Source organism: Ranitomeya variabilis, chromosome 8, assembly GCF_051348905.1.
Source record: "Ranitomeya variabilis isolate aRanVar5 chromosome 8, aRanVar5.hap1, whole genome shotgun sequence".
Taxonomy (NCBI): domain Eukaryota; kingdom Metazoa; phylum Chordata; class Amphibia; order Anura; family Dendrobatidae; genus Ranitomeya; species Ranitomeya variabilis.
The window spans coordinates 55,577,852-55,816,553 of NC_135239.1; the positions used below are offsets into that span (position 1 = coordinate 55,577,852).

General features: G+C 44.4%; 5 protein-coding genes across 10 annotated transcripts; 1 reads left to right on the forward strand and 4 right to left on the reverse strand.

The window, feature by feature from the left end:
• Positions 1-37,690: 37,690 nt before the first annotated feature.
• RPAP2 (RNA polymerase II associated protein 2) lies at positions 37,691-139,924 on the reverse strand. 2 transcript variants are annotated; one of them, XR_013218521.1, is made up of 13 exons: positions 139,757-139,924; positions 138,161-138,209; positions 136,498-136,612; positions 135,263-135,361; positions 125,688-125,753; positions 124,082-124,170; positions 123,101-123,136; positions 112,245-113,136; positions 111,160-111,254; positions 106,580-106,660; positions 90,460-90,528; positions 39,023-39,413; positions 37,691-38,966 (listed from the first exon to the last, which is right to left on the reverse strand). XR_013218521.1 is itself a non-coding variant. In XM_077277256.1 (12 exons), exons 1-12 carry the CDS (start codon positions 139,785-139,787, stop codon positions 39,254-39,256), a joined length of 1,782 nt encoding a protein of 593 aa, XP_077133371.1. In that variant the 5' UTR covers positions 139,788-139,924; the 3' UTR covers positions 37,691-39,253. The 2 variants fall into 2 exon arrangements, 1 of the variants encoding a protein (XP_077133371.1); XM_077277256.1 differs by having other exon boundaries at positions 37,691-39,413.
• Positions 125,926-132,119, reverse strand: LOC143788135 (uncharacterized). Its single transcript, XM_077277544.1, has 2 exons — positions 129,663-132,119; positions 125,926-125,943 (listed from the first exon to the last, which is right to left on the reverse strand). The coding sequence occupies exons 1-2, from the start codon at positions 132,117-132,119 to the stop codon at positions 125,926-125,928; spliced, it is 2,475 nt and encodes an 824-aa protein (XP_077133659.1).
• LOC143788534 (uncharacterized) lies at positions 132,207-133,570 on the reverse strand. The gene is made up of 2 exons (XM_077278250.1): positions 133,261-133,570; positions 132,207-133,137 (listed from the first exon to the last, which is right to left on the reverse strand). The coding sequence occupies exons 1-2, from the start codon at positions 133,554-133,556 to the stop codon at positions 132,207-132,209; spliced, it is 1,227 nt and encodes a 408-aa protein (XP_077134365.1). The 5' UTR covers positions 133,557-133,570.
• Positions 139,925-140,005: 81 nt separating the features above from the next.
• Positions 140,006-199,304, forward strand: GLMN (glomulin, FKBP associated protein). Of its 4 annotated transcripts, XM_077277252.1 has the most exons (21): positions 140,064-140,268; positions 142,846-142,902; positions 145,311-145,390; positions 146,295-146,420; positions 159,395-159,514; positions 162,530-162,638; positions 173,065-173,311; positions 181,032-181,134; positions 182,257-182,444; positions 182,893-182,946; positions 184,105-184,135; positions 184,252-184,341; positions 186,037-186,078; positions 186,172-186,245; positions 187,332-187,416; positions 189,694-189,806; positions 190,303-190,360; positions 192,922-193,045; positions 198,597-198,679; positions 198,820-198,931; positions 199,200-199,303. In XM_077277252.1, the coding sequence occupies exons 3-21, from the start codon at positions 145,349-145,351 to the stop codon at positions 199,247-199,249; spliced, it is 1,851 nt and encodes a 616-aa protein (XP_077133367.1). In that variant the 5' UTR covers positions 140,064-140,268; positions 142,846-142,902; positions 145,311-145,348; the 3' UTR covers positions 199,250-199,303. The 4 variants fall into 4 exon arrangements, with proteins under 4 accessions (XP_077133370.1, XP_077133368.1, XP_077133367.1 ...); XM_077277253.1 differs by lacking the exon at positions 142,846-142,902 and having other exon boundaries at positions 140,007-140,268; XM_077277254.1 differs by lacking the exon at positions 142,846-142,902 and having other exon boundaries at positions 140,111-140,192; positions 199,200-199,304.
• A 1,747-nt stretch (positions 199,305-201,051) lies between these two features.
• Positions 201,052-232,381, reverse strand: C8H1orf146 (chromosome 8 C1orf146 homolog). Of its 2 annotated transcripts, XM_077278165.1 has the most exons (5): positions 232,251-232,381; positions 229,525-229,618; positions 214,026-214,194; positions 212,716-212,794; positions 201,052-201,365 (listed from the first exon to the last, which is right to left on the reverse strand). In XM_077278165.1, exons 1-5 carry the CDS (start codon positions 232,317-232,319, stop codon positions 201,255-201,257), a joined length of 522 nt encoding a protein of 173 aa, XP_077134280.1. In that variant the 5' UTR covers positions 232,320-232,381; the 3' UTR covers positions 201,052-201,254. The 2 variants fall into 2 exon arrangements, with proteins under 2 accessions (XP_077134280.1, XP_077134282.1); XM_077278167.1 differs by lacking the exon at positions 212,716-212,794.
• Positions 232,382-238,702: the final 6,321 nt, after the last annotated feature.

Sequence of the window (238,702 nt, forward strand, 5' to 3'; positions counted from 1 at the left end):
AGGGTGCTGAGGTAAGAAGAGGCTGCTCATACAGCTGTCCACCATGTCTATCTAGTACCGGAGATACCAGGGGTGCTGAGGTAAGAAGAGGCTGCTCACACTCCTGTCCACCATGTCTATCTAATACTGGATATACCATGGGTGCTGAGGTAAGAAAAGGCTGCTCACACTTCTGTCCACCATGTCTACTTGATCTAATATTGGATATTCCAGGGGTGCTGAGGTAAGAAGAGGCTGCTCACACTTCTGTCCACCATGTCTACTTGATCTAATACTGGAGATACCATGGGTGCTGAGGTAAGAAAAGGCTGCTCACACTTCTGTCCACCATGTCTACTTGATCTAATACTGGAGATTCCAGGGGTGCTGAGGTAAGAAGAGGCTGCTCACACTTCTGTCCATCATGTCTATTTGATCTAATACTGAAGATACCAGTGGTTTGAGGTAATAGGAGGCTGCTCACACTGCTGTCCACCATGCCTACTTGATCTAATACTGGAAATACCAGGGGTGCTGAGGTAAGAAGAGGCTGCTCACACTGCTGTCCACCATGTCTATTTGATCTGATACTGGAGATTCCAGGAGTGATGAGGTAAGAAGCGGCTGCTCACACTGCTGTCCACCATATCTATTTGATCTGATACTGGAGATACCAGTGGTGTTGAGGGAAGAAGAGGCTGCTCACACTGCTGTCCACCATGTCTACTTGATCTGATACTGGAGATACCAGTGGTGTTGAGGGAAGAAGAGGCTGCTCACACTGCTGTCCACCATGTCTACTTGATCTAATACTGGAAATACCAGTGGTGTTGAGGTGAGAAAAGGTGCTCACACTTCTGTCCACCATGTCTACTTGATCTAATACTGGAAATACCAGGGGTGCTGAGGTAAGAAGAGGCTGCTCACACTGCTGTCCACCATGTCTATTTGATCTGATACTGGAGATTCCAGGAGTGATGAGGTAAGAAGCGGCTGCTCACACTGCTGTCCACCATATCTATTTGATCTGATACTGGAGATACCAGTGGTGTTGAGGTAAGAAGAGGCTGCTCACACTGCTGTCCACCATGTCTACTTGATCTGATACTGGAGATACCAGTGGTGTTGAGGTAAGAAGAGGCTGCTCACACTGCTGTCCACCATGTCTATCTGATCTAATTTTGCATATACCAGGGTGCTGAGGTAAGAAGAGGCTGCAAACAAAAAAAAAACAAAAACAGGCTTTTATGGCGCATGACTGAAATCATGAAATGTGAACAAATGTTATAGGAAGGTTTAAAAAAAAAAAAAAAAAAGAAAGGAGACAACAGGAGGAAAAATGTCAACTACAATTGCCACAAAGGATATTTCTCTTCTCATCACTATAACTTACATAACACAAAATATATTAACTCTGTGCTATAATGAATCTCATTGTCCAGCGCCCTATGCCGTCAGGCTCTGTCTGGGTACAGACACAAGCAATCAATATGTATTATTATTTATAACCTCATTTAGCACCATTTAATGAAAAATAATAAAATGTTGTTGATATAATAGTAAAAGAAAAAAAAAGGTAGAAAATTGTTTTACGGTAAGTAGAGGAAATGAGCAATGTGTGACCAGAAAGTGCTGCTATTTCAACTTCTAAAAAGTCTAGTTAGACTTCTGAAAAGCTCCCTCCTTACTCATCACTTGTTCCAAAGTCACATCAACTAACCTTTAATTAAATGTTTGCAATAAAAAATAGAAAACCAGCGATCCAAAGGAGACCAGTACTAGTAGTGACGTCGCAAAGACAGGAGTTTGCATCAAGTTGTCCACAAACACAATGTCATTTCTGAGCTCCGATAGATTAATACTTGCGATATATGTAACATTGCATATTGACCGGATAGCATTATATCTTGTGTTGAACGAATGTTGCGAAATTCACAGTATGGAGGATGAGCTGTGAAAAATGGCTGAAAGAAACAATACTTATGTGTATAATTATTTAATGGGATCCTATAAGCACAAGATACAGACAATAAGCAGCCGAATGGGTTAAACTATAGAAATGATGCCATGCATTTTCCAGTCCATAAGTCCTAACATTTAAATGGATTTTCTATAAATGATTGTATGTTAACTGGAAAATCATATATGATTAACCAATATGGGTTTTAAATAGGTTATGGGTGCAAGGACGGGATGGTTTTCGCGGTCCACCTTGTATTAATATAATGCAACCCAACAAAAAAAAACACAGAACTGTAGTAATAATCAGAAGAAAACTATATTCAAAATCAGGTTACCCCATCCTTTTCTATGGGTGGTATGACCCTGTGTAAGGCTCGCTATCTGTTTTGCGCAAGGCTCGCTCTCCGTTTTGCATAAGACTCATTCTCCATTTTGCATTAGGCTTGCTCTCCGCTTTCCGTAATGCTCACTCTCCATTTTGTGTAAGGCTCGCTCTCCATTTTGTGTAAGGCTCGCTCTCCGTTTTGCATGAGGCTCGCTCTTTGTTTTGCATAAGGCTCGCTCTTTGTTTTGCGCAAGGCTCGCTCTTTGTTTTGCGTAAGGCTCCCTCTTCATTTTGCGTAAGGCTCGCTCTCCACTTTGTGTAAGGCTCCCTCTCCTTTTTACGTAAGGCTCGCTCTCCATTTTGCGTAAGGCTCGCTCTCCACTTTGTGTAAGGCTCCCTCTCCATTTTACGTAAGGCTCGCTCTCCACTTTCTGTAAGGCTCCCTCTCCATATTGCGTAAGGCTCCCTCTCCACTTTGTGTAAGGCTCGCTCTCTGTTTTGTGTAAGGCTCCACATTACCAATAAGGGAAGGGTCAAAATAGACCAAGAGTTGCAAACCTTCTTTTTTAGCTCAAGTTGAATAGGAAGACCACCATCTCCTGCTTTGGAGCTCATTTTCCTTTATGTTCGTCCCCAGCAATAATTTTGTAGATTGGAAGAGTTTGGTAACTTGTTTTAGGCTAGGTGCACACAGCTTCTCCTGTCATATCCTGTAATGTCACTCTAGACGACCATTTAGCAGACGGAGGCCACAAGTGTTGTTTCTGCTTCCGTCTGGCCAGTATGCACCTGGGTACCACTTCTTTAATTGTATAGGAAAGAGCAGTAGACTGCACTTTCCTATACAGGGGGCCACTGCAAAGAAATTATACCTTTCCTTACAATGGGTCCCTATGGTAGATAGATGCGTCGGCCTCCATCTGGTCAGTGGCCTCTGTCGAGCGCATACCTCCGGAACGTATTAGCACAACATAGGGCACAAACGTAATGTGTTCCAAGCCTTAGTACAACCTCCTATTTTCCATATTTTTTTTGGGGGGGGAAATAAAAAAAAAAGTTATATTCACCTAACATGCGAAATAGTAACCATGTTAAGGTTCATGTTAAAGAGGTTGTCCGGTCTTAAACTACAAGTCTGCAGTTCCTCTCTGTGACTACAGACTTGTGAATCCTAACATCACACGTACTATGAGGATTCTCTGGTGTTTCTTACGTCAGGAACGGTGGTTACTTGACCCCATATAAGTGAAATGCAAGCTCCTGGCCACAATCCGACTAGACTGCATTGAGCGAGGCAGAGCCCATCTAGTCGGACTGTGGCTGGGAGTGTGCATATTGCATACTTGTGGTCACACGATCGCCGTTCCCAGTACTGACAGTGGAGACAGAGTGTAATGCGCGCGATATGCGGATTCACAAGTCTGCAGTTTCCGAGACTGACTGCAAACTTGTAGTTTAAGACCAGACAACCTCTTTAAGGTTAATCTTGATTATCAAGTCAATTAAAAAAAAATTCAAGAAATTAAAGAATCATTATCTTGTGCTTCTTACTGTCCTACGCTTGTTCCTGCAAACCAAGAGTGGACATGTCATATATGCAACCTGTGGAACCGCTCAAGGGCCCTTTAGTCAGTTGGACCCGCTAACATATTACAAGGAAAAGAGCAATGCTCCTTATTGCCTATAGGACTGCCTGTAAAGCACTAATTAGTAAATTTATTGGGCTACATTTCTGTTTTCATTTATCCCACTTTTGTGGTGCTAATTATAATGACGTTGTCATCCGCTTGACCATGCTCCATCACTGCCCACTTTCCAAAAAGTTTGCGCTGTTTTTTTTTTTTTTAAAACCTAAATATTTGTGGCTTAAAAAGGGACAATATGTATTAAAATATGCCAAAATTTAGGTACAATAATAAGGCAAATTAAGGCAACCAGAAGGCATAATTTTAACATAAAAGTACTGTATTTTCTGGCGTATAAGACTACTTTTTAACCCCTGAAAATCTTCTTAAAAGTCGGGGGTCGTCTTATACGCCGGGTGCCGTCTTGTATGCCGAGTGCAGACACCAATGTGTATATGGTGGGTGGGGGGAAGTGGTCCCGATGACGAAGAGGGGGCGTCTCACAGGAAAGTGTGAGTGGAGTATCCCCCATTACCTCATTGTAGCTGCAGCATGGGGTCTCTGTGCTGGGGAGAGGCGGCAGCTGCTGCTCCTCTTTGTGCCGCATGGGTGCTGTGCTGTGGGGCGGTGGCCGCCGCCGCTCCCCAGCACCCCACACTGCAGCTACAATGAGGTAATGGGGGATACTCCACTTACACTTTCCTGTGAGATGCCCCCTCTTCGTCATCAGGACCACTCCCCCCAAAAGGCACATTAGTCACCGGCCCTATAAGACGACATACGGCGTATAAGAAGACCCCCGACTTTTAAGAAGATTTTATATTTTAACTGGAAAAGTTGGGGGGTCGTCTTATACGCCCAGTCGTCTTATATGCCGGAAAATACGGTACATCAAGTTTTTCAACCAGAATTAGCCATTGTGACACATTTGATGCATTTTCAGACTTCGTCTAGTCTAAGTTCGCACTGTCTATATATTGTAGAGTAAACTTACTCACCAGCATATTAGAGATTCATTGAGGCATACATGTATGCAAATACAGAAAATACTATTTTAATCAACTTGATCCTTATACATATTGTAGCATTGGAATAAACATACAATAAATATAATAGAACGATAACTTCGAGTTTTATATTGTATTTTGGCCGTTCGGGCGCTGTTAAAACTGTTAAAGCTTTAATCAGAGCGGATTGTGGCCGTTGTACTTGTGACCCTAGATGCAAACATTGAGACAAAGCTCTCTTCTGTTTTTCCGAATGTCTATAAACCACTAAGGAGAGAGTAATCCTATGAAGAAAGAATGGTCTCCCCTTCCTAAAGCAATATACAGTGGATATTTCCATGTTCACCTGCGGGGTAAGGCTTTTCCAAATCACTCCTTTAGCTAATGTTTTAATAGATGGACACGCGACACATCTGTTATAAACCAAATATTTTCAGTCCGTTGCGCCCAAAGTAAATATTTGCTGTAGAAATTACAGAGACAATTAGGAAGTAGGCCCTCTGCGAAGAGCACGTATTAACCCTTCATTGCAGGACTGGTTAGGAAGTGACAGATTTCGCCGGGAACGCCTGTCTGGGGAGATTGCAGAATACTGTATAAATACCGTCAGTCGTACAATACCTCTGCCCTATGCCGTCCATACGCTCAGCCTGGTTAATAAGTAACAATGTATCGCAAGATTGCTGATAATTAGTCAAGCAAATATCCAGAGCTTCGAACTAAACCTGGCCATAATTTTCCATAGCCGTTGGTTGAATGCTCGTTCGTTTCACAGCTCTTCCAATCAGATCCTCACGGACACATGCATGCTTAGTTCTGCTGAGCGTGCATGTGCTTCAATAGGGAGAGGAGAACTGGTGGCTACCAGAAACCTCTGGTAGTGTCTTATCTTCCTTGGTAATAAATGACGATATTGAATTCCAACATGCCCAATCCTACTTTTTCTCAGCGTTACCTATCAGGGGAGAGTTGGGATACCCCAATACTCATCAGTTGACCATCCTTTTGTGCAAGAATTTGCAGTGTCAGCCATCCTAAGACTTACTTGTATGGGCAAAAGTGGGTATACATGGTGAGATGTCTTACTGACCCTTTAATTTGGTCAGATATTTCCCCCCAATTATTTTCAATTAGTTCCAAAAAGATACAAAAAAAGTAAAAAAAAAAAATTATACCACAACCTAATAATGATTATGTTTTGACATTTTTTTGTTTAATCAGACATTGTACCGATAATGCACAGATACGTGTTCTTAGCATTAGGGACTGGATTTATTTGCAATACATTTTATTGTTGTATTTGTTTATTTATTTAACATTGTTACTCCGTTTTGACTAATAGCAATAAAAAATATGTAATCTAAATGTACAAAATTAAGTGATTAGTAATTTAGTGATACACTATAGGACTTGGAGCACTCTTTCTGATACAACGATCCAACAATTTCAATTAGGGCTCCTTCAGACGGCCATTTTTCACGTACGAGTGCTATTTGTGGTTTTCATAGATAGCACTCGTACTTGTGATAATCCATGGGGACAATTCACATGTAAGTGATTTTTCACGGACTGACTGGTCTGCAAAAAATGGAGGTGGTCTGTCTGATTTTGATCAAAATTGGCAAGCTAGTCTATGGGTCCGTGAAAAAAAAAAAATCAGAGTGGACTTGGATGATATAAGAGTGCAGTCTGATTTCATCGACTGTCAGAATGGAGAAAGTGGAGAAAAATTAGAAAACTGATGACACTCTGCCCACACTCTGATCAAAATAATCGGTCCGGGATTTTTGTGTATGAGAAAAATGGATGTCTGTTATAGAACCAGTTAAAAAAATGTTAACCGTCACTTGTAAAGATGAATTTCTGAAGCTTCCATTAACAGGGATCGTCCAAGACTAAGATATTAATGATGTATCTCATAGATAGGTCATCAATATTGTATCATTGGAGGTCTGATGGCTGGCACGTCACCATCCAGCTGTTAACAGATCCCACCACACAGTGTACGGAGCAGAACACTGTTCATTGATGAGAATGGGAGCTGAGCTGCAGTACCCCACAATGGCCACTACACAGTGTGGTGAGCTGTGCGGCGCTTCCTCTATACACAGTCTGGTTCCAGAGGATCGGGTACCCGGTAATGGGTGCGGGTGCCGAGTATCAGACACCTTGGAGATTTGATAGTGATTACCTATCTCACAGATAGGTCATCAATATCTTAGTCATGGACGGCACCTTAAGGGTATGTGCACACGTTCAGGTTTTTTCGCTTTTTTTGTGTGTTTTTTTTTTTAGATAAAAATGCTATAAAAACTCATTAAAAATGCATGCATTATGCATTCTATCATTTAGAATGCATTCTGCATGTTTTGTGCACATGGTGCGTTTTTTTCGGGTAAAAAAGCAGCATTTTCATTAATTTTGCGGATTTTCCGCGTTTTTCACGCAATTCTATGCATTGGGAAAAAACGCACAAAAAAATGCATCAAAAAACGCAAAAAAAACGCATGCGGATTTCTGGCAGAAATGTCCGGTTTTTGTCAGGAAAATTTCTGCTAGAAATCCTGACGTGTGCACATAGCCTTAATCTCAATGAACTCAGTTTCAGGAAACAGCTAAGCTCTCCTTGAGCCTTTTTATTTTGCTAAAAAGCTCCAAATTACCTCTATCTAAAGAGGTAAAAAAATTGGGTCTAGTAAAATTATAAATGCGATCACTGCGATTGTTGAAGTCTCGTCAATCAAATTTCTTCCAATTCACTCAGAATATACTAGGGACACACCTAATGTTTTCAATGTTTTTATTTTTTTATCGTTCAGTGGAAGAGAAAAAGATGGAAGCAAAGGTCGGGTTATCATTTATTCATTTACATCCAGAGCACGAAAATATATTAAAAAAAAACAAAACAAAAACAAACAAACAGGTCCGCCAACAGCACATTTGTTATGGTTTCTATGTAGGAGATAGAATTTTGTAATGTAAAGAAAAACAAAGTTGAATAATGACATATATAGCGGATTCTGGAGTTTGTATCAGCAAACTAGATAGCAATAGTTTTAGCATAAAATTAAAGAATTGCTGCAAGAAATTAATAAGCTAAAGTTTGAGCTTTATTTGGGAAGAAAACTAAATACGGATGCATATATCAAAAAGAGAACATAGAAGCATGATGGCCATAAAAATTACAAAATTTTATTAGATTAATTAAAATAGTACATACAGTAGTAAATGGGGAAAACTATACAGAAAACGCCAACCACCGCATGAGTAAAATAATGGTTTCCTTTGATGTCAAAAGATGATCAAAATTAGTAAATTTCTATAATAGGTATATGCCAATACAAAAATAATAAAAAATCAAAAGGAAATAAGATTCTAAAGTTGCATGGCCCGTGCCACTGAATATGTGAATGTCCTCAAAACCTAGTGTGTTATTAACCATAGAGAAGCAAGTAGGAAGGGGTCTGTGAATAAAGGGAGGGAAAAATTAACCCTATAAGAATTAGTAAAAAATCTTGTGGTTTAACCTTGTGGTGCAAAAACTAGATGGACCCCTAAATATTCAAACAGCCTATCTATGGAATGGTGCATATGCAAGATAATTTTCAATGAATGGCATATATAGTGATTACCTGCATGCGGTGGCAGCGGCGATAACCCGGACGCGCGTTTCGCGTGTAGCTTCGTCTGCGGGGAGGTGTGTATTAAAGAGGGAATTTTAGTTGCTTTAAATAGCGCTGACTGAGTTGTGAGTGGCGGCAGTAATATGACGGCGCTTCCGTCGGCTAGTCCGGATGACGCCGCTGCTGATCGGCGTCATGTGACGCATGGAGGAGACAGCTGTCAATACCCTCCTCCATGCCACGTCATCACACCCCAGGCCCCTCATAGATGGTATTCCCACGGGGCAATTTTTGAGAGCAAGAAGAATTTGCTCAGATGACGTAGCCTTCCAAAAACAGGCTGATGATCTCACAACCAGGTTTGAAGAACAAGGCTACTCTAAAAGAAGCATTAATAGGGGATTCAGGAGGGCCAAGGAGGCTAAATGTTCAGAGCTATTGCAGCCACGCAAAAAAGCCACAGCAGAATCTATTGTGAGATTTATTTCTGAATACAATGGCAAATGGTTTAAGAAGAAGGAAGCTTTACAGAAATATTGGCCTATTCTCACAATTGACCACACCCTTGCTAAGCATCTCCCACCGCAACCATCAATTACTTTCCGCCGATCACCTAATATAAAAGATCAACTCGTCCACAGTTACTACCAAGGCACGCAACTGGGAAAGGCCTTCACTTCAAAAGGTCCCAAATGGGGATACTACCCCTGTGGCGAATGCATCGCTTGTCGCAATATGCGACGGGCAAACAAATTCAAATCCAGTGATGGTAAGAGAACATTCACCATCACACAACATATCACATGCCACACCATAGGGGTGGTATACTTGGCGTCTTGCACATGTCCCAAACTATATGTGGGGCTCACATCCAGGCCCCTCAAGGTTAGGATAAGAGAGCATTTTCGGGACATTCAAAATGCACTCAATGAGGACGATGTAGCATCACTGAAACCTGTCCCAAGACATTTTAAAAAATGTCACTGCTGTGATGCTACATTGTTATCAGTGATTGGCATTGATAAGGTACATATAGATATTCGGGGTGGGAGTTGGAGGAAAAGATTGGCCCAGTTAGAGGCCCAATGGATCTACAAAGTGGGCTCCGTGCAACCAGCGGGTCTTAACGAGGTCCTTAGTTTTGCCCCTTTCTTATAATTCCATGGTGTATTAATTTTAAGGATGCTTTTAATAATCATTTTTGTCTTTTAACATTTTATTTTCAAATTTTTTCTAGTACTCAGTACGTACCAATTCTTCTGATTCGTTGACTAATCTTCGGCATTGCCTTATTTAGCTGCATGAATCTTGAATGATATTGCCTCCTCCATCGGCTTTGAACTGTATTCATCCACGTGGGAAACCGTGGCCGGAAATCACCACTTTAACATGGACTATATTTATATACTATTTATACAGTATTTGTCCCATGTTGCACTTTATGTTATATAATCGCTAAATAATGTTTGAGCAAATATTTTAAGCACAGACACTTTGCACGTATATATTATCAAAATGTGTTAAAAATTTGTTAATTAATTATATATAATCTTATGGAAATTATTAATTATTTGCGCCATATTGATCTATTCATATATATATATATATATATATATATATATATATATATTTTATATTTGTATCACAAAAACTTTTCATATATTTATATTTTTATGTCCCCCCTTTTTTTGCCCACTTATTATTATATAGCGCACATAAATTTTTCACACACTTTTTTCTAGGTATTTATTGTATTTCCCTCTTCTCCTTCCCTCCTTATTTCCCTGGTTTTCCCTAGGGGTTCCCCAATCTAGGATGGTTACAACGGTCCAGGTACAAGAAGTTACCATCCTTGCACCCAGCACAGATATTAATAGTTAGGCACAATAAATTATTATCTTTGCACCCAGCACTGGCATAAATAGTTAGGCACAATAAATTACCATCCTTGTACCCAGTACAGGCATTTCACCGGCACGGCATAATTCCCTTGATTCTCGGTTCAGTAAGCATTCCGGGGCAGTGTGCGCTTGCGTTGGCTTCCTGCTTTGGTGTTGCTGTGGAGACGCGTCTCAGCTGGCGCCCGATCCCACCCTCCGCTCTGACGGGTCGGGCGGGGGAGTGGTTGGGTGTCACATGACGCCGATCAGCAGCGGCGTCATCCGGACTAGCCGACGGAAGCGCCATCATATTACTGCCGCCACTCACAACTCAGTCAGCGCTATTTAAAGCAACTAAAATTCCCTCTTTAATACACACCTCCCCGCAGACGAAGCTACACGCGAAACGCGCGTCCGGGTTATCGCCGCTGCCACCGCATGCAGGTAATCACTATATATGCCATTCATTGAAAATTATCTTGCATATGCACCATTCCATAGATAGGCTGTTTGAATATTTAGGGGTCCATCTAGTCTTTGTACCACAAGGTTAAACCACAAGATTTTTTACTAATTCTTATAGGGTTAATTTTTCCCTCCCTTTATTCACAGACCCCTTTCTACTTGCTTCTCTATGGTTAATAACACACTAGGTTTTGAGGACATTCACATATTCAGTGGCACGGGCCATGCAACTTTAGAATCTTATTTCCTTTTGATTTTTTATTATTTTTGTATTGGCATATACCTATTATAGAAATTTACTAATTTTGATCATCTTTTGACATGAAAGGAAACCATTATTTTACTCATGCGGTGGTTGGCGTTTTCTGTATAGTTTTCCCCATTTACTACTGTATGTACTATTTTAATTAATCTAATAAAATTTTGTAATTTTTATGGCCATCATGCTTCTATGTTCTCTTTTTGATATACAGGTCCTTCTCAAAAAATTAGCATATAGTGTTAAATTTCATTATTTACCATAATGTAATGATTACAATTAAACTTTCATATATTATAGATTCATTATCCACCAACTGAAATTTGTCAGGTCTTTTATTGTTTTAATACTGATGATTTTGGCCTACAACTCCTGATAACCCAAAAAACCTGTCTCAATAAATTAGCATATCAAGAAAAGGTTCTCTAAACGACCTATTACCCTAATCTTCTGAATCAACTAATTAACTCTAAACACATGCAAAAGATACCTGAGGCTTTTAAAAACTCCCTGCCTGGTTCATTACTCAAAACCCCCATCATGGGTAAGACTAGCGACCTGACAGATGTCAAGAAGGCCATCATTGACACCCTCAAGCAAGAGGGTAAGACCCAGAAAGAAATTTCTCAACAAATAGGCTGTTCCCAGAGTGCTGTATCAAGGCACCTCAATGGTAAGTCTGTTGGAAGGAAACAATGTGGCAGAAAACGCTGTACAACGAGAAGAGGTGACCGGACCCTGAGGAAGATTGTGGAGAAGGACCGATTCCAGACCTTGGGGAACCTGAGGAAGCAGTGGACTGAGTCTGGTGTGGAAACATCCAGAGCCACCGTGCACAGGCGTGTGCAGGAAATGGGCTACAGGTGCCGCATTCCCCAGGTAAAGCCACTTTTGAACCATAAACAGCAGCAGAAGCGCCTGACCTGGGCTACAGAGAAGCAGCACTGGACTGTTGCTAAGTGGTCCCAAGTACTTTTTTCTGATGAAAGCAAATTTTGCATGTCATTCGGAAATCAAGGTGCCAGAGTCTGGAGGAAGACTGGGGAGAAGGAAATGCCAAAATGCCTGAAGTCCAGTGTCAAGTACCCACAGTCAGTGATGGTGTGGGGTGCCATGTCAGCTGCTGGTGTTGGTCCACTGTGTTTCATCAAGGGCAGGGTCAATGCAGCTAGCTATCAGGAGATTTTGGAGCACTTCATGCTTCCATCGGCTGAAATGCTTTATGGAGATGAAGATTTCTTTTTTCAGCACGACCTGGCACCTGCTCACAGTGCCAAAACCACTGGTAAATGGTTTACTGACCATGGTATTACTGTGCTCAATTGGCCTGCCAACTCTCCTGACCTGAACCCCATAGAGAATCTGTGGGATATTGTGAAGAGAAAGTTGAGAGACGCAAGACCCAACACTCTGGATGAGCTTAAGGCCGCTATTGAAGCATCCTGGGCCTCCATAACATCTCAGCAGTGTCACAGGCTGATTGCCTCCATGCCACGCCGCATTGAAGCAGTCATTTCTGCCAAAGGATTCCCGACCAAGTATTGAGTGCATAACTGAACATTATTATTTGATGTTTTTTTTGTTTGTTATTAAAAAACACTTTTATTTGATTGGACGGGTGAAATATGCTAATTTATTGAGACAAGTTTTTTGGGTTTTCAGGAGTTGTAGGCCAAAATCATCAGTATTAAAACAATAAAAGACCTGACAAATTTCAGTTGGTGGATAATGAATCTATAATATATGAAAGTTTAATTGTAATCATTACATTATGGTAAATAATGAAATTTAACACTATATGCTAATTTTTTGAGAAGGACCTGTATGTATTAGTTTTTGAAGCAGCGCCACTTGAACTAGGCAGTATTTTCCTTTCTTTTTGATGCGTTAAATATGGATGCAGAAAAGTTGTAAGAAAGTAAAAAAAAAATGAAAGAAAATTCAGGGACAGCCAAACCTACCCTGTAACCAGATTACTATGATACTAATATAGTAATCAATATGAATAAAAGAACATTTTAGAGACAATGTATCTGATTGAACTCCTTTTGTTTACTGCATCATAAACTATTCATTTGGTGCAGAACAGATTGCAGGCCTGCTCCGTGACATGTCAAAGTCGGAGAACAATAGCTGAGGAGGGTTAAGCCAGAAATCTGTCAGGGCCTAAAGCAAAAATTATCAGGTGACCAATCTCCAAGTTTCTACGAATCAAAACTCCACGGCACCAAGGAACTTTTGCCTCCATCATTTTGTTGACTTTCTATGGTATAAAATAGCTGTTAACAGCCTGATGATGTGTGCTTGACGCATATCAATGTAATCACCTAACAGAAGGTATGCACCACAGGAGAGGATTTGTTTCCTGCCAGGCAGTAAAACATTGCACCCTTTGTGAATGGAAAGGTTTAATGCTTTTTTTTTTTTTTTCACCATAAAAACAGGTGCAAATAATAAGACGATGGAAAGTCAGACAAGTAGAAAAAAAAATCTTTCATCTCTTATTAGATGTATTGGATAAAGAAACAAAACCCTAAAACTTGTAATATTATAAAATGAAATCAATTCAATGCGCTCAATTTCAATAAAGAGGTTTTCATTTATCACGTAAACAGTTTTCCAGGAAAATATGAATCAAGATCTATGGTAAAAAAACAAACAAACATGGAGATAAAAAAAATAAATAAACATACTTTAACCCTTCTGTGTTCCAGGATCGCCATTACTCTTGATTATGCATGTGAATGGACACATCAGAGACCCTTTTTAATGTCTCCATCCTCATGAATAATGTGGGAACACAAGGAATGGGTACTGATATCCTACAAGTCACATACACGCTGCACTTGGTCTATCTATCTATAGCAGAGGTGTCAAACTGCATTCCTCGAGGGCCGCCAACAGGTCATGTTTTCAGGATTTCCTTAGCATTCCACAAGGTGCTGGAATCATTCTGTGCAGGTGATTAAATTATCACCTGTGCAATACAAGGAAATCCTGAAAACATGACCTGTTGGCGGCCCTCGAGGAATGCAGTTTGACACCTCTGATCTATAGAGGTAAAGCAGAGCAGCACAAAAAAAACATTATAGAGTCCGGGTGCAGAGAAGCTCCCAAAGGCAAAAACCAAACCTTAAATGCAGGAATCCAAAAACAGGAGCAGCACACCACTGTTTGTGAGAAAAGAGCTATTTTATTCAGCCTATGACAGAATATACTCGTTACTCAAGATTTCCCGAGCACGCTCGGATGTCGGAGATTTAGTTTTCCTCTCCTCAGCTGAATGATTTACAGCTATTAGCCAGCATAAGTACATGTGGGGGTTGCCTGGTTGCTAGGGAATCCCCACATGTAATCAAGCCGGCTAACAGATGTAAATCATTCAGCTGAGGTGAGGACTAAAAAAATACTCAGAGGTCACCCGAGCATGCTCAGGAAATCTCGAGTAACGAGTATATTCGCTCATCACTAATAATTACAGTGTTTAAAGGGAACCTGTCCCCCCCCCCCCCCGGCGTTTGTAACTAAAAGAGACACCTTGCGCAGCACCAATGCTGCATTCTGTCAAGATGGCTCATTTATTTGGGATCCCTTCCACCGCTGAAATAATCGTTTTTATAATTTGCCCCCCCATACCTGTAGTCTGCCCGAGGGGCATGTCTTTTCCCCCCCGGGTACAAACACCTCCCAGCCATCAGTTATTTGCTCCTTGCGCCGCCTCCTCAGCGTTCAGTTATGTCCCCAGCACCTGCGCTGTAATTTTTTTTCCGGGCATGCGCAGTTAGCGCTGTCCTTCGACTGACATCACATGATGTCTTCATTCTCGTGCCTGCGTGTACCCGGAAAAAAAATGACAGCGCAGGTGCCAGGGACGTACATGAACGCTCTGAATGAATTGGTGACATTAGGGGAGGTTTGTGCCCAATAGAAGTTTGGGGTAGAGACGTGGATCCTACATGGGGTTTGTGTCTCCCCCTTCTTCTTGTGGTGAGTTACCAGCCCCAGCTAAAGGGGGGTGTTCTCACCCATTTGGGTATACCCATTGCCACCTATATTCATCCACTATGGAATACCTCTAATATTAATTCTATGTGATGGAACACATTCGCAAGATGATTTCACTGCACTCAAACAAGCAACACTCGCATTCAAATCAGCTCTCACCTCTGCTAAACAGGGCCACTTCACAACCCTCGTATCTTCCTTATCCCACAACCCCAAACAGTTGTTCAACACTTTTAACTCCCTCCTCCGCCCACCACTGCCCCCTCCGAGTTCCCTAATCGTTGCTGAGGACTTTGCCACGCACTTCAAAAATAAGATCGACCAAACAAGGCAAATCTTTGTTGTTAAACCACCACAACCCCTTTGTATACCAGATCAAAGCCCAAACCCCATAACTTCCCTCTCCAAAATCACTGAAGGGGAGCTTGCTCATCTTCTCTCCAAATCACACCTCACCACTTGTGCCCTTGACCCCATCCCATCGCACCTCCTCCCCAACAACACCACCACACTAATCCCATCCCTAACCCATCTCTTCAACCTATCACTAACTTCTGGTACCTTCCCCACTGCTTTCAAACATGCCACAATCACCCCTATCCTCAAAAAGCCATCACTTGACCCAAGCGTTATGTCCAGCTATCGCCCCATATCTTTGCTCCCATTTGCATCCAAACTCCTTGAGCAGCATGTCCATGCTGAACTTTCATCTCTCTTTGCATCTAACTCTCTTTTCGACAACCTACAATCTGGCTTCCGTCCCCACCATTCCACTGAGACTGCCCTGACCAAAATTACTAACGACTTACTTACAGCCAAAGCTAACAGACAATTCTCTATACTCCTCTTTCTAGACCTGTCCTCTGTGTTCGACACAGTTGACCACTGCCTCCTACTACAGATCCTCTCTTCCTTTGGGATCAAAGACCTCGCCCTATCTTGGATCTCCTCATACCTTACCAATCGCACATTTAGCGTTTCCTACTCCCATACTACCTCTTCATCTCGCCCCCTCTCTGTTGGTGTCCCCCAAGACTCTGTCCTTGGGCCCTTATTCTTCTCAATCTATACACTAGGCCTGGGACAACTCATAAGGCCCTATGGCTTCCAGTACCATCTATATGCTTATGACACTCAGATCTACTTCTCTGTCCCAGATGTCACCTCTCTGCTCTCCAGAATCCCAGAGTGTCTATCAGCCATATCCTCCTTCTTCTCCTCTCGCTTCCTCAAGCTCAATGTGGTCAAATCTGAACTAGTTATCTTTCCTCCATCTCGCATATCTTCCCTACCTGATCTATCAAAATACATGAAATCACACTTTCCCCTGTCCCCAAAATCCGCTGCCTCGGAGTAACCCTGGATTCTGCCCTGTCCTTCAAACCGCACATCCAAGCTCTCGCCACCTCCTGTCGCCTCCAGCTCAAAAATATTTCCAGAATCCGTCCTTTCCTCAACCCACACTCTACCAAAATGCTTGTGCATGCCCTAATCATCTCCCGCCTCGACTACTGCAACCAAAGACATACTGATAAGGAATTTAGATTGTGAGCCCCATTGGGGACAGTGATGATAATGTGTGCAAACTGCAAAGCGCTGCGGAATATGTTAGCTCTATATAAAAATAAAGATTATTAAAAAAAATAAAGATTATTACTGCAACATCCTCCTTTGTGGCCTACCTTCTAACACTCTCACACCCCTCCAGTCCATCCTTAACTCTGCTGCCCGACTAATTAATCTCTCTCCTCGTTACACTCCTGCTTCCCCTCTTTGCAAATCCCTTCACTGGCTCCCAATTTCCCAGCGTATCCAGTTTAAACTACTAACACTGACCTACAAAGCCATCCATAACCTTTCTCCTTCGTATATTTCCAAACTAATCTCTCAATATCTTCCCTCACGTAATCTCCAGTCCTCCCAATACCTCCTTCTCTACTCCATGCTTATTCGCTCCTCACCAAATCGCCTCCAAGACTTCTCCCGAATATCACCCATCCTCTGGAATTCTGTACCCCAACACATCCGGTTATCCACCACGTTTGGATCCTTCAAAAAGAAAACTGAAAACCCACCTCTTCAAAGAAGCTTACAACCTGTAATGACCACACGGCCACCTCAACACCATCGGAGCTACTGCAACCCTCAACCTACTGTCTCCTTACCCATAATCCTGTAGAATGTAAGCCCGCAAGGGCAGGGTCCTCTCCCCTCTGTACCAGTCTGTCATTGTTAGTTTTGTTTACTGTAAGTGATATTTGTATTTTGATGTAACCCCGTCTAATGTACAGCACCATGGAATTAATGGTGCTATATAAATAAATAATAATAATAATAATAATGGATAGAGCGTTCAGCATTTATATGCATCTGTCTTTTTATTGAAACTGCTCTTATAATTTCATCACTTTGCTTTATAATCGCACCGATTACATGTTCCACTAATATGCGCAGTACCGGCTTATTGTGAAGATAGCGCTATGTTTTCTGCATTGGTGATTGCATATGCGTGAATACTTTCCTCTGACATGCGCGTATAGTTCTACTTCATTGCCAATAATCAAAATGGTGCTTGAACGGTTGGGATTGTTACTGCGCATGCGCGAGGGAGCGCTTTCATCCACATTGAATTTTCTCTTCCTGACTTGCGCATTCAAAACTTTAGGACGCCGACAGGCGCATGTATCCTCATGTGTTACATGGGGTAAGTCATAGAGCTGATCAGTTATTAATTCTAATGTTATACACCTGTACACGTATTGCTAATTAGCGCAATAATGCACATTGTATGAGGTTTTTCATATTGTTATCACTGCATTGCACTTTATGAGATGTATATACATCTGACCTATATTTTACACTTTATGTACACTTTTTATAATGAAGGATTATGCTCTTTTTTATATGATTATTGTTAAACACTGTAATTATGTACACCCTTTAAATACTCAGCAGTTTGCACTTGTGCACTGCTTGAAAAAGTTGAAAAAGGTTCACTTCTTTGGACCGAAATGTCGCTGTCATCAGCGGAATAAAATAGCTCTCTTTTCACAAACAACGGTGTGCTACTCCTGTTTTTGTATATATATATATATATATATATATATATATATATATATATATATATATATATATATATACACTCACCGGCCACTTTATTAGGCACACCTGTCCAACTTCTTGTTAACACTTAATTTCTAATCAGCCAATCACATGGCGGCAACTCAGTGCATTTAGGCATGTAGACATGGTCAAGACAATCTCCTGCAGTTCAAACCGAGCATCAGTATGGGGAAGAAAGGTGACTTGAGTGCCTTTGAACGTGGCATGGTTGTTGGTGCCAGAAGGGCTGGTCTGAGTATTTCAGAAACTGCTGATCTACTGGGATTTTCACGCACAACCATCTCTAGGGTTTACAGAGAATGGTCCGAAAAAGAAAAAAAATCCAGTGAGCGGCAGTTCTGTGGGCGGAAATGCCTTGTTGATGCCAGAGGTCAGAGGAGAATGGGCAGACTGGTTCGAGCTGATAGAAAGGCAACAGTGACTCAAATCGCCACCCGTTACAACCAAGGTAGGCCTAAGAGCATCTCTGAACGCACAGTGCGTCGAACTTTGAGGCAGATGGGCTACAGCAGCAGAAGACCACACCGGGTACCATTCCTTTCAGCTAAGAACAGGAAACTGAGGCTACAATTTGTACAAGCTCATCGAAATTGGACAGTAGAAGATTGGAAAAACGTTGCTTGGTCTGATGAGTCTCGATTTCTGCTGCGACATTCGGATGGTAGGGTCAGAATTTGGCGTAAACAACATGAAAGCATGGATCCATCCTGCCTTGTATGGAGCATCTTTGGGATGTGCAGCCGACAAATCTGCGGCAACTGTGTGATGCCATCATGTCAATATGGACCAAAATCTCTGAGGAATGCTTCCAGCACCTTGTTGAATCTATGCCACGAAGAATTGAGGCAGTTCTGAAGGCAAAAGGGGGTCCAACCCGTTACTAGCATGGTGTACCTAATAAAGTGGCGGGTGAGTGTATATATATATATATATTACACAGTACAGACCAAAAGTTTGGACACACCTTCTCATTTAACGATTTTTCTGTATTTTCATGACTATGAAAATTGTACATTCACACTGAAGACATCAAAACTATGAATTAACACATGTTGAATTATATATTTAACAAAACAGTGTAAAATAACTGAAAATATGTCTTATATTCTAGGTTCTTCAAAGTAGCCACCTTTTGCTTTGATGACTGCTTTGCACACTCTTGGCATTCTCTTGATGAGCTTCAAGAGGTAGTCACCGGGAATGGTCTTCCAACAATCTTGAAGGAGATCCCAGAGATGCTTAGCACTTGTTGGCCCTTTTGCCTTCACTCTGCAGTCCAGCTCACCCCAAACCATCTCGATTGGGTTCAGGTCTGGTGACTGTGGAGGCCAGGTCACCTGGTCATCTGGCGTAGCATCACTCTCCTTCTTGGTCAAATTGCCCTTACACAGCCTGGAGGTGTGTTTGGGGTCATTGTCCTGTTGAAAAATAAATGATGGTCCAACTAAATGCAAACCTGATGGAATAGCATGCCGCTGCAAGATGCTGTGGTAGCCATGCTGGTTCAGTATGCCTTCAATTTTGAATAAATCCCCAACAGTGTCACCAGCAAAGCACCCCCACACCATCACACCTCCTCCTCCATGCTTCACGGTGGGAACCAGGCATGTAGAGTCCATCCGTTCACCTTTTCTGCGTCGCACAAAGACACTGTGGTTGGAACCAAAGATCTCAAATTTGAACTCATCAGACCAAAGCACAGATTTCCACTGGTCTAATGTCCATTCCTTGGGTTCTTTAGCCCAAACAAGTCTCTTCTGCTTGTTGCCTGTCCTTAGCAGTGGTTTCCTAGCAGCTATTTTACCATGAAAGCCTGCTGTACAAAGTCTCCTCTTAACAGTTGTTGTAGAGATGTGTCTGCTGCTAGAACTCTGTGTGGCATTGACCTGGTCTCTAATCTGAGCTGCTCTTAACCTGCGATTTCTGAGGCTGGTGACTCGGATAAACTTATCCTCAGAAGCAGAGGTGACTCTTGGTCTTCCTTTCCTGGGGCGGTCCTCATGTGAGCCAGTTTCTTTGTAGCGCTTGATGGTTTTTGCCACTGCACTTGGGGACACTTTCAAAGGTTTTCCAATTTTTCGGACTGACTGACCTTCATTTCTTAAAGTAATGATGGCCACTCATTTTTCTTTACTTAGAATTTGTATTATGGCAAGAAAAAAAGCAGCTAACAGTCTATTCAGTAGGACTATCAGCTGTGTATCCACCAGACTTCTGCACAACACAACTGATGGTCCCAACCCCATTTATAAGGCAAGAAATCCCACTTATTAAACCTGACATGGCACACAAGTGAAGTGAAAACCATTCCCGGTGACTACCTCTTGAAGCTCATCAAGAGAATGCCAAGAGTGTGCAAACAGAAACATATGGGCCACTTGCACATTGAACAAGTCTGTAGGAACCTGTTCACACCACCAGAATACTTGAAGACACAAAAGAGCACAGTGAGGTCAAAAATACTCTGTTGTAAAAAAAAAAAAAAAAAAATCACAGTAATCAGCAAGTGCTAGTCAAAAGATGTAAAGAAAACAGGGTATTTAGTTGATACGTTTTTTTGCAAAAAAAATGTATACTAAGCTGCTCCACCAAATCGTCAAGGTATACCCTTATAGAGCAGTCCTAACTAATGTATAGAATCCCTATCTGATGTATTAAAAACCTGATCATCTGTATAATACCTGTATAAGCAGGGTTCAGAGAAGGACTATCCATGTGGACATGCAGGATGGAGCAGATAAATGCAAATGACCCACAGAGGAGTGGTGGACTCCCCAGTCTTGTAGAAACAAGAGAAGAATTATAGAACCACTGGGGAGTCCACCACTCCTCTGTGGGTCATTTGCATTTATCTGCCCCATCCTGCATGTCCACATGGATAGTCCTTCTCTGAACCCTGCTTATACAGGTATTATACAGATGATCAGGTTTTTAATACATCAGATAGGGATTTTTTTTTTTTTTAACAACAGAGTATTTTTGACCTCACTGTGCTCTTTTGTGTCTTCAAGTATTCTGGTGGTGTGAACAGGTTCCTACAGACTTGTTCAATGTGCAAGTGGCCCATATGTTTCTGGTTCTATAATTCTTCTCTTGTTTCTATTATACAGATGATCAGGTTTTTAATACATCAGATAGGGATTCTATACATTAGTTAGGACTGCTCTATAAGGGTATACCTTGACGATTTGGTGGAGCAGCTTAGTACACATTTTTTTTGCAAAAAAACGTATCAACTAAATACCCTGCTTTCTTTACATCTTTTGACTAGCACTTGCTGATTACTGTGATTTTTTTTTTTTTTTACAACAGAGTATTTTTGACCTCACTGTGTTCTTTGGTGTCTTCAAGAGTGTGCAAAGCAGTCATCAAAGCAAAAGGTGGCTACTTTGAAGAACCTAGAATATAAGACATAATTTCAGTTGTTTCACACTTTTTGTTAAGTATATAATTCCGCATGTGTTAATTCATAGTTTTGATGCCTTCAGTGTGAATGTACAATTTTCATAGTCATGAAAATACAGAAAAATCTTTAAATGAGAAGGTGTGTCCAAACTTTTGGTCTGTAATATATATATATATATATATATATATATATATATATATATATATACACATACATATACATATACACATACACACACACACACACAGTTGTGCTCAAAAGTTTTATCTACATCATGTCCCTTCTCCAGGTCCCCATCCTGATATACAGGTGCTTCTCACAAAATTAGAATATCATCAAAAAGTTAATTTATTTCAGTTCTTCAATACAAAAAGTGAAACTCATATATTATATAGAGTCATTACAGAGTGATCTATGTCAAGTGTTTATTTCTGTTAATGTTGATGATTATGGCTTACAGCCAATGAAAACCCAAAAGTCATTATCTCAATAAATTAGAATACTTTATAACACCAGCTTGAAAAATGATTTTAAAATCTGAAATGTTGGCCTACTGAAATGTATGATCAGTATATGCACTCAATACTTGGTCGGGGCTCCTTTTGCCTCAATTACTGCATCAGTGCGGCATGGCATGGAGGAGATTGCTTTGATAGCAGCCTTCAGCTCATCTGCATTGTTGGGTCTGGTGTCTCTCATCTTCCTCTTGACAATATCCCATAGATTCTCTATGAGGTTAAGGTCAGACAAGTTTCCTGGCCAATCAAGCACAGTGTTACTGTTGTTTGTAAACCAGGTATTGTTACTTTTGGCAGTGTGGACAGGTGCCAAGTCCTGCTGGAGAATGAAATTTCCATCTCCAATAAACTTGTTGGCAGAGGGAAAGCATAAAGTGCTCTAAAATTTCCTGGTAGATGGCTGCGCTGACTTTGGTCTTGATAAAACACAGTGGACCTACACCAGCAGATGACATGGCTCCCCAAACCATCACTGATTGTGGAAACTTCACACTAGACCTCAATCAGCTTGGATTGTGGCCTCTCCACTCTTCCTCCAGACTCTGGGACCTTGATTTCCCAATGAAATGCAAAATTTACTTTCATCTGAAAACAACACCTTGGATCCCTGAGCAACAGTCCAGTTCTTTTTCTCCTTGGCCCAGGTAAGATGCTTCTGGCGGCCTTGTCTATTGGTCATGAGTGGCTTGACACAAGGAATGCGACACTTGTAGCCCATGTCCTGGATACGTCTGTGTGTGGTGGCTCTTGAAGCAATGACTCCAGCAGCAGTCCACTCCTTGTGAATCTCCAAATTTTTGAAAGGCCTTTTCTTCACAACCGTTTCAAGGCTGCGGTTATTCCTGTTGCTTGTGCACCTTTTACTACCACACTTTCTTCCTCATATTCATTACCTTAATGAGCGGGGGACACGTGATCGCTCGGCTGGAAGAGCTGCTGGCACCGGAACGAGAAGCAGTGAGGGTGCGCAGGGAAGGTAAGTAGGATGTGTGCTGGAAGCTGCGGCTGTAACTGTACGCGCTATAAGAGAAATGAATATTCATTTCCAGCGCAGTGAATATTCATTTCTCTTTTGCAGCAGGCACAGACTTTAGTATGCTTGGATACAGCACTCTGTGAACAGCCAGCTTCTTTAGCAATGACCTTTTGTGGCTTACCGTCCTTGTGGAGTGTGTAAATAACTGCGATCTGGACATCTGTCAAGTCAGCAGTCTTCCTCATGATTGTGGAGTCTACTGAAACAGACTAAGGAACCCTTTTAAATGCTTAGGAAGCCTTTGCAGGTGTTTTTGTTAATTATTCTAATTTACTGAGATAATGAATTTTGGGTTTTCATTGGCTGTAAGCCATAATCATCAACATTAACAGAAATAAACATTTTCCTTTCTTCCGCTCATCTTTCTGCTTTAGCTTTCTTTTTCTTTTATGAAAAGAAAATTGAGAGACTACATACTTGTTGGCAGAAACTCACCCAACTACCGATCCCTACCGCTAGTATTGTTCTTGATTTTGAAGGACAAGTTTTCTACTACGGTACTTAATTGATACTTATTTTTGTGTTAATGTAGCTTGTCGCTTAATGTCTTCTAAAATTGTTCAGAGAAAGGACATGGACACATTTATTGCATTTTTGGCATAAAATATTGGCGAATATGTATGTATAAAATCAGTAGAACAATTGAAATTAATTATACACCGTGTTCCAAATTATTATGCAAATTATATTTTTCTCGGATTTTCCTAAATGGGTGGTGTAAATGACAGTCAGTCTAATAAAAGTCATCACCCGTTAGATTATACATTGAATTTTATTGAAGAAACCTCCCAATGATAACAGTATAATCTCCAAAATGAATAAAAACTTAAAATGCACTGTTCCAAATTATTAGGCACAGTAGAATTTCTAAACATTTGATAGGTTTTAAAGAACTGAAAATGCTCATTTGTGGAATTTGCAGCATTAGGAGGTCACATTCACTGAACAAAAAGCTATTTAACTCCAAAACATCCTAACCGGCCAAGTTACATGTTAACATAGGAACCCTTGATATCACCTTCACAATTCTTGCATCCATTGAACTTGTGAGTTTTTGGAGAGTTTCTGCTTGTATTTCTTTGCATGAAGTCAGAATAGCTTCCCAGAGCTGCTGTTTTGATGTGAACTGCCTCCCACCCTCATAGATCTTTTGCTTGATGATATTCCAAAGGTTCTCTATAGGGTTGAGGACAGGGGAAGATGGTGGCCACACCATGAGTTTATCTCCTGTTATGCCCATAGCAGCCAATGACTCAGAGGTATTCTTTGCAGCATGAGATGGTGCATTGTCATGCATGAAGATGATTTTGCTCCTGAAGGCACATTTCTGCTTTCTAGACCATTGAAGAAAGTTATCAGTCAGAAACTTTTCAGAGGTAATTTTCACACCTTCAGGAACCTTAAAGGGCCCTACCAGCTGTTTCCCCATGATTCCGACTCAATACATGACTCCTCCACCTCCTTGCTGACGTCGCAGCCTTATTGAGACATAGTGGCCATCCACTACTCCATCCATCTGGACAATCCAAGGTTGCTCAACACTCATCAGTAAACAAGACTGTTTGAAAATTAGTCTTCATGTACGTCTGGGCCCACTGCAACCATTTCTGCTTATGAACACTGTTTAGGGGTGGCCGAATAGTAGGTTTATGCACCACAGCAAGCCTTTGAAGGATCCTACACCTTGAGGTTCGAGGGACTCCAGAGGCACCAGCAGCTTCAAATATCTGTTTGCTGGTTTGTAATGGCTTTTTAGCAGCTGTCACTTAATCCGATGAACTTGCCTGGCAGAAACCTTCCTCATTCTGCCTTTATCAGCACAAACACGTCTGTGCTCAGAATCAGCCACAAATCTCTTAACAGTACGATGATCACGCTTAAGTTTTCGGGAAATATGTAATGTTTTCATCCTTTGACCAAGGCATTGCACTATTTGCTGCTTTTCGGCAGCAGAGAGATCCTTTTTGTTTCCCATGTTACTTGAAAACTGTGACCTGCTTAATAATGTGGAACATCATTTTTAAGTAGTTTTCCTTTTATTAGAATCACCTGGAAAACTAATTATCACATGTGTTTAAGATTGATTTCAGTGATTCATTGAGCCCTGAGACACAATACCATCCATGAGTTTATTTTAAAAACAAAACAATTAAATCTTTATGATACTTAACTCCAATTTGCATAATAATTTGGAACACGGTGTAGATATGATACCACTAGGGAACTTTCAGCACACCTGGAATGGAAATCTGACCTGGCCAAAAGAGGATAACTTTGACTTAGATCTTTCAGACTATGAAGCAGATTAGTTGATGGTGACAATGATAAAAACAGTACCTTCCCCCACTCCCCAAAAAAGAGGCACCGGACAAGCAGCCGGGCCGGTAGTATCGGGTCATTACATAATGTCCATTGTAGATGATGGCAATGTACAGGGTTGTGAATTCTGCTCTTGGGCTCCCTCCGGTGGTTGTAAGTGGTAGCGCTGCTGTCTCTGAATCACAGCATTTATCAGGTGTGTTCACTTTTTGCAATTCTGACTGGGCTATTTAGTCTTGCTTGACCCTTTAGTCAGTGCCAGTTGTCCATTGTTTCTGGAGGATTTACATCCCTGCCTGGTCTCTCCTGCTTTGCTGTTCATTTCAACAAAGATAAGTTCTGGCCTTGATTTTTGCTGTCCACATGCTGTGGCCTTATTGTTCAGCAGTTCTTTTCCATGTTTTTGTCTTGTCCAGCTTGGTCTGTATAAGGATTTGTTTAGCCAAGCTGGTATCTCTGGAGATGCAGATATACCCTCCATATCTTTAGTTAGCTGTGGAGATTTTGTATTTTCTGTGGTGGATATTTTCTAGTGTTTTAATACTGACCACATAGTACTCTGTCCTATCCTTTCTATTTAGCTAGAAGTGGCCTCCTTTGCTAAATTCTGATATCAGTCTGTGTATGTTTTTTCCCTCTCCTCTCACAGTCAATATTTGTGGGAGGCTGTCTATCCTTTGGGGATTTTCTCTGAGGCAAGATAGTTTTCCCTTTTCTATCTCTAGGGGTAATTAGTCCTCTGGCTGTGTCGAGATGTCTAGGGAGTGATAGGTACATTCCACGGCTACTTCTAGTTGCGGTGTTAAGTTCAGGGTCTGTGGTCAGTACAGGTACCACCTTCTCCAGAGTACGTCTCATGCTGCTCTTAGGCCACCAGATCATAACAGTACAGTTTTTGGCTGCTGTATTTGCTGGATCATACGTTTGACTCTCCAGTTTCCTGTGCATATTCTTCTAGGAATCACACGGCTTTGTCTACAAATGGGTTTCTCGAACTAATGCAACAAGCAGATTAAGTGCTTTTTCCCTGTGGCTATATTGGCAGATATCACAGCAATGCAGACATCTGGTGAGTGTGTACATATCACATTCCCTGGGACGTGCATTTTTATATGGAAGGTTTGTTCAGGTTCAGTACAACTAGAGAGCAGCAAATAAAAGCATACCTTATTCCTCTTCTCATCTTTCCTATACCCTCTACAGTATTCTTTACCAACTGTATAATGCATCAATGCAATTGTTAGGAAAAAAAAATACAATTTTTTGGGGAAATAAAAGTAAAATTTATACATAGAAAGATCTTAGTGATGAGAGAGCTCGCAGTGTTTGGAAACACTCGTTACTTATTGAGTATCGTAGGTGCCGACCTGATACTGTCGCCGTAGGCTACTGTGCACAATCCTGCTGACAGGTTCCGTTTAAGCAGCTGGCCTACAAAAGGCATCAAGGTTCACTGTCTGGAGAGGAATACTCCAGAGAAGTGTTTGTGCCAGTGTTAAAGGACCTAAACCGTGAACCTTGCTAACCCAGAGGAGGCTGATCTTCGCTAGAAGGACTGTGTTTTGTTTTGCTGTTTTGCCCAGAAGGCCATGTTTACTTTTTTCCAGCTAGGTTTATGCTGCACCTAATAAACCAAGGACGTTCGTAAAGAGACAGTGTTCTGTTTCTACCTCTGTGTCCAGCCGAGTGAGCCGATCTACCATAATGTGCACAGCAAGGTGGTTTCGACAATGCTGTGCATTATGTTCATTTCTTGAGACGGTTTTTCAGGTAGACTCCAGGCGGCATTCACCTGGAAAATACTATGTGTGTACATACCCAAAGGATTAAAATATCACTCAGTAAATTCAGAATACATGGCTCTTACACGGAGTATTTCTATATATTTTATTTTAAGAATATATTAAAAAATATTAGTGTGGAAAAATGGAAATGAAGACAATAGTTAAAAAATAACAATGTGTGTCTGGCCAAAAAAAAAGGAAGAGTTGAAAATAACAATTGTTCCTAGCAAACACTGAAGCTCCCAGAGATTAGCGGAAATAAAAACAAAAAGCTGTCCACTGAAATAAACTGAAGATTGTGACCCCAATAGGAAACAATCAGTGTGATATTAGAAATCACACCATGTATGGAGGATGATGGTAAAAGGGTTAGATGAGCCCAAAGTTCACAGCTTTAGAAATGTAAAAGTTCGTTGAATATTGGGATGTTGAAAAGTTCAATCCAAACATCAATAACAGTAGATGTTTGCTGCCTTTCCTAATAACAAACTGCAGCATCTTACCTTTCCAAAATGGAATAACAAAAGTAATAATGTAATACAAATTACATAATTTTACTCTTTGGTCACGTAAAAAAGGATTGCATTAAAAAATAGAAAAACTATATTTCATGCTGGCTGTTTTTTGACGCTTTTCTATGTACTAGTGGTCTATGACATAATGAATTCTAAGAAGTACCAGGATATTGCCACCAAAAATACATCCATCACAGCCGTGAGATTTCTTTCATTTTGTGCATGAAAACTTGATTATATTGAAAAGTGCAAACCACAAATTCTAGGCAAAGAATGTGAACGAAATGGGAATATTCTGCGTGAAGGAGTGGTCCAAGATACTTAAGCAACTGTTCTTCTACTCTTCTACTTTCTGACCATGAGAGCCACATTCAGCTTTGTGAGAGGGTCGCAAGCCACATTCTGCCCTGAGAGGGTCATGAATCACATCCATCTCCTGCCCCCTCACAGTAGTGGCACCCAAAGCCCCCATTATGGGTATAATGATAACCAGAGCATTTCCACAGAAATCACCCCAAAGCAGTATACCAAAATCCAACGGTTCCAACAATACCCCCATTCAGTATTCTCTGTTGTGAATTCCGCTCTTGGGCTCCCTCCGGTGGTTTTAAGTGGTACGGCTGCTCCTTGGATTTAGCAGTCAGCAGCTGCTTCCACTGATCGTCTATTCTGGCTCGGCTATATAGCCTGTCTCTATCCTTCAGCCAGTGCCAGTTGTCAATGGTTCCTGGTTGGATTCACATCTCTGCTTGGATTTCCCTGATATTCTGACCAGTTCAGCAAAGATAAGTCCTTGCTTGTTCTTTTGCTGTCCACATATTGTGGACTTTATCGTTCAGCACATTCTATGTTTTTTCTTGTCCAGCTTGTCAGTATGGATTTATTCAGTTAAGCTGGAAGCTCTGGGAAGCAGATTTACCCTCCACACCTTTAGTCAGGTGTGGAGATTTTTGTAAACTCTGTGGTGGATTTTTCTAGTTTTCTAATACTGACCGCACAGTATTCTGTCCTGTTCTATCTATCTAGCTAGATTGGCCTCCTTTGCTACATCCTGGTTTCATTCTGCGTATGTCATTTCCCTCTCCGCTCACAGTCAGTATTTGTGGGGGGCTGGCTATCCTTTGGGGATTTTCTCTGAGGCAAGATAGCTTTCCTGTTTCCATCTTTAGGGGTAGTTAGTCCTCCGGCTGTGACAAGGTGTCTAGGGAGTGACAGGAACATCCCACGGCTACTTCTAGTGTTGTGTTAAGCTCAGGAACTGCGGTTAGTACAGGTACCACCTCCTCCAGAGCTCGTCCCATGTTGCTCCTAAACCACCAGTTCATAACAATTCTCCCATCAAGCACTCCCAACACAGTCACATCCAGCTTCAAGCACATACTTTGTGCTTAGCAATATCCTGGCTCCAATGTATCATACTTAAATTATCTCTATACCCCTAAGACCAGTACATGTTCATCCAGATATGCTCTTCTGAGCAGGGCTACTCACAAAGTTCACCATTTTTAGATGTGCTCCTCATACCTGTATACGAGACCTGGAGCTAATGCACCAAGCTGGCAGACGGCCGCGAGCCACAAATCATGGGACGGCAAACCACATGTGGCTCCCAAGCTATAGGTTGGGGACTGCTGCTCTAAGATAACCTCCTTTATAAAAAGTATATGGGTGCCACATCTAGGCATACATTCCGGCTAATTGGTGTCTGTGTAAAGTACTTTTTGTCAGCTCTGAGTTCACCAAGTGTGAAGTATGAAGCAGGGAACCCCAAGTGGGTATGTAGGCAGGGATTGTCATCAAGATAATTTGCTTTTGGCACTATAGAAAGAAAAATGAGAGTTTTTATAACCTCACAGTAATATTGAGGGTGCTAATAGTTTTGAAACAGAAAGTGAAAATAAAAACTTTTAAAACCTTACTTTTTAATGTACACAAACATATTATTTGCTTCTATTGGGATACATTTAACAGTGAATTTAGATAGATGATAGATAATAGGCACATACCAGTCCTTGTATATAGGGTCAGAAAGAGTTGAGGCAGCACACCATATTGTAGTTAAAATTGCTCTTTAATAGCCCAAGTGGAGACGTTTTTGTCCTAAGTGTGGACCTTTCTCAAGGTTCTTGAGAAAGGTCCACACACAGTTCCGAAACGTCGCCACATGGGCTTTGAAAGAGCACTTATAACTACAATATGGTGTGCTGCCTCAACTCTTTTTGACCCTAGATAGATAGAGATAATAGATGGATAGATAACACTGGTCAACAGCATTTTTGGTGCCAAAGATATTTCATCTAATTTAGGGTATTTTTGGGGTGCTGATTCTGAATATGTCATCAGTTTTGCCAGATTGGCTCAAGTTTTTGAGATTTTTGGTATCTTATTTATAGCACTTGTTGGTAAATGCGACGCATCATCTCATTAATTTCTTTGGATTAGTACTTGAACTGAGCAGTTCTCAATATAGTTTTGTGTTAATTAGTGTTCTAAAAGTTTGTTCATAGCTTGATTTTTGCACTAACTTTATGTTGTTGTCTGTTTTCCAGTGAAAAGCATGAACTCATCAAGAAGAAGTTGTCTTAACGATCCAGACTCATTCTGTTACATTTGTGGTGAATACACACTGCCAAAACATAGAAGAAACATAACAGACTTCGTAAAAAAAGTGTATTTTGCCTATTTTGGGGTTATGCTTGGGGACCAAGACAAGTTTTGGGCACCACACATAGTGTGCAAAGCATGTATCGAATTATTACAAAAATGGAGCAAAGGACAAAGAAAAAGCTTCAAATTTGGTGTTCCAATGGTGTGGAGAGAGCCAAAAAATCATCATGATGACTGTTATTTATGGTAAACACAGGTACAGTCACATCTTCACAATGAGGGACAGGCCTTCTTGCAGATTCCATGTTACTCCCATTTTCGTTTCTTATGCTTATTGAATCCTTGCACTTGCACTGCACAGAAATAACAGTCATCATGATGATTTTTTGGCTCTCTCCACACCATTGGAACACCAAATTTGAAGCTTTTTCTTTGTCCTTTGCTCCATTTTCGTAATAATTCGATACATGCTTTGCACACTATGTGTGGTGCCCAAAACTTGTCTTGGTCCCCAAGCATAACCCCAAAATAGGCAAAATACACTTTTTTTTACGAAGTCTGTTATGTTTCTTCTATGTTTTGGCAGTGTGTATTCACCACAAATGTAACAGAATGAGTCTGGATCGTTAAGACAACTTCTTCTTGATGAGTTCATGCTTTTCACTGGAAAACAGACAACAACATAAAGTTAGTGCAAAAATCAAGCTATGAACAAACTTTTAGAACACTAATTAACACAAAACTATATTGAGAACTGCTCAGTTCAAGTACTAATCCAAAGAAATTAATGAGATGATGCGTCGCATTTACCAACAAGTGCTATAAATAAGATACCAAAAATCTCAAACACTTGAGCCAATCTGGCAAAACTGATAGCATATTCAGAATCAGCACCCCAAAAATACCCCAAATTCATTAAAATATTTTGGACACCAGAAAAAAAATTTTTTTTTGTTGACCTGTGTAATAGATAGATAAATAGATAATGTGTATGCATTCTTGACTTCACGAATGTTTCCCCACCAGGGCGCCTATTAATGACCACTCGGTTTACATGAAGTCTTAATATAGATCCTATATAGGGTGTGCCCTGAGAATACTTCACTGACTTTCTTGGTTTTTATCTGTTCTGGGTGTGCCCTCAAATCAGGTCAATACAATTAAGCTGTGCAGCAGAGCAGTAAATTGTAAGCTTGACTTAAGATCCCCAAACACGTACTTTACCAGTTGGCGAGCAAATTGTGAGTCATAGACCATGCTTTATGACAGCCATATGCTGAACCTACCTCTATCTCTTCAACACAAAGTTTTCTAATCAGGATCTATCATTAAACAAGATTCACCATAAATTTAACAATTGCCACCCCTGCCCATTGACAACATATAATAACACACCATAAACAGCTAATTTAACCCTGTTTCCCCGGCTGCACAATAGCTTTACAATTCCTATAAGTATTGGTCCTTTTTGAAGAGTATACAACTCTAATTTCTACACTTTTAACTAGTCTTGTAATGGTAAAATTGTACCCAAAACAGCCAGAAATAACAGTGGAGAATGACATCTCAGTGTTCCTGAGCCTTTAGGGTTTCGCATCTGTGCACTTAGGCAGGTGTACGCTATCCCAGTACAATGCCCCACCATTTTGCTCTACCGTCATACTATAGTCGGATCCTGCTGTCATACCCATTTCCAGCTGTCCACTACTTTCATGTTAATGTCCAGAATATTAATTATTTTATCTTGCAACGTTTACATTATACGTGCAAAATGATCTAACCACCTTGTTGGACGTCTCATTCCAAAGCCATAAGTGATAATATGGGTCTAGTTCCATGTGGGTGTTAATGTCTATGCCTCCAACCTAACAAGAAGTCTATCCACAAGAAAGCGGACCGCCGGCAATGATGGCATATCCGACACCATCCATACCGGAGATGGGAATATTTCTTCAGGTCTTTCACTCGTTGCGATTTCTATTTACCTTGAACGAGAATTGGCATTTTACAGCAACAACAAAGTGAATGAGATTTCTGAAATCTGCACGTGCTTCTTACTCATTCCTTACAGATTTGAACAATCAAAGCGTTTTTTTTTTCCTAATCTATAGTGTCAATTCTTTCAGCGTTTTTCACCCATTTAAATAAATAGGAAACAAAGCAAAAACACATAAAAAGGTGCCCATTCTGTGCAGCCTTTTTCCCGCCAACACTCTGCTTTTTACTGCAGAAAAAAAATCTGCAGCAAATACTCAATGTGTGCACATAGCCTTAAAGGGGTTGTCCAGTTTTTTCATGAAAATCTGCAGTCACATTGTAAAATCTTAGCACTGTGACATATGTAGAGTCTCCGATGCCGGCAGTGAGTCCGAGCTGTCATATGACCGCAAGTATATGATATGTATACTTTTGGCCACATTACGACTAGACGGGACAGCCTCACTAAATACAATTGAATTGAGCGAGTCTAGTTGGAATGTGTCCGGGACTATGCATATGTGCTTGTACTGTAGAATTCTCACAGCGCTCAGTGCGCGCGACATAAGGACTCAAACGTCTACAGTCACAGAGTGACTGCAGACTTTGCTCGTAAAAATGGACAACCTCTTTAAAGGGAACCTGTCACCTGAATTTGGCGGGACCTGTTTTGGGGGGTCATATGGGCAGGGTTTTCGGGTGTTCATTCTCTGTCCTCCGGAGTACATTAGCAGAGATGCTAATTAATTTACAGGATGCTAGGTGTGCCCAAAATGGCAGCTTTAGGATAGTTTGCATAAAGACAGACACTGAAAGTGTAACCGTCGTTTCAGGAGAACTTGCAGCAGAATGTCTGTGTCCTCTAGCTCCTCCCTCTCCCCGCTCCATAGAACTTTATGAGCACCAACCGCCATCTCCTATCTCAGTAATGAGAAGATCTGTATTCACTGAAGAAAGATTTTATCCGTAAATGGAGAATGAAAAAAAAAATCAGTCCAGCAGGAGAAAGAAGCAGATTTTTCTGAAAAGATATTTCAAACTTTCTTATTCTCATGTGTAAAACTGATTTATGGGGAACAAAAATTGACGGTTACTCTTTAAGGAATAGTGCCCCTCTGTCCGAATTTGTTATTTTCAGCACTTTTTTCTGTGATTTCTCTGTAAGAAAACAAAATAATACAAAACTATACTTGAAGCAGTTAAGAAAGCATGTCTCCAAAGTGCTCATGTATGGGGTGACATTGCTCTGTGCATTCCAGCAGGTCACTTTGTAAGATGATAGTTCACCAGACTGCCAGATAGTAAAAAGCGATTCCTCACTCCAGAGGATACATTTCCATTGGACTGGGGTATGGGTATTCCCGCAATTGGTAGGAACAAGGTGATTTCAGGCTTTTGTGCTTGTTTCATGAAGCTCTTCAGTTCTTTTGTTAATAGCTCGGATTTAATTTGAAAGTAGAAAAGGATATTTTTTTCAAACCACAAACTTCAGCATTTGGCACCTGGGAGTTTGGGTGGTCTACCACTTAGTGACCGAGCGCGAATTATTCCTAGAGTTAATAATAATAATAAAAGGGGCTTTCCAATCTGCAAAGAAAAAAATCTGCAGTCACTACGTAACTAGAAACTACCGCGGTGCGCACACTGTCAGGATTCCCCTGCAGTCACCGTGTGAGTGGGCAGTGACGTGACTGTATGCAATTTGCATGCCTGCGGTCACACACCAACTAGACTCTCCTCCACGTCTCTTAATAAAATATTGAGAAAACCCAGATGAGAATGTACTAGTCATGTGACCGCAGGCATGGAAATCACATTTATATAGTCCAGTGACCACTCGCTCACACGCTGGCTGCTGCAGGGGAGTCGTTACAGTGTGCGCATCGCTTTTGGCAGTTTGCATTCACATAGATCGAATGTAGCCTGCAAAAAGGTCACAAAGTCACTTGTGGCAAAGGTAGCACCCTACTCTACGGCACGGCCCGTACTGCTATTAATAATTTCCTTTGGAGATAACATGGCTGTGTGCTTGATTTCATGCACCTCGATTGTGGCTGAAATACCAAAATGCGACAATTTAAAGAGGGATTCACATAAAGTTGGAATGTTAGCAAGAAATAGGACACAGATGGGATGGAGATGAGAAAATAAAAGTAGAATAATTGCAACCATGATTATAGATGTTTAATTTGTATTTTAATTTGTTTGTTAGATGACAAGGTTCTCACCGTAAGAGGGCCTGCAAGATCTCCAGCTGCTCTTCTTGGTCGTAAGGTTTCCTTGTTTACAAAGCTCACTCCTCGCACTTCACTTCATGCAATTCAGACCGATACTTTACGTTTCTCCTTTTACCTTGTCTATGTCAAAACTGTTTCACATTGAATACTAATCTCTTTTGGGTTCTAAAATACTTAAACTCCAGTTCTTTGTCTTAAGCTGCATTTACACTGAACGATAACCCTGAACAAGCATTCTTAAAAAACGCTCATTTCATGATTATCTTGGAGTGTAAATAAGCTGCCAAAGACCAGATGAATGAGCAAAATGCTTGTTCGTCAGGTGAAACGATCTTTTGCACGGCACAAAAAGGCCATCGTTCTCTGTGATGCATAGTCCTGCGTAAACAGGATCTATCACAGATCGCCGAGTGCCTGTGTAAACCGGCTATTAAACTACCACCAATCAGTAAAGGGTTACCAATCCACGGTTGTATCGTGTCGGTCAGTCCATATAAACTGAGCTTTAAAGGGTTAATTTCAACATGTAAAAGTGATCAATTATCCACTGCTTATAAAATGGACAATCCTTTAAAGGGAATCTGTCACCAAGTTTTTGATACCTCATTTGAAAACCGCATGATGTTGGGGAGGACCCCGATTCCAGCGATGTATCACTTAGGCCGGTTTCACATTTGCGTTGCGGACGGCTGCGGACTTCCTCCGTGAAGCCCCACCCTCGGCCGCACCTCTGCCGCTAGCTCCGCCTACTTCTGCATGCGGCCTGCGTACCTATCTTTAACATTAGGTACGCAGGTCGTGCCGCTGTATGCGGATGCTTCCGCATGCGTCGTTTTGACGATGCGGCGGCCAGCGTAGAACGCAGCTTGTAGCAATTTTTTTTTCTCCGCATCGTCAAAACAACGCATGCGGAAGCATCCGCATACAGCGGCACGACCTGCGTACCTAATGTTAAAGATAGGTACGCAGGCCGCATGCAGAAGTAGGCGGAGCTAGCGGCCAAGGGTGGGGCTTCACGGAGGAAGTCCGCAGCTCCTCAAAACGCTAGTGTGAAACTAGCCTTATTGGGCTTGTTGTAGTTTTGATAGAAATCAGTATTTGATTTGCTTTATATTCACCAATCACCAGTTCTCTGAATGCAGAGTTCTGTAGAACCCCGCCCACATCTCTGATTGGCAGCTTTCTGTGTACACTGTGCATAGGCAGAAAGCTGCCAATCAGTGCTCAGGGTGGAGTTATACAGAGCTCACGAATATGGAGGACTTCCTGGCAGCAGGTTTACTAGTCCTCTGGTGATAATCTCCTGCCAATAAAGCAGTGATTTTATAAAAACTACAGCAAGAAGCCCCGTAAGAGGCACACTGCTGGAAAAAAAAATTATGACAGATTTCCTTTAAAGGTTTATTCCTAACATGTAAAATCATCCACAGAATAGGGGATAACATGCTGCTCAGTAGGGGATCCGCACTAATCTTGAGAATGGGACTCAGAAATGCTCCATATTCTATAGGAATGCGGGAGATCATCCAGAACAGAATAAATAAAGTGGTGGGACGCATGTGCATCTATCGCTGAATTACACTGGGCATTGAGGAGCTCTGTACGGGACTGATGAAGGCCCCCACCGATCCGAAGGTTGGTTATCATCTATCTTATGGATAAAGTGGATAACTTCACATGGGCAGCATGGTGGCTCAGTGGTTAGCACTGTATAGTGGCTCAGTGGTTAGTACTGTATGGTGGCTCAGTGGTTAGCACTGTATGGTGGCTCAGTGAATAGCACTGCATGGTGGCTCAGTGATTAGCACTGTATGGTTGCTCAGTGATTAGCACTGTATGGTGGCTCAGTGGTTAGCACTGTATGGTGGCTCAGTGATTAGCACTGTATGGTGGCTCAGTGGTTAGCACTGTATGGTGGCTCAGTGATAAGCACTGTATTGTGGCTCAGTGATAAGCACTGTATGGTGGCTCAGTGATTAGCATTGTATGGTGGCTCAGTGGTTAGCACTGTATAGTGGTTCAGTGGTTAGCACTGTATGGTGGTTCAGTGATTAGCACTGTATGGTGGCTCAGTGATTAGCACTGTATGGTGGCTCAGTGATTAGCACTGTTGCTTTGCTGCTCTGGGGTCCTGGGTTCAAATCTCACCAAGGACAACATCTGCAGTGAGTCTGTATGTTCTCCCCATGTTTGCGGGGGTTTCCTCTGGGTTCTCCGGTTTCCTCCCACACTCCAAAGACATACTGATAGGGAGTTTAGACTGTGAGCCCCAATGGGCATAGTGATGATAATGTCTGCAAAGTGCTGCAGAATATGATAGCGCTATATCAGCAATGCATAACACATAAATGCTGTAATAACTACATTTAATAAATGCTGTATAAAAACACTTTAAAAGGGTTAAAGTTTTTTTTTTTTTTTTTTAAGTAAAAAATTGGAAATCGCATAAAAAGATAAAAAAAAAAACAAAAAAACCTTAACTATATAACCTGACTCCAAGCACATCATTTCTTCCTTTACCCTGCATCTTTTTTGCTCCTGCAGAGTGTGAATTGTGCAGTGACCGCGCACCACCATGAGAATTGCAAAATAAAAATAATTTAATATTTAGCATGCTAAACAGGAATAACTATTTTTTGCAAAATCTATCTCCACACATTATGTATCTGGAACACTCAGCGTGACCCCTGCGCTCCTTTTTGGTAGGAACAACTATAGTGATGATACCAGCTACATGTGATCTAAGCATTAAAGTAAACTGAACAGTATATTATTAGACAGACGCATCATTATTACTATTTTTACATGACATTGTGGTAGTTTGATTTTACTGAGCATAAGTATCTTTGCTGAAAAAAAGAAGTATTTGACAGCAGCTGCACTGATCAAACGCATGTCAGCGTAGATGCCACCACGAGAACCTCCCGCAGCCTGGGTACATACAGCCAGCCGCTCAGTGACTAACCACATACAAGCCTTTTACATGTCACCCTTCCCTTTAGGGCTTAACCACATAGAAACACAAGAGAAAGCTGAATAAATCTTGGCACACCTCAATTTATTCTCACAAATAGTATGTGCTTCTGATTGTAGAAAGTTTTCTTAGAAAAAAAAAAAAAAGTGAGAAAGTGTTCAGAACAAGGCAAGACTTCACACGCACACGTGTTCGGGGGTATCGCAGTCTACAGCAGACATAGGGGGGCTGCCATGTGCCATACACCAGAAGCGCTTTCCCTGTGCTGCGATTTCTTGCAGATGTACAGCAGCCAAAATTCTCAACCCGTGAGCGCAATTGTAAATATTTAAATTTACGGTTACAAAAATAAAAAATAAGTAAAAAAATCTGAACAAAACAATGAAAATATAATGGAATTTTAATAGAAACGATCCTTGGCAGCAGCACAATCTGTAAATGTGAATATCCACTATATCGACACCTACAGGAGCCTTGATGACTTCCCATAAAGTCTTTCCTTTGCAGGGAAACCCGCTTCTACTCTTCTGGGAAGACTTTCTAGGAGATGTTGGAAGCATCTGTTGGAATTTTTGCCCATTCATACAGAAGAGCATTAGTGAGGTCAGACCCTGATGCTGGACAAGAGGTTCTGGAGAACAATCTCCATTGTTGGTGTTGGATGGAGTTGAGGTCAGGACTGTGCGGCCGGTCATGTTCTTCCAGCCCATACTCACCCAACCATATCTTTATGGACCTTCCTTTTCCCCAAAATTGTTCGCATAAAGGTGAAAGCATGAAAATTGTCCAAAGTGTCTTGTGCTGAAGCATTAAGATTTCTCTTCACTGGAGCGAAGGGCCCAAGGCCGACCCCTGAAAAACAAGCCCATAGCATTATCCCCCTTACAGATGGCACAATGCAGTCAGGCAATTAACCTCCTCTTGGCTGTCGCCAAACCCAGACTCGTCCATGAGAAACCATGATTTGCCACTCCACAGAACACGTTTCCACTGCTCTAAAGTCCAGGGCTACTACACCACTCTATCCGATGCTTGGGATGGTGCTTGGTGATGTAAGGCTTGCATCTAGCTGCTTGGCCTATACCATAAAGCTGTTGGCGCACAGTTTTGAGGCCAAGGAGGTTTGGATTGTGCAGTTATGGAGTAAGCACAGCGCCGGTAATTTCATGCACTACACGCCTGGTGACCCCGCTCTGTAACTTTATGTGGATGAATTGCTGTGGCCCCTTATCTCTTACAGCTTTCAAAATTACCATTCACAGATCATGAGTGATTGTTACACCGGTGATGTCCAATTACAGGACCACAGTAGAATTCATCGAGCTCTTTAGGAAAAGTCACTGTTTGACTAATGCTAACAAACACAGACCGGGTAGCGAGGGGCCGGATGTTATACACTGGGGCAATGGCGCTGAATGAAGACCCTAAAGGCAAAGATTAAGAGGTGTGTCCCAATACTTCTGCCCGTACAGTGCATATTGCAGCATTTACAATGCCTAGAGGTGACTCTGGTAAGAAGACGCCTGGTCAGGGTTTGCATATTTGCAGACAAGAATAGTTACCGGTAAGTTTTTTTTATAATGTGATTATATTTTATAATCATTAAAACACAATTCCTACGAAGTGATTAAATTGAAGATAATGACACGGTACGGCTGGAAAAGTTCTTTTTCAAGCATTCTAAGTCTTCTGTTTGAAAGTGCAATTCCTCTAAGAGACTGGCTATAAACTTGGTGTAGAGGAGATTCTGCTCGGAGTCCTTGTGACCAGGCATCGAGGGTAATAGACTGGAAGAGAAGAAGAACATGACAAATATATGCGTCAATTAAAGCATTCACACTGTAGTATGGAGCATATCATTCACTTCACTTTCATAGAAAAATGATATTAAGTTATCATCAAACTGACCCATTCGCGCTCTTATGTCTCTTACAATTAGGTCCAGACGTCAGGTTTAAGAACAGTTGCAGGAGTATTGCTTGTTTGTCCATGTACAACCATAGACCCCCAGCCCATAGGAAGACCGCCAGCGTCTAGCTAATACGGCTTTAACAAAAATGGGAGCTCCCATTAATTCCGAATGGATTCTTGGTGCTTTGCAAGTTTGCAAATATCTCCGCAGTGCGATGGGACAACACTTATCCCTGCTACTACTTAATGGAAAATAGTGGGGAACCCTCAAAATAATTGCAGTTTTTTTGAGAATGTTGTACAAAGTGTCAGATTAATTCTCATTTTCCAAAAAAGTATTCAAAAGTGAAAACCAAGTATGCGGGGATTGCCTGCCTGACTGACATACACAGGCAATCCCCGTATGTTTTGTGGCTGTTCGGGGGACGTGAACATCTCACTCAAGCACCCGCGATAGGTGCACACCGAGCACCCTAAGCAGGGTCGAGCAACGAGCACTTGAGCTCATCAACAAACAGAACCTGTCAACACCATTTAGGTACCTAAATTAGATACGTGCCGTTATACAGTGCTGTATATGCCCATGGTTAAAGTGAACCTGTCAGCAGGTTTTTACTAATCAGCATAATGTAGGGGTAGAGAGCCAGATTCCAGCAGTGTCACTTGCTCAGCAAGTTTGCTGTACTTTAAATAGAATCAGTGTTTTATCAGCAGGAGATTATCACTGCAGGACTAAGTGTTGAGTGCCAGGTAGTCCAGCTTATCTATGTAGTCCCATCCTCATCACTGATTGTCAGCTTGCACAGTGTACACAGGAAGCTGCCAATCAGTGGTGTGGGTGGGTTATACACAGCTCAGCATTCATAGCACTGCTACATGTACAGCGGAGAAAACAGGAATTCTACTAAAACGGCATCGAGCAGTAAAGTAAGTGATGCATCGCTGGAATCAGGGTTTCTGCCCCTACATCATGTAGCCTTTAAAACAGCCGCTAGCTGCTCTTTCAAGTCAAGTTGGCAGTGCTGCTGTGGGGGCTAGTCACAGGCCCTTAACAGTTTTGAGTGTTGAACAGGGCAGACGACACAGTTGACTGAGCATGCTAGTAGTAAGGTGACCATAACTTTTGGGGCTGTTCTCAAAGTCATTTTTAGCATTCATGCTAATAATTTGGCCAGTGGCATGTATGGCTACCCCCAGCCTAGTTTTATGCCCATGGTCTAGGTATTTACACTGCACCTGGTAGGTTCCCTTTAAATGAGTTTTTACTAAACCTGGACATGTGTATGACATGAAACATTGTGATTCTGTCTAAAATGTATCCAGTAAAGATCCAATGGTTTATTCAACCATGTAACTAGAAGTGACAATTAGATCTTATGTTCATAGCAAACTATCTCGTTTACATCCCATATTTGATTTCAGGTCTAAAATATGCTGGAAGCCAACATCTACAGTTCTGGAAAATACATAATACCGTATTCACTATTTGTGATAATGACATAAAATCTGGCGAGAGACACCTGCACATCTATCGCTGTGGCGAAAACAAATTGACCTCACATTTACTTCCAGGACAAGATTTCAGCTAACGTGATTCTCCCAGTAAGATTTCTTTGAAATTATTATTTCATTAACTTCAGCCGCAGCCGCCGGGCACATGAAATATGAATGGACACAACTCCTGGGAAGTGATGGATCAATAACCACGGAGAGAGAATCACAACTTTGCATTTTATCACAGGCTGAGTGGGGAGGGCGCTTCTGTTTAACCCCTCAGATGCTGCGAAAGCTCATTTGCAAAAACAAAAAAACTAAACAAAAAACAAAAAGCACAATGATATTTTTTAAACACTCATTTGTAATTATTTTTTTTTTACTATTTTATGACTTTTGCACAAGAAAGTCAATTTGTAACAAAGATATATATATATATTTTTGCATCATGTTCTCTCATTTTCAGCTTTTCATTCATAGAGCGGTGTGTGAGTCTGTTTTTTACGTAAGAATCAGCTGCAGTATTTATTGGTACCATTTTGGGAAAATAACTTTTGATCACCATTTAACTTTTTTAGTGAGACGGGATGTACAGTACATACCGTAAATGTCAATTCTGTTCTTTTCTGCGGTGTATAATGAAGTGTTATCGTACATTTTATTGTGAAAGCGGAAATACCAATTTGTGACTTAAGTTATGTTTATTTTATTTTTTCAACTTTTTTTTATTCGTATTTTTAGGAGGGCGTTTTACTTTTTTTCTTTTTAAAACAAACATTTTTTCTACTTGCTACATTACCCTCCCAAAAGAACTTAACCTTGCAATCTTATGATGGCATTGATAGTACATGACACTATTTTAGTAGTGCTGTGTATTACTCCCTCCCATCAGTGCTTGACTAACAGCCCATCAGGCCCCACCTCCGGCCTTAGTAACCCATCGGCACTTATGATAATGCTCCAGGGGTTCTGATTCCCCTCTGTCAAACTCTTCATGTGCCGCTGTCACTACTAACAGGGGCATATAAGGGACTAAACTGCAAAGATCGTCAAGAACGCTGATCCTAGCAGTCAGAGCAGGAATGTGCCGCCTGTGTGTATCAGTCAGTCTCCTGCAGCTGATCACACCGGTAGAGAAGCTGTACAGTGCAATTAGTATGACGTACATATCCGTCATGGAGCACAAAGTGACGTGCTCATGACGGATATATACGTCATAAGGGGTTAATGAATCTGGCCCAGCACAGTCTGGATTAAGATTGAGGCAGAGAACTTCAGTCTTGATGAATGGGCCCCATTACGTTTTGGAGCACACCATCAAATTCAATCCGCTCCTGGCCTAAGCAGGTCTTCATCCCAGGCTAGGGCAGCACCACCTGATGCATGGTTTAATAATGTGACTACTTATGGAGGTTGCATGTATAGGAGCCCATACATCTTAAATTACGGTCTGCAGACCAGCTGGTTCGTCTGATCGCTAACCCCTCACACATGCAATCTCCAATCATCTGAGCGGGCACGTGTTCTCAATGGAAAGAGACGAGACACCTTTGGCGTAGAAATTCAGCAATCCAGATCCAGTGAAGCATGGTGGAGATTCCTTGCAAGTTTGGGGCTGCATTTCAGCAAATAGCATTGTGGTTTTTGTCACAATTAATGGTGTTTCCAATGTTCAGAAATACAGGCGGATACTTATCCATTGCACAATAACCATCAGGGAGGCGTCTCCAAATTTATTCCGCAGCAGGAAATATCCCCAAACATTCAACAAATGTCATTAAGAAATATCGTAAAGAAGAACAAGGAGTCCTGGAAGTGAGGATCCGGCCCCCAAAAGCTCTCATCTCAATATCATCGAGTCTGTCTGAGATTACATGAAGAGACAGAAGGATTTAGTTAAAGACACTCCGTCGGCACAGAATGACTGTTCAAACCAAGTAGAGGAGCTCGGTGCATCATGGTGTACCCAAACATTTCAGTGCACCTTCCCACCCACTTGTTTCCCTCTATCTCCCCCACCCACCTCTATTTTGACAGCTCTGACTTTACAGTTCCAGAGAACGGCCAAGAGAGACGGAAAACAAGTAGGTGGGAAGGTTCGCCATATATAGAAGATCTGTGGTTAGTTCTCCAGGATGTTTGGAACATCCTCCCTGCTGAGGCCTTTCCTTAACTTGGTACAAGTACTTAGAAGAACTGATGATTTGATGCTGTTTTGAAGGGAAATCGCGGTCACCCCAAATATTGCTTTGATTTCGATGTCTCCTTTTTTCATCATCTTTGCATTTTCTTAACTGGTAAACTATTAATACTTCTACTTTTTTAGAGAATTCTTCGTTTGTAACATTTTCCCACACCTGCCTAAAACTTTTTCACAGCACTGCCTGTGTATACAGTGGCGCAACTTGAAGCTCATGCACACCCAATGCAAAAGCTCTGATGGGGCTCCCAATTATGGCAAGTCTTTAATAGCACTGGTCTTTTTATATGGGCCAAAGGGACTTTTTGGGCCCTTTAAGCCCCAGGGCCCGGGTACGATTGCAGCCCCTGCACCTAGTAGTTATGCTCGAGTGTACATGTATTCTATAGACACATATGTATACACACAAGTATATATTTTATACCTTTATAAGCACAAGAAAGGTAGTAAGACAGTAAAAGATTATCATAGCAGAAGGAGACACGGAGGCAACATCTCTCCTCCATATATTTCTGGGTAATTTTACGGGTTTTTGGGGTAATGGTGAACCATCCGTAGCCGTAGTAAAAAAGCAGTACGCTGGGGTTTGTAGCAGCACAGAGTGTGCATCTGATTAAAGATGTAAGATTTCAGCAGATTGCTTAAAATATTCACAAGATAAGGCCAGAATAGATACGTTTTCCATTACATAACCCCCAATGCTGAACGAGACCTAAAAATCATAGCAATAAAAGCAGTATAAAGACGGTAGAACGTGGCCTGACAACTGGGGGGAATGGAGATTGCACAAGGATCTCGGCTGGAAGGAGATTGTGCTCACAAAGCATCTAGATAATGTTAGAGGGATCAGGAAGGGTCGAGAGGAAGTCCTGGGAGCGCGAGATGGCACTGTGGTTACGTCTGTACGTTTGGAGACAAGGATATCAGAAATAAAGAGCGGAGGACATGTAAACAGCCTCCCAGCACGGCACGACAGATCAGTCAGGAGATTGCCAACCCACCGGCACCATCTCCCAGACACAGATCTGTGCAACCACAAACAATTACTAATCTTTGGAACCGGAAGGAAAAAACACAACTACGAGAATTCTGTTACATTGATTTCTCAATTAACGGACACATGAATTATATGACAATAGCTGTGAAAATAAAAAGGCTTACTGCAAACCTTCACGCAATGTAACAGCGTGACAATTCTCTAATTATTACATAGGGCTCAATTCATTATTGCATTTGCACCTTTTTGTCTCTTTTGGATTTGCACCAAATTTTTCGTTTCGAGTCTATTTTATATGTGTTCGCCTGTTTTTATTCTTTGTGGTTTTTAGGTTAAGGATTTCAAATTGTTTGCGGCCGATTCATCAATTGCGAGATAAAAAAATAAAAAAAATGCATTGCACAATTTTGGCACAAACGGACTCCAATACTCCAAGTCTCCCCCCCACCATAGTGATTTTATATACATCTGCATTATTTTTTTTATTTTATTTTTTATTTTTTGCGCAAAAATTTGCATCATTTCAGTGAAACGTGACTTTTGGTCCTAAAGGTGCAAATAAAGGTTAAAAGTTTTTATTTTTTATAAGTCTATGCTAAATTTATGACCCATGTGTGCAATTTTGAAGAATTGGTGCAAAAGGAACAAATACCACAATTGGTGCAAAAGGAACAAATACCACAAGGCAAAATAAAACCATACAAATTCAGGCCAAAAGGCTTTGACACTTGCAAGGCTTTACTTGACACAGCATCTCCGAAGCAGCAGGTCATGTGTTGGTTTAGAATGATCCAAGGAAAAAGTGGTTCAAGGAAACAGAATTTCATTGTTGATTTTGGTGTGGAATTTAGCCACCGATTTCACAGACTTATTACAGTGATTAAACTCGGTTGTCAAAATCCACGGCCCTCCCTCAACTGATCGTGCACGCAGCTTACTTTATCTGCAGTGTGCTCACAATCTGCGGCAAACTTTTGATGATTAATAGGAGCTTATTAAAAGCCTTTCACTAACATTTTACTATAAATCTGTTACAGAACTTTTGTATGGACTCAAACAAAAATCACGCAAGAAATCTGCGAAGAGTGAAAGCAATTTACTAACAACGGAAAAAAACGAAAAAATGTGCCAGTACCATAGATGCAGGTTACACCATGTCATCTAAAAGAGTAAAATCCAATTATTTTTTTAATATATCAGCATATAGGTCAGAGCTGTTTTTTCCCTGACACAGAACTTCCAATTGCTCAGAGTAAAACTGGTGACATTCATATTGCTGTAACTGTATCTGATGCTGATGGCTCCCTCTAGTGGTGACAGCAGACTGTCAGACTATGAATCAGAGGTTAGATCTCTAGAAATAATGCAATCCTTAGTGTTCTTCTGTAATGCCATCCATATCAGTGTATTGTTCTGATCATCATGGCAAATGTGATAGGAAGGCCAGAGTCTAAAATGGTTATATGTAAAACAATCATCGATGAACAACCTAGGAAACCTAATCTATTAGTAATAGTTAATAACCTGGTCCAACTGCAGTCATTGTCCTACTAACCACATCGTCAGCTCTAAGGAGTAACCAACAATTTAATCTTTATTTCATAAATCAATAATATACATGAAAATAAAGCAACTTTGTAATACATCTTACTAGAGAAATCCGCTTCTTACTCCTCCTGGACTGATCTTTCAGTCTCAATCCATGTACAAAATCTGTTTTGAGTGAATACAGATTTCTCCATTACTGAGATAGGAGATGGCAGTTGGGGTTTATACCATTCTATAAAAAGGGAGGAGCTAGAGGCCGAAACAAGTTACTATTCTCCATAGAACTTTATAAGCACTAACTGTCATCTCAGTTATGGTTAAAGGGGTATTCCCATCTCCAAGATTCTATCCCAATACATACTAGATGTAATAATAATAATATTAGCAAATACCTCTAATTAGAAATGTAGTATAGTTCTTCTGATTCGCTACATCGCTTTCCCCTTTAGTGCACCACAGTAGCTTAGGTATCCACGGTTACGACTACTGATACAGTGACAGTTAGTTCCTAGTGGTCATAACCATGGATACCTAAGCTACTGCAATGCCCTGCACATGGGGTAAATGAATCAGAAGAACTATTCTACAATTTTAATCTGAGACATTTGCTATTATAACACCTACTATAGTTCCGTATAGGATCTTGGAGATGGGAATACCACTTTAAGTCTGTATTTACTGTTGACAGATTTTACCCATTAGTTGAGCATTTTGATCAGTCCAGGAGGAGAAAGAACTTCTCTGAGAACAGATATTACAAAGTTGCTTATTTTCATGTGTGCTACTGATTTATGAAGAAAAATTAAATGACAATTCCTCTTTAATTGTGGAAGTATTAGAAAAAAAGACTATTTGTGAATTTCAATAGCAACTTTTTTTTTTTTTTTTTATAAATACAAAAGAATTAATTACAGGGAACCTGACAGCTGATACATGTTCCCCAATCTGTGGAAAGTATGTATCACTCTGAAACGCTGCCATGTTTAAGAGAAAGACATAGGGTAATTTAATAGCTGGGCACCAAGCCTATTGGTAGACTATTCAGAAAGGCGGGTCCCTGCTGGCTTCTCCCCGCCTGCTGTCCATGTATACGGAAAGACCTGTCAGTCATTGGAAGCGGGTGGGGAGAGGACGCCGGTACCCGCCTTTCTGACTATTTTCCTTTGCAGCTATTAAATCATGTTTTCTCCGACACGTCGCAGCCTTCCAGAGTGAAACATACCGGGCTGAGATCATGCAGCAAGTGTCGGATACATGCTGCCGTGAATCAGCCGCCAGGTTCCCTTTAAGACATAATTAATTTCCATAAATCTACCAGGTATAAGTAGAAATAAAAAGTTTCTACATTTTCTTAAGTATAAGATGCAAATTCCAAGTGCAATAAATGAAGGTATTTGCTTGATTTAATACAGCACAGCAATCGAGCAGTTGGCACATAGAGCGACGAGACGCCGTATAAACAAGAGACTGCAATAAAATATTTATTGCATATAGCATATGTATAAAGGAGAACAGGAAACGGCCTTTCCTATTAATAGGAAACCTGGGTTGTCTTTTAACATACATAAAATAAATACATTTCCACAATAAGTGTCACAAAAAAAAATAAAATCAAAATACATAAAAAACACCTCCCATAGCATTGCTCATGTGTAAGCCGGTGTCTGGAGCGGGACTGCTGCGTGATTCGTGCTATCTGGTTAGTATAGAGTTGCTCATGTGTAAGCCGGAGTCTGGAGCGGGACTGCTGTGTGATTCGTGCTATCTGGTTAGTATAGCGTTGCTCACGTGTAAGCCGTTGTCTGGAGCGGGACTGCTGTGTGATTCGTGCTATCTGGTTAGTATAGCGTTACTCACGTGTAAGCCGGAGTCTGGAGCAGGACTGCTGTGTGATTCGTGCTATCTGGTTAGTATAGCGTTGCTCACGTGTAAGCCGTTGTCTGGAGCGGGACTGCTGTGTGATTCGTGCTATCTGGTTAGTATAGCGTTGCTCACGTGTAAGCTGGAGTCTGGAGCGGGACTGCTGTATGATTCATGCTATCTGGTTAGTATAGAGTTGCTCATGTGTAAGCCGCTGTCTGGAGAGGGACTGCTGTGTGATTTGTGCTATCTGGTTAGTATAGCGTTGCTCATGTGTAAGCCGGAGTCTGGAGAGGGACTGCTGTGTGATTCGTGCTATCTGGTTAGTATATCGTTGCTCATGTGTAAGCCGCTGTCTGGAGCGGGACTGCTGTATGATTTGTGCTATCTGGTTAGTATAGAGTTGCTCATGTGTAAGCCGCTGTCTGGAGAGGGACTGCTGTATGATTTGTGCTATCTGGTTAGTATAGCATTGCTCATGTGTAAGCCGCTGTCTGGATAGGGACTGCTGTGTGATTTGTGCTATCTGGTTAGTATAGAGTTGCTCATGTGTAAGCCGGTGTCTGGAGAGGGACTGCTGTGTGATTTGTGCTATCTGGTTAGTATAGCATTGCTCATGTGTAAGCCGCTGTCTGGAGAGGGACTGCTGTGTGATTCGTGCTATCTGGTTAGTATAGCATTGCTCATGTGTAAGCCGCTGTCTGGAGAGGGACTGCTGTGTGATTCGTGCTATCTGGTTAGTATAGAGTTGCTCATGTGTAAGCCGGTGTCTGAAGCGGGACTGCTGTGTGATTCATGCTATCTGGTTAGTATTAGTATCACATTCCACTAGATGCCAAAAAGACCCACAATGAGGATTAAGGACTGACCTCACTTACACCTTAATACTTGTCATTTCGCGCAAAACTAGAGTAAAATCCCAGTCTTACTGCTCGAAGACGTGTTAATGGGGTTGTCCAGGCTTGTGACTGCAGACTTGTGAACCCTCACAGTGCATGCTATCAGGATTCTCAGGTGCCGCCATCAGATTTACGATTTGCATACATGCGGTCCCATGCCGACTAGACATGTGCGGCCTTGAGCTATACAAGTGAATTGAGTAAGGCCAGACACATCTAGTCGGAATGTGGCTGGAAGAATGCATATCACATACCTGCAGTCACATGAGCCCGATCCTGGCACCAGAGAATCCTGTGGACTCACAAGTCTGCAGTCACACTGAGTGCTTTTGGTGCACATACCAGTCAAATATGTTCAGGAACTGTCCTGATTTTCATACTCTGTAACATCCCCTTGACTCTATTTAGAGTGAGCCGTTCTTCTTTTGCTGCATTCTGCCAGTACCATATAATAATAAATAATAATAATAATCTTTATTTATATAGCGCCAACATATTCCGCAGCGCTTTACAGTTGTCCTGGAACTCACTTTCTATCACTTCCCAGCATACATTGCTTCTGCTGTTGTCCAAAAACTTGCCACAAACTCAAAGCCCATCTCTCTGTTATGCAAAAATACAGATTCACAGGCCTGATAAACAGTAAATTGACTTCTCCCTCTTCCAATAATCCGTCTCCGATGAGTCTCTAGAGTCGGATTATGTTTGAAATATTCACTGGACAGCAAAACAGACGGAAGGAAGACACCTAGTAGCCATCATTACGTAATTAATCAAGAAATTGCGCCTCCCTGTAATCCAAAGGCTGTTTCTGGTACTGCAGCTTAGCCCCAATCATTATAATGGGGCTTAGGAGCAATACCAGAAGCAGAGTATGGACATTGCGGGGCTCATTCAGGCAAATCTTCTTCTTACCTAATATAAAGCCCTTTAATATATTCAACATTATCAAAGCTGATCTGCACTTATAGTCCAGTCTGAGGATATTGTGCTGGTGAGCATGGCCAAATCAGGCTCAATCCCCTGGTAGTAATTATTACATAATATAAATATTCTCCAATTACTGATACAATCACATCAGCATCTACAAAGGCAAAGGCAGGTGAAACTTGTGTTTTCCATGGAAATCACAGCATCAGGTCTGCAGCAGCTTGTCCGGCTCCGCAGAGAGGCGGGCGGCATATGGCAGATACAGGAATTGTTTCAATGTAGGAAGTTAAACTGTTTTCTAGTGAAGAACGTGGCAGTTACTTGCACATCTGCTCACAATGGCTGCACTCATATTTTCACAGTTAACACCTCCAGGTTATAGAAAGATTTTCAGTCTTAGCCAGAATAAGCCACATAAGCCAGACTGACAAAACTCAAAATGCACCATCTGTGATTTGCAACGATTCCTGCCCAAGACTGAATCAACAGTTGCTCAGAAACTCTATCTCACCTACAGGTGATCAAACAGATAAAAAGGCTTTGAAATAGGAAAAAAAAGACATTCTGCTGGTATTAAAGAAAGATGACTCAAATCATTCAGGACGTGTGCTACATAGAAACCATGCCACATTTACTACAGTTCTCATCCTATTCTGGAGCACCAGTGATACCCTGCATGGACACAAGTCAGACCCACATGGGTTCTGTTCTGAATGCTGGTGACTAGGGATGTGCGGACCCCCATGGAGGTTCAGGTTCTGGTACTGTACCCGAATTTTATTTTAAACTTCGGTTCGAGTACCAGAACTTTACCCAAACTTGAACCAGAACCCGAACCCCAATGTAAACAATGAGGACTTAGGAGTTGGAAAATTCTCGCTCTCCTTACCCGGAACACTTTCTCTCTCTTCTTCCAAGGAACACTTTCTCTCTCTCCTTCCATTGAACACTTTCTCTCTCCTTCCCCGGGACACTTTCTCTCTCTCCTTCCCCGGGACATTTTCTCTCCCCTTCCCTGGGACACTTTCTCTCTCCTTCCCTGGGACACTTTCTCTCTCTCCTTCCCCGCAACATTTTCTCGCTCCCCTTCCCGGATCACTTTCTCTCTCCTTCCTTGGGACACTTTCTCTCTCCCCTTCCTCGGGACACTTTCTCTCCTTCCCCGGGACACTTTCTCTCTCCCCTTCCCTGGGACACTTTCTCTCTCCTTCCCTGGGACATTTTCTCACTCTCCTTCCCCACAACATTTTCTCGCTCCCCTTCCCGGATCACTTTCTCTCTCCTTCCTTGGGACACTTTCTCTCTCCCCTTCCCCAGGACACTTTCTCTCCTTCCCCGGGACACTTTCTCTCTCCCCTTCCCTGGGACACTTTCTCTCTCCTTCCCTGGGACATTTTCTCTCTCTCTCCTTCCCCGCAACATTTTCTCGCTCCCCTTTCCGGATCACTTTCTCTCTCCTTCCTTGGGACACTTTCTCTCTCCCCTTCCCCAGGACACTTTCTCTCCTTCCCCGGGACACTTTCTCTCTCCCCTTCCCAGGATCACTTTCTCTCCTTCCCCAGGACACACTCCCTCTCTCCTTCCACAGGGACACTTTTTCGCTCTCCTTCCCCGGATCACTTTCTCCCTCCTTCCCTGGGACACTTTCTCTCTCTCCTTCCACGGGACACTTTTCTCTCTCCTTCCCTGGATCACTTTCTCTCTCCTTCCCCAGGACACTTTCTCTCTCTCATTCCATCAAACACTTTCTCTCTCCCCTTCCCCGGATTACTCTCTCTCTCCTTCCAAGGAACACTTTCTCTCTCCTTCCCTGGGACACTTTCTCTCTCCCCTTACCCGAATCACTTTCTCTCTCCTTCCATGCAACACTTTCTCTCTCCTTCCCCAGGACACTTTCTCTCTCTCATTCCATCGAACACTTTCTCTCTCCCCTTCCCCGGATTACTTTCGCTCTCTCCTTCCAATGAACACTTTCTCTCTCCTTCCCTGGGACACTTTCTCCCCTTCCCTGGATCACTTTCTCCCCTTCCCCGGATCACTTTCTCTCTCCTTCCCTGGGACACTTTCTCTCCTTCCCTGGGACACTTTCTCTCCTTCCCTGGGACACTTTCTCTCCTTCCCTGGGACACTTTCTCTCCTTCCCCGGGACACTTTCTCTCCTTCCCCGGGACACTTTCTCTCTCTCCTTCCATGGAACACTTTCTCTCTCTCCTTCCATGGAACACTTTCTCTCTCCTTCCCCAGGACACTTTCTCTCTCTCATTCCATCGAACACTTTCTCTCTCCCCTTCCCCGGATAACTTTCTTTCTCTCCTTCCAATGAACACTTTCTCTCTCCTTCCCTGGGACACTTTCTCTCTCCTTCCCTGGGACACTTTCTCTCTCTCCTTCCCCGCAACATTTTCTCGCTCCCCTTCCCAGATCACTTTCTCTCTCCTTCCTTGGGACACTTTCTCTCTCCCCTTCCTCGGGACACTTTCTCTCCTTCCCCGGGACACTTTCTCTCTCCCCTTCCCTGGGACACTTTCTCTCTCCTTCCCTGGGACATTTTCTCGCTCTCCTTCCCCACAACATTTTCTCGCTCCCCTTCCCGGATCACTTTCTCTCTCCTTCCTTGGGACACTTTCTCTCTCCCCTTCCCCAGGACACTTTCTCTCCTTCCCCGGGACACTTTCTCTCTCCCCTTCCCTGGGACACTTTCTCTCTCCTTCCCTGGGACATTTTCTCTCTCTCTCCTTCCCCGCAACATTTTCTCGCTCCCCTTTCCGGATCACTTTCTCTCTCCTTCCTTGGGACACTTTCTCTCTCCCCTTCCCCAGGACACTTTCTCTCCTTCCCCGGGACACTTTCTCTCTCCCCTTCCCAGGATCACTTTCTCTCCTTCCCCAGGATACACTCCCTCTCTCCTTCCCCGGATCACTTTCTCCCTCCTTCCCTGGGACACTTTCTCTCTCTCCTTCCACGGGACACTTTCTCTCTCTCCTTCCACGGGACACTTTTCTCTCTCCTTCCCTGGATCACTTTCTCTCTCTCCTTCCATGGAACACTTTCTCTCTCCTTCCCCAGGACACTTTCTCCCCTTCCCCGGATCACTTTCTCCCTCCTTCCCTGGGACACTTTCTCTCTCTCCTTCCACGGGACACTTTCTCTCTCTCCTTCCACGGGACACTTTTCTCTCTCCTTCCCTGGATCACTTTCTCTCTCTCCTTCCATGGAACACTTTCTCTCTCCTTCCCCAGGACACTTTCTCTCCTTCCCCGGGACACTTTCTCTCCTTCCCCGGGACACTTTCTCTCTCTCCTTCCATGAAACACTTTCTCTCTCTCCTTCCATGGAACACTTTCTCTCTCTCCTTCCCTGGGACATTTTCTCTCTCTCTCCTTCCCCGCAACATTTTCTCGCTCCCCTTTCCGGATCACTTTCTCTCTCCTTCCTTGGGACACTTTCTCTCTCCCCTTCCCCAGGACACTTTCTCTCCTTCCCTGGGACACTTTCTCTCTCCCCTTCCCAGGATCACTTTCTCTCCTTCCCCAGGACACACTCCCTCTCTCCTTCCACGGGACACTTTTTCGCTCTCCTTCCCCAGATCACTTTCTCCCTCCTTCCCTGGGACACTTTCTCTCTCTCCTTCCACGGGACACTTTCTCTCTCTCCTTCCACGGGACACTTTTCTCTCTCCTTCCCTGGATCACTTTCTCTCTCTCCTTCCATGGAACACTTTCTCTCTCCTTCCCCAGGACACTTTCTCTCTCTCATTCCATCGAACACTTTCTCTCTCCCCTTCCCCGGATTACTTTCGCTCTCTCCTTCCAATGAACACTTTCTCTCTCCTTCCCTGGGACACTTTCTCCCCTTCCCCGGATCACTTTCTCTCTCCTTCCCTGGGACACTTTCTCTCCTTCCCTGGGACACTTTCTCTCCTTCCCTGGGACACTTTCTCTCCTTCCCTGGGACACTTTCTCTCCTTCCCTGGGACACTTTCTCTCCTTCCCTGGGACACTTTCTCTCCTTCCCTGGGACACTTTCTCTCCTTCCCTGGGACACTTTCTCTCCTTCCCTGGGACACTTTCTCTCCTTCCCCGGGACACTTTCTCTCCTTCCCCGGGACACTTTCTCTCTCTCCTTCCATGGAACACTTTCTCTCTCCCCTTCCCCGGATTACTCTCTCTCTCCTTCCAAGGAACACTTTCTCTCTCCTTCCCTGGGACACTTTCTCTCTCCCCTTACCTGAATCACTTTCTCTCTCCTTCCCCAGGACACTTTCTCTCTCTCATTCCATCGAACACTTTCTCTCTCCCCTTCCCCGGATTACTTTCGCTCTCTCCTTCCAATGAACACTTTCTCTCCTTCCCTGGGACACTTTCTCTCCTTCCCCGGGACACTTTCTCTCCTTCCCCGGGACACTTTCTCTCTCTCCTTCCATGGAACATTTTCTCTCTCCTTCCATGGAACACTTTCTCTCTCCTTCCCCAGGACACTTTCTCTCTCTCATTCCATCGAACACTTTCTCTCTCCCCTTCCCCGGATTACTTTCTCTCTCTCCTTCCAATGAACACTTTCTCTCTCCTTCCCTGGGACACTTTCTCTCTCCCCTTCCCCGGATCACTTTCTCTCTCCTTCCCTGGGACACTTTCTCTCCTTCCCTGGGACACTTTCTCTCCTTCCCTGGTACACTTTCTCTCCTTCCCTGGGACACTTTCTCTCTCCCATTCCCTTGAAAACACTCTCTTTCCTTCCCTGGTACACACACTCCTCTCGCTTGGACTTCCCTGGAATGCTGAACATTGCAACGGTCTCTCTCTCCTCTCGGACTTCCCCAGAACTCCAAACTTTCAAGTTCAGGTTCACTCTTCTCTACTGGTGGCCCTAATAACATCTTTCACAGAACAGCAGAAGGTCTAAGTGCTTGTACTTGCAGAGCAGATTTTCCATATGGAAAATCCCCCTTGTTGCGACAGCAGACTCTTTCGGCAGCGGAAAAAATCTGGCACTGAGGATTTAGTATCTGCAGCCCATATTTTCAATGCAGATCATAGGAAGCGAGGCAACTTTTGCAGCATTTCTGCAACTAAATCCAGAGCAGGTTTCTGTTGTGAGTTTTTTGCTATAGAAATTACGAGAGATGTCTATATTTTTATTTATAAACCCTTTGAAGTTTGGGCCAATTCTGGATATGAGGTAAAAAATATATTTTCTTTATCTTTATTTTTTTTGCATTCTAGCCATTAGAACTTTACGAGTTATTTCTGAGTATTGGTAGCATATCTGTCACATACTAGAACGGTTAATGTTTTAGTAATACATTTTTTTTATTTTATAGTGGCAAAAAAAAGCAGGAAAAAAAAAATCAATTCCAGGTTATTTATTTTTTTGCCGTACACTGATCATCACAGGTCGCGTGATATCACACAAGTGACTACAAATGTGGAGATGCCAAATATGAGTATATAATGTTGTGATTTGGGACTTTTATTTAACAAATGATCTATCACCAAATTTTACTAACTACCAATATTTTATGCTTGAGCCATTAATATTACATTGGAGGGGGCTTCGACTTCCCTCATCCCCACCAATCATTTGAACAGGAATGAACTGCAGAGTCCTGTAATACCAGGCGAAATCACTGTTATTTTTATGGATCTCTGCCAGTGCCTGGCCAACATTGAAGCGGACGTGACCCTTGTCCCAGAGTCACATGATTGTAAAGGCATTGCAGGCAGTACCCTGACAGCTGTTAGGGCATACTTAGGTACCAAAAAAAAGGTAATCAGCTCACCTGCCGCTGCACGGCAGAAGCCCTCTGTAGTAATATGGGAAGGTCCACGTAGAAGCCAACAATAGTAATATTACATAGATTAAGTTCATTGTTCAGATTAAAAACATGAATGTCAAAGGGCAGCGACAAAATAATAATAAAATAAGTAGTAATAATAATAATAAATATATATAAAACAACGGTAGAAAATGGATGCACTCCGACTGGCTCAGACTAAGGACCGCACTAGCCAGGGCCTAGTTGCCTGGATGTCCAATTAGACGTGGGTCCATTCACTGCTAGATATTATATATTATTTTTCTTGCTGCTCTCTTCCACTCAGGTTTTCAATTTGAACAATAAACTTAATTTTTTATGGAATACTACGAGTACTGACTGCTATGTTGATCTACCGGCATGCTTATGTACCTAGGTATACCCTAACAATATTTTACAAAACATAATATTTCATTATAAAAACTATTGGAGGAAAATAGCGCAATAGGGTTTTATCCGAGATTAAGCAGTCAATGCAAGGTAAAAGCACTCACCAGACGTCGCTTAAGACAAGCATTGGAGAGATTCGCTGCTGCAGATCCACGAAGGACTGGCCGTTGAGAATACAATGTAGGAGAACGTGGTCAAATTCTGCGCAGAATTTGACCACGTTCTCCTACATTGTATTCTCAATATTGTTTAATTGAAAATCGATGAGGATGAACATACAATTTCAATATAGCAAAGCACCTATTAAACTGATATAAGGAACTCCCCACCCCCAGCGCACATTTGACTAAACTATATAGACGGGTAGGGCCAACCGTTGTCTGTCGGGGGAGATAAGCATGTGGCATGTCTGATTCAGGACTGCCGATCCCTTTGTTCTCGGAGATAAGCCATCGACAGATCTATCTGAGAACACAATAGTGCTCACCAGAGGGGTCGGGCGAGACCGGTGTCGGCCAAATGATCGGTAGAATCACCATTCGGCATACAGCTATATGTTTGGGGGGATTAAATCTGTTCACGACAGGGTGAAGGATAGGTGTTCCCTGTACTTCTAGCAGAGCGGTTAGGAGACATGTGCGCTCCCAATGAGGTCAGTGCAGATGTCGACAATACATTCTAGGTCAGCACCTGCAAATCCATACTCTGCCACCTAGAAACTCACAACTCGACTAGTTGCCATTTTTTTCCTCTTAATGCAATAACTTTATATACTAGTACCTACTAAAGATCTCCACCCTGGCTAATGATTTCCAGCACTCAAGGCTGCTTTCTTTCCCCAATAACAGCGCGGCTTCTGTCCATGGACTGTTTATGGCAGCTGTAATACTGCACACAGCCCATTGACCAGGGTGGAGCTGTTCTGAGAGAAAAAAAAAACACTTTTTACTGTCCCTGATGAACTCTTAAATCAAGAGCTCTCTCAAAGATGAGGCTTTATAATATAGAGAATCTGACAGCAGGATTTCACCACCAAAGACAAATCCAGCAATACCTTTACATAGCTTGTCCGGTCCTGAGAAATTAGGACAGCTACAGTAACTCTTACGCCTCCGTCACTCCAGCTCTATTCCTATTACGACTGCTCCCTCATCGAGAAACCAGGAGCAGTCGGCAAAATAAACACATGGGACAACTGGCCAAAAGATCGGCTAAACTATCGTTCTGCGATAGCCATCTAATACCTATGACAGTTTTTTGGTTCATGTATACAAATCCATTCATTGAATTCAGGTGTTTAATGGGCTCTTTACACAGGCAGATTACTCTTAAAATTGCGCACTGAACAATTGGCAATAAACAGTTCAGTGGACATAGGATGCCATTGTTCTAGGCAGCACAAGAGTTGTTTACACAGGTCAATGCACTGACAAGATCTTTTCTGCAGCCCATCATTTCCCCTGATGTATCAGCATTTTGCTCACTCATCGGATGATTGGTAGCCTATTTAGACTTCAAGATTATCGTAATGTGAGCATTCCTAGGAAGGAAGGTTCACAATAATCTTCTTAGAGCCAAGAACTACTTTGATTTGGAAGATATTGCCTTAAAAGGGTTGTCTGGAACTTCAGGTACCCATTTACATTAGATGAAAGTCAGTTGAACCCCCCGATTTTAGCAGGACAAGACACCGATCTGATGATGATCAACAGAGGATGTTGTAGAGAGACCTGGATTGTTCAGTTGGAATTTCAATACCCAATGCTTATATTATCAGAGGAGTGCAAATTGTCCCTTCAGAGAGGAGGAGGACTAGAACTCTAGTGTCACCTATAGGAGGTAGCAGTCCTAGAAGTCAATATCAACTCTCCATTGAGCGTTGTCACATCATTTAAGATAAAAGACAAAACCAGAATCTCAATTTGCAGACACTGTTTCAGGGTACGGCCTATCGTCCGTACAAAGTGTGAGATCTGGTTTGGCTGAGTGAGAGGCGCCTGATCGGGATCAAAAGGGTAATGTTTCTCCTTGCGGAGAGTGACATGTCAAGCCTGACATGCCAAGGTGAGGAGATAAGCCACTGCCAAGGGTGTGTCAGTGGCTTTGTACACTTTGGCCATTGAAAACACATGAACACTTGTCCATGAACATTCGTCTCTCAGTTCTCATGTGTATGAATAACTTTACTTATGAGTTACCTACCCAAAGGATTGGACATCAATATGTAACTTGTGGGGTGTCTGCCAGCCAGCACCTCCACGATCATCTGATATCTGCTCTGGTAGCGGTAAGATATAACCAAAGTAAGAAGAGGAGCACCACAGCCCTGGACATAGTTCAGTGGCCGCTGCCAAGTACTGCACCTTATCTCCCATTGACGTAAATGCTAGAGCAGATAACATCAGATTCTGGTGTTGACCCCAAGAAATCTCCTACTTTTAGTTCCTAAATTTATAAGTCCAGGAAAACTCTTAAGCTAGACATACATGAAAAAAAAAGTCAACCAAACCTTCCAATCTTAACGGGTCTTGGTTGTGTGGAAAATGTGAGCATGCCAAACCAATTGTTAGTTCAGCCGATCACTATAGGGAGGGGGCATTGCACAGATTTATCCATGTTGTCAAAAGGGTAGCTAGAAATTTAAATTTGCAGTAGACTCGTTAGTGTTAATGGCTGATATTAAAGAGGCTGGAGGCAACGAATGAACAGACCAGCTTGTGCAGAGCAGCTAGAAGTCGGTCACAAATGAAAGACCACCCATTCTGATGTCCTAGCATGGCATATGAATATTGATGGGTTCTAATCTTATGAGGCTTAGTACATTAGTCTCGGTCCTGGTAGATTGGTCCAATTGGTGAAGAAAAATTGTGTACTGGAATGGGTAGTCAACATCAGTATGCCTACAAAACGGCAGCAATTATAAGATCACATGGAATAGAGGGTAAAGGCCACTTTGCTTTCTCTACAATATTTAGGGTTAAGTGCCGACATCTCCAACACTTGCAGTGAATATGGGGGTACATGTAGATCTCAGTGCAATGGCTCAAAAAAATTTGAGCTTATCAAATGACAGGTTCCAAAAAGGACTCAATAATAGACAATTAAAGAGAAGCTCCAGTTTTTGCTGGGATTTCCCATTAAATGTGAAATTCAGCTTTGCTATATGTGTATAATTATACCATTGCGCAGAGAAAATGAAAGTCTCAACACAAAGCAACTACTTCTTCTCTTTGTTGACATTTATATGTATACAACCTTACCTAAATACAAAACCATTTTGATATTTTTGAAGAATTATTTCCTAAAACTTTCTGAAGCTAGACGTGCTTACAGTTTCAATTTACCTTTTTATTTTTAGTGAGAACTTGAAAAAAATTAAAAAAATATCGGTACTTAAAATTCCCTTTCCTAGCAAGTGCGGAGAAAAGTGGTAATATTGGTTACCGATGATCGGCAGATTTATTAATGTAAAATAGGTCAATTGTCTGGAATTATTTAATGGAAAACCTATTGTTAAAATAAACGCCATAGTTATTAAAAGGGTTGTTCAGCCAAATAAATTCATTTTTAAATGGGCTGTGACTGGTAAAAAAAAAAATCGAAGAATCAAAATCCACCCTTACTGATCCCTTGAGGCTCCATTTGTGATGCTCACCCAGTTCTGCTGTTCTCTACACCCTACTGCCAGAAATATCCACTCAGCCAGTCTTTGGCTAAGCCCAGTGACTGCTTTGGCCACGTGTGACTCGCTGAATAGGCATGGTGTATCGAAATGGGAGCAGGCAACCACAGACTGATGGGGTTAGGGTTAAGTGTTGGGATGGAGGCTGCGGGGAAATCAATGACAGTGATTTTTTTTTATGGTTTTACACCAATCTGAGCCCTTTGAAATACACTACTCACAAGAAGTTAGCATATTTGACTTTGTGGTGAAATTTCAGGATGATCCTAAAATGCACTCAAACCTTTTCAGGTGAACTTAATGTGACATCTCTAAACTCTTGAATGCACATGTCCAACTTGTTCAGTGTTTCAGTACTTTTTGCACAACTTGCTGTTCTCAAACAAGGAGCTTAATGGAAAAATTCACAACAAGTGTTTGATCCATGGATCACCCAATACATTTCAGGGTTCAATTGGAATTGGTATTAAGCAGTTGTCTACATCGTGCTGGTCAGCATGAGACCAAGACGACACCTAACAATTGATCAAAAGTACCTTGGCATTGTAAGGCTTCAAGTAGGATGTTCTCAGACAGAAGTGGCCATGGAGCTTAGGGTGTCAGAGTGTCATCAGCAGGTTGTAACAGAGATACAGAGACTGGAAGAGTCACAGAAAGGCAGAGAAGATGACGTTCTTTGCCCACATCCCACACCGATGACCGCTTCACTGTGAACAATGTCCTTCAGGAACAGATGATGAATGACACACAACTCCAGGCACATTTAAGGGAGGCGAGAGGCACCCAAGCGTCATGTCAAACCATTCGAAACCGTTTACATCCGTGTGGTCTGCGTGCTAGAAGACCTGCAATGATACCTGACAACACCACCAAGCACAGGTGTCATCGTCTTGCATGGGCCATGAAGCATCTACGCTGGATGAGGGATTGATTAAAGTCGACTCATGCTGAGCAGAAATGATGGCCGCCCACGATGTTGGAGACGTCAAGGAGAGCGCTATGCATGAGACACTGTTGGCATCAGACGAGCCTTTAGTGGTGGTGTTCTAGTGTGGGCAGGTGTGCCTAATCAATACAGAGCTGCCCTACACTTTGTGACAAAACCTCTACTACTAGAATAACATAATTAATCCAGTCATTGTGCCTGTGCACGAACAACACAGGCCTAATTTAATCTTCACGGACGACAATTCTCAAGCTCATCAAGTTTGCATCACAAGGAAACGGCTGCTGGAGATCGGGGTACCTCAAATGAAGAGGCCTGCACCCCATAGAAAACCTTTGGGATCAGCTGCGTCACCGTGTAGAGGCTCGTAACTCTGTACCCCAGAACCTCAATGACCTAAGGAAGTCACCATTGCATGATTATACTTAAAGGGGTTTTCCCATGAACAAAAGTTGATTTTAATCAATAGACCTTGGAATAATAATAACTTCCACAATTGGATGTGTTTCAATAAAATGTCCCTGTGCGGGGGCGTGGCCTGGATCCTGAGCAGAGAAGACGCAGCTCGTTGTAGCTCCCGCTTTCAACCTGTAAAAACCCGCTTTTACTACCCCCATAGGTGGGATAAAAGACCTTCCGCAGTGTCCCCACACTGCCAGGATTCTGCCGGGACAGCGGCAGAACCGGTGGAAGAACCAGGCGGCTGTGGGCGAGTGGAGAGATCCCGGAGGGTTTTGGCGCCATTACCTGGCTGGCGCCATCTTGCTGAACGTTCCCCTCTTTACGCCGGAACCAAGCCGCATGACCAGCGGGGAGAAGCCCACATCGGAACGACAAGGGAATTCCCAAGCAGGGCCGGAAGCACCACCAGATCCTCGCCATTCCGGAGCCGCCGGGACTCGGAGAGAACGAACGCAGCTGTAAGCACCCCTCCCCCCTCCTCCACAGCATTTCACCGCGAAGGAAGAGTCTCCCTGCCTGCTCTGTGATCGGGCGCAGTAGAGAGGCTGCCCGCAGGGGTCACTCACGGGGGGAGGTGAAGTTCCCTGAGGGCACATAGACTACACCAACCACCGCCTCGGTGCCGCAGACCCGATCGGAGGCACCGGAGGTAAGAGGTCTCGGGACCAGCACTCGGTTAACACCGGAGCTTCTGCGCCCCATATCCCACATCCCCGTGCTTGGGGGCCAGGCACCCCCCTCTACAGGGGTGAGCGGTTTCAGGAGGGATAAGTCCCTGTGAGCGCTGATGACACAGCTATAAGCGGAGGTGACGCTACTCTCCCCTCTGAAGTTACCGTTATTTTGGTCACAAACCAAATAGGGTGTGAGACCCCCAGAATCCTACTGCTGCCCTGAGAACGTGGTACTTTAATTCAGCAGAAAGCAGTGGGCGTTGTATCCGGGACTGACCACACTAAAAGCTGTAACAATAGCTTCCAGCCCACACTACCTCCCCCTGCATGCGGCTCACCCCGCAACTAAGTGAAATCAGCAAGTAGATAAAACTTTATTGACAGGGCGCATGTGCAGAGTACGGCAATGACAGACATGTTGTGCTGAGCTCTGCTACCCGACGGACCCCATTCAGCCCTTTCCAATGACCGGAGCATTGTAAATATTCCCCTCCCGGGGACAGCCTATCTCTAAGAGTGGGGCAATCTGTAATGCCGAAAAAGGGAGGCGCAACACAGCCGGCGGGCCGCACCATTTCAGACCTTCTTATGAACGGCACCCCTTCCAAAATGGCTGCAGCAACTAACCCTCCGTCTGCCTCTACAACTCAGGGTAACAGGAGCGCAGAGCGGGATGATATTTCCCCAAACTCTGAAGCAATGATTTCAACGGCTGCCCTCACGAGGTCCCTGCAGGAAACCTTTAGAGAGGAGCTCACCACCGCTATGCAGGGTATCTCTTCCCAGTTGCAAGACCTGGCACAGTGCACAAACAACTTGGAGGAAAAAATGGATATCGTCTCAGACGCGCTGGAGGAAGATCAGGAGGTTATCAAGCGGCATACTGACCGCATTACTGAGTTGGAATTGAGATGTGAAGATTATGAAAATAGGTCCAGAAGAAGCAACATTCGAATTAGAGGACTCCCCAAGCATGTTATTGCCCTTAAAGATACAGCAGCAGCCCTCTTTGCGGCCCTTCTACCTGACCTAGACCCGGCCCTTCTTCACATTACAAGAATACACAGGGCACTGGGCAAGCCAAGATCTAACGATATGCCCAGAGATGTAATACTAAAGATGCACTATGAGGAGACCCGTGATCAGATCTTGCTGGCGGCTAGAAACCAACCTATCTTACCTGGCCGGCCTACCAGATTCAGTGCACATTTATGCAGACATTGCGCCCACTACATTGGCCAGAAGAAGGGCCCTCAGGCCAATTACGACCTCCCTACAAGAGGCTCAGATCAAATACAAGTGGGGCTTTCCATTCTCTCTTATCTTCACGTTCAAGTCCCAGCTCTATACCTGTCGGTCACTAGAGGAAGGAACCCAGGCCTTAATCAAGGCTAGTATCCCACTATCTTCAGAGACATCCTCGCTCCCGCAAAGAAAACCCAGGCCAACAAGGGAATGGACGAACCATCCCAGAACAAGAAGTCAAAACACTCAGCAAAGAAAGGAAGGCGCTCCAGCTCCATAAAAAAGTGAATTTTTATTAGTTCATTAAAATCTTCAAAACACTAAGAATCCTTGCCTCCGTACAAAAGCCCAGGTGTGGAGCACATGCAAAGCGTTTCGATCGCTGACGATCAAAACACTCAGATTACCTGATTTGCATAACTCAAGATTTGGTATCCCCAAAATAATTCATGTAACTCTAGGTTATGTTTATGAGGCCAGTTGTTTACTTTGCCCTGCTCTGAACCTAGGTTGATTACCTAGCAGTTAATGCTCGGTCTATTTACAGTTGAATCACTTGCTATTGCATTATCTAGTACCCTTCTCCCTACCCCCCTTCTTCGTGGGGATATACATATTTTTCTCCTGCACAAAAGTCCTACTCCAGAATTGATTTACATCTCACATCCTCCAGAACACTTCCCTCGGTTTTATTCTCCCGACATATTGTATCGTCTTGGTCAGATCATGATGCCGTCCTTTCTGCATTTAACTTTGCCATTACCTCTTCTACTCTTCAGGTGGAGATTGAATGAATCCCTACTAGTAGACCCAACGGTTTTGTCTACCATAAAGGACGAGCTGAATCTATATTTCCAAACCAACAATACCGCAGAGGTGTCCCCGGGAAATGTTTGGTTGGCACACAAAATTATAAAATTTTGCCACTAGCAAAAAAAAGCAAAGGTCTGAGCTACAATTGCAATTAGAAAATAAACTCTCAAAATTAGAACAGGCAAACCAAAACCTCCCCTCACTTTATCTAATTAAGAAAATTCGTGAAACTAAATTACAACTCAATACCATTTTAACAAATAGATCAGAAAGAGCCTTGGCTTGGACTAAATCCACTTTTCACAATTATGCAAACAAACCAAGTAGCATGTTGGCCTGTAAACTCAAAAGTAGAGAGCTCCTGAATAGTATCCCCTATATTAAAGATTCTACAGGCCGTATCACTGCCCACCCCGATGCAATATATAAAACGTTTCAGCAATTTTATCAAAATCTCTACTCCCTCCCACAGCCCCCTTCCCCAACTCGCATTCAGAACTTCCTCAAAGACCTGACACTACCTAAAGTCCCGAATTCAGATATAGCATACCTTCAAGCGCCAATCAACTATGAAGAAATAAAGACAACGATCAAAAATTTAAAAAAAAATAAGGCTCCGGGGCCTGATGGGCTCACGGCGCAGTACTACAAAAAATTTGACAGCTTACTCATACCTCATATACAAAGCTTTTGTAATGCTTTGCTAAACGGTGCCCAAATGCCACCCGAGTTTTACGTTGCCCACGTAACTGTAATTCCAAAACCGAAGAAAGATCACCTTTACCCCAAAAACTATAGGCCTATTTCATTGCTAAACATAGACTTAAAAATCTTTACATCTATAATTACGGCCAGAATAAACAAAATACTGCCCACCCTAATCCATCGGGATCAAGTAGGGTTCATCCCCAGAAGACAGGGCCCAGACAATATTAGGAGGAATCTTAATTTAATACATTTAGCTAATCACTCCAAACAGTCCTTACTCTTGTTAGCACTCGATATAGAGAAGGCCTTTGATTCGGTGTCATGGTCTTACTTGTTCGAAGTCCTCGCAAAGTTTGGCTTTCCGAGTGGTATCACCTCTTGCATTAAACTTCTGTACGACCACCCCACGGCCTATCTGAAATTACCCTCAAACCAGCCTACCCCTATTAACATCCAACGTGGCACCAGGCAAGGATGCCCGCTTTCCCCAGCTTTATTCGCCCTAGCCATGGAGCCATTAGCGGAAGCTATCAGAACCAACCCTAACATTAATGGACCTACAATCAGAGGTGACCACTACAAGACTAGCCTTTTTGCAGATGACCTGCTTTTGTCCTTAGTCAATCCCACAATCACACTCCCAAATCTTTTTGTCGCTCTCCAGGAATTTGAATTGGTCTCAGGCCTCAAGATTAATGTAGACAAATCTGAAGCTCTGTTCATTAACACCCCCAGGGAAACACAAAACAACATAACAGCACAATTCAAATTTACCAGAAATGAGCAATACTTAACCTATCTCGGCATCAATATAACTTCCCATAGGTCGACTTTATTTAAATGGAACTATGCCCCCTTAATCCGTAACCTCAAATCGGACCTTACCAGATGGTCATCTATGTCCTTATCCTGGTTGGGTAGACTTCATGCCATTAAGATGGTTTCCTTACCACGATTCCTGTATGTTTTCTGATCCCTACCCATTCCTCTCCCAGCCAAAACGTTATTAGATATCCACAACACGATTTCTAAATTCATATGGCAGTGGAAAAGGCCTAGGATAAGACTTAAAACCATGTTTATTAACAGAAGACGGAGAGGTCTGTCCCTGCCCAACTTCATCTTGTACTATAGAGCGGCCCAACTAGCCCAGCTAATAAGTGCTAATGCGGACAAACACAGCACACCCAGATAGGTGAATCTCGAATCTCACCTCCTGTCCCCATTTAATCTACCTGGCCTCATGTGGTCGTTGCAGAGACTCACGAAAGGGATCCAGACGTCAGCTCCTTTTACAGCACACTCCTTGATGTTGTGGAGGAAGGAGAGATTTAAACACTCCCTACAATCCAAAACCTCCTTAATGACACATATTTTTCACAATCCAGCTTTCCCGCCAGGGTTGGAGCCCCGCTCCTTCCATTGGTGGATATCTAGGGGTTTAATTACCCTTAAACAGCTTACTTCACCATTTAACACTCTACTCACCAAGCAAGAGTTCATCCAAAAATACTCCCCACCAAGCTCTGAAATATTGCGTATCATCCAAATTTTTCATTTCGCTGAACAGATACTGGGACATGGTACCACCCACCGCCCATCAGGTTATGAACAAATATGTTTAACCCCTTAAGCCCCGAGGGTGGTTTGCACGTTAATGACCGGGCCAATTTTTACAATTCTGACCACTGTCCCTTTATGAGGCTATAACTCTGGAACGCTTTGACGGATCTTGGCGATTCTGACATTGTTTTCTCGTGACATATTGTACTTCATGTTAGTGGTAAAATTTATTCGATATAACTTGCGTTTATTTGTGAAAAAAATGGAAATTTGGCGAAAATTTTGAAAATTTCGCAATTTTCCAACTTTGAATTTTTATGCCCTTAAATCACAGACATATGTCACGCAAAATACTTAATAAGTAACATTTCCCACATGTCTACTTTACATCAGTACAATTTTGGAACCAAAATTTTTTTTTGTGACGGAGTTATAAGGGTTAAAAGTTGACCAGCAATTTCTCATTTTTACAACACCATTTTTTTTTAGGGACCACATCTCATTTGAAGTCATTTTGAGGGGTCTATATGATAGAAAATACCCAAGTGTGACACCATTCTAAAAACTGCACCCCTCAAGGTGCTCAAAACCACATTCAAGAAGTTTATTAACCCTTCAGGTGTTTCACAGGAATTTTTGGAATGTTTAAATAAAAATGAACATTTAACTTTTTTTCACACAAAATTTATTTCAGCTCCAATTTGTTTTATTTTACCAAGGGTAACATGAGAAAATGGACCCCCAAAGTTGTTGTACAATTTGTCCTGAGTACGCTGATACCGCATATGTGGGGGTAAACCACTGTTTGGGCGCATGGCAGAGCTCGGAAGGAAAGGAGCGCCATTTGACTTTTCAATGCAAAATTGACTGGAATTGAGATGGGACGCCATGTTGCGTTTGGAGAGCCCCTGATGTGCCTAAACATTGAAACCCCCTACAAGTGACACCATTTTGGAAAGTAGACCCCCTAAGGAACTTATCTAGATGTGTGGTGAGCACTTTGACCCACCAAGTGCTTCACAGAAGTTTATAATGCAGAGCCGTAAAAATAAAAAAACATATGTTTTCACAAAAATGATCTTTTCGCCCCCAATTTTTTATTTTCCCAAGGGTAAGAGAAGAAATTGGACCCCAAAAAATGTTGTGCAATTTGTCCTGAGTACGCTGATACCCCATATGTGGGTGTAAACCATTGTTTGGGCGCATGGCAGAGCTCGGAAGGGAAGGAGCGCCATTTGACTTTTCAATGCAAAATTGACTGGAATTGAGATGGGACGCCATGTTGCGTTTGGAGAGCCCCTGATGTGCCTAAACATTGAAACCCCCCACAAGTGACACCATTTTGGAAAGTAGACCCCCTAAGGAACTTATCTAGATGTGTTTTGAGAGCTTTGAACCCCCAAGTGTTTCACTACAGATTATAACGCAGAGCCGTGAAAATAATTTATTTTTTTTCCTCAAAAATGATTTTTTAGCCCCCAGCTTTGTATTTTTACAAGGGTAACAGAATAAATTGGACCCCAAAATTTGTTTTCCAATTTGTCCTGAGTACGCTGATACCCCATATGTGGGGGGGAACCACTGTTTGGGCGCATGACAGAGCTCGGAAGGGAAGGAGCGCCATTTGGAATGCAGACTTAAATGGATTGGTCAGCAGCCGTCACGTTGCATTTGCAGAGCCCCTGATGTACCCAAACAGTACAAACCCCCCACAAGTGACCCCATATTGGAAACTAGACCTCCCAAGGAACTTATCTAGATGTGTTTTGAGAACTTTGAACCCCCAAGTGTTTCACTAAAGTTTATAGCGCAAAGCCGTGAAAATAAAAATTCTTTTTTTTTTTTCACAAAAATGATTTTTTAGCCCCCAGTTTTGTATTTTCACAAGGGTAACAGGATAAATTAGACCCCAAAAGTTGTTGTCCAATTTGTCCTGAGTATGCTGATACCCCATATGTGGGGGGGAACCACTGTTTGGGTGCATGACAGAGCTCGGAAGGGAAGGAGCGCCATTTGGAATGCAGCCTTAAATGGATTGGTCTGCAGGCGTCACGTTGCATTTGCAGAGCCCCTGATGTACCCAAACAGTACAAACCCCCCACAAGTGACCCCATATTGGAAACTAGACCTCCCAAGGAACTTATCTAGATGTGTTGTGAGAACTTTGAACCCCCAAGTGTTTCACTACAGTTTATAACGCAGAGCCGTGAAAATAAAACATCTTTTTTTTCCCACAAAAATGATTTTTAGCCCCCCCAATTTTTTTTTCCTAAGGATAACAAGAGAACTTGGACCCCAGAAGTTGTTGTTCAATTTGTCCCGAGTACGCTGATAACCCATATGTTGGGGTAAACCCCTTTTTGGGCGCACGGGAGAGCTCGGAAGGGAAGGAGCACTGTTTTACTTTTTCAACGCAGAATTGGCTGGAATTGAGATTGGACGCCATGTCGCGTTTGGAGAGCCCCTGATGTGCCTGAACAGTGGAAACTCCCCAATTCTACCTGAAACCCTAACCCAAACACACCCCTAACCCTAATCCCAACGGTAACCCTAACCACACCCCTAGCCCTGACACACCCATAATTCTAATCCCAACCCTAATCCAAACCGTAAATGTAATCCAAACCCTAACCCTAACTTTAGCCCCAACCATAAGTTTAGCCCCAACCCTAACCCTAACTTTACCTCCAACCCTAGCCCTAACCCTAAACGTGACTGAAATACGTGGCACTGAAATACGTGGCACTGAAATACGTGGCACTGAAATACGTGGCACTTAAATACGTGGCACTGAAATACGTGGCACTGAAATACACTGAAATACGTGGCACTGAAATACGTGGCACTTAAATACGTGGCACTGAAATACGTGGCACTGAAATACGTGGCACTGAAATACGTGGCACTTAAATACGTGGTACTTAAATACGTGGCACTAAAATATGTGGCACTGAAATACGTGATACGTGGCACTGAAATACGTGATACGTGGCACTTAAATACGTGGCACTGAAACACGTGGCACTGAAATACGTGATACGTGGCACTGAAATACGTGGCACTGAAATACGTGGCACTGAAATACGTGGCACTGAAATACATGGCACTGAAATACGTGGCACTATGACTGTCAGAAAATGTTCATTAAACGGTTAGGGGTGAGGTTAGGGGTAGAGTTAGGGTTAGGGTTTGGATCCCTTTATCACCTTGATGGTGGTGGGTGGCTTTTCAGTGTGTTTTCTGTTTTTTTTTCGATAAAAACGCATGCGTTTTTAACGCAAACGCATGTGCTTAAAAACGCAAGAAAATACTGCAGGTTGTATTTCTGAAAATGAACGCATGCAGAAAAAAAATGCATGCGTTTGAAAACGCGACCAAACACGTACAAAAAAACGCATGCATTTTTAATGTTAAATATAGGGAAAAAACGCATGCGTTTTTTTGTGCAAAAAACGCTGCAGACAAAAACGCAAGTGTGAAACCAGCGACGCTTTTTATAGCAAAAAAGTTTTTGCGTCTCCACATTTTGAGACCTATAATTTTTCCACATTTTGCTCCACAGAGTCATGTGAGGTCTTGTTTTTTGCGGGACGAGTTGACGTTTTTATTGGTAACATTTTCGGACACGTGACCGTTTTTGATCACTTTTTATTCCGATTTTTGTGAGGCAGAATGACCAAAAACCTGCTATTCATGAATTTCTTTTGGGAGAGGCGTTTATACCGTTCCGCGTTTGGTAAAATTGATAAAGCCGTTTTATTCGACGGGTCAGTACGATTACAGCGATCTCATTTATATCATTTTTTATGTTTTGGCGCTTTTATACGATAAAAACTATTTTATAGAAAAAAATAATTATTTTGGTATCGCTTTATTCTCAGGACTATAACTTTTTTATTTTTTTGCTGATGATGCTGTATGGCGGCTTGTTTTTTGCGGGACAAGATGACGTTTTCAGCGGTACCATGATTATTTATATCAGTCTTTTTGATCGCGTGTTATTCCACTTTTTGTTCGGCGGTATGGTAATAAAGCGTTGTTTTTTGCCTCGTTTTTTTTTTTTTCCTCTTACGGTGTTTACTGAAGGGGTTAACTAGTGGGGCAGTTTTATAGGTTGGGTCGTTACGGACGCGGCGATACTAAATATGTGTACTTTTATTGTTTTGTTTTTTTATTTAGATAAAGAAATGTATTTATGGGAATAATATATATATTTTTTTTATTATTTATTTAGGATTTTTTTTTTTTTTTTTACACATGTGGAAAAATTTTTTTTTTACTTTTTTACTTTGTCCCAGGGGGGGACATCACAGATCGATGATCTGATAGTGTGCACAGCACTCTGTCAGATCACCGATCTCACTTACATCGGTGCAGGCTTACCAGAGTCTGCTCTGAGCAGGCGCTCGGTAAGCCACCTTTCTCCCTGCAGGACCCGGATGCCGCAGCCATCTTGGATCCGGGACCTGCAGGGAGGAAGGAGGTAGGAGACCCTCGGAGCAACGCGATCACATCGCGTTGCTCCGGGGGTCTCAGGGAAGCCCGCAGGGAGCCCCCTCCCTGCGCGATGCTTCCCTATACCGCCGGTACACTGCGATCATGTTTGATCGCGGTGTGCCGGGGGTTAATGTGCCGGGGGCGGTCCGTGACCGCTCCTGGCACATAGTGCCGGATGTCAGCTGCGATAGGCAGCTGACACCCGGCCGCGATCGGCCGCGCTCCCCCCGTGAGCGCGGCCGATCGCGTATGACGTACTATCCCGTCACCGGGAATTAAGTCCCAGGTCACCTTGACGGGACAGTACGTCATACGGGATTAAGGGGTTAAATGACCCACTGGGCAGGGGAGCTATCTCTTTAATTTATCCGAACCTGAACGAAATTCCAGAGGATGTAAAACTTAAATATATGATACAGTGGGAAAATGACTTTAATAAGATAATGTCCCCATTGGACTGGCAAAAATGTTGTTGCTCCCTCACTAAGGGCAGTCTCCAGACCTCTATAGTTGAGACGTCTATCAAACTTTTACATAGAACATATTTAGTCCCGAGCAAGCTACATGCTATTTTCCCAAACATATCGGATCGATGTTTCAGAGGGTGTGGTGCCCTGGGCGATCTGAAGCATACGTGGTGGGATTGCCCGGTCGTGTCCACCTTTTGGTCAAAAATCAAATCTATTGTAGAGGAGCTATTTGGTGGGGCGATCCAGTTAGATGCAACGGTGTTCCTACTGGGGGCCAGATACCCGGGCTTCTCCAACAAGCTCCATAATTTAGTTAATCAGCTGTTCCTTGCCGCTAAGCTACACATTGCAGCAAAATGGAAAACAGCTACCCTATCTCTTTCCTCAGTAATTGATAAGATGAACACTATCATGTTATGTGAACGAATACAAGCTACAAGAGAGGACTCCTGGGAGCCATATTATCAATTGTGGAGACCGTGGATTGAAAGGATTCCTGACAGTAATCTTGATCAAGTCTTAACATTATCTCTGTGAAGCCAATCTAATATCCGAAAGTTTTTATCGGATTCAATCACTCCCTATACCTGACCATTGATTGTTTGACTGGTAACACTCTGACGCAGTTATGGATCTCTTATCCCCCCCCCTCCCTTCTTGTCCTTTCCATCTACCTGTCTTTGTCTATGTGTTTATTCGTATTGTTTAAATACCATTAAAGTTATTCTGGATTTTGATAATATTCAAGTATATTCCCCTGCGTGGGTTTTTGTTGTAAAGCTTTCTGGATTTATTTTGGAAAAATAAAAACTTGTTGAAACTAAAATGTCCCTGTGCTGAGATAATCTTATAAATGTGTCCCTGCTGTGGACTGTGTAATGGCCGTGTCTGACCGTGCAGAAACATGGTCTGATCATACCACAGCTCCTGGGCAGAGGAGGAAGCAAAAAAGAGAGTATACAGACACTACAGCACGGGATCACAGATGATTCTTTTTGTGAGGTAAAATATTTCCCTGTTTTTAAGCAATGTTTTACTTCAAAGAAAGAATAAGCTGTGATCCCCTGCTGTCCTGTCTGTATACTCTTTTTCTCTTCCTCGGACAGGAACTATGGTATGATCAGACCATGTTCCTGTACAATGACACAGCCATTACACAGTACACAGCAGGGGCACATTTATAAGATTATCTCAGCACAGGAACATTTTATTTACACACATCCAATTGTGGAAGTTATTATTATTCCAAGATCTATTGATTAAAATGAACTTTTGTTCTTGGAAAAACCCATTTAAATGCCCTACTGTCATGATAAAATATCACTGAAGCGTGATATCTTACGTTTTCCATAAATTTCACCAACAAGCCAAAACATCCCTAACATTTTATGAGTAGTCAAATACACTGTCATGGTGTAGTGGGCAGAAGAAAAGATGGCAGCTACACAGGTGCGGTAATACCAATGGCCTCTGTTCACACAGGACGCATTATAGTTCGGACTGGGCAGCCCGCCACAGGGCGTTACTAATAGGCTATGATCCAGATGCTGTGCATTCTCTGTGTGAACACTGCTGCAGATTATATTTTTTTGTACCGTTGGTGTGTCAAGCGGCCAATCCCTGATTATAGGCGGCTGTCTCGATGGTATTACCACACCTGTGTAGTCGCCATCTTTACTTGCAACTAGTGCATTTGATTCAAGGCCTAGAGAGGAAAGCACCTCTGCCTGTTTTTCTGTTGTTTTTTCTAGAATAGTGGAGGCTTTATCCTCTTCTTCCTCCTTTTGTGATTTTGTGAGTAACATATATATTTAGCAAGTAGACAATCAGTTCAGCACCTATTCTAAATTTTCCTTTAACATTTTCATTCAGGTCAGAAGAAATTCAAACTCCAAACAATGGATTTAGAAAGGTTTGTTGGAACAACCTGATGGAGATCAAGAGCGGCTCCAAATCCCTAAAGAAGCATATTTGGGATAAAGAACCTGCGTGCCCTATGTTTTTTAAAAACTGTGGTGGTCAGCCATCAGAATACAAACACTATAGACTGCAACGTCAGACTCAGTTACCTTAGCTCCATCATAAATCTATATAGAACACAGGAATGTTCTCTTTAACTGCATCCTAAACAATGCAAAACCTAAACCATGGCAAAACGGGATTCAGACGTATGTGCAACAGAGCCACAGACTGCAATGGTGCTGACAGAGTGAATGTGTGCCTTGGCATGGATTATTAGCGGGCGTGTTAGAAGTAGACGACTGTGTCTGAGTGTATTCGTCTACAGTAGGCATTCACGCCCGAAAATGATGCACGATGGAGAACACCTTCGCTCCGTCAGCACCATTATAGTCTATAAGCCCAAATAATCAAAAAGGGGGGGAGGGTTCGGACATAAGCTCCGCCGGGACCAACTAGCGGGTCCCTGAATGCAATATGAAAGCACCCTTCATGAACATCTGTGTCAAAACTTTTGGCCACAACCGTACTGTACAGAAATCACCTATCCAAGTACGGACCACAATGCACGGTCCGGCCAATGGTCTCCCAATCCCAACTAGACAAAATCTAATCTATCATTGGGGGTGTTGCATTCGGGTCAGGACATGCAAGGTTGGTCCATACATTGCTTTTTTTGTACTGGGACTGCAAATCGTGGATTTGGGTAACAGTGGGTCATTGCACAGGACTGAAGAATTTTTTTTTTTATTATTGTCAACACTAGAGATGAGCGAACATCGCTGGCTCCCTCATTATTCGGCAAGCTATAGCGCTTACCGAAGAAGCTGCATCGGGAACCTGAATACCTGGAGCGCTCCCAATATTCAGCTGTTCCGAGCTGCATGGCTGTGTGACAGTCACAACACACGCATGGATGGAGTCTATGTGTTTTGACAATCACACAGCCGCGACACATGCAGCACCAAACAGCTGATTATCGGGAGCGCTCCTGGTATCTGGGTTCCCGATGCCGCTTCTTCGGTAAACGCTATAGCTTGCCGAATAGGAGGGAGCCGACGATTTTCGCTCATCTCTAGTCAGCACCTCTGCTGGGACCCTCAAGGTGTTTTTACATCTATATAATGAAACCTTCTAGTACACTATAGTATCACAATTTGTATTGAATAATCTCTTTGAAACAAGTGTGGGCAGATTTACAATCTTGAAACCTTTTCCCACTAATCTCACGATGACATGGTAAGGTTTTAATACTGGAGGTTAGGACCATCCTAATTTGGGTTCATCTTGATGTTGGTGGGAGGGCTTTTACTCTTTTTTTTTTTTTTTAATCAAACAAGTACCCTATTTATTTATGGGCACTATTACTTTTACTTACTTACAGCACGGTGTGTGTTTATTTTGTTTCTGTCTTCGTTTTTTGTCTAAAACAATACAAGGCAAATCTCAACTCTTTCTTCTTATTTTAATGCTTTATATGTAATGCAGACCTTACTATGTAGGTTTCTATAGAAGCCAACCGGACGTCTCCAGATTCTCCTAGTGTTCACTCCACCTACACACGATGGGAATACTACTGTCATAGCTCATGCCATAATGCTACACAACCATGTAGCCAAATGTACCTGCTCCAGAACGTGCTTCATCCTCGGACATCAGCAACTCCCTGCAATCCAGCAAATGCTATCATGATGTAAAAAAAACGCAACCTCTGGAGAGCGGCCTTTTCCATTAAATCACATAAATAAATAATGAACAGATTCAAACCCTATCTTAGAGGCATCGACATGTGTCGGCTAAAATGCTACTAGCGGAATATTTGTTACTCGGGTTACTGTATTATTCCGAATTATAAATACGGATTAACGAACATTTCCTAGGGAATAGCAGAAAGTAAACACGCAGAGCATCACCATCGTCTATGGGAAGAATTCAGCCCAAGTTATCGAGATCTTATTTATTTCAAAAGAAAACAAATCTGAGTTAATGAGCAGTTTAATTTTAATGAAGGTAAATAAATGAAAAAATATAGTATAAACACACCTATATACACCCGCAAACAACTTCCTATCACCCCAATAATCTCCTGACCACTAACGATAGTAATGGAGACTTTTTACTTATCGTGAATTGCCTTGTAGATTATTTGCACCTGCCTGGCCATGTAATAGACAACAGCTGCCTAGCACAGAGATAATATGTAAAATAAACTACAGAAGTAGCACCGTAATGGAGAGGTGATGATGGAAAAGTTCTAAAATCGCTGAAAAGAGAAAAAGTCTTAAGGAGCTTTACATTAGTCAAAACCGTAAACCCTTGTGTGTGGGAGCAGTAGCGATAGCCAACTTTAAAGGGTTGGCCACTAAAAACAAGTCATCTCCTACCTACAGGACTTACTTATTTGTGGTGACCTGCACCGATCGGTGGAATGGGACACTTATCCCTGTTACATTGGAACGACAGTTCACATGCGCCACCGACACGTCATTAATTCCCTATGGCACTGCCGAACGCTCAGCTTTTTCCAGCAGCCCCATAGAGAATGAATGACATCCGACCTGCCACGATCCGGTGCCAGCGACCAACCAATGAACAAATGGAAAGATCTCTTTGTCGGGTGATTGGATAATTTATGCCAGATTAAAAATTATCATCGTATTTAAAAAGGGTATGTGCTGCTGCTAAGACGATGGGGTATGGAGGGATAACTATAATGCTATACATTATTTATGGGCATTATTACTTTTACTTACTTACAGCTGGGTCTGTGTTTATTTTGTCTATTAATGAGCATTCGCTACTAGTATATATTTACTTATTACTGCTTATTAACAGGCCAAGATCGGCCATCTGAATGCTCCTTAATTGTCCTTTAAAAAAAAAATCTTATATGTCACAATGACATAGATGTGATTGGAGGAGTCCGTGGTGCCAAGACCCTCACCATTTACTGCAACTTAGCATTGTGACACTTCTCGTTGGACAGGGTTAGCAGCCTATGGACTCATAGCTGAAGAAGCACTGAATTCAGTGTATGAGACCACCCAACTATTCCCGCCCTACTGTTTCTGTGTGTGGGAGAGATACCAGTCAGGGCTCGTGGAGACGACTGTGTTTTCGTTCTGAGTGTGATCTGACAAAACATCATGTCGCGCTTGGACCAACATGGCCGTGCCCAAGTTTGATCAGATAACACAGGTCTGCGACTAAAAAGCTGTTTGATTATTTTCATCTAATTTCCATGTATTTTGGTGTGCTGAAACCGAAAAAAAAATATTGAAAAAAATACTGGACGTCAGAATTTGCCACAAAATGCAAAATTCTCTTCAAATTTAGTATATTTTTCTCAATTTTTGATTGATGAAGCAATTCGTAAAATCACTTCCAAAAGATGGAGAATGCTTCAAATACTTGGTCACCAAGTTTCCAGGCCTCTCGGAGGCAAAATTGAAGGAAGATGTGTTCGTCGGACCAGACATTAGAAGGCTTATAGCTGATCAAGAGTTTATCAATACCATGACGCATCCTCAAAAAGAAGGGTGGTTTGCATTTAAAGAGGTCGTAGAGAAATTAACAATTAGCAAATATTATTATTATTATTAGCAATAACAAAGACCCTGACTACAAAAAAATCGTCGGACAAATGCTGAAAGCATTTCAAGCTTTAGGTTGCCTGATGAGTTTGAAAGTGCATTTCCTTCATTCCCACCTTGACAACTTCCCAGAAAATTTGGGAGCAGTGAGTGAAGAGCAAGGTGAACGATTCCACCAGGACATTAACCCCTTAAGCCCCGAGGGTGGTTTGCACGTTAATGACCAGGCCAATTTTTACAATTCTGACCACTGTCCCTTTAGGAGGTTATAACTCTGGAACGCTTTAACGGATCCCGATGATTCTGACACTGTTTTCTTGAGACATATTGTACTTCATGATAGTGGTAAAATTTCTTTGATATTACCTGCATTTATTTGTGAAAAAAACGGAAATTTGGCGAAAATTTCGCAATTTTCCAACTTTGCATTTTTAAGCCCTTAAATCACAGAGATATGTCACACAAAATACTTAATAAGTAACATTTCCCACATGTCTACTTTACATCAGCACAATTTTAGAAACAAAATTTTTTTTTGTTATGGAGTTATACGGGTTAAAATTTGACCAGCAATTTCTAATTTTTACAACACCATTTTTTTTTAGGGACCACATCACATTTGAAGTCATTTTGGGGGGTCTATATGATAGAAAATAACCAAGTGTGACACCATTCTAAAAACTGCACCCCTCAAGGTGTTCAAAACCGCATTCAAGAAGTTTATTACCCTTCTGGTGCTTCACAGGAATTTTTGGAATGTTAAAAAAAAAAAAAAATGAACATTTAATTTTTTTTCACAAAAAATTTACTTCAGCTCCAATTTGTTTTATTTTACAAAGGGTAACAGGAGAAAATGCACCTCAAAAGTTGTTGTACAATTTGTCCCGAGTACCCCGATACCCCATATGTGGGGGTAAACCACTGTTTGGGCGCATGGCAGAGCTCGGAAGGGAAGGAGCGCCATTTGACTTTTCAATGCAAAATTGGCTGGAATTGAGATGGGACGCCATGTTGCTTTTGGAGAGCCACTAATGTGCCTAAACATTGAAACTCCCCACAAGTGAAACCATTTTGGAAAGTAGACCCCCTAAGGTACTTATCTAGATGTGTGGTGAGCACTTTGACCCACCAAGTGCTTCACAGAAGGTTATAATGTAGAGCCGTAAAAATAAAAAATAATATTTTTTCACAAAAATGAACTTTTTGCCCCCAATTTTTTATTTTCCCAAGGTAACCAGAAGAAATTGTACCCCAAACGTTGTTGTGCAATTTGTCCCGAGTATGCTGATACCCCATATATGGGGGTAAACCACTGTTTCGGTGCACGGCAGAGCTCGGAAGGGAAGGAGCGCCGTTTGACTTTTCAATGCAAAATTGGCTGGAATTGAGATGGGGCGCCATGTTGCGTTGGGGAGCCCCTGATGTGCCTAAACATTGAAACCCCACACAAGTGACACCATTTTGGAAAGTAGATCCCCTAAGGAACTTATCTAGATGTGTTGTGAGAGCTTTGAACCCCCAAGTGTTTCACTACAGTTTATGATGCAGAGCCGTGAAAATAAAAAATCTTTTTTTTTTCCACAAAATTTTTTAGCCCCCAGTTTTGTATTTTCCCAAGGGTAACAGGAGAAATCGGACCCCAAACGTTGTTGTGCAATTTGTCCTGAGTACGCTGATATCCCATATGTGGGGGGTAACCACCGTTTGGGCGCATGGCAGAGCTCGGAAGGGAAGGAGCGCCATTTGGAATGCAGACTTAGATGGATTGGTCTGCAGGCGTCACGTTGCATTTGCAGAGCCCCTGATGTACCTAAACAGTAGAAACCCCCCCACAAGTGACCCCATATTGGAACCTAGACCCCCCACGGAACTTATCTAGATGTGTTGTGAGAACTTTGAACCCCCAAGTATTTCACTACAGTTTATAACGCAGAGCCGTGAAAATAAAAAAATTTTGTACCACAAAAATGGTTTTTTAGCCCCCAAAATTTTTATTTTCCCAAGGGTAACAAGAGAAATTGGACCCCAGAAGTTGTCCAATTTGTCCTGAGTACGCTGATACCCCATATGTTGGGGTAAACTCCTGTTTGGGCGAACGGGAGAGCTCGGAAGGGAAGGAGCACTGTTTTACTTTTTCAACGCAGAATTGGCTGGAATTGAGATCGGACGCCATGTCGCGTTTGGAGAGCCCCTGATGTGCCTAAACAATGGAAACCACCAATTCTAACTGAAACCCTAACCAAAACACACCCCTAATCCCAACCACACCCCTAACCCCAACCACACTCCTAACGCTGACACACCCCTAACCCTAATCCCAACTGTAAATGTAATTCAAACCCTAACCCTAGCCCCAACCCTAACCCTAGCCCTAACCTTAACCCTAACCCTAGCCCTAACCCTAGCCCTAACCCTAATGGGAAAATGGAAATAAATACATTTTTTTAATTTTTTTTATTTTTCCCTAACTATAGCGGATTTTTATGATTGGCAGCTGTCACACACTAAAAGACGCTTTTTATTGCAAAAAATATTTTTTTGCGGTACAACATTTTGAGAGCTATCATTTTTCCATATTTTGGTCCACAGAGTCATGTGAGGTCTTGTTTTTTGCGGGAGGAGTTGACGTTTTTATTGGTAACATTTTCGGGCACGTGACATTTTTTGATCGCCTTTTATTCCGATTTTTGTGAGGCAGTAAGACCAAAAACAAGCTATTCATGAATTTTTTTTTTTTTTTTTTTTTGGGGGGGGGGGGGGGGTGGGGGGGGGGGCGTTTTTACCGTTCCGCGTTTGGTAAAATGGATAAACAGCAAAAGCACAAAAAGAGAATTCAGAGATCCTCCAAAAATTAGAAAAAACAGCAAAATAAGGCAGAGATGCTTACCTGCCTAGGCCTCAAACAAATGCACTATCAGGATGCAGTGGACCCATGTGGTTGAAGATGCACAGGTGCAGCATAACCGATGAGGCAGCCACTCTCAACCTACCAAACTAATGGAGGGGGTGGCTGCTTGGCACATTGCTGCACATAAAAGACTTGTATGCGGCGCTGTTCACACAATGGAGATGCACAGCATCCAGGCAAGCCTAGTAGTGACACCCTTCTATTAGATCAGGCGGGCCTGCCCAGCGCTAATCAAATGCACCCCATGTGAACAGACACCACAGTTTACAAGACAAAAATGGGCCCAACTGCACCCCGAAAAAAAGTGCAAAAAACACACAAAAAAAATCTTTATGTGAGGTATTAGTTGATATTTTGGCCAAAATACGGAAGCTCATGACCATGTAAAATGGATAAAGCAGTTTTATTCTTTGGGTCAGTACGATTACAGCGATACCTCATTTAGATTATTTTTTTATGTTTTCGCGCTTTTATATGATAAAAACTATTTTATAGAAAAAATAATTATTTTTGCATCGCTTTATTCTGAGGACTATAACTATTTTATTTTTTCACTGATGATGCTGTATGGCGGCTCGTTTTTTGCGGGACAAAATGACGTTTTCAGCGGTACCATGATTATTTATATCTGCCTTTTTGATCGCGTGCTATTCCACTTTTTGTTCGGCGGTATGATAATAAAGGGTTGTTTTTTTGCCTAGTTTTTATTTTTTAATTTTTTTATACGGTGTTCACTGAAGGGGTTAACTAGTGGGACAGTTTTATAGGTCGGGTCGCTACTGACGCGGAGATACTAAATATGTGTACTTTTATTGTTTTTTTTTTAATTTAGATGATGGAATGTAGTTATTGGAACAATATATATATATATATATATATATATATATTTATATATATATATATATATATATATATATATATATATATATATATATATATATATATACTTTTATCTATTTATTTAGGATTTTTTTTTTTTTACTTTGCCCCTTTTGGGGGCATCACATTATATTGACAGATTGCTGATGTGACACTTTGCTGTGCACTGTGTCAGATCAGCGATCACACAGGCACAGAAAGGAGGCTTACCAGCGCTTGCTCTGAGCAGGCGCTGGTAAGCCACCTCCCTGCAGGACCCGGATGCAGCCCCGCGGCCATTTTGGATCCGGGCCTGCAGGGAGGTGGTAAGAGACCCTTGGAGCAATGCGATCATATCGCGCTGCTCCGAGGGTCTCAGGGAAGCACGCAGGGAGCCCCCTCCCTGCGCGATGCTTCCCTGTACCGCCGAAACACTGCGATCATGTTTGATCGCAGTGTGCTGGGGGTTAATGTGCCTGGGGCGGTCCGTGACCGCTCCTGGCACATAGTGCCGGATGTCAGCTGCGATAGTCAGCTGACACCCGGCCACGCTCCCCCCGTGAGCGTGGCTGATCACCCATGACGTACTATCCAGTCACAGGGAATTAAGTCCCAGGTCACCTTGACAGGATAGTACATCCAATGGGATTAAGGGGTTATAGAGATGGAAAGAAGATACCAGGGAAGATGGAGCATTACAATGATGGCAGACTACTGTTGGACGCTTCAGAGAGACATTCCAGATGCTACTCACAAGCGTAAATTTACCAAGAGAAGCCTCACAGGGAAGAAGAATCGATTTTAGTGTGTGTTAGTGAGCTCATTGCAGTTAAAAAATGATTTTCATGAAACACTTGCAATAAAAAATTAATTTTATGAGTCTATTTTCATTTATTTAGAGGTATTGTCTTATTTAACATAGTTACTTAAATTGTCAGAAAACGAGATGTCCTATGACAAAACAGAGGTCATTTTCGGATTCAGCGCACTTAAAGACATAAAGATTACGTGGAATAACCAAAACAGCTCTTGAAAAAAATTTTTTTTGCAGACCTGTGTAATTAGATCGCACTCGGCCATGCAAGTAAAGGAGTCCATGGAAAACATCGTTGTGACCCTGACCATAGCCAAATACTACTCCGCTCAACAGATATTTCAACTTCACAGCCAGATTAAAGAGGTTGTCCACTACTTTTACATTGATGACCTATCCTCAAGATAGGACATCAATGTCTGACCTGCCGGGGTTCGACACCTGACACCCCCACTGATCAGCTGTTATCGGTGTCCGCGGCCGTCAGCCGGAGGTACTCACTTGCTGAGCTGCTACGTCTATTTGTAGTGGCCGCCGCAGTATACGGGCAGCTCTGGCTCAGGTCAGCAGTCTCAGGGGAGCAGGTCGACGGCCAGGTTATGGATTTTATGGTCGAAAATATTTCCTTTCAACCAGATATAAATATTCTCATTGACTCATTGGGCTATTACTGAAAAAAAAATGGAGGAATGAATGAAATGCTGAAATAGGTTTGTTTTTTTTGTAAAAGAAGCAATACCAGGAAAGAGGTGCTAAGTCAACAACCTTTACAGACCTGTAGATGATATCAGCCCGATTATAGAGAGGAAATATAACTCTGATGAGGACTGATATCCATTCTCCAGTGCTGAAGCAGAAATATTCCGTCACAGATGAAATGTGTGCATTTGATGGGATCAGTTTCGGTGGTGAAATAAAGATGCAGTCCTAGTATTAAATAAGGGAGTAAGACTGAAACTTGTGCTTGTGGGGCCCGAGATTTAATTTCACGATATAATACATATTACTGACAAAGGTGTTGGCGATCCGTTCATTCTATGTCTTTTTCTTCTCTTTTTATCATCAGTAGAGATCCAGATTCATAAAAACAATGTATGCAAGGTTGATACATAAAAAACAACCCAAAAGATTTCTTCCTCACCTGTTGAAGACCCTCCTGCTCTAGCGTTGTCATTCTACTGCTCCGTGCCGGCCTTTGTTTACTAGGCTGCATTGGTGACATCCTATCTACAGCCCAGTGATTGGCTGCAGCAGTGATGTGGAGGTCGAGAGAGAGGAGACAAAACTATTGAGGTTTGAAATTGGCTGTAGCAGTCAAGTTTTTTCTTTTTTTTTGATCAAAACGGACAACCCTTTAAAGAGAGACTGTCCACCACCACCACCGCTACACAACAAAATCTGAAGTGCTTACAAGATCCTTTCTGTTGAGCTTGTAAGCACTGCAGCTGGTCAGGATTGTTGGAGCATGCTATTACCTCCTAAACCTGGCCAGCTCCAGCACAGTACATAAAACGCGCGACTGCAGCAGTGGTCGGTCTCCTAGGTAATGAAGCTGTTTACAAAATAAAAAGTAATATCTCGCGGATGGCTGCAAATATTAATAAGCAGTAAAAGTGCTTGCTTTTACATGTACTATATGAGAAAAAACAGCAAAACATGGCAGAGATGCTTACCTGCCTAGGCCTCCAAACAAATGCACTATCAGGATGCAGTGGACCCATGTGGTCAAGATGAAAAAAAACACAGGTGCAGCATAACCGATGAGGCAGCCACTCACGGCCTTCCAAACTAATGGAGGGGGTAGCTGCTTGGCACATTGCTGCACATAAAAAACTTGTATGTGGCGCTGTTCACACAATGGAGATGCACAGCATCCAGGCAGGCCTAGTAGTGACACCCTTCTATTAGATCAGGCGGGCCTGCCCAGCGCTATCCAAATGCACCCCATGTGAACAGACACCACAGTTTACAAGAGAAAAATGGGCCCAACTGCACCCCGAAAAAAAGTGCAAAAAACACATAAAAAAAAAAAAATATTTTTATGTGAGGTATTAGTTGATATTTTGGCCAAAATAAAGAAGCTCATGACCCACCGTCAAGGGTCCCCACGCTCATGAGTCCTAACTCTAAAATAGCTAAAAGCACAAAAAGAGGATTCAGAGATCCTCCAAAAATGAGAAAAAACAGCAAAACATGGCTGTACATGTACTATATGACAACACCCAGGATCATAATCCTCTCCAACCGCTACACCAATGAGTCCACCCTGTGCCAGGGTAATATGTTCAAGTCCCTGCGGCTTTGCTTGTTTGTTAGGAAAGCCCTGCATGTGTTGCAGCTATCGAACATCTGCGGGGACTCAACTTTATTTCCGAGCACGCCCGAGTCACTCAGTTAGCACATGAGGACTGGACAGGGCCGGACTGGCCATCTGGCAATTCAACCACATGCCAGAAGGGCCTGTCTGGTCATGGGCTGCCTTGTCTGCTACGTTGTTAGCAGAATTTGTGTTCTCAAGACATCCATACTGTTAAGAGTTGTGATGGAGCACAAAGTCGCTGACTCCATCACTTACCCCAGCAGGCCACGGGTATCATTAGAAATATTGGTCTTGTAGTAAATCTTCCTTTCCTCCATCGAGGGTCATACTAGTGATATACCCCATCTACTTCATGGGGACAACATGGACCTGTGTGATTTCAGCCCCCGTCCATGCCTGGGCTCGGATAACACCTTATCTGACCACGTTCGCTCATCACTAAATCCTATAGATCCAAAATGAAACATATTTGTCAGGAGCAAACGTACACTGCAAATGCAGCTTAAAGCTTTTTTCCACATTGGACCGTGCCCAAAATGTAGATCCTTTCTGACAAGTTGTCAATCAGTACTGAGAAAAGTAGATTTGTAGTGTGACAATTGCTACCATCAATAATGCAATTAATTGAATAGAAAACTAGAGCTTGATCCCGCCACCATGTGATTTTCATTTAGTCGCTGCGTGCCACATTTGCACCCCAGAGGATCCTGGCATGACATATTTACTTTCAAGTGGTTGAGCGATTGACGAGCGATTATGGTCATTTTCTGACTGTTTAAATAGCAGTTCCCAGAGCTGATGCTTTTGCTCCCAGAACATTTGGAAATGCTCTCACAAGCTTTTAGAGGAGCCGGCGTTACCTGCCCCGCTGTTACCGCAGGAGCCACTGGCCACAGTTCACCGGCAGCAGCCAGTTCACATAAATACAATCTAACAAGACATTTCTTTGGGAAAATGCTGAAAGCTTCCATTAGCCTACACCTGGGGTATAGAAGTCCAAACTGAAGTGGGCTCTGCGATATTTCAGCTTTGAGAAACAATATAATGATTCTTCGTAATACTTAATTTTCTCTGGAACATAAATTACAATAGCACAGAAAATGCGAAAGAGAAAAGAATACAGGAGCCACTAAACCACATGCTTGAAATGACAGCATAATGAAACAACATTTAACTTATTAGCTATAAATATACAGTATGTGCTTAATATGAAGTGATATAAGAGATGATAGAAAAAAAAAAAAGTAATGTAACCCAAGGCCTCCATTGTTCATCCAGCAACGAGAGCATATGAAAAAATCATCCGATTTTCATCCAGGAAAAAAAACCAACAATTTTTCATCTATATGGTCATCCGTATGGCTTTAGTTTTTATCAGCAGAAAATAAAATTTACAAAACCAAACTGAGTTTACGGTATATTAATAATGGCACTGTATCCAAAAAGATTGGATCCTGTATGGTTGATCTGGATGGGATGTGTTTTTTTCACCCACCCATAGACTTTTATGTCTAATCCAAAAGCCCAACTGGATAACATATCTCCTAGTGCTGTTCGAGACCGAAAATATGATTAGGATCACACAATCCTACTGTACCTGATTTGCTAGTAGAGAAGGTTAAAAGCAAGCAGGCATTTAGTATGTCAAGTGATTACCCTGACAGATTTCCTACCCATAAAAGCAGGAGTTGATCAGCAATTACTGATCGTGCGGTCTCTAGTTTACATGGATGTGCTGCTGACAATGATAATTTTTAGACCTACACAAAAATTAGCCAACAAATGAGCGATTTGCTGACTGCGGCCATACTTATGTGGTCTAGAGATCAGAAATGAGGGATCTAAGAAATGTCTGTTGGGTCAATTGTCAGTCGGTGGAAAAAGGCCTCTAATCTTGATCTCTCTCTCCTCAATATTAATCTAAAGACAGTAGGAGCAAAGAGAGTTGCAAAGAAGTAACAGAAGACTGCGGAATCTGACTACATATAAGCTTATTTGTAGTCCGCCACCGTGGAGACACACAGGTCTACATAAGAAGAAACATTTTTTAATTTGAAGGGATACAGTCAGTGATACATCACTGGAATCAGGGTCTCAGCCTCTACATCATGCTGCTTTCAGATGGGACAGCAAAAACCTGATGACAGATTTCCTTACATAACGGACAGTTTTTCTTTTGCTCTCTTTCCCGTCATCACAATTTCAGCTGCATCTGCATCCTCAGGATCTGGATACCATTGAACAGAATGGCGGATCAGGGAGCTGAAGGTTGAGTGTGTGGGGGGGTGAGGGCCATTATACTTAATCAGAGGCTGTGACAACTAGAATACTGTCTGAGGGGCTGTAGGGGACTGTGAGGGCCCCGTATTAAGTTGTGAACTGTGAGGGCCCTGATACGGAGTTGGAGACTGTGGGTGAGCTCACCCTCTGTGGGGTGCTGTGGTGACCCTAATACTGTATGAAGGGCTGTGGGCATATTTATGCTAAGTGGTGGGCTGAGGGGACCTTCATACACGCTGGAGGCCATTATACTGAGTGTGGGGCTGTAGGGGCCCTCATACTGAGTAGGGGGCTGTAGGGGCCCTCATACTGAGTAGGGGGCTGTTGAAGCCATTATATTTTGTGTATGGGAGGTGAGGACTATGGAGTTACTATACTTTTTTGGAGGCACTGAGTAGTCATCGTGTTCTATATACTGGGTTAAAACTGTGTGTGGACTGATTCACTGTGACGCACACGCATCGTGTGTGCATATATATGTGTATACATACATACATACATCCACACACACATTTGTGCATACATACTTTTTTTTTTAGCTATGGGGCCCTGTGATTTCTATGTATGCCACTGGCTTTGATCTGCTAGGAAATGTGGGCATCTCAGTGGCTGTGGTTAGCCTATTATTCAGAAGTAGATATTAATGCATTCTTATTAAAGATATATACTGTGATTCTTCCCTTTCACTTTCCTGGGCTGTGGGTGACACATAGTTCCCTCTTTTGTATAACGATATACTCTCCAATATTAGTAGGGCTCCATGCTGTGATTTTAAACCCATTTTGCTGATTTTCTTAACTCTCCATTTACTCCAGCATTATACAATTATACATAGGGAATTACCAACTTATTAACAATTAGTTTGGTCAACTTAAAGGCAACCTGTCACGCTGTACATGCCGTCCAATCTGTGGACATCACAGTATAGAGCAGGAGAAGCGGACTTATATTTCATTCATGGAAATCCCTGGCGTTTGTACACCTATAAGTCCAGTGGGCGGTGCCATCCCTCCATCGAGTCATATAGGGAAGCCTGTCAATCACTGAATAGGACCTCCCACTGGACTGATATGCATGCAAATACGAGGAAATACAATGAACAAAATGTAAGTCTTACAGAAACTTCGCCTGATAAAAATGTGTATAATTCTTCTCGGCTCCTCCTGCTCTACATCATTATCCTGCAGATCAGATACAATTTTGAACATGACAGGTTCCCTTTAATATATCCTGAAAAAAAATTAAGAAACTAGGCGAATAGTGTTGCTTAAAAATACTCTACCATTCTTTGTATACAGCTCTCGCGCCCACCTATGTGTCTCTATGGTAAAAGACTGCAAACAAGTCACTATAGAATAATAAGAAAGCCTGGCTCAAGAATAAAAAGCCAATTACTTGGGCTATCAATCAATTTCTAACCTTTATGCGTAAAGAGACAATTAAAATATATATATTTTTTTTAATTAGACTTTTTAAGAACTTACATTGGAAGACTATTATAAACAAAATGAAATAAAATATTCACATATCCTTTGCAGTAAACTCAGTATTTTAAAATGAACTTTCATATTTTTATTACTTGATATAATCATGTGGAACTAATGGTAAATTGTACAAAAAAAAATAATGATTGTAGTTTTACTGAGATCTGTACCCAGATACTAGTATATAAACATACAAATGTATTGGAAACTATTTTAGCCTGGCAAGCAAATTTTTTTTTTTGTGTGTTTAAATTGCATAAAAAAGACTAAAAAATTCATAAGATCTGTTTCACAAATCACCAATTCAACCAAAAAAAGCCTATAATAAAAATGACAAAAGATTTGTTCTTATAGCTGATAAAATATTGATGCCGGCGCATTCAAGTAAAGTTACTTTCTGTGTTCTGATTTAATGAATCGTTTGAGCAGTATCTGACGGAGTGACACAGATGGAGGGCTCGTTGAAGCCTACGCTAATACCTACTAGTATGGACTTCCTTGGGACGGTGAATCTAGAACAATGTGTCAGACTGAAGCAATATCAAAAGATATTAAGTGCTGTGCCAAAGAGGCTACAATGTTGGACCACAACGTTCCTTGACCTGTGAAAGTCTCCAAAGTACTTCCTTGCCCCAGAGGCTCAAATGACTCATAAAACCCGCAACAAGAAGCAAAAGTAACACTGCCACATTTACTGGAAATGACCGTAAATTGAAGATATGGATCTTCTTTATCTCGTTATGGGAAAGTTGACGGTTTAATGTTCTAGCACAATAGGTTTTATTTTTTTTTTCTTTACACACAGAACAATTACCAAAACATTAGATTATTACCTACAGATTAGATATGTGATATCAATGATTACGGTATATTATTACTCTTATATAAGAGTCGCTGGGAATACTAAAGTATTGTCTAATTATCAGCTGAATCAAATAACGACATATTAAAAAAAACGGGCTTTACTTTCTCTAGTCTTTTAAAGAAGTTCAAACGTGGACAGTTTTTGCTGTTTTTTTTATTTGCGCTGCTCTTCTGATTATTTATTGCATTTTTTTTTTTTTAAATATGCCGTACAGTACCAGAGATAAGGGCCTTTTTTCCGTAATACTAATTTTAAAAACAAAACAAAAAAAAACATGAATAAACTCCCAAATTACCACTAAAGAATTCCAGAAAAAATAATAGAAATCACAAACAAAGCAACATTCAAAAACAATAAAAAGAATATGTATCAATACGATGTATATTATGTAATTCTTAGGGCAAACTTAGATTAGGCAATCCGAGCGAGCTAAGTGTAAATAAATGGTTAATGCTGAATGATAAATCTAATTTTAAGACTGTGTGGTCAAGATTTACACCAGCTATTATAGTTGGCTTACTTCTTGCCAAAAATGTGAATTCCTATTTTTGCCGCATGAAGTCATACGTTAGGCCACACTCCTTTTCCCAACAAGCTCCTCTTTTCATCAAAATCACACCACCTTGCCAGACAAGTTGTAAAAAGTATGTCAAGTTTTTTTTTTCCTTTTGAAGGAGGGGGTACTCAAAAGAGACCCGAATTCTGGTACATTTAATGTGATAAATATACCCTGCTGTGTGTAGAGCAGACCTGGGCGAACTGCAAACTGGAGGCCACATCCGGCCCTCTGGCTGCTCTAGTCTGGCCTGTGGACCGAGACAGCCGAAGGGCTGATGAAGTGGCTCACGGGCTGCACCATGCCCTCTCCCGTGGGGGGCTCACACGGAATATATGGAGGATATGTGGGGGGCTCACACGGTATATATGGAGGCTATGCGGAGTGCTCATACTGTATATATGGAGGCTATGCGGAGTGCTCATACTGTATATATGGAGGCTATGTGCAGTGCTCATACTGTATATATGGAGGTTAAGTAGAGTGCTCACACTGCATATATGGAGGCTATGTAGAGTGCTCTTACTGTATATATGGAGGCTATGTGAAGCTCACACTGTATATATGGAGGCTATGTGGAGCGCTCACACTGCATATTTGGAGGCTATGTGGGGACTCAAACGGTATATATGGAGGCTATGTGGAGTGCTCACACTATATATGGAGGCTATGTGGGGGCTCACACTATATATGGAGGTATGTGGTGTGCTCACACTGTATAAATGGAGGCTATGTGGGGGGCTCACACTGTATAAATGGAGGCTATGTGGGGGGCTCACACTGCATATATGGAGGCTATGTGGGGCTCACACTATACATGGAGGCTATGTGGCGTGCTCACACTGTATATATGGTTGCGTGGGGGGTTCACGCTGTATATTAAAGGCTATGTGGGCAGCTCATGCTGTATATAGGGATCTAGGTGAGTGCTCATACTGTATATAAGGTTACTTGGTGGGGCTCAGTATATATTGGAGGCTATGTGGGGGGCTGCTCATACTGTATATGGTGTGCCTATGTGGGGGCGTGTGCTGTGTATAAGAGGCTATGTGGGGGCACACGCTGTATATAGTGAGGCTATGTGGGGGCACATATTATATACTTTTACCACAATGTACTGGAAAATGGAAAACAAATTCCAAGTGCAGTGAAATTGCAAGAAAAGTGCAATTCCACAATTGTTTTATGTTTTTTTTTTTTTTTTTAACAATGTTCATTCATGTTAAAAAAGGAACTGCCATTACGATTCTCCAGGTCATTTTGAGTTTGCAGACACCAAACATGTCAAGGTTCTTTTTTATTTAAGTGGTGAAAAAAAAATTCAAATTTTGAAAAAATAAATAAATGGCGCCATTTTCCGAGACCTGTAGCATCTCCATTTTTTCAGGATTTGGGTCTGGGTTATTGATATAATTTTGGAATAGATACGATCTTTTGATTGCCTGTTATTGCATTTTACCACAATGTTGCGGCGACCAAAAAAAGGTTATTCGGGCGTTTTGATTTTTCTTCTTATTACGCCGCTAATCGATTGGATTACCGGTAATTTACTTTATATTTTGATAGATCAGGTGATCCTGAACACGGCGATACCAAATATGTGTATTTTTTATTTTGAATGGGGCAAAAGGGGGGTGATTTGAACTTTTGTATTTTTTAAAATATTTTTAAAAACTTTTTTCTACTCTTTACTTGCCTTAATAGTCTCCTTAGGAGCCTTGATGCTGCGATCATCTGATCGCTTGTGCTACACAGAGCAGGGCTTCAGCCCCGTTATGTGTAGCAGAAATGATCATCTGCTAAGAGTGGAACCAAAATAGCTCTCTCACAGGGGCCTGCTCCCTTTTAAAAGGCAATAAAAATCATTTTGTGTGTCGTCAGCTCCTATTAAGTGCTATGGGTTTCCATGGTTACAGACTACATACAAACCTTGCGTTGTCAGATCCTACAGCTACAGTGTGGCACCTCTCTCTTGCTACTGACATGTGTTAGGTTAGCAGGGTGGGCTTGTTCATACTTTGTACCCCCAGGTATTCTATATACATCGTGTTGTAGGCATTCTGTGCATTGCGATATGATTAGTAATACTTACGCAGACAGCAGGACAATGGCAATTATTGACCATTCAGGGCCCGTGTGAGTTATATTCGTACTTGAAAATCTGAAAAAAATAAATAAAATTACAAAAATATAAATCACAAAATATAATTGGAAAATAAATGATGAGATTTACATAAAGAGCACATCACTAACATAAACGACCATTAGTAACACTTTATGTAAGAATGCGAAGTCATCTTGTGCAGTAACAGGTATTTAAAATGGTTATCCAGAACTATTTTAATTTTCGTACTGGGCCTCAGAACTAACAAAGGAATTAGCTGTCCCCCTGCCGGTTGTGTCCAATGCCAATATTTGCCAGCACAGAGTGGTCTCGCTACCAGTGGCAATTCCGCAGCTTCTGTTGACATCACATCAAGAGAGCAGCGGCTTCTCTTCCGCTCTGTTGCTCTGCCAATGCCATGCCGATTGACAGTTGGCTTCCCACTTCCTAACTGCGGGGAGCTGTCCGTCAATCAGCAGTCATGTCCCGTTTACACAGCAGCCCGGAAGAGCTGCTCTGTTGACGTGAAGCAGCAGAATTGCTGGTGCCTGATAGGTAGTTAGCACCCACCTATCTGTTCTGCCTGCTAGTTTTTAGGCCCATAGTAAAAAAATAAAATAGTCCTGGATAACCCCTCTAAAGAAAACCTGTCAATAAGATCCCCCCCCATCCCAAAGCCACATATATGGGCATGCAGGTCTCTGAAAGCTAAATCCATCAACACCTTTCTATCTTAAAGAAGTTGTCCACTGCTTGGACAACTTCTGATACTCCACACGTGGCCCCAATAAAACAATGAAGCTCATACCCAACTCCCGTGTCGGCGCCGTTCCCGTGGTGTCGGCACTAGTTCTCCCGGGCTCTCGTGCTGTCGCTGTGGCACCAGCATCCATTGAACTCCTGCTTTCGGAAAAATCGAGCATGAAGAGGAAGTCAGAGATCAGCTGCAGCCCTGACTTACTCTTCATGTTCGATTTGCCCAAATGCAGAGACAGTGACGCCATGCGGATTGGGCACCGGGGTCACGCGTCACAACACTGCACGAGAGCACCGGTGAGAGCGAGTGCTGACACCAAGGGAACAGCGCCGTCACCGGAGTATAAGCTTTATTATTTTATCGGGGGCACGTGAGGGGTATGAGACGAAGCAGTCCAAGTAGTGACCAACTTCTTTAAGATATAAAGGTGTTGATGGATTTAGCTTTCCGAGACCTGCATGCTTATATATGTGGTTTTGGGATGGGGGGGATCTTATTGAAAGAAGGAATAAAGTAGGAATGCAACAATTGTTATTCCATGGATGAATAATTATTTACCCAAACGTGCATTTTTACATGAAGGCAAATTTTGGTAGAGGATCAGCTTTATAGTGTGAATAATGAAGCCCGTCAATGCCGTCTGGCAGTGCGGACAATGAGATGAGCGGTGATTCCTGGTGCTGACAGTCTGCGACCATGTGACAGTGCTGTAAATCTGCGAGGCTGAAGATAATTGATAGAGACAGGCCTGATCCATCTGGGGACATGCCAACAAACAGGCTAAGGAGCAGCAAGTGCTGTGCAATATGTCCAGCTATTGATTGATGCACAGGGAGGCGATGTCCATGTACACGAACAGCAGTAGCTGCAGATATTTGTGTCTATTAACTTCTAGTCAATGTTCTTATTGATTGGCAAGCTCCCAACACTGGTCACGGCCATTAATATGCTCCTCGAGCAGCTATATACAGAGGGGTGGCGGATACAAAAATCCCCACCTGTAAGAGGCGATGGCATTCCACGCTACCGGTCACACGCACAGATACAGAATACACTGCTCGGAAAAGAACGCTACAACAAGGGATGTAATCATGGATTTCCAGTCTACATCTGTGCCACTTTATTGAACATTTGTGCCTTAGTTTAAAAAGAATTTCACTCTACAGATAAAGTTAGGTGGATATGCTAAAAACGTCTTAAAAATATGAGACCAAAACTTATAAAAAGAACTAGGATGCCAACCCAAAGTGTCCAGCAGCGGCCACCTACAGGAGAAGAAGGTGGCGGTACTCGTGATTTTTTTCCATCAAAGGTTCTTATAGATATGGAAACGACTGAACAAATGCCACTCTAGTCCACTGTCCGTGTGTCATAAAAATCGGTTTATCCCCTCTTTTTAACCACAGAGAAGGCTGTAGACCAGTGTTTCCCAAGCTCCGGTCCTCAGGGTACGCAACCGGTCATGTTTTCAGGATTTCCTGAAAACAGAGCCCCTGAGGTGTCAGAATAGCGGAACCCCATAAGTGACCCCATTTTACAAGCTACATCCCCCCAATGAATTTATCTAGGGGTGTAGTGAGCGTGTTGGCTCGACATGTGCCTGACAGAATCTTATACCATTGGGCGGTGAATAAAGAATGTTTACAGAAGAAATATTACGAATAATTACATTTTTACCACTAAAATGTTGGTTTAGCTCCAAATCTATAATTTTAATAAAGGTTAATAGGAAAAAATGGACCTCACAGTTTGTTGTGCAATTTCTCCTGAGTGCACAGCAGCAGTAGGAACAAGCAGCAGTGGATGTTGCTGTGGGAAAATTGCAAATCTGCCATTGAAGTGCCAATACGTTGTAGTGCCTGTACGTTGAAGTCACTAGTACGTTGTAGTGCCCGTACATTATGCCCAGCACGTGCTTCTGGAGACACGCAGCTGTAAATTAAGTGGGCTCTCATCATTACAGAAATGCCAAACATGTGGATGTTAAATACGGTTTAGGCACTCCTGTGTATCCTTGACATATCGGTCTCTTTCAGGAATATATATAATTCTCTGTAAGGCCCCTTTGGTCCCAGTTCTGATCAACATTATCAGATCATTCTCCTCTCCTATCTCAGGTACAAGTTGATTCAATGCGAAATGTAGATTCTTTGGGCTGGAAAGTTATCCCATTTTGGCTCAAGCTTAGTTATCATAGGTTCATCACTCTTGAATGTAGTAAAGGATAACTCATGTAAAAAGGGGGAGGGGCTAGAGAATAGCATAGAAACAAATTGTCATGGGGATACCGCAACAAAGAGGGGTCAGAAGATCGCAGTGTCTGCTTTCACTAACTCCTGCACTGATTAGAACAGCTTCACCATCTTATTAAACAGTGCAGGTTTTTTTCCTTGCTGCCAGTGCAAGGGTTTATCAGTTCAGTTGATCTCCTGTAGCTCTCCAACCTAGATTGTTTCAGCTGTTCAGTGTTGGGCACTCCCATCTGGCATATATACTCGCCAATGACACTTGGGAATTGCCAATGATAGTTTTTACTGCCTGGTTAGGAGTTGGAGGTGAAGTTCGTGTTTGGAGAGTTGTTTAGGAGATTATTGCTTGGACATTGTTTGTGTGTTCATCCTCTCCTATTTAGATTCACCTTCCTACACCTCACCTGTGTACCACTCTGTTTGTTGCATGTATTTTGTATGATTGTAGTTTCATTTATCCTTGTCCATCTACCCTTGTTTGTCTGGTAAGTATTATCCTATACACTTCGGTCTCACACCTGCTGGGGTGCGGGAGGGAACTGATAAGGATTAATATAGGAGCATAGGAAGGCACGTGACCCTGACGTCTCCACCTTCAGGAGTAATCCGGAGACAGGGATAGACTATGGCGCCCCTTGTTAGAGGGATTGGGTAGGAGTCCACAGTCCCTAGTAACTACTTGACATAACTGAACAAGCTTTTATACTCAATAATAGCTCAGTTAATAGGGCTCAATGGAAAGATGATAAAGAGCAATTAAGAGAGTATAAATTGGAGTAGCTATAATAAATAATAAATGCATGTTTCTAAAACAACAGTTTTATGAGGAAGGAGAAACCACTGGTCGGTTATTAGCCAAACTAGCGTAGGCACAACAAGATAATACATTTACATACCAGTTAAGAGATAGGCAGGGTAAGGTATCTAAAAATACTGAAATCTTGCATAGATTCTATGTTAGCCACTACTCTTCCAGGGTTTGCTACTCCCAGGGGGAGCTAGTGGAATATTTAGCTGGAAATGGATTCCCCACTCTAAAACATGAAAAAAAATACAGCTACCAAAGATTAAGGAGGTATTTGTATCAATTGTATGGGGATTGTCACGTTTGCTGATTGAAACAACTAAAAACAGGAATTCAACTTGAGTAATTCTGAATTTTTTTAATTTAATTTTTTTTAGGTATTTACAATAAGAGCTCAGGAAACGGTTTCTGTTCTTTCTATCTCAGTCATTGGAATAGTAGACTATGTTGTGAGGCATAAAACTACCAAGGGTATCATGTCCTTGATGTATAACTCTCTGCTACCAAGAATCCTGGGGGATCTTATGCCTGCAGTCAAAAATAGGTGGGAGAGAGAAGTGTGACATATATATCCATGGAAGAATGGGTGGACATCTTGGACTCAATAACATATCCATAAGAACAGTTGTGACCTCCGCTGGGCTGTTTTGGGTTCATAGAGTTTATAGAACCGCAAAAGATGGGTCTCAGATCGGAAGATAGTGTCCCCAGAATTGATCCATTTGGTTTGGTCATGTTCTTAACTGGGTGACCGATTGGAGAACGTCGGCAGAGTAATTTGGGAGGTCTTTAACACTCCAATTTCTATTAATCCTAAATCTTGCATCCTGGGTCTAGTGGGAGACATCGGAGGATCCTCTCCAGGGCAGTTAGCCATAGTTAAACTAGTCTACCATGTAAGGAAGACTACTGCAAAAAAAAAAACTAGCTAGCAAGTAGTGATGAAATAGTTCGGGGATTAAACCATACAATCCTAATGGAGAAAAAAGTATGTATTAAAATGGGATCTATTGGTACATTTAGAAAACAATGGGGAGACTGGATCAGATGCCTGGCAGTAGTGTCTGAAGTATTGGCGTTGGATGTAACCTTCAATTTATTAGTGCTAGGATGAAAGGGTTCTTTAAATACTTTATAAGATTTTGTATTACGTAGTTATGCACTCAGAGTCAGATCGAGTTAGTCAATTTATTTTTTTGTTATTGGAATTTGAAGGTTATTCCTATGAACAGTGTATATGCATTCTTGTTTGAAGTTGTTTTTGCTGATGAGGCATATTCTGAAAATGTACCAGTCTACTGTTCTAAATCCCGTTATTTCTGATGCTTCAATAAAGAAACTTCTCTTGATTAAAAAATAAAAAATGTCTTTTAGGCACACTGGGGCATTTGGATTCGGGGGCGCAGAATTAGCTGAATTTCTTTTGGGTGGCGTGGAGCCATTTCACTTTTGCAGAGCTTTTTTGTTACCATTAATGTGGAAGCCCCCAATATTTCCATTAACAGATGACGGACTTGAGTGGGGACTGCTTTTTTGTGGATTGAGTTGAAGCTTTTATTGAGAACATTTTACATAACATTTCGGATCACAGTTATTTGGCACGCTACGCTGAGCACTTACTTTGGGGTTTCCATCTAAATCTCTCAGTGATGTGATTCAGGTGAAACCCCCGATGGATCCATTCACTATAGCGAAGCACCTGAGTTACGCTGGAGTCCGTCTGGCCTCTGTTTGGCGGTGTCCTTTTTAGAAGTGCACAAAACTGTGGCGGACCGTGCTTTTACACACGCTTAAAGAGACGGACACTACCAGATCACAGATCAGACGGCGTCCACAGTGCCTCCATCTGCCTCATTATTGGGAATCTTCTGCCAGAGGTTACATTTGAATCACATATTTCAGAGATTTACATGGAAACCCATTTGTAAGCACTCAGCGTAGAGCGCAGGATAAATGTGAGCTGAGCCTTACTGCGATCTTTGGGAGACATAATGAACAAATCAACAGCAGTTGAAAAATGTGATTTATTTTTTACGCCGTTCCTCGTGCGGTATAAGTGATTAGACAGCTTTATTCTTTGTCTTGGTGCGATTACGATACCAAATTTATATCGGGTTTTTATGTCTGGCTGCTGTCACACACACAGACTTTTTTTTTTGCAAAAAATAAGTTTTTGCATCACCAAGTTTTGAGAGCTATAATTTTTCCACATTTCAGCTGATAAGCCCTCACATGGCTGTTATTTCGTGGGACGAGTTGACGTTTTTTATTGATACCATTTTCGGGAACATGACATTTTTTGATTGCTTTCTATTCCGATTTTTGAGAGGCAGAATGAACAAAAAACAGCAATTCAGGATTTATTTTTATGCCCTTCTCCGAATGGTAAAAATGAGAAGGAACTTTATTCTTCGGGTCAGTACTATTACAGCGATATCACATTTATATCTTTTTTTTTTATGTTTTGTCGCTTTTACACAAAAACTGTTTTATAGAAAAATAATTATTTTTGCATCACTATAACTTGTTTATTTTTCTGCTGACGGAGATGTATGGTGGCTTGTTTTTTCTGCGGGGCAAGATGGTGTTTTCAACAATGTCATTTTTATTTACATACATATTTTTGATCGCAAGTTATTCCACTTCATGTTCAGCGGTATGATGAAAACACATTTTTTGCCACTTTTTTTTTTAGGGGCTCACTGTGGGGGTTAATTAGTGACTGTTTTATAGATAAGGTCGCTCTGGATTTTGGATTTCTTTTTTTGTTTAAATATTTTTTAAAAAATGTTTTACTTTTTCACTTAGTCCCTCTATGAGACTAACTTTTGTCACTCTGATAGCATGGCAATCTCAGGCTACTATGATGACCATCGGGCCTTCATAATGACGTCGCAGGTGTGCAGATTGGACAGGAGAGGGAGCCCCTCACTCTCCCAGCCTCCTAAATGTCGCGATCGATATTGGTAGCATTTAGAAACAGCCAGGGGTGGTGCGGGCACTGCTCCTGGCTGTGAGAGCTGGGGCTCGGCTGCCATGTAAGCAGTTTCAGGCGGCGATCGCTCTACAGCTCCTGTGCCATGCGAGATCCCATGACGTACCCATACGTCAACGGTAAGGAACCCCTATCCGACCATGACGTATAGGTAAGTCAAATGTCGTGAAGGAGCTAAAGATAGGTCAGAGTCTGATCATTGTGGCTAATGTACATGTGAATTTACTAAAACTACAGGAAGTTTGAGTGCTAAAAAAAAAACAACAAAAAAACAAACGGAAATTGCAACATTTCTAATTTTAGAGTGGCAGCCCTTGATTCTTACAACTAAGGCTTCTTTCACACTTCAGTTATTTGGTGTCAGTCACTTCCGACATAATGACGGATCCGTCACAATTGTTGAAAAAACGGATGTAACGGATCCGTTTTTTTGACGGATCCGTTACTCGGGGGTTGTATATACTTTTTGGAGCATGCGCAATTGAAAAAACGGATTGGGGCGACGGATCCGCTGAAATGACGGTCGCGACGGATCCGTCGCCCATAGGCGGCCACTCTAAGAAATGACGGACGCGACGGATCCGTCGCGATCCGTCATTTCAACGCAGACAAAAAACGTTGCAATGACCGTCAATGTCTAGATGACGTCCGCCAAATTTTGACGGATCCGTCGCATGACGGATGGAACGGACGAACATCCGTCACAATCCGTCGCTAATGCAAGTCTATGGGGAAAATAACGGATCCGTCACAAAAAATGACGTATCCGTTTTTTGAGGAAAATGACGGTTTTAGACTGACGCTAAACAACTGAAGTGTGAAAGAGGCCTAAGGAGTGGTTCCGGGTCACAACCCAGGCAGGTGAGGATACACAATCCCTTGCTCCCTGTCTTATATTGGGGGTATCACACTTGGAACGCCTTTACTCTTTTTCTTTTCACTGATCTACACAATAGAATATTTTCTGATTCAACATTTATTTAAAAATTGGTTTCTTCTCATAACTACTCATCGACACGTGTAATCAGGCCAGTAAACAAGCGACAATTGGCTTGGATATAGATGATCGGTGCTCATCAACAGGCCAGAATCTGAATGCATCTAAAGTACTTTGTTGCTTAAAAATCCCTACTGTACTGGGAATCTATGACACTAGCGAAAAAGGGAGCATAGATACAAAAAAATATACAAAAGGTGTATAAATATTTTATTATGGTCCAAATATCAAAAGATAACATACAAACAATTAAATACATACATGGCAGAATACATTTAAAAAATTCCAACATGTAACAATGAGGAAAAAACCAACCAGTACACTAATGGTATGGCACACATCCACAGTAAGACCTGGGTAAGTATTGGAAGTCACCAAATTCTCAATAGCCCTATAATAGGGAATCGTTTCTCAGAGACCATAGCCCCATATTGTCCTGTCCATCCGCACATTCCATATTCATACTCATTAATGAGGCAAAGTAAACTCACCCATGGTAGATCTGGATTCCTATGTGGCCTTCCCACAGCCCCTGACGCGCGTTTCGCGTAATTGCTTTCTCAAAGGGGAAGTGAACCTGGGAATCTGCCTGAGATCAGAGGCGTCACAACCTTAATGCACGATGTGCAATATACTACGTGGCCTGTGTTATACACTACGTGGCCTGTGTTATACACTACGTGGCCTGTGTTATACACTACATGGCCTGTGTTATATACTGCGTGCGTGGGCTGTGTTATATACTGCGTGCGTGGGCTGTGTTATATACTGCGTGAGCTGTGTTATATGCTACGTGAGCTGTGTTATATGCTACGTGGGCTGTCATACACTCCGTGGGCTGTGCTACATGCTACGTGGGCTGTGCTACATGCTACGTGGGCTGTCCAATAGACTACGTGGGCTGTCCAATAGACTACGTGGGCTGTCCAATAGACTACGTGGGCTGTCCAATAGACTACGTGGGCTGTCCAATAGACTACGTGGGCTGTCCAATAGACTACGTGGGCTGTCCAATAGACTACGTGGGCTGTCCAATAGACTACGTGGGCTGTCCAATAGACTATGTGGGCTGTCCAATATACTATGTGGGCTGTCCAATATACTACGTGGGCTGTGCAATATAATACGTGGGCTGCTATATACTGCGTGGGCTGTGCAATATACTACGTGGGCTGTGCAATGTACTACGTGGGCTGTGCAATATAATATGCGGGCTGTGCAATGTACTGCGTAGGCTGTGCTATATACTACATGGCTGTGCAATATAGAACGTGGGCTGTGCAATATACTACGTGGCCTGTGTTATACACTACGTGGCCTGTGTTATACACTACGTGGCCTGTTATACACTACGTGGGCTGTGTTATACACTACGTGCATGGGCTGTTATATACTACGTGAGCTGTCATACACTCCGTGGGCTGTGCTATATACTCCGTGGGCTGTGCTATATACTCCGTGGGCTGTGCTATATACTACGTGGCTCTGCAATATACTACGTGGCTGTGCAATATACTATGTGGCTGTGCAAAATACTACGTGGGCTGTGCTATATACTACGTGGCTGGCCGCAAACAATCAGCGACATGCGCAGTCCGGCTGCGAATTGGCGCGGGATTTGAACAATGCTTCGCTAATTGGTCGCGGCCGGCTGAATCCTGTTTATTTAATGTACTATTCTAAAATCTTCATAAATAAACTACATACATATTCTAGAATACCTGATGCGTTAGAAATCGGGCTACCATCTAGTCTACTATATAACTGTCTAAGGATCACTTCCGTCTTTCTGTCTGTCCTTCTGTCTGTCTTTCTTTCTGTCTGTCACGGATATTCATTGGTCGCGGCCTCTGTCTGTCATGGAATTCCAAGTCGCTGATTGGTCGCTGCAAAACAGCCACGACCAATCAGCGATGGGCACAGTCTGGCGGCAAAATGGCCACTCCTTCCTCCCCGCAGTCAGTGCCCGCTCCATAATCCCCTCCAGTCAGCGCTCACACAGGGTTAATGGCAGCGGTAACGGACCGCGTTATGCCGCGGTATAATGCACTCCGTTACTGCTGCTATTAACCCTGTGTGACCAACTTTTAACTATGGATGCTGCCTATGCAGCATCAATAGTTAAAAGATCTAATGTTAAAAATAATAAAAAAAAATTAAAAATCGTTATATACTCACCGTCCATCGGCCCCTCAGATCAGGAACAGGCCTTCCCGCTCCTTGCGACGCTCCGGTGACCGCTCCATGCATTGCAGTCTCGCGAGATGACGACGTAGCGGTCTCGCAAGACCGCTACGTCATCATCTCGCAAGACCGCAATGCACTGAGCGGTCACCGGAGCGTCGGTAACCGCTTCGCCTGGATGCGGGGCCAACGGAAGGTGAGTATATACCGATTTTTTATTTTAATTCTTTTTTTTAACAGGGATATGATGCCCACATTGCTATATACTACGTGGGCTGTGCTATACACTGCGTGGCCTGTATTATACACTACGTGGGCTGTGTTACACACTACGTGGGCTGTGTTACACACTACGTGGGCTGTGTTACACACTACGTGGGCTGTGTTACACACTACGTGGGCTGTGTTACACACTACGTGGGCTGTGTTACACACTACGTGGGCTGTGTTACACACTACGTGGGCTGTGTTATATACTACGTGAGCTGTGTTATATGCTATGTGGGCTGTTATACACTCCATGAGCTGTGTTATTTACTACATGCCTGTGCTATTTACTACGTGGGCTATGCTATATACTCCGTGGGCTGTGCTATATACTACGTGGCCTGTTATATACTACGTGGCTGTGCTATATACTATGTGGCCGGCCGTGAACAATCAGCGACAGGCGCAGTCTGGCTGCGAATTGGCGCGGGATTTGAACCACGCTTCGCTAATTGGTCGCGGCTGGCCGAATCCTGTGTATTCAATGTATTGTTCTAAAATCTTCATAAATAAACTACATACATATTCTAGAATACCCGATGCGTTAGAATCGGGCTACCATCTAGTATCCCATAATCACTTTATTGGATTCCCCTTCCAAGTTTGAAATCATTTTAACAGTTCTTTGCAAGTACCGTAATTACGGTATTTTTATCTGAGCCAAAGAAGAAATGAAAAAAACATGATAAATATCCCTTGACTTATGTAGGCAGCACATGTGGACACCTTTCTGTCTCTTTCATGGAGAGCAGCGGTCAGTAACACAGCACTGTAGAATCACACGTGATTTACTTGCACAGTGTGCATGTAGAAACTCACATGTCTGCATAGGAGCTGTAAGTTGTTTTTTTTTTTTTAAGCATTGTTAAAATATTTTTTACATGGTGCTAGACATAGATATTCTTTACCGCAAATATCATGCATGTATGGGGGTAGATTTTTTTTTTCTAAGGCATGTGGTCATGAAGTTCATGATCTTTGTAGCAGTACACCTGAGTTTTACACTTCGTTCCATCATCAACATTATTACACTTCCCAGCTCCCACCGTTTAGGTACAAACCTGGATTTTAATTCCTGCATCTATACAAGCAATCTTAATGTCAGATTACTAACTGGCAGCACTCATAATCAAAAAGGCGTACGAGGCACACTTGAAAAGATAAAAAAAAAAGTCTTGAGATTTACAGGAAGCCTAAAAATAACCCCAAACACTACATATTAAATGAGATAAAATACAAAACTCTGCCCTGAGCAACAGATTCTCCTACGAGAAATCAAAGGGGAAACCCATTCAGAACTGTGAAGACCACATCAGTGAGATCTGTGATCGTGGTCCACTGATTTCCAGAAAGATGGTGTTCTACATGGCACGTGAAAGGAATGGGTCGTCAGAAAATGACCTATTGTTTAAATCTGCCTTTTATGTTACATTTATTAAATAAAAAATTTGTTGTAGTTTTTTTTTTTCCAGATCACACTCTTATTTAAAAATAAAAATAGAAAACTTGCACATTTTCAAAATGATCACTGGGGCTTTTTAAGACTCGAACCTATTGCTCGTTAAGGAAATTTACATGTACATTAGCCACAATGAACAGTCCCCGACTACATCTTTTGTATTGAAGCATCTACCCAAAGAGTGCAAGGGTCATTGTGACATTACATATTGTGATTGGTGGATTCTGTGTCATCAGTTGTGTATTATAGAGGTGTTATCTGTAATGATAAGGAACCTTCCTGAAAGGACTGGAAGTCTGAGTCTAAAAAATCCCCAGTGGCCACTGTGAAAATTGTAGGTTTACTAATTTTTTTTTTTTTTTTTAATAACGATCATGGTATGAAAAATAAAAATGCCAAAGATTTAATAAAAACGCATGTAACACAAAAAGCAGATTTAAAGAATAAGTAATTTTCTATTTACAGTTTCCATTTAAAAGGAACTATAAACTGAAAAATACATGATAAAAAAAATTTCTCGTCTACTTTTAAGTCCAAGTGGGTGTCATCAAGATTTCACTGGAGGTGTGTAGTACTTCTCCCTGTATGATGAAGACCAATCATAAGCAGGCAGCAACACTCAAAAGAAAAGAATGCGCCCACAGAGCAGGTTTCTCAGTGTATGAGATGTAGTGATACAGCCCTGATCTCCTGGTCTAACCTCCTTCATGACTCAGTGTGGGAAGAGGGACAGAACAGCTGAGGTTAGCTGTGTCACATTACAAACCCTTCTATCATCTCTCCTCTCGTAGCATGGTTTTTACTGCCCCTCCCCCTCACTGTCTTTCCAGAGATGTATCAGTATCACACTTATGTCTGTTGTGCTCAACTTGTAATCGCTCTGCAGTAAGTTCAGAGAAGGGTGTCATTATATCACACATAGGGTGAATCCAGAACAGACAGGTTACTCCTGTGTGAGATGCAAGGACAACCCTGATCTCACTACAGAGTGATTACAAGTTGCCTGAGAACAGCAAACATAAGTGTGATTACTGACACACTCAGCTCAGCAGACATAAGTGTGATTTTTGGCATGCAAAGGCATTGTGAATCTTGATTTCTTTATTTGTCAGAATCTGACAAAACAAGTGTGATTACTGACACATTCAGCACAGCAGACATCGGTCTGATTACTGACACACTCTTATCAGAAGACCTGATAGAATGGTTTGTAATGTGACACAGATAAACTCAGCTGTTCTCCCTCCTACACACTGTGGAGATTAGACTAGAAGATCACCGAGACACACAGAGAAACCTGTGAACGTACTTTCTCTAGTAGGTTGCTGCCTTCTTATGATCGGTCCGCATCATAAAGAGAGAAGTACATGCTCTCAGTGAAAACTAACGCCCATTTAGCCTTCAAAAAAAAAGTTAATTTGTTAAGTTGCAAATAATTAAAAGAAAAATTTTAACAGGAATTTTATGATGTGCATAAATTGGGCTGTGGAAACTCTTCTTAAATGCATAGGAAGCATATCAGGGTTTTATTTCAGCATACAATGTGCACAGAAATCCATGTCAAATTTAACCTGTGTGAACATGGCCTTAGAATGTGTTTGCATTTGATGTACCCAGGACGTGTACTATATATCTGTACTAGCGCTGAACCCCCCATAATCAATGGTAGGGCTGTGGCACGCCAGGTACTGTATCTGGTAGCCCAAGTGAAGCAAATGATTTACCTTTTAGCTTACTTTGTAGCCTGACAGACAGACGTCCTCTGGAGAATAATGTGACATCTCAGTTTTGGTAACAAAAGCGTACAGGCACGCTGGGACATTGCTGAGAATGAACTATAACTGTACTAAAATGTCTTCTGAGATCTCCTTAGAGCTTTTTCTCATCTGCACAGAATGGACTAAAACGCTGCAGCAAATAGGATGAACTAGAAGTGTTTCTGAAGGGCTCAGTGGAGGGGAAAATTGCAGCTCTGTGATAAGCACCCCGGCCTGTTAGTCCCCATCCACTGGAATATGTGACAACAGACTCTCATTTCTCTAAGTCTCCGAGACATGGAAGGGGCAGAGGTTACCGATATCATCACTGCAGCCTTTTCGCTCGTCATTTCTTGTAGCGCAGGAAAGGGAAAAGAGGCACATACTGCCTAATGCACTCCCTTATAATACCCTAAATACCTGGAAACCAACTGTGCTATAATAGGGACGTATACATGTAAAACCCAATCATACTATCATTATATTGTGCTATATAAATCATACCTTTACTGTATATACTCTACACAGAATCGGACGCGGTCCCTGTCCTCTGAGGGGCTCCTATAATTTTCCACACAGAAGTGTAACTAGTGGCTCATATGGCTCATATGTACCCAATGCAAAATCTGTAACAGGTGTCATGATCCAGACCAGGTTTTGAGTCCTGTTTTCCCTTTTTCCCGGTCTGGTCATGTGAAGAGTTAACCTTTCTCAGCCTCTGTCTGGGCTCAGGTTGGCTATTTATCCCCGCTGTGTCCTGCAGATCATGTCGGTTATAGTTTTTGCCTAGTGCTGCTGTAGCTGACTGATTGCTCTGATTTGTCCTGCTGCGTTTGCTGTCTGAACCCGTGTCTCTGTTTTCCCCTATTCCCGTCTTGACTCAATGCTTTCCTTTAGTGTGCAGACTCCCTGGTTTTGACTTGGCTTGTATCCTGACCTGCTTCTGTCCTTTGTCTTATCTGCTCCTGACCGTTACTGACCCCCTGGCTGGTCTCTGACCAGGAGTTTGCTTATTCCTTTGGTACTGCGCTACAGTTTAGGATTTTACCCGGCTTCTTTGACTAATCTGCTGCCACCTGTCGTAGCCTCATTACTGCACTGCAGGCCAGCTCTGTTTAGGTGCAGTCCTGCTTCCACTCTACTGCCATCTAGTGGAGCCTGCACCTACCTGTATTGCAGCAGCGTGACAACAGGTCCTTCCGTCATGCACCATTTATATTACTGGTAGAGTCAGATTTACTTCCACACACATTAGATCTTTGCTTATAGGCCGACCTTGGACATAAAGGAAGGAAAGATTGACATGTATACATTAAAGAGTGTAAATGTAAACTAGTGTGACTCCTTCAGAACTATGGTCACCTATGGCAAGAAACTGTAGCAAAATAGTGAAAAACGTTGCAAAAAGTGCACAAGAATGTTTGGAATTTATACAGGAGCCTCTATGATGGGTTGAACCAAATGTATCAGACAATTTATGCCTTTAGACTCCTGCATTCTACATATGGGGCATCATTTGGGCAAGTGGTTGAAAAGATTTCCAAATGCTGCATGTGTACCCCTATATTTACGGTCCTGTCCCTCCCTTAGGCATAACTAGTTTTTAAGAACGTGGGATAAAACATTTCTGAGGATCAGAATCTACCAATATTTGTACAAGAGGAGAAAGAAGAAAGTATCCATGAGACTGCACAGCAGAGGATTTGGGGTCGGCGGACCACCCCTGGCTAGCTGTAACTCTCCCATGACGGACACATCATGCATCTATGATTGGTATCAAGGCACTGAACACTGAGCCATTAAATACCATATAGAGTATGAACGTCAAAAGGAGAAGTAAAGTAAGATTGATATAGTACAAAATAAAAATACATATTAAATAATATGTGAAATACGTTGTAGAAAGCCCCATAAAATAATGCATTAAGAACATTTGCAGGAAACAGAGCCAAGGGACCGATCATCGCCAATCCTCTAGTGTCTGCCTACGTGTATTCCCCATGAAATAACAATTGTGGAGCATTTCTTTCCATAACTCCTCCGTTACTCATCCTGAACATTTGTCAATAAACTGACAACTGGGTGTCACCCTTCCCCCTTATTATAGGGGTGCATCTCTATACAATCTGACACTGTCAGCAATGATTGGACAAGGTCACTGTATGCAAGGACACACCCCTAGCTTGTAACACCCAATTGTTAAATAAGTCATTATTTTCTAGTAAGAACTGAGCAGTATTGCTGTGAATCTAGCACTAAGGCGAGATAAAACACTTACTAGAAAGTGTCAAGTTGGTTTATGCTTTTTTTCTCTCACTTTCCTCCTCCTCCTTTCCTCTCCATAGACTTCAATAGGTGCCTGTAATGTGATCCCTCAGTGGGCCGCTAGTCTGTTCTGTCTTGGCCAAGATGGATTTTAGCTTCCCCCAACCCCACATTGACTACAGAGACGAGGAGGTGGAAGAAGGAGAAGTAGTGGCTGATTAGTGGAGAAATAAGCACATTTTTCTAATATATACTACAGTGTTTCCTAATTTTGCTTGTACTATTGAATATAAAAAAAAAAGTTGAAATGACCATGACCATTTAAATTTTACATATGTGACTATGCAGTCATAATAAAAAAAAAAAAACTCACCTGAAAGTTTTGACCAGATCGTGCAACTCTTTGGATACATCACTATATGTGATCCGAAGTGGCATCAGTATAGCTGGGAAGCTAGAGAGAAGGAAAAAAATAGCAGTAAATCTTGTGTCTGCAGAATTCTGTCCATACACGCAAGTATTAGGCTCTGAAAACCATTACTGTCTTTACAGTAGTCTGTTATGTATTCTGCAGTATGTGACTGCATGCAGAGCTATTTCACTCTTCAAAAAGGCAAGACACTGGGGGGCTGCGTCAGGGTTCCCCTGGTTGTGTCCCCTTTCAATAAACATATAAATACACGATGAGTCCGAACACTGTGATTAATGAATACATGAACTGCACTATTGCTATAAACGTTAAAAAAGTAAGATAGTTAGTGAGCGCAAAAGCCATCCAACCACGTCAAGGTGCACATAAATATGGATGGCCAACCACTTCAAGGTGACCTTTTAATATGGATAGTCCCTATCACTTATAGCCTACCTCGCCATGCGCCAAACTCATCTGAATGCGGAATGAAAGAACAGCAGGTGTGTCTGACAACTAAAGCCCTGACTGGGAAGAAAGTGTGGTTTGGCACATGAAGAGGTAAGACATTACTGATAGGGACCATCCATATTAAAAGGTCACCTTGACGTGGTTGGATGGCTTTAGAATGGTTTCATCAAAAAAAGCTAACTAGTTTCTTACGTTGTTAACGTTTACAGCAATATTGGAGTTCATGCACTCACTAGTCGCACATCATGTGTGTGTATGACTGTATAATGGCCACATAGCGTATTTGTGCACCTGAACAGTGATTTAATACTAAAGGTGCGCGGCCACATATATATATATATATATATATATATATATATATATATATATATATATATATATATTGCCCTTTCAATTGACAGTCTTTATATAACAAAAAAAAATACACAACGGAAATCAGGTTTATATTATAAAATTTACTTATTTTCATCTCACGAAACACAAAACAATAAATTTTGCATATGACACGTGCCAGATCTTCTTCCTTCAGAACAAACTGCTGTTACTATAAAGTTTTTCAAAAGCAGAATACACAATATGTACAGAAGGGTTTTCATTCAGTCCCACTGCCCCCAGTGCATAACCTTCAGCCCAATTGCCCCGTTGTATAACATCTGCCCACTCAGCATGCCACCATCTGTCATTAGTAACAAATGGGAATAAATCACTAGTGGTGCGGGTCTATAATAGGAGCCACCAGTGGAACGAGTCAGATCATGACATCTCTTCCCTTCTTAATATTCTAGCAGCTGGATGCACGCCTTACATCACCAAGCACAAGGCCAAGTGTCAGATGTAGTGGTCTAAACCCCCCAAAACTGGACTCTGTGGCAGTGGACACATGTTTGGTGGAATGACTGTTCACACTTTTCTCACTGGCATCGGATGGACGAGTTTGGGTTTGGTGAAGTGACCGCCAGGAGAACGTTACTTGTCTGACTGAATTGTGCCAACTCTACTCTACTCTACAGTTTGGTGGAGGAGGGATATGATATAAGGATGTTTTTCAGGGGACAGCCATGGCCCCTTAGTTCCTTCCAGTGAATGGAAATCTTAATACTTCAGAACAAGACATTTTGGGTAATTGCAGCTTCCAACTTTGTGGGAATAGTTTGGGGAAGGCCCATTTCTGTGCCCCATGACTGTGCTCCAGTCCACAAAGCCAGGTCCATACAGACATGGTTGGGGGGAGTTTGGTGTGGAAGAACATGACCGGTCGCACAGAGCCTGGACCTCAACCCCATCAAACATCTTGGGATGAACTACAAAAGGAGACTGTGACCCCGGCCTCCTCCAACATCAGTGTCTGATCTCACAAACGTTCTGGATGAAAGGGCAAAAATTCCCACAGACGCCTCCAAAATCTTGTAGAAAGTCTTCTCAGAAGCAACAAAGGAACCAACTCCATATTAATGTCTGTGGATCTAGAATGTAGAATTTCTTGGCAGGAAATATCTATTATAATATATATATATAATATAGTGGACATCATCCACAACAATAACTCGGAGAGATCTATAAAAACAGATTAGAGAACTTGTATTCATTTTCTAGATGCACAGAATGCTGATCCAACGCTTATGTCCTATAGTGGGGTGATCACTGGATCCCTGTGTGGTTTGATCATTCGTAAACATTTGTTCGGTGTCAAATAAGGCTTTAAAAAAAAAAAAAAAAAAGGATCGAGTTAATAGCGGGTAAAGATTTCAGGTTCCATGGTCATTTGTTCTATACGCAACGACAACAGTGACCCCTACAGGGTAAAGGGGCTCTCGTCCTATAGACTCTCAGCGCTACTAACACCAGCAGAACGTAGTGACGCCACCATGGGAAATGCATTGATTTTCTGACCAGCTGGAGTGTCGTCTATTGCTGCTTTCTCAGCTATTTCCACTGCCACTGACACTTAAAGTCGATGCTGTTTCTGCGTCGTGAGAGTCTTTGTAGTGTCGGACGGAGCTGAAAGGCTCACGGCTAGTGCGAGTACAGCAAATAAGCTGGATGGCTCTTTTATTACTCTGATGGGGACCCACGGACGCAGCGATGCCTGAAGTAGGAGCACGGCTGGACAGATCATTAAAGAGGAGCCATAAGTGTCTCCTGAGAAGTCTGGATTAGTATAGATTTGTAAAAAAAAAAAAAAAATCTATTCTGGATCATCTGTGGAATAGGGTGGTTCCATTGTTGTTCCTCCTGGCAATATATGAAGCTAATGAAAGCTGGATATTACCATTCCCTTTGTCAAAAGGGACAAATCCCTACAAAACTAAGTCCACGATCCATGACACAAAGCGATTACAGAATATTGATTATATGGTACAGATGGGGCAGAAGATGCAATGTAAAGCTGCTTTGTGGATTGGAACGAGATCTGGATTGTAACGCATCTCTACCCAGATGGTACAACACATCTTCACGGGATCTCTTTTTGGGACCCCTAGTAGGTTTCTCCATCTGGAAAAGATTTGACCGAGCCTAACCCAGATGAGGTTTAATGCTGATAAATGTAAAGTAATGGACCAGGACGGAGTAATCCTATTGCTGCATATACATTACATGGCAGAAAGGCGATTCTGGCAGCAGCTAAATAGGAAAGGGTTCTTTACAGTTAGAGCAGCAGACGGGGGAATGCCGACCACAAGAGCTAGTAATGGCAGATAATATTTAAAAAAGCTCTGGATGCTTTCCTCAATACACCAACCATTGGGGGTTATAGATAATCTAGCGATAGAGAATGCAGAACGGGTCTTTTTTCAATTTATATAACTTTGTAAAAATCTTGACCCTGGTGTGAAATGCAAATCTTGGGTTTTTCATGCATCACTATCTACATGTGCCCAGATAAGTGCAGAATTATTTACGACTGCTCCACTGTACCCGGACATATTCTTGCAAACAGAGAAAAACAAGAATATTGTTTGTATGTGAAGAACGGTGCAAGTTTTCACACTTTATAAAAAAAAAAGAAGGCAGTTTCCTGCTGGTGCTGGGCAGGGGAAGGTGACAAGAAATGGGGCAGATCGAAGAGCTTAAAATAATAGATCTGATGTTTTACATGGCCGGATGCAGTGACGCCCATTCTGTAATAAAGGCGAGCTGACACAACAGGACGAATGCTCGGAGATCATCATACAATCATGTGAGGTGCATAAAATGTCATAAGCGGTTCTGCCAAGCTATATGGTAAAAGCCAAATATTTCAACCATTATCCCCATGAAGGAGACCCCAGCACACATCAGATGTGCAGCGACCGTACTGGCCGAGTGACCGGCCGACCAGATCACACGTATGAGGCCCTCCTGACTCTCCACCATTAGCAGATATCAGGAGGATCAGGATTGTGGGGTTTTGCTGTAGATAACTTAATAGGCGGCTAGGAATGGTACGGCCGCAGCTTATCCCCTCTTCCTACAGAGAACACATGCACGCTCGGATGATCTGAGCGTGCATGCGAGAGTATTCAGGGCCTGGAGAGATAGTGGGATATATATCGGAAGGCTGGAGCAAGTCAGTTCTTATTTTTGTCTTTTGACCATGTTCCTATGGTTTAAGGGGTTGTATCATCACCTTTAATGGGTAAAATTGCAGGTAAAAACAAGCAACTTTGCATCTTATTAAAACAAAATAAAAAAAATATGCTACGTTTTCAAAAAGAGGGATTATTAATTGCATTATATACTGCTTTTTGCCTAAGTTACCAGCTCCCCGTAGTCTATTATCAGTGTTCGGTCTCCTAGAAAAGGAGCGCAGCGCTCGCAAGCTCACTGTCATAAAGCTTGTAAGCGCTGCTCCCTGTACTCCTCCAAAGTTGACCCTGCTTGCACTGGAGAATGAACTTTTTGGACCATCGGCGCACCCGTGACGCTGGCCTGAACTTTAAGTCAATCAGGAGCGCACTGCCACCCCCCCCCCCCCACACCTTGGCAGGAAGCTGGGAGGCAGGGGAGCGGTGCACTCTTATTAGACAACCCCTGTAAAGACAGTCCCAAGTAAAAGGTAGCAAAATACATCGACTACTGTGCAGGCTACTTACACTTTTTTTAGTTTTTCTAGTACTATTCGTTTACGGATCTGTTGCTGGGAACATGAATCCACGAGAGGAAGAGGTGGAGCCCAAGATGTTGTTTGCTGGGGAAAAAAAAGAACATAAAAAGACACAAATAAAGGGTTAATCCACCCCCATACCAAGCAAACGGCCTTAAAATATATGTATTGGCTAGAAACATGAAAATCCGTCACTTGTATTACTTTAATCATGGATATGGACAAATACAAGCCAAAAGCATTCCGATGGCTAAAGGGGCAATCATGACCATGATTAGGAGCTAGTGCAACTCAAAATGTGTCAACCGTTATCATTCGTTTTTAATTTTTCTTTTTTATGGTTTAAATCTACTAATAAATGTGATGTTTTATGACTTTTGTGGGTGCTGGATTTTCCCATTTTTTTTCGATATCCAAGTCATGTCTGATTTTTTCATGGACCCATAGATGGACTGATATCTGACATGTCTGTGTAATTTTGCGACTGCAAAAAAAATAAAACCGGATGTGTGAACAGCCCCATAGACTATACTAGATAGGGTCTCTATACATGAAAATCAAGGATTGTACACGTACATGAAAAACGGACGTCCGAGTTGGCCCTAAAAGCTCAATTCATGGTGCACAGACGGACCAAACACTAGGGCCAGGATTATGTACTAATTCCAAATTTAAAGGGGTTTTTTAGTTTCGGTAAACCAGTGTGTCAGACGCAATTTGTTTTAAAAAACAAACTCTTCCTCACTCACCTGTCCCGGGTCCAGCGGTAAGTCTCCACCACTACTATCTTGTCTGTTACTGCCTGCAGCGCGGACGTCATATAGGCAGCGCTGCAGCCAATCGCAGAGCTCAGCGGCTCATGCCATTGACTCAGGCAGGGTTGCTGAGTTCACTCTGCGCTGTTTTCTTGCATACAACAGACACCAGGAGTAGTGGAGACTCAGCACTGGACCTGGGGAGGGTAAGTAAAGTACAGTTTACTTAAAGAAAACTGCGGATTGTGGACAAGGGTTTTACGAAACTGAAAACCCCCTTCAATAGCATATCCTGAACTGGTTGAGTCTGGGTACTAACCTTGCGTTCAGCCACCTGAAGTCCATCTTGCTCATGTTCCACCTCTTCGGGTAACACGTACTGTCCCGTGAAGAACTGCCTGGCTCGAATTTCTAACATTTTTGTGTCTTCTCTAAGCTTTGAATAATTAGGAAGCGGCTTCGAGACCCTGTTTTGGTTCCCAAGAGGCAGACCCTCATTCAGGAGTGTCTCGCTGTTAGAAGAATTCTCCTTGATATCATCGTCCAAGTCTAAGTCATCTTCATCTAGTTCCTGCACCTCGAAGGTGGCCACCGGAACGTGTTCTTTATGTTCTACTACGTAATCTGTGCCAAAGAGATATTGCAAGGTTTCCTCTGATTTCCATTCGTTTAAGGTCTGCGTGAGGACTTCGAGCATACCACCTTTACCTACGACAGGATGAACGCTGGTTTCTTGGGTCGCCTGATAAGTCTTGGATTTGCAGAGAAGCTTCCTTAGATGCTCTGCACCACTTTTGCTTACTGCTCTCCGAGTCACTTCCGTTACTACCTCGGTGGCCTCTGTCCCATGCCCAACATCTCGAGGGCATTGCCCATCAGGGTCTCCTCGTGGGTCAGACGTCTTTTCATGGTCCTTTAAATTACAATGACCTAATCTCTCTGTAGTGTCGGCCAAATTCTGGTCTAAGTCCACCCTGTCTGGAGTCCTCTCCTCCTGGGTAACATTACCGCTGTCCGGTAGTAACTCTGCATCCTCATGAGTCTGTTCTGGAGCCGGGATGACCGAGGAGACAAAGGCCTGTTCATCTTCGCCGTCCTCATCGCTGTCGGCAGAGTTCGATCCGCCACCTTCTGTTGTACGTTTAGGTTCCTCGATTTCTGAAGCTTTAATGCGTCTCTCGGTTAATTTGACTTCTTCTCCGGATCGGCCACTGACAAGAAAGAAAGTGGAGCATGTGACTCTATTAAGTTTAACGACTGTGATAATTAAGGGGTTGTTGTCACCTTTGGGGTCATTTTTTTTCTTATTTAAATGTAGGGAATTTTCTTGCTGAAAAAAAATATAATAATCCTTTTTGTGATTGGTTCCCATTTCCCCAGCAGTAGCATCTTTTTATTTATTTTTTTAAATTTTTAATTATTTTTTTTTAACTGCTCTCAGCTGATCTATGGCCACAGACCACATCAAAGTTGGATGTGCAGGAAAACAGATGGTGCAAAACAATGTATGCAAAAAATATTTTTAGCCACAAATATATGCATTAAAAAAAAGGAAACAAAATTGTCTCCAGAGATGGACAACCCCTTTAACATATCTAACTCCAAATTCATAGAATCCATTAACAAAAATGGACACACACAGCATGCGTCACATACTACTTTCATGGTGACCAGAAATAAGAGGCAGTGAAGGTGTCCGTCCGTGGAACATATGTCAAACAAGTCTTGATGGGAGAAGTTTCCGTCAGGACCGCAGGACACGACTGCAGATGGGATTTTTTTCCTACATTATGCTTTATTACTCCTGTGATGTCCAGAAAAAAGCTCTAGTGCCATTTACTAGAAGTTTGTGTGGGTAGATGGAGTTTCCACTTCTAGTTAAAAGTTATGAAACTTTCCAATGTGCTTTGTGTATGAATTCCTTCAATTTTCTTTATTTCCCAGTGATCTACAATGTTGACTGATCAGCGCTGTCCCATTAAAGGGATAATCCACGCATGCACAGTATTGCTGCCATAGAAGTGAATGGAGCAACAATTCCGTAACGCAAGTGCCGTACCGTTCCACTCACACTGGGGTCACAACACTTCCGTTCTCTGGATCGGTGAGGGTCTCGGTGATCCTTCATGTCCCACCTGCCCGGTATCTCCTGCTGTCAATTTTAAATCATAGCTCCATTCACTTCTATGGGAGCAACACTGTGCATGCATGGAGTGGTGGTCATGCATTCACTCTTCCGTTCCATTTACATGGGAAACACTGGACCCCCATGCTTGGGATGGATGGTGGTCCCTGTGGTGATACATGTCGTTTGTGGGAAAACACCTATAGGCTTTGGGCACATGGAATTTTTTTTGCTGAGTTTTCGGAGCAGAAACGAAGGAGTGCTTTGACATTTTGGAAGTTTCTGCTCCAAAAAACTCCCCAAAAAACTCTGTGTGCACATAGCCCTAACTGGAAGGATTATTCCTCACCCCCCAAAATAACATGATGACCTTTATAAAATAATCAAGGATGGCAGAGAGGAAGCAAGTTGGGAAAAAAGCACATTCAGTATCATGCAGCTTTAAGATACACATCTGATAAGGAAATGAAACTCTAAAATGAAGTATCAATTTGCAAATGAAGGAAAAAAAATCCCCCGAAACGTTTCATATTCACAACGTAAAGAGCAACAGGAGCGACTGCAGACAATCCCCGGCAATCACCTCCCAAGATCTGCGCTATCTGCTCCTAAGCCGGGAGGTGACGGAAATCACAGAGACAACAAATGTACAGATTTAGTGGCCGCTTCTTGCTTTCTATCTCCTCCAGGGACATAAAAGGGCGCTGAGAGATGTGACGGGGTCCCGGGGACGGCACAAATAAATCTGGCATTGAACTGTCACCAGATGTAATGAGCAGGACGGCAGGATCCGCTGGTGCCGCCTGTGTACACAGAGCGTATGTGTGCGAGGTTTCATCAGGCATTGTTACCTGCAGCTGTACAGTAAATCATACACCGCAAACAGGGCCACGCCGCAGGAAAAAACAAACAAGGGTGCGGATCTAATCATCAAAGGAAGCGAGGGCGGAAGAAGCCCCCAAAACGGGATTTTATTTAATGCGGAATCATACCATTTCAGGAACTGTAGACTGGGGGTGTCCAACCTTCCGGCATCTCTGGGCCACATCGGAAGAAGGACAGTTGTATTGGGCCACACATTAAATACAAACACTAGTCAAAGCTGACAAGCTTAAAAAAAAAAAGGAAGGTCTGTGCACAATTTTCCTGATTTCCGCCACCATAGATCAGCAAAAAATGTCTCACATATTTCTAATTATACAGTATGTTTTAAAGTCAAACCGGTCCCAAAATGTTAAGTAAAATGCTGCACTGAGGCTGCTGTATATACATCACATAGGATACACAGACTGCTGTAAACATAGGATACACAGACTGCTGTATACATCACATAGGATACACAGACTACTGTATACATCACATAGGATACACTGAGACTGCTGTATACATCACATAGAATACACGGACTGCTGTATACATCACGTAGGATACACAGACTGCTGTATACATCACATAGGATACACTGAGACTGCTGTATACATCACATAGGATACACTGAGACCGCTGTATACATCACATAGGATACACTGAGACTGCGGTATACATCACAAACGATACACAGACTCCTGTATAAAGACTCACTTAGACCCTGGAGCAGCAGAGCTATGGTGCTAGAGAGCTGCAATGGCAGGAGGATGGAATGTGCTAACTATGCCCACAAAAAACATCCCGACGCTGGCACTAGCCAGTGTCAGATTTAATCCAGTGTAGTTTGTGCCATGCGGTGTTCAGTATAGATCGCTGTATGCGAGCACAGTTCTCTGCACAAAAATTGATGGACGGGCACCCTGAAAAACTCTGACGATAGCCCACTATGCAACTAAGCGACTAAGCTGCGACCCACTGGAAGTCTGTGTTGGGCCGCATTAACAGCCATCCTGGGCCACATGTGGCCCTAGGGCCGCAGGTTGGACACCCCCAATACAGACTCAATGATTCATAAATATGAGCAACTGAAATACACAAAGCAGATGTGTAAGTGACTGAATGAGCCTCATCTATGGGGCTGAATTTCACAGGACCTGGGATAAAAGTGTAGGTTCTGCATGTCAAACACACAAATGTAAACCGCACAGTTCAAAATATGTCCGGCCTCATGTACCCAGAGTTAGAATGTATTCACATGTCCGCATTGCAAGTACATGCTCTATCCGTATATTTCATGGTCAGAAGATGTATGTGCACACGTTTAGTATTTGCAGCAGATTTTTGAACTGCAAAAACCAGAGCATTGGAGAAATAAAGGTCGTCTGCAGAGATCTCGATCTACGCATGCGCAGCCTCCGGCAGACATTTTCTCAAGGCCCACAGCAAAGGAAATGATAAGGAAAATGGACTCTGCTCACCGGCGCCGACACCTTTTGAGATCTAAGGCACCGCAACATCATCCCGCTCCTGCCTGCCTCCTGTGACCCCGCTGCCATCCCTGCTAAGACCACTTTGGATTATAAGACGTACCTTCCCTTTTCCTCCGAAATTTGAAGGAAAAAGGAGATTTTTGTGTACTCACCGTAAAATCTCTTTCTCTTAGCCTCTAATTGGGGGACACAGGACCATGGGTGTTATGCTGCTGTCCACTAGGAGGTGACACTATGCATAATCTGAAAAAGATTAACTGTGGCTCCTCCTGTGCAGTATACACCCCTGGACGGCATCAGCCTTCTCCAGTTTTGTGCAAAAGCAGTAGGAGGAACGTAACATGAATAACATAATTATGCCTGTAAGAAGGCAACTATGTACGAGCTCAAGAAACAATATGAGAACTCAACAGTTACAACAGCCCAGAAAGGGCAACAGGGTGGGAGCTGTGTCCCCCAATTAGAGGCTAAGAGAAAGAGATTTTACGGTGAGTACACAAAAATCTCCTTTACTCTGTCGCCTCATTGGGGGACACAGGACCATGGGACGTCCTAAAGCAGTCCCTGGGTGGGAAGCAATGGACGAATATTGTGCAGACAGGCCCGTACACTTAGGGCACCGCCGCCTGCAGGACACGTCTACCCAGGCTCGCGTCCGCTGAGGACTGGGTATGAACCCTGTAGTGTTTAGTAAACGTGTGTAAGCTAGTCCAAGTGGCCGCCTTACACACTTGTTGTGCCGAAGCCTGGTGCCGAATGGCCCAGGAGGCCCCTACCGCCCGTGTAGAGTGTGCCGTAATACCGGCTGGAAGAGGAGAATTCTTAAGGCGGTACGCCTCTTGTATGGTGGATTTGATCCACCTGGCAAGAGTAGCTTTGGAAGCTGGCATACCCTTGTGGCCGCCTTCCGGAAGGGGGAAAAGGGAATCAGACCTCCGGAAGGACGCAGTCCTAGACACGTATATACGCAAAGCCCTGACAAGGTCAAGCGTATGCAGAGCCTTCTCCACTCTATGAACCGGAACCGGACAAAGGGATGGTAGTGAAATTTCCATATTGAGGTGGAAGTCGGACACAACCTTCGGGAGGAAGGATGGGACCGTACGAAGAACTACCTTGTCCTGGTGAAATGCCAGGAAAGGCCGTCTGCAGGAGAGTGCTGTCAGTTCAGACACCCTGCGTTGCGAGGTGATTGCCACCAGGAAAACCACCTTCTGGGAAAGAAGGCGGAGCGGGACCTCCTTAAGAGGTTCGAAGGGTGGTTCCTGCAATGCTGTCAGGACCAGGTTGAGGTCCCACGTTTCTAGTGGTCGTCTGTAGGGGGGAACCAATCGGGAAACCCCCTGAAGGAAAGTCCTTACTTGCGGCTTGGTAGCAATGCGCTTTTGGAAAAGCACTGAGAGGGCTGACACCTGGCTCTTAAGCGAGCCCAATGACAGCCTGGCCTCCAGACCCGATTGGAGAAAACCAAGTACTTTGGGTATGGAATAAGGGAGTGGGATCTGGCCACGAGATTCGCACCAGGTAAAGAAAACTTTCCAGGTACGGTAATAAATCTTGGCAGAGGCTGGTTTCCGTGCTCTGATCATGGTTCCAATGACATCTGCCGAGAGCCCTGCCTGGGTTAGAACCCAGGTCTCAAGGGCCACGCCGTCAAATTGAGAGCCCCTGAGTTCTGGTGATAGAACGGCCCTTGTGATAGAAGATCGTGGCGGTCAGGGAGACGCCAAGGGGCGTCTGCTGTGAGTTGTACGATGTCGGCGTACCATGTGCGTCTGGGCCAGTCCGGTGCAATGAGGATGGTTGGAACTCCCTCTTGTTTGATCTTCCTCACCACTCTGGATATCAGGGGGAGAGGTGGAAAAATGTACAGAAGCTGGAACTGGGTCCAGTCCTGAACCAGAGCGTCTGCTCCGAGCGACCGCGGATCGTGTGTTCTGGCAATGAAGTTGGAGACCTTGGCATTGAAATGGGATGCCATTAGGTCCACATCCGGGGTCCCCCAGCGGAGACAGATCTGTTGAAAAATTTCGGGATGGAGAGACCACTCTCCCGAGTCTATTCCTTGTCGGCTGAGGAAGTCTGCTTCCCAGTTGTCCACACCCGGAATGTGGACCGCCGAAAGAACTGACCCTGTGTCCTCCGCCCAGCGGAGGATATGTGACACTTCCCGCATCGCGGGGGTACTGCGGGTCCCCCCTTGATGATTCACATATGCCACAGCCGTGGCATTGTCCGACTGTATCCTGATGTGAGAGGCTGCCAGTAAGTGATGGAAGGCCCTCAATGCCAGTAGGATGGCACGAATTTCCAGGATGTTGATGGGCATGGTCGCTTCCGCTGGGGACCACTTGCCCTGTGCCCTGTGGTGTAGGTGCACCGCACCCCAACCCGTCAGGCTCGCGTCGGTGGTCAGGACCTTCCATTGACCTGAGAGAAAGGATTTCCCCTTTGCTAGCGAGGTTGGCTTGAGCCACCAGTGCAGGGACCTCCTGGTTGACGACGTTAGCTGGAACTCCCTGTCGAGAGAAAAGGGATTCCTGTCCCAGGACTTGAGAATGGCTAGTTGGAGAGGTCTGAGGTGAAACTGGGCAAATGGGACAGCTTCTATTGCCGCTGCCATCTTGCCGAGGACTCTCATGGCAAACCGGAGAGATCGAGGGGGTTTGCGGAGGAGGGTGCGAACTGCAAGTCGGAGAGCCAGTGCCTTGTCCTTGGGAAGGAGCACTAGACCCCTGGAGGTGTTGAATAACATTCCCAGGAAGGTCAGGGACTGACTCGGGGTTGGTGATGACTTTTGTAGGTTGATTAACCAGCCCATGCGACTGAGAGTATCGGTTGTGATTGAGACGCTGAGCTCGCAGTCCTTGAAGGTGGGAGCCTTGATGAGTAGATCGTCCAGGTATGGAACGACTACTATGCCTCTGGAGTGCAGGACGTCCATGGTGGCTGCCATGACCTTGGTGAACACTCTGGGAGCCGTGGCGAGTCCAAAGGGGAGAGCCACGAATTGGTAGTGGTCCTGGCCTATTGCGAACCTGAGAAACCTCTGATGGACAGGTGCAATGGGTATATGCAGGTATGCGTCTTGTATGTCTATGGAGGCGAGATATTCTCCCTTCTCCATGGACGCAATGATGGACCGAAGGGACTCCATGCGGAAATGACGGACCCGTACATATTTGTTGAGCTGTTTTAGGTCTAGTATGGGCCGTACGCTGCCTCCTTTCTTGGGAACTACGAACAGATTGGAGTAGAACCCTCAGAAGCGGTCGGTCGTGGGTACCGGTACTATGACTCCTGATTGACAAAGCGAGGAGACCGCTTGGTGGTAGGCTCGAGCCTTGGCTGGCGGTTTTGGGGGGACAGAGAGGAAGAACCGGTCCGGTGGGTTGGAGGTGAAGTCTATTTTGTATCCGGAAGACACTAGTTCCGTGACCCACCTGTCTTCTGTAATAGGCAGCCAGACTTGATGAAAGAGCAAAAGTCGGCCGCCTACTGGTGTGGTGTCTTCCGGAGTCCGTGAGTCATGAGGAGGAGAAAGTCTGAGATTTTCCTCCTCTGGGCTTAGACTGGCCTGCTTTTGACTGCCAGGTCTTGTCCGACCTTTGCGTCGATCGTGAGTTGTCCCTGCGTGGGGAACGGTTACGATTTTGTACTGGACGTGAGACGGACCAGCCGGAGGAATTCCGAAAGGATCGGAATCGAGTTTGGTTACGCTTCTTGTAAGTGCGTTTAGGTTTCAGTTGGGGAAGAGAAGTACTCTTACCCCCTGTGGCGTTGGATATCATAGTGTCCAACTGTTCACCGAAAAGTCTCCCACTGAGGTAGGGGAGGTGCGTGAGGGACTTCTTTGAGGCTGCGTCCGCTTTCCATTCCCGCAGCCAGAGGATACGCCGAATCGTGATGGCGTTTGATGCTATCCCCGCGACTCCCCTTGCTGAATCCAGAGCTGCATGGAGCATGTAATCTGCTACAACAGCAATTTGAACCGCTTGGTCCGACAGTTCAGGAGCGGATGCTTGGAAGGCTTGTAAATTGTTTGCCCAGGCCAGGATGGCCTTGGCAGCCCAAACTGAGGCGAACGCGGGAGCCAGGGATACCCCTGCTGCCTCGAAAATTGGACGAGCCATGCGTTCTACCTGCCGGTCTGCTGCGTCCCTTAGGGTTGAGCTATCTGGCAGTGAAAGGAGGGTCTGTGCTGCTAGCCTGGAGACTGGGGGATCCACTTCAGGTGGATCTGTCCATTCCTTGGTGTCCTTCTGTGGGAAGGGGTACCTCGCCTCCAGATATTTGCGATTAGCGAATTTTTTCTCAGGCTGTGAGAGCTGTTTTTTAAGGATCGCCTTAAACTCTAGGTGGTTAGAGAAAACCTTAGGCGGCTTCAGAGGTCCTTCAAAGGAAATCTGATGTTCTGGGGCCTCTGGTGGCGGATCAGAAATGTCCAGCACCCGATGGATGGACGATATTATATCCTCAACTAGCGCTGTATTGCTAGGAGGGATTGGGATCAGGGACCCCTCCGTTTCTCTGTCTGAGTCAGAGTCGCAGATGCCTTCCGAATCCTGTGTATCACTGAGGCGTCCCCTGCTGGGTGAGCTGGGGAGGAGGCCTTCTCTGGTTGGGGATTGCGGAGATCTGCATTGTCTGTCCCTGGAATGGGACGGTCTAGATAACCTGGAGCAACGGTGTCTCTCCCTAGAGGGGGGTGACCGTGTGCTATGGGATGACGCAGATGGACTTGATCTATGGATCCGCTTGCGTCGTGACCTAGACGTGGATGTGCCAGGGTCATCTTGTTCCTGAGTCAAGCTCTCCCCTTTGCTGGGTAACGGTCATAGCCGGGGCATGACCCTGCAGAGCCTGAAGCAATGTGGAAGTTAGGTTATCTATAGACTGCGTCATAGATTGCGATATCTGAGTAGCCCATTCCGGTGTGGCATTAGACACCGAGGCATTGGCAGGGGCTTCTTGAGGCTGTGACACAGTAGTTTGTATACAGTTCTGACAATGCGGGTACGTGCTACTACTGGGGAGAGCGGTCCCGCAGGCTGTGCAGAATGCATAATAGCAGTTCTGCCTGGTTCTCTTAGACCTTGAGCCCGGCATAGTGCACACAGAGTGCAGAAGTGCTGCCAGCAGATGGACCTTACAGGGGTAGAGAACCTACAGGGGAGCCTTATAGGTAATATGGATTCACAGCTGAGTAAAGATAACCCAGCTGTGATCTTACCCCACCAGTGTACCCCTAGGTCCAGCGCCGAAAATCCACAGTCCTGTGCCCCCCGGAGACTGGCTGCCTGGTCCTGGTCCTGCAGACCGGGAGATGCAGGGTTAATCTGCAGCCGAAAATGGCTGCAGAGACAGAGGAGGAGAAGGGGGCGGAGAGCTGGAAAAAGGCGGCAAGGCTATAAAAAACCCGCCCTTTCTGTCTCGATCCGCCCCTTGTATGACACTGTAGAGTGTCATATTTGTCATCCGGGGGGCGGGCCGGGGGGCGGAGAGGAGGCTGCTGCTTCAGCTAGGCCGAAGCCGGGGCCTAAATTAGATGCCTGAGGCCCAGAAGGGCTCCAGGCCGGCGCGAAAGTCCGGGAGGGGGTCGGATCTGAACCGGACCCCTCCGGATTTGAAGGCAGGATGGCGGTGGGGCTATAAGCGGAAGGGGGAGCCCGGCTGGGGTCCCCCTGAGGCAGTATAGAGCTGGTGCTGCCGCAGAGACAGGGACGCAGGGAGCCCTGTGTCTGTATGTGCCATGCCTGCCTGCACTCCCCCCGGCCCCAACAGGAGCCCGCAGCTGGGCTGGGGTCCCTGGATGCAGGCGCAGTGTGCTGGCCCATTGCTGGGAGCTGTAGGATGCTGCCTGTACAGGCCCTACCTGAGGTGTCTCAACCTAATACCCCCAGAGGGGGATAGGGAGGGTGCTGTTGTCACCTTCAGGGGCCTTTATCCTCGCCTCGACCTCAACCCAGAAACCAAAAGGAATTGGGGAAGGAGGGGGGTCTCGACTTCGAACCAACACCCGAGGGGTTGGGGAAGGAGCAGCATGGGGAATAGCCATCTCAACTTCAACTGGGCACCCCATAATAGGGGGCCGAGGAAGGACCCATGCCGGGGGTCTCACAGGAGACCCTCTTTTCTTCATCTGTAATCCCGTCGGAAAACGGGAAATGGAGTAAAAATCTTTAGGTGTGCCTCCTTTGCGACACTAAGCAAAAACTGGAGAAGGCTGATGCCGTCCAGGGGTGTATACTGCACAGGAGGAGCCACAGTTAATCTTTTTCAGATTATGCATAGTGTCGCCTCCTAGTGGACAGCAGCATAACACCCATGGTCCTGTGTCCCCCAATGAGGCGACAGAGTAAAAGTGCATCTTATAAATTGAAAAATCCTATCCTAAGGATACGTCTTCAATGATTAAGTAGTGGACAACCCCTTTAAATCATCTGGACTGAGCTGCAATACCAATAATAGCATGTGGACAGGCGTGGCGCTGTTTCTGAAACACAGGGGCCATTTTTTTCCAGTCCTGTGCAAAAGCTTTAATAAGAAGTCATCAATATATAAGTCCTAGAAAATCCCCTTTAATGCATAATGATAAGTGCATACCCTTACAACTGAAGAACACAATCATATATATAAGCTGATAAGACGTCATTGAATTACACGTATAAGATAACACACATATAAGCTTACCTTTTCCCTTCCTTGAGAAGTTTAATAACGGGGGGGCTGCAAGGGGAAAAGTAAAATCAAAATCAATTTTAGCAACATCGAAATAAAATATTTCAATGTTAAAGCACGCCATTATATAAGCAGATGCACTTTTTTTTCCCCTCCATTATGTCCCAATAATCCACCTGAAAGGACGTTCTATATCGGCCATTTACTGCGGAACATCAGCATTATATACAAATCTCAATACACAGCACCTCCTTGTGGCCAAGCTGGGTAACTGATATATCACCATGATGAAAGGGAACAATCTGTGTTATTTACTGCGTGTCTACATTTATCATATGTAACATTTCCACCATATAAAGGTGCTGACAATCTGAGTGCATGCCCTCTGTATGGGAGTGAAATCACAAGAAAAAGGCATGAGAACCTCAAAAGAAGACGCATCAGTGTAAACAGGGTCTATGTGGTCGCTGGCACACATTCTGCACCATGTCTAATTGGGGGAATATGGAATTACAAATCATTGAGTTAGCATGAGCTCCCTTACCTATGGATAATCAAAGCCTCACTGCTCAATGTGGTTTTTTTCGTTTTGGTGCTGCCCAAGACTGGGGAATGGTATACAATTAATAGCCATTACTTTCCTCTTTAATCCCCCGCCTCCCTAGGGCTTCTAGTGTCCCCCCTGTTGGCCCTGCAGTAATGACGTCCCATCCATCATCCAAGTGTCCCTTGCACATATGACCGCTGAAGACATGGGCCCTATCAGTGACAGATGGGTGCCAGCTGATGGGTGGGGGTGCCGAAAGTAGCACCCACATCGATCAGATATTGATGGCCGATTCTATGGCTAGGTCATTGACTAAAAAGCAGTGGCCAACCCCTTTAAGTATAGGTTCTCTTTACAAGTAGCAAGAACGATTGATAACTTCCATTAAACATATCTTAAAGGAAAATAGAATTCAGGATGGAACCTGAAAACAGACATGAAATTACCTTTCTTCCTCTCTGCTCCACACAGGGGTCTTTGGGATTTGTGCTTCGTAATACTTGGATGCCCGGTAACAAAAATTGCTGCAGAAACACTGAATCATAAAGGGGAGTTGTGTTAATCAGATTTTCTCATACAAGGTGCAGAGGTTACGTCATAAGCGAAGGGCAATCTATGGCAAGGTTCCCACGCAGGTTTCGCCCCGACATGTCAGATCAGGCAGAAGAGACGGTCACTTCACCCTCCCTAGGCTTATCACTGATAATGTAGTCTAACTTGTTATATGATATCTATCATCTACATCCCAAAATCACCAGAAAGGTACGGTATAATGGCTACTGCATGGCGCAGGAGCGGGACTGCGGGGCCAATACAAGTCACAGGGCCCGGTGACGCTGATGAGAGTGGGGCGGTATGATAAGGAATACAGGAGGCAGTTATCTTTCCAGGCACTACATGCCCCAGGGCCTGGAAGAAATCATTAGATTAAGGGTTAAAAGACCCTTTCTCAACTACAAGACCATTAATATATGGCATACAGGTAGGACTAGTTTAACCCTTCTATCACCCGTATCCCCATGTTAATAGGGCATATACGTCCGGGGGGTGACAGCTTCTATTTAAATAAAAAAGAATCTAGACATGTTTGCTGTCTGTGAGCTTGTAATGACACGGAGAATCATAATGGCAGGTCAGTTTTAGCATTTAGGGAACATGGTAAATAAAAAACTTCAAAAAACAATTGTGAAAATGCACTTTTTTTTACTATTTCACCACACATGGCTTTTTTCCCCGTTTTCCAGTACATTATTTGGTAAGATCAATGGTGTCGTTCAAAAATACAACTCGTCCCGCAAAAAACAAGCCCTCACACGGCCATATTGATGGAAAAATAAAAAAAGGTTATGGCTCTAGAAGAAGGGGAGCGAAAAACGAAAACACAAAATCCCAAGGTGCTGAAGGGGTTGCATGTCATAAATGGTCTCAAATATCAAAACTAGTAACATAGGAATACGTCAGCCGTACATGTAGCACATGGGCGCCGCTCCTCACAAGATCTCTGTCCACGTCTCTGTGGTCCCTGAATGTTCCTCACACAACCATTGCCGCCATTCCTCACTGGTCTCCCCCACACTTCAGCAATGACTACATCAGATAGGTTTCAATCATGGAAGACATTCAGACAAAACCTAAATAACACCTTTTTAGGAAAGCCTTCACCCTGCGGTGACCCTGCTGCCATCTCATTACCTCTGACTATATTCCAACCCCTTAAAGGGATTATACGAAAACGGGACAAAAGTCATCAGTCGCTCTGTGTGACCGCAGACTGCCGATTGGCGAGAGTGTGAGGAGCGCACGCCGTGACGATATCCTGTTACTCGCCCCTGGGAATTGTGAGACTGTGCGAACCGTACCGTACCGTACCGTACAGCACCGCACCCTCTCACAATTCGGCAGTCTGCAGTTGTACTCTGGTCCCTTGGTGGAAGGATCAGGGTCTGTAACCTGATGTCGGCCGTTCCTAATGTGACCCTCTGATGTTCAAAGCCAAATATATAAAAAGAAAGTACTGATGAGAAGCAGAGGCCATCACTGCGCGGCACCAACCTTCCTCTCTGTAATGTCATACACTTTGTTGGTCTTGGTGGATATTTTGTACCTTTGCTTTGGCACCTATGGGAACAAAAAGATAAACAATGGATCAAAATGGAGATTCAGGCTCTTAGAACAATCTAAAATAAGAGCCGCTTTACATAACGTGACATTCCCCATCATTCACAATGTCCTATTACTAATATCTTATATGGCCATCATCAATTAATGGCAGCCGGAACTCGGCACTGTCTCACACATCGAGGTCACACTGCCGATGACATGCACAAAACCATGCAGATCAATGCGGCTTTTAAATTAAGTGTGCTAAAAGCCAGTATAAAATGGGTTTTCCACCTCTGGGGCCATTTTTGTTTCTTAAGTGTATGTATTTAAAGGGGTTGTCCGGCCTTAGGGTGACTGCAGACTTGTGAATCCTCACACTGCATGCTGTGAAGATTCTCCGGTGTTGGAGATAGGAGTGGCTGGTGTGTGACCACAAGTATATGATTTGCATACACCGAGGAGCGGCCCCCGGTTCACGATGCATACACGCTTGCTTTTTAACTTTTATGCAGCACATTTGGGACAGGTGGATCGGGGCGTGAGCCCGGCAGGCGCACCGTGGCGTGAGCCCGGCAGGCAGACTGAGGCGCGAGCCCGGCAGGCAGACCGAGGCGCGAGCCCGGCAGGCAGACCGAGGCGCGAGCCCGGCAGGCAGACCGAGGCGCGAGCCCGGCAGGCAGACCTCATACAGGAGAAGTCCATGGTTGCAATGTGCTTCACCTGCACAAGCTGAGCTGCCTAAAAACCACAGCAATTTTCTGTAAAACCATGCGGCACAAAACGCTATACAGTACAGACCAAAAGTTTGGACGCACCTTCTCATTTAAAGATTTTTCTGTATTTTCATGACTATGAAAATTGTACATTCACACTGAAGGAATCAAAACTATGAATTAACACATGTGGGATTATATACTTAACAAAAAAGTGTGAAACAACTGAAATTATGTCTTATATTCTAGGTTCTTCAAAGTAGCCACCTTTTGCTTTGACGACTGCTTTGCACACTCTTGGCATTCTCTTGATGAGCTTCAAGAGGTAGTCCCCGGGAATGGTTTTCCAACAATCTTGAAGGAGTTCCCAGAGATGCTTAGCACTTGTTGGCCCTTTTGCCTTCACTCTGCGGTCCAGCTCACCCCAAACCATCTCGATTGGGTTCAGGTCTGGTGACTGTGGAGGCCAGGTCATCTGGCGTAGCACCCCATCACTCTTCTTCTTGGTCAAATAGCCCTTACACAGACTTGAGGTGTGTTTGGGGTCATTGTCCTGTTGAAAAATAAATGATGGTCCAACTAAATGCAAACCGGATGGAATAGCATGCCACTGCAAGATGCTGTGGTAGCCATGCTGGTTCAGTATGCCTTCAGTTTTGAATAAATCCCCAACAGTGTCACCAGCAAAGCACCCCCACACCATCACACCTCCTCCTCCATGCTTCACGGTGGGAACCAGGCATGTAGAGTCCATCTGTTCACCTTTTCTGCGTCACAGAAAGACACGGTGGTTGGAACCAAAGATCTCAAATTTGGACTCATCAGACCAAAGCACAGATTTCCACTGGTATAATGACCATTCCTTGTGTTCTTTAGCCCAAACAAGTCTCTTCTGCTTGTTGCCTGTCCTTAGCAGTGGTTTCCTAGCAGCTATTTTACCATGAAGGCCTGCTGCACAAAGTCTCCTCTTAACAGTTGTTGTAGAGGTGTGTCTGCTGCTAGAACTCTGTATGGTATTGACCTGGTCTCTAATCTGAGCTGCTGTTAACCTGCGATTTCTGAGGCTGGTGACTCGGATAAACTTATCCTCAGCAGCAGAGGTGACTCTTGGTCTTCCTTTCCTGGGGCGTTTCTGATGTGAGCCAGTTTCTTTGTAGCGCTTGATGGTTTTTTGCCACTGCAGTTGGGGACACTTTCAAAGTTTGCCCAATTTTTCAGACTGACTGACCTTCACTTCTTAATGTAATGATGGCCACTCATTTTTCTTTACTTAGCTGCTTTTTTCTTGCCATAATACAAATTCTAACAGTCTATTCAGTAGGACTATCAGCTGTGTATCCACCAGACTTCTGCACAACTGATGGTCCCAACCCCATTTATAAGGCAAGAAATCCCACTTATTAAACCTGACAGGGCACACCTGTGAAGTGAAAACCATTCCCGGTGACTACCTCTTGAAGCTCATCAAGAGAATGCCAAGAGTGTGCAAAGCAGTCATCAAAGCAAAAGGTGGCTACTTTGAAGAACCTAGAATATAAGACATAATTTCAGTTGTTTCACACTTTTTTGTTAAGTATATAATTCCACATGTGTTAATTCATAGTTTTGATGCCTTCAGTGTGAATGTACAATTTTCATAGTCATGAAAATACAGAAAAATCTTTAACCCCTTCACGACATGCGCCGTACTATTGCGGCGCATGTCGTGTCTCCCCCTTTGATGTGGGCTCCGGCGCTGAGCCCACATCAAAGTCGCGACATGTCAGCTGTTTTGTATAGCTGACATGTGCGCGCAATAGCGGCGGGTGAAATCACGATTCACCCGCTGCTATTAACCTGTTAAATGCCGCTGTCAAACACTGAGAGCGGCATTTAACTACCGCTTCCGGCCGCGCGGACGGAAATGAACGCGTCGCTGACCCCCGTCACATGATCGGGGGTCAGCGATGCTTCTGCATTGTAACCATAGAGGTCCTTGAGACCTCTATGGTTACTGATGCCGGCCTGCTGTGAGCGCCCCCCTGTGGTCGGCGCTCATAGCACACCTGCATTTCAGCTACATAGCAGCGATCTGATGATCGCTGCTATGTAGCTGAGCCAATCAAGTTGTACCAGCTTCTAGCCTCCCATGGCACAAGTTAAAAAAAAATGTTTTTAAAAATATGAAAAAAATAAAAAAAATATAAAAGTTTAAATCACCACCCTTTCCCCAATCCTAAATAAAACAATTAAAAAAAATAAAATATCAAACCTACACATATTTGGTATCGCCGCGTTCATAATCGCCTGATCAATAAAAATAAAGCATTAACCTGATTGCTAAACAGAGTAGAGAGAAAAAAATTAGAAACGCCAGAATTACGTTTTTTTGGTCGCCGCAACATTGCATTAAAAAGGAGATTTTTGTGTACTCACCGTAAAATCTTTTTCTCCGAGTCATCATTGGGGGACACAGGACGAATGGGTGTTATGCTGCTGCCACCAGGAGGACACTAAGTTAAACACACACAAAAGATTAACTCCTCCCCTGCAGTATACACCCACGGGCTGGACAATCCGGAGCCAGTTCGGTAACAAAGCAGTAGGAGTAAACCAGTTAATAACAGAAAACATGTCATAGTCAAAACACAGACTGAAAAGAAAAACCGAGCCAAACTAGGCTAACAGGGAGGGTGCTGTGTCCCCCAATGATGACTCGGAGAAAAAGATTTTACGGTGAGTACACAAAAATCTCCTTTTCTCCTACGTATCATTGGGGGACACAGGACGAATGGGACGTCCCAAAGCAGTCCCTGGGTGGGCACAAGAAGTTATAAATGCTGTGCGTGCCTACGAGCTACCGATGAGACACTGCCGCCTGTAGGATTCGCCTACCGACGGACGCGTCTGCCGAGGCCTGAGAGTGCACATGGTAGTGCCTCGTGAATGTATGCAGGCTGGACCATGTAGCAGCCTTGCAGACCTGTGCTGCCGAAGCCTGGTGCCGGATGGCCCAGGACGCGCCGACTGACCGGGTAGAATGAGCTTTGATCCCCGGAGGTGCGGCGTGACCCTTGACACGGTAGGACTCTTGGATGGCGGAACGAATCCACTTGGCGATGGAGGCCTTGGAAGCGGGTAGACCCCTCCGTGGCCCCTCCGGAAGAACGAACAGGGCGTCTGACCTACGGAGAGACGCAGTTCTGGAGACATAACGTCTGAGACCGCTCACTAAGTCCAGAGTGTGGAGAGCCCTCTCCGTGCGGTGAGAAGGAGCAGGGCACAGTGAGGGAAGGACAATCTCCTCATTAAGATGGAAGGAGGAAACGACCTTTGGAAGAAAAGTCGGACATGTCCGTAGAACTACCTTATCCTGGTGGAACACGAGGAAAGGAGGTTTGCAAGATAGAGCTGCCAGCTCAGAGACACGTCTAATAGATGTGACAGCTACGAGGAAGGCAATCTTCCACGACAAGAACAGCAAGGACACTTCTTTCAAGGGCTCAAAGGGGGGCTCCTGAAGAGCACAGAGGACCAGATTTAGGTCCCATGGTTCCAAAGGCATTTTGTAAGGCGGAACCATATGAGAAACTCCCTGGATGAAGGTCCTGACTTGCAGTCTGTTTGCAATCCGTCTCTGGAAAAGAACCGAGAGAGCAGAGATTTGGCCCTTAAGAGAGCTGAGGGCAAGGCCCAAGTCTACTCCTGATTGAAGGAATTCCAAAATATGAGGAATAGAAAATTGGAGGGGGGAACGTCCCCGATCCCTGCACCAGGCGAAGTATACCTTCCAGGCGCGGTGGTAGATGCGCATGGAAGAAGGCTTGCGTGCGCGGAGCATGGTAGATATAACCGTCTGGGGCAGACCCTTCTGCCTCAGTACCCAGGACTCAACGGCCACGCCGTTAAACACAGGGCCTCTGAGTTCGGGTGGTAAATGGGCCCTTGAGACAGGAGGTCTGCGCGGCTCGGTAACCTCCAAGGTACGTCTGAGACCAGTTGTATCATCTCGGCGTACCATGTCCTGCGCGGCCAGTCCGGAGCGATGAGAAGTACTGGAATCCGTTCTGCCTTGATCTTCCTGATTACCTTCGCCAGAAGAGGAATTGGGGGAAAGATGTATGGGAGTCTGAAACCCTGCCATGAGAGGACGAGAGCGTCGGCTCCGAAGGCTGAGGGGTCGTGAGACCTGGCCATGTAGACGGGAACCTGGCAATTGAGGCGAGATGCCATTAGATCCACGTCCGGGGTCCCCCATCGAGAGCATATCTGGTGAAAGATTGCGGGATGGAGAGACCACTCTCCGGGATCGAGGCTGTGGCGACTGAGAAAGTCCGCTTCCCAGTTTTCCACGCCTGGGATGTAAACTGCTGAGAGTATGGAGTGATTGGTCTCGGCCCAGCGGAGAATGAGCGCTACCTCGACCATGGCCGCTCTGCTGCGAGTGCCGCCTTGGCGGTTGATGTAGGCTACCGCAGTGGCGTTGTCGGACTGGACTCTGACCGCCCGGCCGGAAAGGAACGGATGAAACTGGCGGAGAGCCAGTCTGATTGCCCGAATCTCTAGGATGTTGATGGGCAGCTGGGATTCCTGCGGGGACCAGCGACCCTGAGTCGAGTGACGTTGGAACACTGCACCCCAGCCGAAGAGACTGGCGTCCGTTGTGACAACCAGCCAGTGCACCGGAAGGAAAGACTTCCCCCGAGTCAGGGAGGACCTCTTGGTCCACCACCTGAGGGACTGCCTGATTGGGCGAGGGAGCAGGAGACGGCGGTCGAGCGAGGCGGGATTCCTGTCCCATACTGTTAGAAGGGCATGTTGAAGGGGACGGAGGTGAAAAACAGCAAAGGGCACTGCCTCCATCGCTGCCACCATCCTGCCGAGTACCCTCATGGAGAAACGTAGGGAGTGAGGGCGAGGTTGGGTAAGTTTTCGGACTTCTCTCTGAAGAGTGGATACCTTTTCCTGAGGTAGGAGTACCAGACCTTGAGAGGTGTCTAAAATCATTCCCAGGTAGGAAATGGTTTGAGCCGGGACTGGGGAAGATTTCCTGAAGTTGATTTTCCAACCCAGACGCAAAAAGGTATTTATAGTGACGTCCACTGCCTCTGAGCAGGATCGAAAGGAGGGGCCTTTTATGAGGATGTCGTCCAAGTAGGGCAACACCACTATGCCTCGAGCATGGAGAATGGCCACGGCAGCTGCCATGACCTTGGTGAACACCCGAGGAGCGGTGGCCAGCCCGAAGGGTAGGGCGACAAACTGAAAATGGTGCCCCTGGACCGCGAAGCGGAGGAAGCGCTGATGAGACGGTAGGATGGGAATGTGCAGGTACGCGTCTTGAACATCTAGAGATGCAAGGAACTCGCCCTCTTCCAGAGAGGCAATTACCGAGCGGAGGGACTCCATACGGAATTGACGAACGCGGACGTATTTGTTTAGAAGCTTGAGGTCTAATATTGGACGTACTGAGCCGTCCTTCTTTGGTACAATGAAAAGATTGGAATAGAAACCTTGGTACCTCTCGTTCTGAGGTACCGGGATGATGACCCCGTCTTCCCATAGCGACCTTATGGCCTGGAAAAACTGACAGACCCTTGCCCTGGGAGGAGGGGACTGAAAGAAACGAGATGGGGGAATAGAGACAAACTCTATCTTGTAACCGAAGGACACTAGGTCGCGGACCCATCGGTCGGGAACTACCGAGAGCCACGCATCCCGAAAGAAGAGTAGGCGGCCGCCTACTCTGTCGGTGTCCTTCGGCGTTTGCCCAAAGTCATTGAGGTGGAGACCTGTTAGGTCTGGGCCCTCGGGATCCCTGTTGTCTGGGTCTGCCTCTCCAAGTGGGAGAAGGTTTGAAAGACGGCTGGGAGGCTCTGTCCTTGCGCTGACCTCTCCCGACGCTGGGTGGTGCGGAGGAGGGATTAGACCAATTGGAGCCGAAACGGAAATATCGGCCTCGGCCCTGTTGGTTGCGAAAGGGGCGAAAAGTACGTTGCTGGGGAAGGAATTTGCTCTTTCCTCCTGTGGAGTCTGCGATGATTTTGTCTAGTTTATCCCCAAATAGGCGTTCGCCTTGGTATGGGAGAGACGTGAGGGATTTTTTGGATCCTGAGTCCGCTTTCCAGTCCCTGAGCCAAAGGGATCTGCGGATCGTGACAGCATTGGCCGCTGCCTGTGAGGCACAGTTGGCCGCATCTAGGGATGCGGAAACTACAAAATCCCCCGCTCTGGCGATCTGAGTTGCCAGGTGAGAAATTCCTGGGGGTAAGTCGGCACGTAGTGCTGTAGAGGACAAAGACTCGGCCCAATGGGACATGGCTTTTGCAACCCAAGTGGCGGCAAAAGAGGGAAAGAGAGAAGCTGAGGAGGCTTCAAAAGCCGATCGAGCCATCTGTTCTATTTGTCTATCGGTGGGATGCTTGATGGACGCACCCTCAGAGGAGGATAGAACCGCCTTGGTGGCTAGCCGCGACACTGGCGGGTCCACGGAAGGTGACTGAGACCACTCCTTAGCCAGGTCCTGTGCAAACGGATACTTCAATTGCATAGCCTTCTGACCTGAGAAACGTTTATCCGGACGGACTCTATGGATATCCACAATGTCCTTGAATTGAGGGTGCGTAGGAAAAAATTTATGAGGCTTTGTGGTTCGCCCGAATGACACGGGATGAACCGCCTTGGACGGGGTTTCCTCCTCTAACTGTAGCGTCTGGCTTACGGATTCTATGAGAGAATCTAGAGTCTCTTGGTCGTGACGATACTCTGGGGAGCAGGACGTGCTGGATGCGTCGTCCGGAAAAGATTCCCTGCTATGAGTAGGGGATGAGTGACGAGAGACCTCGCTCTCTGAGCCGGAGGGCTGATCACGGACCGGAGATATCACCCTGGACCTCTTCCTAGATGAGTGAGGGCTTCTGGAAACGGTACGACCTCTAGGCCGAGAGGGGTTCTTAGACCGCGTTACATCATCCGTGGAAGTGCCCTGGGTAAGGGACGGCTCACGGAGGGACTGTATCGTCCTTTCCAAGGATGCCACAGATCGAGCAAGAGAGGACGCCCATGCGGGGGTACTAGGCTCACTACATTCCGGGACAGAGGCCGGAGTATCCTGTGCCGCAGACATTTCGCAGGCAGTGCACAGCGGGGTAGTGTGACCTCGGGGCAGAGATATTTTGCAGGAGGTGCACACAGCAAAAATAACAGAGTGGGTCTTTCCAGTCCGTTTTTGCTTAGACTGTGACATTTCTGTGATAAAGTGAGCGTACTGACAGGGGGGGAGACAATCGTACCGAGTGTGTCTCACCAAAAGTTCTGCGGTGGCCTGGCAGGGAGATCCTGAGGTCCTGTGCGCTGCGGAGCTGCAGAGCCGCCAGCGCACTTCCTGGTCCAAGATGGCCGCCGAGATGTGAGAAGAGCGCTTCTCGGGAGCGAGAAGCGCCCAGGGAGGGGGCGTGTCGTGGGCGGGCGGTGAATTCCCTGCTCTGCTTGTATGTAGGCGGGCGCTGTAGTCCGGCCCGGGCCGGTGAACTGTGGCGTCTGTGCCACCGCACCAAACAGAGCGCCATTGCCCGCCGTGCTCCCATAGAAAGATAAAGCTGCTAAGCCCTGCGGCTGCAGCGCCGCATTAATTAAGGGGTCCCTGAGCGGGCGGTCTCCTGTCAGATCGTCGGCCCATTGCACTTACCTTGTGCGATGGGACCGATGCTCCATCCACCTTCACCATGATAGGGAGAGGGTGGAGAGCTTCTGCCGCCTTGCGTCATCCGCTCTATTCAGTGGTGATTCAGAGGGCGGCTGCACGGACGCCATGTCATACTGTCCGGCTGTGCCCTGGCTCCAGGAGACTTAGGTGGATGATTAGTCCCCATGGTCGCCTGAGAGAGATGGAGGGAGATCGGAACGCTTAGGAACCGTCGCCACACTGGGAAGTGAGCCAGGGCTGGCATCCATCGTCGCGGGAAAGGATACAGGAGGAACGCTCCATGTACTTGCCCGTTGCTGGTGCGGGAGAGATCAGAGCTAAAAATTTGCCTGTCGCTCCCTTCTCTCCATTAAAAAACGAAAATTGGTGGGGTCCAGAGGACCCAAGTGCCTCCTGAGACACTAAGTAAGAACTGGCTCCGGATTGTCCAGCCCGTGGGTGTATACTGCAGGGGAGGAGTTAATCTTTTGTGTGTGTTTAACTTAGTGTCCTCCTGGTGGCAGCAGCATAACACCCATTCGTCCTGTGTCCCCCAATGATACGTAGGAGAAATGGAATAACAGACGATCAAAAGAACAAAAGTGGTATCACTAAAAACGACAGCTCGGCACGCAAAAAATAAGCCGTCACCCGACCCCAGATCACGAAAAATGGAGACGCTACGGGTATCGGAAAATGGTGCATTTTTTTTAGCAAAGTTTTGAATTTTTTTTCACCACTTAGATAAAAAATAACCTAGTCATGTTAGGTGTCTATGAACTCGTACTGACCTGGAGAATCATAATGGCAGGTCAGTTTTAGCATTTAGTGAAGATAGGAAAAAAGCCAAACAAAAAACAAGTGTGGGATTGCACTTTTTTTGCAATTTCACCACACTTGGAATTTTTCCCCCCCATTTTCTAGTACAAGACATGGTAAAACCAATGGTATCGTTCAAAAGTACAACTCGTCCAGCAAAAAATAAGCCCTCACATGACCATATTGACGGAAAAATAAAAAAGTTATGGCTCTGGGAAGGAGGGGAGCGAAAAACGAAGATGAAAAAGGCCGCGTCCTGAAGGGGTTAAATGAGAAGGTGTGTCCAAACTTTTGGTCTGTACTATATACGCTGGTTATTTTCTACTTACGTTTTCAAGCTTATTGCTGCAGATGGGATAGCCGCATATCTTTACTATAGATCGCTCCTCTACTACATCCTTATAGTACGATGGAGAAATAAATTTGGCCTGTAGAGAAAATTGAAACAATGTTAAAAGGGTTACAGCAGACAGATCACTGGATTTCACAATACAACCTGTATACATTATCAAACCAGATCTCTTAGACCTGATGAGGCTGGTGTATTTCCTTTGAACATTTTTGTCGGAATGATTGTGCTTGGGTTTGTTCACACTGCATTTTTTCTGACATTAAAAAAAAAAAAAAAAAAAAAAAAAAAAAAAATGTTTTTAAAGCAAAATACTTTTCAAAAAACTCTGCATTTCTCTGGAGTTTTGTAAACTTGAGACGACTTTTCTTAGCGATCTTGGTTGTTTCCTGAGTTTTCTTTCTTAGCCGGTGTTTTTTGTTTTATTTTAAATGTTTTTTGATCTCCATAACAAAAAAAAAACCAAACGCTAACTTTTTTTGTGGCAAAAAAACTGAAAACACGTAAAAAAAAATGCCCAGGTGTTAAGTGATTTCCTATCAGAAAACTCCAGGAGAATGTGCATGTTACATCTTTTAGCATCTTTGAAAGCACGAGAATTTACAAGAAGCTAAAAAAAAAAAAAAGGAAAATATTGCACAATATGAACATAAAGATGATTTTACCCAGAAATTAACATTCATTCTTTTTTAGTATTTTTTCCTGTATTTTCCATTCCAAAAAATGGCAGAAAAAAAAAAAAAAAAACGCAGAGTGAGCACACGCTTATCCTGACCTTAAAATGAGTATTATTAGAGTGAGAGAGTCCAAGTGCATGCAGTCCCTGCCCGCCAAGGCTGATAGACAAATGCAGCTTGTACTGAGCAGTGAGAGATCTCAGCAAGGAGGAGGGACACTGAGAAGCTGTCAATCAGGCTAGGTGGGCAGAAATTGAGTTTAATCTTTAAAACAGGATTATGCAGCCATTCTGTTTGGATTTTAAATGTAAATACAACAGCCCTATTCGGATTTATTGTATGCACGTACGCAGTTTGTATTGTGAAATCTGATGACAGATCTGTTTTAAACTTTTCATCAGTCATAAAATTCAGGTATGAGTTGCTGTTTGTTCTCCCACCTCTCTTTAAATGAGTGAATTAAAATGTTAGATGCATAAAATCATAGAGTAGTTTATCGATAAAACGTTTATTGTTGAAAACCCCCGTTAAGACTTACACAGTCCATCAGGAAATCCTCAGTGATATTGTTCTCCAGGAGCCGCTCAACAATTTGGTGCGCCCTTTTCTCCGTCTCAATCTTCTTGCGAATTGCATTTTCCAAAGCCGCTCTCCTGTGGGTTTATATAGACAGAGGTCGCTTGCACCTGTTCTCAATCAAGAAATCACTTATAGAGGACCTGCCTGACAAAGTGAAGTAGACCAAATGTTCCTCAAAAACTAGGCATCATACCACTATCCAAAGAAGTTCTGGAACAAATGAGAAACAAATTAATTGAGATCTATCAGTCTGGAAAAAGGTTATAAAGCCATTTCTCAAGACTTGGGATTTCAGCAAACCACAGTGAGAGTCATATATACAAATGGCGAAAACATGAAACAGTGGTGAACTTTCCCAGGATTGGCTGGCTGACCAAAGTTACCCCAAGAGGGCAGCAACAATTTATCCAATAGGTTACAAAATACCCCACAATAATATCCAAAGAACCGCAGGCCTCAGTTAAGGTCAGTGTTCAATACTCCACCATAAAAAAGAGATTAGGCAGCAATGGCCTGCATGGCAGCGTTCCAAGCCAAAAACCACTGCTGAGCAATAAGAACATAAAGGCTCGTCTCAGATTTGCCATAAAAAATTCTTGGTGATCCACAAGACTTTTTGGAGAATACTATAAGGACTGCCGAGACAAAAGTTGACGTTTTTGAAAGGTGTATGTCCCATTACATCTGGCGCAGAAATAACACAGCATTTCAGAAAAGAAACATCATACCAACAGTAAAATATGGTGGCAGTAGTGTGGTGGTGTGGGGCTGTTTTGCTGCTTCAGGACATGGAAGACTTCTGTTCTCTACCAAAAAATCCTGAAGGAGAATGTCCTGCCATCTGTTCGTGACCTCAGCTGAAGCGCCCTTGGGTTATGCAGCAGGACAATGATCCAGAACATACCTCTGGGGGGGCAGCCATATGTAAACAGTATACAGACTGGAATACCGGGGCTCGGTACAATGTGTAGTAGCCGCTGCCGGGTGTTGCAGATCAGCTCCTTTTGAACAGAATAGTATCCGTGTTTCAGCTCCCGGTAGTGTCCGTAAACTGCTTACATCCAACCTCTGCTAGAGGAGTGATTATAAGGACGGGTCATCAGTAGAACAGTAGGGGTAATCTCATTTAGAAGGGGTTGTCTCAAGTTCTTAGATACTTATAAATTTAGCTCTTATTAAAAATCTTCTCAGTTCTGAATAATGGAGGGATTTCTAATTCCTTAGTTTAGAGTACGTTGCCTAGGATACCGGCCACCTCTGCAGTCTCAGAGTGGTCGATTACCAAGGCAAGGAGTGTGCACTGCTTTGGATCAGGCCAATTGCAATCTCCCTGCGCGTCTCCAGGCTGCGGAGGCAAATTGCCTATGTTATAGCAGGCTGGGAGACAACACTGTTCGGAGCAGCAGAGCAACCATGCCGCTTGCCAGATCTGTCAATCTTCAGTAGTGCACCACCCCCGGCACAGTATGAAGCCGTACGGCGGGGGAGCGGGCGCTACTGAAGAAACACTAGAACTCTGCTGTCAGCACATATGAAAGTGACAGCAGACGATTAATCCCTGAAAATGAAGACACTTTACATTCCGCCACCACGGGCTCGATATAAAGCTGCACACACGTTACCTGTTAGCAGCATCTTCACTATTTACGTCATCACTAAACTGTACTTTACCTAATACACAAAAGAAAAAGACAAGATCAGCAAAAATAAGAGAAAACGCCGGATACAGCACAGAACGCAACAGCAGAGAAGCATCGCCGCACTACAAGGGTCAGGACGGAACACAGCGATTCACCCTATGGAGAAGCCATAACCCGAGCGTAGAAATAACGCCAAGCACACAAAAAGCAGCAACACAAGCCAAGAAAAATAATCTGCTCATACGGCTGTGTAGTGGGCAGCAGCGTGGCTCAGTGGTTAGCACTGTGCAGCAGGGTGGCTCAGTGGTCAGCACTGTGCATTGGGCAGCAGGCGGCTCAGTGGTCAGCACTGTGCATTGGGCAGCAGGCGGCTCAGTGGTCAGCACTGTGCATTGGGCAGCAGGCGGCTCAGTGGTTAGCACTGTGCATTGGGCAGCAGGCGGCTCAGTGGTTAGCACTGTGCATTGGGCAGCAGGCGGCTCAGTGGTTAGCACTGTGCATTGGGCAGCAGGCGGCTCAGTGGTTAGCACTGTGCATTGGGCAGCAGGCGGCTCAGTGGTCAGCACTGTGCATTGGGCAGCAGGCGGCTCAGTGGTTAGCACTGTGCATTGGGCAGCAGGCGGCTCAGTGGTCAGCACTGTGCATTGGGCAGCAGGGTGGCTCAGTGGTCAGCACTGTGCATTGGGCAGCAGGCAGCTCAGTGGTTAGCACTGTGCATTGGGCAGCAGGCGGCTCAGTGGTTAGCACTGTGCATTGGGCAGCAGGCGGCTCAGTGGTTAGCATTGTACATTGGGCAGCAGGCGGCTCAGTGGTCAGCACTGTGCATTGGGCAGCAGGCGGCTCAGTGGTTAGCACTGTGCATTGGGCAGCAGGCGGCTCAGTGGTTAGCACTGTGCATTGGGCAGCAGGCGGCTCAGTGGTTAGCACTGTGCATTGGGCAGCAGGCGGCTCAGTGGTTAGCACTGTGCATTGGGCAGCAGGCGGCTCAGTGGTCAGCACTGTGCATTGGGCAGCAGGCGGCTCAGTGGTTAGCACTGTGCATTGGGCAGCAGGCGGCTCAGTGGTCAGCACTGTGCATTGGGCAGCAGGGTGGCTCAGTGGTCAGCACTGTGCATTGGGCAGCAGGCGGCTCAGTGGTTAGCACTGTGCATTGGGCAGCAGGCGGCTCAGTGGTTAGCACTGTGCATTGGGCAGCAGGCGGCTCAGTGGTTAGCACTGTGCATTGGGCAGCAGGCGGCTCAGTGGTTAGCACTGTGCATTGGGCAGCAGGCGGCTCAGTGGTCAGCACTGTGCATTGGGCAGCAGGCGGCTCAGTGGTTAGCACTGTGCATTGGGCAGCAGGCAGCTCAGTGGTTAGCACTGTGCATTGGGCAGCAGGCGGCTCAGTGGTTAGCACTGTGCATTGGGCAGCAGGCGGCTCAGTGGTTAGCACTGTGCATTGGGCAGCAGGCGGCTCAGTGGTCAGCACTGTGCATTGGGCAGCAGGCAGCTCAGTGGTTAGCACTGTGCTGTGGGCAGCACCTACTGGAGTACACTACGTCGTACTTACCCCCCCACCTCTCTCTGTAGAAGACTTACGTGATTTTGGTGTTTTCCTCCTCTCCGCCATGCTTGCTGATCACAGAAAGTGATCACAGAACGTGTTCCGGTATGCGTTCCAAGCCTCTACTACACAAACTTCCGCGTTCCACTATCCAATGACGTCACAAGATTTGCGTTCCAAGCCTCTCCTTGTTCTAAACCTCCAGCTATTCGTTTCAAGCCTCTTTTTCATGCTCCTCCTAGTCAAGCCTCGATATTATATTGATTTGCGTTTCAAACCTCAGTTACAGATCTATGGGTTCCAGGCCTCATTTAGAGTTACTTCCTCGTTTCAAGCCTCTTTATGGATAGACAGGTTAACCATGTGAGTTTTGGAACGCAAAGTGAGCTTTCTCCTTTCCTATGAGATAAGCCGCATATTAGCACATTCTGCGGACATGAGGCGCCGCGTGACCCCTGTATTATATATAGGGTGAGTGAGCGCTGAGCTTCCGGTCCTTTATCATCCACTCTGCTTCTTCTGGAGCCTCCACAAGTCTCCAGGACAAGTAAGTCCTGCACGGTTTGAATATCCTTCTGTTTTTTTTTATATATTTCCGGTGTTTTCTTATTGAGGACTTTATTGAAGAAGCTTCTATGTGTATTTGTGATATTAGTGGTGTAGCATAAAGATGGTGGCCCCAGTGCAGACTCGGGGCCCCCCACCTGTAAGGACTGTAGTGGTATGGGGGTCTTGTATGGGGCTCCCTGTAGATCTGGTGCTGCGTGTGGCGGAATCCACAATGGACCGTGTCCGGACCCCAGTATAAGTCATTGGGGGTCTGTCAGGCACTGGTGGTGTCCGGAGGATCCTGCAGAGCGATGTCACGGACATTAATAACAGAAGCCTCAGTGCCAATGTGACCGCCGCTTAGAACATTGCAGGCTCCTCCGAAATTAGCGGCTTTCAACCAAATCATGTCCCCTTCACCTATATGTACAGCAGCGAAGCTGCTACCTGTCTACACACCTTACCAGGGTGGGCCGGTGAGAGGCGTGTAAGGAGACCACTCTGACTGCAGGCTGATTACTAACCGACATGGGGATTTATAGTGGATATGTCATAATATACAGTAAACGGTTCTTCAGAAATGAGGAGCCTGATGTACTTGGCTTGCAGAACCATCCGCAGTATTGACTGTATAACTCTAACACTTTAGACTAGATGGGTAGAGATGGAGTCTAAACTGTCACAGAAGGTTGCACATGGATTCCCTCATTATATGTGTGTGCATGATACATCTATTCATCAATTCATCTTCACATACCCTGGTGATTTTGGTCTAATAACATGCACAGAAGTTGACACAAATGGGTTTGAATGGCTACTAAAGGTAACATCCTCACCTGTGACCTGTTTGCTTGTAATCAATGTGTGCATAAAAGCTGAGTGAGTTTCTGGGATCCAGACAGACTCTTGCATCTTTCATCCAGCCACTGATGTTTCTGGATTGTGAGTCATAGGGAAAGCAAAAGAACTGTCAACAGATCTTTGGGAAAAGGTTATTGAACTGTATAAAACAGGAAAGGGACACAAATATCCAAGGAATTGATAAAGCCAGTCAGCAGCTTTCAAATTGTGATTAACAAATGGAAAAGTACGGGCTCTGTAAAAACAAAACCATGGGCTGGTAGACCAATAAAAATGTCGTCCACAAACTGTCAAGAAAATTGTTTAGGATGCAAAGAAAAACCCACAAATAACATCAGCTGAAATACTGGACTCTCTGAGAATTAACGGTGTGGCTGTTTCAAGATGCACAATAAGGAGGCACTGGAAGAAAAATGGGCTGCATGGTCGAGTCGCAAGACAAAAGTCCTTACTGCGCAAATGCCACAAAGTATCTCGCCTACAATACGCAAAACAGCACAGAGACAAGCCTCAAAACTTCTGGAACAAGGTAATTCGGAGTGATGAGACCAAAATTGAACTTTTTGGCCACAACCATAAACGTTACATTTGGAGAGAGGTCAACAAGGCCTATGATGAAAGGATCACCATTCCTGCTGTAAAGCACAGAGGTGGATCCCTGATGTTTTGGGGATGTGTGAGCTACAAAGGCACAGGAAACTTGGTCAAAGGTGAAGGAAAGATGAATGCAGTATGTTACCAGCAAATACTGCAGGCAAATTTGCAATCATCAGCCCGGAAGCTGCGCGTGGAATGTACTTGGACGTTCCAAGATGACAATGATCCAAAACACATGGCCAAGTCGAACTGTCATTGGCAACAACAGAACAAAGTGAAGGTTCTGGAATGGCCATCTCAGTCTCCTGACCTCAATATCATTGAGCCACTCTGGGGAGATGTCAAGCGCGCAATTCATGCTAGACATCCCAGGAATTTACAGAAACTGGAGGCTTTTTGCCAAGAAGAGTGGGCAGCTTTACCATCTGAGAAAATAAAGAACCTCATCCACAACTACCACAACAGACTTCATGCTGTCATTGATGTCAGAAGGGGCAATACACGGTATTAAGAAATGGGGTATGTGAACTTTTTATCAGGGTCATTTGGATGTTTTGGGTTGTCATTATGATGTAAAAAGAAAAAACCCAGTAGTTTGACAATAAATGGCTTCACCCAACCACTAACCATGAGTGGACAAAAAGTTCATATATATATATATATATATATATATATATATATATATATATATATATATATACACATGTCCATCCGCCTCTTCAGGGCTAAGCGATCTATTTAATCATGTATACGCAGTTTGTATTATGAAATCCTGGTGAAAGATCTGTTTTTTCGAGCTAACCATACACATCAGTGACAAGTGACAGCTATCCCTCCTGAACTTCCCCGTAGACTTGACCACTGGCTAGCCCCTTTAATCTAATGTATATGGCTACTTTTACACATCATTGACCTTTAGTAGCCAGACCAGGGTCTTGTTTCACTGTGGGATGTACTGGTTTCCTGTAAGGCCAACGCCATGATATAAACTGAGGGTAAAGGAATTGTTCATGCTGTGAATAGTAAAAAAACAAACAAAACAAAAACAAAACCCCTTGTCAACTTGATGCAGAAGATATATATTTTTATACTTTTTATATTTCCCTTATCTCCCTAGATATACATGTACATCAGGCCGGATCTATGAGGACTGCTCAGTAGAAGACTTTAGTTGGTGAGATGTTAGTTTAGCATGATAAATAATTGCTCCTTGTGATAGTCTGGATGATTTTATGAGCTATTGCCAAAGAAAAATCGTTCTAACTTTTGGACAGAATATTAATTAAAGGGGTTTTCCTTTCATTGCAACATCTACTGGAGATGATTATGACCCTGCGATCAGTTAGTGGCTGTACGTCTGGCTTCTAACATAATGACGCTGTACAAGCTGTATGTTCTCCCTCACTGGTCTCCTCTTTATGTGGCTGCTGCTTCTCCTCTTCTTCAGCAGTAGCAGACCACTCTCCGGCCTCCCGGCTTCCTACTTGCAGGGTGGTTGTGCTCTCCTCCTTTGACAGTTTGGACCTGCCAGTGTGTTATACGATTCTGCTATAAAAGGCAGCTGGATACTGCGTAAGAAAAAACAAAGTCCAGCTCACCATATCGACATTCCCAAAGGCTCGGAGCACGGAACCGCTGTGTCAAGGCGTAGACGAACAGGAAAAAAAGAGGAAGATCCAGCTCAACGATGCAGTGAAAAATCCATAACTTTATTCCACTACCAAAATAGCGTGAAAGGATAAAACATCAGCACATTTAAAAACCAAGATCAACGCGTTTCTGGTGGCTAAGCACCCTTAATCATGATCATGATTAAGGGTGCTTAGCCACCAGAAACGCGTTGATCTTGGTTTTTAAATGTGCTGATGTTTTATCCTTTCACGCTATTTTGGTAGTGGAATAAAGTTATGGATTTTTCACTGCATCGTTGAGCTGGATCTTCCTCTTTTTTTCCAGCTGGATACTGCACCTGGCCAGGATCAGGAGCTAGCAGCGTGCTCCAGAGAAGTGCGCACAAGATCTATAGAAAAGTGCTTGTAAGCACTGCGCATGTTCAGCCGCAGCTGTGAGACTGCAGTGGTGGCTGGTTCCCTAGGCAATGAGCAGTAAAGAATAACCCTAAAAGCACCTTTGTTCTTGAGAACAGAGAGAATTATTAACAACTAAATTACAAAGTTGTTTGTTTTTATAAGCACTTTGAGATTTTACCCATGAAAGAAGATGCAAAGAAATGTTTAAAGACAACTCATCAGCACAGTTTTGTAAAGACATTTCTGTAATGATGCTGCAGTACCGATTAAATTGATCCCTTTGGTGATGAAATCTGCTTTCTGGTTCTTCTTTAATCACTATTTGAAGGTTTCTGCTAACTGTTTTGGTGCACAGGGGCCGGACTGTGCAGGGGGTCTTCTCCTCCGTGTCTGTGATTCTCCAGCCCCTCCGCCTGCCTCCGCTGTCTGAGATCTCAGCAATGACCGGAGGCAGGCGGAGACATCCCCTGAAATTAGGCCTTAGTGCATCTTTCTGAGCAATAGATAATGTAAGACCCTGTTATATTTTTTGAGAAACATGGCACAAGCAATTTTGCAAATGAATGTTTCTTAAAATTTTCAGCCGGTAGATACAGAACATGCGTAGTGATTCCAAGCTCTTTTCCATTGAGCTCATAAGCACAGTTTTGGATCTGTATGGGATCGCAGTGCTTACCAACTCAACGGTGGTCGGTCTCCAGGGCAACAGGCTGTGAACAAGTGTTAAAATTTGCAACCATTATTGAGATATTTACAAGCACATTCTGATCATCTTCATCTATGAAGATGGCAGTAACCCTTTATGATAGATTAGCTTGTAGGGTTATGTTGCCTAACAGTTAGGCCGGCGTCACACTAGAGTTTACGGACGTATGAGAGGCGCAAAAACACATTGCACACGGACCAATGATTCTCTATGGGGCAGCTCCTATCTGCCGTATATTTCTCAGCCGTATTTTACGGGCTGAGAAAATCGCAGCATGCTGTTTGTCAGCGTATTGTGCAAAAAATCCCCCCCAAAAAATCTATCTATCGTAATTCAATTGCCGGCTTTTGCTATCTCCTTATCAAACCCGACAGGATATGAGACATGGTTTACATATAGTAAACCATTTCCTATCCCTTATTTATTTATTTTTATTTTTTTTTTACATATTCCTCACTAATGATGTTAGAAGTGTCTGTGTGCAAAATTTGTGGGCTCTAGGTGTTAAAATAAAGGGGTTACATCACGGAAAAAACTGGTGTGTGCTCCTGCGTAATTTTCTCCGCCAGAGTGGGAAAGCCAGTGACTGAGGGCAGATATTAATAGCCTAGAGAGGGACCATGGTTATTGGCCCCCCTGGCTAAAAACATCTGCCCCCAGCCACCCCAGAAAAGGCACATCTGGAAGATGCACCTATTCTGGCACTTAGCCTCTCTCTTCCCACTCCCGAGTAGCGGTGGGATATGGGGTAATAAGGGGTTAATGTCACCTTGTGCTCTGGGCTTTTATATCTCAGTATTTGTGCTGATGCACATTAACCCTTTTCCTCTTCTGATCCATTATCAGGTTATCTGGGCACCATTCACCTTCCACTACCAAGCACAATGGCGGCAGCAGCAGACCTCCAAGCACTTGTTCAGAGACTTGTAAGCTTATGTATTTTTCCTCATTCATTTTGATTTGTTGTGCAGATTTAATAGTTTTAGGTGTGGGCGTGTGTGTGTTTTTTGTTTGTTTTTTTTCTTTCCACATACCGTATTTGGTGAATGAGGCTCCTTAGCTGTCCCTTGGTGACCACACTTGTATTCTGTGCACCAGGGCCCCATTCTTCAAATAGATGTGGGACCACTAATTGTGCCATAACTGTACAAGATGGGGAGAGACTCCTTTTTAAATATTTTGATGCCAGAAACCCCCATCCATCAGGCATTTCTAGCTAACCCTACTGATAGGCCATAAATGTTCCCGATGGTGTATTGATCCTATCCCGACATTTAATGCAATGCCAGTGTATGGAGCGGGCTCAGGGCCCATACCCTGGAGATGCCAGCTGGGAGACAAAACCAGCATCTTACTGTAACAGGAGTGACCGGAGTTAGCTCTGATTGCTGCTTTTTAACCATTTAAATGCTGCTGTCAATAGCCAGGGCTGTGGAGTCGGTAAGCCAAACTTCCGACTCCTCAATTTACATGACTGACTCCACCAAAATGGGCTCCAACTTCACGACTTCGACTCCACAGCCCTGCAAAACCAGTGGTAATTAAATTCTGTGATCACCAGCGCATGTGTGCACTGGTTCCCATTGATCTTCCTACAGTCAGAGGTGGAAGGGGATGGACTGCTGATTTCCCCCCCCCCCCCCCATATGGCATTTACTATTCCATTTAATGAGGAAAAAATCGAAATCAAAAAAATTGCAAGTTTTTCTGTTAAGAAAATCCCTTATAATATATTCCAAGTAACTCGCACTCCTTTACAGGTCTCCCATTTACCTATTAACAAGTATAATGGATGTTTGGCATCTGACATTTGTTCATTTTCTGTTTCAGCAAAAACTTTCAGAAGACCAATTTAAGGAAGAAGACACCAATGTGTTCCTGGTGACCTGTCAGCTGTGCCTGGAGGAGGAGCAGCTGGAAGTTCTGTTTGAAATAATCAAGGATGAGAAAAATCTGGTAAGAATCTTGGACGTCCCAAAGTGTATGTGTCCTGGGAGGGTTTCTTTGTCATTAGAAAAAAGGTAAATGGAAAGTTACGTGGATTATCGGTGTCCTGGTGCTTTGTCTTAATCATCATCGTTTTTAAAGGGATTTACCATCTTGGTCAAATATGATCTCTACCACCACTGTTACGGAGAAAGGGGATCTGACATGCCAGCACTCCATTTATTGCCTATGGGTCTGTTGGAAATAGCCCTATACCAGTTGGCACATGGTAACTTGCCAAATTGGGGCAACTACATGGTTGCAGGCCGCTTTACATATGACAAAGTTGCAAAGGGTTTAATTATAGAACAAAAGTCTAAATAATATAGAAAATAAGTGCAATAAACAAGAATAAATAAGTGGCCGACGGGTACATGGGTAGAATGGGCTCTATTCTGGGCCTATAGTCTACTAGGGGAGGGCACTGTAGATGAGTAGGGGCAGCAGCATTATTGAAGGTTGCAGGCTTTACTATACAGGTTAGTTTTGAATGTTTGGAGAGAATTTCAGAGTGTATAGGATGCATGGAAGAAATCTTAATATTGGTTGTGTGGGGATCAGACAAGAGAAGAGAATAGCATTGGCACTTAAAGGATCAGAGATGTCCTGCTGAGAGGTAGCCGGAGATTAGCATATGGGATGGGTTAAGGCCCCGTCTCACATAGCGAGATCGCTAGCGAGATCGCTGCTGAGTCACAAGTTTTGTGACGCAACAGCGACCTCCATAGCGATCTCGCTATGTGTGACACGTACCAGCGATCAGGCCCCTGCTGCGAGATCACTGGTCGTGTCGGAATGGCCTGGACCTTTTTTGGTCGTTGAGGCCCCGCTGACATCGCTGAATCGGTGTGTGTGACACCGATCCAGCGATGTCTTCACTGGTAACCAGGGTAAACATCGGGTTACTAAGCGCAGGGCCGCGCTTAGTAACCCGATGTTTACCCTGGTTACCAAAAAAAACAAACAGTACATACTCGCCTTTCGGTGTCCAGGTCCCTTGCCGTCTGCTTCCTGCTCTCACTGACTGCCGGCCGTACAGTGAGAAGTGAGAGCACAGCAGTGACGTCACCGCTGCGCTCTGCTCTCAGTGTACGGCGGCTCAGTCAGTCAGAGCAGGAAGCAGACGGCAAGGGACCTGGACACCGAAAGGCGAGTATGTAGTGTTTGTTTTTTTTGGTAACCAGGGTAAACATCGGGTTACTAAGCGCGGCCCTGCGCTTAGTAACCCGATGTTTACCCTGGTTACCCGGGTGCTGCAGGGGGACTTCGGCATCGTTGAAGACAGTTTCAACGATGCCGAAGTCGTTCCCCTGATCGTTGGTCGCTGGAGAGAGCTGTCTGTGTGACAGCTCCCCAGCGACCACACAGCGACTTACCAACGATCACGGCCAGGTCATATCGCTGGTCGTGATCGTTGGTAAATCGCTTAGTGAGACGGGGCCTTTAGGTCCGACTCTGTAAGGGCTTCTTTATAATAGACAACCTGTAGTGTTAATAACGCTTATCAGTGACAGGCCAACCACACTCACAATATGCAGAGCACAATCAGTAAGTTTGTATTATGCACATTGTTCTCGGCAGCACAGTGTTCTCACAGGGCAATGTGCTGCAGAGAACAATGATTTAAAATATAATATAGATATATACATTTTTTTTCTTAATTGGCACTTTGCTCATTTGTCAAGTGATTGCTGCCTAAAAACACTGCATGATTATTGGGATTGAGCATTCCTAGGAATCCTTGTTCCCGATAATCGTGCAGTGTAATTGCCCCCAAGACATTGTTAATGTTAGCAGCCAGGGAAGTGAGTGACAGAGGTGAAGTAACTAGCAGAGTTTGGGCTGTATTATGGGATTGCAAGTCTTACATGGGACACCGTAGAGGAGGATGTTGTCGTAGTCTAGGTGGTAAAGTCACTTTTATTATACTAAAGACATTTCCTGGGAATCCTTTGGGACAGCTATGGGGAAAAAAGATCCAGTATCACTTTTCACTTGGTCCACTTGGTCCTTAAAAGGAATCGTGTCAGCAGATTTTTGCCATGTAAGGAAGCGGGCACATACCAACGCGAAACGCGCGTCGGGGCACGTATCCAGGACTAGGACATACCATCACAGACATCTATGGGTAATTTATCCCTATACAACAATATATTTATGTCTTTGGTTGCGATACGATAAATGCGGTACGGTAATGTATGGTGTGCTATATAGTGGAGGTAATGTTACCACTAGTTTACACATGTGAGCACACATACAAAATGATTGCTGCCACATATGTGGTATGAATTGCAGCTATAGTAATAATTTGGACATTACTGCTCTGTCCTATGTACCTGGAACTTTAGGCGCACTTTGATGTAGTCACTATTTCACTTTTGTGATATTTATACATATGATGGTTTTTATTGTCTTATAAATTTTCAATAAATATAACTTGATGATATTATTTTGGTTTGTTTAATTCATTAGACTCCTGTTTCTCCTAATTAGCCATGTATAATTGAGTCGTAATGTGCAGTCATTTACTGACGCTTTGGTTTATATATATGATTTATGGGCAGATGCCCTGATTCCAGGGATGTGTCACTTACTAGGCTGCTTGGTGTAGTTTCAAGAAATTCACTGTTTTTATCAGCAGGAGATTATCACTAGAGGACCAGTTGTCTTGTGCCATGTAGTCCTCCTGCTCTGTTTAACCCCACACCCATCACTAATTGGCAGCTTTCTGCCTATGCACAGAGTACACAGCTGCCAATCAGTAGCGTGGGTGGGGTGTTACAGAGCTTGGCATTCAGAGGACTGATGAATTGGCAGCAGATAAAATGGGGATCTTACCAAAATGACAGCAAATAATCCAGTAAGTGACACATCGCTGGAATCAGGGTCCCAAACCCTCCATCATGCTGCTCTCAGATTCCAAAAAGCTGCTAACAAAGTAAAGAGATGTCCGACCTCCAGGATTTACATCTCTCATGAGGCTTTCCCGCTAAGGTGAAGCTCAAGTCATTGTCTAGTTTCTGTATGTCTCATTGGAGATTCTGTGTAGTAAACAGTGGTATTACTCTGTCGCCTCATTGGGGGACACAGGACCATGGGTGTTATGCTGCTGTCCACTAGGAGGCGACACTATGCATAATCTGAAAAAGATTAACTGTGGCTCCTCCTGTGCAGTATACACCCCTGGACGGCATCAGCCTTCTCCAGTTTTTGCTTAGTGTCGCAAAGGAGGCACACCTAAAGATTTTTACTCCGTTTCCCGTTTTTTCCGACGGGATTACAGATGAAGAAAAGAGGGTCTCCTGTGAGACCCCCGGCATGGCTCCTTCCTCGGCCCCCTATTATGGGGTGCCCAGTTGAAGTAGAGATGGCTATTCCCCATGCTGCTCCTTCCCCAACCCCTCGGGTGTTGGTTCGAAGTCGAGACCCCCCTCCTTCCCCAATTCCTTTTGGTTTCTGGGTTGAGGTCGAGGCGAGGATAAAGGCCCCTGAAGGTGTGTGACAAAAGCACCCTCCCTATCCCCCTCTGGGGGTATTAGGTTGAGACTCCTCAGGTAGGGCCTGTACAGGCAGCATCCTACAGCTCCCAGCAATGGGCCAGCACACTGCGCCTGCATCCAGGGACCCCAGCCCAGCTACGGGCTCCTGTTGGGGCCGGGGGGAGTGCAGGCAGGCATGGCACATACAGACACAGGGCTCCCTGCGTCCCTGTCTCTGCGGCAGCACCAGCTCTCTACTGCCTCAGGGGGACCCCTACCGGGCTCCCCCATCCGCTTATAGCCCCACCGCCATCCTGCCTTCAAATCCGGAGGGGTCCGGTTCAGATCCGACCCCCTCCCGGACTTTCGCGCCGGCCTGGAGCCCTTCTGGGCCTCAGGCATCTAATTTAGGCCCCGGCTTCGGCCTAGCTGAAGCAGCAGCCTCCTCTCCGCCCCCCGGCCCGCCCCCCGGATGACAAATATGACACTCTACAGTGTCATACAAGGGGCGGATCGAGACAGAAAGGGCGGGTTTTTTATAGCCTTGCCGCCTTTTTCCAGCTCTCCGCCCCCTTCTCCTCCTCTCTCCTCTGTCTCTGCAGCCATTTTCGGCTGCAGATTAACCCTGCATCTCCCGGTCTGCAGGACCAGGACCAGGCAGCCAGTCTCCGGGGGGCACAGGACTGTGGATCTTCGGCGCTGGACCTCGGGGCACACTGGTGGGGTAAGATCACAGCTGGGTTATTTTTACTCAGCTGTGAATCCATATTACCTATAAGACTCCCCTGTAGGTTCTCTACCCCTGTAAGGTCCATCTGCTGGCAGCACCTCTGCACTTTGTGCACTATGCAGGGCTCAAGGTCCAAGAGAACCAGGCAGATCTGCTATTATGCATTCTGCACAGCCTGCGGGACCGCTCTCCCCAGTAGTAGCACGTACCCGCATTGTCAGAACTGTATACAAACTACTGCCTCAAGAAGCCCCTGCCAATGCCTCGGTGTCTAATGCCACGCCGGAATGGGCTACTCAGTTATCGCAATCTATGACGCAGTCTATAGATAACCTAACTTCCACATTGCTTCAGGCTCTGCAGGGTCATGCCCCGGCTATGACCGTTACCCAACAACGGGAGAGCTTGACTCAGGAACAAGATGACCCTGGCACATCCACGTCTAGGTCAGGACGCAAGCGGATCCACAGATCAAGTCCATCTGCGTCATCCCATAGCACACGGTCATCCCCCTCTAGGGAGAGACACCGTAGCTCCAGGTCATCTAGACCGTCCCATTCCAGGGACAGACAATGCAGATCTCCGCAATCCCCAACCAGAGAAGGCCTCCTCCCCAGCCCACCCAGCAGGGGATGCCTCAGTGATACACAGGATTCGGAAGGCATCTGCGACTCTGACTCGGACAGAGAAACGGAGGGGTCCCTGATCCCAATCCCTCCTAGCAATACAGCGCTAGTTGAGGACATAATATCGTCCATCCATCGGGTGCTGGACATTTCTGATCCGCCACCAGAGGTCCCAGAACATAAGATTTCCTTTGAAGGACCTCTGAAGCCGCCTAAGGTTTTCTCTAACCACCCAGAGTTTAAGGCGATCCTTAAAAAACAGCTCTACAGCCTGAGAAAAAATTCGCTAATCGCAAATATCTGGGGGCGAGGTACCCCTTCCCAGTTAGAGAGGGTTTGTTATACCTGGGTTAGAGACTGACAAAACTCTACACATCAGTTAATGAGATTTGTTGTCTAACATGGGCTGGTTAATCACAGAAGGACACCAAGGAATGGACAGATCCACCTGAAGTGGATTAAAAGTCTCCAGGCTAGCAGCACAGACCCTCCTTTCACTGCCAGATAGCTCAACCCTCAGGGACGCAGCAGACCGGCAGGTAGAACGCATGGCTCGTTCAATTTTCGAGGCAGCAGGGGCATCCATGGCTCCCGCGTTCGCCTCAGCTTGGGCTGCCAAGGTCATCTTGACCTGGGCAAAGAATTTACAAGCCTTCCAAGCATCCGCTCCTGAACTGTTGGACCAAGCGGTTCAAATTGCAGTTGTAGCAGATTACATGCTCCATGCAGCTCTGGTTTCAGCAAGGGGAGTCGCGGGGATAGCATCAAACGCCATCACGATTCGGTGTATCCTCTGGCTGCGGGAATGGAAAGCGGACGCAGCCTCAAAGGAGTCCCTCACGCACCTCCCCTACCTCAGTGGGAGTCGTTTCGGTGAACAGTTGGACACTATGATATCCAACGCCACAGGGGGTAAGAGTACTTCTCTTCCCCAACTGAAACCTAAACGCACTTACAAGAAGCGTAACCAAACTCTATTCCGATCCTTTCGGAATTCCTCCGGCTGGTCCGTCTCATGTCCGGTACAAAATCGTAACCGTTCCCCACACAGGGACAACTCACGATCGACGCAAAGGTCGGACAAGACCTGGCAGTCAAAAGCAGGCCAGTCTAAGCCCAGAGGAGGAAAATCCAGACTTCTCCTCCTCATGACTCACGGACTCCGGAAAACAACACACCAGTAGGCGGCCGACTTTTGCAAAACCACCAGCCAAGGCTCGAGCCTACCACCAAGCGGTCTCCTCGCTTTGTTAATCAGGAGTCATAGTACCGGTACCCACGACCGACCGCTTCCGAGGGTTCTACTCCAATCTGTTCGTAGTTCCCAAGAAAGGAGGCAGCGTACGGCCCATACTAGACCTAAAACAGCTCAACAAATATGTACGGGTCCGTCACTTCCGCATGGAGTCCCTTCGGTTCATCTTGCGTCCATGGAGAGCGGAGAATATCTCGCCTCCATAGACATACGTGCATATACCCATTGCACCTGCCCATCAGACGTTTCTCAGGTGCGCAATAGGCCAGGACCACTACCAATTCGTGGCTCTCCCCTTTGGACTTGCCACGGCTCCCAGAGTCTTCACCAAGGTCATGGCAGCAACCATGGACGTCCTGCATTCTAGAGGCATAGTAGTCGTTCCATACCTGGACGACCTACTCATCTAGGCTCCCACCTTCAAGGAATGCGAGCTCAGCGTCTCAATCACAACCGATACTCTCAGTCGCATGGGCTGGTTAATCAACCTACAAAGGTCATCACCAACTCCGAGTCAGTCCCTGACTTTCCTGGGAATGTTATTCAACACTTCCAGGGGTCTAGTGCTCCTTCCCAAGGATAAGGCACTGGCCCTCCGACTAGCAGATGAAGAAAGAGGGTCTCTTGTGAGACTCCCGGCATGGCTCCTTCCTCGACCCCCTATTATGGGGTGCCCAGTTGAAGTTGAGATGGCTATTCCCCATGCTGCTCCTTCCCCAGTCCCTCGGGTGCTGGTTCAAAGTCGAGATCCCCCCCCCCCCCCCCCCATTCCCCAATTCCCTTTGGTTTCTGGGTTGAGGTCGAGGCGAGGATAAAGGCCCCTGAAGGTGACAACAGCACCCTCCCTATCCCCCTCTGGGGGTATTAGGTTGAGACACCTCAGGTAGGGCCTGTACAGGCAGCATCCTACAGCTCCCAGCAATGGGCCAGCACACTGCGCCTGCATCCAGGGACCCCAGCCCAGCTGCGGGCTCCTGTTGGGCAAGTGGTCTTCAGCGGAAGCGTCCATGCCCATCAACATCCTGGAAATTCGTGCCATCCTTCTGGCATTGAGGGCTTTCCATCACTTACTGGCAGCCTCTCACATCAGGATACAGTTGGACAATGCCACGGCTGTGGCATATGTGACTCATCAAGGGGGGACCCGCAGTACCCAAGCGATGCGGGAAGTGCCACATATCCTCCACTGGGCGGAGGACACAGGGTCGGTCCTTTCGGCGGTCCACGCTCCGGGTGTGGACAACTGGGAAGCAGACTTCCTCAGCCGACAAGGAATAGACTCGGGAGAGTGGTCTCTCCATCCCGAAAATTTTTCAACAGATCTGTCTCCGCTGGGGGACCCCGGATGTGGACCTAATGGCATCCCATTTCAATGCCAAGGTCTCCAACTTCATTGCCAGAACACACGATCCGCGGTCGCTCAGAGCAGACGCTCTGGTTCAGGACTGGACCCAGTTCCAGCTTCTGTATATTTTTTCCACCTCTCCCCCTGATATCCAGAGTGGTGAGGAAGATCAAACAAGAGGGAGTTCCAACCATCCTCATTGCACCGGACTGGCCCAGACGTACATGGTACGCCGACATCGTACAACTCACAGCAGACGCTCCTTGGCGTCTCCCCGACCGCCACGATCTTCTATCACAAGGGCCGTTCTACCACCAGAACTCAGGGGCTCTCAATTTGACGGCGTGGCCCTTGAGACCTGGGTTCTAACCCAGGCAGGGCTCTCGGCAGATGTCATTGGAACCATGATCAGAGCACGGAAACCAGCCTCTGCCAAGATTTATTACCGTACCTAGAAAGTTTTCTTTACCTGGTGCGAATCTCGTGGCCAGATCCCACTCCCTTATTCCATACCCAAAGTACTTGGTTTTCTCCAATCGGGTCTGGAGGCCAGGCTGTCATTGGGCTCGCTTAAGAGCCAGGTGTCAGCCCTCTCAGTGCTTTTCCAAAAGCGCATTGCTACCAAGCCGCAAGTAAGGACTTTCCTTCAGGGGGTTTCCCGATTGGTTCCCCCCTACAGACGACCACTAGAAACGTGGGACCTCAACCTGGTCCTGACAGCATTGCAGGAACCACCCTTCGAACCCCTTAAGGGGGTCCCGCTCTGCCTTTCTCTCCCAGAAGGTGGTTTTTTTCCTGGTGGCAATCACCTCACTACGCAGGGTGTCTGAACTGACAGCACTCTCCTGCAGATGGCCTTTCCTGGTATTTCACCAGGACAAGGTAGTTCTTCGTACAGTCCCATCCTTCCTTCCGAGGGTTGGTCCGACTTCCACCTCAATGAGGAAATTTCTCTACCATCCCTTTGTCCGGTTCCGGTTCATAGAGTGGAGAAGACTCTGCATACGCTTGACCTTGTCAGGCCTTTGCATATATACGTGTCTAGGACTGCGTCCTTCCGGAGGTCTGATTCTCTTTTCCTCCTTCCGGAAGGCGGCCACAAGGGTAGGCCAGCTTCCAAAGCTACTCTTGCCAGGTGGATCAAATCCACCATACAAGAGGCGTACCGCCTTAAGAATCCTCCTCTTCCAGCCGGTGTTACGGCACACTCTACACGGACGGTAGGGGCCTCCTGGGCCATTCGGCACCAGGCTTCGGCACAACAAGTGTGTAAGGCGGCCACTTGGACTAGCTTACACACGTTTACTAAACACTACAGGGTTCATACCCAGTCCTCAGCGGACGCGAGCCTGGGTAGACGTGTCCTGCAGGCGGCGGTGCCCTAAGTGTACGGGCCTGTCTGCACAATATTCGTCCATTGCTTCCCACCCAGGGACTGCTTTAGGACGTCCCATGGTCCTGTGTCCCCCAATGAGGCGACAGAGTAAAGGAGATTTTTGTGTACTCACCGTAAAATCTCTTTCTCTTAGCCTCTAATTGGGGGACACAGCTCCCACCCTGTTGTCCTTTCCGGGCTGTTGTAACTGTTGAGTTCTCATATTGTTTCTTGAGCTCGTACATAGTTGCCTTCTTACAGGCATAATTATGTTATTCATGTTGCGTTCCTCCTACTGCTTTGGCACAAAACTGGAGAAGGCTGATGCCGTCCAGGGGTGTATACTGCACAGGAGGAGCCACAGTTAATCTTTTTCAGATTATGCATAGTGTCGCCTCCTAGTGGACAGCAGCATAACACCCATGGTCCTGTGTCCCCCAATTAGAGGCTAAGAGAAAGAGATTTTACGGTGAGTACACAAAAATCTCCTTATTTTGCACGTGGCCATTCTGGCACCTTAAACGCACATATTAGGGGAGATTTAATATTATTGTCCAGTTCAGTGCTTCTTTATTTGTTTCCAAGTCCAGCATTGGCTATAAAGACCTAGTGATGTGCGAGCATGCTCAGATAAAGTGTTATCTGAGCATGCTTGTGTGCTTACTGGTCTGCTAGTCAATCCCTGCACGTACTGTGACTGTCGAACAGCCGTGGGGACGCGAACATATTATTCGAGCACGCCGAAGATACTCTATTAGCACTCGAGCATGCTTGGATAACACCTTATACTAGCACGCTCGCTCATATACAGTATATTATCGCTATACCTGCCCTGATATTAAAGCTTTTTGAGAATATGCTCATTAGAATCCAGCATCGAAGTCCTCCAACTATGAAGACTGCTAATAATTCAGGATACATGCGCCATGAGTCTGTGTCCTTCTGATTAGCGCTTTAAATTGATGTGACTGGTCTTTCTCTGAATCCACCAAACAGCAGTGTGTGCCAGAGCCGGGGCGCAGGGTCGTGATACATTCTATGGAGATGATGCATGAAAACGTTTTAACCATCGATTCCAAGTTTCCGTTCACTTTGAGACATGAGGCGCTTAGCTGTAATCCTGTGCCACAGACATATGTGCAGATCTGCTACTTATCTTCATGGCTGGAGAATCCGATTATCTGTTTAGTCCTCATTCTGGATCCAAAGGAGACGATGAGGGAAATTTTCACAATCTTTCCTCACTCCTAGAAAAACAGTCAAATAAAGCCGTTCTATCCAGCTGCCATCAAAATTCACTCCCACCCCATTGCAAACTGTACAGACTTTCTGCAGTTTGCAATAAAACCATGTGAATCACTCAACATGGCTAATATAACAAGTGGTTTCTCCAAATTCCTGAAAATGACACTTGTTGATGCTGCAGTCTCAGAAGTATTCGCTCCTTCATGACAAGTGTCGTTAGTACTTAATAGAGGCACTTTGGCTGTTATGACCTGATGCATAGGGAGACACCAGCTTCTGGAAGTGCTCCGTAGCCCATTCCCCATGGGTGTAATGGCGTCCAGTTCACTAATAATGTTGGGTTGTCCAAAAAATTAAGAGAAGAGATGACTGCCTCGCACAAACAAAGAAAAGGATGCAAAGGAATTGAATGTTCCTAGAGAAACTTTTGGAAGCAGAATTCATATGTTCAAACTTATAGGAGCAACTGAATACCCGACCTGGATGTGGCAGAAAGAGGAAGCCATCACCAGACTCCTTTTGTAGGCAGGTGGTCAAAAACCATCAAATGCCTGCAAAATGTGGTGATGGCCGGCACTGAGGTTTCAGTTTGGAAGGTGCATATGGAAACACCCAAGCGCCAAGCTGAAACCTCTCCTGACCCAAAACCATAAAGTCCATTTCAGTATGCTCAAAACCATATACAGGTGCTTCTCACGAAATTAGAATATCATCAAAAAGTTAATTTATTTCAGTTCTTCAATACAAAAAGTGAAACTCCTTTATTATATAGAGTCATTAAATATAGAGTGATGCATTAAAAGTGTTTTATTTATGTTAATGTTGATGACTATGGCTAACAGCCAATGAAAACCCAAATGTCATTATCTCAGTAAATTAGAATACTTTGTAACACCAGCTTGAAAATTGATTTTAAAATCCAAATTATTGGCCTACTGACATGTATGTTCAGTAAATGCACTCAATACTTGGTCGGGGCTCCTTTTTAAGGGCTGACCTTTACCCCATAGCGAATCTATGGGATATTGTCAAAAGGAAGATGAGACAACAGACCCAACAATGCAGACGAGCTGAAGGCTGCTACAAAATCAACCTGGGCTTCCATAACCCCCCAGCAGTGCCACAGGCTGATCGCCTCCATGCCACGCCGCATTGATGCAGTAATTGATGCAAAAGAAGCCCCGACCAAGTATCAAGTGCATTTAATGAACATACATATCAGTAGGCCAACATTTCAGATTTTAAAATCATTTTTTCAAGCTGGTGTTATAAACTATTCTAATTTACTGAGATAATGACTTTTGGGTTTTCATTGGCTGTAACAGAAATAAACACTTGAAATAGATCACTGTTTGTAATGACTCTCTATATAATGAGTTTCGCTTTTTGTATCAAAGAACTGAAAGAAATTAACTTTTTGATGATATTCTAATTTTGTGAGATGCACCTGTAAGTAAGCCACAGATGTTTTGGGGTTCTGTGAAGAGATAAAACAAAACAGGAACTTTTTAGGCTTGTGAATCAGTCTGGTGTCTGGAGGAGGAAGAATGTAGTATACCCTCAACCATCCCCCTGCTTACAGTGAAGCATGGCAGTGGCTCAACGGCACCTACAGTAAAACGTGGTAGGGTCTCTTCGGTGCTTACAGTGACTCTTTCTGGTTGCTCGGCTATGCTCTAGGGCTCCTTTGCTTCCTCTAATAGGAGCGTTGCCAGAAGTTAATGTCTGGCAGTGCATCATGTTTGTAGCGGGTCATAACGGCTAAAGGAAACTTAATTTGCATTGGGGGTTGAGCAATTTTGTTTGCAACCATACTTTTAGAGGCTGCGAGCTCCACGAGTTTATAAATAGTGGCACCTGCTTCTCTCATAGTGACTATATATTTCTGACCATACATCGGTCTTCCATCTTTGTGGGACGGATCTGCCTGATGACCTACTCTGCTCATGGCAGGACATAGAAAGGCAGGGGAGGACTGGTTCACGCTCCAGCACCCACATGCCTCTGTGGCAGTCATTTTAGACATGAAAGAATGGGGCGCTGGTGTTTGAGCTGAGCGGAGGCTATTGGGTATAGTGACTATATAGTCACATTTACAATGGGGGTGGGGGGGGTGGAGGGAATGGTTCTAGCCCATCATTCATTGATATGAAGTGTCCATACTGGGCTCTAGCGAACACACTGTAATAGTAAAAGAGTGGCAGAAGACCTCCATGTGAGGGGAGTATGACTTTTTTGTAATATTTTACTATTGTTAGAAGTTAATAAACATTTCTGGTTACAAAATGACTGTTCAAACCAAGCATAGGCACTCAGTGCAGCATTGGCATGGCAAAACCATTTACTGCACCTTCCCATCTACTTATTTTCTACTTTCCTATCTGCCTCCATGCTGGAAAGCCAGAGCTGTCAATCAAGGAAAAAAATGCCAAGATGGAAGGATAACAAGGAGGTGGGCAGATGTATCAGACTGCGTGGCCAGACCAAGGGTGCACTGAGCACTTGTGCTTGGTTTGAACAGTCATTTTATTCTAACACTCCCTTTAATTGCAGAATTTCCCATACGTTTACTACCACTAGATGATGTAAATTGCTTACAGCTAATCATGTGCATCTACCCATAGAAGCTTGTATGAGTAAAGCACAGCTGCTTCCTCGCCGGCGCCCAGATATCACAGCTATTATATGGCTCCATGAGGCGGACGCCGCTCAGGGGTTGAGGATTTCGCGCACAGTGACAGGAACATGCTCTGTGTGTGTGAAACATTGCAGAATTGCACAAGTAAAAAATATACAATCCATAGTTTATTATAGTACCAGGCATGGAAGAGGCTTTAATTCCTAAATAACGTATCTAGAGAATGAATGACCAATGCTCCATTGTTGCAGGTCCTGATCGGGCACATGGGCTGGAATCTCATCGGACCCATCACGCAGTGTATACTGAGATTTAGACTCGGAAGTCAGAGAGAGAACGTCTGCGTAGAAATGCTCCTCGCGTTGGTACCGGTGAGTGCGATGTTGTCTTTTGCCACCATACATTTTGGAGAATTAGATGACCGATGTGCATCATGACCAAGATTATAAGAATTAATTTACTTGTCAGCATTTCCTTCAAAAATCCCTAGAGGATTATTCCCCATTAGCATAGTGTCTGCACCATGATTGATATATATATATATATATATATATATATATATATACACACACACACACACACACACACACACACACACACACACACACACACACACACACACACACACACACACACACACACACACTGTGTTCCAAATTATCATGCAAATCATATTTTCTCTAAATTACCTGTCTGAATTGCAGTCATTGTTATTTTCCAGTCCTCTACTATTCTAGTATAATTGCAATGTTTTGGAACAAACTGCCTATGAGAACAGCAGTATCTTTTTATAAAAAAAATAAACACTCAAAATGCATGTTCCAAATTATTATGCACAGCAGAGTTTTCAACCTTTTTTTATTTTATTTTGAACCAAAAAATGGTCAATTGTGAAGTTATAAGCATTATCAGCTTATTACAAAATGAAATCAAACAGTTTTCAAGTGAATACTTTATTCTAGGTGATGTTACATTTGCACATAGGACCCCTTGTTCGAAAGAAGCTTCTGAACTCTCTCGTCCATTGAATTTGTCAGTTTTTGGATGGTTTCTGCTTCAATTGTTTTGCATGTGGACAGAATACCCTCCCAGAGCTGTTGCTTAGATGTGAACTGCCTCCTGCCATCATAGACACTCCTTTTGATGATGCTCCAGAGGTTCTCAATGGGGTTGAGGTCAGGGGAAGATGGTGGCCACACCATAAGTTTGTCCTCTTTTATGCCCATAGCAGCCAGAGATGTAGATGTGTTTTTTGCAGCATGAGACGGTGCATTATTATGCATGAAAATCATCTTGCTGCGGAAAGCACGGTTATTCCTCTTGAACCATGGCAGGAAGTGTTTTTAGAAACTCCACATAGATTATGGAGTTCATCTTTACCCCTTCAGGGATCATAAAGGGGCCGACAATCTCTCTCCCCATGATTCCAGCCCAAAACATTACTCCACCTCCTCCTTGTTGGCGCCTTAGCCGTGTTTTCATGGGGTGTCCATCAACCAGCCATCCTCCACTCCATCCATCTGGACCATCGAGCGTTGCACAGCACTCATTGGTGAACAAATCAGTTTGGAAGTCAGTCTTCATGTATCGTTTGGCCCTCTGGAGCCGTTTCTGCTTGTGTGCAGTGGATAGAGGTGGTCGACAGGATGGCTTATGCACCTCTGAAGAACCCTGCATGTTGTTGTTCTGGGGACATTGGAGGCACCAGCAGCTTCAAAAACTTGTCTGCTGCTATGACAAGGCATTTTTGCAGCTGCTCTTTTAACCTTATGCAATTGCCTGTTGGAAAGAGTCGTCAATTTTTCCTTATCAGCACGCACACGTGTGTGCTGGGAATCAGCTACATACTTCTTGATTGTGCGATGATCACGATGAAGTGTCTTGGCAATGTTGATTGTAGTCATGCCTCGACCTAAATACTCCACAATTTGTTGCTTCTCAGCAGCCGACACATCCTTTTTCTTTCCCATTTTGGCCAAAAATGTAGGCTGCTTAATAATGTGGAACAGCCTTCTTAAGTAGTCTTGCCTTCATTTGGACACACCTGCCAAACTAATGTGCACAGGTATCTGCAATTGCTTTCAGTGATATAAAGAACCCTGACACACATTACCATCAATGAGTTTAAATGACAAAAAAATTCTAACCTTATCACTCTTAAACTCTTTGTGCACAATAGTTTGGAACACCGTGTGTGTGTGTGTGTGTGTATATATGTGTATATATATATATATATATATATATATATATATATATATATATATATATATATATATATATATATAAATTTTTTTTTTCTTTTTTTTTTTTTTTTTTTTTTTTTTACACCTGTGCCTGAATTAGCTGCAGGCTTGTGTTAACCATTGTTATTTAATTAGTTACATTCTCCTCCTAATTGGAAAGTCAAAGGAGTTTTCTCCTTTCAGAAAATGCTGGCCACTTGGCCATAAAAGCAACCACAACAAAAAAAAACTGCATTTTACTCACCATACCCGGGTCTAGTGCTGAGTCTCCACCGCTGCTCCTGGTTTCTGTCACTGGCTGCAGCGCTGAGGTCATGTAAACAACGCTGCTGCCAATCTGTGAGCTCAGTGGCTCATCCTGTGTAGATGGAACGCCCCGCTCAAAGCTGTTGAATTCAGTGATTGGCTGCAGTGCTGTCGATGTGATGTCAGCACTGATATCGGACACTGGGTGATAATTAGTAAAGTGAGGTTTTTCGGGGTGTGGTGTTTTGTTTTTTAATAACACACCGCAGCTGAAGGAATAGGTTTCTGAAAGGGAACAACCCCTTTAATTCTAAAATGTATATTTATAAGGAGATAACAATTTGATTGGTGCAAGACAAAAAAGACTAAGCTGATTTGGATCATTATCGGGGCCATCTGGCGTACACTGGTTTCTCACTTGTGACATTAGTAGCTCAGGAGGCGATGCCGCAGGTATTCAGCACCCGGAGTCCATGCTGGAGCGCTTTATACAGCAGGCTGACGCTTAGTGAGCGCACCAAGGGGCCCGTTAATTGCTGATATTTGCAGCAATATGTAGTGTTAGATAGAATTAGATGATTATATAGTAGATAATACTGTATATGTTTGTCTAACGGAAATCCCGCGTCGCTGATTGGTCGCGCCAGTCGCCCACGACCAATCAGCGACAGGCGCAGTCGGCTGTGAATTGGCGCTGGATTTGAACCACCCGTCGCTGATTGATTGGTCGTGGCCAGCCGCGATCAGTGATATTGGCGCAGGATTTAAATATTCTAGAATATCCGATGCTTTAGAATCGGGCCACCATCTAGTATTACTATAAGTGTGGGGAACAGCGTGATGAATAATACCACCTCACTAAGGCTCCGTCTATAACGCTCATCTGTTATCATACAGTTGTGTAATCCTAAGGAGTTCTTGTTGGGAATCCTGGAGCAGATTGATGAAGCAGCGGGAGAGCACATATGTCGGACCATTTTGCCTTTTCTTCGGCCGCTACAGAAGGGTAATGTGACCTTGTATTTGTACAAACCAGCAATGGCAATTCCAGTCATGTAATTATAGGCTTTGTTGGATGAGCGGGGCGCCCACTCCCCATCTGCTGCCAAGTAGGTCTTTGTTTGTAGAGAAGAGCCGGCCAGGAACTATAGAGAGAAATGTGACTAGTCCTGTAGAGACACACACACGTGCACACACCACATTCACACCACACACATGCGCACACACACCACCTCAGCTATTCTGCACAACCCCAGTTGATTCACAGGCCTTACCTATGTGTGTACATGGGGAGAGACCTGTCAGTCAAATGGAGCTGGGCAGGGAGAATCCGGCCGGGCTAGTCATGTCTCTCTCTATGGTTCCTGGCTTGATTTTTAAACCATGATTTCTATGAAACATGTTTCAGGGACAGACATGTCTGGGTGCAGTCGCACAGCCAGGTTCTGATTCGTGCTGCCCATGATTCGGGCAGCGTGACTCTAGTGACAGGTTACCTTTAAGATCCCTGAGCCTGGCAGCAGCTTCTTCTCCCTCCTCCCCCCACTGAGAACATGCTCAGCCATGTGTGTTTAGAGGGATGAGTAGGTTTATGGTTCCATTTTTACCCTTCGCCACGACAGCACCCCACATGAGAGAGAGGGATCCGCCCCATAGGAACAGGAAACCTACAGAATAAAAGGAGGCGGTCCCCTCTCCTCCTCAGTTTAGGTTTCCTGTTCCTACAGGGACCCAGCTTACCTACAGATGAAGAGGATCCCTGGGCCATGCACCCGCCTGCGTCGGTATCTGAGGGAACGGCAGGGGCTGCGGTTCCAGAAGCAGCGGCGGGGGAGCCCCTGCTTGCAGCCTCCCCCCTCGTCTGGCCAAGCATCCACGGTCTGGATCCGGTCACCGTGGGTCCGCCCGGCACCGTGAGGACGCGCGCGCTGCTGCGGCTGGCTTAATATCCCTGGCCGCCGCATGGTTAGTGAGAGCGGCGCGTCTAACCCGGAAGTCGCTGGAGCACTTCCGGGTTGGTCCGGGGAGGCAGGAGAATGGGCGGCAGATTTAAAAATGCAGCGCTAGCGTCGGGCCGGTGTGTGTAAGATGGCTTCACCGGCCGACGATGCGCACTTGCCCGCAGTGCAACAGCGTTCTCCCAGCAAGGAGAGAAGCGCTAGGAGCAGCACAAAGAGTGGTGGTCGACCTCCAGAGAAAGGTTCTACCACCAAGCGAAATCCGCCTCCAGAACCGGTACCTGTCAGCTTCACTGGGTGAGTTTTTGAAAGAGTCTCTTCCTATATGCTGATATATGTTCCTCCTGTATCCTTCCTCTAGATTAAGAAAAGGACACACAAGTCCAAGCACAAGGAATGTGCTTTATGTACGCAGCCCCTCCCGGATGATTACGTTAAAAAACTGTGTTCGGAGTGTATCATGCAAACCTTACGGCAGGAAAACATAATGACTCCATCAGATGTGAGAGCTATAATCCGGGAAGAAATGCAGGGGTTGGCGCAGACAAGTAGCACCAGTACCCGTCAGCTTAGTAGGTCCAAATCTCCAGTCAGTTCACAGTCAGAGGATGTATGTATATCCTCAGGCGAAGCGGAATCCCAGCCGAGCTCATCCGAGACTGAAGGGGGACTTTGTCTTCCCAACAGCAGTGTGGACAATTTAATAAAATCAGTCAGAAGCACGATGGGGTGCTCAGATGAGAAAGAAAGTAAATCGGCTCAGGACATCATGTTCGCGGGGTTAGGACAGAGGAAACGTAGGTCCTTCCCCGTCATAAAAACTATTAAAGAAATAGTAAAAAAGAGTGGGATAAGCAAAATAGAGGTTTTCTACCATCATCCTCTAAAAGACGCTATCCCTTCAGCGACGAGGAGCTAAATACCTGGTCAAAGGTGCCGAAGGTTGATGCCGCTGTAGCCTCCACAACCAAACAGTCGGTCTTACCGGTGGAGGATTCAGGAGTCCTGACAGACCCGCTGGACCGTAAAGCAGAAGCTTTACTAAAAAGGTCGTGGGAAGCCAACATGGGGGCGTTCAGGCCCGCCATATCTAGTACCTGCACTGCGAGGTCACTACTAGTGTGGATGGAGGAACAGATTAGAGGTAGAACTTCGAGAGAGTCAATCCTGCCGAAATTCCCTCTAATCAAAGAAGCAGTAGCATTCCTGGCTGATGCCTCTGTGGATTCGCTACGCCTAGCAGCCAGGTCAGCCGGCCTAGTGAACACAGCCCGGCGAGCACTCTGGCTAAAGAACTGGAAAGGGGACGCACAGGCCAAAGCAAAACTTTGTGCGATCCCCTGCCAGGGTGAGTTCCTTTTCGGAAAAGCGCTGGATGAACTCCTGAGTAAAGCAGGAGAAAGGAAAAAAGGCTTCCCTAACCAGTATCTTCCATCCTACAGGAGAGCCTTCAGAAGACGTCCCTTTACCAGGAACAAGCCGTTCGAACAAAGGGAGCGATGGGAGTCGAAGGACCCGAAGCAAAAAGGTGCCTTTTTTAGCGGGTCCCATAACCCGAAACGCAAATGCCGCTAACCAGGAAGTGGGCGGCAGATTAAAATTCTTCCTCCCCAGTCGGGAACAAATAACATCCAGCCAGTGGATTCTGGACATTGTACAATACGGCCTAAAATTGGAATTTGACCGAATCCCTTGGGATTCCTTTATAGTAACATCTCCAAAAGGTCAAGACCAACAAAGGGCTCTGGAATCAGAGATCCTATCTCTTCTGTCTAAAAAAAGTCCTGATAGAAGTTCCCCAGGATCAAGAAGGGAGAGGGTTCTATTCCCCTTTATTCTTGATCAATAAGCCTGATGGTTCATTTAGAACCATCATAAATCTCAAGAGATTAAACGCCTTCCTGCGTAATCATACCTTCAAAATGGAATCCATTAGTTCAACCATAAAACTCTTGTTTCCTAGGTGTGTCATGGCCGGAATAGACTTAAAGGATGCCTATTATCTTCCCATACATGCCGAACATCAAAAGTATCTAAGGGTAGCAGTCACCCTGGAAGGACAGGTTCGTCACTTTCAGTATGTTGCAATGCCATTTGGGCTTTCTATGGCTCCCCGCATCTTCACTAAGGTGATATTAGAAGTGATGGCTCATCTACGTCAACGAGATACCTTGATAATACCCTACCTAGATGACTTTCTAGTGGTGGGAAACTCTATGCTTCAGTGTAAAACTCGTCTATATAATACGATCTCGTCCCTACAGGAGTTAGGTTGGATCGTCAACTTCGAAAAATCCCGTCTGAATCCAGAAACCGTCCAGACATTTCTAGGAATCCAGCTAGACTCCGTAAGTCAGAGATGCTTCCTCCCCCAGGCAAAGAAACTGACTATACAATCAAGGGTATCAGACGCAATACGCAACCCCTACATGACACTAAGGAAAGGCATGTCCTTACTGGGGTCATTATCATCATGTATCCCTGCTGTACCATGGGCACAATTTCATACTCGTCAATTACAGTATGAGGTATTGTCGGCTCAGGGAAAAAACGGACATCTAGAAAGCAGAATGACTCTTTCCAAAGATGTCTTAGAATCACTATCCTGGTGGCTAGACATGGACCATCTCTCAGAGGGTGTGCCATGGATAATAGACCCGTCTAAAATAATTACCACCGACGCCAGCCCTATTGGGTGGGGAGCACATATGAAAGACAGTCTGGCCCAAGATACTTGGGACCAGGCAGAATTGTCATGTTCCTCCAATTGGAAGGAGTTAAAAGCGGTAGAATATGCCTTAAATCACTTTCTTCCGCAGATTCAAGGAGCAAATGTAAGAATTTACTTGGACAATTCCACCACAGTGGCATATGTGAACCGTCAGGGTGGTACAAGGTCAGGAAGTCTAATGACCATAGCTGCAGACATCTTCCAGCTGGCAGAGACTCATCTAACATCCCTAACAGCCCTGCACATCAGAGGTGTAGAGAACATCAGGGCAGACTACCTCAGCCGAAACGAGTTACGTCAAGGGGAATGGACCTTAAACAGATCCATATTCAGTATGATAACAGAATCATGGGGGATACCACAAATCGACCTATTTGCCACAAGAGACAACCGGCAAGTAAGAAGGTTCGCTTCCCTGAACGCCATGGATCACCCAGATATGTTGGACTCTCTCCACCATCCTTGGAGGTTCCAGCTGGCATACGCCTTTCCTCCGATGTCTCTGATTCCTCTAGTGATCAGAAAAATCAGGAGGGAACAAGCAAGAGTGATCCTCATTGCACCATTCTGGCCGAAAAGACCATGGTTCTCTTGTCTCCAGACCATGTGCCTATGCGATCCATGGATTCTCCTATCAGACAAGAAGCTGCTGTCCCAAGGCCCCTTTTTCCACCCGCAAGTGAAAGGTCTTCACTTGACGGCGTGGAATTTGAGAGGCAACTACTAAGATCAAGAGGGTTCTCAGCAGAACTAGTAAACACCCTCTTATTGAGCAGGAAAAGATCTACCACCCTAATATATAGTAGGGTATGGAATAAATTCTTAGACTTTTACACGGTACCGTTCACTAAGCAAGTTCCAGTCACACCTATTCTAGAGTTCTTGCAAAAAGGCCGAGAGTTGGGGTTATCTGTAAATACCTTGAGAGTTCAGGTCTCGGCATTAGGAGCCCTATATGGATGCAATATAGCAGCTAATAGGTGGATCTCCAGATTCATAAAATCTTGTGAACGTAGTAAACCGGTCCATATTCCCCGTCTACCTCCGTGGGATTTAAATCTAGTGCTAGAGGCTTTAACCAGCTCCCCATTTGAGCCACTAGATTCTATACCTTTTAAAAGTCCTGACATATAAAGTAGCCCTCTTGGTAGCCCTAACCTCAGCTAGACTGGTTAGCGACATCCAGGCCCTATCAGTAGACCCACCCTTCTTACTGATATTCCATGATCGGATAGTCCTAAAACCAGACCCCTCATACCTCCCTAAGGTAGCGTCCACCTACCACAGGTCCCAAGAGATATTTCTCCCTTCCTTTTTTGATTCACCTGTAACTCCAGAACAGCATAAGTTCCACACCTTAGATGTCAGAAGAGCCATCCTGACTTATATAGAAAGGTGTCAGACATGGAGGGAGAGTAGGGCTCTGTATATCTCCTTTCAGGGCCACAAGAAAGGACATGGGGTCACGAGAGCTACCATATCTCGATGGATCAGAGAGGCTATCTGCTTGGCCTATACATCAAAAGGCGAGATTCCTCCAGCGGGTATTAAAGCGCACTTAACACGAGCCATGGCTTCCTCCTGGGCGGAACAAGCAGATGTACCGATCCATTTAATATGTAAGGCCGCAACTTGGTCTACACCTTCTACCTTTTACAACCATTATAGACTTGATCTATCTACATCTTCTGATCTGACCTTTGGTAGAGCTGTTCTTAATACAGTAATCCCACCCAAATAATGAATCTCTGAAAATCTCTCATGTGGGGTGCTGTCGTGGCGAAGGGTAAAAAGCCGGATTACTCACCGGTAATGCTCTTTTAATGAGTCCACGACAGCACCCATTTACTACCCTCCCTAAGTTATGCACAGCTCTTCCTTTTAAATTCACAAATAATGGTTGTATAGAGTTTAAGATATTTATGTTGCTGAATAAGAATTAATACTAAAGCTTTTGCGGTTCCCTTTTTGTACTCTGTAAACTAAACTGAGGAGGAGAGGGGACCGCCTCCTTTTATTCTGTAGGTTTCCTGTTCCTATGGGGCGGATCCCTCTCTCTCATGTGGGGTGCTGTCGTGGACTCATTAAAAGAGCATTACCGGTGAGTAATCCGGCTTTTTTAAAATTTTATTTATTTAATTTTTTTAATTGTAGGATTTCATTTTTTTCCCTACATCAGACTGGGTAGTAGGGGGACTCTCCTGCTCCAGCCAGTTGTCTCGAGGTAGCCATGAACGCTGACCAGGTACTGTTTGTTGGGGTGTCCTGTATCCCCTCCTAAACATGGATATTAGAAATGAAGGATAACGCAATAGGATTTCCTCATGCAAAGTCTTTTTTTTTTTTTTTTTTTTCAGCTGTAGATGGTGTCTGACATCTCACATTTGCATTCACAGCCGAAATATTGTACTAACTGACCAGCACCCAAATTTCTATCCCCCACTTTTGTTCTGGTGCCACTTGAGGGGTTAGTGTAACAACCCTGCCGGTATCATTGCATGGCTTTCCATCTCCCATCAGGCAGATACACCATCTTACTTACCCCTCCAGGCCATGCTGTGAGTTCTGCTCTGTCTGCTCCATGTTGTGAACCTCATGTCTCCTGACTGCTCTTTGCATACTTCCTGGCTGTGTGCTTAGGGCGGCGGCCCCGGCTCTTCCTGTTTCTTATAGAGACTGTGTGCACCTTCCTAAGGTGTCCCCTGCCAATTGCCAAGAGTCATCAGGTACTTAAGGCATTCCCACCCCTAGGGGAATGCCTGAGCAACTTACTTCCTCAGTTAGTGTCTTGCTGCTGAGGTGCCAGGTCATGTCTTGCTTTTTACCCTTCGCCACGACAGGACCCACATGAGAGATAGAGGGATCTGTCCATAGGAACAGGAAACCTTCAGAATAAAAGGAGGCGGTCCAATTCTCCTCCTCAGTTTAGGTTTCCTGTTCCTATAGGAACCCACAATACCTGCAGTAAGAAGAGGATTCTTGGCCAAAAGCATCTGCCTGTGTGGTCTCTGAGGGATCAGCAGGGGCTGCGGCGCCAGATGCAGCAATGGGGGAGCCCCTGCTTGCAGCCTCCTCCCTCGTCTGTCGGTCATCCATGGTCTTGGTCCAGAATGGGCCGCCCGGTTCCATGAGGACGCGCACGCGCTGCTGCTGCTGCCGCCGCCGGGTTTTTCAAAACTTGTAGCTGCGGCTGCGCGGTATGAAGAGCGGTGCGTCTGACCCGGAATTGGCTGGAGCACTTCTGGGTCGGTCCGGAGAGGCAGGAGACACGGCGCCAAATTTACAAATGGCGGCGCATGACATTACTGGTGTGTGTAACATGGCTTCACCGGCTAATGAAGCGCACCTACAAGCGGCAGCACAGCAGCCTCCTAGCAAAGAGGGAAACGCTAGAAGCGGCAGCGAAAAAGCAGTGGTCGCCCTAAAGATCAGCGAGCCACAAGCAGACAGCAAGGTAGAAAGGATGATCTACCTAAGACCAGGGTGTCTCCACCTCCAGAGCCGGTACCTTTCAGCTTCACTGGGTGAGTGTTAAAAGATCCTCTTCCTATATGCTGATCTATTCCTCCTATGTCCCCCTCTTCTTTTAGACTAAAACGGACGCACAAGTCCAAACATAAAGAATGTGCTCTGTGCACGCAGCTCCTCCCGGATTCATATACTAAAAGGTTATGCCCTGACTGTATTAATCTAACTTTACGGGAAGAGAGTGTAATGACACCCATGGATGTAAGAGCCATAATACGGGAAGAAATGCAAGCCTTAGGGCAGACCAGTGGTTCAAGCCATCCGAATAGATCCCTTTCACCAGTGGCCAATTCAGATTCAGATGATGCGCAGGAAAAATCCTCTGGCACTTCAGGATCTCAATCAAGTTCATCCGAAAATGAGCGTTGTTTTTGCCTCCCTGATGGTAGCATAGATAATTTAATAAAATCTGTCAGGAAGAAAATGGGATACCCTGATACAAAAGGTCCCAAGTCTGCACAAGACATAATGTTTGCTGGGTTGGGCCAGAAAAAGCGTAGAACCTTTCCGGTATTTCCAACTATTTAAAGAGTTGATTAAAAAGGAATGGGATAAGCCGAACCTTCGAGGCTTCTTACCATCATCTTCTAAGAGACGCTGTCCTTTTAGTTATGACGAACTAAGTTCATGGTCTAAAATCCCTAAGGTGGATGCTGCAGTAGCATCTACATCAAAACACTCTGTACTGCCAGTGGAAGATTCAGGGGTTTTACCTGACCCTCTAGATCGTAAAGCAGAAAGCATGTTAAAAAGATCATGGGAAGCCAACACTGGAGCATTCAAACCGGCCATTTCTGGCTCATGTACTGCCAGATCATTATTAGTTTGGGTGGATCAGTTGGAGAAGCAAATTAGAGGTAAAATCCCCAGAGAAAAAATTCTGCCGGCAATCCCTCTAATTAAGGAAGCTGTTGCATTCCTAGCGGATGCATCAGCAGACTCCCTACGTTTGGCAGCCAGATCAGCGGGCTTGGTGAACACAGCCCGGCGAGCACTCGATGCGAACTCTGCTTCAGGAAAATGGCCGCCGCGATCTCCATCTGCGCACACGCGGCATCCCGCGGCCATTTTCCTGAAGCCCCGGGCAGCAGATCGCTCAATCTGTGCACGAGCGGCCACAGGAAGATGGCCGCCCCCACCGATCACCAGGGGAATAGCGCAGATCGTGCTCTTTTCCCTCCCCTGTGCAGTGGATTCGGGACCTTGGGCATGCGCAAACCACTACGCCACCAACGGAAAACTACGCAAGATCTGGGGGAAGACACCACGCCCATCTGACCAGACCAGCCTGATTGACAGGCGAAAACGGCGACTTTGGTAACGTATTTCGGCAGCATAGGTGGGGAATCGGGGTCCACAAAATACACTATTGTAATGCACAGCTCAGGCCCTATTTAACAGTATTTTTATCTCATTCGGGAAAAACGGGGTGACAGGTGCCCTTTAAATATCTTGACATATAAGGTAGCTCTGCTAGTGGCATTATCGTCAGCCAGAAGGGTCAGTGACATCCAGGCTCTCTCCATAGACCCACCCTTCCTGTTAGTATTCCAAGATCGGGTAATTCTTAAACCAGACCCCTCATACCTCCCAAAAGTGGTGTCTAGCTATCATAGGTCTCAGGAAATATTTCTCCCTTCCTTCTTTGATACTCCAATAACTACAGAGGAACAAAGGTTCCATACCTTAGATGTTAAAAGAGCCATCTTGACTTATATAGAAAGATCTCAGGCCTGGAGGCAGAGTAGGGCTCTGTTTGTGTCCTTTCAGGGTCACAGGAAGGGACGTGGAGTCACAAAAGCTACCTAATCCCGGTGGATCAGAGAGGCTATCTGCTTGGCTTATTCGTCGAAAGGCGAAAATCCTCTGGAAGCCATAAAAGCACATACTGCGTGAGCCATGGCATCCTCCTGGGTGGAGAAAGCAGACGTGCCAATTGATTTGATATGTAAGGCCGTAACTTGGTCAACACCTTCCAACTTTTACAACCGTTATAGACTTGATCTATCTACATCTTCTGACCTGGCTTTTGGTAGAGCTGTCCTTAGCACAGTAATCCCACCCAGATGATGGTTCTCTGAAAGTCTCTCATGTGGGTGCTGTTGTGGCGAAGGGTAAAAAGCGGATTACTTACCGGTAATGCTCTTTTAATGAGTTCACGACAGCACCCATTCACTACCCTCCCTAATTATACACAATTTCCTCCTTTTTAAGCTCACAAATAATGGTTGTATAGAGTGTTTAAGACATTTATATTGCTGATATGACTTAATACTAAAACCTTGCGGTTCCTCTCGTACTCTGAAAACTAAACTGAGGAGAGGGGAACCGCCTCCTTTTATTCTGTAGGTTTCCTGTTCCTATAGGCGGATCCCTCGCTCTCATGTGGGTGCTGTTGTGGACTCATTAAAAGAGCATTACCGGTAAGTAATCTGGCTTTTTCTCTTGTCAGCCACCCAGAGGGGCTTCGTACCCTGGCCTGTACCTGTGTCCTGTCTCTCATTACTGCCACCCAGTGGGGCTTTGTACCCTGGCTGAGTCCTTGTTTCTGTGCCTTGTCCCGTTCCTGACCTTGTCTGAACTTAGTCCCATACCTGTGTCCGTTTGTATCCCTGTCTTAAGCCTTTCCTATTCCGCTGTATTTCCTTGTGTTTACTCCTTCTGCTCTTTGCTCCGCCTCCTGCGGGTCTATCCTACTCATTCCAGCCTGTGTTCCCAAGTCTCCTTAAGCAGTTCCTGTCCATCCAATCTGAATTAGTCCCTACCTGTTCCCTTATCCCACACGTACCTGCCTATGGTCCTGCCAGCTGTGCCTGCCTGCCAGCCGTGCTCATCTGAACTTGCCTACACTTGCTATTAGTGTTCAGTCCCTCAGTGGGATCAGCTGCCACAGCCACACACCGCCCTGGAGTTGTACCTGACAGCTACCTGTCGCACAAGTCTGACCTCACCACTAGAGGCTCCAGTGAACACCAAGGTAGCTGCTTAGTCACGCCCCTTCCAGGGTAGTCTACTTTGTGGCACAGTGGGGCCATAATCCCCTCGCTCATGCCACCCAGTCAGGGCATGATTGTGACAGTTAGTATAAGATGTGAAGGAACAGAGCTGCAGTATTGGGCACAAGTGGTTTCTACAAGACCGTTAAAAGTATTTTTTGCTCTGTCATACTGGATATATGGATATATCCTAATTATTTTTTTTGTTTGTTTTTTTAGTCCTCCTAAAACATGGAAACAGGAGATACTACGCGGTGGGTCTATCTCTAGCCACTATCCATTCCCAGCTTTCGGCACTGCCCGTGCCATACACCCCAATACAGATGCGGGAGGATAAGCATTTGCTATGTCAGTGCTTTCTGTCATTGATCCCGTTTATCCAGCCTTTCATCGATATGGTCACACAGAGCAAAAACATTTCTAGGGATCCAGAAATCCAGCAGTTGCGGAAAGAACTGTTGACGTTGTAAGTATGGATTTAACTTCACAATTAAAGTATGGTATTTAGAAAAAAAAAAAAAAAAATTGTAGAAAATTACATTACGTGATATTAGTTTTTAATTATCAAACTACAATCACAACTGCACTATTATCACAATTAAGGAAACAAGCAGGAATGACATTCCAAAAATCTCACAATATAAAAGGACCCTTTAATATACAACATGGTCGCAGTGGGGTAAGTTCGGTCCATAGTGAAGCATTCTAAGTAGAGTTGAGCAAAAAGATTCACAGGACCTTGGTCCAGTGGCCACATCGGTTGCCAGAGCACTCTGAACCTCCCAACACTTGCGGTATCCCGTGCACCTTTTCTGATCAATGTGCTCTTGTGTCACAATTCATGCATTGTGTAGCCTCACAATGGTGTTATAGGACCTGCTCAGAAGAGGAGTACGGGGTGCTCGGGCAAACTCAGACTACCAACGTGACTCAGTCTAGGGTCCTGCGTTTTGTTTTGTTTTTGTTTGTTTCTTTTCTCTACACTCCCAATTCCAAGCATGGATTCCTACCATTAAATACACTTAATATGTGAAAAGCCACTTAAACACTTATGGCACTTGATTGTTATTAGTTAATCTTTCATTTGTCTCTTGGGGAATGTAGTATTTTTTTTTTTTTTAAATAAATCACGTCGAAATAACGGAGAGGGGGAAAAAAATGACAGCTGTCGCCCTTGCAAAATGGAAGAGGAAAAATATATTTCTCTATCGCCTCTCATTGGGGGACACAGGAACCATGGGGTGTATGCTGCTGCCACTAGGAGGCTGACACTATGCAAAAAAAGTTAGCTCCTCCTCTGCAGTGTACACCCTACCGACAGGAAGTAGGATATTCAGTTTAGCTTAGTGTCAGTGGGAGGTGGACACGGGTCTTTCATTAGACCCTTATCTACCTCAATGTGCGTCGTTCCCTTTCAGGTTTTCCAGAGGGATACAGGGTGAACAGTCACACCTGTAATCCCACAATACGGACTATGAGTACGGCGTGTACTGCCACCCCGTATCCTCATAGATCCCTCAACAGGACCATGATCCTAGCACACAAGCGTGCTCAGAAGTCCGGTCCTAGCTCCGTCCCCCACCCACTCGCCCACCAGAGCCTGTCGGTTGGAGGAGATGAGGACGTCCATCAGCTCCCTGGACTTCTGATATCTTCCCCGGATTGAGGTTAGTAAGGACGGCGTGGGATGTTTTAGGTGAGTATTCCACATACACCCTCCACTAATCCGGGGTGGTCATTGGGGGGTCCTTGGGGATCCGGCAGTCCTAGTTCAGTGCTGGGCAGTTTTTCTCCAGGCTGCCTTGGCCTGGATGGCGCCTTATTGGGCCCCACGCGTGGCAGCCGCGCCACTTTGGCGGCCGCATCTCTGAGCCTGGCGCGGTGGCCTTTATAGGCAACCGCGCTGCCTTTTTCCTGCCGCACTGTGTTCTGTGCAGCGCCGGGGGGAGGAAACGGCGCGGCTGGCTACACGGCCGCCGCGCCGTTTCCTCCCCCCCGGCGCTGCACCCTTACAGGCAGCCACGCCGGCTTCCTCCTGCAGCCGCACTATTCTTTTCTGTCACAGCGCGGCTGCCTGCTTTCCTGTGGCCACACTATGTTCTCTCCCGGAGCGGCGGCCTTGCAGGCAACCGTGCCGCCTTCTGCGGCCGCACTGCGCCTTTTTTGTCACGGCGCGGTGGCCTTACAGGCTACCGTGCCGTTTTTCCCAGCGTCCGCACTTCCGCAACAACGGCCCTTCCCGGCAGCCGCCGGCCTCAAATTTAGGTCCCGGCTTCTACCGGGGCCTACTTCCGGCGCCGTGTCTCCTCCCTTCCTTTCCCTTGGGCGGGCTTTTCTCCCGCCTGACTTTCATCGGCGAGCTCCGCCCACCGGCGCCATCTTGGTGCTCCTGGCCTGGCGGTTAGCTCCGCCCACCACTCCCCGTGCAGCTGCAGGTACTTATTTCTGCGCCAGGAACGCTTTTCTTCGCGCAGATCAGGCGGTTTCCCATTCTCAAAGCGCGAATTCCTGGCGTCCTCGCCATCTTCTCCATCTGTCAAAGGCCACAACAAGTTTCGGACAAGAGGGTGCCCCAGATGTGACTGCCTATTCTCCTTGGGGCTATCGTTCCTGAGGACCATCTTCCAAGCCGTGCAGCCTTCCATTTGGAAACCGCAGCATCTGCCGTGAGTAGCTCTGCACTGTAGACTGACACTCTCCCCTGCCCCCTGTTCCCTAACCTTCTGACATTTTCCTCAGGGGCCGTTCGGCCTAATTTTAAGGGAGGTCGCTCCCGGCCTCCTACTTTTCCCCTACTCCGGTGCCTTGGTGAAACACTTTGCGTGTTCGTCTTGTAACCGCAAGCTCAGGCAGGCCTGCAGCAACCCACATATGCTCACCGCCCAGGACCCCCCATGCTGTTCCGCCTGAGGGTGAAGTCCCCACCCCAGGCTGGGCCTCCTCTCTGTCTCTATCTGTAGCGGATCTCACACGGGTGTCCCAGACCCTTGTGTCCGTGCTCAATCGGTTGCCCCTGCAGCCTTCCGTAGTAGCCAGTGGGTCGCAAGAAGCTCCGTCCGAGACTTCCAATACAGGCCGCGAAAGATCCAGACAGGAACGCTGGTCTGAGTTCTCTTCTCGGTCCATCTCGCCCCACGGTCCTTCTCTGTGGACGACTTCCCCCTGGTCCTCACTTTCCTCCGGATCTCATCGTCAACTGAAATGAGAGGCGATAGAGAACGACCTCTCCCTCTGTGGATCCGCCGGCTGCTAGACTTGCCACCAACACAGTCCTCACGCTGTCCGGTGGGGCGTCTCTGAAACATTCCATCGATAGGATCATGGAATCCTTCGCGAAGTCGGCTTCCGAAGCTGTCGCATCATCCCTATGCCCGGCCTTTGCTTCCACTTGGGTTTCGAAGTCTGTATCCGAAGGGGCTAAACAACTCCGTTGCGTCATTCAACTTGGAGCTCCACCAGACCGGCTGGCGGAACTTGCCACCCAGATTACTCACGTCGGGGAATAATTGGTTCCCCTTCCCTGGACTCCGCATCTTCTGCCGCTCAGGCGCCCAGTAATGTTGTTGCCAGCCGTCGCACCGTTTGGCTCAAGAGTCATCAAAGAAGTCCCTTACCAGCCTGCCTTCTCAAGGATCACGTCTTTTCGGTTCCAAGCTGGACCAAATTATTAAGGACGCCACTGGCGGCACCAGTTCCCTTCTCCAGACCTTGCTTACCTCCCCTTAGGCAGCAACTTCGGTCTTTTCATCCCTTTTCGTCGTTTCGCGGCATCAGATTCCTCTTCCCAACAGCAGAAGCCACAGGCACGTTAAGAGAAGATGGTATCCTTCGGACTCACTCCTTCTCGGCGTTCCCGCTACTCCTAAGGGGGATCCTCCAGGTCTAGGACTGGAAGACCCACCTAGGCATGACTCACGACTAGACCCCAGCCCGTTTTCTAGGCTGGGCAGCCGTCTCCTCTTCCTCAGGGACGTCTGGGTCTCCTCAGTAGAGGACGCATGGGTCAGGGAACTTGTATCCCCCGGGTACGAAATAGATTCATTTCACGGCCCCGGGATCTTTTGTTCGAATCCTGACCTCCAAGAGACCCCGCTAGTCCCGGGTTTCTTTACAGCCATTGTTTCCCTCCTTAAATCCGAGGTAAAAGTTCCCATCCCAGAACAAGAACGGTTCACAGGCTTCTCTTCGAATCTCTGTACCGAAAAAGGACGACAAGGTTCGTCCCAGTCTGGATCTCAAATTGCTGAACAAGAAGTTTCGTCTGGGGCCCTTCAGGATGGAATCCCCTCGTTCAGTAATCGCTTCCATGGAGGCTCAGGAATTTCGGTTTCAGGCTCCCGAAAGTCTATCAATCGTCCCCGACACTCTAGCTGTTGCGGGTGGCTCTTCAAGTCCTGTCTTGTTCTTTCTCAGCGCCTCGTATTTCTGGGCATGTTTCTCGACACTTGTCGGAACAGAGTCTTCCTTCCCGAAGACAAGATATCCCTCCTTCGTCGGGAAGTTTGTGTGCTCCAGGGTTCTCGGCTTCCCTCCTTTCCGATGGGCCATGAAGGTCCTGGGGAGGTTGGTTGCAACATCGGAAGCGATTTCCCTTCGACCATTTCATTCAAGACCTCTTCCCAGAGCAGATCCTTCCTTCCAGTTCTCTGGCAGGTGGTGACGACTGACGCCAGCCTGCTCGGCTGAGGCGCGGGGCTTTGTCACCTGTTTTTTTTTTTCAGGGTCGTTGGTCGGCGCAGGAGTCCTCTCTGCCGATCAATGTTCTCGAGTTCCGGATCATCTTTCTGTCTTTTCTTCACCGGGTAAGGATTTTCAGGAGTCTGCCAATTCGAATCCAGACAGACAATGCCACAGCTGTGGCATATGTCAACCACCAGGGGTGGACTCGGAGTTCTCTGGCCTCGGCGAGGTTTCCAGGATCCTCCTTTGGGAAGAGGCAATGGTCCTGGTGAGATCCGCAGTGCATGTCCCTGGCGTGGACATTTAGGCCGCCGACTTCCTCAGCCGTGAAGACCTCGTGGCAGGGGACTGGTCCTTACTTCAGGAGGTCTCCCATCGGATTGCTCTTCGATGGAGGACTCCGGGAAGTGGACCTCACGGCGTCCCGATTGAACAGGAAGGTCCCTCGGGTCGTCCCAAGGTCCCGCGATCCTCTCGTAGTTGTGTTGACGCTCTGGCCATTCTGTGGTCGCAGTTCGTGCTCCCCTATCGGTTCCCACCCCTTCCCTTGCTTTCCAAGCTGTTGAAAAAGATCAAGGCGGAAGTGGTGCCGGTCATTCTGATCGCCCCGGATTGGCCCAGGAGTCCTTGGTTTGCAGAGATCGTCAGTCTTCTCGCGGACACCCCCTGGCGCCTTCCAGATAGACCCGATCGGCTGTCTCAGGGTCCGATCTGCCACCCGAATTATCGGTCGCTTAGTTTAATGGCGTGGCTGCGGACACCGCAGTTCTCAGAGCTTCTGGCCTTTCGGTCCGGACGTTTCGCACTATTGTCCGGGCTAGGAAGCCTTCGTCTTCCAGGATCTACTATCGTACCTGGAAGGCTTACTTCCGTTGCTGCGAGTCCAACCGCTTTTCACCTATGTCCTTTTCCCTGCCTTCCCTTTTTGGTTTTCCGTCAAGCAGGACTGGATTAGGGCTTCGCTCTTAGTTCCCTAAAGGGCCAGGTTTCTGCGCTCTTCCCTTTCAGAAGACGTTGTCATCTCAGCCACAGGTTAAGACCTTCCTTCAAGGAGTAGCCCACACTGTCCCTCCGTACAGGGCCTCTGTGGATTCATGGGATTTAAAGCTTGTACTGGAGGTTCTGAGGGGTTCCCCCCCTTTGAGCCTCTCAGGGAGTTTTCCCTGTCTGTTCTATCTCGGAAGGTGGCTTTTCTTGTGCCCTTCACTTCGATCCGCCGCGTCTCCGAGTTGGCAGCCATTTCTTGCCGACCTCCTTTCTTGGTTATCCACCAGGACAAGGTGGTCCTCAGGTCTCCGCCTTCCTTCCTTCCTAAGGTGATTTTCACCTTCCACCTCAACGAGGACATCATTCTACCTTCCTTTTGTCCAGCTCTGACTCATCCTCTGGAGCGACACGCTGGACCTCGTTAGGGCAGTGAGGATCTCCCTGGCTAGCACGGCCGCTTTCCAAAAGACGGATTCTCTTTTCGCAATCCTTGATGGACCTGATGGAAGTCTGTTTTTCTCACCCCAGGGACTGCTTTGGGACGTCCCATGGTTCCTGTCCCCCCCCAATGAGAGGCGGTAGAGAAAACAGGATTTTTGGTTGCTTACCGTAAAATCTGTTTCTCGGAGCCTTCATTGGGGGGACACAGCACCCTCCCAAGTAGAACAGCTCTGTTTATTGTGTTATACTGTTTACGTTTGAGTTCTTTGAACACTCTTTGAGTGTTAGAAACTGTTAATCTGTGGAGCGCTGCGGAATTTGTTGGCGCTATATAAATTAGATTATTATTATTTTCCTCTTTTACACGTTGCTTCTCCTACTGCTTTCTCACTAACTGAATATCCTACTTCCTGTCGGTGGGGTGTACACTGCAGAGGAGGAGCTAACTTTTTTTATTTGCATAGTGTCAGCCTCCTAGTGGCAGCAGCTTACACCCCATGATTCCTGTGTCCCCCAATGAAGGCTCCGAGAAACAGATTTTACGGTAAGCAACCAAAAATCCTGTTTTTTTTCATATAAAATGCATTACAAATGTAGTCCTCAACTTTGCATTAACACCACAATGAAGAAATAAGTTGGGCCCTTATGGAAATCGCATGATGGATAGGACAGGTTATTGATCTACAATGGGTGAGAAAATGTAAAAAAAAACCCTTGATGTACTTGTAGAAATCCCCTCAGTTAGATGGTAACAATAAGGTTAAGTATCTGAGGAATGTTCTTACATGCTGAATGCACTTGTGCAGATCCTCAAAATCTGCTGCTGGCAGCTTCCTCTTCAATTGCCGACCAATGACGTCCTAGATGTACTCGATGGGCTTTGTTTAGGCTGCTCACAGTAGTGCAAGCAACAGGTGGCCTGTCATTATCGTGTTGGAAAAACTGGATGGATTGTTGACCGTACCACTGGTTCCATTACCAAGTCCCAATTCAGTGTAACACTGGGATGTTGGTCTATCCGCAGTGTAGAATAAAGGGGTGTAGGCATGCCATACTACCATACATTATGCCACTCCTCACCATGTTCCCTAGTGAAGACCTCTTCATGATGTCGCCCAGGTGGTCTCCAGATGGAAACCAGAGGCTGGAATGGAGCAATTCAGGCTGTAATGGTGGTCTAGCCTCCTCAGTGACCCTGTAATCAGCACTCGCATGTTTCTAGTTCTACGGTAAGTAACCTGGCATAAACATGCTACCATGGCTGCAAGTCTACAGACTGGTCTCCCATCGATCTCCTCAGGAATTACAAAGGGAGCTGCCAGCAGTGGATCTTGATGATTTGTGAGCACAAGTGGATTCAGCGTGACAAATCATTGCTCAGATAACCTTTAATAACCTTGTTGACCATAGCATCTTTGTTTTATGTGGAAATGGAATAACTTCTTTGAATAAAGCGAGTTAAATAGAAATGAAGTAAAATAATGAACAAAGGGTTACCGAGAAGAGGAGAAAAAGTGACTGTCGGAAATCTCTCCCCTCTACTGTTAGTCACCTGCCAATGTGAAGGATTTAAACCTGCAAAATATTAACAAACTCCAGAGGGTGAAGGGAATCCAGTCCCACCAAGTTCGGTAATAGTAATCCTCTTCTTCGTTCTCATCCTTCACTTTATATGGTCTACTTCTGCCACTCATTCCATCATGGAAGGAGCTAAGTTGGAACACCACTGGTGAGCGACCATTAGGAAGGATTTCAGTGAACTTTTTGTCACTCAAATTGGGTCTGGTGTCATTGACAGTCTATCCCAGCGCTACCTGAAGAATTTAGAGTATATAATCACTGCACTCGTACAAATCGAGGAATTTTGCTTCAAGTGAAACATTTAATAGAGGTGGCAGGTGAACGGACAGGCAACTTAATGTTTCGGCCAGTTAATGGCCTTGATCACAATGCCGCCCTTGGAAAAATTTCTCTAGGTTAGAACATGAAATGTCAATATGGATGGTTGGAGTAAGTGTGAGTGGACAAATCCAAAATAGCTGTTGTTAATATACTGATAAAATATCTATTGTTTTCAGTTGTTTCCGCTGTTTAAAGTTCCCCCTGCTCAATGCACAACTGTACGCGTTACCGGAAAATGAAGATGATAATGTTTACCGTACGTTTGCTAGAGAGATGATAGTAAGTGGTATATAGATGTCATTTATTTATTTTTTTTCTATTTTAATAAGTAGACTTTCTTTATTTGAGTATCACAGCAGTAAATATAATGCTTCTTATTTCATTGTATGCATCTTGAATTATTATTAAAACATTTTTTTTTCTTTTTCAATTTTATCTTTTTCTGTTACTCTTTTAGATGGGATAGATTAAGGATTTTCTGCCCTGATGCATTTAGCTGTGTATTTCTATAATCATGGCAATGCCAGCCGGCAAACGGTAGAATCCTCTGCTTTGATCTTCCCTTCTGTTCTGTTTCCCCAGTAATCCTGATGCTTGCAGTAAATGAAATGCTTGTGTCTAACTTTGTAATGCTAAATAGCATCCATATACAGGAATACAGTACAGACAAAGAAGAATAATCATTAGATGGATTTGTGCAGTGTCAAAAAATAAAATCGAGCCGTATTGAGAACAAAGACTAAAAATCGTGACTTGAATCTTTCAGATATTAATCGTTGACAGAATTGATTTACACAAAATCTCTGCAGTTAACCTTTATTTTTAGTTTATTTTTTTTTGTACATGTATTAATAAAGATTGATATATTTTCAGAGCAGTTATTTTGTATTTTTTATTTATTTCTTAAACTCTTATTGATATGTATGACCATTTTTGGGAATTTAAAGGGAAGTTATGCTTCCTTAACATTTGTTGGGATGCCCCTTTATGTGATATGAAAAATAATTTGTCACAATGTGGGATACATACAATGGTCAATTAAAACCAATTTATTTATTTTAACAATTTTATAGAACAAATCTTTTCATTTCCTCCCCATTGACTTTGTATTTCATATGAAGGGCAAAAAATTAAAGGTTTTCAATAGAAGTAAACCAATAAATATGTACATTCAGAAGCGGAAAGCTGAGGGTTTATTATAATGTATCAGTCTAGGGAATCCACCATTTGCAGCTGAACAAACCTATATCCTGTTATTGATTCCACATTACCTGGATACATTTGCATTCATCTGACTGCAGGAGACGGAGGATGTCACAGGTCAATAAAGAGTCATTGGTTTTGGAATGATAGGAGCCATGATAAAGTAATACATTTCATCATTAACCCTTTCATTTTCAGGAATTTCTTGTAACTTTAGGGGAGTCTCTACCTAAGACATTTGTGCAGCGCGGTTACTCTGACGAAACTATAGACGCCGACGGGTCTGTTCCTGATCAAGGGATCTATTCTGCGGAGGGCTTGGCCTCTTTCTCCTACCTCCTGTTTGTTCAACATATTGGAATAGACAGTTTCCCTTTTGTGTTTGGGTAAGAAAATGTAGAATATATGTTATGAATGATGAGACTAGGGAAAAAAAAAATCCCATATTGCTTTCACAAGTGATGGTGCCACTATTGCCCATAGGCTGTGCCTGGTATTTTTAAGAAGAACCTATCACCAGATCAGAAGTTTTTATTCCTGCTACTCCATTAAATAATGTATTATAATGTTTTTAAGTTCCACCTTACTATTCCAGAGATCTCTTCCTTTTTATCGATCATTTCTATGATGTTTACTCGGGGGCGAGGCTCACAGGGTTCCCTGGGGGTGTGTCTTTAGGCTGCTCTACATTATTAGCCTGTGGGCAACGCCCCATTGATAAAACCTGTAAAAATTAGCACCAAATAAAAAGGCTCGTGTCTCTGAAAGCGTATGGTAGCATTAAAAAAAGGAACAATAATCTACTCATGTGAGTAACAGTTACTATTTTCCTAGGCCATCGTTTCTGCTAAAGTCTAACCTCGTACACATCAGTGTGCTGATAAAAAGGTAAGCATTTATCAAGGAACCGGCAACAGGGGGTCATTTATTGCTAGAAGTTGCCTCCTACTTTGACTATAGCTCATCGGCAGGGGTTAGTGCCTGCTGATGTCTAGTTTGGCATTTGTATATTAAAAAGTTTTGCAAGTTTCTAATCTAGTTCATGCTCATTCCCTTCTCCTTTTTTGTTGACACTCCTTTCTAGAAGGGACTCCTGACAATAGGCAAATCACAAAGTTCTCCCTGCTGGATTCCCCGTGATAAGCTGTAATTTGTTGAGAAATTTCCATGCAAGTGTTTTGTTTTTCTTGCAGCGCCACCACTGGGGGAACTATGCATTACATAATATCCACTCAAATCAATAGATTATCTGTAGGAGAGGAAACGTTCTCCAGAGAGGGAGAAGCTCATAGTAATCGCCCTCCACTGTGGCCTAAACAGAGGACTCCCCTGTGTTAAAGGGGTTGTCCACTACCTGGATCAACCCCTTTTTAAATGTTGTACCCCTTGTAAAATTAAAAAAATACAAATACTCAACACCAGCACCATTCCAGCAGTGTCAGTGCTGCATCTGCTGGGGTTCGCATGACATGGTCACACCATGCCGTCCCTGCAGCCAGTTAGCGGCTGCTGCGCTCACTACTTCTGCTTATTCCATATTTATTTGAGAAGAGAAAAGAGCAAAAGCCTATTAGCAGCTGATGATTGGCTCCAGGGCTGACTTAGCATACCAATATCACGCAAGCCCTGGGAGTCCCGGCACCAACATCAAAGGAATGGTGCCAGTGCAGGGCGGGGAGTATCTGTTTATTTATTATTATTATTATTATTATTATTATTATTTTTAAAAAAGGATGTCCAGGTAGCATACAACCCCTTTAACTAAAAATTCCTTATTAAGGCATAAGAAAATGGGTTTTCTAAACTGGACAGCCCCTTTAAGTGGATGTTATTCATTCTCGGTTGCAATACCGCAATAGATCAGTGGGTCCATATGAGACAGCTTTTGTGTAAATCGAACCAATTCTGATTTTTCTCACTTTTTTTTTTTTTTTTTTTTGAGGTGGTGTCATTCAGCCTTGATTATTAAGAAATAGGATGTGGCATAAGATTTTGCGCATAATATAATTTGTTTTTAACCTCTAACGAAATTTCTTTCCACTTCAGAACTGAAGAGTCCATATTGTCAAAAGGGCTGGTACGTGAATTCAGAATCCTGTAGATTATCTGTGTGGTCCACAGATCTTGTATGATCCAAAGCTTTTAAGCTTTTTTTTTTTTTTTTTTTTTTTTTTTGTGTGTTTTGGTTCCTAGGATTTACTGGAAAATAGTTTATTAAGAGTGGACAATGACAGTCTTCCTGAGGACGTGCTTGATGTCATCGCAGCCAACAAAGTGCTACAAGTAGGTGGCCTCTTAAAATAATGTGCGGATAATATAAAGTAAAGGTACCTTCACACGAAGCGACGCTGCAGCGATAGCGACAACGATGTCGATCGCTGCAGCGTCGCTGTTTGGTCGCTGGAGAGCTGTCACACAGACCGCTCTCCAGCGATCAACTATGCCGAGGTCCCCTGGTAACCAGGGTAAACATCGGGTAACTAAGCGCAGGGCCGCGCTTAGTAACCCGATGTTTACCCTGGTTACCAGCGTAAAATCTAAAAAAAACAAACAGCACATACTTACATTCACGTCCCCCTGCGTCCACTTCCTGACTGACTGAGCGCCGTACAGTGAGAGCAGAGCGGTGACGTCACCGCTGTGCTGCTTTCACTTTCACTTTGCGGCGCTGAGTCAGAGGAGGAAGCAGACTGCAGGGGACGCAATGTGAGTATGTGCTGTTTGTTCTTTTTACATTTTACGCTAGTAACCAGGGTAAACATCGGGTAACTAAGCGCGGCCCTGCGCTTAGTAACCCGATGTTTACCCTGGTTACCAGTGTAAAATATCGCTGGTATCGTTGCTTTTGCTTTCAAACACAACGATACACAGCGATCGGACGACCAAATAAAGTTCTGGACTTTATTCAGCGACCAGCGACATCACAGCAGGATCCTGATCGCTGCTGCGTGTCAAACGAAACGATATCGCTAGCGAGGACGCTGCAACGTCACGGATTGCTAGCGATATCGTTATAATGTCGTTTCGTGTGAAGGTACCTTTAGAGGAGATACACGACTTCGGTTATCAGTATCTATATTTAGAATAGGTAATTAATTCCAGATCAATGGGGGTCCGACACCTCCACAATCATGTGCCCAGGGGTGGCAGGATGTAAACAGTATGGAGGTGGAACTGCACAGCTCTGTATAGTGGCTGTTCTGGGGACCCCTAATGATGTGATATTGATGACCAATTCTAAGGATAGGTTTGGCTCATACACCCATTGAAGCAGCCTTAAAAATATTCTTTCTTTGCACTACATCCAATCTTGTTAGACTGATCTTTGCAGAATTTAGGCACGTGTGTATTTTTTTCCCAAAGAAATGCCGATGCTAGAGCATCTTTTCTTAGAATTGTCATCCCTCTGTTACTCCTCCTGGAATTATGTATGGACATGAATCCCATTGTCTATAGGCTGTGTAGTTATATAGTCATAGATTGGAAAGGATCAGCGTATGTGGGAACATGACTGATTGCACCCAGATGTTCTTTACTGGAGGAAAAATGAAGGAACGATGCAACTTCAGATGCACAAGCATTAACGAAAATGGACATTACAGCAGAAGCCACAAGTCGTCTTTAACACTATTTATTAAACATTTTAAGTGCTGACTTGCTAAAAAGTGGCCAAAACGTTACAAAAATGATTAAGTCCTGAAACAAGGAAGGCTTGGATCTTCTACTGTTACACTGACGTCTACAGAAAACGTAATGCAAAAACCCTTTTCTACAGTATAGATAGTATGGTCTAATGGGTTTTCCATAGATGCACATTTGTGTGGTTATCACCATCCTATATGATCAGAATGGCGCCCACTGCAGTGATGTACGTCTCTTGTGTATGATATAACTTATAGCAGGGATTTCAGTGTATGGGATTAATCATCCATCTGTGAATGCAGGCTGCTTATCGTTTCTTTATCCCCCTCTGTGCAGGATTTAGTGAAGGTGATGACCCTGTGTCCCATTGAGGATCTGGTAAGTCAGAGATACTACGGCGATGACCCTGCTATGAGATTAGTCTCATTCTCCATCTCTTTGGTGAATCTCTGGCTTTTTTTTTTTTCATAGAGAAAGAAGAGTTTGGTATTATTACAGTCTGTGATTAACAAGTTTTGTGTAGAAGGAAGGTACAAGTTGTTCAGGTAGGAGCACAGACCGAAGTTCACATGATATATATACACTCTGAGTTCTCCTGTGAGATGGCACAAACTTTGGTTGAACACCAGCATTTTTTTTTTTCCTATCACCTATCCATGGGATTGGTGATGACTTGTTGATGGGCAGGTGTTCAACCGCTGGGACTTGCACCGATCGGCAGAACGTAAAACTTTTACCCTTGTTATAGAATGGAGCCGCATTGCACATGCTCAACCGCTGCTCCGCTCATTCCCTGTGGGGCTGCTGATCACTACATGTGGCATGTTCTGGCAGCCTTATAAAGAATTAATGACTTGGCGTTTGGGCGTCCACACTTTATTTTATTTTTGTTTTTTCCTGTGAGGAAGAAAAACAATCCATTCTGCAGATCGGTTCAGTTCCCAGCAGTCAGGACCCTATTGTAACGTTTGTTTTTCATCTGATGGCTAGTGTTTTAACCAATTTAAAGGGGGAGGTTCACTTTCAATTATAATTGGTCTCTTGTTGCATTTTGTTAAAAAAAAAAAAGTGTTCAGCCTTATGTGGTCCACTTGTGAGTCTCCACCATTGCTCAGTAACTATTCAGCCAATCGGCACCAAAGGGGTTAATCAGCTGAGATGATATCGTGATCACGCCATCCATTAGGACTGCTGTGATTTGTGCGGTCTAAGACGGCAATCGCAGCATGTCACATTGTTCCCCCCCTACAACTTTATTGTAACATCGCTGTGATTGACTAGTCAAAATTAATCAGTCAATCACAGCGATCGCTGATACAGATGAGGGCACACAGCAGATCCCGGGCCAACGTGCAGGAATGGCTTGCTGTTGGAGACGGCAACCATCTTTAATTTGGTCACCGCGCAATGACCGGAAATGACGGCGCCATATATTTTCCTGCAAAGCACGCAGCGCAGTACATATGCAGCGCATGTTGGGAAGGAGTTAAAAGAAGAAAAAAATATCTATTCTAAGCCATGATGGAATTAAACCACTAATGCTGCTACTGCTTGTAGTAACGTTTACTGCTATATAAATAAAGATTATTATTACTGCTGATACTTCTCATAAGCTTCTGCTCTCTGTTCAGATGTCTCTTGAAGGTAAGCGGTCACGCAGGAGTGGAGAGTTTCGTCATCCACAACATTAAGAATCAGATAGATGCCGCTCTAAAGGTGAGATGAGTTAGACTGCACTACTTAGAGTAAGCATATAGTTACCATCCATGCAGAGATATAGAAGTATTTAAAAAAAAAATCATACATGGAGCATTCTAGGCAAATATTAAAGTGGAGTTCTTGGGGCTCTTCCAATAATCTTCATGGCCCACAAAGGTTACCTAAATGTGCGAAATTTAATTTAATGACAAGTGTTTTTCCTTTTTGATGAATTTCTTTAGAACTGCCTTATCTTGCAGATCTGCCTGGATGGTTAATTACATGAGTTTACTATTCTTGATCTCATGAAGAGAAAGGGTTATTATTAGTGATGAGCGAGTGTACTCGTTGCTCGGGTGATCTCCGAATATTTTGGCATGCTCTGAGATTTCGTTTTTTTCACCTCTGCCAGCTGCATGATTTACGGCTGCTGAAGAGCCTGAATACATGTGGGAATTCCTTAACAAACAGGCAATCCTTACATGTATTCAGCCTGGCTAGCAGCCGTACAGTTGTGGCCAAAAGTATTGACACCCCTGCAATTCTGTCAGATAATACTCAGTTTCCTGAAAATGACTGCAAACACAAATTCTTTGGTATTATTATATTTATTTAATTTGTCTTAAATGGAAAAAACACAAAAAGAATTGTCCTAAAGCCAAATTGGATATAATTCCACACCAAACCTAAAAAAGGGGATGGACAAAAGTATTGGCACTGTTCGAAAAATCATGTCATGCTTCTCTAATGTGTGTAATTAACAGCACCTGTAACTTACCTGTGGCACCTAACAGGTGTTGGCATTAACTAAATAACACTTGCAGCCAGTTGACATGGATTAAAGTTGACTCAACCTCTGTCCTGTGTCCTTGTGTGTACCACATTGAGCATGGAGAAAAGAAAGAAGACCAAAGAACTGTCTGAGGACTTGAGAAACCAAATTGTGAGGAAGCATGAGCAATCTCAAGGCTACAAGTCCATCTCCAAAGACCTGAATGTTCCTGTGTCTACCGTGCGCAGTGTCATCAAGAAGTTTAAAGCCCATGGCACTGTGGCTAACCTCCTTAGATGTGGACGGAAAAGAAAAAATGACAAGAGATTTCAACGCAAGATTGTGCTGATGTTGGATAAAGAACCTCGACTAATATCCAAACAAGTTCAAGCTGCCCTGCAGTCCGAGGGTACAACAGTGTCAACCCGCACTATCCGTCGGCGTCTGAATGAAAAGGGACTGTATGGTAGGAGACCCAGGAAGACCCCACTTCTTACCCCGAGACATAAAAAAGCCAGGCTGGAGTTTGCCAAAACTTACCTGAAAAAGCCTAAAACATTTTGGAAGAATGTTCTCTGGTCAGATGAGACAAAAGTAGAGCTTTTTGGGCAAAGGCATCAACATAGAGTTTACAGGAGAAAAAAAGAGGCATTCAAAGAAAAGAACACGGTCTCTACAGTCAAACATGGCGGAGGTTCCCTGATGTTTTGGGGTTGCTTTGCTGCCTCTGGCACTGGACTGCTTGACCGTGTGCATGGCATTATGAAGTCTGAAGACTACCAACAAATTTTGCAGCATAATGTAGGGCCCAGTGTGAGAAAGCTGGGTCTCCCTCAGAGGTCATGGGTCTTCCAGCAGGACAATGACCCAAAACACACTTCAAAAAGCACTAGGAAATGGTTTGAGAGAAAGCACTGGAGACTTCTAAGGTGGCCAGCAATGAGTCCAGACCTGAATCCCATAGAACACCTGTGTAGAGATCTAAAAATGTCCGTTTGGAGAAGGCACCCTTCAAATATCAGGGACCTGGAGCAGTTTGCCAAAGAAGAATGGTCTAAAATTCCAGCAGAGCATTGTAAGAAACTCATTGATGGTTACCGAAAGCGGTTGGTCGCAGTTATTTTGGCTAAAGGTTGTGTAACCAAGTATTAGGCTGAGGGTGCCAATACTTTTGTTTGGCCCATTCTTGGAGTTTTGTGTGAAATGATCAATTTTTTGCTTTATTCTCTTTTGTGTTTTTTCGTTTAAGACAAATTAAATGAAGATAATACCAAAGAATTTGTGATTGCAATCATTTTCAGGAAGAAACTGAGTATTATCTGACAGAATTGCAGGGCTGTCAATACTTTTGGCCACAACTGAAAATCATGCAGCTGCGGCGACAAACTAAATCTCCGAGCACTAACAAATACTCGGAGACCACCTGAGCAACGAGTACACTCGCTCATCACTAGTTATCTTGAAATGAAATAAAGTTGTGTTGTTTTTTTTCTTTCTTTCTCTTGGTTGTGAAAATGTATCAGATGAATCAAGAGAAAAAAAATATTTTCCTTGGTGTTCGACTGATTCCACTTCTTCATTCGGCACTTTCACTTCCAGAAGGAGCAGAAACTGATCTTCTTCAGTCATCCGATAGGTGAGAAATTTGTTTCATGCATTAGTAGGTGAATAACAAAATGACTGCTTTACTTCCTCCACAAGTTTCCTTTTCATCTTCATGGTTACAAAATAAAAAACAGGAAGACTACCTTTCTTATAAATGTTACAGCTGCCTGACACGAACTTCTCCCTTCCGGTGGTCACTAATGTCATTATGTACATGAATCATGGAGGTAAAATTAGATGTCATTATCATGTACCACTAGGATTGTATAACGCAATGTAATTTATTGACTCTTTATTATGAAGAGCCATACGAACAGCCCTTAGAAAAAGAAGCAAGCAAGGTGGGGAGATGTAGCAGTGTGCCGTTGGATCTATACCAGAAATAACATGACTGCCAGCTATGTGAAGGAATTGCACAGATTTCACAACAGCAATATTTTTAGTAAAGACTATTTTTAGAATGCAAAAAAAAGTGCGAAAATTTACATTTTAATGGAAGAATAATTTTCTATTTGCTTCCTCTCCAGAATAATGGCTTCACTGAACCTTTTAAGATATTTGGTAATCAAAGATGAAAACAATGAAGTAAGTGTCTTGTGTATATGAAGCGTTGTTTTTATTTCAGAAGTCTCCCAAAAAATGCGAAAAAATGATAAAATCTTTGTATATAAGCTCTAACAGTAACCTGCTGTGGCATGTAAAATTCTCTGAACCACGGTAAGCTGCGTGAATGGATACACAAATAGAGCTCACTGGAGCATCGGTGCACTGGGTGGTCCTAATGAAGACGGATCACTGCAGAGGACGACATGCTCTACTTTTCCTTCAAGCTCCTCGGAGATCCGTCTTTATTACTGTCCAGTTTCGATAAAGTGTTTCGTTCTCCTGTCAAAGAAAAAAATAATCCCTTGTGCCAATATGCTTGAATCAGACAACTTTAAGTGGGGGAGGATTACAATTTGACTAATTTTGTTACGGTTGGATGTAATTGCACTGGCCATAGGCACATACAGTGCAGCTGATCTGAACAGATGGTCATAGCCCTGAGTATCCTGGAGAAAATTCTAAGAGTAACAATTAATTTTGCAGCTTCATTTATATCAAGCACATGATGCAGAAATTTCTGGTACTGTCAAATTTAGCTGAATGGGGCTTGCAGAAAGAATCCAATTTAGAAGTAAGCAATAGAATTTTCGGTCACAGGAGATGGCACCATAGCAAATGGTGCAAAAATTGAAGATCCAAAAATACTTTAAGTAGCTTTTGTATATACATTCATACATACTAGGCCATGAATGTACATTATGTGGTGGAAAACAACTCAAGGGATACTCTAGCAGAGACATTAAATACTTGCAGTCAAACCCTAAACTAACATACCGTATATACTCGAGTATAAGCAGAGACCCCTAATTTTGCCACAAAAAACTGGGAAAACTTAATGACTCTAGTATAAACCTAGGGTGGGAAATGCAGCAGCTACTGGTAAATGTCAAAAATAAAAATAGATACCGATAAAAGTAAAATTAATTGAGACATCAGTAGGTTGTGTTTTTGAATATCCATATTGAATCAGGAGTCCCATATAATGCTCCATACAGTTCATGATGGGCCCAATAAGATGCTCCATATTAAAATATGCCCCATATAATGCTGCACAAATGTTAGTAATGGCCCCATAAGATACTCCATAGAAACATTTGCACCATACAATGCTGTATAAAGGTTGATGGCCCCATAAGATGCTCCATAGATTATGCCCCATATACTGTTGCTGTGATTAAAATAAAAAAATCACTTGCTTCTCGTCGCTCAGGCCCCCGGCACTTGCGATAGTCACCTTCCCCTTTCCACCGCTGCGCTGACTATTCAGGCAGAGGGCGCGTACTAGCGAAGTCATCGCGCCTTCTGACCCGAACGTCGCAGGCAGAGGACGCAGATGAATGAGCGGCGCCCGGCGGTGGAACGGGGTCAGGTGAATATCGCGCAATGCTCACCCTCCCCCCGTTATACTCACCTGCTCCCGGCGCAGTCCCTGGCAGCTTTTCACTGTCAGATGGTCTTCAGGAGCCGGCAACTTCTTCCTATGTTCAGCAGTCATGTGGTACCGCCCATTAAAGTAATGAATATGCATCCATATTCATTACTTTAATGAGTGGTACCACGTGACTGCTGAACATAGGAAGAAGCTGCCGGAGACCATCGGACATGAAGGGAACGCGCCAGGAGCAGGTGAGTATGTGACAGCCACCGCTCCCCTTTCCCCGCCGACCCCCTGGGACAACGACTTGAGTATAAGCCGAGAGGGGCACTTTCAGCCTAAAAAATGGGCTGAAAATCTCTGCTTATACTCGAGTATATACGGTATATTGTGTTTTTTATATTTCCATCCATGCTCTCTCAGTTGCTTTTTCGAAAATACAGCTTTTGTGTAAGGCCAAGTTCAGACTGTCATATTGGAGTTTTGTACAGGTGCTGATTTGCTTGGCTCTGTGTAAAGCTGTGTGCTTATCGACATTGAGGACGGATGGAGGAGCTGCTTCTACATTGCGTTCATTATTCTGGTCCATAAAACAGACCAAAGTATTGAATGTTGCTCGCACCCACCTGAGGGAGAAGCAGATTTGAGTGATTGGATACCATACAATTACTTTACAGGAGACTGCCGTGATGAGTTGGTGACAATAGCAGAATATATGGTATTAAAGGGGTAGCACGGTATTGGGAGTGACAGTGCAGTACTCTGTGGCAGCAGCAGCCACTACATTGTGTATGGGGGCAGCTGCTCTCTACTCCGTACATTGCTTCCATCTGGCCGTTGCTGGAGCAGAATTCGACTCATCAATGGAAGTGCCAAATGTTGGACCTTTGCTGATCTTATTGATGACAGAGCCTACGTCTTGGTCATCAGCTGTTTAGACCCAGACAATCCTTTTAAGCAAACTTGGAGTGATCAGAGCATTACTGGATTGTGGCAATGCAATGAGCCAGGTCCATTCTGGCCTGATATTATAGAACTAAGAAACGGTGGTATTATGACTACAGGTAAAAATTCACATGAGGAATTTTGGTTTTCATTGCAATTGCCCTCTAAGATCTAATACATAATTTTTATTACATTTTTTTGTTGTTTTTTTTTTCCCTAGACCGGAGTATGGTCTGAACTTGATAAAATTGAACAGAATTTTATAAAGCCTCTCCATACAGGACTGAATATGTCCAAAGCCCATTATGAAGCCGAAGTCCGAAGTACAAATGAGAAAAAGAAAGGTGAGGAATGAGTCGTGTTATTGCTCTGCAATTTCCCAACTTCTGTAGAAATGTGTGGTTTCTGTACGCTACGTCTCTCTTGTGATATTCAGCCTATTTAATGTGAATGTTTATTTATTCGGACTCCCATGACAGCACCACGAGAGAGGGGATCCGCCCTTCAGGGACAGGAAACCTACAGATACAAAAGGGTGGCACCTCTCGCACGCATCAGTTGGTTTACTGTTCCTGATAGGACTGGTTCCTACAGATGCCTACAGGACATAGGATCCCAGGCCCAGCCGGTCAACTCGGGTAGCGGGGGGGGTGTCTCCTACCTCCCTACCTCGACCGGTACGGGGGTCCTGGAAGCACCACGGTGGTCATCGATGCACGGCAGTGACCGAGCAGCAGGGAGCGGGGTCTGGAGGATCGCAGTATCCGGAAGTAGCCAGCGCCGAGGTAAATATTCTCCTGGGCTCCCTGCGGCTCTAGTGGTGCGGGGGACAACGTGTTTTCCCGGGTCTGCGAGTGTTTTGATGCGAAAGCTCTGTTCCGGGTGTCCCGGAGCGGCCTCTGGCGAGTTCAGTGTCACCGGGTGACGTCGGGCGGGGCCGGCGTGCGCGTCCGGGTCACCGGCTCCCTTTCTGGCGCCGGGAACATGGCGGCCGCCATCCATAGGGACCTGAGCCCTGATTTCGGTCCCACTGGGGCTAAAGCACTTGCTGACCCGGATACCAGAGGGGGAGGTATTTTATGGCCAACAGGCAGGGGGATCCATGCTTCTGGTTATTTTGCTCGCAATGGATGATGAACAGCTTCAGCCAGAAGAAGCTGCAAATCGGCATGCTACAGAGAAGCCTAAGGCCCAACAGAAAAGCCGGAATGGCGCAATTCGTGGCCAGTTGATTGACTGATCCAGCCGCAGGAGTTCTTCCAGACGGCAAACAGCAACATCGGCTGAGAAATTCCCCCCTCGTATTCCGGTACCTATTTTTGCAGACACTGGTAAGCGATCTTTGTGAATGTTAACTCAGTGATGCAGCCTCCACCTTATGTTTTTATTCCTAGGGGAAGAAATGCACAGATAAGGCAAGGCACAGGGAATGCGCCCTCTGTGGATGCCCCCTACCGGATTCTTCTCCAAAAAGATTATCCCCCCCCCCCCGTATCCAACCGACGGTGAGATTTTGGGAAGGGAGAGGTGGGGAGCAGCGTTAGCTTCTAGATAGTCTATATTGCCCATTAATATCCCCCTCAGGTGGCGGAAGAGACTCCCAACTTCACCTCAAGTCTGAAGGACATTATCACGACACAAGTAAGGGAGTCCATAAAATCCCTGTCCCAAGGAGAAAGTTCTAGGCAAAAGGATCTCCAAGAATTAGAGTAGTTGGTAGAGTGGAGGAGGGATGAGGCTTCCCCTGAATAATCCTTCTCGGCTTCTTCATCCGAGGAAGACTCTGGCTGTTTCTGCCTGCCCCTGGACCTTGTGGATAAACTTGTAAAGGCGGTCAGGGGAACAATGAGGATAGTGGAACCCAGGCCAGAACTGTCCTTACAGGACGTCATGTTTTAAGAGATTGGATCAAAGGAAACTTAGATCCTTTCCCTTGAATTAGGAGATTCAAGGTCTGATTCTCCGGGAGTGGAAAAGGACGGAAAAGAGGGGATCCTTACCTCTGGCTCTCAAAGCAGAGATACCCCTTTGATGACCTAATATCTGGGATAAAGCCCCTAAATTAGACCCAGTGGTCGCCAAGGCATCAAAATTCTTCCCTGCCCTTTGAGGATATGGGGGCCCTTAAAGTTCCCCTAGATAGAAAGGTGGACATCCTTCTTCAAGGAACTTGGGAGATGGCGGCCGGATCCCTCGGGACAGCAGTGGCGTCCACTTGTACAGCCAGATCTATGATAGTCTGGCTGGACCAACTTGAGTCTCAGCTAAAAGAAGGAAAGCTCGGCAAACTATTCTGGGGGCCATTCCAACAATTCATGGGGCCGCGGCTTTTCTGTCGGATGCCTCAATTGATTTAGTCAGGATGGCGGCAAGGGCAGCTGGTCTCTCCAACGCGGTCCACAGAGCGCTGTGGTTAAAATGCTGGCCAAGCAAGATCTAAGCTCTATGCCATCCCGTGTGAAGGGGAATATCTTTTTGGTTCAGCCCTGGACGAGCTACTGGATAAGGCAGGGGATGAGAAGATTACCCAACCTATCATCCTCCTCTTACCAACGTCCTTTCAGCAGGAGAAAATTCGGTCAGAGAAGACCGACAAAGGACCGTTCCAAGAGGGATGACAAGAAGAGAGGTACTGGCTTCACGTTTAGGCGTTCGTCGCGGGAATGGAAAAAAACATCCCAATGTCTAGTGGCCCCCATAGGGGGTAGCTTGTCAGCCTTTTATCCAGCCTGGTCTCGTATCACAAACAGCAGTTGGGTGCAGGGCGTGATATGCGCAGGACTTAAACTTGAGTTCCATGCTGTCCCAGGGGATAATTTCAAGATGACTCCTGTCCCTCCCTCTCAAAACAGTCTGCCCTAGAGACTGAGGTTGCCAAGTTGTGCCATAAAAGGGTTCTGATGGAGGTTCCGGAATCTGGGGGTAGAGGTTTTTACTCTCTCCTGTTCTTGGTTCGGAAACCGGACAACTCTTACAGGACCATCATCAATCTTCGGTACCTCAATAGGTTTCTGATAGTTCAACCCTTTAAAATGGAAGCAGTTGGCTCAGCAATAAAAATATTTCAAAACTGTTTTATGGTGGTTTTAGATTTAAAGGACGCGTACTACCATGTACCGATTCATGCAGATTATCAACGCTTCTTGAGTAGCTGTTTCCATAGATGGCATAGTCCAGCATTTCCAGTATAGAGCTCTCCCCTTTGGCCTTCAGTAGCACCACGAGTCTTCACGAATTTAATTTCTGAAGTTATGGCCCACCTTCGAGAGTCAGACATCTTGATAATCCCATACTTGGACGACATCTTGATTTTAGGCAGTTCGGCAGATCATGGTCTTTCCCAGTTAGAAAGGTCTATATCCATTCTAGAACACTTGGGTTGGATGATAAACTCTGAAAAATCCCGGTTACAACTCTTTAAGGTCCAGCAATTTCTCGGCCTCATTTTAGATTCAGAAAATCAAGAATGTTGTCTGCCAACTGATAAAATTATTCACATCTGTCATCAGGTTTTGCGGGCGGTAAATAAACCCGCCATGTCCCTATTAGGTTCCCTAACATCTTGTATCCTGGCCGTCCAATGGGTTCAGTTTCACACAAGAGCCCTTCAAAAAGATGTTTTATTTAACGATAGGGCTCTGCGGGGGTCCCTACACGGGAGAAAAACATTATGTCCGTCTGCCTTAAGTTCCTTAAGATGGTGGCTTAGCAAGAATAGCTTGTCCTCAGGAGTTCCCTGGGAGAATCGCATATCCCGTATAGTAACTACAGATGCCAGTCCCTCGGGATGGAGGGCCCATATGGGGAATATTGTGTTTCAGGGACAATGGGATCCCCGGTAGAAAGTTCCTCCAACCTGAAGGAATTATCGGCGGTAGAGCTGTCAGTTAAAAAACTCTTTGTATACCTGCAGGGTCACCATGTCAGAATTCTCTCGGACAACCAGGTGACAGTGGCCTATATCAACCACCAAGGCAGGACCCGATCCGAGGCTCTGATGGAAATAGCAGAACGCCTTTTCCAGACAGTGGAAAGACATTTTCTATCTTAGACAGCGCTACACATAAGAGAAAATACAATACCACAGCAGACTTTCTAAGCCGCAACACGCTAAGGCAGGGAGAGTGGTGTTTGAACGGAGCTATCTTCAGCCAGATTGTCCATATGTGGGGTCAGCCGGACATAGACCTTTTCGCCACTAGGAAGAACAGTAAAGTAAAACAAGTTCTGTTCTCTAAATCCGGGGGAAAAACCCTTTTATGGTGGATGCCTTTCTACGAAGGTGGGATTTCAATCCGGCCTACTCTTCACTCCCCCCCATTATCCCTGTTACCTCTGGTCGTAAGGAAGATCAGAGTAGACAGCGCGATGATTATACTAATGGCCCCATTCTGGCCCAGAAGCGCTTGGTTTTCATGGCTGAGGACAATGTCAATCTGCGATCCCTGGGTACTTCCAGATCTTCTCTTCCAGGATCCAGTCAATCACCCGCTGGTAGCAGTGCTCCACCTGACGGTGTGGAGTTTGAAAGGGCATTATTGAGGGATAGAGGATTCTCCCCCAATCTAATAGACAGCCTTCTGAAAAGTAGGAAATTGGTTACAACCAAAATCTATGCTAGAACCTGGAGACAATTTCTAGCCACTTCTGACCTTTAAAACCGAAGAAGGGGTGCCTATAGGGCAGATTCTAGAATTCCTGCAGAAGGGTCTTGAATTGGGTCTGGCTGCTAGTACCCTGAAAGTGCAGGTTTCGGCCCTTGGTGCCTTATTTAAATTGTGATATCTCTAATTACTGGATATCCAGATTTATTAAAACAGCTGGCAGATCTAGGCCCATACACAGGGGTAAGGTGCGTACCATGGGACTTGAACTTAGTCCTTACAGCTATGACGGAGGCTCCGTTTGAACCCATGGTATCTGCCTCAATTAAGATTCTATCCCTCAAGATTGCCTTTTCGGTAGCTATTACATCGGCACATAGAATAAGCGATATCCAAGCACTCTCTAGAATTCCTGCTTACATGCAGATTTTGGACGACCCGGCCTACTTGCCCAAGGTTGCCTCAGACTTCCACAGGACACGAGAGAGTTCTCCCCTCCTTCCTCCCTAATCCCACTAACCAAAAGTAGGAAAAATTTCATACTTTAGATGTTAGATGTCTATTAGAGTATCTGTCACTAATCCCTGGAAAAAAAGACAAGCCTTATTCATATCCTTCCAGGGCGCTAGAAAGGGTTTTAGAGTTTCAAAGTGTACATTAGCAAGATGGATTAGGGAGGCTATCTCTCTAGCTTACACAGCAGGTGGCGGTCTTAAGGGCGCATTCTACCTCTTGGGCAGAAAGATCTGGCGCTTCCATTGACCAGATATGTAAGGCGGCTACGTGGTCATCCCCTTGCACCTTTTTTAACCACTATAGGCTAGACATGGGTTCTTCCTCTGATCTCTCTTTTGGGTTAAGGGTGCTGCAGGCTGTAGTCCCTCCCTAAGCTAGTTTTACATCTCTGTAATTCTCTTGTGGTGCTGTCATGGGAGTCTGAATAAAGCATCAAGATACTTACCAGTAACGGTATTTTTCTGAAGCCAATGACAACACCCTTAGTTTCCTCCCTTTCACGTGTGGGTGCGCACTTTTTCCGCTTACAAGTTCTCACATGGGTGAATTTTTAAAGTTGTATATATTTTGTGTACCATTAACCATGGAGGTCCTCTCAAGCTCTGTAATCCAAATGATGCGTGGGAGAGGTGCTGCCCTTTTGTATCTGTAGGTTTCCTGGTCCTGAAGGGTGGATCTCCTCCTCTCTCGTGGTGCTGTCATGGGCTTCCGAAAAATACTGTTACCGGTACGTAACTTAATGCTTTTTATTTATTTATTTTTTTTTTCCTCCCAGGGTCCCACTCCGAGAAGACACTTTGTACTGTAACCGCTGGAGGAAATAAGCTACCTGACATGACTCCAGACATGCAGCTTCAGGTGCGTTGTTTATTCCCCTGCATTAGCTGCGTATCGCGGCATTGTGCCTCCGAGTGATCAGTGCGATATAGCTTCCTCCCAGAATTGTGTAATGTCATTGCGCTTATCTAAAATATCTTTAACGTTTTTTGACATTTTAGGTTTTACGGTCAGCTCGTTTCACGTTTGATTTAATGGAAAGTGTCCTCGCCAGAGTCGAAGAGCTCATTGAAGTGAAGCTAAAATCTACAGTAGAGGAGAAAATTGGGTCAAGTAAAGATGTTTAGTGTTTCTGTCCTATATTTATGAATACATTTTTGGTAATAAATATTTTACAAGCTATAAGAACATGTGTTGTGAATGGACACGTATAAGTTTCTTATTCATTTATAGTAAATATGATTTTCTGTGCGTCCATTCACCAGTGCACACTATAAATGTTGTATTCCTTATTATCACTGTTTTATTAGGAGGATGCTCTATCTATTCCTTTTAACTGGTCTGATGGTTCTTGAAGACTGTTCTCATCTTCTATCTGCAGGAATGCACCGCTCTTCGCCTCCCGCTTCCAAAGGGATGGTGCACTCCTGAAGATTGCCAGTTCGGACCAACGCCAGTCTGTGGTTTCCCAGTCCGCTGGCACGGGAAGCTTTGCTTCTGCAACGTTGGCAGTACGCAGCAGGATTGAAACTGGCCAGAGCCAGCAATCTGATCAGATTCACAGAAGCGCTTAAAACTGCCTACCACTTGCCTAGGAATCCGGCCACCCCTAATAAACTCAATCTGTGGCCAATAACCTAGGCTCCGAGCAGTAAACTATGGAGTTAGAAGTCCCTCCTCAATAGCATCTTTAAGTAGATTCCTAACTTGCTTGTTTCTACAAGCACTTTGCAATTTTACTCATTTATCAAGATGAGACTACTCCTTTCAATATCATATTGTTTAAGCAGGTGTGTGCCACTGGCTGTCTGGGCATGCTGAGGGTAGTAGTAATTTTACAACCGTGGGATTGCTGCCCCCTGGATAGAGCATGAGTAATGAACAAGTGATCTTTATTCATATGGTATGGTGCCACCTGATGTTCAGAATGTTTACCAACGTGCTTGTCCCTTTCATGAGCTTAATTCACCTGGTCACGTGCTTAAGGCCCCGTCACACACAGCGACGCTGCAGCGATACAGACAACGATGCTGATCGCTGCAGCGTCGCTGTTTTGTCGCTGTGTGGTCGCTGGGGAGCTGTCACACAGACAGCTCTCTCCAGCGACCAACGATCAGGGGAACGACTTCGGCATCGTTGAAACTGTCTTCAACGATGCCGAAGTCCCCCTGCAGCACCCGGGTAACCAGGGTAAACATCGGGTTACTAAGCGCAGGGCCGCGCTTAGTAACCCGATGTTTACCCTGGTTACAAAAAAAAACAAACAGTACATACTCACCATCTGATGTCCGTCAGGTCCCTTGCCGTCTGCTTCCTGCTCTGACTGAGCCGCCGTACAGTGAGAGCAGAGCGCAGCAATGACGTCACCGCTACGCTCTGCTCTCACTGTACGGCCGGATCTCAGTCAGAGCAGGAAGCAGACGGCAAGGGACCTGACGGACATCAGATGGTGAGTATGTACTGTTTGGTTTTTTTTCACATTTACGCTGGTAACCAGGGTAAACATCGGGTTACTAAGCGCGGCCCTGCGCTTAGTAACCCGATGTTTACCCTGGTTACCAGTGAAGACATCGCTGGATCGGTGTCACACACACCGATTCAGCGATGTCAGCGGGACCTCAACAATCAAAAAACGGCCCAGGCCATTCCGACACGACCAGCGATCTCGCAGCAGGGGCCTGATCGCTGGTACGTGTCACACATAGCGAGATCGCTACTGAGGTCGCTGTTGCGTCACAAAACTTGTGACTCAGCAGCGATCTCGCTAGCGATCTCGCTATGTGTGACGGGGCCTTTACTCACCCCACAGCAAATTTTCTGTCTAGTGGAATGAACCTTGCACATGCCCACATATTTGCATTGGTTTTTCATACAATGGTTATCATGAGATCCATAGTAGCGAAGATATACAGTATAACATATTGGGAAAGTAGGACATGATTGTATTATTAGCTGCCAGATGGGGAAGGTGCCCCCACCAGCACCAGAGAGGATACAGAATGCAAAAATATAAAATGATTCACAGGATAGCACCTTAAATTTTTCACAAATGATGTGGCGTGATCTAGATTATGATGGGATCTGCCAACAAATTTGTGTATGAAGATTTAGGACTATCATCTGATGGCAAGTATTGCAGCATATTGGAAATGAACATACTTTCCACCAGGAGATTAGTCGCCGTGGGAAATGTGTGGTCTGATCTCCACCCCCAATGAATAAACATGCAGGCATGTGCGTATCAACCCATTTTACTAATGGCTAACAATGCATATCAGAATAATAACTGAAATTATGCCTAATATCTATAAATAATACAGTAGCACATGAAGCTATGGTCTTCCATAACATATCTTTTAAATAACAATTTATGGGAACACTATATGGACCTCATCTAACTTTCATCAATTACATGACAACTACAAATTAATTAGTTTCACAATCCGATTTTGGCTAAGGTTTCCCACAGTGGGCTATTCTCCGCAATGTATACTGTAGCCTGGAGCAGTCTGTCCAATATACTTTCAATGTGAGGTTTGCAGGTAGCCTGGAAAAGAGAATAGAATTTAGATGCATTTCTTTTTGATGTGTACAGTCTTCTCTATGAGTTGCCCTTTTTAGCTCAATATAAGACCTTCTACAAGATGTACTAGGCCTACCCAACATTTTTAGACACCATTAGGGTGTGTTCCCTCAAAGAAATCTGCTCATTTTCCAACAGAGTAAAACCCTGTTACAGTGACAGCAGTATGTTTAAAGGGGCATTCTCAAGATGTCTCTTGAGCCGTTCAGAGCAATGCATTCTTCTAAATTTCCTTACTTTCTGGGTTTATCAGGGCAGGTTCTCGTCCTTGAGTGACATCTCTGGTGAACAGAACTGCACTATTAGTAGAACTAGTAGCCCCAGCACAAGTTCTGCTGTCAGTGGTTTGTTCTGGAGTGTACACTATCACCATAATCTTACATGGAAGATGACAAAAAAATTGAGGCAGCACACCAGTTAAAGGTGAAAAAAGTGCTATTTAATAGCCCCAAATGGCGACATTTCGCCTCAAGATTGTAAGCCTTTTTAAGGCTCACAATCTTGAGCTGAAACGTCTTCATTTATCTTTTACCCTGGCGGCACGGCACCATAGTATGCCTCTGCTTTTCACTTTTTTTTTTTTTTCTCTTTATATAATCTTACTTGGAGATAACTGGGCATTTGAACAAGCACACAGCCTGACAAACAAAAGTAGAGGGACGTAATTAGGAGACCCACTGTAAAAGCTGCAGGGCTCGTGACTTATCTTTTGAACGGGGGCTGAGGTACTGTTATAGGAGGGAGCAGGGGTGTACATAGAAGTCATGGGGCCTTATTGCAGAAGTTCTATTTGCATCCCCTCTCCCCCCCCAAAAAAAAAAAATGTTTGGGGTCACAGAAGAACATCTCACAGCTTTGCAGGCCTTACTTACAAAGTCATTACCCTCCTATTGAAGCTCCTAGATTGCCCTGTCACTGCCCCCATAAAGTTTGATGCCAGCTAATGGCGTACCACCCTTCTGAAACACAGTATGATACCCCAACAGTGAATTCTTCCACAGTACCCTCCACACACTGTATGATGACCTTACTGTACCCCCCATCAAAGTATGGTGATATCAACACAGTATGATGCCAAACTGTGATTGCCACACAGTATAATGGCCCCCCACACACCTCCACACTGTAGAATTGTCCCCACTAGCCGTCCAAATGGTATAATTGCCCCCACCCAGGCCTCCAAACAGCACACTGACCTCTACACTGTGTGCAGAATTATTAGGCAAGTTGTATTTTAGAGGATTATTATTATTATTGATCAACAACTATGTTCTCAAGCAACCCAAAAGACTCATAAATGTCAAAGCTTAATATTTTTGGAAGTTGGAGTGTTTTTTTTTTTTTAGATTTGGCTATCTTGGGAGGATATCTGCTTGTGCTGGTAACTATTACTGTGGTTTTTATTAAGTTGCCTACTAATTCTGCAAATATATTCCCATCTCACTTGTTTATTTTCACCAGGTAAACCAATATAACTACACAAAATTTAGAAATAAACATTTCTGACATGCAAAAACAAAACCCCAAAAAATTAGTGACCAATATAGCCACCACCTTTATGATGACACTCAACAGCCTTCCATCCATAGATTGTCAGTTGCTTGATCTGTTTACGACCAACATTGTGTGCAGCAGCCACCACAGCCTCCCAGACACTGTTCCGAGAGGTGTACTGTTTTCCCTCCCTGTAGATTTCACATTTTGAGGGACCCCAGGTTCTCTATGGGATTCAGATCAGGTGAACAAGGGGACCATGTCATTATTTCTTCTTTGAGACCTTTACTGGCCAGCCACACTGTGGAGTAGTTGGAGGCATGTGATGGAGCATTGTCCTGCATGAAAATCATGTTTTTCCATTACGTCCCTCAGGACAGCACAATGGGACGTCCTTCCTTTGACCTATAGCGGGACAGGATCATAGAGAGGTTAAAAGGACCCTCCCACCTCCACCCTCCAGTGTTTTTCCTGTCCCTACAGGGGACGGTTGTATGAGAGGTTGCTCCTAGAGCAAAGAGACTCCTCTTTGAGAAGTTCCTCAGCCAACAGTCAGCCTGTGCAATGGGCTCAGGGGGATCGTGCGGCTGGTCCAATCCTTCCCCCTGTCAAGTAGCCCAGGGTGGAAACTCCCCAGTGGGGAGTCCCTCAGCCCCAGAGACCAGTCGAGCGGACGGGCTCCTGGGTAGAGCCGCTTCCTCCCGGTGGGGGGCTCTCGGCTCGGACGCCAACCGGCAAAACACCTCTACGTCCGAAAGTCGTGTGGTGGAGAAGGCCGTGGCGCTTAGTGATGCCAGAGAGGAGCGCTGGCACATCGGTTTGGCGTGCGTTCCACGATGGAACACGGAAGGGGGCACAGGAGAAGAGTAATGGGGACGCCACTTCCTTCCACGGTAGGCTCTCGGCGTTACCAGCTCCCCCTGTCTTCTAGCAGGTATGGAGCCAGCACAGGTGAGTGCATGGTTTAAATGTTGCATTGATGGCCTGGGCCTCTGGGCTGACTCTAGTCTCATGCCTTTGTGTCAAAGCTGTACCTGGAACCCATTTGCAGCTAGGCCTTGGACCTCTAGGCTATGGTAGGGCCATATGTCCAGGCTACATCTCATGACTGGACTTCAGTTAGTTGCAGGTTTTGTCTGCACAGAGCCTTATGATTGGGCTTCAGAGTGATTTTTTTGGAAGCATGCTTTCCATTTTTTGGTTCAATAAACAAGTGTTTCACTTTTCTTTGCAACTTAACTACTCCGTCCGTAGGAGGACACAAAGTGTTTATTCAGCACATTGTCTCCATGAAGTCTGCCCTCCAGCTGCGGCTCATTAATTAGCTCCTTCGGGTGGAGTCAGTCTGACAAATGAGAGGTACTGTTCAGAGTGGAGATTTATCTGGACCTCTGATAGATTGCTCTTTTGCTTAAAAATGTAGGCCTGGTCTCTTGTTTGGCACCTTCAAGCATGGCTTAGTCTTTCTGTGCATCATATCAAGTGCCTCCGTGCATAATACTGCATCATACTGCTTTTATGCATCATATGGAGGGTCTCTGTGCATGATACTGAATCATAGTACATCTATGCAACATATTGAGTGCCTCTGGGTTATCATACGGCATCATATTGCTTTATAGTTCCTATATGCATCATAGCGCATCATAGTTGCTTCGTGTATCATATTGCATCATATTGCTTCATGGTTCCTTTATGCATCAGAGTGCTTCATATTGCCTTTCTGCATCATATATTGCATCTCTGTTCCTATATGCATCATAGTGCTCATATTGCCTTTGTGTATCATATTGCTTCCTATATGCATCATAACGCTTCATATTGCCTCTGTGCATTAGATTACAGCATATTGCTTCATGGTTCCTATACACATCATAGCGCATCATATTGCCTTTGTGCATTATATTACAGCATATTGCTTCATGGTTCCTATACGCATCATAGCGCTTCATATTGCCTCTGTGCATTAGATTACAGCATATTGCTTCATGGTTCCTATACGCATCATAGCGCTTCATATTGCCTCTGTGCATTAGATTACAGCATATTGCTTCATGGTTCCTATACGCATCATAACGCTTCATATTGCCTCTGTGCATTAGATTACAGCATATTGCTTCATGGTTCCAATACGCATCATAGCGCTTCATATTGCCTCTGTGCATTAGATTACAGCATATTGCTTCATGGTTCCTATACGCATCATAACGCTTCATATTGCCTCTGTGCATTAGATTACAGCATATTGCTTCATGGTTCCTATACGCATCATAGTGCTTCATATTGCCTTTGTGCATTATATTACAGCATATTGCTTCATGGTTCCAATACGCATCATAGCGCTTCATATTGCCTCTGTGCATTAGATTACAGCATATTGCTTCATGGTTCCTATACGCATCATAACGCTTCATATTGCCTCTGTGCATTAGATTACAGCATATTGCTTCATGGTTCCTATACGCATCATAGTGCTTCATATTGCCTTTGTGCATTATATTACAGCATATTGCTTCATGGTTCCAATACGCATCATAGCGCTTCATATTGCCTCTGTGCATTAGATTACAGCATATTGCTTCATGGTTCCTATACGCATCATAACGCTTCATATTGCCTCTGTGCATTAGATTACAGCATATTGCTTCATGGTTCCTATACGCATCATAGTGCTTCATATTACCTTTGAGCATTATATTACAGCATATTGCTTCATGGTTCCAATACGCATCATAGTGCTTCATATTGCCTTTGTGCATTAGGTTACAGCATATTTCTTCATGGTTCCTATACGCATCATAGCGCTTCATATTGCCTTTGTGCATTAGATTACAGCATATTGCTTCATGGTTCCTATACGCATCATAGCACTTCATATTGCCTTTGTGCATTAGATTACAGCATATTGCTTCATGGTTCCTATATGCATCATAGCGCTTCATAGTGACTGTGTATTATATTACAGCATATTGCTTCATTGTTCCTATATGCACCATAGTGCTTCATATTGCCTTTGCGCATTATATTACAGCATATTGCTTCATTGTTCGTGTATGCATCATAGTGCTTCAGATTGCCTTTGTGCATCATATTTCTTCATAGTTGCTATATGCATTATAGCGCTTCATAGTGACTTTGCATCGTATTGAATCAGATTACTTAATAGTGCCTTTGGACATCATATTGCATTATATTGCTTCATAGTTCCTATATGCATCATTTTGCATCATAGGGTTTTGGTGCCCTGTGCCTCAGGGGGTATCATTAGTGTGTCGGGCTTGGTGCCTTTTTCGCCTCTGGCTGTGAGCCACTGGGTCAGACCTTCTGTCTTGTGCCTTGTGTGGCTGCACATTGTATCATCGGCCTACCACTTCACATTTTGTCTTGGGCCGCAACTCTGGATATAGAGTCCTTGTGTTTTTGGACCCAGATCCAGCTTCTGTTACTTCATTCTTTACAACAGGGCTTAGTCAAGCAAACAGATATGCTTGAATTGTCTTAAGGCCCCGGCACACATAGCGATTTACCAACGATCACGACCAGCGATACGACCTGGCCGTGATCGTTGGTAAGTCGCTGTGTGGTCGCTGGGGAGCTGTCACACAGACAGCTCTCTCCAGCGACCAACGATCAGGGGAACGACTTCGGCATCGTTGAAACTGTCTTCAACGATGCCGAAGTCCCCCTGCAGCACCCGGGTAACCAGGGTAAACATCGGGTTACTAAGCGCAGGGCCGCGCTTAGTAACCCGATGTTTACCCTGGTTACCAAAAAAACCAAACAGTACATACTCACCATCTGATGTCCGTCAGGTCCCTTGCCGTCCGCTTCCTGCTCTGACTGCCGCCGTACAGTGAGAGCAGAGCGCAGCGGTGACGTCACCGCTGTGCTGTACTTTCACTTTCACTTTGCGGCGCTCAGTCAGTGTGGGAAGCAGACGGCAAGGGACCTGACGGACATCAGATGGTGAGTATGTACTGTTTGGTTTTTTTTGGTAACCAGGGTAAACATCAGGTTACTAAGCGCGGCCCTGCGCTTAGTAACCCGATGTTTACCCTGGTTACCAGTGAAGACATCGCTGGATCGGTGTCACACACACCGATTCAGCGATGTCAGCGGGACCTCAACGACCAAAAAAAGGTCCAGGCCATTCCGACACGACCAGCGATCTCACAGCAGGGGCCTGATCGCTGGTACGTGTCACACATAGCGAGATCGCTACTGAGGTCGCTGTTGCGTCACAAAACTTGTGACTCGGCAGCGATCTCGCTAGCGATCTCGCTATGTGAGACGGGGCCTTTAGTAGAATTTGCATTTCTTCTGTTTGGAACAGATCTGTCAGGTAGATTCTACCTTGAGTGTTAAAGGCAAGTCTATTACATAATTAGCTTTAAAAGATGACATATGTCATTTTGGTACATCCTATAAAAGGACATACTACTGTCCTGGGAATGGGAAAAATCCCACGAGTTGAAAGGAAGGATTCCTTCCTCCTTGGAATGATTTGCCCTAAAATATTAGGACCATCTACAATTTGCAGAGTTTTGGGCACTCCCTCAAAACACATTTGTTCAGTGCGGCCTATCACGTTCCCTAATCAGTCATTTTGTGTTTGTGTGTGTGTAGCCCATTCACTATCTCCATCTATCCCCCACCCCCTAAAGATGGCTGTGCCATCATTGTTATACAACATTGTTAATACACACTTGTACATTGTATCTTTCCCGCCTCATTGTAGATTGAACTCTCACGAGCAGGGTCGTTTTATTTTGCTTTAATTATTATATGGTGGTTACTTATGACTGTTGGGTTTGAAACTGTCAAGCTGTAAAGCGCTGCGGAATATGTTGACTTTATATAAAGTTTATTGTTGTTGTTATTATTGATCCTTCCCAAACTCTACATTCGGCAATCAGACAGATTCTTGTCCCATAAGTCTGTTGCGTTATGTTTGCCAGGGACATCAGCACTGCCTTCTGTACCTTGTGGTGAAGTAGCAGCACTGTGTCGTGTGGCAGAAGATCCCATTCTCGCTGCTCTTACAGCAGTCACGGCTCCTAAGATAAATGAAACTGGATCCAGGGCTCTTACTGTTAAGACCCCATAGTCTCACTGCCTCACAGTAGATAATCTCCCTCCGTAATGGGGAAGAGACCTACTTTTTCTGTAGCCATGGAATATGGTTACTCCCACAATGGCAGTCTGAGTGTATAAAGATCCCTGAGAAGATTGCCTCTTGGATATGTATGTGCGTATATGCATATATGGACAAATAGTCAACATACTTATAATGTCTGGACTAATGACTCGTATAAATGCAGTTTCGAATAATTTCAAGTGTCGGAAGATTTTTAATAGCACCACCACATTCATTGATTCAGAGTCCGGACTCCCTGTGTCTAACATCAGTAAAACAGGAGTGATGATCCACGTTTCTCTTTCAGTGCTTCTAATAGAAGCCCAGCATTGGTAATGGCAGGAGATATTACCTGCCGGATGGTGTATCCCTTAGTTTCAATAATATCCAACCCTTACTTGGGATTAGACATCTAAGGATTTAGAAGAGACGTGATCTCCTGGATGAGGGGAATGTGTGTACATCCCAATGCTGTGCCATTATCCATGTCCTAACTGTTATTGGTTTGATCTTTCCCAGTCCAGGGCCTCTGTCCTGCAGGTCTCCTTGTAGTACGGTAAGTTGGTCGGTAACCAAGACTTAACCTGAGCCCAGAAGGACCGATGAAGGAACAGTCCTGTGCTGTAAGCACATCCAGTTTATTATTGGTTGGTACAGTCCTCATTGTGTGGTGGCTGTGACTTTCACCATATTTTGCTGGGCAGTAAGGTTCTCTAACCATATTCTGGGGCGGTGATGTCTATAAGTATCTATCACAATAAATAACTTGCTGTGGTTCATTATTGGTATTGGAGTACAATGGGTGAATTTCCCTCTCTGTTTCTGATGCTTATTTCGTTTACCACATTCATACTGAAATTGGCCATTATAGATGTATATCAGACACTCACTACGGTGATTTTCTTTGCGGATCTCTTTAGATATCTATGGTTTTTCTGATCTTTCAGATCATTTATACATCTAGTCTGGTTTTAGCCTGGGACTTTGATTCCTGGGCTTCTGTACCCACCCTGAGAGAGTTTCTTTGGTATTCTCCATTGTGCTGTCCTGAGGGACGTAATGGAAAAAGGGAATTAGACCTACCGGTAATTCGGTTTCCAGGTAGTCCCTCAGGACAGCACCCTTAGTTCCCTCCCTTATGTTTCTCTTTTTAGGCTTGTACGGGATTAATCTACCGGCAGATCGTTCGTCCTTTGAGTCACCATGGCTCAAAATTAAGATGAAGCCGTTAAATGGATTATAACACACGTGTTTGTAAGGGCATGTTTAGACCATTTATTTCCATCCTTCTGTGGTACTTTGAAAAAACACTGGAGGGTGGAGGTGGGAGGGTCCTTTTAACCTCTCTATGATCCTGTCCCGCTATAGGTCAAAGGAAGGACGTCCCATTGTGCTGTCCTGAGGGACTACCTGGAAACCGAATTACCGGTAGGTCTAATTCCCTTTTTCTTGAACGATACCGACTTCTTCCTGTACCACTGCTTGAAGAAGTTGTCTTCCAGAAACTGGGAGTTGAGCTTCACTCCATCCTCAACCCGTAAAGGTCCCACAAGTTCATCTTTGATACCAGCCCATACCAGTACCCCACCTCCACCTTGCTGGTGCCTGAGTCGGAGTGGAGCTCTCTGCCCTTTACTGATCCAGCCTCTGGCCCATCCATCTGGCCCATCAAGAGTAACGCTCATTTCATCAGTCCATAAATACCTTTGAAAAGTCAGTCTTAAGATAAAACGTCAAGACTGGGCAAAGAAATATCTTATGTTTCTTGTTCAAAGGTGGTCGTTTTTCAGCCTTCCTTACCTTGGCCATGTTCCTGAGTATCGCACACCTTGTGCTTTTTGATACTCCAGTAATGTTGCAACTCTGAAATATGGCAAAACTGGTGGCACATGGCATCTTGGCAGCTTCACGCTTGATTTTCCTCAATTCATGGGCATTTTGCACCTTTTTTTTGCACAACACGCTTCTTGCGACCCTGTTCGCTATTTGCCATAAAACGTTTGATTGTTCGGTGATCACGCGTCAAAAGTTTGGCAATTTCAAGACTGTTGCATCCCTCTGCAAGACATCTCACAATTGGACTGATCAGAGCCCGTCAAATCTCTCTTCTGACCCATTTTGCCAAAGGAAAGGGAGTTGCCTAATAATTAAGCACACCTTATATAGGGTTTTGATGTCATGAGATAACACCCCTCCTCATTACAAAGATGCACATCACCTGATTTACTTAATAGGTAGTTGGCTCTCAAGCCTGAACAGCTTGGAGTAGGACAACATGTATAAAAAGTATCATGTGATCAAAATACAACTTGCCTAATAATTCTGCACACAGTGTACACCTTATTTTGGACTCGTCAAAAAGATTCACACTGTATAATTGCTTACATATAGTATGAGCCCCCACATAATCCTCAAACCAATATAATAGTCCCCGACAGCCCTGTAGACCGCATAATGCCCCCCACATATTCCTGCAAACAGGAATGCCCCCCCCCCCACTTTGTTTTCCATACAGTACTATGGGCACCACTTAGTCCTCATATATATATATATAAAAAAAAAAAAAGGGTAAATACTCACCTCTCCCATTCCATGCTGCTATGGTCTCTGCAGCTCATCTTCTGACCTTCTGCACTGCTCGGGCTCAATGGAAATGATGGGACAGGGAGTGTCATCTGACAGATCTGCCTTCCCATTATTGTTTTCAACTGTATCGGTAGTTGAAAGTACGAAGCAGGGAGGAGCCTGATGCTGGCACCAGCGGCCCAGGGCTCATGGGCCCCATTGCGGCTGTGTGGTCTGCCACTGTTGGCGGTATCCCACTGGGAGACAGGTGAGCAGCTGACTTCAGAGAAAAAAAAATCAATTGACCGGAGAGAGCGGACTGGGATGTTAAGAGTTAACTCCCTAACTGGACTGTAACTACTGACTTCTCCACCAGAGTGACTGCATAGTAGTTGCTTTTTTTCAGCTGCTCTTATTCCCCTGCAAGTCACTTGCTAACGTGCTTATTTTCAGGCTGTCAAACTATTTAAAGCAATTTAACAACTTAAGAACGCCCCTTTAATTTCACAAGCTGGGGGGGAGAAATCTGCAGTGTAAATTGATTTGCACTGTGGTATATCTAGGTGCACTATAGCAATTTTATACAGGAGATAAGCACAGCAAATTTCACCTTTTAACCACTTACCGACCTCCGCCGTACTATTACTGCAGAGGTCGGGCCCACCTCAAAGCCGGGACATGTCAGCTGTTTAGAACAGCTGACATGTGCCCGCAATAGCGGCGGGTGAAATCGCGATTCACCCGCCGCTATTAACTAGTTAAATGCCGCTGTCAAATGCTGACAGCAGAATTTAACCAGTGCTTCCGGCCATCGGGCCGGAAATGAGCGCATCGCCGACTCCCGTCACATGATCGGGGGGGTCAACGTCGGCATAGCAACCAGAGGTCTCCTTGAGACCTCTATGGTTGCTGATGCCGGCTTGCTGTGAGCGCCACCCTGTGGTCGCGTTCATAGCAAGCCTGCAATTCTACTACATAGGAGCGATCAGATGATCGCTGCTATGTAGCAGAGCCGATCAGACTATGTTAGCTTTTAGCCACCCATGGAGGCTATTGAAGCATGACAAAAGTAAAAAAAAAGTTTAAAAAAAATATGAAATAAAATATAAAAGTTTAAATCTCCCCCCTTTTGCCCCATTCAAAATTAAAACAATAAAAAAAAAAAAATCAAACCTGCACATATTTGGTACCACGTTCAGAATTGCCCGATCAATAAAAAGAAAAAAATTAACCTGATCGCTAAACAGCGTAGCGGGAAAAAAATTCGAAACGCCAGAATTGTGTTTTTTTTGGTCGCCGCGACATTGCATTAAAATGAAATAAAGGGCGATCAAAAGAATGTATCTGCACCAAAATGGTATCACTTAAAACATCAGCTGGGCAACCAAAAAATAAGCCCTCACCTGACCCCAGATCACGAAAAATGGAGACGCTACGTTGTATTGGAAAATTGCGCATTTTTATTTTTATTTTTTTTAGCAAAGTTTGGAATTTTTTTTTACCACTTAGATAAAATGTAACCTAGACATGTTTGGTGTCTATGAACTCGTAATGACCTGGAGAATCATAATGGCAGGTCAGTTTTAGCATTTAGTGAACCTAGAAAAAAGCCAAACAAAAAACAAGTGTGGGATTGCACTTTTTTTGCAATTTCACCGCACTTGGAATTTTTTTCCAGTTTTCTAATACACGACATGCTAAAAACAATGATGTCGTTCAAAAGTGCAACTTGTCCCGCAAAAAACAAGCCCTCCCATGGCCATATTGACGGAAAAATAAAAAAGTTATGGCTCTGGGAAGGAGGGGAGCGAAAAACGAGAACGCAAAAATGGAAAAGGGCAAGGTTGTGAAGGGGTTAATATGCTAGGGATCAGTCTTGTGTGGACATACTCTTACAGTGTATCCACATATTGCCGACCATTAGAATGGAGTTGTTTATGACGAATGGTGGCGGTCACCAAAGTTTGGTGAACAAAATCTGCAGTTTGAATTCCTCCGAAAGTGAATTGAAGTTGCTGAAAATGCAGAGGAAAGAAAGCAGTGTGCAAATTTCTTTTAATCTGCTTAATTTCAGTGGAGATTGTCTTGGTTTTAATAGAAAGTTATGAACTACCTTACCTTAGCTATTGTTAAAATACTTTTTACAGTCTCCATACTATTATGTGCAGGAATGATTTTTAAGTTACTTCCAAGAAACCTAAGCAGAGAGCGAAAAAGTTTTAATCCATTTATAAAATAGAAGTATGATCATTCTTTATTGCTTATGTATATGAATCTGTTTGTCATAAAGGCATGGCTCTTATCAACCAAAGTAATGCATCATAAAATATTGTTCCACTTTTCTTTGACCCAAAGAAAATATTTAACTCTTTAGGAAATTCATATGAATGCAAAATGAGGCCATGAGTGTGACCTAGAACAGTGAGCTAAATTCTGGCGTAATTTGCATCCCAAAAATGGTGTTGCATGCCTTGTGCCAGAATTATTATTTGTTATATCGTTTATGCACTTCAGTAGACTGGTCTAGAAAAAAGGCTGTGATACAAAATTGGGTAATTTTTTGCATGAAAATTTTGGCACATACTTTTGAGCCAAGGCCCCTGTTATGTTATCAGAGAACTCTGCTTCCTTTCCCACTTTCTTAGACACCTCTCCTCTTGCCTCTTAATTAGTGATGAGCGAATATACTCGTTACTCGAGATTTTTCAAGCATGCTCGGGTGTCCTCTGAGTATTTTTAAGTACTCGGAGATTTAGTTTTCAGTGCCGCAGCAGAATGATTTACATCTGTTAGCCAGCATAAGTACATGTGGGGATTCCCTAGCAACCAGGCAACCCCCACATGTACTTATGCTGGCAAGTAGCTGTAAATCATTCAGCTGCTGTGCTGAAAACTAAATCTCTGAGCACTTACAAATACTCGGAGGACACCCGAGCGTGCTCGGGAAATCTCGAGTACCGAGTATATTCGCTCTTCACTAATCCTAATTTCTCAGTAACAGAGGAACAGACAGGCCATGTAAATGTATGGCTGTATTTGGCATTGAAAGGGCTTGATGTGCATATAAATCCTGCTACCAGATTCCATTGAAGCAGTTTGAGTAGTCATCATGTGACTGATCATATGCGATTTGCATAATTACAATCATGTACTGACTAGCATTCCAATTCTCTCAATGTTCATTCGAAAACTACAGCTCCTGCATCATCGTGAGAAGTAGGATTAACTACTGTGTGTATATGTAGATAGATATATACACTAATAGTAACCACATCACACACAAAAAACTGACACACTAGTTCTGATATATAATCGCACACATAATAACCTAGAAGAATTGTGTTACATTGATTGTTGCACCACTCGCAAACCTCAATCAAGCTGCTGCACAAATCCAGAGAGAGTCATTTGAAATGCAAATGATCTACCTGAGCTGAATACTGAACATTAGGTCCCGTTCCTCCTGTCCATGGAGAGCTGCCACTATCACTAAAAAGCTGTTTCGATGAATAGATGTAAATTCTTGAATTTGCTCAAAGACTGCTTCTCTCTCACTGCCAAGGATCTCTTGAGCGTCTGCCAGCAAAAATGCTATGCCTTCAAAAGAGAGAAATAACTGCTTGCCTACATTCAATGTAATTATGAGCTGCTGGTGTAGAAATATTAAACATGCAATGACATAAAAGGGCCATTACTTACCAGACTTACAAGAGAAGCAGAGAGTTATTTATTTTGCTCACTTAATTCATTAATTCCACCGCGCTGTACCGCCATTACCAGCAGTGTCCCCATATGGAATCTAGACTGTTAGCCCCAATCAGTATGCCTTTGGAGTGTGGAAATAAGCCAGAGGATGCCCACACAAACACTGGGAGAACATATAAACTCCTTGCAGATGGTTCGTGGTGGGATTTGAACCACACTCAGCCAACGTTCTGCCCATTAGCAGATGCAGAGCGCCTTATGCTGGTAAGACAACAGCTTACAGATGTAAGGAAGTAATTTCTAGTAATAGATTGAGCCATTTGGACAACTCATTTCTATATGTAACACGGGTGTCCTCCTAATTACTAACCAGATCAGAGAATGACTCCCTCTTAGGAGCAAGTATGCATTTGGATGGCTTCACACATCCAAAATTTACGGTTTGAGCATGGACCACAATGTACAGATTGACTTCAGGTCTGCTGCCCTGAACTGAACAGCCTCATATATGCCTATAAGACTGTTGAGTTCAGGTCAGGAGACCGGTATTCAGTCCAGATCTGTTCGAAACCCCATCTTTCATAGTAAGTTATTTGGCACATTGATCCGCTAATTCTGGTGCATCTGCAATCAAGTGTCTTAACCAACAAATAGAAGAATATTTCTGATTAACATATAATCTCTAATTTGCAATATTGTTCCGTTAATATGTAAAGCTCAAAGTATTCCATTTTATGAGAGTTTTTAATGGAAGAACGTGTATCAATCAGACATGACATGAAAATCATGGGTGTACGTAGTGAAGAACTTTGAATATCTTATGATAATTGCACCCTGTCAATCTATCAAGTGATCACTCGGGTTTTTTAAATTGAAGCATCGGGAAAAAAGAAAATTAGACAAAAATCAGGATTTCAGTGACTTTGACAAAGGTCAAACTCTCCAAAACTGCTGTTCATTTGAGGCATTTCCTGTATGCACTGATTAGTCCAAAAAATAGATCAAGGATGGACAACCAGTGAAGTCTACCAGGTCATCAGCAAACCAGGTTAACAGTGTGAATGAGAACAATAACTTGTCGGTCTGAGCGGTGTCAGAAAACAGGGCAAAACCGCTTTCTGCTTATGGGACGGCATAGCCAAAGACTGGACAGTGATGGTGCCTTTGATGGGAACAGAACTTGGCCATGGAGCAGTAGAACAAGGCCTCATTTGATGAATTGGATTTTCTTTCATGTCATGTAAATAACTGGCAAAAAAAAAAATGGCATAGCATGCACTATGGAAAGCAATTCAGAAACTGAGGAACATGACAAAATAAAGCAATATGTTAAACCTGTCTCCAAAATTACCAGATCTTGATTTTATGGGTTTTCCAGCACATCCTAAATAATCCTATGTCCAATCCATGGAGGATTCCCTACCTTGCCTGGTAATTTACAAGATCTAAAAGTTGATTTTCAAGATCCAAAATCTGATTATACTTTTCATGTGGTTATGAATTTTAACCCAATACATGCAGTGTACCTGAATGTACATATCATCTGAGACATCACATTCATGTGGATATAAGCTTTTTCTACTGCTACATACAGTGTCATGTAAAAGTTTGGGCACCCCTGGTCAAAATTACTGTTATTGTGACCAGCTAAGCAAGTTGAAGATGAAATGATCTCTAAAAGGCCTAAAGTTAAAGATGACACATTTCCTTTGTATTTTAGACAAAATTTATATATTTTTTTCTTTTACATTTTGAAAATTACAAAAAGGAAAATAGGCCAGTGCAAAAGTTTGGGCTCCCTTGGAGATTTGTATGCTCAAATATTTCTTTGACCAAGGTTTCAGACCTTAAATAGCCTGTTAGTGTTATAGCTTGTTCACTATCATCGTTAAGAAAGGCCAGGTGATGCAAATTTCCCAGCTTTATAAAAATTCAGCATCCTCTAACCTTGTGCTAAAAAACAAACAAACAGCGGCCATGGGTTTTTCTAAGCCTAGCACTCTGAAAATAAAAATGGTGGAGGCCCACAAAGCAGGGGAAGGCTATAAGAAGAAAATCGTTTTCGAGTTGCCTTTTCCTCCATTTGAAACGTAATTAAGAAATTGCAGTTAACCGGAACAGTGGAACCTCAAGATAAAGTTTGGAAGACCAAGCAAAATTTCAGTGAGAGCTGCTCGTAGGATTGCTACAGACAAATCAAGTCCCCTGTGTGAGTGTAAAAGACCTTCAGAAAGATTCAGCAGACTCTGGACTTGTGGTACATTTGTCCTACTGTTCAGAGACATCGGCACATATATGGCCTTCATGGAATAATCATTAGAAGAAAAATGATAATTACTTACGGGTAATTTGATTTTCCAGATCCATGACAGCACCGGTACATGAGAGATGGTCCCGCCCCCAAGAACAGGAAACCTGCATAGGAGATAAAAGATGGGGGCGGCACCTCTCTCCTCAGTTTGTTTACAGAGAATGTAAGGTAACCGCTATGTTAGTTTTAGGCATATAAAAAATTATATTTAACTCTAAGACTATTTATCTATTGTTATGTTAAGTGGTTATTGCCCCATCTTTCATTTGTGTCTTTTTTTTTTTTTTTTTGAGATTTTTTTTTTTTTTTTTTAAGATTTTATTTTTTATTTTTTGTGAATCACACACCATCACCAAGATAGGGCGGGAACTAGAGCGGTGCTGTCATGGATCTGGAAAATCAAATTACCCGTAAGTAATTATCATTTTTTCCCTTCCCCATGACAGCACCGGTACATGAGAGGAAGAAATAGAAAGAACCTCTAGGGTGGGACAACAGCAGATAGTACTTTCCTACCAAAGGCAAGATCTGATAGCCCCAGATTCAATCTATAATGGCGGAAGAAAGTAGAGGGAGAAGACCATACTGCTGCATTACAGATTTGCTCTATCGATGCATTTGCCCTCTCTGCCCAAGATGTGGAAATAGCCCTCGTAGAGTGGGCCGTAACACCAGGTGGAGGGACCTGTCCCGAAGAGGAATAGGAAAGTGATATAGCCATACGGAGCCAACGTGCAATAGTCGATTTTGTGGCCTTTTTTCCCCTGTTTGCCCCCTGAAAGGAGACAAAAAGGGCTGTAGACTGTCGCCATGGTTTTGTCACTTCTATATATTGAAGAAGGCAACGTCTGACGTCCAAGCAATGGAAGGTTTCTTCTCCCTGGGATTTTGGATTGGCACAGAATGAAGGCAAGATTATCTCCTGGTCCCTGTGAAATTTCGAGTTGACCTTAGGTAAGAAGGCCGGATCAGATTTTATAATTACCCTATCCTCCAGAATTTCAGTATACGGAGGGTCAATAGATATAGCCTGAAGCTCACTAATGCGTCTGGCTGAGGTAAGGGCAATCAGGAGAACTGTTTTTAGAGTTAGCGCTTTTTCCGATATGGAGGAAAGAGGCTCGAAGGGAGAGGAGGTCAAGGCGTTTAAAACTAAATTTAAATCCCAGGGAGCGACCTTTGGACGAGGTTTGAATGGTCTGGCTGTAAAGGAGGCCCGAATGAACCTACACACCCAGGGGTGATCAGCCAATTTTTGGTCAAACAAGGCGCTAAGCGCCGAAACTTGCACTTTTAGAGTGCTGGTAGATAATCCCCTCTCCAGACCCTTTTGGAGAAACTCTAGGATTTCAGATATAGGGACCTTCTGAACGGTATCAGTTATCCCTCGGCCTGAGAATTCTAAAAATTTTCCCCATACCTTTTGGTATTTATCAGTTGTGACTTTTTTTCTACTGGACAGTAGAGTAGTAATTAACGGATCCGAGAACCCCTTTGCTAGCAGAAGTCCCCTCTCAAGTTCCAAGCAGTGAGGTGTAGGCTGTGAACCTGAGGATGTGTCACCGGACCCTGGTGCAGAAGGTCTGGGACCTCTGGAAGTATCCACGGGTCCGAGATGGACATACGTCTGAGCCAAGTGAACCAAGCTCTCTTTGGCCAGAAGGGTGCGATTAAGATTATGCGTGATTTCTCTTCTCGGATCTTCTTCAGGACTGTAGGGATCAATGGGATCGGGGGAAACGCATAGGCTAGTTGGAATTTCCATTGGTGTAGTAACGCATCTACTCCTTCCGGGTTCTCTTTCGGGTTTAGAGAGTAGAACCTTTTTACTTTTCGATTCTGCCTTGTGGAAAAAAGATCCACTTGAGGAAGCCCCCAGACTGCACAGATTTCTCCAAATATTCTTTGATTTAGCGACCACTCGCCCTGGTGCAGGACGTGACGACTCAGAAAATCTGCGACAAAGTTTTCCGACCCCTTTAAGTGTGTACTTGTGAGGGATAAAAGGTGGTTTTCGGCCCAAAGAAATAATCTTCCTGCTTCTTCCATTAGGGAACTTGATCTGGTTCCTCCCTGTCGATTTATATACGACACCGTTGTGCTGTTGTCGGACAATACTACTAAATGTTTTCCTTTGAGGTCTTCTTCTGAATGAAGAATTGCTTGCCTTACTGCTGTCAATTCCCTCAGGTTTGAGGAGGCTGATTGCATCTGTGGATCCCATAGACCCTGTAGGATCCGATCTGATAGGTGTGCTCCCCAACCTAACGGGCTCGCATCCGTGGTCAGTACCACCGGATTCTGGATTGACCATGGGACCCCTTTTTTTAGATTCCCGGAATCTAGCCACCAGCTTAGAGAGTCCCGGACATGTTGTGACAATACGATTTTTCGGTTTAGATTGTAGGGTATTCTTGTTTGTTCTGACAGGATCTCCCACTGTAGGTCTCTTGAATGAAGTTGTGCCCATTGGACCGCCGGAATTGTTGCAGTAAGCATGCCTAGGAGAGACATGGCTTCCCTCACCGAGACGTATTGGGCCACCTGTATTTGTGTTATTCTTTGTTTTATGACCTCGATTTTCCTGTCTGGAAGGATACAGACCTGTTTGATTGAATTTAATTGGATCCCCAGGAACTCCTGTATCTGGGCTGGAATCAATCTTGATTTTTTTAAGTTTATTATCCACCCTAGTTTGGTTAGTAGCTCTCGTACTGTTGTAACTGCTTTTATGCAATCTTCTTGATTGTCTGCTATCAAGAGGAAATCGTCTAAATAGGGCACTAGCAGAATGTTTTCTCTCCTTACGAAGGATGCTACTTCCGAAATTATTTTTGTAAAAATACGAGGAGCTACCGATACCCCAAAGGGGAGACATTGGTATTGTAGATGGGTGTAGACCTGCCCCAGCTGCACAACCAACCTCAGGAATTGTTGATGCTCTCTGCTGATTGGCACATGATAATAGGCATCGGTAAGGTCTATCACTGCCATATAACATCCTGGATACAGCAGTTTTACCGCCGTTCTCAGAGTCTCCATTTTGAATTTTTCTACTCGGATGAATTTGTTTAATTCTTTTAGATTGAAAATAGTTCTTAAAGATCCATCCGGTTTTGGAGTGAGGAAAAGGGTGCTGTAAAATCCCCTTCCTATTTCCTGTGAAGGTACTTTTACCAGGACTTTCTTGTCTAGAAGAAGACGAACTTCTTTTTCGAGAACTAACTGGTTCTTTTTGGCCACACGAGTAACTTTTATTCGGTGGGGAGGAAGGGAGATGAAATTTAACCGTAGACCGTCTGATAACAAGTTGATTATCCATTGGGACGGCTGTAAGGTTACCCACTGATGGACAAAAAACCGTAACCTTCCTCCCACCTGGAATATGGCGTCATTGTTTAGGATCTGGTTTTGGGGGTTTATTGAAAAGAAAACCTCTTTCTCTTTTCTCACCCCAGGGTTTCCCCCGTGTGGTTCTATCCGTTGGGCGGCCTCGGCCCCTACCTGATCCTCGAAAGGACCGACGATTGTCATACCAACGTCGTCTAAAGAAGGGAGGTGGAGGGAAGTGTTTTTTCTTGTCCGCCGCTTTTTCTAAAATCTCATCTAAAGCGCTGCCGAATAGATATTGACCCTCACAGGGGACTGCACAGAGCTTCACTTTGGATTGGAAATCAGCATTCCAGTTCTTTAACCATAACGCCCTTCTTCCTGAATTTGAAAGGGCACTAGCCCGGGCAGCAAACCGCACAGAATCAATGGCAGCGTCCGCCAGGAATCCCGCTGCATTTTGAAGTGGAGGGATGACTTCTAGAAGTCTGTCTCTTGGACATTTGTTTTTTATTTGGTCGCTAAGTTCCTCCAGCCATTTAACCATGGCACGGGCAGTACAAGTAGCCGCTACTCCAGGTTTAAACGCCCAAGTTGAGGCCTCCCAGGTTGATTTTAGAAAGGCATCCGCCTTTTTATCTAGGGGGTCTTTTAGGGCCCCCATGTCCTCGAAGGGAAGTGCTATGCCCCTGGAGGTACTTGCGATAGCCGCGTCCAACTTAGGCGCCTTTTCCCATTTCTCGCAAATTTCCTCACTAAAGGGATATTTACGTTTTAAGGCCTGGGGAACTGAAATCTTTTTATTCGGTTTTTTCCATTCTTTTTTAATGAGATTTAGAATGTTATCATGAAACGGGAAAACTTTTCGTTTCTTATCCTCCAAATTACTGAACATAGAGTCCTGAACTGTTTGCTTCTCTTTTGGCGTCTCAACCCCCAGGGTGGACCTGACCAGTTTTAGCAACTTCCCCACATCTTCTGATAACACATAAGGCCGGCCACACTCTTCATCTGAAGAGTCCAGGTCCGAACCCTCGTCGGGCGGAAGCTCACCCAGTTCACCCTCGGATTCTACGTCAGATGCCTGGGCAGACGTAGGGAATGGGTTTACGGAGCTCTGCAATCCATGATGTTTTAACTGCTCCTTTACAGTGCTTTGTACTTCGCTTCTAACAATATCTTTTATATTCTGAAGCAAAGATGAAGACTCTTCAGACACCGTTTTTTCTATGCATGAGCGGCACATACGCTTTTCATACGTTTTGGGGAGGCTTCTATCACAGAGTGCACATACTTTATGCTTTTGTTTAGAGGTGACTTTTTTTCCCTGCATATATACAAAGAACACAGTGTCACTGACATGTTTTTTGCCTTACAAAGGCACTCACCCACCGGACCCTTAGTACCACGACAGGCTGTGGGATTTCAGCTGGGATCGTCGATTCCTTCAGATCTGCCATCCTGCAGGAGACTGTTCCCAGCGCCTGCTTGCCGCCTTGCACTTTTAAATATGGCGGGCAGGAAGCGGTGTGTGCGTCTCTGAACTTTCTCCCCCCCGGGGAGTGTCAGCACACCGCTTCTTCAGCGTGTAGCGTCACTTCCGGTTCAATCCCGGAAGTTCCCCCATTCAGTCGGCGCCAGCGTCGTGATGGGTACGCTCACTTTTCTCCCTCGGCCCAGCCTCCGGCCAGGAGCGGACGCCGGGGAGTCCCCAGTGGGAAAGACGCATCTGCAGCTCCAGGTATGGAGGCGACGCGCACACGCCGCCACCGCTGCTCCCACCGCGGACCTCGGTCAGAGACCGGCAAAGCAAGGGAGACCTCTCCCCATGCAGCACCGCAGGTTCCCCGCAAGAACAGGAAACCAAACTGAGGAGAGAGGTGCCGCCCCCATCTTTTATCTCCTATGCAGGTTTCCTGTTCTTGGGGGCGGGACCATCTCTCATGTACCGGTGCTGTCATGGGGAAGGGAAAAACATCTGGTGTCCTCACCATAAAATTCAGCATCCGAAGTACGCAAAAGAACATCTTGAAACTGCCTTCAAACTTGCCACCATCACACCCATCCTCAAAAAAACTAACCTTGACCCAACTGCTATGCTCAGCTATCGCCCCATATCACTGCTCCCGTTTGCTTCAAAGCTCCTTGAGCAGCATGTCCATGCTCAACTTTCCTCCCACCTCTCATCTAACTCTCCTTGACAACCTCCAATCTGACTTCCGCCCCCACCACTCCACCGAAACTGCCCTGACAAAAATTACTAATGACTGAGGCTACTTTCACACTAGCGTTAACTGCAATACGTCGCAAATGCGTCGTTTTGCCGAAACTACGCATCCAGCAAAAGTTCTTGCTGGATACGTTTTTTCGTCATAGACTAACATTAGCGACGCATTTGCGACGCATTGCCAAACGGTGCGTCCGTTTTGCGACGCTTTGGCGTGTGGTAGCGGACCGTCGGGAGAAAAAAAACGTTACATGTAACGTTTTTTGCTCCCGACGGTCCGCTTTTTCCGACCACGCATGCGCGGCCGTAACTCCGCCCCCACCTCCCCGCACTTCCCCGCACCTCACAATGGGGCAGCGGATGCGTGGGAAAAATGCATCCGCTGCCCCCGTTGTGCGGCGGAGACCACGCTAGCGTCGGGAACGTCGGCCCGACGCACAGCGACGGGTTGTTCCCGACGCTAGTGTGAAAGTAGCCTTAGAGTACCGTCACACAGTGAAATTTCCATCGCTGCGACGGCACGATTCGTGACGTCGCAGCGTCGTATGAATATCGCTCCAGCGTCGTAGACTGCGGTCACACTTTGCAATCACGGCGCTGGAGCGATGCCGAAGTCCCCGGGTGACCAGGGTAAACATCGGGTTACTAAGCGCAGGGCTGCGCTTAGTAACCCGATGTTTACCCTGGTTACCAGCGTTAACGTAAAAAAAAAAAACAGTACATACTCACATTCCGGTGTCTGTCCCCGGCGTTCTGCTTCTCTCCACTGTGTAAGCGCCATAGCCGGAAAGCAGAGCGGTGACGTCACCGCTGTGCCCGCTTTCCGGCCGGCAGGCGCTCACACAGTGCAGAGAAGCTGAGACGCCGGAGGACAGACACCGGAATGTGAGTATGTACTGTTTGTTTTTTTTACGTTTACGCTTGTAACCAGGGTAAACATCGGGTTACTAAGCGCGGCCCTGCGCTTAGTTACCCGATGTTTACCCTGGTTACAAGCGAACACATCGCTGGATCGCTGTCACACACAACGATCCAGCGATGTCAGCGGGTGATCAAGCGACGAAAGAAAGTTCCAAACGATGTGCTACGACGTACGATTCTCAGCAGGGTCCCTGATCGCTGCTGCGTGTCAGACACTGCGATATCGTAACGATATCGCTAGAACGTCACGAATCGTACCGTCGTAGCGATGGAAATTTCACTGTGTGACGGTACCCTTAGTCACAGCCAAAGCTAACAGACAGTTCTCCATCCTCCTCCTTCTTGACTTGTCCTCTGCTTTCGACACAGTCGATCACTGCCTACTGCTAGAGATTCTTTCTTCCCTTGGCATCAAAGACCTTGCCCTGTACTGGATTGCCTCATACCTGTCCAACCGCACATTTAGCGTTTCCCACTCCCACACTACCTCCTCATCCTGCCCTCTCTGTGTTGGAGTCCCTCAAGGCTCTGTCCTAGGGCCCCTACTTTTTTCCATCTATACCCTTGGCCTAGGACAACTCATAAAGTCCCATGGTTTCCAGTACCACCTGTATGCAGACGACACTCAGATCTAACTCTCTGGCCCAGATGTCACCTCCCTGCTGTCCAGAATCCCGAAGTGTCTGTCAGCCATATCCTCCTTCTTCACCTCTCACTTCCTAGAACTCAATGTAGACAAAACCGAATTCATCATCTTTCCCCCACCTCACGTATCTCCCCTACCCGATCTATCTATTATGGTAAATGGCATCACGCTCTCCCGCACCTGAAATCCGCTGCTTCGGGGTAACTCTCGACTTTGCCCTGTCCTTCAAACCTCACGTCCAAGCTCTTGCCACCTCCTGTCACCTCCAACTCAAAAATATTTCCAGAATCCGTTCCTTCCTCAGCCCACAATCTACCAAAACTCTTGTGCATGCTCTCATCATCTCCCGCCTCGATTACTGCAACACCCTCCTCTGTGGCCTCCCAGCTAACTCTTGCACCCCTCCAGTCTGTCCTCAACTCTGCTGCCCGGCTAATCCACCTCCTCGCTACTCCCCTGCTTCTCCCCTCTGCAAATCCCTCCACTGGCTCCCAATTCCCCAACGAATCCAGTTCAAACTACTAACATTGATCTACAAAGCCATCCACAACCTGTCCCCTCCCTATATCTCTGAACTAATCTCCCAATATCTTCCCTCACGTAATCTTCGATCTTCCTAAGACCTCCTACTCTTCACACTTATTCGGTCCTCACACAACCGCCTCCAAGATTTCTCCCGAATATCCCCCATCCTCTGGAATTCCATGCCTCAACACGTCCGATTATCCACCACCCGCGGATCCTGAAAACCCATCTCTTCAGGAAAGCCTACAGCCTATAATAACCATGCTGCCGCCTCACCACCGCCAGAGCTGCTGCCTCACCATCGCCAAGCCGCCGCCTCACCACCTCCAGAGCCGCCGCCTCACCCCTACCTTCTGTCTCTTCCCCACTATCCCATAGAATGTAAGTCCGCAAGGACAGGGTTCTCTCCCCTCTGTACCAGTCTCACTGTAAACCTGTTTACTGTAAACGATATCTATAACCCTGTATGTAACCCCTTTCTCATGTACAGCACCATGGAATTAATGGTGCTATATAAATAAATAGTAATAAAATAATAATCTAAACAAGCTGATGTGTTTTGGAAGCAAGTCCTATGGTCCATAAGGTTAAAATAGAACTCTTTGACCACAATGATCAGAGGTATTTGTGGATAAAAAAGGGCACAGAACATTTCACAGGTAGAGGGAAGAATGGATTCAGTTAAATTTCAACAAATTATTGATGCAAAAATAATACCATCCATAAAAAAGCTGAAGCTGAAAAGAGGATAGCTTCTACAAATGGATAATGATCCTAAACATATTAAAATCCACAATAGACTGCCTGAAAAGGCGCAAGCTGAATGTTTTACAATGGCCCTCACAGTCCCCTGATCTCAACATCACTGAAAATCTGTGACTAGACCTCAAAAGAGCAATGCATGCACGATGACCCAGGAATTTCACAGAACTGGAAGAATTTTCCAAGGAAGAATGATCGTACCTAGTCCTGATTTTGCACCTGTGTACCTTCACTCATGACCCTATACTTGTGGCCATCCTGTGTTCCTGTCCTCCTTGGGGGTCAGATGGAGTAACACTTGGTGTCCACCTAGAGCCACGTCTAACTCCACCATCAGGGGCTCTAGCAAAGAGTCAGGTGGTCACCTGTAACACTTTGCTAAGGCCATGGAACTCGTTGACTCATACCTTTCCATTCTCGGACCTGTACTACGAGATGACCTGTCAGATCAGCAAGACAAGGTCCTATCTTGCCTGCAGACTGTTAAAACCCATCTCGATGCTCTGACATCGTGACCGCATCCGCTCCGGTTCAATCTGCAGCAACTTTGGCAGTGAACATCCAATCTACAAGTCATGTTTCAAATCCTAGACTCCGTCTGTCTGCATCACCACGTTTGGACTAAGATCATAAGAAATGCAGAGGTTTAATCAACCAGTGCTCACTGCAGTTTGACCTGTTGGCCCACCAGTTTTCCTCCGATCAGGTGAAGGTAGCCTTTCTAATGTCTCCTCTTGGGAGTAGAGGCCCTGGCATGGCTCAGCCCCTTGTGGAAAAAGATACAATAATCTCAGACCTGCAAACCATCCTGAAGGTGTTCTGCAAGCTGTTTGACAAACCAGGCCATTACGACTTCTGCCTTATCCCTCCTCAGACGTCACGCCAGTCTGGCTGTAGGCCAATACCAGTGCATCTATTGTGGAGAAACCGGCTATTTCATTCGCTCTTGTCCCAAGAAACTGGGAAACTCCTAAGCCTAGAATTGCTAGGAGAGGCTACCTGGGCAAGAGCAATTCCTATCTGCCATTGATCCTGACCGTATCTGTGACTTGTGGAAGTTCTCGGTTCGTTGAGACAGTTTATCTAGATTCCAGTGGGGAAGGAAACTTCATACAGCAAGCAGTGGTAGATCGCTATCAGATCCCCATTCAACAACTCCAGGATATTAGTGTCATCTGTCAATGGGAAGCCCTTATCCAAAGCCACTCGGGTGGTCACTGAGCAAGTAGAGCTCTGTATAGGAATGCCTCACACTGAGATCAGTGTGCTCCCTAGCCTGTCAGGTCAATCTTGTCCTGAAAATTGTTTTGTACCCGTATGGGCAGTCTGGCCGCTGGTGGTTCCACCTTGTCGCCTACTGATCATATGCGGCCGTTTTTGACAAAATAGAAGCATAGACGTTAGCTTCACATAGTACAACTGCCCTATAGACCTGCTTCCAGAATCCTCCCCACCATGAGGCCGTATTTACCCTCTGTCCTAGGCAGAGACCCTAGCCATGTCTGAGTATGTCAAAGAAAATTTGGCTAGGGGTTTCATTCAGAAGTCCTCTTCACCAGCAGAAGCCGGCTGGACTCTCCGACCTTGCATTAACTAGAGGTGACTCAATCAGATCATGGTTGAGAACAGGTATTTGTTGCTATTATTGGATTTCGAAGTTGTTCGACCGCCTCAGAGGTGCTAGGATCTTTACCAAGCTGGGTCTGCTAAGGCTACTTTCACACTAGCGTCGTGCACTGCATGTCGCAATGCGTCGTTGTGGAGAAAAACCGCATCCTACAAAGTTGTCTGCAGGATGCATTTTTTCCCCATAGACTAACATTACCGACGCAGTGCCACACGTCGCAACCGTCGTGCGACGGCTGCGTTGTGTTTTGGCGCACCACCGCCACAAAAAACGTTACATGTAACTTTTTTTGTGCGTCGGGACCGCCATTTTCGACCGCGCATGCGTGGCCGAAACTCCGCCCCCTCCTCCCCGTACCTTACAATGAAGCAGCGGAAGCGTCTTAAGACTGCTTCCGCTGCCAACGCCGGGCATTTTCTTCACAGTATGCTTCGGTACGTCGGGCCGACGCTACTGTGAAAGCAGCCTAAGAGCTTACAATCTTATCGTTGAGGAGGTGAATGGAGGATAGCTTTCAACTCCTATGACGGTCATTATCAATTATGCCGTTCGGTCTCAGTAATACCCCAGCTGTCTTCCAAGAATTTCTGAACATCTTAGGAGACCTCCTTTACACTTTGTTGTGGTTTACCTTAATGAGATCTTAATCTTCTCTGCAGTCCTCCCCTTTTCTCTCCCTTTCCTAGGTTATATCATCTCGGACACAGGCCTAGAGATGGAACCAGAGCAGGTGTCTTCCATCCTTTGGGGGTGCAGCGCCCTGACATCATTAAAACTATCCAGTGATTCGCTAACTACTACCGGCAATTAATTCCACATTTCTCATCTCGGACCACTCTCATCTATCCATAACCCGTACCTGTGGGATCTTCCCCAAGCCTTCTCTTCCGCTGGAGTGCAACTACGCAATTAGCGACCGAGAGTTGTTAACAAAGATGGCACATTTCACTGTTAGCAGGTCTTTCGTCCACTCCAGAAATTGCAGAGAAATTCATCCGGCACATCTTCTGTCTTCACAGATTCCCTCGTCAAATCATGTCCGATTGAAGTATCCAGTTCACGTCCAGATTCTGTCAAGCTATGTGTAAACTTCTGAATGTTGTCCTGGATTTTTTTGTCTGCATACCACTCACAATCCAACGGATAGGTAGAAAGAATTAACCAGATTCTGGCCAATTTCCTGCGGCACTTCACAAACGCATATCATGATGATTGGGCCAAGCTCTTACCATGGTCAGAGTTCTATAACAACCACATAAGTGAATCTTCTGCAAGTTTTCCATTCTTCATTGTTTTTGGGCAACAGCCAGGAATCCCTCTGCGGGTGTCGGCCACTTCTGACTTACCAGCAGCCGATGCTTTTACAAAGGATTTCGCGAAGAAATGGGAGGACACTAAAGCCACTCCAGAGAGGACGTCTTAGCGTATGAAGTTGTGTCCCTCCTGAAGCCAGTCATATCAAGCCGCTTCTTCAAGGATCCTGATGTCATGCCTGCTCCCACCAGCTCTGAGGATGTCTTCAAAGTAAAGACTATCTTGGCCTCGAAGAGGGTGAGAGGAAAGACATTTTTCTTAGTTGATTGAAAGGGATTTGAACCTTAAGAGAGGTTGTTGGAGTCCAAAGAAAATATTATTTTTCCACTTCTACAGAAATTCCTTGCAGGCTTAAAGAAGAGGGGGTACTGTTACAGCAGCGCCGGCGCTCCTGCATGGATCCCCTTCCTCCCCCAAGCAGGGAATCTGGCTTGTTCACTTGCCTATCCATGCTCCTCCGGCGTCTGCTTTCTTCCAGGACCTGCGCACAGCATGCAGGTCTCCTGGGAGTGGTTGGGGTGCGCGATTCCTGCATCTTAAGGCGCCTGTGCTGCTAAAAATGACCCTAGCCAATAGTTGGGAGGCGTTTGGTATATAAGGCATCCTCCCTTATTGGGATGCCTTAACAACTTTAATCTGTGTATATCCTACTTGTTAGGTCCGTGTACCCGTGCTCTCTGATCCTGTCTGCACCTGTTCCTGTCCACACTGCTGCACCCACACCTGTATCCATCCTGACTGTGCCTAGTCCTGCTCAGTCTGATCCTGCATCTTTTTACCTGCACCTGTGACCCTGTACCGGTAGACGTCCTGTGTTCCTGTACCAGTCCTGCTTGTGACAGATCCTGCACCTGTCTCCCAGCCGTACACTCCTGCTAACCAGTTTCTGGGCGATCCCGCTTTTTATGTCCCCCTTGGGGGTCAGCTACCACGACTCCGTGGGTCCATCTTGGAGTAACACCTGGCATTAATCTGGAACAAAGTCTAAACCCACCATCAGAGGCTTTAGCGAAGTCAGGTAGTCACCTAGTCCGCCTCTCCAGGCTCTCCCCAGGACCACACATAAAAGTGGCCTGCATACCTACTGCTCATGTGCAGTAGCATGCAAGAACAGAAGACTGCCAGAGACAGGAAGTGCAGCAAGTAAACAAACAAGCTTACACCAGTGAACGAATAATCAGAAAATGCCTAAAACAGAAAGTAGGCTATTTTGAGAGATCTTAATTGACATGTGAAGAATGGAATATCATATTATAAAGATTTTAAAAAGTGTTGCAAATCCCCTGTAAAGGATTTGCTGTAAAAGCATTAGTCCCAGATTCAATAGAACATCAGAGAGTTTAAGAAGTTTACCCCACCTCGAATGGTCAAAGCAGTTTTGGCAGCACAAGGTAGAACTGCACAATGTTAGTCATGTGGTTTTAGTGTTGAGACTGATACATTTTATGTCCTGCTAGCTAACAATATTTGAACACTGTCTGTGGTCTGCAAATTAAATCTCGGACAAAGTCTCTGTAACCAATAAAATTCAATAATGTCAGCTATCACTAGTAACATACCGGAAAGGGGAAAAATTATAGATCCAGTTAGCACAGACTCTGAAAAACGAATTTTATGTTGTTGATTCCGCAAAGACATAATCACCTCATGTTCCTGGAGGAATATCAGAAACAAATGACAGAATATATAATTTTATGTGTGAATAAATATTTATATACGTACACACCATATTGTACAAATGTTTCAGGTAGTTGAAAAAATACTGCACTGTAAAGAGTGCATTTTATTTGATAAAAAATAATTTATCAAAGTGAATGAAAAAATAAATCCAAATCAATATTTGGTGCGACTGCAATTTGTGCAAAATGTACCTAGAATTGATGCTGCTTTGAAAACAGTTTTTGAAGCAACTTGGCAGGAAGGTTGTTCAAAACATTTTGGGAAACTAACCACAGATTTTCTGTGGCTATATGATCCTTTGGTCTCTTCATGTAATCTCAGACAGACTCTAGGATTTTGACATCAGGGCTCTGTGGGGGCCACACAATCATTTCCATGATCCTTGCTCTTTCTGTTAGGTGTCAAGTTCCCGCCTCTGCACAGGGGGAATCTCGAACCATCTCGGCTGCGGTCTCCCATTCTTCTGCAGCCACAGTGGAGCCTGCTCAGCGGAGACATCGGTCCCAGCGTCTGGCTCAAGCTGATACTGTGCAACTGGTTACTGCCATCCTTCCAGGCTCTGCCTTTGTAGCCAGCACTGATCAACAGCGAGCAGTTCCTTCTGGGACTAAGTCCTGCTTTTTCCATACTGAGCATGCCCACGGGACGACCTCCCATTGGAGGTTGGGGGTCACATGCTCAGGTCCTGTTGCGGCTCCTATTGGACTATCTGGAAGGTCCCCTAGCACTGCCGCTATAAAAGGTTCGCATGGCCATTCGCTAGTGTATACTTGAAAACGTGTGTGTGTGTGTGTGTGTGTGTGTGTGTGTGTGTGTAGATGTGTGACTGTCGCTCTTTAATCATCCCCCTTCCTAGTGTTGTTGACTGCTCGTGAATGGTGGATGCTTGCTATCTAGCGCACCGACAGTGCTACCTGCACCTAACACATGATACAGCATCTGATTGCAGTGACCGCCAGTGCGGCGCCGTGTGTTAATAGAGCGCTTTCCTGACCCAAGTCTGGGTGGTTAGTGGCGTCCGCCAGAGCGGCACTGCACGCACTCTTGTGCATTTATTGTTTCTGTTTATCTCTGACACCCCAGTAGCGGTGTCGAGCGCAAGAGGTCTGGAGGAACTCTTTCCCTGAGTCTTGGGATAGAGTTCTGTGACTCCTTGCTTGCGCTCTTTGTGCGGTACTGCGGCCCTGTGACGCAACAGGGTTCGCTTCCTTCATACCGGGTGAAGCTAACCCATGTGTGTATCCACATTATACTGCCAGATATTCCATCAATACTCAGCAGCAGGTTCCATCTCTGCACGGTGGACCCCGGGCTGCGAATTCACCTTATACCATCTTCCTAATTTGGTGCGTTCTGCTAGCCCTAACACTTCCTTACACTAAGTATAGTTCTCAATTATCTTGACTGTATGGCTGGGGTTGTTGTCCTGCTACAGAATAATTTTAGAGCCAATCAGATGTTTCCCTGGTGGTATTGCATGAAAGGTCAGTATCTGCATTTATTTCTCAGCATTGAGCACTGTAGACACAGTGGTTGGCCAAGGTAACTTAGTGCAGAAGATGAGACACATCGGGAGGTATTTATCTATCATGCATGCAATACCATCAGGGAGGAATCTAACTGATTGCAGGTTGTTGTCCTGTTGCAGAATAAATTTGGAGCACAATAATTTCCTTCAGCATAAAGAAGGTCAATCCTGTAAGCAATAACATGGCCTCAATAGAGCACTGATCTCAGCATGATCAATGCTCAGCATGATCAATCAAGTCAGTTGTGGATTACATAAAGAGACTGAAGGATTGGCTCAAGCTAACCTCAATAAACGATCTGTGGTTAGTTCTCCAAGATGTTTGGAACATCCTCTCAATTTCCTGCAAAAACTATGTACATGAGTAGCCTGAAGAATTGTTGTTTTGCAGAAAAAAGGGTGGTCACACAAAGTATTGGTTTGATTTATATTTCTCAATTATTCATTCTCATTGCATTTTTCTCAATAATCTCTGATTTGAAAGCATTCCTAATTTGCGGCACCGCAACTGCTGGTGCTTCTACAGAGCTCACTCGGGATGAAGGATCCTGCTCCTCCTCAGTGCTAGTCCTTCTATTTCAGAAGTCAACTTCTGTCAGCCTTTTTAGCACATGCGTAGTAAAACTACGAAAAAAGAAAAGGAAGAAACCACGTATGGTATTTTTTTTTTTTTTTATGCGAGGCACTATGATGGCTGAAAAATTTAAGAATAGTCAGACATAAAATTGCCTGTATTTTGCAAACTGTTGTAAACTTGGCTCAGATGCTGAAATACTATTCACAGATTTACATTTTAAATTACTAAATGAGGATGGGTTACTTGCTGATAATTTCCTCCTTATAAGATTAGCAAGTTCAGACCTTTTTCCTCTAGGAATAATATATGGCTCTAGGCTATGTAACTATTTTCTCTAAATTAATAGTCTGGTCATTTAGACTTGCAAGCAATAGCAGGGCTTCTTATAACAAGTAATGAATTCCTGCTGGCTGGTGTATTCTAGAAGTTGCTGTATTTTTTTTTAGAATGGAAAGAAGAAATACGCTTAGGTAGAAAACATCATGATTAGGTTCCTGTACCTGCAAAGAATTGCTCACGATCACAGTGGTGCTCCAATCCTCTGCCAGTTTTGCATCTGGAGGAGCCATTATTATTGCAGCTTCTGGTTGAGGTGAGGATGATTAGGTACACTCAAAAACAGAAACAACTGAAGGAATAAATGATTACATAGAACATAAAATATGTTGACTCTTATAAAATCTCTATCAAGACCTTTTTAGGCCACATACACACGCTGCGGATTACTCTGCAGATTTTTCCGGACTGATTTTGGTAAATCCGCAGGTAAACCGCACTGCGGATTACCTGTGAAATTACCGCATTTACCACGTTTTTTTTTTTTTGCGGATTTTGTGCGAATTCTTATCATGGAGCAGGTGTAAACCGCTGCAGAATGCACACAAAGAATTGACATGACGCGGAATAAACAACGCTACATTTCCGCGCGGTTTATTCTGCAGCATGTGTGCTGCAGATTTTGTTTTCTATAGGTTTATATGGTACTGTAAACGCATGGAAAACTGCAGCGAATCCGCAGGGCCGGATCCGCAGCAAAATCCGCAACGTGTGCACATTCCCTGAAAGGGATGTTTTCAGTTATAACAACATATAATGTATCAATAGGATAGGTGGTAACTGCTAAGTCCCTCACTGATCCCCAAATCAGGAGAAATGTGTCCCCTGTTTAACCCACTTTACATACTTATAACTCTGCAATGCTATAACATATCCTATTGATTTTGAGATTTGTTTTTTTTTGGGACACATCATACTTTAAGGTAATGGTAAATTTAAGTTGATATGTTTACATTTATTTCTAAAAATATCAGAAATTTGTCAAATTTCCAAAAAATGGCCATTTTCAAACTTTGAATGATTATCCCTTTAATTCAGATGGTCATACCACACAAAAATATGAATACATAACATTTTCCTCATGTCTGCTTTACTTTAGCACCATTTGTAAAATGTTTTATTTTGTTGGCATTTTACAAGGTTTAAAAATGTAGCAGTGATTGTCATGATATGTACTTTTGCCCTGTCCTGTATTTGAATAATATGCCATTTGATGTATGTAACTGTTCTCTGGTTTCTATTAGCTGTAATTTATGTATTTTCTTGTGCTGGGAGTTCACCTGTAACAATATGTCTCCTTCCCCCAATACTTGCAGCCCTAAGCTATAATGTAATTAAGCTTTGTCATCATCACTAGTGAAGGAATAGCCATTCTTCCTCACAGCAGGTGGCTAGTCAAATGTACATACTACATAGACTAAGTGGAGCCCACCAGTCTAGAATCTTCTGATGGACCCAACCATTGAATAGAAGGTGTGACCCCTACCCCCTTCATGGGCGGATCCCAGGAGCTCAGACAATCCATTCTTATTTTGAGATCAGATGTTAGTTGATCCTTGAAGAAGGAGTGGGGATTCTTAGCTGAGGCAAGACCCCACGTCCATCTGGGACTGCGGAAGCGAACGGGGCGAGACTTGAGCTGAGGACATATCTCATCGTTCGTGGGATTGTTTTGGGATCCCTTGGACTCGTGTGGACTATTGCTTTGTTAGCTGGCGCAAGGATTATCGGGAGGTGCCCCCGAACCTGTTCCATTGGACTAATTGTGGACTCTGTAGATCTACCTGCATGTGTTGTTCCAGCGTTCTTGATAATAAATCTGTGGAATCATCCCTTGGCCTGTTGTCCCTTCTTGCTCTGCCGTACACCCAGTCACAGTAATTTTATCTTTTTTCAAAGAAATATATATACATACATACACACAGTGGTATGGAAATGTACAGTGCAGGAGTGATATCAGTTAAGAATTGGGATATAACAGACTTGGTAAGCAATGTGCATGCAATATATTCTGTGTATATTGTATTCATGGCAGTGAGAAGCCTTACTGGAATCTCTTGTGGACATTCCTGCAATGTCCGGAGCTCAGGGCTCAGTACAGGTACTATGGAGAGTGCCTTATCCTCTGGCGTACAGGAGACAGTGGACATAGAACCACATGAAGGGAAGGTAACTGATCCCAGTGTAACAGGCCAGATTAACCCCCCACCCAGAATATACCCAGGTTTAAAGTGGCCTAGGACAGATTATACCCCTCCGGGTCAGAATATACCCCAGCTGCTGTAGATCAGATTTTTCAGGCTTTTGAGAACCATTGAGTGATATACTCAACAGAGCCCCAGGCAGCAAACAGGGCAGAGACAGCGAACCAAGACCCAGGCAGCGCACAAGGGGGCAGAGACAGCTCACAGGGGCCCTGCGCACTGTCTCTCCCCGTGCGCTGTCTGGGGACCCCTTCTTGAGTATATCACTCAATCCTGTGCAATGTCTGGGGTCCTTTGCGCTCTCTGGGGCCCCATGCACTGTATCTGCCACCCTGTGCACTGCCTGGACCCCGTTATTACGTGTATCACTCAATGGTTCTCAAAGGCGTGAAAAATTTGATCTACAGCAGCTCGGTATATTTTGGCCCTGGAGGGGTATAATCTGGCCTAGGCCAATTTATACCCAAGGGTATAGTGTGCTGCCTTGGGCCCCGTTCGCCATCTCTGCCCCCTGTGTGCTGCCTGGGGACCGGTGCGCTGCCAGGGGCTCCTGTGTGCTGCCTGGGGCTCCTGTATGCTGCCTGGGGCCCCTGTAAGCTGCCTGAGACCCCATTCGCTGTCCCAAACCCCCCGTTTACGTTTGTTTCCAAAATTGTGCTGATGTAAAGTAAACGTGGGAAATGTTATTAAATCAGAGAATGGTGTCACACACGATAGTTAAGTGTACAAAAGTTAGAAAATTGCAAAATTTTCAAACTTTTGGCCAAATTTCAATTTTTTTCACAAACGTAAGTTATATTGAAGAAATTTTACCACTAACATGAAGTACAATGTCACGAAAAAACAACCTCACAATCAGTGGGATACATTGAAGCATTCCAGAGCTACAGCTTCATAAAGTGACAGTGGTCAGAATTGCAAAAATTGGCTTGGTTATTAAGTACCAAATTGGCCGTCACTAAGGAGTTAAGTGGAGAAGATTTTGCAACACCTAATGTTATGCAGTATTATTCACAACTCCTACAGACTTTCTTAGGGTATGTGCACACGCTGCGGATTTTGCTACGGATCCGCAGCGGTTTCCCATGCGTTTACAGTACCATGTAATGCTATGGGAAATGAAATCCGCAGTGCACATGCTGCGGAAAAAAACACGCAGAAACGCTGCGGTTTATTTTCCGCAGCATGTCAATTCTTTGTGCGGAATAAGCAGCGGTTTTTCACCTGCTCCAATAGGAAGCTGCAGGTGAAAAACCACAGCGGAAACTGCAATAAAAACCGCGATAAATCCGCAGTAAAAACTGCAGCGGTTTTGCACTGCGGATTTATCAAAAACGCTGCAGAAAATTCCGCAATGGAATCCGCAGCGTGTGCACATGGCCTTAAAGGGAACCGGTCACCTCCAAAAAAATGCTAGTTACCTGCTGATAAAGTTATACTCTGCTTCATTCATACCTGGCAGGTTTACTGGCAAACCAGCTACAGGAAGAAAATAAAAGTTTTACAAAGTTATATTCTCTGTGCAGCACTTTGCTTCAAGTCATTTGGGCGGTACAGGGAGCGGCTATATTCACCACAATGTGAGTGTCGCTGGCATTAATCTGCACATGGAGTCATCCTGCTTTGCACACATAAGTACAGCAGAGCAAGCTGTCAATCAGTGCACTGAGTGTGTAGTGAGTGATTACTATAACCGCTCCCTGAATCTCCAGATAACTGGAAACGAGCGGCTGCAGGGAGAATATAACTTTATTTTCCCCATGTAGCTGCACTTCCAGTAAGAATCCTAGAATGTGAGAGTTGGAAGGGAATTCCAGGGTCATTGTCTCCAACCCCCTGCTCAATGCTCAATTCACTAAGCCATCTCAGACAGATGTCTGTCCATCCTCTGGTTGTAGACTTCCACTGAAGGAGAACTCACAACCTCTCGTGGCAGCCTGTTCCACTCATTGACCACCCTCACTGCCAGAAAGTGTTTTCTAATATCTAATCTGTATCTTCTCCCTTTTAGTTTCATTCCATTGCTTCTTGTGCTTACATGTATGTCAATGGGACCAGGGATTCCCAGCCAGTCTCCCATACCAGTATTTGCAGCTGCGATCTGATGAGGGTAGGCATATTCAGCTTATAATGGCTGTTGCCTGCCAGACACTAGTTAAACGCCATTTGTGTAAAGATTACTCCTATATCTGCAGTAAATAGTGGTTACTGGAGGTGACAGGTTCACTTTATTGAAAAGAATTAAGACGACTTGTGTCAATTTATAAATGTTATCTGTAAGTGCTCAGACGCACATATGCACTATCCACGTGGAGAGAAAAGAAAGCATTTGAACTAGGCCTCAAATGCCACCTCAAACAGATTTAATAAATTAGGATATATATCTCCTATTTGTATCTTTTTTTAGGTGGCATTTGAGGCCTAATTCAACATATTGTATGGAGATCCTGTCAGGAATTACATGAATACAGTACCTGCCTGAAAATGGCAAGATTATACCACTTGGGTAACAGATGCTATCAGGAATACTACAAAAAAAAACAGGACAGGAAGCTAAAATAAGCAAAACTAAACTCGCATGAAAATCCCTTTATCACCTGAGGTGGTTATAACATGAAAGGGAAACTATAGGGAATCCTTTCAGTGCCTATATATTTCCAGTGCAGAACACTTGTCTAAGCCTGGAACGTGTGGAATTTATGCTCCATTTACCTCATACTAACCTGTATTATCAAGTACTATTTTCAAGGCTTTTTCTGTCAGCAGTAGGCCTGGTTGCTATGGTAACTGCTGAGTTCAGTCACTGAACATGGTTTACCGCTAACTAAAACCACATGAGCCCCCTGTACTCAGCAATTTGTGGTAAATCGCGTGCAGTATTGCCGCACAGTACACCTCCATGTTCATGTAAACTCCGCCCAAAAAAATACACAAATTGGCGTATTAATAACTAGAAACCATTATTAATAACTGCATAGGTTTAAGTGTTGGCAACCAACCATGAACATTTATGGGGCAGGGAAGAAGAGGTTCTTGTTTGTATTAATTTTAATATACTTTTTGAATCATTGTTTTCAATATCACTGCTTGCTGTCACTTAACAGGAACCTTTACGGTTTACATTGAGTGGATTAAGACGTGTTGTGATGATCTGTACGTGGCAGTGAAATTACCATCATTGTGTATAAATTGGCCCTCAGTGACGTTTCCGCCATCGTGGTGTGGATTCATATAGTTGTGTTACACATTCACTGAAGACAACAATTGTTTCTGGATCTGGTCAAGTTATGTGGCATTTCTATGGTAATCCGATAAAATAAAGACAATATGGCTGACCCCGTTATCTCATTCTACAGCCATCACTAGACATGGTTATACTGAGGCTATAGGAGATAAGCAGTGCAACATTTTTAATGAAACCCAATTGCAAAAGTGATTTTAGGCCCAAATGCATGCATTTAAAAAATAATGTCCACAAAAGCTAGACAACCCCCTTTAAGCCCACCATACACATTAAATGGCAGTCAGCTCAACAATTGTTTGGCCAGCAGCCGACTCTCCAATACACAGGTGTGCTTCTATGTAATATTAGAGAGCCACTTATCTCTGGAAAAACAGAAGTGTTATCAATCCTAAATTGGACTTGCAGGATCCTTAGCCCTCCTGACAATCAATTGTCCAAGGCCCCCCATACATTACAGTGTTGACCGAACCCATCTATATTGGTAGTTTCGGCTTACAGTTTAATGTGTATGTGGGGTTTAGTTAGGCTCTTGTTGCTATCCTAATCTGTTCTTTGGACATTCAAACATGTAGAAGTGGGCTAAAAACTGATTGTGACAATACATCTGGAATTTTTATATAACATGGCCAGTTTTCACCCCTCCCAGTTTCTTGTATTGAGTTACGACTGCTTTGATCAGATCCTGCCATTACATTCCGATCACCTCAATCAGGAATCTCATACTCATTTGTCTGCAGCAGTTTGTAACCTAAGTTTTTAATTTTCACCTTTACCATTATCTTGTTTGTAACTGAACTACGGAAGCGAATAAGAATTCAGGGAAACATTATCCAGCATAGAATCAGTCAAGGAATTTGCTACTGCAAATATAAATTTCCTTTTGAAAAGAAAAATATTTAGAATTGAGAGTCCTCAGTGGTTGATACCTTTAAATGGCTAACTGAAAAGATGGTAACAAATTGCAAGCTTTCAAGACTACACAGGTCTCTTCATCAGGCATCATCACAACAGAGACCCCAATCAGAGGTCAATAAAACATTCCTTATCTAAGAACTGGCCCAACATTTATGGACATAACTGTTAATCACTCATGGTAATTCTGCTTCATGCCACCTGTCTTGTCCATGGTTTTTTTTGTTTTGGTTTTTTTTTTCTGTGCTATGTTGTG

Coding starts and splice junctions, on each gene's coding strand:
- LOC143788534 (XM_077278250.1), bottom strand. CDS start 133,556: ATGTCTGCGGCACAGGATACTCCGGCCTCTGTCCCGGAATGTAGTGAG. Junction 133,138..133,260: donor GAGAGCGAGGTCTCTCGTCA/CTCATCCCCTAC, acceptor AAGCCAGACGCT/ACAGTTAGAGGAGGAAACCC.
- LOC143788135 (XM_077277544.1), bottom strand. CDS start 132,119: ATGGGTCCGCGACCTAGTGTCCTTCGGTTACAAGATAGAGTTTGTCTC.
- GLMN (XM_077277253.1), top strand. CDS start 145,349: ATGGCGGCAGCAGCAGACCTCCAAGCACTTGTTCAGAGACTT. Junction 146,421..159,394: donor TCAAGGATGAGAAAAATCTG/GTAAGAATCTTG, acceptor CCATTGTTGCAG/GTCCTGATCGGGCACATGGG. Junction 184,136..184,251: donor CCATATTGTCAAAAGGGCTG/GTACGTGAATTC, acceptor TTTGGTTCCTAG/GATTTACTGGAAAATAGTTT.
- C8H1orf146 (XM_077278165.1), bottom strand. CDS start 232,319: ATGGCTCCTCCAGATGCAAAACTGGCAGAGGATTGGAGCACCACTGTG. Junction 229,619..232,250: donor TCGTGAGCAATTCTTTGCAG/GTACAGGAACCT, acceptor ATATTCCTCCAG/GAACATGAGGTGATTATGTC. Junction 212,795..214,025: donor ATGTTCAGTATTCAGCTCAG/GTAGATCATTTG, acceptor CTCTCTGCTTAG/GTTTCTTGGAAGTAACTTAA.
- RPAP2 (XM_077277256.1), bottom strand. CDS start 139,787: ATGGCGGAGAGGAGGAAAACACCAAAATCAC. Junction 136,613..138,160: donor AGTGAAGATGCTGCTAACAG/GTAACGTGTGTG, acceptor ATAAACCCACAG/GAGAGCGGCTTTGGAAAATG. Junction 113,137..123,100: donor CTTCTCAAGGAAGGGAAAAG/GTAAGCTTATAT, acceptor CTTTCTTGTCAG/TGGCCGATCCGGAGAAGAAG.